Here is a 288,358-nt window from a genome sequence, read left to right as displayed (position 1 = left end):
CATATATTTTGTGAACCTGTTTTTATTTGATTATTTTTCGTTGATGGATTAATTCACATTAGCATCCAATTAATTGCTTTGTAATCATTTCCAACCTCTGAGCCCTCCATTCATGTTTATTTGTGCTTGCCCCTGCGGGATACTGCAGAAGTGGAGAGATAAACATATTTATGATGAATTCCCCGCATATGGACGGTATAATGCACCTCTGGCTGTTCTACCGCATGCGGGTAATCACTAGCAATCACTGCCATTTTGACCAATTACTTTAAATACCTACATTACACCAACAACAGCGGCGCTCCAAAAATAAAACTGTATCATGCTGCTGTGTATTGGAATTTCAGCACAGAGCATTGATTTTCAGAATGCTGCAGGTTGAGCCTATGGAGGGTACAAACACAATATGTTGAGAGAATTTACTCTCCCTAAATACAGTAGTATTGCTTCTGCAGGAAAAAAAAGATAAACCCATGTAAATCTGTTTGGAATTGCTGTTAAGCACAATATTACATCCAGGCACGTATTCTCAAGTCCCCAAATGGAGAGCCTAACATTGTTTTCAATACACACAAATATCTATCATCAACAGAGGATAATGTGTTTGGCAAACCTTGACACAGTAGGATGCAATGTCTACTGTGTTTGGTGCACAGGTGGTTTGCCGTAAGCAGCAAACTCCTTCCTGAGAGAGAATGGTTAAACATAAATAAAATATTCATAAGCATGTGTGCTCGAATGTAAGGCTGCCGTTTGCATTCTTCTCCCTGGTTGGCTGGCCTTTCTCTTGTGAATATCAAGGGGATGTGTTGACTCTGCATGGCTGGGATCCAGTGTTTAATCAGAGCCATTGTTTCAGGCATGGTAACAGAAGAGACCCTAAAGGAACAGTCTATTTTCAGGGTCTTTTTGTTTAACCCAATTACTGTGTCAGTGTGTGCTGACTGAGCCAACACCAGTCAGGTGATTCCTTTGAAAAGTAGGACAACAATGTTATAGAGATGCAAATGTGATGCAGTCAAAACAATTGTGGGCTGCTTTATATACTATGAAATAAAATAGACAACACACCAAGGATCTGCTCATTGAGTGTTGAGAAATAATTCAGTTAAAATATCAGCTCGGGTCCCCCACATGACAGCGTGCGAGACCTTTCTAGTGACCTCGGCGACTATTGTCTGTGTCACCGCTTCCATCTGCCAAACAATCCCGGAGCATAATAGACACAACACATTCAGGCTTTCCGCACTCTCCTCTATTTAAAAACAAATGTATACCTGAGATAAGCTTTCAATAGATCCCTCAAGCCCAGTTGCAGTGACAATAAAAGCATAGAGCCGGTACATAAACGAAAATACGGCAGCGCCACCTGAGGCCCTGTTGTCTAGAATCAGTGAGACTTCCAATTTGAGGTTTTTTTGCAAGTAAATTAGGTAATCATTTATGAGAAGCCACCGGTGAGGCAGTATATGAAAACCTTTCTGCTTGTGGGAGACGCGGATTTGAAAAAGATAAATCCCATCCATGAGCTGCTCTGTTAAGCTGCTCTGTTAAGCTGCCCTGATGCGCTTCTCCCTCACCATCCACCCTGCAGCCATTTACCTGAGAAAGCACAGAAAGAGCTGCAGAAGTAGGGCGGATGACAGTTCTGCCGGTGTTTCTCTTTTGTCAGTTCCAATGAGCGCTGTCATCTTTAGCCCCAGAGTCCCTCTCAGATCCCAGATATGAATCGTATAGCATCATCACTCACTTTCACTGGCAGACTCCTCCAGTACACTTCACCAATCCTTTGAGGCGTAGATTTTGTCAATTTTATCTCACTTCATCTTAATTTAATATCAGGGAGGCGGGAAGGCCACCTGTGTAATTAAAAGATACATTACACCACGTTATAGAGATAAAGTGTGTTTTTATTTCTAATTTAATTTATCTGTATACACACATGTATCTTGTTGTTTACCCTTGGCTTGAAATCTACGTGCATGTATTAACACTTAAATGGTTTCTGTGTCCTGGGCAATACATTTATTTGACAGGCTGTGTCCATGTTTAAAATGGGTGTAATAACAGTGTAATTATGGTGTGATATGGGGTTAATATTGGTGTTACATGGGTATACTAGGGGTGTGTAATTACGGTGTTATATTGGTTTTACATATTTGTAATATTGGTCTTAAAACAGTGTAATGTGGGTGTTATATTGGTGTTACATGGGTGTAATAGGAGTCGGATAACAGTGTAACATGGGTATAATAATGGTGTTATATTGGTGCAATACAAGTGTAAGATGGCTGTAATAACAGAGTAATATGGGTGTAATACGAGTGAAATAACGGAGTAATAGGGGTCTAATAATGTGTAATATGGGTACAATAACAGTATAGTATGGGTATAATGTGGAGCATAGCAATTAATAATTTTCCAAAAGATTACGTCCATTTAAGGGTTAAGTATTTACCTTCATGTACACATTAACGTCCACTGATCTACTGTAATACTACTGCTGAACTCTAATACCTCATTCACACCAACGGTGTTTCAGGGCCGGTTCGGAGCTGGAGCTTGAAAAGCACCGGGTTTTCCTGTTTACACCGCAGCGGAGCAGCCACTTAGCTCTGGAATCCGGTTCGTTTCAAGCACCAAAAAATTGTCCGGCTAGAGCAAAAGCACCGCATACGTCACGCTTACGTCGAGGCGGGGGCAGGGGTAGGGGCGGCATCAACTCCTGAACAACAACAAAAAGCCGCGTTTTATCCAGTTTGTACACAACGATGGAGAAACTTAACAAGCAGCAGTGGTCCACTGAAGAGACCAGCTACCTACTGGGAATCTGGTCTTCCGAAGAGGTACAGAGGAAGCTGGAGAACAATCGGCCATTGTTGTTGTTGTCGGTGTCAGCTGTGAGGGGTTTCCGCACGGTTTGGCTTTATGAAGCAGGCACGCAAACGGTTAGTCATGACGCAAACGATGACGCAATGACTCAGCACCAGTCGGACTCTGGGCGGTGTGAAAAGAGCCGGAGCTAAACCGAAGAACCGGTTCTGAACCTGAAAAGCTCTAGCACGGAGTTTGAACCGGAGTTGCGTTGGTGTGAATGAGTTATGTGAAACACCTCGACGGGTCTAATAATAACCGTGTTTCCACAGCTACAGAAAACTGCCAAAGCAACCCAGTCACACGGCATTTCATGTTATAGTCACAAAATTAATGTAATCTATTGATTCATGTTCACCAACACGATTTTCGAATTTGTTTTGTGTCACAGAACGATTTTAAAAGCAATGTATTTCTATTGGTAGTATGTTTTGTGCCTGCAACACGTATTTTTGTCCGGTCGGGTCTTGGAATACCAGAAGCTGTGTGGTTCATAAAAACATTTTCTTACTCAATATTTTTACCCTAAGCCTAACCCTATCCCTCTTATTTTAAATTGTATAATGTCGGAGTTTTTTTGCAGTCCGCGAAGGAAAATAAATGGGGCTCAGAGCCTCAGAATACTGAAATCTGTATTTTTTTGTCATCTTTTTTTCCTTCTAATTTGTTATTATTTGGTGCAGGCACGAAACATAGCCTACTACCAATAGAAATACATTGCTTCTAAAATCGTTCTGTGTCAGAAAACTGAAATCTGTATTTTTTTGCATCTGTTTTTCCTTCTAATTTTGTTATTATTTACATTGCTTTTAAAATCGTTCTGTGTGACATGAAAAAAATGGCGAAATCGTGTTGGTGAACACGAATCAATAGATTAATTTCGTGACTATAACACGAAATGCCGTGAGACTGTGTTGGCCAAAGCCTTATGGCGCTTTTCCACTGCAGGACCTAGCACGTCTTAGCACAGCTTAGTTTGGCCTTGGTAGGCCAGGCTCACTTTAAGCTGTGTTTCCATTACAGTTTAGTAAATGGGGTAGTTACTATAGTAACGCAGTGTAGGCGGGGCGATCGGCTGTTCGGCGGGCGGAGCAACGCTGTGTAAAACTGCCGTGACGTCATCTTCAATGCGAACCACAAAACCAAAACATCCGCTGTTAGCTGTTAGCACTCAGAGCTCACAGCTCCTCATATCTGTTCAGAAACTAGACAAAAGTTAAACAAGTACAAACCACAGACTGTCTGTGTCATGGCGAATACGGTCGCTGGTTTATTTATGTATGTAGGCCGTTGTTGTGAGTATGGACGGAGCATATACAACGTTAGCTTAGCCTGATCGATCCGATCTCCATTCAGAAAAACACGCATTTTAAAAGGTTTTCCGCCTGCCGTCTTGTCTGCAGACCGATATCAGTATGTTGTTACTTCGGCATCATTTTGAAACGTGTATTACAATTAAATCAGGGTAAAATATATTCATTTTGTTTTAGTTGTAGCCCCCTTGCCAGCGATTCTCTCTGACCAATCAGCAGTCGAGAGTGTTTACGTCACTAGTTTAGCATATTCAGCCCGGTTGTTGGCCCTGTAAGAACCTCGATTTTGGAGGGCCAGCAAAAAGGTGAAAAAGTAGCCCTGAACCGGAACTACCCCTACTGGAAAAGCAAAAAAAAGCGGGCCTGGTTTGGCCCGGCCCGCTTAAACCGTGCTACGTGCTGCAGTGGAAAAGCGCCATTAGACTGTCATGCTCTCTAATCTGTAAAAAGACACATGGCTGTTGGGAGTGTTCACAGCCTGTCCAGGTGAGGAGAGGAGGTGGACGTCTGCCGTCTCCTTGGTGTCGACAAACACGTCATGCACCGAACTTGGTGTTGCCGTGCCCGGGGGAAAATATTTTCATCCTGGGTAACATTGAGTGATGCAGAAAGACTGAAGCACAGCAGATGTGGGGACTTGTTAGGAACTGTATCTTCCATTGTACCCTTCAACAGAGATCATTCTTAATTAGGTCTCCATGGATAACACAAGGCATCTGGACTGTTTGGTCATGAGCGAACTGAATGATGCCCTTTTTCTGCTCTCATGGGCGCACACTCATACAAACGTGCACACGCTCCTCTTCTACTTTTTTCAAGCTTGTTCAAGTAATATTACTAATAACATGGATATAGCTGTGTTGCTGGGAGGCTGTTGGAGCTATTACTCCATCTAGTGGCTGTTTCTAATCTGCATGAGAAACACATGGGGGCTGCATGACACACTGCACCAGCTGCATGACTGTAGTGCCCCCTTTTTGTTTCCCATTCGTCCACATGGACCCTGCTTTGTCTGGCTATTCATGTATGCATTGACTGTTCTCATCTGTCAAAATAAGTAATTGATTTCCTCTGCATACAGTTGATGTGCTCTCGTTGGTATGACCAGCCACGAGATGTAAAATCAATGAAGCACTGAGCTCGAGACGTTGCAATCTGATCAGATGCAGGGAAAGTGCACGTAAAGAAATATAGTAGTCCCATTTGTTATATATAACTGTTTGAAGTACCTTTGTAGTGGAAAGACTCCTACTCCTGCTGTATTTACTCCCAGTCCACAAAACAGTATTAAATTGTACACATATGTTGTACTTAAGCTGCAACAACCAATATGTCTGTTTTAAGAATGTCTCATGGTGGAACTTATATGAAATGTGTTTTTCTCTGAAGCTCTGAGGAGTTTCTTGGCATTTTTTCAGGTCATTTATTTGGCTTTACAGCCTAATACTGGTTTACTAGGACCAGCCTCATATAACAGTGTTATCATAATGCAGCAGGCAACTATTTTCAGCAAGGGAAAACTAAGTGGCAAAAACAAGGCGCATCCTTAAAATAGTGAAGCATTTAACAATCAAAAAGGCAGATATCCCTCCAAATCCCAAAACTTTTATAAAGATAAAGTTAATATTGGGCTTACATACTGTATCTCTATTAGAAACTACTGTATTATGTCAAAAATGCTATTTTTTACAACTTGTTGCAATATCCACAAATAACCAAATGAATCAGTTTCTTTTTAAATGTGCTTTCAATTATTTCACTGTCTCATTTTATTTAAATGGTTCATCTTGGCCCTAACTGTATACATGTGGTATTGTGTTATATTAGTCTAGTGGCTGCTTTACTGTTAAAGTCACCGTGGCGAGTTATGCTTATCATTCATTGAAATTAGTTGATGTAGACGAAGATTATTCAAATACCCTCATCATATCACACAACGCATATTCATTTTTCATTTGTTTTATTTACATTACACATTTCAAGCAAATTGCAGTAATAACACGGTGTACCAGTGCCGTGAAAAAACATCAGTGGAATGAATAAAAAACTATTAAGCGAGAGTAAAAATGTTGTCAAAATAAATAGAATTTAATAATGAAATTCACACTTGGATTGTGTTTAGATGTACCATTGAGGTAGGTGTAATGTGTAAAAATCATCATTATCTTTTTTTATGTATTCATAACAGCATAAAAGCATTAATGTCATAGTCATCAAGCTACATATTTTAAGGCACCTAACTCCAATCAATAATAGTCCTTTAAATCAGCATACCTTCATATTTATAAAATTAATTTGGCAATGACATTGATAAAGTGCTCGATAGTAAACTGTGGTCACTCAGCATTAGAAGAAAAATATACCTCCATTTCAGCATGTAAGCGTTGTCAGGCACATTATTAAAAAGTACCTTTCTCATAAAATGTGAGACATCAGCACAACATAAAACACAGTCGACAGCAGTGTGGAGAAATGAAGACAAAGCTGCAGTGTTGAAAAGCGCATGATCTACTTCAGACGCTTTTCTAAATTCAGAAAGTAGTCCTTTGAGGAAACAGTGTCCCAGCAAAGATGTCCTTTAAATGTCTTCCGTCGCATTCATCTTCGAATCCAGCCCTGACAATATGTCATACAAGTGGTAGTGCAGTAAGTCACAGACTTATTTCAGTACAGGTTTTCCTCAGTAAGTCCATCTGAAAAGAGACAGAAATAAAATGTAATTTCAATATCTGTACGGTTAATACATCAGAGTAAATCATTATTTAACTGCTGTATTGGAGGTATAAATCACCTTGCTGAAGTGCACTCTGCATATAGTGATTGAGTTGATGCAACCCAGTGTGTTGGTCATGGCGTCCCAACTGCAAACTGTAGGGATCCATGGCAGCGAACTGCTCTGCAGGCAGGGGGTCCTCTGCGATATTTGAGGAGACACAGAGGGGCCCCTGCACCAGCTGATGGGGCTCACTCCTGCAATGCAACAGGCCCTGCTGGTAGTTGTACGGGACAACCCCAGGGCCAGACGTGGTGCTTTTTGTTGGGACCATGTCCAGGTCTTTTAAGATGCTGTCAAACACAGCGACATCCAGGACCATCTCGCGCTTCAGAGGAATGTCTGAGGGGAGAGTACAGTGCCAGTCGCAGGAGGAGGGCAGGGTGTCAGCAACTGAAGGTTGAGCCACAATTTGAAGCGGGTTCGGGCTTTGATACATGGAAAAGCTGCTGGCTAAGGAAGAAATCTGCTGAGCCAGAATACTGATCTCTTCCTGCTCCCTCTCATTGTAATGGTTAGGCTCTGTGGACGTGGGAGACTGGTTGGGGGTGAGAAGGCCAGAATGTGTGGGCAACACGTGTTGAGGGACATGATGCACCTGGACCATGCCGCCCCCCTGTGGCTGCTCGAGGAGGCAAAAGTCATCTTGATGCAGAGCACAGTCCACTGAGCCTTCACACATGTCCGACACAGACAGGCAGTCTGGAACTAATCGAGCCTCGGCCGTACACGCTTGGTAATCATAGGTGGGAGACGAGGAGGGGAGCGGGGAGCGAGCGCCGAAGGCTGCCTGGTCGAAGGTGTGTTCAGTGGATGCGGGGAGGGAGTCGGTGGGGGATTGGTGACAGGTGAGCTGTGCCTCTGGGTAGGAGTAATAGGAGGGAGAGCACTCAGGGGAGGACAGCAGCTGATCTGAGTATCCATGCACATCCATCAGGAGGTCACGGCTGAGCTCCTCCTGCTGCAGCGGGGAGCCGGAGGAGGCCGGGCTGTAGGGGGGGGTGAAGAGAGAAGGACTGTCACCCAGGGGAACAGGGGAGCCTTGGGAGTAAGCGCACGCCACATAGTAAACGTCTTCCTCTGACTCCCTCCTCACTTTGGCACCTGGCTCCTCACTTTGGCTGTTAGACGTCCTCTGCCTTTTAAAGCACTTTGGATTGGGGCTCTGAGCGTGGGGCGCCTGCTGGGAGGAGGGCCTGAAGGCATCACCGCTGATTTTCTCCTGAAGAAATCTAGCCTCTGTTTCACTACAAGAGCAAAGCAATGTATTAGGTCGGTTGTTGAATTATAAACATTTTCATACAACATCATCTCAGGTGTGCTGAAAAATGTAAGTTTGTCATACCTGATGATGAAGTTTGTGCAGCTCACAGTCTGGCTCTCAGAGTCCTTGTTAGCTCGGATGTAGATCCAGGTCCAGGACAGATCCTTGCACTGAAGTCTGAGCACCACCTCTACCTGGAAGCCCTCGTCTGCCTGCACTGAAGGAAATAGGAAAGAGAACATTTTGGTTATTATTAAGCACACTAAATAGGACATGCACACAATGAAATTAGAGCTAAATCTTTACATTTCTTATTACACAAAACTTAAGAAATTGGAGACACTAACAATGCCATTTCTATACTCATTCATTCAAACCTTCTTAGATTAATATATATGTATATGTTTCAACATAGGTTTGTAAGAAAGCTAACATGAACACCAGCAACATATACAGCAAACTCTCAATAACAACAACATAGAGTATTTCATGTTCGAAAAGGGAGTAGGAAGAAGTGAATACTACTGTATGCTTGCTGTGTGTAAATGCAGATACGTTTGACCTGTTCTGCAAACATATTTTAAATATGGTTAAAGTGTCCTCACTGATATGGAACTGTTTTTTCTGTAAACGTACTTAAACTTTTATGACAAGCTGCACTCGAAGAAACATCTTCAGGGTGGATGAGGCTGTACCACGATCGACTGATCATTTCTTCTGCTGAATACCCCAAAAAATACAGAACACTGAAAAACAAAAAGCACGGAAAATGTTTGTTAGTCACTAATACAATAACATTTACATTGTATATCTGTTTAAAGGGGGATCTATGAATGTACTGTACCTGTCCGATAGCTGAGTGAAAGTCATATCCAGTCTGTGCACACTGTTGAAGCTCTGGCAGAAGCTGGAGTCACAGCTCTTTAGGCGGTCGACTGTGGGGGTGCAGAGGGTCACAAACAGAGGCTGGCTGGTGGGACAGGCTGAAGAGGAGGAAGGGTAAGGCTGAGGGACAGACTGGAAGCTCCCTCTCACTAGCATGGAGCAGCAGCTGCCCTGCTGCAGCTTGAAGGCCTTGGAGGTTTGCATACAACATATAAAGCTCCTCTCTAAAGAAAGATGCAAGGAAAGGATTTTTAGAGATTGTACCAGAATGAAATTTGGAGGAAATTTGGCAAGCAAAGAATTAGATAGATGGATAGATAGATAGATAAGATAGATAGATACTTTATTGATCCCAATTTGGTAAATTATTTTATTACAGAAGCAGCAGTGTGTTTAGACATTACAAAAATCAATACTGAAGAAAACATATCAAAGCCTTGAAAGTTACCTGTGGATGAGTTGCTGTCAATGTCCAGGTTAGATTTAACAACATGAATGTCAGAGGGTTCAACCATGTCATACAAAGTGTCTCCTTGGAGCACATCTATCTGAAAAAAAAGTGTTCACCATTAGATACAACACAAAGAAATATAGATTCTACTAATGTATCAAAAGATGTCCGAATTGACTTACCATGGAAAGACCGAGATATTCAGATGCATTTTGTGACACGTAGACCAGACTCCCCTGTGCAGTAGTGACCAGGATGAAGCCGTGCATAGCTGGAAGGAAGGCCTCGTGTGGCACCGAGCAGTGTGATCTCACTCCAGCTGGGAGTCCTGAGGGAGAGAGGAGTGAGTTCAGCCTCGGATACACTCCATGCATCTCTGCAGGTTGTCACTGATTATCTTTTAAATGGTCCCTGCAGCACTGCAAACTTTGACAGCGACGCAGGCTGAATGCAGATTAAGAGGCTTAAAGACATAAAAGAATGACTGAAGTGTGAAAACTCACCCTGGAGGAGAACAGACTTCCGGATGTAGGCACAGATGGCGGCCATGGAGTGTAAGTAGGAGAGACGCTCCTGGTCCTCCTGGGTGATGGGCAGCAGAGCGCGCATGCTCCTGATCTCATGATTGATTTGGTCCCGTCGGGCTTTGGACGCTCCTTTGGTGGATCTGTGAGGGACCATGGTTCACTGAGGTCAGAGGTGTGAAGAGAAACTGAGGAAAACTAAAGCTGAGGAGCCAAAGTTTATTCTACTGCCACACTTGCATTTCATAAAAAAACTGTCTCCCCAAAGAGAAAAGCAAATCAAAAGTTATTGAGCTTGGTGTCTCTTCCTCAGGGGTTCCTATGGAAACTGCTGCTGTGTCTCAGTAGAGTGTGTGTCTGTGTGATCAGTATCTGTCTGGGTCCATCCAGAGAGAGCATGGGGCTTTTATAGCTGCCAGACCTCAGCGTGGGCGTCGCACACAAAAGAGAGGCTGGGCTTCAGTTCTGCCTTCACTGCCTCAGAGAGAGACACAGAAACGCCACAGATGGAATCCAATCAGTTTGTCTCCCAGCACCCTAATAATAATAATAATAATAATAATGATCAAACAACATGATGTCATTGATAGCCTCATTTGGATTTTGTTTGAGAGATACTCAGAAATACTAGACCAAGATTTAAAGTAGGGATTATAAAACCCCAATTAAATTCACAGGCAAGTTTTTAAATCCCAGTTTAATTCTAGAAATCCTTTATTTTATGTTATTGATATTTTGTATTTGTATTCCACGCAATTGTTCATTTTAGAGTCATTTGCACATGTTTATACTTTGAGGTAAACTTAACAAATAACAAAAAGTTACCAATAGACAAAAGCAATACAATGAAATCTATTACGAGGTGATTTAACAATGCTGGTGGTGTTCTCCAGGCTGATTCTGCATTCTTATCTTATCCAACCCATTGGGATTCAAATGCACTAACAGCATCATCTTGTTGCATTACTTTGCATCACATTAAAAGTAACCAGTCAGGAGAAAACGGGATTAAATGCTCCCCGCGGTGCACGCGCAGCAGGCAGCAGCATGCAGGGTCTTAATTTTCCAAACAGCCATGTCTCGATTTTAACCACGAGAGGACGTGGAGCATATAGAAAGTGTTGGAGAGAGGAGGAGGAGGAGGAGAGTTACTGACCTGAACCTCCTGCAGAAGGAGCTGCGCTGATCCGCGTGCTGAGGATGAGAGGTGCACGGGTAAGTGACATGACATCTGCACGTGTTGCACCAAATAGTCATTTTTTTCAAGCTGAGGGTAAACACATACAAAAAGTTAAAACATGTACATTTTATTTGGAGATTCTCCATACAGAAACACACACTTTAAGTAAAAGCTGATAAAAGAATGATGACCAAGGATAATATCTTACCTGCAGGCTCAGGTCTGGAGGATGAGTGTCGAGTCATCGTGCGCGTCCCTCCATTTATAGCCCCAAACCCGACCATCCAGGCTGGCAGAGGAAAATAACCACACACCGGGGTAATATTGCTTGTTGTGACGCGATGACAAACGATCGAGGAGGGTTATATTTAGTGAAGTGAGTGCTATAAATAACCCGTTAGATGGGACGCAGTAGCCCACCTCATTAAAGCGAGTCATTAATTAGGAATTATAAACGTGATGTTGCACGTGCGTTGATGGTGAAGTATTGCCACTGTGTGCTCGTGTTGGCTCGTAATGAGTAGAATAGGTGTTATATATAGGCCAGGTAATGAGTGATATAATATTAATTGAGTGATCAACTTGCTCTGATTCTCAGAAGGAAAAAAAGGCAGTTTCGTTTATTGAGAAAAGTTGTACAAGTCGTATTGTACAAGTCAGAGCCGGCCCGACCCATTAAGCGACATAAGCGGCCGCTTAGGTCCCCGCAGCCACTAAGGGGCACCCTAAAAAAAAAAAAAAAATCTCAGTACACCGTCGCCGTGATAAGTATGTTTAATTAGGCTAATTGTGTTAATATGCCTAGATTGCCTACTCTCAAAGTCATGTATTATATTATTGAGTCAATAATATAATACATTAACCGTGCTTTACCTGAACCTCATCATGACACAAGAGAGGACGGCAGGATTGTAATTTCCCGTGTTCAGTGAATGCAACAAAGGCAAGACACCAGACCAACCAGAGTTGAATGGAAATACACATCTGTCTTATTGGCTGACAGGTTACAGGTACCTATCATGTGAGCTGTGACAATGTTTAAAATAAACTGTCGGACTCAGAGTTTTTGAAGATGGACATAAGAAAACATTTTCTTAAAAAATACGACCATTCTCAAGTGGTGGCTCACACAACAACCCCAGAGCCACCACTTGAGCCAGGTAAACAAGGTATGTAAATGTCAGTACACTTCCAAGTTATGCGAACATGTAAGCAAAGCATAAATTACAGCTACGTTGACGTTACTTTGAATCGCGGGGGTAAGCTAAACCGTTAGCAAGTAGCTATAGCTAGCCAGATATATTAAATAAACACTTTGTCATACAATCTAAATGTAATGTTTTTTAGCGTTACCTGGTGATTTCAAAGAAAGCTCTCTGGGAAATGTTGACTTACTGTTCGACATGAAGCTAGAAGCTACCTTACAGTACACAGTTGATCCTGAGTCCTGTCAGTTAAAGTGTTTCATAGTTAGCTTAGCTAAGCATCAACCTAGCACTGAAATATATGGATGTTATGTGACAGTATTTCTGAGAAAAAGTCAGCTGAAATGGTGGCATAGTTGCCACTGCTTTACGTGTCAACAGCATGTTTGAACGTATTTGCAGCAGTAAATGTGGCTGTTTGGCCACTGACGTTGCCATAACAACACCTGAATTTAAATGTGCAACCTCTTTTTGTGACAGATTTTTGCAAGAAATTATAATTCTTCTGAATGATATTCCTATTGACAGCTAGTTTCTATGTGAACATTATGAGATGGACAGCCAGAGAGAATAAATGAAAAACAGTTATGAAATACTATAGGACAAAACAAGAATACAGTTTAAGTGATTTGTAAAATGTCCATAAAGAAAAATCTGTTTACAGTTCTGTTTCATATGGGTGTTGAGAGATGTATCCATAGATCTCTTCATTTTGCTCTCAAAGTGCACCAGATTGATGCTTTTAACTTCAATATTTTAAAAAATATTCTTCCCGGGGGGGCATTCCCCCGGACCCCCCTAGAGGAGGTGAGGACCCCCCTAGAGGATGTTAGGTCCACGGTGTTTACATGCTTATTTATACAATATGTGTGCTTATGCTAACATCATAAGACAAAAGTTGGTTCCGCATTGTGTGTAGTGAGAACGCGTGAGTGAGGGGGGCCCCCAAGCCAAAGCTCGCTTAGGGCCCCCAAAAGTCTAGGGTACAAGTTGTATGTGGCTATTAAATATTCATTAGTTTATTCGGTACTTGTGGGTTATCTGTCGTCACCTTTTAATAGCGGATAGCAGGCTCCTCCACATGAACTTTTTCATTTCTCAAAATAACAAACATTAATAGGGGGTGACGGTTAGGGTTGTTTAGAGATTCTGAAAAAAACAAAAGAAGTGTGTATTTAGAGAGACTGAAAAAAACAAAAAAAAGTGGCGACAGATAACCCACAAGTATCGTTTATTCTTATTGCAACAGAAGTCATTAAACGTTATTTCAGCTAACATAAACCCTGACACAGTGGGACTAATTCCTAAAACGCTGTTTGAAAATGTTTTCAAAACAGCCTTTACACTTTGAAAATGCTCCATTAAAAGTACAATTCAAGAATTTAAAACATGTTTGCATACAAATGACACCATGTTTATGCTATATTGCCTACAATGCAATATGATTGTTAATGGATGAATGTGTTAGCAGCTTGAGGACTCTAAATTCAGTTTTTATACCTCATTGGTTTTCAACCTAGGGGTCGGAGCCCTCCAAAGGGTCTCAAGATACATCTGAGTGGGCGTTGGATGATTAATGAGAGGAGAATGTAAAACAACATTGTCCAATTGTTTTTATATTTCTCCGTCCAATATTTGGTTTGTGTGTGTAAAATATTACACATTGTAACAGTACATGAAACCAGAAGTTTAGAGGGGAAATGTGTTGTTGGTCTAATTAAGGCATCTCAGAGATCTAAAACCTGACATGCTTTACAAACTTTTAAATGCTTACTTAATTCTTCAAGTACACTCATTTGCAAACAAGACTTTGTCTTATTACGCATTTACTCATTTGCATACATGTCCGGATTTTTTTGTTTTTGTTTACATGAAATAAGGTTTATATCAGGCTATGATATATGAACAAACCCCTTAGTAAAAACCTCCAGAAAACTGATTAGAATGAAACAAGAAAGTGTGGTGTGTGATCACTTCTTATATTCTCAGTGTATCAGAAACAACCACATTGAGAAAACAGTCTATAGGGGTAAATAAAAAAAACGATATTTTAACTAATTTCTATCACCAGGCCACTTCCTTTCATAACAAATATTATGGCAATTATGTTTTGTATATCCGCTTTACTAAAATGGTGTATTTGGTTATGCAAAGGAGGCATAATGTCATGCTAACCTTTGGTGAATTTATGAGAAATGTAGTCGCAGATACAAATAGTAAAATAATCATTAGCATATTTTCTGGAGGTTTTCTTTCCCCTTGTCTGAAATCAGAAAATACTGATGTGCATGATGAAACGCTGTTCTTGCTTGTAGTTTCTCATCTAAATCTGCTAGAGGCTACACATTGAATATGCCAATGCACCCACTCCCCTTCACATTATGAGCGTTCAGTCAGTCAAATCCAAACGAAACAATGGGAAGGTGAGCATTATATAAAAGCCAAGCTATTTTTCACGAGGTAATTTAAAGTTGAACACAAACAGCCTGAGTACAGCGTCAGAGTTCAAACTGCACTTTCATTATCTTCCAAGTCTCAGCAGCAGAGAAAAACAGCTTGATGCATCACTGTTTAATTTCTCAACAGATTTCTGAGGCAGTCAGCTATGGCAGTTTGTCTTCAAAGGGCTTTAACTGAGTGTGTGTTAGTCACTCAATTAAACCCCTGTTGGAAAGGGAATTAAGCTACAGGCCTGGGAACGTGACACACTGTGAGGCTTGCTCACTCACACAAAATTAGTTCCTTTCACAGTTGATTAAGGGCATCACAAAGCATGAGCAAGGCATACTGAAACATTTTTACAAAAGGCTGTAATTCATCCTACAGATACTTGTCCATGGAAAAACACCAATTGAAGTTGCTTCTCCATGTTGATAAATTGTGACTTGTTGCTCTTTTTTCCATTTATTTATTTGGAGTTCAATCCTCTAAGGGCTCTTGCTCCTTTAACGCCTCTTCTCTCAAATGCCCAATTTGGTGGCCTCACTTATCTGGCAGCAGAGAACTAGAACTTGAGTAAGGGAATTGCGCAGGGTTTAGGGGGGGACAAGACAAAACAAATCACTCCGAACAAATCCTCAGTCTGATTCTCAAGGGCCAGAGGGATCGTCTGAGTCCTGAGGGGAAATCAGAGAGTCATTTGGCCGAGTGTCTCCTTGCATTAGCGCCTGCGTTGCTGGCCGAGGGGAGGCCCCGGGGCCAGACAGAGGGACCCAACGCAGCACCGCTTCCTGTGTGCGGCGGGGCCAGGCGGGACAGGGTGTCTCTGCTGCCTCACTTTAAGCTGACCCTCCGTCTGTGGCCTGCACTTAACACTGCAGATAACACAGGCTTTATAGCACAGGGCTGGTGACAGACAGGAACAAACTGCCAGGCCGCTACTGAAGGCAGAGGAGAAGATTGGACCTGGGGTTCAGGGTGAGACACTTTCTAATGATGGGACCCCCAAAAGCAGCCGTACGGGTCCCAGTGGGTCTGACAGCCAGGGGGGGTTTGGTGGCACCATGGCTTCAGAGTACCCACTGAAGGAGATGATGAGGGCTATCAGACAGGCCGGCTGGGGAAGGTTCAGCTCTCTGGATGTCAGCAGGAACTGGAATCTGCAGGGTTCAAAGGACTAGAACTTTAAAGAGCCTCGTACAGTACATCCAAGAGGGAGCCGTAACACATCTGGCTTGTTTTTTTTTTAACTATCAATTCAGGTCTTCCTCTCAGAAAACATGTTGCTTATGATGGTTTTCATCTATCTAGTGTTGCCTTTTAGTCTGACGTCCATAACCCTAAAGCCAATTTTAGCCATCGTATGTTGCAGACTAGATCCCAAATAAACGAATGGAGACAAATCACAATGGGAAATATAACATATGCAGCGCTCATTTAAAGGAATGGTCATTCGTACATCAATTACTTTTTCCAGTGTTTCCTTAAAATAATGGCGGGAATTTTTTTTTTCTCCCATGTATTCACGATGAACGAATGATCAAAACACATAAGGAATTAAAGTAAAACTTCATCAAAATGTCCATTCAACAACTCACGTAAGGTGTGTGGTATAACTTCACAAAGAAATGCATTTTTGCTCAAACCTTAGTTGTGTGAGAGGGAACGGATGTTTCAGTGTTACTGTTTTTAAACGCTTCCCACTAAAATTCATCAAAACTTTTCCATTTCTGAATTCTTTATAGGAATACAAGAAGATCAAAATGTCCTTCATAAATTCAAGGTAACACTGGGTGAGTACGTGATGTAAAAACGTTCACATTGGGGTGAAGTATTCCTTAATTAAATATCGGGTTGTTTGTGTCTGCAGTTTGACACAACATGAAGTCTATATCAGAACCTAAAATATGTGATTTTACACATACAGTACATCACATATATTAGGAAATCAACATTTAGCTCAAAAGGTTCTGATAACAGACTCAAGAGACTGAAAGTATAACAACAAATGTTAACTCAAATTGTCTCAGATGTATTATTGATACAGTAATAAAGTATATTGCACAGGAAGTCCTGACCACCCTTGACAGCCCCCTCAGAAAAGCAAAGAATAAAATAAAAACAATAAGCATAGGGTGCCTGTGTTTACAGTTGTAAAATGACTCCAAATTCACTCCATACTTCATTCTGTTTTTTTACCCCTAAATGAAGAATACACTCCTTGGTATAAAATCTGTTCCGTTATTTATTGGAAAATAATTACCGAGCACACTGAATAACTTTACGGTGTGGGTCATAACGTGATAATACACTTTTCTAGATGGCAACTGCTGTATAGGTGAAGCAAAGGACCCCCTGCCAAGTTTGATCATACATTTGCTAAAGCATCCCCCCAAAGTGTACTGAAGAAACGTAACTGCCTTTAAAATGTAATAGGCATACATCCCAAACACTTGTCATGTGCATTGCCTGACCGGAGGTAAGTGAGTGACTGAGGATATTAGTTGTGCAGGTATTTTATTTTTGACCGATGTCCACATTGTCAGTTAATATTTACTTCCTGTTCAATTCCTGAAGAGTTCTTGACTGAAAATACCACACCCATAATCTTCAAACGCAACAAGGACCCAAATCCTTAAAATAAGTTGACTTCCACACCACACATTTAAAAATAAAATAAAATCAGTTTTGCCATCAGGTGTTACATTAACACCAGTTAGCCTCCCTGTGTTTTTACTGCATTAGTTGTTGTATAGTCCAAGTATCTGGGGTACTGAGGAATATCCAGTGTGTGATATGTCCATGAGCAGTTTACAGGGCATAAGACTGAGTCACATTGGCACCACCGGTCTATAAATACAATTCAGACCGGGTTTGGGCAGGCAAACGTCTCAAACTAGGCAAAAAGCAGCATCGACATGTCTCCTCTCTGTAAGGCCTGACATGCCACGGTTGGCTTTAGTGCAGTTATCTGGTGACTTTGACCTGCTTTAAGATTGTTTACACTGCTTTACATGAAATACACTGATTTGTAAACATTTACCATGGAGGTCAGTGTTATCCAATCCTGATGTTTGGGACCAAACAGGCTGCAGGGTTTCATTCTGACCAGCTATCAGAGGCTGATTACAGATTACATGTAACCCTCAGAGCAGGCAGAAAACACAGGGTCCAGAACAGCAGGACTGAAGGGCACTGTGTGTGGTAACAGTTCCTATTCACTCCAAAATAAACAGGCAGCATAAATGTTACTATTTTGCCTATATATTCATAGTCACCAAGTCATTCATTTCAATGCATGCTGTATTGTTTATAATTCCTTATTTATAAGATTCAAAAGGATGAGTCTGGTGATATTCTGTATCTTTCAACACACAAAAAGACCAAAACCAACAATTAATTGTGTCAACTTTTTGTGTAAAATTACTTTCCAAAGGCTGATAGATTTTCCATAGAAATTAACATTAAATACACCCTTCTGATGCCTTAAGTACTTGCAAGGGCACCAAATCCTCAACTGAAAGGAGTCCTTACATTTTGTTATTTACAACTGCTTGAGTACAACTGTTAAAACAACATGACCCAGCTGCTTGAGGAAATACATTAATTCCAAGTTGGTGCCTTTGAGTAAAGAAAAAGCAGCACATGTGGCAGGGTGGAGTTGAAATACGTCGTACACTTAGGGCGTAAGGATTGATTCGTTTGGTCTTTTTATGGGATTTGTACCTACATCAAAAACATAGAATATCACCAACCTTATCCTTTAGTGAATCAAGATAAAAGCTTTAAAAGAAGACCACCACCAACAATCCTGTGTTTTCAAAGTTTTGATCTAAAATGTGTAATTCGAATAAAACACACAATGTGAATAAACATCCCAAACTTAAGCTTTTCCAAGTCAGTAAGCCCTTTTTGTGTCGATATCATCTGCTTGGGTTTAGCTTTGCTCATCATCGTATACTAACACATGTGCACCACTGTACTGTGATTAAACAGCAGAGGATTGTCTATAAGAGGGACAACTACATTATGCATATTGGTGATCGTCTCCCTCCAAACAAAAGGAAAACAGAAGCAGGTGGGCTAGGATTATGTGTAGACGGGACCACGTGCTTACACACATACACAGTATATATTTGCATCATGATTCCCTTCTACATTTGGCACTGAAAAACAAACTGCAGGGTGAGTCACACTCTTCCACATTTCTTGGAAGAATGGCCACTAATACAAACTTCCCTGTGTAAAGGCTTTTTTTTTTGTCTGGGGGGAAGAGGATGCCTAATGTTTGAAAAGTCTTAGACTCAATGATACATGCTATCGAGGGAGGTAGATGGACTTGATTGTTTTACAAGGCGGATAGAGGGCTTGCTTCAGATGCCCTGAAATCACCTTTGAGACAATTAAGAGCAGAAAGGTTGGTTATGACCAAGCTTCAAGGTGTCATCACCATCTTAGTCTCTTTAGATGTGGAGCAGAAGGTTCCCCTTTTTGTCTCCTAGGGGAGATCTTTTAACCTCAACCAAGAGGTGAGCTGTGAAGTTCTTGTCACTTCCTGTGCTCAGGATTAGAAGTCTAGGATTATCATAGGCTGATTGGATTTCTAGAGAAGCTAGAAAGAAGACAAAAACAGGTGTCAAGAATTCCTATCACACTTAACCAGTCTCTCAAAGGTTCAAAATATCGCTTGCCCGCTCACGGTATCAAATGTACCTCACGCAGAATAGTTTGGTCAGTCAAGAGTTTTTCATGTGGGAAATTCATCCCATACAGATTCAAATTCTACAAAAAACAGTCCGTCGGAGCTCAGGTGATTTGAAAGATAAAAGCTCAAGAGTCCGGAAACACAGTCCTGGTTCTGCTTCACATTCAGGCGGTGTCAGCCGTGGGAGGAGAAGATGGGCCTGCTGATGCTGCTGTTGGTCGTCATGGCAGCCAGTTCCCACCTGGAGAGAACAACAGGAACACTCAGAGGTGAGAAGCTACCTCCACATACTGGGTCTAGAGTTCATTCAGTAACAAAACCTGACTTGATATGTTTGTGAAAGATGGCAGTGGCATTATCAAACCCTTACTGTGATATATCAACATGTACTATTGTTGATGAAACACACCCAAATGTAGTCAAAATAAATACTTTACCAATATATCTCGTAATGTTTATGAACAAAAAAGCAGAAAGTAGTATACTACAAAGTAGTATAGCATCTTTGTATTTTCTTTTGTTGGCAATGACAACAGGGTTTAGAATGAGGTGACATTCTTGCTTGATTGAAATGTTCAAAATCACTGAAACATATTAAAAGTTTCCTTTGAATAAGATAGTACTAAAATGCAAAGACGTTTAATTAACTAAATCTTGACTTTAAAAAAATGGATGAGGTGGTTTAAATATGTTAAAAACTAACAAGGACATTTGACACATGACTTGTATAAAGAAACAAATTATTGGTTTTAGTTGTGGTCTAGTTTCTCTTCATCAGTCTATACTGTAGAAACGTACACATAGAAACATGCATTTTGGATTGTAATATTGCAATAGGATAGTTATTGAGTAGTCTATGTGGGTTACTGTGTGCTGTTGTCTTTATTGGGGGGATGCTAAAACAGAAGGGCTAGGAGGCAAACGCAACACATATTTGATTCAAGTCCTTTCCACTTTCTAATGGATCAGGAACAATTATAGCACTTGTGCTAAAGTGCATACCTGTAACTATGGTGACCAAATGATCTTGCATAAAAAAAGCTATTTTTATTCAGATCAGGGAATTGCAGGTTAATTTGTGAAAGCACCCTTAAGTATTCAGGAAGGCTAAAGGCTCCAGTATACTCCAAACTAATCTCACTCATATGGATTGCTGTCGATAATGACACAGGTTTTTATAAACATTAATGTTGGAGTGTTTAGGCACAGCGGATGACCTCGTCCATCCTGAGGCTTATATTAACTTCAACCATAAAACAGACTTTAACGGTTAGATATAACCAAACTGCTAAAAATGTACTTCAATGACAGTCAATCAAGCAACAGTGTGACATTTGCTCTTTGTTGGAGTGAAGGGCTACGATGTGGACGTGGATGAGGGAAGGGCCCGCGGTAACACGAGAGCAGGGAGCAGGGGCCGAAAGCAGGCTCTACTGCTGACCTGCTGACAGGTCAGAGGTTGAGCTGCAGATTGTTATCACTGGCTCTGGTTTCACACTCACTCCCTCTCAATTGCTTTGTTCGTTTTTGTGTTGTGCGCGTGTGTGTTTGAGAGCGGAGATTGGCACTGGAGCTGGAGATGCCAGCGAGGGGCAAAGGGAGTTAACCAGAGTCCTGTGACCCCACAGGAAAACTCTCTACGGGTTACAAACACAACTGCAAAGTGGGGAGTGTGCAAGGTGGCAGTGACAGAGAGAGGGATGAGGAGCTAAGAGGAGGAATTAGTATCAAGTTCCATGGGGTTCATGTATAAGAAAAGCTCAAATGGTTCAGATGCATGTCTAAGTCTGTAGATTAAGGTTATTAAGTTGCATACAATGGAATGATTGTGTGAGTATCAAGAGACATTTTACTGATGTAAATAAAGGAAATTGAAGAGATAAACATGTTTTCTGTGATTATAGTCACAGTCAGTCGCAAACTTCTGAGTCTCTCTTGCCAGTTATGTGTCAAATAAATGTGTCAATGTGAGTGAAAAATGATATATTATTAAATGATAATACTTGTTTCTTTGGGCAGAAATGTTTATCTTATTCTTTCTTATTTTACACCTGCTTTTCAGTTGCAAGCAGGTACGAAATGAGCTTAATTTGATATTTTGTTAAGTGAGAAAAACACAAATCGAGTCAAAAACCAAAAAGTTGCTTACCATTTTGAAACCACATTAGGTGACAAACATTTTGTCAGCTGGATTTGGGATATTAGGATGTACAAAAAGGTTTTTCCTTCAACATTTAAAGTTTGATAATTAATGTCCGATTCTTTTATACATGCTATTAGTTGGAGGAAGATATAATAATATACAAATTGTACACTTAGGGACTTGAAGTAAAGTCAGACAAAAGCCTGAGTAAAGTTACCACTGGGTAAATGAAGCATAATGAGTCATAATTTGCCTCTATGAAAAACAGTCTCATTATTTAGAGAAACAGATGGGGGGCAAAAAAGGATGGGCATATAATACAAACAGCATGGATAACAATATGTCAGCTCTGTGACCAAATGGCGCTAATGTTAGAGAAGAGGATGCTCTGCTGACCTGATATCATGTGGGAGTCCTGAATGCTCCAGACTGTACTGAATAACAGCTATTTTGCATAACGTCTTCAAATTGGGTTCTGAAAAGAAAAGAGAGCATGAGTCATGGACTGATCAGACACTAATCATATTCAGAATATACATTTGAGCTGTGGGAATTAAAAATGGATCAAGGCAGGTCAGATCTAAGAATATCGAGATGAAAGAGCTTTGATTTCCTCTCCGTGGTGTAAAGATTAACATGTTCCTGTTTCTACCATACCCCAGAAAAATAGCTGAAACAGACAATGCCGTTTCATAAGGATATGCAGGACATTAATGCCGGTATTAAAGCATCATATTACAAACTTCCTCTCTGTTATTATCAGCGTCATGGCTGCTCCACCATATGTTCAGTGGTAAACAGTGTGAAGGCACACGCGACTGGCACGTGGAGGCGTGTGCCACAGAGGATGCCACCGGGTACTGCCAGCCCAAACCGGGCCCTGTGTAAACCCACCTACACACACTGTGACACCACAGCATCACAGGCTACCCCAGTGCATGCAGGAAATGGCTATATTTGGTAGTGCAGGAGACGGAAGTGGCCCATGAGATAACAGGCAGGGCCAAGGCCAGGCATACAGGGCTGGGTGAGAAATGAAGCAGTGATGTAATAAGGTTCTAAAACATGTGGAGGAAAGTGTAAGATAGCTTATTCAATATTGCTGAAAATACTTTATTAACAATAGCAATCTGGGTTCGCTCTGTAAGATTACACACCTTCTTAAAAAGGCTAACTTGTGTTTCAACCAATTTTCTATATTTTTGTGTCAAAGTGAGAACCGCTTTTGAAGTGTATATTTAAGAAAACACTGCAATTGACATCTGCAAAACTGTGCAAAATTATTAATTAGGGCAATTCCACATCATTCATTTTAAGTGCTTGTTTTTGCTACCGACAGGCTTCGATTGGTGAAATAAGTGTATGACAACGTTATGAAAGGGACTCTACAGACAATAGAAATGTTGGCTTAACCTTTAGCTTGATCAGGTTTGTTTGTTTTTGTGTAATGTGACTTGTTCCCAGAAGATAACAGAGGAAACGAGAGTGAAGATTGGAGAGAAGAGTGTTGGTGTGATGGAGTTAGATGTGTTGGAGCATAGCTTAGTGTCATGAAAAGGACCAATTTCCAAAATGTTGTCCTCATTAGTCACTTTGGCATAAAAACCAGGTTGAGAAAAGGGGAAGTTACCCTTTGAATTAGCTGAAAATACTTACAATACCTACCTGGGGGTGTTTAAAGGGATGTATCAATCAGATTTGATAGCCAAGAAGACAGATATGGATTATGGCGAGGATACTTACTGAAGTCTAAGATATACAGGTCTGAATGATCCATGAGGTTAAATTCATCCCCCATTCCTTGCTCTGGACAGGGGCTGTAAAGACAATAAAGAATAGTTGTTTTAATTTACAAGTGGTCAAAGCTTTAAACCTGTCCAAGAGGACAACAGTAACTCTTAAACTTCCTGTCTGTTATCATGAGCCCGAGCCACACAACTTGCCAAGGTTGTATTAGCTACTTAAGTGTTTAATGGGGCAACTTTATTGCTTTTTCACCTCAAATCATTCCTTGAATTCCCAAGATTTAGTTACCAGCAGACTCCCAATGTCATTCACCCACTTACAATCTTTTTTTTATCACAGCGTTTCATAATCAGGGAGCCACAGATTATTCTCAATGCTGTTAACACAGTGCTCTGCTCTTCTTTATCATGGGCTGGCATGATTTAAGCCCACAGGAAGTGGAGCGCTGCAGTGAGACGGCAGGCTGGCCTGCGCTGATAGTCCCTCAGACCTATGCAGCCGTTGATATCACTGCACATCTGTTTCCTGCCGCGGCTAAACACACACACCTGCCACACACACACACCTGCCACACACCTGGTGCACCACAGCTAAAATAGCCTAGCTGTGTCACAACTCTCTTTTGAAACTATTTAAGTTGGGACTAATCAATTAACTTAAATACAAGGGTAAGTATTTTCGAGCATACTGTATGAAAAAAGCTGAAATGGAGCAAAATGCTAAGGAGGATTTATCCCCACGTCCAGTACATTTATTACATTGCTTCATCATATATCCACAGTGCTCAAGAGACATTTCCAGATTAGTGGATAAAAAAGCACTTTAGAGTTTTACACTACCCAAAGGACAGCTTCCTCCAGACAGGTGCCTTCACCAAGCAGGTTATAAATATCTATCATCGAGAATGGGATTTGGTTGCAGGGTTTGGTGCTTAACAAAAGCTTTGCAAGATGCTTTCTGCTACGCATGGATCGGCTAATGACACAGCTACTGTAGAGTACTGTTGAAGCAATGGAGCAGAAAATACTTGTTTTTAATAGCTTGGGATAACAATTTTGATACTTCCCCTTTACTTCAATCTCTTTCCATTTCTCACTCTTGCCCCAAACTATTCTCTTGTTGAACACAAAGTACTTTCTCCTCCAGTGATTCTCCGCTCATCAATCTCTATTCCTCTCTCCCGCTGTCTTCTCCATCGCATCTCCCTTTGCTGCGTGTTCAGGATGTTGTAAGGGTTTTACGTTGCTAATCTTCCCTAAACAAACATAGTAGTGGCTTAAAGCGGCCAGGAGAGGTGCGGAGCACGAGCGCAGTCGTCCCTGGGGGCCAGCTGGGGAAGTCATTACGCCCCCTGCCCCCCAGGAGGTGATCCACCCGGGCTTAAAGCATGGGCCTTTATCAGAAAACCCTCAACCACCTTCCCATCATCATTGGTCACTGTCTACTCCTGGACCTGCCGTTAATTACTGTGCTACCATTTGTGATTCAAATGGTAGTTTCCAATTCTAGCTAATTACTAAACCAAGAGAATGAGCACTAATATGTACCTCACAATCAAACTGCAGCTATAAGAACAATTGATAGATTGCTACAAAAGCCTTGTTAAATTAAACGTTTATTAAATGTTAATAAACCATCTTTGTGAATTAAGTCTGAAATGTCATGAGGAAAAATGGAAAAGAAAATAATTTCCCAAATTGGGATCAATAAAGTAAACATCTATCTATCTATGACACACCAAGTAAACAGTTGCCTATTAGATGCCATTATTATACATTAATGGCCACCAATTGCCAAATATGTCATAATTGGCTCCTTTTAGAGCTTTTCAACTGCTGTTCTCAAATTCATCTTGTTGAATGTTATAACCTTACTATTTTTGTATGAAATTGTTTTTACATTTGGTCCAAATCCCAAATATTCACTGCCTCATTGTGAAAAGTCAAAGATTGCCACCTCATTTAAAAATGTAAATATGTATTGGTTGCATTAGACTCTGCATAACTGGAACTGACAACAGCAGGCTGTCTCCTTAACAGGAGTAATGAAAAGTAGCATCTCTATCTAAAGAGCCCACTGTAGTAGCTGTCAACTACTGTGCGAGGGTACAGGGCTTGGATGCTGACGCGTGAAAAGGTGCAGATAAGAGGGCGCTTGAGCAGAGAGCAACAAGAGAGATCAAGATTGCATTCCCCTTGGAAGAAGCTTTCTCGCATGCTCATGGGTGATGTCGGCCTGGGTGTGAAATTCGGCAGAACATTAGGGAATGTTAATGCTTTATTGGTCACCGCAAAAGAAGGAAGAGCCTGGATCATAGAGGCAGAGGAAAGGGAGCGAAAAGAGGTGTCTGATGAACTGGCAGTGTTTGGAAGCGGGAAAGTCACAGTGTACGACTTTATGTGGCATCCTGGTGTTTCACGGCTCACTTTGTTACTCGATCAGCAAAGTATCGCTATGTGTGAAAGTGCTCCTCCCCCTACCGTGGTTTCCAGTCTGAATGAGGCCTGAGTGATGCCGCTCCCCCGCTAAGAAAAACACTGGTTGCTATTTCAAACAACACTCAATGAGGGTGTCTAATCACCCAATTGCCAGTCCTTTCTAGCAATGCACTGCCTGTTCCACCTCATTATCTCCTCAACCTAAGTCTCAAAACGGTAGAATAAAGAGCTCAACTACAGTCCTAAAACTAATGAGGGAACAACACAGAGCCTGGGAACACTCCACGTTGCCTCAAGTGTCCAGGAATGTAATTGCCTACAAATTCTTCACCAATGAAAATGAAGCAACAAGAAAAAGATTGAGGGTTCAGCAACACCAAGGATAAACACTATCTGGAAACCGTCCTGTCGTAGGAGTGTTTTCAGTGGCTCCATTGGCCATATCCTCATTCTTTACGTGCATCCCTTTCCTACCTAACTCTGGTCCCTCAGAAGCATCAGCTAACAGGAACTCATCGGGCACTACAACTTCCTGCAGAGCACCTTATCAGGAACACCAGACATCATATCTAATTATTTCAGCACCACTTTGGTACTGAGTGAAAACATTGGGAACAGGAAGTGAAACGGCAGGAAACTAAAAAACAGACAGCTATTTGTAAATGACCAAACAAATCAAATATTAAGAATATTATAAGATTGTGGCTGGTCTGTTGCAACACTGTTCTGATATTGTAGGAGGAACGCATATCTCTTTTCAAAAGGGTTATAGCATTCATTTAAAGATATAGCTATGTGCCTAATAACACACTACCAAGCTGTTATTAGAAAGTGTTTAATGATACAGTGCAAGTCGCCAAAATTATTTGGTAATCATTTTTCCCTAAAAGTGTTAGTCAAAGTATTTTTTATTAAATAATTACTGATAGTATCTGATGGGCGTTTGCTAGACTGTGCAGAATCGAAACAGACCTCGCCACAGTTTGGGAATGAAACTTTCGTAAACGTATCCAATAGACTTGGTTATCACGATCGATAGATTCCCGTCCATTTCTCCTGCCTTAATCTCGACTGTCTCACCCCGTCTTACAGAGTTATCTGTGCCCCCTCCCGGGCAGTGGCTGGACAGTGGATTAAGAGCTGCAGTTGCCCAGACCTAAGCCCCATGCAGAGGGTGAGACACAAACTACAGCTGGCTCCCAGAGGGAGACGCCTGGCTTCAGATTAGACAGAGGAGATGCCAGCCGCTGGTGAAGCATCTCAAAGTGCAGCCCCTGTAGACTAAATGTATTTGGACTTGGTGGTGGTATTGGATAGGAAAAACTGATCCTATAAATCTCAAGCAAATGTAGTCCCTTTTATCAGAACAGGTTGTTATCAACCTAGCTGCCTATAAAAATAAGGGAGAGGACATTTATTATTGCAGGACCTTGAACACAGCTGGTTAATATACAGGGGAAACTTGAAAGCTTTTGTATAGCTGGGGGACTCATTTCGGGAAAACAAGGTACTTCCTCTATAGCCCCCATCCTCACCTGCAGCTTAAGACTACAGTCAAGGTCAGCCACGTAATAGGAGACACTCACAATAGGAAATACTCACAGTAAATGTACACTACAAACCACAGTTTTAGTACTGTTCCATCAGAGTAGCTACTCCAGGCCAGTGGTTATCTCTTTATATCCTGCTCTTTTACAAGTGTTTCTTGTCATGTTAGTTGATATATTGTCTCTCACTAACAAAAGGCTTTCAAAAAAGTATATTCCACTGCCAAGAAGGGTTGTTTAAACATGACTTGCCAAGTGTGAACGATAGCCTCCTATTCTGTAGGTGGGTGTCGTTTTTTACTTTGTCTACACAGCATGGCATTGTTCCACAGAGGGGACCTAAAACCACCATGAGACGTTTTATTTGCGATGACTGTAGTAAATCACATGTCAAACTACTACTATTTAGACATTTGAATGAATGTGGACAGCAGCCACACAAAGCGGCACCTATGCAGGCTGTTTATTTGAGCTGCAGTGTAACACTCAACCCTATGACACCTCAACGTATACAGGCTGTTAGCGGGTTAAAGAGGGTTAAGATGCAGATGAAATACTATCATGAGCTTGTCTTTGAAGAGTAAATCACAGTGTTGCTGCGCTGCCCAAAAGTCCTGTCCCGACACGTGCGGGATGCCCTGTATCCTGTTGGGGTCACCTCCACTGTTTGACAGGTTTTATCTCGAGCACCGAGCGCACACACACTTGCATACAGACAATTAATAAAGGAAACTTCTGCAGCCTAGCCTTTGACACTAAAGGCCAAACGGCAAGATGTGTGTGGCATCATAATCTATAGTGTGTTGATAGCCGTGTGTCCATGGAGCCAGCTTCCATTGTAGCAGATCTAAAGACGATATAGGGCGCAGGAAGAGCAGCCATAATGATATTTATATCGAGAATGAATGAAAATCCGAAACAGGGGTTTTTGTGCAATGTCTTGCATGAAAATAACGTGTTTGTGAATTAGCCCTGCCTCAGTGCCATGTTGTGTTTAGTCTAACATTTGAACTGTCAGGTTCAACAATGATAACAAGCCACACTTTAACCGGCTGCACTATCATAACACCAGCCCTTTCAGTCATTGATAAGGTGCAAAATAGCCATGCATGTGATATCGAGGCACCAGGCTTTTGACCTTGCTGATCTACTAAACAAAATCACTGGACTCTGAAGGAGCTCTGCAGGGCTCAACAACTTGCTGTTTTGAAATGACCAGTTGAATTCCACACAGATTAAATATCACGGTGAGATTCTGGTGGATTAAACAAGTGGTTTTTGGGTGGGATGTTTTGGCTACCAGTGAGATTAACTGCTATGTAATCGGAGCATTTAGCAGCCACACACTCTCCTTACCTGAAAACTATATGGAGGCAGGACAACTGACAAATTAAACCCATTTCAATTTTATATTCCTTACAAACAAGATTTTAAGTTTAACACCTATGATTAAGTAGTATCAGCAACAGACAGAAGCATAAGAAAAGGGGACTCAATATTTAAAGTATAAATGTTATAAGATGTCAGATGTCATGTTTCCATCTTAACTAAATATACAGAGCGACAGAACATATTTAGAGCTTGCAGACGAAAGCAAGCATGTGCGTGTGTATGTAAAACGTACTCACGTCAGCTGAACAAGAGGAGCTGTGAGTCATTACATCATGTGAATCTATTGCAAAGGGAACGGCAAACGCACACATGGCACGCTTCATGGGAAGTAAGACATCTCAGCAGTTGTACACCATTTGAATTTTTGGATTCTGATCAAGGGGAAGTGAAATGTGGGCATTGAGATATTTTAAGAATATGGAGTGATGCCAAAAATACAATGCATTGGGACAAACATTGGGAAAATCAGGCAGTTAAGATGCAGACTGCAGCTGTGCCTGAATTGAAAAGATATAAGAACATAAACTGATATTTATAAGAAGCATCTGAAACTAGAGCCCCTCAATATAATGTGTCTTTGAAGCCAGTGTCAGCAATTTCAAAACTGGGTACGCAGGCCTCTGATTGGCTGCATTTTAGATGTTAAGAACAATTATATTATGATAGTCATTTGCAAGACAACACAGAGTCATGTAAGTGGGCCTGTAGTCAGTGCTACAAAGTCAATTATATTTCTTTTTGTGAAGTTAATTACCAATGGAGTGTGACACAATATTATCAGTTTTTATTAACAATTGTTCTTTAGCATATGGTATGCAGCTATCTAAAGCTGTTGTGCTCCCTATCTCTGTTTCTTATCCTATATCTAATAGAACTGCTCGGGTCTTGATAGATTGAGTGGGGAAGTTCATGAGATCTTTCTAGAGGGTTATCAAGAATAACTTTTATCCAATGACCTTTCCCCTCTCTGTCTGTGTCTGTGTATTCTCTTGTTCCGATTAACCCAGCCAAATCTTTTTTCTTGTTTTGTATCTATATCTACGCCGGGATCCGGAGTCGAGGCTGATCCTCTTGCTGTAGTCCTGTGTCCTGGATCCTCTATCCTGAGTTCTGGATTAAGTCGTGGACTTCGGGTCGTGGCTGAACCTGTCTCTGCGGTCCTGCTTTGGGTCTCGTCATGCTGCTTCCCTGATGGCTTCCACAGGATTGTAGCTGACATCCTCGTGGATTCATCTTCTTATTACAGACACATGCATTTCCTAACATTCGGTCTATATGCTGTCAAATGTATCATCTCTTTGTTTTACACACGGCATCTATTGCACGTCTGTCCGTCCTGGGAGAGGGATCCCTCCTCTGTTGCTCTCCCTGAGGTTTCTCCCATTTTTTCCCCTTAAACTGTGGGTTTTCTCTGGAAGTTTTTCCTTGTACGATGTGAGGGTCTAAGGCAGGGGTGGGGAACCTCTGGCCCCCGGGCCGTATACGGCCCGCGAGACCATTTGGTGTGGCCCTCGAGGTAATTTATAAACACACGCAAAAAATACCGCAAAATAATTAAACATGTGAGTGCCTGTTTTTCCTGGCCACGGTCAGGGTCCTTGAACACAACACAAGCCTAACGTGTCATCACGTGGTATATGTCTCGTCTGACAGGGGTGTAGTTCTGACGGAGAGCACCAGAACGCCGCTCCGCTCCGGCACTTCCATAAATTGCAGTACCCATAAGGAGCCGTACACATGCTGCCGTTTTTGCGTGGCTGTGTCCTAGTTGAAAGCCCAGTGGCGATCTGTCATACTGATCATACAGTCAATAACTTTGTTGTTATTAGCATCTGGTTAGCTAGCTATGCTAACGAATATAAGAAGCTTTTTCTACAACCAGTGAGGTAAAGGCACATCTTTATATGATCATTATAGTTATAAAACAAATAAGAGAATAAAGTAAACAGGTATAAAATACTATATGACAGTAAAAAAAAGTTGTGGAGAGTGATTTGTAAAATACCCATAAAGAAAAATAAAATCTTCTTACAGTTCTGTTTAATCTGGTGTTGAGAGATGTATCCATAGATCTCCTAATGTTGCTCTCAAAGTGTACCAGATTGATGCTTTTAACTTCAACATTTAAAAAAACAAATCTTCCCGGGGGAGCATGCCCCCGGACCCCCCTAGAGGAGGTTAGGTCCCCCCCCACTTAAATCATGTTCACAGGAGTATAAATACATTTGCACACATCTTGTGTCCATATCGTTCTGTTTTGGTGGTCATGCCACAACCGTGCACGTGCATGCGTGAGTCATGGCAAGATATCTGGATTAAGAGGTTGCTTTTTCTTTGCACAGCATGAAAGAAAGGCGAAATGAATGGGCTGTGATTTTAGTATTTTTAAGCAGAGGTCAATAATTTGTACGGCCCTCGGAGGATGTTGAAAACATTTAAATGGCCCTTGAGGAAAAAGGTTCCCCACCCCTGGTCTAAGGATAGAGGGTGTCGTTTTTCTCATACTGATATTCTGAACAATCTGTGCTGTTGTATTTGCTGTAAAGTGTCTCTACTGTAGGCTATTTTTATTATATGTACAGCACTTTGGCTCGACCAAAAATCGTTTAGAAATGTGCTATATAAATAAAACTTGATTTGATTTGAAAACACTGCAGTTATAACACTTGCCAGCAGGTTGCACAAATGTTGAAAATGAAGCAGCTGTTTAGTTTTTTGTCTTTTTGCAGAATTGCAGGTCTGAGATAATTACCTTGTTTCTTCTGTTATTAGATTACATAATGGTCAAAGACTGGGCCTGCCTCAGCACAGTGATGACATCAATGAAACTCATTCAAGGCCTATGGCCACTTTGACGTTGTTCGAGCGAAACTAACAGACACACTGCTTCTCACAGTGAAAGGCAATTAAAACCCTTTTGAACAACACTCCTCATGAGCAGTCCACACACAAGGTGCTGAAGGGCTAAAATGGCACAAAATGTCCCTTTTACAGATAACTAGCGCGTGTTCCACTAACACATTAAGAACAAAAGAGCAAGCTCTCACAAACAGATTATTTTAATTAGTCATCAATTATAGATGGCAGGGAGAAATAAATCCCTGTCACAGCAAAACATATTATAAAAATATAATGAAATGATGATTAATACATATTTCCATGTCCAAGTAGATCAAGAACCAGTCCCAGATTTCCCTTCACAGATTCCAAGCTGTCAGCTCGCAGCATGCCAATCTGTCCTGTCCTTATTCACATCCTGCCCTGCGTAGGATGCCCTGTTCCTAAGCTACAAATGTTTCCCGATTTAGCCCAACCAGGGCTTGTTGTAAGCATTTATACACAGAGTGTGACGAATGCCAACGATGACCACATACACTCTGCAGGAGATTTATAATCTTTGTAGCACTGTTTTTATATGCAAGTCAACATTAGCAGGTGAGAAAAAAGCCCCAAACGTAGAGGGTTTTAGCAGAGTATGCTTATTTTGTGCGTAGGTGAAGGTCAGTGCAGGTGGAGTCAGTCATGCGCGGGTCGTCCTTCGTGGGGCAGCGAGCAGGTCTCAGTAAATGAGTGTAGCAGAGGCGCAGAGGGTATATCAAATTGCACTGTGAGAAAGAATGCTCCCAAAGGTCATAAATCAGAGTTGGGGCAAGATTCCGCGCCCTTCTGCAGCTCAGCAGGCCTGTTTACACTGACGTAAGTGGCACTCAGAAGACTGCCACTAATGCCAAGCCCATCATTCACACACACATATTAATTTACCCTAAAAGAAAAGGAAGTCTCTGTACCCTAAAAACAATATCATGCATTTAATCCAGCTGAATGACAGCTCAATTAGTGCCAAAATAAGGAAAAACTATCTTTACATTAGATTTCATTCATCTAAATCCAATCATATTAGAGGCGAATGACAACTATATTGTAATGGTTTTGATTACTCTAGTGTATTTCTATTCATTAGGACATTTATCCCAATGTTGATGTTTGTTTTACGAATGTGTTAACACTGCTCTGTTATTGTCTGGTCTAAAGTGTAGTCCCTTTGAAAGCAGCGGGCTCGTGGACTTAATAGTTTTAGTGTCCTTGACTAAAGTAATAAATTATTCCTAAACAAATTCCTGCAGGGCAAATAAATATCATAAACTGGGAATACGTATCAACAGCAGGGTTCTGTCTTGGATCAATATGAAAGGACAACTAACCCAGGAAAACAAGTTGTGGACCATAAATTTGAAAAACAATTTCCTTTGGCAGGCCTACCACAATGAGACGCCTCGCAAGAAAACACAAGCAAGGTGTCCAGCAAATCATTCATGGCGGCATGTGCAAGCATTTGTCAGCGGCATTGAGACAGACACCAATAACTTACCAGCCCTATTAACGGCCCTTGTGTTGTTAGGTCATTGACAAATAAACACAGCAATGGTTTGTTTTAAACCCATTGTTCACATTGGAAAGAAAACTCTCCTTCTTTAGGATAATATCAGAAATGAAAGAACACCAAGTTAACCTTAAGAGAAACGTTCTTAGTTAAGCAATAGAGTGTGATAGGAAGCTGGTCGCAGTCTGTTTGTGTGTTTTAGCATGTGTGTGCACGTGCTTTTGGGGGTTCCTGTGTGTAAGAGGCTTAAGTGTGCTCATGTAACACCAAACGTGTAGTGCTGCTCAGGAGAAGCCTGTGTGGCCGGCTCGCTCGGCGTCTGCCAGGATCATGCTGTCATTTCTACAGTAACAGGAAACAACATCTTTGCAGACTTAGAACAGCTGAGTAACACAATCCTCCACTTTACAAATAACACAAACAAACCAAAGTTCTCCAATGTAGAGATACTCTGTGTTCATTCGTGAATGTTACACATTTAAAATTGGACCTATTTCTCCAGGGGGAAAAAAGAAATCCAGCATGAACTTTTTAAACAGGATGTTGGAGATACTGAGTAGAGTTTGATTCCTCCCTCTGCTCAGCCAGCACCCTCCATCATCCCAGTGACACTCCCTTTCCAGCCCCAGCCCTATCTGCTCCCAACAGGAAATCATGACTCCTTAGAATCCATCCTGGACTTATCCCAGCGAGAATCCAAACAACACACTTCAGTCAAAAATAAGTGTCTTCTAAAGCCCTCGATTTCTTAAGAAAACCTTTCTTCCTCAGTTCTATATCTATAACTGACTTTTGAATCCTTACATTTAGAAGCATTTTGTTTCTTTGAATTGTAATGACTCATTTCAATATGAGAGCATCCTTTAATAATATATCTGCTGGAGTGTAATAGCAGGTTCATGAACTAAACATTGCACTGAACTACACATTTTCCTTTTCAAAATATCAGACTTTTTCAGACTCAAACTTACAGTCCATATTTTACACCTTAGTATTAATTGCAAGATGTTTATAATGCAAATAAATGGTTAAATATCCAACTGTTAACATGTATGAATAATTCTGACTATGTATGCTATTTCTTGCCGTATCATTGACAGACGATTGAAGCTAGTTACCGTAGCTCATACAAATCCATCATTACATGTAGTGGCCAGTCTTGGAAAACAAAGTGACAAGACTTCAGTGCTTTTGCCCTTGCGTATGGCTTACGATTGCTGCCTCCCCAATGTTGTAGATGTCAAACAGTTTGCATCTAGCTTTCATTTCTCATTTGTAAATCTTTTGCTACCCAGGCTTTATATATTTGCAGAAAGTTGGATGACCCTCCACTGACAAACATCTTGCGCTTGGAGCGCTAACTCGCAGGATGGGATGTTCAGACACACACGATAGCTCTTGCCTTGCTTTCGGCATCATCAACCTTGCTCTTATCTGTGATCTTTAACTAGTTGGTCAACTTTAATGCTGCTGAATATTAAAAACACTGAGATCAATTTATTGTTAGAAGTTCAGAAAAGGGCAACTGTCTGGAAACACAAAAATGTTTCCATTATCTCTTATTCTTTCGATAATTAATGACCAAAATCAAATCGCATACTTTTCTATACTGCATTAACCCTGACTTTGAAGATATCCTTAGAATGTTGAGGGACACTTTATCTTTTGCCTAATTATCACTTTATTCAGTTAAATCAACAGTATATAAGTAGAAAACAATCTTTCTTAATTTTTTTGTATTAGGCTGCTAGTCGAGGAATCAAGATTACACTTGTGTATTAGGCTGTGCTGCTCCCCGTGATGTGGTGGAGCAGTAGGAGAACGCATGGAGCAGCAGCCAGAGGCCTCGAGGACTCCAGGGCCTGCAGACGTAGTGGGGCTGAGAGGACTCTTATCCTCAGCCTCCTGATCACCACTATCAGGTGGTCCCAGTGGGGTTTGCCTGATAACACAGCATTGCTGATAACAGTAGCCCAGGTCTCGTTCCTCTACGGAACATGCTAATGCCGTTAGCTCCCTCATTACTTCACCGGCTACTGGCCTATCAGAAGCCAGTCACCAGCCCAGTGGCACCATAACATCTACGATCCCCTGGCAATCACTACTGTCTTACAGCCAACAAGGGACTCATCGGACTGCTGTCTACCGGAGCCAGACCCTCCGTATTTAAGAGAGGAGAGTTTGTATCCACCAACACAACATGCTGTTTGTCTTGAAAGCCTGTGCTTCATAACAATTATAATCACTAACAATAAAGAGTTAGGAGTATATCAATTTAAGTGTGTGTAAAGACATTAGTTGCCAACAATTTGCATCTTTTGTCAATCTTTAATCTTATTAGACAGCTTTTCATTCTTTATCTATGAACTATTGAGCTATTCCTTTATCTGTCAGAGACAGCGTATCCTAATAGAATGGCGGTATTTCAATATTGTTATAAATCTTAAGCAATAGCTTGTCTCTTAAAAAACTAGGAGCTTATTCAATATGCTGGCTTTAGTGTCCATATCATTTCTCAGAGTCTGGCATTTTCTTTGAAGCAGTAAAAGTGGGAATCCAGGCAATTATATCTTGCAAAAAATACTGTCATGACAAGTGGTTGTTGTCACCAAGTATCACAGTGCATCAAACCTTTGATCTTTTGGAAATATTCTACAGACAGACAGATTTGTATTCATAAGAAGCTGAAAGCATACAGCACATATTGAATAGTGTCAGCCCCTTTCTGCACTCAGCACCTTTCTGCATTCAGCTGTGTGGCACTGCTGTCTTTAGAAGGAAACAATGGCTCAGCTGGCACACAGAGGCTTATTATCATGTGATGTCAGATTACACTTCAATTATGCACTCCTGTGGAACATTGATAAGCCAGAAACAATTGGATATTTGAACACTGAACTTCAACTGAATTTCAAGAGGGATATATGATTGCTAAATCAAATTATAATTGTTTAAGCACTCAAACTAATAAGGGTGTTTTTAAGATATCCGTTATGCGTAATACACATTGTATGTTTGTGCATTGCTGCATATATGTAACTTTGGGCCCTGGTACATATATATCTGACTTTTACTTAATTCAGGGTACAGTGTAATCAGGGTTAAGATTAAGATACATTTGTAAAATGTAGTCATTTGTTTTTTAATGTTTTGCAACTTCCTGTCAATATAATGAAATTCTTAAATTGTCCCTCACCTGGTTCCTCCGAAGAGGATGATTCGGTCTCCAACCATACAACAGCACTGCCGTCTCCGTGGACACGGGCCTTTCCCCTTGGGTTCTATTTTATTCCAGGAAACCGTTTCTGTCGTTTGTACACACAAGAAAGGAATTAAGTTGACAATATTTAGACACTATGATGTAAAAAGAAGACAGAAGGTGGAGGCTATCAGTAAAGCTTCAGATTACATCCTGCTCTGAATAGCTACAAAGAGGGATCTTTAGCAGAACAAATGTTGATCTGTGGGCTACTTCATAGCAGTAATACAAACTCTCAGACACATACATACATACAGGTACAACAGCTTCCCAATGTGCCTGCAGTTCATTCAGATGTACGCTTTATGTAACGAAAACAAGGCCCAAGGATAAGGGAATGAAAGGGAGCAACAAAACCTTCATTTGAATATAAAACTTTACATTTCAGAAATAGAAACAATCCTCTCTCCGGCTCGGCAGAAGTGTAGTACGACGGTGGAGATCTTTTAGGTGCTCCATATAAGGATGAAATGTTAAGTCTCTCACCCTAAGAGCCAACAGCATCATTGCATCTCTATAGCAACAACAGGCACTTCACACTGTGTTGAATAATTAGGACTATAATTGAGGTGCTGCCATCTAGTGGACTGCAGAGTACAGGTTTAAGTGGTTAACAGCAGTTCACCCAGTCCAAGACTAACTGAACACAAAAGATCATACCTTGTATTTCCCCGATGAAAACGGTGTTATGTGCTAAAACTGAACAGGTAAGATCAGTATACGGCTAATTTCATGATACACAATTGGTGACATAAAATATTTCACTAGAAATTGCCACAGGCATGAGCAATGCATTGGACTTCTATCTACTTAAGGTGTTGTATTCTAACTTTTCTTTTGTATCATACAAAATAATCCTACAATAAATAAGTAATCGATTTGAAGTGCATTCAAACACCATATTGATGCAGAATACATTGCAGGTTAGCTGGGTTTGCCGACAGCTTTGTTTGGAACAAGTGCGCAAGGTTTCTCCCAGAAAACACTTAAACTTACTTGAGAATCAATATGGACAAATATGTAAGAACAGACAAAGACTCCAGACTCTGAGTGATTGCGTGTTATAGTTTTCTATTGCGTGTATCTAGTAAAAAGACAGGGCGGGAAAGGGAACAGCCAGCTACTAAGATAAGATTGAACCTGATGCAATGAGGCACTGTTTACATTGATCTCAACAGAGGGAGGAGGAAAGTGGGTCAACATAAGCTAGCTCTACAGAGAGACAGTAATCGATACAGGTAGATCAAAAGCAACATAATCATGCACTTTGCAAAGAAGTGCTCCCAGGAATGATGCAATATATAGCAGGGCTCGACAGCAGCACAACACGTGTTTCCTATCTGACGTCAAAAAGGTGAATCACCTGGATTGAATTTCCAGAGGTCGTTGAAGTGCCGGTCCAGACGAGCATTGTATCCGCCAAAAATATACAGCTCCCCATTGTAGGAAACTAAACACAGAAAGGAAAACAAAACAATTACCATTTGTTCATCGTCTATCATGCAGGGCATTTGCAGCACAGTAAATGCCATCATATGAAACAGCCACACTAGCTTTGATTTCTTTAATCAGACAAAGACAAAATGCAATCTTGAGCTAATTAAAATGATATGAACTATGTATACTGTCACTACGCAAAGCATAAAATAGCAAATCACGCTTGAGAACAAACAGGGAAAGGTCACACTGGAATATTGCAGGATATTTCATTTTGAAGGAGACTTTTAAATGAATCGTCACAAATGTGTTTATATAATTGCTTTCTTGTTTGCGTCTTACAGGCTGAATGACTCCTGCGTCCGTCTGGCAGCGGCAGTATTGAGGTGGTGCTCAGCCAGCAGTTGGTCTCCGTGTCGAACACTTTGATCTTGTTGCAGTAGATCTCGTTGTTGGAGTGGAAGGGGCCGAAGCGGTCTGCTCGCCCTCCGAACACAAACATCTTTGTCCCGATGATGGTGGCTGAGTGGAAGTCCCTCCAACGTGCCGGAGTGCCCTGTTAAGATAGGACAGAGAGATGATGCCGTGACTGTTTCAATTTGAGTAGAGAGACGGAACATAAAGCAGTGTACCCAGGAAGGACGCAGGATGCTAACTACATATTTTCTAGCTTAACCTGACCTTCAACATCCTGAATTAGCTTAAGATCAAAACTCAATGGCTCTTGAAATGCTCATCATAACCCTGGGTGTAAAGCTACATCTACACACAGAGATGAGGCTTCTTGGCCAACAACTTAAGGTAAACACTGCCATCTAGTGGACAACCTTACATCTACATTAAAAACCAAATCCCTTTTTAGGAACCACAAGCCTTTGAAAGATAATGTACAGTATTTGGTACATTGTATTCATTTCAGTGGCAACCAATCTCAGAATAGAAATTGGATTGACACTGTCATGGAGAACTATAAATAAAAAACAAACATTCAATTGTGAAACGTCCTTGCACTGTATGGAGCTGCCCGACTCTTCGAGCAATAAAATGACTAACAAAGAACTTATATACTAACAAAGGACTGGCTTAGCTAAAGCCAGTTGAGTAGCACTTGAAATGTTTTGGCTCTATGAAACCTGATGTACTTATATGATTCTGTTTTCTTCAAGTTTGTATCTTGTTGGTCGAATGCACTTATTGTAAGTTGCTTTGGAAAAAAGCGTCAGCTAAATGCTAATGTCACAAAGGCAAGCCTCTACTCCCTATGCATTCAGCTGGCCTATAGCCATGGTTAAGCTTTTCACATGCCTTTCTTTTCAGAATGTGCCGTCATTGTCTTCCACAAATGCTATGCAAGCAAGAAGGCTCCTAAACTTCTTTTATAAATAGCGCAGCAGGGGGAAAATGAAATCTTGTAGAAACAGTCAATTTGACAGAAAAAAGGTTGTAAATAAAATCACAGCAGGTTTTGTCATCCAGAAGGAATGCAAGCTGAGAACAGGCAGGAGAAATGGACTCAGTCACATGCTCAAATCAATCTGTAAGCACCAAAGTGTAATCTCCTTTATCATAAAACAGTTTGAAAGTGAGGGACCAGTGGAGAAAGTCCTACTTCCACCTGTCCAAAGTGGCCCTAGGCACTAGTGTCTATCTCCAATATGTACTTCAGAAGAGTTCATCACACGTGCAGGTTGACTGACTACAAAGACAAATGGCATTTCCCAAAAGGGGACTGTGTATAATCCTCTTTGAGCTTTTTACACTTGGCCATCTACCAGAGAGCAGCATTACACAGCAGAGGCTTTGTACCCGGTCAATCTGACCCCTGAGTGCTTGTGTAGCAGAACTGCCAACACCAGTAACACCCAATGGGTTGCTGATTTCCAGCAGTGCTTTGAATGTAACTGAGCGTGTTGCCAGTCTAGCTTTGTGTTTCTTTGAGTATGTGCTTTTCGTCCACCCTTACTTGGAATCGAACAGTCAATGCAAGACATTCTCTGTACAGGAAGATTTGTTTTAAATGAGGTTTACTCACCCTGGCATTAATTAACGACCACACCATTTCGGTGGTGTCCAGCTTGTGGATGTCATTGGAGAAGCAGTCAGCCTTAAAAAACAAATGCAGTGGAGATTAATTAAATAATGTTAGACCATTTAGACAGAAAGTACCGCAGTGTAGAGTGATGAAGACCCACCAGCTGTTCATATCCTCCAAATATATACATAGCCTTCTTCAGGACGCAGGACGAGTGGCCATCCCTCGCCCCTGGAACAGTCCCTGAAACCTTGGGTGTGAACCATCTGTGGCTGTCTATAAAGGGGGAAACACTTTAGATTAACTCTAAGCACTCTGTTGATGGACCTCTCATTTTACAGTACTGACATAACACTTTTCGATGTTCAATAGTAGGTGTTACAGCTCCCAGATGTCAAAACTGTTTTCTCTCCTGCCATCATGGCTGTAACCATCCAACAGGTGTATCTCAAAGTAACACTTGCTCTGTGAGTTATATACAGGTTTACTTACTGACATCAAAGGCATAAAGCACATTGCAGGCCCCCTCTGTGTCGTTACGGCCCCCCCAGAGGTAGATAGTATCATCCAGCAACACAGCTGTGTGGCCATAACGCATATATGGCACTTCACGGGCACGTTCATGTCCCAACGTCCTCACTGGAGGCAGCTTCATCCAGCGCAAAGACACTGAAATACAAAGAAAACTTTATTTGTTAAATATTGAAAAGTAACATGCTCATTTCATGTTGGTGCTTCGGAAAGAACAACCTTAAATGCAGAGACATTTCATCAAAATAAATGATAAAATATGCCAATTTTAACTCAAGACAAGCTATAATGCCGAAGCAAAAGTAACTAAAATAAAAATACCGCAATACAACGGTAACCTTCAGGACGTGTGAAAAGGAATAAAAAGATATAAGAAGCAATAACAGTTAGTAGAACAATTGGGAGATACTTATGCAATAGAAACTAAAACAAACGTCACTAGTGACATTACACTAAGCTCTTAAAAGCTTGTGCCCTTTTAACATTTTGTTTAGTTAGACATACTGAAAGATAGTGTAAACTATCGCAATTGACTATGGAAGACAGAAGGCTCCGCTGTAAACTATACATCAACGGGAAGGAGCACAGCGCAGGTGACAACATAATAGATGACACAAAAGTAAAGGTTCTCTTCTTTCCATTTCAATCAGGAAAAAGGCATCTTTATCAAGAGTTTGGTGCCACAGATCTTTTATGGTAGAGCAGTGGCAGGTAGGCTCAAGTTTCTTTAGGAAGATGCACAAACCTAAAGCAGGTGGCTGAGCACACAAAGGAAAACAAATATATAAAATGGGTCACAAGGAAAAAAATGGAGCTGTTTTATAAAAGCAAGAGCCCATTTAAATAAACACCTGTTTGTGAGAAAGCAACTGAAAAACAACTAACGGAGAAAACACCACAAACCGCAATGGAATGCTTCGGTTCGAGTTGCCAGCTGTGATAAGTTACCGTTAAAGTGGTGAGGTTCAACAAACCCTGTAACACTCTAATCCTTGCATCATAGTTGGAAAAAGTATTATTTTCCTATTTCATTTATCACTACAGAGAATACAGGGCTTTGAGGAATGCCTAATGTAGCATACAAACAGAAACAGCAGATATTTACATAAATATGTATACTGGAGTTCAAGTATGGTTCTCATGTCAAATTCCAACTCTTCTCATGAACAAGTCAGAGCTCTCCTGAGACCTGCAGAATATTAACTGTTGTTTTTTGGGTCATAAAACTGCAAATGACTATATTACTGCGTTCTCTTAATACTTTAAAAATGTATTTACCTCAATTCTAAGCTTTTCCACGAAATCTACAACCAATCTGATCCTTAAAGGTCTCCTATTATAATATTGTTCATCAATATATTATAGGTCTTGGATATATACAAAAGTGTCTCTGAAGTGTTTGGCTTGAAATACCAAACAGATCATGCATTGTACATCCCATAAACCCCTCTGTAATTTAATCTGTCATTTAAACCCCACGCCCCTCTGAGAGATATTTGGTTACAAAACTAAAATGGTGCTCTAGGTTACCTTGGTTGGTGATTGGCTAATGGTTACACAAGCCAAATAATCGTTATGACATCATAAAGTGGCCAAAATCTGATCAGCTCTTTTTCAGACAGGTTTTTATATCAAATGGATCAGGACAAAAAGAGAGAGAATCTTTTTTCCTGAAACTTTCAGAATCTCTTTACACATAGGGGACACATGTTTATGTATAAAATACATGAACAAGTGGATTTTGCATAATAGGTGACCTTTAAAATGTATATTCACCACCTACCTGTGTTGAAGACATGCACGTCAATCTGACGCAGAGTCTCGTAGTCCTCCCCGGAGCAGTAGCCTCCAAAGGAGAACACTTTGTGCCCCACCGCCACAGCAGCATGGTTGACTCTCCGCGGCCCTCCTTCCAGGTGCACCGACCAGCGAAACATCCCACGCGCAAGCACCTGTGTGACTGCCAGTCCTTAGACCATCACTTTGTCACCCGCCTGGATCCCATCAAGCCAACACCATTGAAACCTGCAACCAGAAAAACAAGGAGTTGCACTCTGCGGAGGAGAACAGTGGGGAAAACCAGGAGGGGCAATTGAGGGCAAGAAAGAGGGCAACTGTTTGTCTTCTTGGGGTTAAAGTTGTTCAGCTCTGCTGTTGCTGACAGGCTCGCAAGCCCCCGTTTTATCTGGCAGGGTATTTTAAGAAGTGATTAGACCTACATGTACCACTCCTCTTTCTTTCTGGTAACTCTCATCCCTGTAACCTCCCACTGCACTACAAACGTTCAAAAATAGAATCATGTACATGAAAATATGCACCCCTTATGGGCTATACCAATAAATATATAATACCATTAGACAGTATCAGGGTCAGTGATCTTACTTTAACATTAGTATATAGTTTAATAGTTTACACGGTTATTTATTTAAGTGTAATAAAGTGAGTGTGTTACTTATCTATTAAAGTAAAAGAGCAAGGATTAAACTGTCAATTGGCTATCATTAAAAATATTCATAGAAAACTAAGGAGAACACTGAAAAAAAGCAAAATCTAAAAAGGTATGTGGTTCAATGCTAACTTCTTATTAATTCCACACACAATTGACAACTGTATATCAAAACTCATTCGCTGCAAAAAGGTCTAAATGTTCAGGTAAACTGTCACTCAATACTCATATGTCTTGAAGAAAGCAAGTGAAAGTGTTGCTAAACCCTATGTACCCCTGCTAATTCTGTCTCAATGACTTACTCACTGACCTCTAACCTTTTTGCACTTAAAATAAACTCCCAGGAGAAGACCATTGAACATAATCACGAGGAGTAGCACAGGCCACATGCAGGCAACAGGAAAATATGGGTTGGGGCTTCATTAGAGTAATGGGTTTACCCCCACTTTTTAGGCCATTTGTTTTGGAGGATGCAGTAAAAGCCCCACATGGAGTAGGCTACCGTGACTTCTGAAATGACAGGACACTACAAAAGGCAACATTTCCTCATCTTTGTTGCAGAAACCGGCTTTATCCAATATTTTCACTTTAGCTCTGAATCCTTGTAGTGTAGATTTTGAGATGAGGGGCACACCTATTGACAAGCTGTGTATACCCCCTCCTTATACAGTACCAAATATACTGTCGTTATCAGATGACTATCCATGGCATCATTTGACTACAGTGGCTTTGTTGAGAATAAACAAATGCTAATATACGGTAGGATTGGTGCTTAACTAGTAATAAGGTGTCGTTTGTCCATGCATATTGTGAGCTCACAGATAGTTTATGGATAAAAGCTAATCCTGAGCCGGTGACATTGAGCATTAACATGGTTACTAGTGTCCAGCCATACACTAGCTAGCCGACGTTAGCTAGCTTTAAGACTAATAGACACACACCTGTGAGCGACAGCGACTGACCGACAGGGTCGTTTCATAACAGCAACTTTAACAACCATGAAACTAAAATAGTGTTACTGTATCCAGCTCCTTAATACCCAACCATACAGGGGGAAATATGTGGATAGCTAGGCTAAAGCTAACGTGGAGGAGCTACCTAATTTAGCTTCTAGCTAGCTAACTTGAAATGATTAAAAGCAGCCGGCAGGAGTTAACACAGAGGCGTTTATTTGAAACCTTTTAAATTGCAAAGTGGTTAGCTATCAGACAGCAGTATGGATGTAAGAATATAGTTAGCTACCTTCAGGTCGAGTCAGTTGTGGTTAAACAAGCAGTGCTGTCCACACTGGGAGCCCCTACAGACTCCCTCGTGAGGGGAGGCGTCCGATAGCACCCTCTGTCGGCGGCAGATGTTGTTGTTGTTTCTTCTTCTTCTTCAATTTACAATTTGACAAAACAACATGGCTTTCATATTTTTCAAAATAAATTAAAAGGTAGGCCTACATACATTTTAAATATTTGTGAAATAATCATGCCTTTGATTTTAAGACCCTGGTTATTAAACATGTTGGTTCACTTTCAAACTGTCATGGCTTACTGGGAACCTTGAAGACGGCGATGTTACACCTGTACTTTCCTGCTATTCCAAAAGCCTACAGATACTTGAGAAATTGGTCTGACGAAGAACCACTGGATGCAATGTGAACCTGTAATGTTTGGGGTCCTAGGGGCCTATTACCTACTTTCAGTAGGTTACAAATATGGAGTTTAACGCAATGGTTCCCAACCTAGGGGTCAAGACCGCCCTAGCGTTCTCTAGTATAAATATGAAGTGTAGGCTAATGACTGACAGAAAGGAAATACGATTATATATATACTTTAAGGCACTTGTGAAAGGTTCGGAGCCACTGTTTGAGCAGTTTAAACAGTAAGTAAAGAAAGATGATGGAGCATGCTGATGAAATCACCACCACCACCATTGTTAAGGTTGTATTTAGCCTATTTCTGTCACACAATAACACAATTGTAGCAGTAGATGGCGCTGTCACACATGTTCTGTATTGCTCATGAGGCTGTCAGAAACTCAAACACATAAACTTCTGGCTAAATGTTTTCAAAAATATGATCCTTACCCTAGCATTATCGTATTATTTTTGTCATATCGTTATATTATCATATAACGTAGCCAGATGATTAAGATTGTCTGGTCGAGGTTGCACAGGATGCTCTGTGTTGGCTGCTTGTATACCTGCCACTCAATAAGACATGGTTACCCAAGCAGAATCCCTGAAGATCTCAGTGTTATTGTGTCAATCAGCATTGTAAGCATACTGACATAGGCTTAAACACTGCCTTGCTGATACGGTGCAAGGCCGGTGTATTTAATCTGGATTTTCTTTGATATGATTTATGTTTGATAAAAGTTCTCCAACTTGTAAGCGATTCCAGCTCGATGCTGTCAATAATAAAGAATGTTCTCTTGGAAAGCTTGCCTGAGTAAAAGAACAAAATATGTACTGACCTAATCCTATCTGTGCTCTAGGTGATGGGGCCAAGCATAAATGAATTAGATTCAGAATCGAGTTTATTGCCAAGTAGGTTTACACATACAAGGAATTTGCTTTTGTATATATTGTGAATACATAAACACACTAAGATTGATTAAGTTGAAGAAAAGGGTCAAATGTGATCAACTCTGGTGAAACTAGGTATTTTCTAATCTGTAAAACATATCCCATATAGCGAATTTTACTGGAGCCACTTAAACAGCCCATTTCACACTTCTATATTGTAAATGTGACACATGATGCAATTTCATTTTACCATTTCATTTTTAAAATCTTTGAATTACAAAGGGCTGGGTTAAGTGTCATCAAGCTGGTTCCAAATGCTCGGGCTGAGGTGAAAGTATAGCCTTGTAAAAGGATTATGGCACTGAGGAGCCATGTTACAGCTGCCATGGATCTGCCCATATCACTGCCCAGGTCTGGTCCACTTAGGAGGGGCTTTGATTGATTCATTGTGGCGAGGCATTCCAACACCATGCCAGCTGCACGTCATGCACAATGGTGAGATTGTGCCTGGGGCTGACCAAGCAACAGCTGCCCAGGGCTGCCCCTTGGAGCTATTATAGGTGATTACAGACAAACAGATGGACACTGAAAAACAGGTTACAGTACAACATACTTATAGTAGATTTTACAATTATTATCACTCATAAAGTTAATCTTTGTAGTTTGTTGTTTTGTAGGATCACCATAGATGCAATGATCTCAGTTCATTCAAAATCCACTTTTCTCAAGTCGTTCCTTTTCTCGACCCGTTACATGCAGACAAAAAACTTTGCTCTGAACTTAAGATCCATAAAACTGTCTAGTTAGTAGTCCTTACTATTACACAATTGCAGTTAGATGATGTTAGAGTCTGGAAGTGGACCCAGGGATTTCTGGAAATGTCTATCTTGGAGAAGTTTATTTAAATGATCACATGTCTGGGACACAGAATGCTATTGGGGGTAATTGTTTTGCTTTTGATCTATTATTATGCAAATGTCATGTTGTATAATGATATGGGATATAATACACTAATATTACACTGATGCACGCACACCTTCTACTATAAGATCTCATGCCTAGCCAGAGTCTATAATATTGGAAATCGTCATGCCTCAACAAAGATAAAAGAAGCAGAGCTGGCGTCTTTACTCCAGAAAAGAATACAACTGCCCCCTATTTGGTTGCTATAAACATGTTTCTCTTTCCTTACCTATATGTAAATGCTAGTTGCAAAAATCATACAAGAACAGAGTCCAGCCCAGCCATGTGAAATAATCTCTTGGTACGGTATGACCCCCTATTGGCTAAAAACTCTGGCCTGCCATCCCAGCTGTCAGCATTTTGCACAGATTGCATCACCCATCCGACCCTGCTGAGCCACTCTTTGACACATTTGCTTAGTGGTGTGTTTTACAAATTTTACAGCAGACACATGTGTCGTCTGTCTGTCGTCATGCTTTGACATGGAGAACAGGAGTCACGCAACTGCAGCATAGCTCTGCGAGTCAACAACAACTGCTGAAAACCAACTGTTGTTCGGTATTCCTGGGCAAACCCAATGATGGAAGCGCTCTGCAATGCCTTGTGGCAAAGAAAAACACAGCCTCTACTTAGAAATGGCTCGTTTGGTTAACCTTTTTACTTGCCATGGCTCATAAAATTCCTGAGTCTGCTGTTATTGTGAACCGTAAAAGCAACTCTATGCAAAACAAACCTTTAAATGAAGGGAAAGGGAAAGACATTTTTGTTGATTTTGACATGAAGTTAAGCACTGTAAAAGTAGTTTTTCACCTGTTTCTCTTTTGTCTTAAAGTATTGTGGGAAAATTATTATATAATATAATATTATTGACATACTCTTAAAGTTCTTCAACCGTTTCGCTATTTTTATTTATTTATTAGGCTCAATATAAGATTGTGTTGAGCACAGTGTTGAGGTAATTGCCTCAAAAATGGGATATAAATCTAAATAATAGGCTCTTCTGTCAAAATATCAAACACTATGAAAAGAGTGCATTTACCAGCTAAGGTCAGTGCAGAACTACACAATCCAGGGATATTCCCCGGATGTTTAACTTACTGATTTGACTTCCGCTATAGCTGGATAAGGTCCACAGCACTAAGCCGCTCAGAATGATGTCATAGAGCATGATCTAACTCTGTGGCCAGATGATTGAATCATACATTTTCCTTTAATTTGGGGGTTATTAAATGAACAGAGCTCCTCTCTGTGAGTTTCTAAAGAAGACGATTGGTATTCGCCTTAGGTCATTTTTTCTCGCTTATGGTTCATTTGTATTGGGGGGTAAAAGTAGTACTTTGTAGCAGCTTTTTTTATTGGTTAGGCTATGTTTCCAATGACCAATTAGACCAACAAGCCATAGTTTATAAGCATGTGGCCGAGCAGGGAGGCGGGTTATTGGACAACGTTTCAAATCCTTAACAGATGAGTGATTTTATAGAGTATTATTCTTTCTACTCTTACAAAACACTTTGCAAAAATGCTGTTAGGATTGTTGAGAGGTTAAAACCCTTTCGACAGTTCTGTAGATCACCTCTGACCTTCAACACAACATTTAGTGTTTGCTGAGCTTCATTAAAACTGCATGTCTGTGGTCTGTTCTTCATATTTGACTCCTATTAGATAGACCAGGGAGTTGGTGGTGGTTTTGTTTGTTTGTGGCTCTCTGGCATCTAAAAATAAAACCAAATTAGGGTATAAGAAGCTCCCCTATGAGGCTTAAAACGTTTTTGTGTTCCTGCATGTGTGCCAGCTGCTTTGATTTCCCACAACAGTTCCATTCTGTTTGATGTTTGTGATATTGTGTTATTAACTCATTTGATTGTTTTGTTTGCATTATGATATGTATCACCATCCCGTATATAATAATTACAATTCCTCAGGGTCTTTTAGCGTGCAACACTAGACACAACCGACAGCTACAAGTATTTTCATCAGAGCCTCTTTAATTATGCGGCTCACTTTCAATTTTTGCCCCAAGAGAGCCCAACCTCCCCCACACAGTCGGGACAGTTGCTTCGTAGATTGTACAGCACCTGTTATAAACCCAATTGTTACCCCACGCCCAATTGAGGACACACACACCTGCTCTTATAATACCCATGATGCTCGAAAAACAGAAACGTCTGATGCTTGATTTTTGCGGCATGAATACATCTCCAACCTGGAATGTGAAAAGGATCTTTTTGTCATATGTTGTCTCAGTTTGGCTAACAATGTGTATAACAATTTATACCAAAAGGGACAGGAATATGGGTCGTTCTACTACTAAATAGGACATTGTGAGACCCAATGGGAACAGTTTATTATTTGTGCTGGCTGAAGGTTATTAAAAAGAAAGCATGAAAACAAGATCCTCCAAGTTTTGTGTTATGGTCACACCGCAAATATTCACAAATAGGGACTAAACTTTTCAAAATCTTGTAATGTCTGCTTTTATTTCCAATGTGTTGGTAATTGTCATTCCACTCAAAAACAAAGCTCTGGTGGTTAGTTCAGTTTGTAAAGGGTCTAAGAGGGTTAAAGTGTCAGCGGCCTTTTAGCATCAACAAGCCACACATAGTTCACACTGGTGTCAGCAATGAGATCATCCATTCCACAGGAGGCGACATGAGTGAGGCAAACAATAACGCAGCGCTTTCAGGTGGGTCCGGCTTCTTATGTAAAGCCCCCGAGGCCTTGTCTAAGCAGGGAGGGGGAAAAATCACATCAGCCTGTCCTGTATTGAATCCAGACTATTTGAGGTGAAGAACAATAAAGTCCTCATAGTGTAATAAAATGAGTTTTCTCCCACTGCTTTTCAAGAAGGTTTAAGAACATCTGTGAAAGTTTTTCCAAGTTGTCTGTGTACTTATTGGTATTTTCTTATTTACCTCCAATTAGAAAGGTCAGAGATGAATTACCTCAACCAAACATTAAATTAATCTGTAAAGCCATGGTGGTGTTAAAAAATGACTCAAGATGTGCTTGGCTATTTTTTTCCATTTGCCGGAAGCACTCAGTTGTTTTTTCTAATTCTGTTTCTCTTGTGAAGTTTTAAAGGTACATCATGATTACAGAGCAGATCCATTAAATGGCTGGCCATGTAAATGCTGAAATGTAAATACGCGTTTCACCTCTTCCTTGATTTTCTGCATTCAAAATGTTTAACAAGCCTTTCCACTTGGCAACAGTTGGCCATACAGATGTCAAGCACACAGGCAAGCAATATACTCCAGGCGGGCTGCGGCACCTGATTAAAGTTCCTGTATGTGATTAATAAATCACACCGCAGGGCCAACAGAGCTACTAAATAAAGGCTTGAAGGCACCCAACCTGCCGCTGGAATGACATCAGAGGTCAAATGTTAAACTTCCCTCTCAAGGTGATTGATACTGTTGGAGAGGGCAAAAATAAGCTACAGCTTTTTTCTGTTATTCAACCTTTGATATGGGAAAATTGCTTCCTGCTGCCAGAGCACAGTTGTCATGTGCCTATGATGTAACATGATGGAGTGACCTCATCCAGCCATTGAGACCGACTGCCACCTGAGAGTGTCTCCAAAAAGGACACAATAAAGGCCTGTTTGACAGAGCGTGTGCACACTTGAAAACTGATGCAGTATGTAGGAGCTGCACTGCTAACATTTGTTAACCAGCACCTAACACAAGGTACAGCTGAGGCTGATGGGAAAGTCATTAGTTATTCAGATTTTTGGGCATAAAGCAAGCTGTGTGTTCCATTACCCATAATATAATCCCATTTGGATTTACTCTGTCCCAAATGATATATCAAATTCAGTGAGCCAAAAATAACAGTACTTTTAAGGTGTGATTTAAAGATGAAGTAGTTTGCCTTAGACACAAATACAAACTATCAACAAAAAACAATCAAAATGAATAGTAACCAGGTATTTTGAAGAGAATACATTTATCTTATAGCTATTAGTCAGAGTTAATCATGTATGTTCCCTTTATCAGCCAATGCATCTTTCAACAGTCAGGCAGAAACAAAGCAAATTGAGTATTAAAAAATGACATAAACATTATATTACAGTAATGTGTATTAATATGCTCAGTCCCTGGGTAAAAAATGATTAAACAATAGTGCTGGGTGAGAAGTTAAGGAATCCAAAATATACAACAATTATCCTCAGGGAGCCATGAAATGCATCGATTTCATGGCGACTTATCTAAGAGCTGTCACAACATTCACCTACAAATAAACACGACCTTGTGGTAATACTGTAGAGTAAATGTCAAGGGATCACCAAAGTTGATAGAGTCCGCTCACTGAGTATCATGATGGCTTCACAAAAGTTCATGGCAATCCATCCAATAGTTTTTGAGATGATATCAGCCTGTATCGACAGGTGGAAAGGCCGTCATTGTCTTCCTTAGAGCAGATAGCTACAAAGTATATATTATTTGATATCACAAACTTAGCTAGTACAGCCAAGAAAAATCAGCTCATTCCCAGTGATCCTTATACTTGTTGAAAACAAACAACACCAAGGACGTCAATCTGTCATCAACTAGCATCCATTCCAGAAGTAGAAACACAACGTTTCTGTGAAGTTGATACATTTTGATCATCTACACATTTCTTGTCTGACCTGTTCATTGACTTGATGACAAGCCTGAATGTTGACTTTGAATGATCAGATTTCCAGTAAAAGGCTCTTTTGATCTTTTACAGTCACTCTCTCGACTTCAGTGCCTTATGGATTTTTCTAATGTCGTGGCCAATTGTTATGGTAGGACAATAAATCCATGAAGGAGGTAAAACAAAGGCCCTATTGTCTAAAAGCCATGTCTGAATCCTGTTATTCGAACATACTTACTGACACAGGGTTTCTCAAAACTGTTTTTACTCATGATACCACTCTGCTGCCAAGGTTGGAGGCTGAAAATAACAAATATTATGCGTTGCATGTTTGCATGGAGGAATGCTGCAAAGAAGGCCAGATATCACAGTATTATTGATGATGTCAGTGCAGCAGTTACCTTTGTATTGTTTTTGAAACAACATGGTACAGTTTTAAAAAAATATATGCGTCATGGAAGACGGTTGAGATTCGTTGTCTCTGCATGCCTCTTCCTGCTTTGTGACAAACTTGGCACACTGTCTCTCTAAACCATGAGCACTGAATGACTAACATGGCATTTTATTGCACATGATGTCATGGCTCTTTAAGGTTATGATAAGAGTAGACATGTTGAGGAGAAACGTGTGAAGCAGGACTCCCAGGATGAAGCGCCACAGGTGTGTGTGTGTGTGTGTGTGGTGTGTGTGTGTGTGTGTGTGTGTGTGTGTGTGTGTGTGTGTGTGTGTGTGTGTGTGTGTGTGTGTGTGTGTGTGTGTGTGTGTGTGTGTGTGTGTGTGTGTTGTGTGTGTGTGTGTGTGTGTGTGTGTGTGTGTGTGTGTGTGTGTGTGTGTGTGTGTGTGTGTGTGTGTGAACGTCAGCTGATAAGCATGCAGTCTCATTAGGTGAGTGTCAAACTAGGCGCCACTATTATATAAGTATTAGGTATTAAACCAGTAATAAAAGGGTTTGGTACTTTTTATTTGACAGGTTTCAAAGCTGCAGCTTTTATGTTTTTAAAGTACAAACCAGTGGTTGAAAGTGAATAACTACATTTACTCAAATACTGTAATTAAGTACAATTTTGAGGCCCTCGTACTTAAGTGGAGTGTTGTGTTGTGTATTAGTGTTGTTTAACACTTCCACTACATCTATGAGGAAATCTAGTTTTACTCCACTACCTTAATTAGACATCTTGTCTTTACAAATACATACGTTTGCATTCATTGACAGAACATTAACTTATTTATGAGGCTTGGCTTACTTAACCTATTAATAATTTCAATACATTATTATTTTTGTATTGATTTAGAGACTATTGTTGCAGGTTTTGACTCATAGTGCGAAATACTGTATACATAAAAAAAAGATTAAAGATAATAATAATAATAAATTGTATTTTTTGTTATTATTTTTTTTTTTTAAATCTTTTTTTTTAAGATAACAGTGCAACATTAAAGTGAACACATTCATTTATGAGTAATTCTAATATAATTGATATCATTTTGCATAATGCATACTTTTGGTGCTTAAAGTATATTTTGATGTTAATACTTTTGTACTATAATGAAGGTAGAATATTGTGCTGCTTATATTAAAGCAGTTCTACAGTGCAGTATTACTAATTGTACTCAGTTCAATGACTATGACTTCCTCCTCCTCTGGTATAAACAATATTGAGATCTAAACCCACGGCTGAATAGATGACTTATGGATAAAACTTCACAAAACCAATGTGGACATCATGTTATAATAAATGCTGAAGAAAATGTGGATTACGTAATGTGTTTATTTTTCTCGTTGTCCATAAACTGCAGCTGTCTTGTTGTTCTGTTCAAGCAAAAATCATTTCATTGTTAATGCGCTGTATTAGCTCCAGTGGCTGCAGTACAAAAGCCCACAGGCGGGCCATCTGAGGGAGGCTAGGTCATTGTCAAGATGTGGGTTTAGACTTGTTAGCTAATAGCAAAGGAATTTAAAGCTATTTAGATCAACAGATAAGTGTTAATATAAATGTATGACTTCACAACTTCCTTGGCACCATGCCGTCACTGCCTTGATGTTTGCATTTTATTGTCATTCACAGCTTTTTCTCGAGTCTAGGTTTAATCTATTTAAACAGAGTAAAAAGGAGCTGGACTGGTGTAAATATGCTCATGTTGATTTAAAACTTGGCCAAAGACTTTATGTATAAAGATAGTCTGTTTATGCTTTGTCTGTCCTGCCTGTAGAAGCTTAAAAATAGGCTTTTGTGCCATGGGACAAATTATTATTTGGTGGTAATAGATGCCTGGCATCCAACATTATAGCTAAAACTATAAAAGTAATAAACAGAACGTTTATTCTAATTGGATTCGACTCTTAGTTGAAATTAATTTTTTAGAGGAGGTTTTTTTGTGTAATATTAAGCTGAAGAGTTTTCTAGGGTTAGATTTCTCTGGATATTGTCAAAAGCTCTGGCAAAACACGGCTGACATAACACATGTAAGAATTTTTATTTTTCCATTCCTTTCATATCAACCACAAATGTTTCATTTTTGATCATGATCCAGAGCAAAAACTAAATCTTATCTGTACTGAAACTTGACCAGGAGGCCGATCATGCCTTTGTGATGACATACACCAAGTGGAAAAGTACAGACCCCCTCTAGCACCCATGCAAACTCTCTCCTCCGCTGCAGCTATCACTCTCCTTTCATGCGGCCTGCATCAGTGACATCACCCCTTAAAAACAAGTCTTCCAAGTCGTATTTACTGACTAATGAAATGGAAGATTTCTAATAAGTTTGATCACAAACAGAGGCCTGTGGCGAGAAAACATCAGGATTGTATTATCAACTTGGGAGGCAATGATATCAGCCATCAGGCCAGAACCAGCTTGTCTTTAACAGTCATCTTCAAAGATGCACATGAAGGAAGATGACACAAATAAAGATCTTTCAGATGCAGGCTGGATTATTTGGAACGGATGTGGGCAGCACTGTTACGCACGTGGTTGAGAGCTGTTGGGAGGAGGGGGGACTTCCTGGGTAAACACCATAAGGAAGGTGTTACAGTAGCGCTATCGGACTTGGTGGGTAGAGGTGGGACAGCTGGTTCAAATCTTATCAGTACAGTGAATTTGTGAACAACTCTCCATCCTTTAAAAATGTTTGCAGAAGGTGGAAAACAGTGGCTTTACACAAAGTGAGAAAACAAGCATAAGTTTTCCTTCAATTTTCACTCAGACCTTAAATGAAGTGAACAAAATAGTGTTTGTGAACTTTGAGCAAATCTAACATTGCTATATAACACACCCACCTTTGTATTATCTTTTTAAAGGACATCTGAAAGTTGGATATTTTGGGAAATGTATTTCAAAATGTTCTATCATATTGTTTACTGTAAGGTCTTTTAAGTAAATATTAAAATATAGACAGTAGCCTGTTAGCTTAGCATGCAACAACGTTTGGAAACAGTTTTACAGCTCTGTCCACAACAAAACTTTGTCTACCAAATCCTCAAAAGCTAACTCATAAACACATTTATATCACCACATCCATGTATCTTGTAGGCAGGCTAGCTGTTTAAGTTATTTGTGTTAACCTGACATTGGTCAAGGTTACACAGTCAGGGTTGGAAAATGTATTGGAAAACTGGGTAAAATCGTTCATGTATTTTTTATTTCTTGCTTTAAATTGGTTTCTAGGCTAAGCTCTGGATGGCAGTAATTTTTAGTAACATCTCTCCGTGGACTGGTTTGCTTTAACATTTTCAAAAAGATCTGCCCATATATTTCTTTCTGACTAATGATCCTAAATTAAAAATAACCCAAATGTTCCAGTTGAATGCGACCAACATTTCGGCATGTGGTGGTGTCATAGTCACAGTGTGCCCGCAGCGCACATAAATCGCACACTTTTAGAGCCTCTCACCCAGCAATATGAGGAAATGGCATTTTAAAGTCAGCCAAACCCCTTGAACTCCACCCATCCAGCCTTCTGTGAACACCACCCAGCCTGTGCAGAATGTATCTCTGATTTCAAGCTGCAACACATTAAAACTCTTCCTTAAGATGACTTCATCATGAAACCAGAGCTCTTTTAAAAGCATAATTAACCGTGTCGACTCCGAGGGCTAACTCTGTCATACGGAGCCCTGCTGAGTGACTGCTGTCCCACTGCTGGCTGCTTTGGTCCTGCTGGAACACTGGTAACTTTAGAGCACATCAATTAATATATTTCTTTAATGTTTCCATTTCTAAATGCCCAGGATGTTACACTGTGTTGTAAAACAAGGCATTACCTCAATATCATAGTGACTGGGTTTCGTTGTTAGTGGCTGAGCAGCTACTTCAAGCGAGTTGACCAGGTGTGGCCTGGGGTCACGACTGAGGGCAGCTGAGTGAAGAGTGAGAGTTTCCATTTTTGGGTAAAGCTTTCAACAGTGGAAGCAGATTCTCCGCTGTACTCCCAAATATTTTCTCTGCCGTCTGCTCTCTTCAATAATCCCTGCTCCCCTGACATACGCACGCCACCCCGAGCATTCCAATCAGTCAGCCCAACATGTGCTCTGTTGAACCCCAGCCACCATCAAGGAGTGGTAGGGGTCATCATCTGCTTGACTATGATTCCCCCCCCCCCCCCTACACTTGTCATGCCAGCAGCTCTGAGGTTTAAGGGGCTGTTCCATTCAGCTGGAACCTGTGTGACAACTGCTCCTGGCTGATGGGGAAAGGCTCTGAGCTTGGGAAAGCACTCTCACTCCTGGACAGACAGCGATCACAAGAGCCTCTGAAGCTTACTCTCTCCTCAGATTTCACCCTGGATTTAAAGAAAAAGGCCTGCTGCCTTTGAAAGACTTTCAGAGCAAAACACCTCAGGGCTAATTCTGTTCTTCTGCACTTCAAGGTGCAGGTAAGGGTGAGGCACTGTGGGTGTGTGTGAGTTTTAGGATATTACCTCATAGAGGATAAGCTGTGATTGAAGAGGTCTGACAGAGGTCTCTCCCTCTGACTCCATTACTCGCCTCTTATCTGGACAGAATTTCTGTTTGGGTTCAGAGGGGAAGTTTTGACAGCCAGACTTTACAGCCCCCTCACAGCTCTGTCGCTCCTGACAGAGAGAAAGAGAAGAGAGAAAGAGAAAGAGGGAGAGTGTGTGTAGAGGTGGTGACTTCATCCCCACTCTTAACCAACCCTCCTCTTTCCCCCTCCTTTTTTTCATTTTTTTCCTCTGCACAGCCCTGTCAGGCAGCATGCCAGCAGTTTTCATCTTGCTGCGGTCCCTGGTTATCAGGCTCCTCAGTAGCAGACTGGCAGGCTCAGTGGCACAGTTCCTCAGGAGAACCCTCTCTACAGGCGCTGCACACATTGGCACGGCGCTGCGCCACGTCTGGGACCGTATTCGATCCCAGGAGTCCAAGGAAGCCGTCCTGGGCTGTGTGTTGTGCCTTCTCAACATGCACAAGAAGGTGGAGACCTGAGCTCTCCCTTCACTTTCTGTTCAACTCACCACTTGCCTGCTGAACAGACTGGACAAACAGCGCTGGTGAGTGAGTAGTGGTGTACAAAGGGATGTGACAGACTTTTTTCAATGTACATTTGGACTTCAGCATTTTTTGTTTTCTTATCTGGACACTGGCAATGTCTGAAAGCATAGTAAGGAAGGTTCAGCCCTTCACGATTGGGACGAGGCTGTCAGTCCCGGCTGTGCCAAAATGCCAGGAGTGTACACAAAGTTATCTGCAGAGCCAGAGTTTGGATAACTGCACTCTACAGCACAACCTGAACTCACTCTACCTCAGTCGATCCCAGGTCTGCACACGCGGCCCCTGTCTCGTCTCACCCATGGTCAAGCAGGTAGCCCCTGTGAAGCACAACCAGGAGGATATGGCAGCTGAGGACCATCTGAACCAGAACGTTGCCTCTTCCTCCGCCGTCTCCCGGTCCATCAAGAAGATAACGATCTCTGGAAGTAGAGAAAGATCGGAGAACAATGTTTCAGTGGGACCAATACAGCTTTCAATCACAGGGTCCACATCCGAAAACAACAATAACAACAACAATGTCACCAGCACCTCAGATACACATCTGCCCCGGATTGTGGGTGTGAGCTGTGAGAATAAACCTGGTTCTCACTTCAAGGTACAAGACACACTTTACTTATTCAAATATGCCAATTTAACACTCAAGGAAATAATAAATCCCACAGAGGTGGGATTTCTTCTAATATTGCTGTTTGATTAAAAGCTAATAAAGAGGATAGGCCTATGTAGGAGTTTATATTTTTATTTGTAAACTGCAGTTTTGGTTGGTTTAGTTTATGTGATAGATTTATACTTTAAATGGCCATATCATAAAACAAATAAACTACAGAAGAAATTAACCTCATCATTGAAAATAGACATTCTACACATTTTCAACATTTCCTACAGTGCAAATATTTAGCAGTAGGCCTATAGGCGAGTGTTCATTTCTGTATTTCAACTGTTTTTATTGATTTTGAAGTTCTACTGAGAAGAGAACCGAGCACATGAACATGCAGACCTATAGATACAAATAATTCAAGTAGCGTAGTAAATCAATAGCAATATACGACCATTTATAATCTCATCATGGTAGCCTACTAACTGCACATATATAATTAACGGTTTAATAATGTCTAATGACGTCTCTCAATATGACACAATGTATGACATATGTATTCAAAGAAAAATGTTAAATATTGTAGTTGTTACCAATATTTGATCGAGATATAAATTGTAGCCTATGTAGTTTATCGTGTTGCCTTGGAGTTTGCCTTTCTGCCTGCCACAGTTTCCGTCTTGTTGTCCAGCTTGTTCGACTCATTTACGGCTCTTTTTCTGCATTCTCAGCTGCTTATTCTGATATTATTACTATATATGATTATTATTTTAGGTTTTACTCAGAAAAGACAGCAGTGAGGAACTTCAGCCAGCAACGGGACAAACCCAGCCGAAACTAAACGGAGAAAAATACGTCCAACAGGTAAGATGCTAGCTGCTGTTACCTGCTAAATTAAAACTGACGAATGAGGTAGCTATCTTGAGACGACAAAAATGAGGACATTGTTTTTTATATCACGAATGTAAGTTTAATTTAAAAAAAACTTTGAGTATCATATTAATTAAGGCTTACGTTTTTTGATATTCAGTGTTTTGTTGTGAATATTGGTGCTATTTTACCAACTGTATTGACACTGTTTTATATTTTGCTGTGAGACAGTGTGGTCTTTATAGCCAGCAGCGGTGTTTAGGAAGTGAAGTCATGTGCTGTGTTCGCCAAAATTAAACGAGTTTATTATATTAAACGAGTTTATTATATTAAACGAGTTTATTATATTAAATATTTGGAGCAATGTTACAAAGAGGTGAAAAACCAGTTGAGCGATGAAAGCAACGTGTCTTTGAACGCCACACACATATCGTACTGTTATGTAGGCCTATCCTCTTTTTAACTGTAATGCATTAAAGAAGCAGACTCATGGAGAAAAACAGAATACGTATATTGTAGGATATTGTTTAAACTCAATGGGCTGTTGGATTTGGCCTGTTTCTTGTTGAAGTCATCAGTGTGTGTTGTGGATGAAGTGCTCTGTTACAGAGGCAGGGCTCACTGGAAAACATGAGGTCAGGGAAGATGTTAACAAAAGAAAAGGCTTGCTGAAGCCCTCATGGTGGCTGCTTATAATAACACACTGACACAGCAATGGCCTCATTTCCCCTTTTAGGACAAAAAACTACAGTCTACGTCAGCTATTATTGTATAACCACAACAATACTTTCCTTTTCCTCCTCTAATGTATTATTCATTAAAGTGCCCAAAAATGGTTATAATTACATGGGAGAAGCTGGGGGTGCCTTTACCTGTTCAGGAATGAAAGAGCAAACATGATCTACCAAAGTCCTTTTAAAGGTGATATGTTTACATGTGAGGCTGACAGTAAAAAAATTCCGACATCCCAGGATCTGTCTGTTCCTGCTTCCTTCATGTGCCCAGATGTTTCCTGATGGGCGAGCGGCAGGAACGCTCAATTAGGGAAATGGTGCCAGTCCTGCAGTGTTGACAGTATGTTAAGAGGGACCTTGAGGTAACACAAATGTGTAATGTCTCTGTATGGTGACAAAAATCCCCTCATTGAGAGATCCACCAGTTTCTTATAGAGTTTATCAGTCAGGCATCATTTTGGTTTTGTTTGGTAGATTCAAATGAATGTTGCAGTCAAATTGCCATCATATTTTCAACCATTTATTGTCTGTCTTGTTTGCTTACATAGATATCAGTGCCTGAATCGCATCACAAAGAGACGCAAAGGAAAGAAAGTCATCCACACACGCAGAATGAAGCATCCGCAGCTGTTCCCACGTCCCAAAGCGACTGCTTCACTCAGCGCTACTCACTTTTCCACAAGGAAGTACTGCAGGTAAAATGTGGCATGCATACACATGTTGACAATATCAACATCAACAGTTTGTCGAAAGCTCCACTTTCCTCCTTCTTTTTTGTGTTCCCTTATATAACTGGAAACTTATAAAATGTTTAGGAGAGTGTGCTTTTTCCACTCTCCATAGATTGCACATGGAGATTTTTTTAATCGGTAAAATTAAACCTTAACTTATCTCTCATCTCCTCTAACAAATACATAATGAAAAAAAGCTGCAGTGGGTTTATCTCAGAAGCAACAAGTTGAGATGAAATCACAAAGGAAGCTGTCGTATGACCCGCATGACAAAATATGTACTGGTTCTTATTTTGTCTCGAGAACTGTACGCGCTGTGTTCGGCTGAGGCGAAGAGAGGGAGGGGAAACTGCCACAAGTGAAGCAATTATTTAGGAGTGAGATCATTGTTTGGCTCCATCTCTTCACGCCTATGTCCCAGAGAGACTCAGCCAAGCAGCACAACTGGCTGTGTTATCTCATCGCTGCGTCCACCCCAGTGTACAAGGACATTTTCTGCGAGTTCGGCTGAGGGACATTTTGTCCGGCAGTCGGCTTTGTCATCAACCATCCAAGTGATAGGCTGTTTACTCCCAGTAATAAGAAAGTCATTTAGGATGTGAAGGAAACATGTGATGTATGTATGTGTTGAAAACAGCTCTGTGGCACATCGTTAATGTTAACAAGCTTAGCAGCCCCTTTGCTCTTAAGTGGAGCTTGCATTTCTGTTGATTTGGTGGAAACAGCCTTTTGTATTATAACTTTATTCGTACTTTAAATAACCAGAGTCTTTTGTATCTGGGGACTTAGCTGTTTTACAGGGATTTGGTTGACTGCTATCGCTGATGAGAATATGTTATTTCAGTATTATGTCGCTCTGGAAGTGGAAGTGAGTTTTCCAGGGAGAGACTTTTAAAGGGCCCTAATGTTTCGAGCTAAGGAGAGCAAAGCAGGTCACCACATGGAGAAGCCCGGTGCTCGCTCGCTCGCTGAGAACCATCTGTCTTCGAGGCCGCTCTGCAAGACTTCTTGCCTTTCAGCGTCTCCTTTCCATGATAGAGAAAGTGGAGAAACTTCCACTCCCACAGTCTTGTCAGCGCCGAGTTACAAAAGGGCCCACAAAGTAGGCTTGTTGGTAAACACTTTTATAAAGTGTGAAGAGGTGGGCACTCGTTCTCCCGTTAAGATGCCAACATTGGGTTACTTTGACGCTCGCAGAAAGGAAAAGTGGCCGTAAAAAAAAGAGAAGGGTGGTTTCTGTTTACAGTTTGTAATCAAACATGGAGTTTATTTTAAAATCTGGTCTGTGTTGACTGCAGTGATTTTTTTTTTTCCTGTGTGGACACAGATTTTTCACAAATAAATAAAAGGCAGTGATACAATCTGAGCTGCATGCATTAGCCGTCTATTCTCAGCGGCTGCACTAAAGCCTTACTGTACCTTTTGATAAACAGACAATTGTTGTGGAGAGCGGACAGGAAAAAACAAGGGACTCAGACTTCCTGTATGAGGTCATTATAGAGCCAGTGTGAGGAGATAGGGGCAGGCCTGTTTTGTCAAGCTCTTTTCCTTCTGTTCGGGGGGGAAATGCTGCACCGGGGGGATTGTAAAGTTAACGACCTGCCTTTCTTAAGGGGGAAGGGACATCAGATTTTAATCTCAAGCAAACAGTCGTTTAGAGGCTGTGTCATCTGTGGTGTTTTATTGATCCAAAAGAGAGGTTACTGTAGAGTCTATTATTCGTCAGTCGTACTAAATTCCTTGGGAAATTATGCTTTGATCTGAAGTTATAATCACTTACTTGTGTGCTTAACTGACAGTCTACACAATCGCAACACACAAAATAAAGTTCTGCAGGTTTTATCAATTGTATGACTCACTAAAAATGTGTCTGTGTTGATTTATTAATCCAATCAATTATAGGGTGGGTCGCTCACTTTCACACTGGGCTCGTAGCAGAAAGCAAACATGTACTTTCCAACACTTTCTGACTTTGGGCACCTGGTTCGCAGTTCTTCTCACTCCATACAAATGTTGCCAGAAAAGGCAACTCTGCAAGACAAAGTCTTATGCAATGGAGCCCAGACCCTCGCCAAGAGAAACTTCTGCTCTGCATAACATGACATTAGAGAACAAAGAGCTGTGCTTGATGTGTCTGAGGCTCTGTATTACTCTAATTCGGGGAAGAAAATGTAGCCTGTTTGCCTCTCCGATAAGCAGAACAAGACCTTTGCTGAGTGAAAAACACACACAGTGCTCTGTCACACAGCTGATATATCACAACCTGTAGGCTGAAGATAAGCCTCATATGAGTTATGAAATGATTCATACAAATATATCAACAAATATGACTTCTATACATAAATAATGATTGCCTCCTATGCCAACATTTTTATATTCTATCAGCTTTCTAAAGGTGAGACATTCTCAGATTTCACTCTCATCATAAAACAGGTCTATAAACAGACATATGTGCAGATTGCAGGGTCGGGAGGGTTAAAACAGTTTTACTTTAAAAACGTTATCTTATACAATAACAAATTACTTTAAAATTGCGTCAGTTTCAAAGTATTACACTAGTTATGATACCTTTCTGAAATGTTATCATTATATTGTATGTAAAGCACAAAAAGGAAACAACATAAGGGTACAAGTTCTGCCGTGTGAACATGCTGTCATCTTCCAATGACAAAACTCATTTGGCACATTAGTGTTTTAACCATCCTGCCTTGCAGTAATTTGCACATTGCTGTGATGTCATTAACCTTCAAATGTAGATGTACATACAAAGTTATGGCAATAATCCTAATTACATAACACTGTTCCATGTAGTCATTACTCCCAAAAAAAGCTTGAAGCATATCTTAACACTTTGACCGTGTGACTGTTTGTGATGTAGGCAGAGGCGTGGATCAAAGGCAAGCTGCGGGACCTGAAGGATGGATGTAATATTCAGCGCTGCCCCCTGCAGGACTGGGGGGAAGCCTCGCAGACGCTCCACAGAGACCTCAAAGACTTTGAGAACACCCTAATACAACTCAACCAGGTAAGATAAACATTGAACACGCGCCCGGACTCTAACTGAAATAGAGACCAGAGCCAGCAGCACAGCAACCCACATCACAAATGAAATGTTTATTTAAAGCTTTTAGCAGGTAATAGAGTTCCGAATGCAAACATTAATCACTTTCTATAGTGTTGAAAGAGTCCGTAAGATCACATAACATTATGGTAGGCATTTCCAGTCGGCCGGAGAGAAAATCAGAGCCTCAGTGTTCCAGACGGCTCTGACAAGCCCGTTTATTCTTTCTCCCTCAGGAGAAAACGTTTGGAAATGGTACATTGCTGATAATTAACCTCCCCTGACACTCAGGCAGCTCTGGAAGGGTAGAAGCAGAACCGGTAGACTTTTCAAGGGTATATCCAAGAAATATATGGCAGTTTTCCAACATCTGTGAAGCCGCATGTCACATAAGCAATGACTCCGACAAACTACGTGTGTAGTGTGCTCCGCCACTGTTGTATGTCAAGTCTGGCGGCTCCCTCTGCTCTACATCTTCAATGAACAGCAACTTTCTGTTTCTTAAAGATGGGTGAGCAGCTGATCTGCAAGCTAAACCCCACCTCTGACCTGGTGAAGAAACAACTCAGCCAGCTCAGGGACATGTGGCAGACCCTCAAGCAGACGGCCGCAAATCAGACGAGGGCGCTGGGTGGAGCCAAGAACCTGCAGGAGTTCAACAAGAAAGTGGACAAGCTGGAGGCGTGGATCAAAGACAAGGTACACAATTACATCTTTCTCTGAATTTGTGCTAGTAATAAGTGGATTTCATCGCATGGGGAGGGTTATTTTTACCCCTTTTCTCATCCTTACCAGAGCCAAATTTGCACAAGTGTTTCATTTCTTAACGATTGGTCGTTTTTAGGCACTTAATGCAGTTATTTTTCATATATAGCTGAATGTATGACGCGATCATTCTCTACTGATACTTTCATTTGCATGTTCCCATTCTCAAATGCAAAACTAATGTGAAACAGGGTGACATGAGTACTTAAAATAAGAGTTATTTTGCTTTCATGTACTCGCTTTTGAGTTTCACAGACATTTCCCTCCTGACCCTTTTTTACTTTTGATAATTATGAACCTGATTTCCCCAAATGTCCTCATTTTCCCATTTATCTAAACATAAAAGCCATCACGCTCTCTGATTGTAATAATTACCAAAAAACAGTTGGCCCAGAGGAAAATAAATGGGTGGACAGACAGCTCCGATCAACAGTTGTCAAGATAATTGGCAGAAAAAAAATGACTTGCTAATACAGGAAATTATCTCAGCATCCTGAGGACGCTTCTTGTTTGTGTATATTATTCACCGGTTTAAAACATCTGCCCGTCATTATCAAGAAGCAATCTGCGTTTCATGTTTATCTTTCTGTTCATGTCCATGTCTGGCACAAGGGAACCTGTGATTGATAATGGACCTGTGGGAATGTAGTGGTGGATGTTAGTCTATAAAACATCCATCCCTACAGGAGACTGCATTCTCCATTTAGTTCCACTCAACCTTCCATACGTGCATTAGTATCGAGTTCTCACCTAATGCTGTAGGCTCGCTCTGTTCAGCATCTTCCCTGGTCATGTGGTAGATCCTGGTGCCTCTGAGAAGAAATAATGGTTGGGTTCCGAACAAATGGGGGCTATAAATACTGACTTTTATGTGGGCCAGCAGGAAGACGAGCAGTCTCTGGTGAATGTCCTCGGGGAACATGTTGACAAAATGCAGCTGACCAAGAGGATCTTAGATCTAAAGCAGGTGAGCATGAAACATGCGAAACAACATTCTTCCCATATGTTAATAGTTTATAATACATTTATGCAGAGGTCATTTATCTATGGCCGTCTATAATTGTCTCCCAGAGTGTATGGTAGAGACAGCTGAGGTCATAGTGTGATTGTGTTCCCCTGTTTCACTACAGGATGAGCAGCTATACGGAAACCTCCACGAGGAGATCAACCACTTGGCCCTAAAACTGGAGAAACAGGGGAAGACGGATGGGAAAAACATCTCCAGCAAGAGGAAACACATCAATAAAATGTACACTTTGAGTTGAACTGGTATGCTGCATGAAACATCCTCAGTCTAGGGAGAAGACTGATTTGATCTTTTCTTTGTAGGTGGCTGAAGGTCCAGTCACATCTGAAAAACTACCATGAGAATCTTCAGCTGGCACTGGAGGTGTCCTCGTTCTACCAGCAGGCTGATGACACGTTGCTTGCTATTAATAACATGGTACAATTCCCTGGTGGTTTCATTCTTTCTTTTCCGCTGAGATATAAGACATTTTACTCACATTCTCTTTTTTCAGAGGAAGAGCACGTCTGAATCCAAAGAGCTGGACAGCGTCGGAGATAGAGAAATACGCGACATCGCCAGTCAAATCATGGTAGGAAGGTTTTTTGTGTTTTTTTAAGAAACACTGCCTGATCAGATCCTGGAAGTGTGGCAGAAGCCTTCTCTACCTAACCTACAGGCCTGTGTGTGGTAGATGCTTGATGTGAGCGTGTCCCAGGTTTCTAATCTCCACCCCGCCCTGGCTGCCGGCGTCACGCAGAAGCAGAGCGAGGTGAAAGACTGCTGGGCGCTTCTTCAGAGGGTTCTCAGGTAGGCCAAGGATACAGCACACAACTCTGGTGGCCCCATGAGTGCATGCGCCATTTCCCCCAGTAATTGGTCCTCCACAGGTTTCCACTGAGCTGGAACATTATTTCTCCGTTATTGCTTTTCTTGTGCCCTACATTAAAAGTACGCAAACCCTAGAAGACATTTTCCATTTTAAGTTTGTATAACGTTTTCTTTCCTCTTGATTAGCCTTGTTGTATTTGGGTTTGAATCAGTGAAATATTATAAGCAAAGTGAAGCACCGGACTGTCTGGAGACAAACTACCCACAAAGCATCACTCGCCACCCACTTGTTTGAGTTTAATATATTCAGTTCTGCACTGCTGGAATTGCACCATGTGTTTGATTACTGTACTAGGTGAATAATGCTTTGGCTTACTGAGTCACATTGGCAATACGGTTCTCTCTCTGTTAAAACCGTGCCGTCACCTCAAGTAGTCTGCCGAATCTGAGATATTACACACACACAAGAATATTTTGTAATTTTTATGGCATTTGTAAAACAAATGTATTGGTACTTTAATAGCCTCGAGTAATAGTCCAGACTTTTACATCATTAGACTTTTTTTAGACCATCAGAACCAATATCTGCTTAACCTCATTCAAGTTCAGATTTAAATTGGAACCAGGCACAATAAATTGTTTACTGATTGTGCACTACTGTTTATACTCTTAAAGTAAAGGGTCAGGGGGTCATCAAAGTAACGAAAACGTTTTTAAAAAATGCTCTGAAGGACCATGAATATCCATGCAAACCATTTTATCTGGCCATTTTCTCTTATCTTGTTCTGGATCAAAGTGTTGGACTGTCCAATGGATAGCATTGCAATATTTATACTAAATGAATATTTTCATAATAATATAAACAGTCAGGAGTGACTAAAATCCCAAGTTCTGACATCCATCTCCAACATCTCCCACTTTCCAAATATTTCTCAGCCTGGGAGCCTCTCATGTCGGTGGGCTATCTTTAGATCCAAATATGACATCATCTGGTCCGTCTTATCAGCTGCGTCTCATGGCTATTCAAACCAAATAACACAAACACTGGTAGAAAGCTTCAGAGCCATACTTGGAGTTTATGGCGGGGCTCTGACGCTCTTCTCCTCCTGCAGGAGTGACAGGACTGTGCTCTCTCCCACCGGCTCCGCTTTCACCAGGGAAGATGCTGACCCCCTGACACCGGCCCGGGAACCCCAGAGCAACGTGGGAACGGAGACGCAGAGGCTCATGGGAAAGGAGGTGAAGGAGGAGCAGAATCGGCTGAAAGGCTGCGTGGTAAGAAGCTTCGGTATTTCACTCTATAACTGCAGAAACCACACTGCTGCGCCATCAGCCTCTTCCAGTCCTACGGCATCTGTGGCTGCACAAAGTGACGCATTTCTCTGGTTTGGAAAATGCCTGATTTACTATTTAAGCAGGTTTTTCCTAAATAACAGTGCTTTTGGAGTCGTCAGATGGTCCGTAGAGCTGTGGCTTGTAGTCTTGGCAGCCGCTGCTTTCCCATCCTCCCAGCTAGTTAGTTGCACTTAATAACACCATATGATGTAAGAGTTGTGAGGAAGCCCTTGATAAGATGAGGGAAAAAGACACCTTGGCTCAACTACACAAAGAAAAGTGCTATACAGTATATACTATATACTGCATTTACCTCAGTCACAGGAAGAGCTTTGAGAGGTGTTATTTACCCTGGCACAAGAATACCATAAGTTGCCATGAAAAATGTCAAGCTGTGACGGTACAACATGGCTGAACACTGGGCCAGAGCTAATAAGTCTCTCCCTCCAAAACCGCATTTCTATGGTAAAATAGTATCTTGGCTTTACAAAGTACACAGTCATTGGACTAATGTTGTATTAATAGATGGCCTGTGGGTCAGCTTGGGGTGAGTGTATAATCTGCAGAACATGTGTATTCCTCAGACACAACATTCCTCATCTTTGAAGCACTTTATTGACCTGCCACTGCTCATAAACCTAGAGGAAATACTGTTAGCGTCTTTTAGAAGAGGACGTATCGAGGAACTTAACTGTGGGCTATGTTAAAACCAATAATTATCTTTATTTGTAGTCTTTTAAGTTGGCACATTACATCTCTTTACAATCCGTAAGTAAATGAACAGTCGCTATTTGTGCCCAGCCCAGAGGAATCCCAGAATTCAATGCTCCTGACCTTGAGCTCAAGTGAAGTCCCTGCTGAGCCTCTGGCCTCGTTTCGCCTCGGGAAAAAGTACCCAGATGCTCAAGGAAAGAAGACTTCACTCTTTCCATTCTTGCTTTGTTTCAGGGTCAGTTTATTTCCCTGCTCATGTTTTTAGGCTTCAACCACTCCTTCACCTGTGACAGGAACCATGAGGCCAGCAAGCCTGGCTCATTTGTTTCTCTTAACGTCCCGATTCCTTTCACTGCAGAGCTAGGAGTTACGTATGTGCTGCTGTCTGTGGGGGCCCCTCTTGTTACTCTTTATGGAAGGACTAATAATACACTCCAAACAGAACCCTGGAGCCCAAAGGCCAAACTCAGTTTTACTGTTGCACCACCAGTTGAACAGTAAAAGTCATTTAATCACATACTTTCACTTTAACTCCAGCTCCTGGGTGTGTGGAATTGATTACAGTATTTTGAAAGGGTACGAGATGCAGCTGCAGCGATTTGCATATGTGGTGGTAGACAGAACTTTCAGTTGATCTGCAGACGTGCTAACATACACACTTTTTCCCTCGTAGTCTATCCCTCGCTGGTGCAATTTGACTCGATAAAAGGTTACTGTAAAAGTGTTGGCGTCCGTTCGAGTATGGATACATGCAGGATAATCCATATTATATATCATGTCTGTGTCAGCAGTAGTATGGCCTCTTGTTGCTGGAGGTAAACATGGCTATCGTCTGTTTCTCTGGCTAATTGTTGCCAGATGCCGGGGCTGCGGACCAGATGGGCTTGGTGCTAAGTAATAGTTCTTGGCTGACATCACTTTGTAGCACATTGTAGAAAGACACAGGGGAGATCAGCAGATAAGAATCAACAGTACCAAGATAGGGAGAAGTATGCTGAAAGAACAAATGATTGGATGATGCCTAAAATCACAGAATACTTTTGAATATGATGTAGTAAATAATGAAACATCATTTTTTTTAAGACATATTTCTCTTTCAAATGGAAGAATGGGATGTTGGGTGCACCGCAGGAGTTGTTTACAGTGGAAGCCTCTGTGAAGGATGAAGGACAGAAGCAAATATCGGGGGAGGACACGTCATTGATGGTTATCGCGCCTGTCAAATTAATCACAGTAGTTTGTTAGTTCTGCAGTTTCAGCGCAAAAATCGGCCCGATAATGTTCCTCTATGAAACTCAGACCGGTCTATAAAATGACTTGCATGTTAGTAAATGATGTTAGAGCCTTTTAATTCTCGCCTCATTTTTAAGGCAACGCTTTCCTCCAGGTCCCTGACTCACTTCTTCTATAAGCCAAGTCTGAAAATAAATTAAAGCTACTCCATTAAACTCTATTATTAATGGCTGTTTCGTGCTTTTTAGCTGTCATGTAAATCATATTTTTTTTTTTTTGCATTGACAGTCGCATATTTGGCACGCTGTTTGTTCATAGACCTTACTTATGTCAGCTTTTACTGGCATATGTGAAAGACATTATGTTATAAAGAACAATTAACACAGCATGGTCTGTATTATTCATACAGTTAGACAGGGAAATGTCAGCGTAAGAGAATGTTCGACTAGTTTTATAGCTTTAATTGTTTCATATTTAGGCCAAGCGGTCTTGGTAACCAAAGCAAGTAAAACATTATTAACAAAGAACCTAAAAGTTGTGTTGGCTGATATATGGTTTTAAATGATCCATACAAACAGCATACCTAAAATGAAATGGGAACAACCAAAACTTTAAACAAGTATTGTACATGGTCAAAATGCATTAAAAAAAAGAGATATGTCATCATCTACAAAAAGCGAAACATGTTCTCATATTACAAAATATTCGGCTTCAATCTATATGTCAATTTTCATACACAACATTATGTTTTTTTTATTTATAAGATATTTTTTGTGCAAGAGGGGGCCTTTGTTGTATAGATGCAGCATTAAAAGAGCAAGAAAAGGGGATCAAATTGCCAAATTCAATACTTCTGCGTGTGATAAGGTCCAAAAGTATGACGAAATCATCATTTTAAACCTTAATAGAGGCTTTGAATGTAAAATGAAAACGATACGCCGTCCCGCCCTAATATCCCATTTTATGATATGCCAGATATATGTAGCTCTCTTTGGAAACCCTCATGCAGAGTCCTTTGGCCAACCTTTAAAGCACTCACATGATTGTAAAAGAGGTGTAATGGCTGCTGACGTTTCTAATATATTTCTACACATCGACAAGTTCTATAGCTCTGGCGTTGACCTTGCTAAAGTCTGCACTGCATAGTTCTAAACACAGTCTGGGTGGAAATCAGTATCTAAGGCCGACAACACACTGCAGCTGTTTAATGAGCGCTGGGGATAGGGGATTTCAAAGAAGGGTTATGTTCCTAACTGCAATGGCTCTTTTTAGTCATCAGAGTGTTATAGCACATGTTGGCCACCTTGTTAGACGGTAGACCTAATGTGTTCATTCACAAAGCAATTATAACATATTTAAACTTTCACTGCCATCTTTAGTGTTTTTATTTCAGACGTTGGTGCTGTCAAACCAAAAGGAGCTTGTGTCTTTAGTCTGGCCTGGGTTCTTTCACAGACAAGAGCCAACCTTTTTAAGAGGGAGTTCGCTTTGTGCCATTTACAGGAGAGGCTTTACTTTACTCTCTGGGCAGACGTCCATGTTGTCCCACCTCCAGCCACATTGTAGCATTCACATTAGCAGCGAGCTACAGCAACGGCTCATTGTCTTGTGACTCCTCGCACTATAAATCCTCCATTTGAGATGTTTATGCCTCCAGAGGACATTTCATTCAATGGACGGCTGACAGAAAAAGCCAAACATTACTCACATGTCATGATGCTGATCTCTTGGATTTTCTTTTGACTCTCGTCCATAGAGTCCTGTTGAATGTGGGATGGGTAGGAGGACACCGAGCAGCCTCAGCCAGGATCAGCCATCAGGGAACCACACCTCGTCGCCCACGGGAGGCGGTCCTGCCTCCGCAAATGATGTCATCGTCCGACATCAATTAAAGGGGGAAAGGTGACTTTTCGGCCTGGCTTCTCTCTCTCTCTGTGACTTACATAATGAGAGGTCTTTATGTAAGTCATAATTGGAGTCACATGTCTGTATTTTCTTTGCAGCAGGAAGCCCAGAGCAGAGCCCAGGCTTGCCACCGCCACACGAGGCCACCCACAGCTCCCCTCGCAGCTCCAGAAGTTCACCGTGTCTGCTGACAAGGTGATTGACCGGCTCGGCCATACACATCCGCAATTCCCTTTTTCACCAAAAATCCCCTTTCAAAACCAAATCCTGTGTCCTCTACCTCACATTATTATTTACTTTTTAACATTTAAAAGCACCCTTTTCTTGTAACCGGCCACAGACATTATGACTGTAAATGATACAGCGTTGTCAGGAGTTATACTGTGGCTATTTACTGACATGTGTACTACTGTGTTCTCATTTCCAATAATTGTATTTATTTGTATTTATTTGTACAAATTCTAAGTGTGTTTACCTTCCTTTGTTTAGGATGTACACTAGTTATAACCGTTATAACAACTTGTTTTCCTTTGGTTCACACAAAAGACAAGACATTTAATGTATTTATAATAAGACTGAGTAAATATATGTCTCACATTCATAATGCCACCTCAGCAGTAAATGATAAAATCATAGAATTGGGTCAGAATTTTAAAAAAAACACCTGGTTGCTTTGGCTTCCTGTGGAATCTTAAATGTCATCACCCTTGTTTAGAAATATATCTCTAAGCTGTTCTCCTCTTGAACCCTGTCCCTGTTTGCTCCCCTTTCCATCTCAGACTTTGTCCTGGCTCAAAGACAACGTGTCCATGGCCACGCAGGTGTGCTCAATAGCCAGCTCTGAGGGCCTGGAGGCAGCCAGGAGGTGTCAGCACGCTCTGCAACAAGAAATCCTGACCAACAGGGCCAGGATAGAGGTTGTCAAACGGGTAAGCCAAGTCCTTTTCACAGTTTGTCTTAAAAACATAAGCACTGGATGAAGGCCAATGAAAAATATCCCCCCACATTTTGCAAACTGGGCACCTGGACAGGCATTATTCAAATAATGAGCTGACATTTCATCTCTCATGGCTTTAGTAACCCCAAAGCTGCAGATTAGGTCCGTATTTCACAACCAAATCCCAGTCCTTAGTCATCACATGCTCTCATCAGTTTAACGCTCAATCCTCAGGAGGGCCGCGGGCTGGTCCGTGCACAGCACCCGGGCAGCGCCAAGATAGAGGAGTTCCTGGGCCAGCTGGAGGTCCTATGGGAGGAGCTGCGGAGGAGGCACCAGAGGAACAACGCGTTTCTGCAGGCCTCAGAGGAGCTGGGCTTCAGGGTGAGGTTCATCAAATATCTCACACAATAGGCACTCCTCTTGAGTAACAACGAGGCTTTTACTTTAAATGTATGGTGACGACGGATGATCCTGGATCCCATTGGAGAAGCTTTCAACTGGCAAAAAGCCTTTACATCCACTCATGGTTAGAAGCTCATTTACTTTCATCTTTAACATCCTAATTGGAAGAGTCTGCAAGCTAGAGTCCCCGAATTTATGAAGGGTAATCCAAGGTATATAAATTGCACTGCCATATAATTAGATGATGGGATGGAAAGAGGCTACAAATCTGCCCAGATTGATGACTTGGTTGGAAAGTTGGAGTTTCTTATTACAAAAGATGATCTACTTACTCTAGGTAAACCCGTTATTGTCTTCTCTGCACTATACATCACCTCATTACAATGTATGTATTACTACAATAAACAGTTTTCATTTCCATGTACACTTACATTTTGTTCTTTTTTTTATTCTATTAAAAAGATGTAGGTGTATACATTTCACTTCATCTGCATTACTTACAGATTGGTCTTGCACAAGCTTGCACTATTATAGTATACTCTGTTTATTCTTGCACTATTTTATTGTTTTTCAATTAGTTTTATTGTTTTATGTCATAGAAATATTATGTTGCATTGTGGGAGCAGCTGGGACTTAAGATTTCCATTGCCATATCTACACTGTAGCTACTATGCATATGACAATAAAGCCTTTGGTTGTTTTTTTTTTGCTCTGCACTAAATCTTAGCAGCATAGCATGTTCATCATTAGCTTCTGTGCTTGTGTCCTGTGCAGGTTGTTAAAGTGCTCCAGGCCCTCGGCAGCCTGGAGGCCTGGCTGGAGTCCGTGGAGCTCTCTATGAAGGAGTCTGCTCTCGCCGGTGACCCCGAAACAATGAGCATGGCCGAGAGGGAGAGCTGTCTGCTGGAGAAAGAGGTGGTAGCTCGCAGCCTGGAGCTCGGAGCTCTGAGGCAGGAGGTGGAGCGCCTCCACAGCGCCAGTCACCCCCACACACGGAGCCTGCCGGCACGCATGGAGGAGGTGGAAAGAGAGTGAGTTTGTCAGAGGAGGAGAAGGAGGGGTCATATCTTCAAATAAGAGTCATGTTATGGGTCTGAACAATCACACTCTGGTGGTTTTGCTCGTCACTGTGGTCAGGAAACACAGTAAGGATGTTGTCAGTGTTTCCAAGAGGTCACAGGTTTGGGCTTGCCGAGTCATGGAAGAGTTTATTCATAAAATCCCCGGTTTTTATTTAAGATAAACAATTTCATCCCATAAACCACAAAAATATATTAGATCTCATGTTTTTTCTCGGGGTTGCCAATAAAGAATGCTCTCCATGCACTCATTTATTGCGAGGTTCAAGTTTATTCATTCGTGATTCATGCAGCACTCTGAGTTTACCCCAGAGTCCCGAAATGCACTTCAGCCCACAGCTTGTCAGTGTGTGTCAGAGTCACCCGCTGCATGTGTTGCAAGATGACGCCTTTCTCTTTGGTTGGCCCTGGAAAGACAAGTCGTTGCCATGGACTCTTGGTAAAACCCCATGATGTTGGCCTGTTTAAAGGACGTACCTTTGTCCATAAACACACGTTCAGACTCTGTAAAGAACACAGTTGACATAAAGAAATGGAAAGGGCTCAGTTTAAGTGTTTCCAGGGTGGGGGTGTTAGATAGGGGGGGGGGGGGGATGGACACACTGCAGTCTGAGGAACCTTTGATGCAGGTAGAGGCTCTCACCAAGCAGCTGTAAGACACTTGCGATGATGTCATTATTTAATGCTGCGTACAAGCAATTTAAGGCTCATTTATTCTGGGAAAAATACCCTTTGAAATTCCTCCCTTTACCATCTCAAATATAAACTGCATGGACAAGGTACATTCATGCCCTGAAGTACAGGAAATGTTTACGTGACACATGATATATGATAACATAAACAGCGCTGTAGCACATGAACTCTGTATTCTGATGGAGGTCTCTTTAATGTGGTTCTTCCAACGGATGCAGACTTGTACTGTATATACGTATGCGGAGGTGTAGCTTGTCATTAAAAGCTTCCTACTGGTTGTTTCTATGTGTGTCCTTCAGGTACCATCGTGTCCAAAGTGCCCTGACCCAGCAGAACTCCGAGCTGCAGGACACACGGATGCTGACGGAGTTCTTGGAGCGCGTGGAGCTGGAGGAGAGCCAGGAGCTCAGCGGGAGTCGCTACAGCCTCGGTCAGGTGAGGAACTGGGGCTTCTGTGTTAGTTAGCACTACAGTAGGTCTCTCCAGTAGCACCTATGACACCATGATGACACACATTAACTAGATGAAAAGTATACTAAAGTGACTAGTGTCATGATTGCAGCTCATAATAGAAATTCTTGAGGATTTGTTCAGATACTGTTATGTAAGGATTTTGCTATGTGATGTTAGTCTGTGAGATGTCATAAAGGTGACATTTTCTTTTGGTGACTTGAAGTATTACAGTTCAGTTGCAATGCTTTTGCACCCTTACATTATCCACAAACCTCCAGATTATTATTTTGTTGTTGTATGAGCAATGAATATCTCAAAACTAAGAAACAAAAAGTAAGACAATTACAAATGTCCAACCACCCTTATAATTACAACTCTGTCTCTTTCTGTATCTAACAGCCTCTTCACAGTGAGATCTCCTCAGCTCCTACACTACTGGGACTCCAAAGCAGTGGCGGGAGTGAGCCCCTGATAGAAAGCATGGGAGACCCTGTGGAGGAACTAAGAGAGGCCGTAGAGATGCTCAATGACACCGTTAGGGAGAGGGGCCGATCACAGAGCCACGACCAGGCCATCCAGGAGCTGCTGAGCAAGGTGAGGAGATGGGAGTCACTTTATATTAGATCTAATATTCACTGCAATGTTTGTGAAATTACAATAATCTGAGTGGGCTGAAGGTTTTTGTTAAATCCCTCAACTTCTGTCACAAACAGCTGCCAACCCATAGAGTCACATCTGGTTTCCTTTTGTCTGTGGCTATGTTCTTTAATAGGCCCTAAATGAGCCACAAGTCCCCCTCACATGAGTGTTTCCGTGTTAATTCCAGTTATTCCTGGTACAGAAAGCAGCACACATGTCAAAATAGCACACGCACACACACGGCCGGAAGGGATTCCATGACACCCTTTTAAATATTTACTTGCAATGTGGCTAGAACAAATAATACACAGCGAGGCGTAATGACATCCTACGAGTACTCATGATGAGTTTGCGTTCCCCTCCAGCACGCCAGCCTGGCGGTGCACGTGGAGGAGTGCTTGAGCTGCAGCAAGGAGCTGAGCCTGGACATCCTGGAGAAGGAGACAGACATGGCCGTCCAGTGTGAGCCCGACCGCTGCGGCCTGGAGGCTCTGCAGGAGAGGCAGGACCTCCTGGAGGTGAGAGGAAGACGCTGTAAACACTGGAGCTAATATCATTTAGCATCCCATCCAATTGGCTTTGGATTAATGACCTTTGCTTGGTGTGATTTAAAAAAAAGGGAAGCCCCCCTCTCTTTCTCGCACACATTGTTCCACAGTCTGTTTCCTGTTGTGCCAGATTTTTCTCACATCTAAAAAAATAAAAGAGGGCAGCCCATCATGCTTTGTGCTGTATTTAATTTATTACATAAACTGCACCGTGCAATCATACACATAGAGCGTGCAAACGTTTATTATTCACACAGGATATTTATTTACGCTTGTGTGAGTCATTGTTCTGTAAACTTTCAAAGTGTGTGTGTTTGTGAGTAAATCTGGCGGGGTTTGTGTTTCTACACATCTGAGGGGTCACAGGGTTGGAGATGTGAGGTTGGTACAGTCCTGTGTGAGTCATTTTTGGGCAGTGTTATGTTTACACACACACACACACACACACACACACACACACACACACACAGCTGTCTGGACTTGATACCATTGAAGAGCAGAAATGACCTAATCGTCCAAACTGAAATAACTGTGGCGTCAGCAGACAGGCATCCACCATTCCGTGTTCTTGAGGCCTTCTGTAGCTGAGAAATGTTATGAAGCATAACTCCCAGAGAACCCTCAACGCTATTAATTACCGCCTCGTCAAAAGGAGAACAAAAATGGTCAAGATTGCTAGCTTGCTACGGCATGGGAGCCCATATGCGGACCATATGGGTCTCTCGCTGAATGATATGCATACAACTATGGGGATGAGGTCATAGTCATACACAGAGATACAATTGGTACAGGCTGTTTGAGTGATACCGAGGATGATGGACGATGATAGATTTTTTTTTTATTGTGATTCTCCGCAGATTGACTATGAAGTCATCAGGGAGGAGGTGAAGGAGATGGAGAGCCAGACCTCTCGTTTGGAGGAGCTGTGCCCGGAGAGAGTGCACGTTCTGGAGGCAAAGATCCGGGCCATGCTGCAGGGCTGGACGGAGCTGGGGAGGAGTGTGGCGGAGAACCAGTCCCGTCTGCAGGAGTTTGTGCAGCTCCAGGACTTCTTCAGGAGCTACCTCGCCATGATGTAAGCAGGGCGGGCTCGGGTGATGCTGTGAAGACCTTTTTCCTGCCAGACGTTGTTTCGTAATCCTCTTTGTGAGAAACATCTGCACATTACAATGTCTTCCTAAGGGGAAGGACAGGATGTTCTCGTTGTCAAGCAAGAGCATGTCCCTGGTGAAATGTATAATTGAAGATGTGCTAAGGAGGTCAGCGCACAAGACGATGAATGTCTGTCCTATCAGGGAGAGTCTGGTCAATCTCATGTTTTGTTAGAACGTATGGCTTTTCTCAAAGTTCTGCTCCTTGTCTTCTCCCTCCCCCCATTCCTCTGTGTAGCTCTTGGACTGAAGACACCAGGTCGTGCATTTTCTCAGATACCGCCTTGCATCTTGGGAAAGACGGGCAGAGGCCACTCGCTGCTGGGCTGGACTTGCAGATTGAGCAAAAGTTTGAAGAGTTTGATGAGCTGGCGGACACGGGGAGGAACCTTTTAGACAAAGGACACCACCTCATGCAGATGGTGAGTTTGAATGCTGACTCACTGCGGTCTTTTAATAAACTGTTGTATTTGTCCACCTTTACAACCCTGAGTAATGTCTTACAGGTAAGAGAGCGCATGGAGGAGCTGAGGAGCATGCTCGGCTGGATCTCAGTGCACTGGAGGGCTCAGAAACAACAGTGGCTTCACAAGATGGGCAGAGATGAGCCTTCACAGGATAACATCTATTCTGAGGCCACTATGTGCTCTACATTGACAGAGGTACATAAGCACAAAGGCATTTATTCTAGGGACAGTCATTGGTCTCTGGAAAAAAATTAAGCAAAAGTCCTTAAAAATCTAAAAAAATGTGTACCATGTCAAGTTTTACACTTATACTAATAGCAGATTTTCAAATACGATTATTGTGGCCCAAACAATATAACAATATTTTCCAATACCTATAGAACATATGATTTTTATGTTTTGGGTAATGAATGACACTCATCTGTGTGAGTGTGGTGTTGGAGGAGGGAGAAAAAGTGAGAATGTAAAGAAATTAAAATAACTTGAGACACTAGATTATTAACATAATATCATTATATTTGTATTAATAACATGACGTCAATACTTATTTATATATTTATTACCTATTTCAAACCAAGAAGTATTTATTTTTAATAAAAATCCCAGCAAATGTTATTATAGCCTGAAGTAGAACTGAAGATGTTGGCATCCACAAACACATTTCTTATCATAATGATCAAGAATCATCATAATAAGCCACAAAACCTTAACTATAAAGGACTGATATACTGATTGGTTTCAGATAAAGAGTGGGGAATACAATTCCAGTTCCATTTCCTAAAATGCTTTTACTGTACAAGTACTTATTTACCAATGTGAATATTGAATCATTTTTGTTTCCATACATAGAGTTCCGCTCCTGATCGAGAGGCCTATGAGTCCCACATGTCCCCTGTCGTCACCTCCATTGAAGACAGATTACGGGCTGCAAGAGACGGCCCACCCTCCTCGCTGCCGCAGAGACAAGCTGAGCAGCAAGAGGAGAAGCAATTCGAGGACGGGTATGAGGTCATGAACAGTATCGGACCACGGGGCGGCGAGGCCCCCTCCTCAGAGTCTCCTAAATCCTCCATCGTGATCCTCAAGGAGCCCGGCAGCCCCGCTTTAGGGGGCACGGTCAACCTCATCCTGAGCTTCGGGGGGCAGGGGGACAGCCAGGTTCAGGTGTTGGAAAACACGCCTGCTAGGACGGAGGAGGTAGTGGAGGAGACGAGTGAGCCTGTCCACAGGGTGAGAAACACACACAGTCACCAAAGTGCACTATGGGAAGACCCTGTTATTGGCTACATACATCTCTCCCCCTGCATGGGATCTCCCTCCTGCTGCTGTTCATTCCTTTCTCCCCCTTTGGCCTTCACATCTTCCTTTTTCCCCCTCAGTCTACTGCCTGTAAAACCTTTTGGAGGCGCTGCCAGGGGCTTTTGGAAAATACTTTTGGTAGTTTAAAGCGAAAGAAAACGATTTATCGGCAGAGTGCAAACGAGGTAAATAGCGCGGTGTGATTTGGCGCTGCATGCTGCGTCTCAAAGTGTGCCGGGACTGCATGCTGTGTTGTTTTCTTGGGGCAGCATGCTCAACTAACCCCTGTTGCGAGATACAGCTGGTCTTCCCCGTGGCTCTGTAAGCCAGGTAAGCGTTAAAAGAAACAAGACAGGCCAAAGTGCTATCACAGTGTCTCTCATACCATCTCTGGGAAACGGACACTTATTGTGAGGAAAGATAACAAACCATTTAACTGCCACAACTCGGAATGTCCCTACTTTACAGCAGTCATAAATACAAATTCAAAACCAAATAAATTCAATTTTTAATAAACACATTCTGTCGTTATGGGACGGAAAAAGAAAATTGTTGATTTTACAATCCATTCGTATAAAATATGAACGTAATGAATGAAGTGAGGTAATACATTTGATCTCCAATTGGTGGACAAAAAAGATTCATACATTTAATGTATATATCAATGTGTATAGTATAATGACAACCCAAAAGGATATGTATGTTTTAAAAAGATTTTATTTAAATGTTTTTTTCACTATTAATGTAGTGACTTCAGGAAACCAAAAAAAGTAATTGCATCAAAAAATGCAGTGAAAATGTAATGAAAAAATTACAACTTATTACAACATGCACAGAGGAATTGTATTAATAATTACAACTATCGAAATATCGCTGTCAACAGAGACACACCTCACATAGCGCTGACCATATCCATGAGACCCACGCAAACCAACCCCTTGCAATCACACAATAATATATTATAAAATAACAAAAAATGACCAATACCAAAAAAACATAAACTACAATAACGTAATTGTTATTAAAACAAAATTCACCACTCTGTAAGTTTCACGAATCCTACAATTAGTTTTCTTCAAATGAACGTGCCATAACAAACTAAACTCTATGCTATTTTATTTAAAAATAGACTTAAACATATTTGCAGTATTAATACTTAAAGGACTCATGTAACCCATCCTACATGCCAGCTTGAAAAACAAGCTATTATTTTAGTAATCTTGAGAACAAATGTGTATATTTTGGAATCCATCTTTCCGTAATCTGTCACTTGCCCTTTCAGTTTTTCCTGTGTAAACTCTGATAAAAAGCTAAATCCCCGACTGAATATCCCACAATGAATCAGGATGTTTACACTCCAACTTTCCTTAAAAATGTTCTTTGGAGCTCAACATGTTCAACACGCCAGGATTAAAAGCTGTAGAGCGCTGATGGCAGACACAGAATGAGAGTGATGAGTAGGAGAAGCCCACACAGTCTTATCCCCCCCGCTGTGAATGTTGACAGAAAGCTTTCTCTTCTCCTTCTGTCATTTCCCCGCACGCCGGACGCAGACCTGCTCTTGTTTGGTTCTCCTGCGGCTGTGCCTCGCTCATTTAAAATAAGTGACCTCACCTACACTTCCTCCAAAATGGCTCCCAGCAGGAGTGTGTCCCGAACGCCAATACAGGCACAGTCGTTAGACCAAGAACCGGTGCTGAACTTTTAAAGGAAGGCCCCCAGACTGCACACAGTGATTTATAGTCTGGGGCTTCCACAGAAACAAGAGATTAGTCACAGAGTTGAAAGGTCAAGCCATTACAGCTGCATATGACGGCATGTGCTGCCACATATGTATTTGGTTAAGTCCCGCAAGTGTGCGATTGCAATCATGTTCTTTTGTCCTTTCATCTCATTTTTATGTCTTTTTCGTGTGTTTTTTAAAAATCATTTGCATTGCTGTGTGAGTCTTGTACATTCCTGAACCCATTGTTTTTTTTAATATGTGGGATGTAGAGGGAAAGGAACTGATGTTTGTCTCTGAAAAATGGCTAATTGTCTTGGTCAGGTTTGCTCTCATGTCATGATTCATCTGTAACACATAAAACAGCTCTTGTTCTCGCAGAGGGCTCCAGCCTGCAGCTCACATGATTCCTACGGGGTTCACTTTTTAGATAAAGACTTTACAATTGCCTAACATCCTTCTCTCTTTCTAGGTAAGTACCTACTTGCATGTGACAGATAACAACTTGGCCGTGGCGCCTGTGTATGAGAGCATCACCCTGCCCCGCCAAAAGAGGCGCTCTGCAGCCTCAGCCTCCCCTACTTTCTCGGCATCCTCCTCCTCTTCCTCCGCGACTGCATCTCAGTCGGCGAATGTATCCTTCCACCCTTCAGCAGGGAGCACCTCCATCTTCAGCAGCCTGAAGAGGATGGGCAAGAAGAGAAAGAGGAAGAGAGACACTCGCAGGCACACGATCCAGAAAATCATGGGAGTGGAGGACCAAACGGAAGGCATGCCTTATTACGACTGCGAGACAATAACGTACGACACGCATACATGGCCACTGAAGGAAGCCAGGAGGAAGAAGGGTTCACCAAAGAGTGGGGATGGAGTAGAAGCAATGGCCTACATGAAGAATCCCCTGGTGAAAGACATTGATTCGGAATGTTCAGGAGAATACAGCATTATTCCATATGCCATGTCAGAGAGCCCGACCACAGATCAGGCCAGAAGCCACTGCAGGTTCCTCTCTTTGGGCTCCGTGCTGAGCTTCGAGCTGCCTAAGGACATGACCCTCATCCCCAGCATTCAGGACATCATTACTATCGCCCCACCAGAGACCAAAACACCAGCAGGGACTGATCCGGACCCCCACTCGCAGAGGCAAACGGCTCTGAGCTCCTTCAAACAGACTCGACCCACTCCGTCCGTCACACGCAGTTCAGCGGATTTTAGTCTTCCTGAAACACGGACAGTGAAAGATCTGATTGATATGGGGAACCGCTTCCAATCACCTCCTTCTTCTACAGATGAAGATCAGACTGTACCATACGAAGAAATGTCTAAACAGCTCACCTTGCTTGAGGATGCAGAGCAGGAGTGGGACAAAAGGTCGTCCTGTACGGCTGAAAGACATGGGACCAGCAAGCCACCTTGCCAGCCCCCGATTTATGTGAATCAAACCCAAAACACAGCTGACCTCAAACACAAATGCCCGAGTGTCCACACGCTGATCCGAGACCTGAACGGACACCACTACCATAAATGTGCAAAACCCCAGAATGTGCTTGAAGAGAGTCCAGGACCACAGTGTCAGAGCCAAGCTTCTCATATGGTCGTGAATCTGAAGTCGACAGTGAGCGTGAGCGTTCGCCAGGACTCTGTAGACTCGGGGATCTCCACCTCCAGCAGCATCAAGCTCTGCACTGAGGCTCCGTGTCCAGATAACCTGCAGCCAAAGGGCGTCGTGGGGAGGCTCATGTCCCTTCAGGTGGGGGGGATGGACTGCGCTAAAACAAGAGAGAACACATCTTCGGGTCCATCGACAGAGCAGGAAACAGAGCCGGTCCTTCTCGACCACCAGCAGTTTGAGGAGGAAGAAGAAGAGCTGGAGGATATCTGGAACCAGACAACCAACTACAGACAGAGCATCTGCTCAGACATCATGTACCAGCCCAAGCAGGAAGAGCCTGAACCCTCTGACCAATCTAAAGAGCCCCTCTCCCGCTCACCGTCACCCAAAACCCCGGCTGTGCTCTACAGGAACCTGGTCACAGCCTCAGCCCCCAACCTCCTGGTGGCAGAGTTCAAACTGCCCCCCTACCTTCAGAGCTTGCTGGGATACGACAAGGAGCAGAGTCCCAGAGGTCACCTCCCCCCGCTGGCCACCGGAGACAGGAAGTCCTGGGCGGCCTTCCCCAACAGGGAGCCAGCCGGGAAGAGCTCGGTGACGGTGAACGAGACGGCGTCGGACCCAGTGAAGCTGCCGGACGTGGGGGACAATCAGAGATACATTTATCAGTACAGAGATGAGGAGGAGGAGGAGGAGGCAAAGGTGGGGGAGGAGGTGGATGAGCTCACAGGTTCTTCCAAGGTGAGGTTTGAGATGTTGTAATGTCCAGAACTTTGAGACCTTATCAGTTCACCCAAATTACAAAAAAACGTATATTCCTGCTGGCCTGTAGGCATAGGGTTAGAATGTTGTTGGTAAACATGCTCACAGCATGTAAGATTACAATGACAACAAATTTAATTTTTCTTAAAGGATTTAACACTGTTTTGTGACGTTCATTTTTATTGGTTGTAAGAACCGCAAACAGAGTTCTTTTCTCCACCATTCGGCCTCTCCTTACACATACAGTATCTAAATCCTGAGCAAATAAATCCCAAACTATCAGCAAGTCTCGATAGTACGACTGTCTATGAGCGATTGTAGTAAATTAAAACGAAGCCTTGGGAGGAGGGTAATATGCTAAGAAAAAACACGAATATTCTCTGAGGTTAAAGTGGTACATTTACGAGGAAAAAGCTCAGAAACGTAGGAGCAAAAGAAAGGAAACCACATCACAGAAGCTATTACGTCATCTAAATCAGTATGTTGTCTTCTGAATAGGACCAGTTTGGATTCTTATGATAATATGTTGAATCTGGGCAAACATTTTGTTATTGCTAAATCTGAGTGCAAAGTGATTAGGTCATCCACTGCAGGCAGGATACGCAGAAAGTGGTGGCGTCTGTGGTAGAAAGTAATGCCATGTGGTTGAAAAAAAAAAGCCATCTATTCTCCAGATATTTGTTTCAAATGTACGTAATTATAGTGAATAATCTGAACATCAAAGATGTTTTATTTTTATAGGAATACTACCACCTCCCTTAGGCTCCATTTCTTATATACTATACTAATACGCTGTCATTATATACCATCAAAGAAGAAGATAAAGCAAGAAACCTTTTTCGATGTGTTTTTCATGTAATTTGGGGGAACTGAAACTTTAACCCACCATGTCTCAATTATAAGAAAACCCATTATCACAATATTTATCAATTCAAATGTTAATAAGATATATGTATATGTGTTCTTTTTCACATATATATAGTGAATAGAATCTAAAGACATTTTGCTTTTAATCTGTAGTTGGAATTAGTAACATTTATCACTGTTCTGGCCTTGATATTTAAAAAAATTTGCAACTCGTCATGATTGATTATTGTGAAACTTCTCTCTCTGAACATGACCAGTCGATGAGCCTGCTCTCAGTACATATGGGTTTGGAGGGGGTCTGCCAGCAGAGGAAAGCCCCTCACAGCCTGGAGCAGCAGGAAGACTTAATGACCACAAGAGGGCGCTGTGTTACTCTGGTGAGAGGAATCAAATCTGTTAAGCTCTTATTAGAAGTAAGTAACTGTTTGTATTCATCACATTGAGGAGTTTTGCCTAAATGTTGTTAATTCAACTCCTCTCAGAGTGCAAGGCCTGAGCTGCAGACTATGGAGGGAACACTGGAGAGGAAACACAAGCTTCAGCTGGGAGGAAAGAAAGTAAGAAAGCCTCCGCTTTATGTTTTCAGCGGTCAGCAGATGTAAAGCCCGCAGTCAGCAGCAGTCAGCTCTTATCTTATTTTCTCAGGCTGCCTCCAGAGGATGGAACTCGTACCACGCCGTCCTTTACAGACACACCTTGTGCTTCTACCAGGATAGGAAGGATACACTGAGGGTAAGCAGAAGACATGACGACAATTAAAGCCCAGAGGAACAGAAAATGATGAATAATTGAAGTGGATGAGTCGATGGTGATCACTCTGTGTTATTCTGCAGAGTTCTGTCTGTGGCCTGCCGCTCAACCTCCTCGGAGCGGAGTGCTCCCCGGCTCCAGAGTACACCAAGAAACCCAACTGCTTCAGACTGCGGTAAAACATGAATAACCCCTGCATATATTTACAGAAAAATTCATTTGACTAAGAAATAAACCAAAAAGTTAGAATAAGCTCCCATACACCTGCAAAAGCAACTTTTCAGTACTAGACCTTCTACAAAATGTAAATTAGGCGAGACGTCTTATGAAATAAGTGTGCAAAGCATTTTGCTGTACTAGATAATTAACTGAAAATAAAATAAAACATAAATAAAAGACACATATCAAATCAAATCAAGTTTTATTTATATAGCACATTTATAAACGATTTTTGGTCGAGCCAAAGTGCTGTACATACAATAAAAATAGCCTACAGTAGAGACACTTTACAGCAAATACAACAGCACAGATTGTTTAGAATATCAGTATGAGAAAAACGACACCCTCTATCCTTAGACCCTCACATCGTACAAGGAAAAACTTCCAGAGAAAACCCACAGTTTAAGGGGAAAAATGGGAGAAACCTCAGGGAGAGCAACAGAGGAGGGATCCCTCTCCCAGGACGGACAGACGTGCAATAGATGCCGTGTGTAAATCGAAGAGATAATACATTTTACAGCATATAGACCGAATGTTAGGAAATGCATGTGTCTGTAATAAGAAGATGAATCCACGAGGATGTCAGCTACAATCCTGTGGGAGCCTTCAGGGAAGCAGCATGACGAGACCCAAGGCAGGACCGCAGAGACAGGTTCAGCCACGACCCGAAGTCCACGACTTAATCCAGAACTCAGGATAGAGGATCCAAGACACAGGACTACAGCAAGAGGATCAGCCTCGACTCCGGATCCCGGCGTAGATATAGATACAAAACAAGAAAAAAGATTTGGCTGGGTTAATCGGAACAAGAGAATACACAGACACAGACAGAGAGGGAAAAGTTATTCTTGATAACCCTCTAGAAAGATCTTATGAACTTCCCCACTCAATCTATCAAGACCCGAGCAGTTCTATTAGATATAGGATAAGAAACAGAGATAGGGAGCACAACAACATATACAATGTAGATACACGCAACAACACACAGTCATAAAAAAAGACTGAACCTTGAAGTCCAGGAAAGTCCAAGAAACTCCAAAAAAGGTTTCCACACTTTTTTTGTTAAATGTTTCCCCTTCCTCTAGCTTTTGAACACAATATGTCATCATCATCATTCACCCCTACATTGACATAAATAACATTACTCGTAAATATACATAGCATCCTTCAGAACATTAAATAAAAGTGTAAAGTGTGTAAACGTTGTATTTTGTGGCCTTCAGGCTCCGTGATGGCTCTGAATATCTGCTCAATTCCTCCTCACGCTTTCTGATGAAGAAATGGATGATGAAAATACATGCAAACACGGGTAAGCATTTCATCTCAAAGAAAATGTTCGCCAATTCTGACCTGATGAGAGAATAATCTGCTTCATTTATTTCATTTTCCAAAAAAAGGTCGCAGTGAGACTTCATTATCAAGTTTCCTGGCTGATCAAGGCCTCCCTAACTCCTCGTAAGATCAACAATTTAAAAACCTCCAACTCTTGATTTCCAGGGATGCTTCTGATCTTTACAATAATGTTTTGTTTCCCTCCCACCGCCCAGAAAGCCCTTCCTCTGCTCCCATTGTCCCGGCCCCTCCACATGCCGCTGCCCCCCCCGCCATGAGGTCACCTCCACGTTCCCCAGGCGCAAAACCCACGGCGCCGCCCAGACCAAAGAGATAGTGGTCCTCACCCGAGAGTTCAGTCACATGACGCAGGGTCATCTGAAGAGTGTGGATGAGCAGACCCCCAGCTCACATGGAGGCTGCTGTGGTAAGCCCCGCCCTCCATTGTTAGGCTGTGAATGATGGTGGTTAAAGGATGCAACTAGTTATTGATCAAACAGGACTTTTATTAATTTTTCCTGTAACGATTTTATTAAAGCAAGTTGTGTTTGCTTGCTTCTTAACTCTTGGTGATACATTTTATTTAGCTTAGTAGTGTCTGCTATCAAGCTCTCTAAACATAAAATAAAATAGGGAATAGTTGTTGCAGGTCTAGTATGTTCCACTAGGGGGAGCTAAGGTATTGTCTTAGTTTATTAAACAACTGTATCAAAGAGAAGCTCACATCTGTTATGACAGTGTATTTTTAAAATTTGAAAGGTCCAAATTGGATTGGGCATCAGAAAGTGATAGTTTGAGGAAGGACAAAACAAAAGCTAGGAAACTGATTTCCACTCTCTCAGATTAACGACCAGACCAATCATGCTGGCCAGTTTTAATGAGAAAGTAAACGAGTTGTTGGAGTGACTCAATCCTAATGTTCTGTCCCTCTCCAGATGATGATCAAGAAGACACTTTAAAGCAGTCACTGACTCACAGGCTGTCTGGAGCATCCAGAGACAACACCTCTTCCTCCCCTCTCTCCCCCGTGTCCGGGGGTGAGGACTGGCTCAGCAACAAGCGGCGCTCCCACTCCTTCACATCAGGTTAGTCATTAAATATCTACAGCTGAGAATCATAAACAGCTGTTGTTTTTTTAGTTTCCTAACTTTCGCTTCACCGTTTTTCTTTTCAGCCACGTTTCAGAAGATCAAGCCCATGTTGCCCCCCCCCTGCAGGCAGAGTCCCGGAGAGAGGCTCCAACTACTGCGTGACTCTTGTAGTTGGAGACAAGTCGCCAGACTCTGAGCCCCCGCTGATGGCTGCAGCCGGGTGGCAGCAGGACCCCCGTCAGCAGGACCCCCTTCAGGACTCTTCTCTGAGGAGCTTCTCCAGCCTGCCGCGGCCTCGCAACAAGTCCGTCTTTAAAAAGTTCTTCTGTAAAAAGGACCTCTGAGTTTTTACTTATAAAAGGTTTTACAAATTGTTTCTAATGTGCAGTGCACATCTTTGTTGAAAAGCAACAAAAAACGCCACTACTGACTATATTTATGATGGGAAGAGCTTCCATGGTTTTATGTTTGATGTGTTTTGTCTTAAATCATTTAAGTCTTTTTTATGAGTGTTTTTATATTGTTTTATCACGTAAACGGAACAATACTGTGTGAGTGTGCACTGCGTAATTGAAGATTAGATTTATTGAAACACGTTTTCTCAACAGTCTTATTTCACATTTCCTTTTCTATGCTTCTGGATTGTTGTGTATTAAGTCAAGCTTTCTTCTCAGTGGAGGATCAGTTTAGAAACTATATAAAAGAATAATCACAGTGAGTAGTAGTATTAACAATATCCTGAACTCATGACACTAACATGTACAGCGTGTGGTGCACCAAATCATTGTTTTCTTTTCTTTTTAATCAGCAGTTTGATACTGCCTGAGCTTGTTTGATTTGAACACTTTTTAAATACAAATTATAGCAAAGACTATTCATAATAAAACATTGAAAACCAATGCTTTGCTTCGTCTGTGATAATGAGTGATATTTATTTTTCATACAGTTTTGCTGAAAATGTGTTGTTATTCAAGCTTTGTTGTCATCTCTGGAGGCTTTGAAGAGAAAGGGGATCATATGAAGAGAGATTAAAGGCCAGGCCATGCTAAGAACATCTTCACATCATTAGCCGTCTTTTTGAATATTAAAAACCCGCCACCGTTCAAAGACGAGATCCACACAAATCCATAATCAACGATATTTATGCTGAGAACCCAAACATTCTCTGCAGACATGGCTGCATAATGAGTTCTATGCATAAAGAATTTGCAAAACACTACACTGTTTAGCATTACAACAAATTCAGCGATTCCCTTCATGATTATGTGAAGGACAAATTAGATTAGAGATTACAGCCGAGAGGGAATTGGGGAACTCACTCGGTGCTAATTTTTAAACATTTTTAGAAAAGGTTAGGTTATCTGCAGAAAAAGTAAGAAACATGCCACTTACAGGTTTGAATGTAAGCTGTTTACATGCACCATGTTTTATGAGAATTGAAGGCAAAGCACTGAGAGAAGTGGAAATGTCGTGTTAAAATGTAGGCACTATTCAAATTTGAAATGTCTTTCGAAATGTAAGGGCCGCAATCAGTTGAGCAGTAATCGATGAAAGAATTTGCTGTTTTAATTCTAAGTCAATTCTGTGTAGCCAGGTGAATTGTCCTTTTCTATGTTAGAATTGAAAGTAGTTCCACTGTGTGTGATGTTGAAGATAAAGCAGTTGAAGTGTTATTTAAAGAGTGTTTGTTGTACTGTGATTTTGAAGCATGTGCACTGTTTGTACTGGTTGGTATATTAGCAGTCATTGGTGAATGTTCTCATTATAAAATGCACCATGTGGTCAGCATGTTGATACAACATATAATAAGTACCCTGTATCAAGATTGATGCAAAACAAGTGATATTTGACCTTTTTAGACAGATTTAGCAAAACAAAACCTCTTCTGGGGCCATTTGGGTGGATTTTCCATATCTCTGGCCCCCCTTGCTGGATTTTGACATGTGACATCTCTTTCTGACCGTCAGAGCCAATGGAATCGAGGGGAACTCACACATTGTCCTTATTTGGTAATGTGTGTGTGTTAGACTGCCGCATAGCCAAGACTGGAAGCAGCAGCCACTCTGGTGACTACCATTAGCAGCTAACTTTTGCTCTGCGATTTTTACATAAAAATGGAATTATGGATTATAAATTAAATGATTTGTTTATACAGAGACGTTAAAAACCTATGGATTAACCGATTCAGCCGCGTTTTTTCTCGTTTTAATGCCATTGAACACGTCTTTTGATCAGATTGACAGCTACGGTGAGACGATCTCCCTAGAAGCTCCGTAAAGGTACGTGTTGTGATGTCTGTGTTTGCTTCCCCTGTCATGAGTTCGGATCACTCAGTGATGATACCATATAGCTAAATAATCTGTGGAACCTCAGCTTTAATCGGATATCTTGTATGTGCAGCTACGATAAGTAATAAGGGTACTTTTATCTTGAGTTCTGTGCCAATGTCCGTTAGCATTTTTCGCTAAGGGGTCATTTAGATGCTTCTTATGAGACTTGTGTTTTGTTTTGGTAAAAATTGTTTGTATCGTCAGTTATCTGAGATTATTCCCGTTAATCTGGTATAACACATTAATAGGTTCTTAAATATTAAGATCCCCTGAGACACAGTGTTGTGAGAAAAAAAAACAGGGTCCCCGTCGGCGGGGACCTTGGGGTTTAACAGGTTGAAGCAACAGAGTGAGAGTGAAAAACACGACAGTACAGATTCACACGAGGACAATACAATTACAAATAATAACATAAGTAACTGTTCAAACGAGATATCACAACGAGGTAAAACGTTGATCATTTGAATGAAGATATATACATATTTGAGTTTGGAGTATTGAATTTATTTACATATGTGTGCAGATGTGAGTGCAGGTCAAAGTCATTTGTGCAGATTTTATGTATGAACAGTACGGGTTACTGTTAAATGGTTACATGGTTAGCACTTGGTATAAATATAATAATATACTTTGTATCACTGAATTATAGTGTTAAATTGTGAAGTGATGCATGTGTTCACCTATATCAGCCGTTTTTTTTATCTTAACCTATAATAATAATAATAATAATAAGCATAATTTATTAGTTAAGTTATATATTATAAGTTGAATCCGCAAAATAGCATACATTGAAAGTAATAGTAGCATAATTCAGGTAAAGTACATTTAGTAAAGTACTTGCCTCACAACCTTTATATATACAGTCTATGCTCACAACACTGCTGATCTGTCACATGACATCATGAAGAAAGTGCACCTTTTTCAACCACCATTATAAGTAACTAAGAAGCACATGTTAGCAAAGCAGCACTATCACAAATGTAAAAAGAAAAAAAGAGTTCTGGCACAACCACTGCAACACCTCTCAGTTCATATCACACTGCCAAAAGTCACAGTATGGTCTTGGCACGCGTTTATGCATACACACATGCACACCACTGCTACAGTAGCATATGGAATGGAAACAACTCCAAAAGGTTCTGGGTTTGTGGTGAAAATTTGTCAAAAGCATCCAGCAGAGACATTAATCATGGCAGGTCAGCAATCTGTGAATCATTATCCAGACTGCATAGAGCACGCTGTATGACTCAGCCTCTGACTGTAAAATATACCCATAGTTTGTTCACTTTGTATAGAAAATCCCATGTCCATGTTCCACTGCATTGATATGTCTCTTATTACTGTGGACAAGCTAATAATCCAGGATATGATGGTAAATCCACATAGTTGCTGCATGTACATGTGGCACCTATTTTCTTCATTGCTTGGAGCACAACCATTTGGGTTTTTCCCGTCCACAATAAAGACATTTTTATGAGTTTTCCCTCTCCGTCAAGTTTGGAATGACAGCCACATCCTTTGCGGCCCTGAGGGACACCGCAGTGGCCGAGCGATGGATCACCATGCCCCGATCTTTGTGTCCTCTCTATGGCCTCTGACCTCCAGATCATCAGCCCCCTGCTTCTCTTACAGCTGTTGGGGGGGGGGGGTCATCCCTCCCCTGTAGAGACAGTGATGTTTGTGTGTCACCACACTGGAGGCTTCCTCTCGAAATGTGGGATTTAAATGTGGCTGGGCGATGGAAAGGCCACCACAAAACACACACACTTCTACACGCTTCGGTTGAATCCTTTCCCAATGTCTAACCACTCATAACGGCCGACATGATATCTCCTACCGAAGGTGAGGCCAAGTTTTGTTATGTAGGAGTATGAAGGAGTGACTCACCGGGGGTTACCACAGTCATTCAAAGAGATCCGGAGATCACAAGGAACCATCAAGGCAGTGTAAGAGGAGAGGGGTGTCCTCAGGCATGACCCCTCCCCTGCTGTTGATGGAATATAGTCCTCCGGAAGGATGCATGACTCTTCACACATCACACATTACTACAGGGTTAGTAGTATCATAGTAGACTCTTACTGTCTACTTTTTGTGAAATCTTTAATACTTAAAAAGCAAAGGAAGAAATGTGTTGAAATCCCGCAAAAATTGTACTCTTTTATTTTCATTCCTGTTCTATTCTTAGCTTTTGATCCCAGGTTAAAAGGGTAGCCTTGCAGAGTGGCGTGCTAGTGGCCCAGATACACACTGTGAAACAGGACACTGTCTGCCTCCGGCCCCGGGGAGCCCGTGGAAGTGATCTAATGGGACGAGTGGTTAGGAACTCAGATGGCTTCATTTCCACAGCCTTCACATCCCACTCGGCATTAACTGCCCACCTGTCATGACCAGCAGACCTTAGATTTTCCCATTAGCACAATGAGGTGAGTTATTATGCCTCAATTACAGCTCTCTGGGAACATACTGTTGCCTGTGGGTCGTACAAAGCATGCGTCACACACTGACCCAGTAGGCTACATGCTGAGAAATGACATTGTTTTAAGCTTTGCTACGTGCAAGCTTTGGCACTGAGAAATGTGACCTCACCGATGCTAAGAAGCTTTAGCTCCTGGTCTTTGAAATAAATCACACGGTCATCTTGGGAAATAAACTGTGAGTTTGAAGTCCGGCTTTGGGAAAGCCCGGGCAGGCTTCTGTGTGTCTCCCACGTGTTCTTTGGATAATATGTCAAGATTTCCAGCTGTGTTTGGCATTTTGGCCGAGGGCTTCTAGGACAATATTTCATAATACTTTGCCCCTCCACGTTGTCATTGTGCCTCCTGGGCCGGTCCACGAAGTGCAATAACTAGAGATCAATGTCCTCATCAAAACACCAGCTCCTCACCCATCCTCCCTCCGCCCCCCCTCCCACCAGAGGCTCCCTTTTGTCCTGGATTGTTGGTAAGCTCCATCCATGTCTGTGTCCTCCCTGTGTGGAGGGATAAAGGCTATCATCTGTCCCGCAGATTCGGTGTGAATGCATCTCTGCGATATGGATATTAATTCACTTCTTATTCATTCAAGCTATTCTCGAAGGCTTACACCACATCAATACAGTCAGTCCCCTGACGGAGGATCCAATTGTTACAGTGGCACAATGGTTATGCATGTTCAAAAAGCATGGCGTTTACAATGTAAAACAGCAAGACGACCGTATGTCTTTATTATTATTATTATATTATTAAATACAGACTTTTTTTTATGGAAAGGGTTTCTCTTATGTTAAACCTAAATGATTTACTGTTTTAGAACATGATATAGATTACACGTTACATCTCTACTTAATTTAAAAAATATTGCAGTCCTTGTTTTCTAAAACTAATTATGGGGCAACTATGAGAGCAGTATGAACATGATTTCTGAGTTTATATTTTTGATAGTTATATCGACTGATTGCAATATCATAAACACACAAAGGATAATCTGAGACTTAAAATTAACTTGCGTGAATACAAATTTTTACAAGTATTCTAAGTGACTCCTGATATCCCAAAGTCCCCTCCAGAGGGAGTTTCTCTCTCACACACTCCCCCCACCCGCCTCCATTGGACTCCATTGTTTACTTCCGTATCATGACATCACTATGTAACACTCACGCTTCTATTGGCTAGAGCTCTTGGACATCTCTAAGCTGTTGAACAATCACATCAGAGCTGGCCAGCTAACCAATCAGAGCAGACATGGGCTCTGGTTTCAGAGAGAGGGTGAAAAGAGGTGCTGCAGCACAGGCAGTATGAGAAAAATAAAAGCTTTTTGAACATTAACGAATTTAAACGTCACAGTAGAGATACAAAATACAAACGTATGAAACCTGAAAACGAGCATAATAGAGTCCCGTTAAGGCATAGAATAATTGACCAAAAAAACTAGTATCACACAATCTGATACAGCATTGTATTTATTTAATTGATCGAAAAACAAGCTTTCCATGTATTCCCTGGCTACAGCAGCAGACATTGCTGGAAATAACTACTGCAAATGATATAATATCCCAATATGTTTGCTCATCACATCATATCACATGAAATGCCTTCACACACACACAGCCTTTACCTGATGAAATTGGCACAGGCTGTGTCACTGTTACATAACCCATCTGCTGCCATGCTGCAGGGAGGTGGAGGATCTCCTGCTGCTGATTCAGCACCACCACTCGATCCACCATGAACCATACCATCACCTCTAATCAAACGTAAAGCCTGGCCTGTGCCATAACAACGCTGCATCACAGCTCCATGTTATTCCCAACACACGACCACCGCAGTGTTGACTTTGAGGCCATTTCAGTGTCTGTCAGCGGCAGTTTATCCAGAGGAGTGTGAGTGCTGGCCTCAGAACAGATGCTGGCACAGCAGCATGTCTGACGCAGATTACAGCTGGCAGCTCTCTCTGCAGCCGGACTGACAGGTTACATCAGTGAGCAGCATTAGAAAACAAGCCAAGAAAGCCTTCCATGTATTTTCACTTTGAAATGACCTAAAGATGCTTCAGTGTTGAAAACAACTATCTTCTGCCCAGCGGATGTCTATGAAAATCCTCAAAACAACTGCCAGACTCTGGAGCTCCCGCTGAGTCAGTGAAATTCTATTTACAGCGAGTCTGTCCGCAGACCTTGAACGCTCTTGAGCTACTTTAGACACTAAAACTTTCCTAACCTAAAATACCAAAATGTATTTAGAATATAGCCACTTTATCAAAAAGCATTAACATTTTCATCCGTTTGTTTACATAGAGCTTCAATCCTCGTCACGTTTGACAACATGTCTCATTCTATAGCTGTAAATCCCTAACCTCCTGACCTTTAACAATGGTTTAAATCCTTTATAAAAGCACTCCAAAGCCCTTTATTTAGTGACAATGTTCAGCCTTTTCTGCAATCTGATTGCACGTGGACAGAAATGCCATTAACTCCCAGGATGGAGCATAAAATCCCTGACAGCAAAGTGAAGCATATTTATTTGTACCGCGGATTAATATAACAACATTCAAGCTTATCACAAGTGTAAACCAGTGTCTTTTTTTTTTTTTAAATAAAGGAAAAGAATACCAGAGAAACCAGTTGAAGGAAAATATCTGTTTATTTTTAATTGTTTTTCTTCATGCTGGATGAATAAACTAAAGGATTGGACATAGTTGCACCGTTAAATATTAATTGATTTTCAATGAGTGCATCCTCAGGTGGACCAGACAAACACAAGGTGGGGCTCACATAGCAAAGAGCTGAATAAATATATTCTTTTCATATAAAACAATTAAATTCACCACTTGTCCTTGTGGGCAAATTAATATTACAATCTAATAAATGAGAAATGCCTGCGGTAATCTCGATAAATACCCAGAGCTGAATTCAAAATCAAACCGAGCTGTTTTGAGAACTAGCAGTCTTTGGGATATTTACACACTACCTGAACAATTCCCCCGCTGTGTTCCATCCTGGTTCCATCTCACGATCAATTATTCAGAGTGCAAACCATTTTGAAGCTGTAGGAGCATGAAGAAAATGAATTGTGTACATAAATACATGCATGTGACACACTGCTGCAGCTCCATGTGCCCTCCGGTTAGGTCAAAACCCGGTTATGAAGCGTGCGTAGATTCACTCAACTGTCTGGATGCATGTGCTCAACATGCATGCACTAATAAAAGTTGCTGTCAGCACAAAATAAATGCACGAGTGGAGCATCTTTCCTTTATAGTGGTTCTGAATCTCCATATTCAGAAGGTTGAAGGTTGCAGACAAGTTTGCACCGTTGATAAAATGTCTTGTAGAATGGTGTTTCTGTTTTCTTTAGACACCTAAGCAGGAAAAGAAACAAGCAAAAATCAATATAAATCGTTATAAAATCGTAAAGCTAACCATAAATAACGTTAAAAAACATGTCTTCTAAGATCTAAGCCTTAGACAACACAGTTACCACTTTGAGAATATCACATGTTGTAAATCTCTGACTTACTGTAATGGAAATACAAATCATATGTTGGTGAAGAAATTGCCATTTAACTTTGTTTTACGTTATAACTACTCCAGCATGAGTGTTTTGCATGACAATATCCATAACTGAGTCTTCCGTGATAAATTATTTTGACATTTGAGACCACCCTTTGTTGTTGAATCAGTCGCGCATGATTTAGAGTTAATCCCCTTTGTGCATTAGCAGGCAGACTGACTGCCCTCTAAGACAAACTACATACAGTGTAAACGGTGCCATACAGCTATTGTGGGACCAAGGAGCTTGTAAACTGACCTAAATATATTTGTTCACCCAGAGAGTGTTACTGTTTTTACTCACAGTGAAGATCTTAACATCTCTCCTGCTGCGCACCTCTTCCACCAGACCCAGCGGTTTGCCCTTGGGGATGGGCATGGTGCCCAGGACGGTGCAGGAGGAGCTGTCTAAAGTGTGTCTCACTGCCCTGATGAACGGCTGGCTGAAGAGCTCCATTTTGCCGATCTCATCAATGACGAACACCTTCCTGCTGCCGCCATCTGCTGAGCCTACCTGAGGATGAAGGATGTTAGCATTAAAGGGGTAGTTTGCATTCTTTGAAGTGGGGTTGTAGGAGCTATTTATCTGTAGGGAGTACAGTAGAAACTGTTGCGTGAAACTGACAAGCACGGAAGTTAGGCAAGGTACTGCTTTGGACAGCGTCAAAAAAGATACCAACAGAAAATATTCAAATTCAGTTTGAGTGTAAGCTTTATTTACAATGTTTTCCCTGCAAAACCTTTCCTTTAAACATATGTTCCTGACAGGGAACTGAAGCCATTAACCGATCTATGCTGTATCCAAAGCCACCAGAGTCCATTGAATAAAGCGTTTTAAATAGCAGAACACAGAAGTTGCTGCCTGAACAGTTAGTTAGTGTCATTGTGTGGCTTTGGTGAATCCGAACTAACCCTTTAAACACCAAATAACACTAATAAACTAACCGATCAAGGCATCAGAAGATGAGCAACATCTGCTTTCTATGAGGCATTCCTTATTTGTTCAATGTTTTGTGCCTTTGAAGAGAGCATAGATGGATACAAAGGCTCTAGTTCCCCTTCATAAAAGGCTTATGACATCAGGTTAAGTGGTGAAACATTAGAAATATAGCAAACACTAAAAAATGATCTTCATTCTTTTAGGAGGGTTTTTTAAAAAGACATAATGCTGCTTCCCCCGTCCATCGTCTGTGCTCTGTGATCTGTGTACTCTCCAAACACTACTAGGGAAAGTTACCTCATACAATCCCGCTTCAAAACATCTGAACTATCCCTTTGATAAGTGCTTGTTTGAGGAACAACTTGTAAATAAATAAGTTCTGTTTGACACGTGTTGATAAAAAGATTAAAGAGGTTTCATTGGTGTCCATATGGCTAAACTAACTTGTGGAAAAAGCTGATCATGTTAATGCGTGTGATAGTGTTCGTATGTTTCATGCAACGCGTGATCAGCAGTGATTACAGAGTCGCTTTGAGTCAGATGAAAGTGGAATATGAGCCGCCAGGCCGAGGCAGAGACACCTTCCCTTTACAGCACATGTGTAGGCGTCACTCCAGGCTCACTTTACATGCTGGATTCATCAGGTCAGTGACAGCCAGACGGCACCACCAACACTAAAAACGTCACTCTGGAATTTATGTGTTTACGAGCTTCCAATTATTCCATCAAATCAGAGAAAATCAAAGGTTTGATGAGTTGTTAAGAGGGGAGAAAGGGGTTTGGCTTGCTGTGATCTATTGAAGAGTTTTAAAAATCTTACGTCTCTGAAGAGGGGGAGAGCCACGTTTTCAAATGAAGGCAAGTCAACCACATACTGCCCAACTGTGTGTTCCCGTCTGCCATGAGAAGAACCAGCGAGGTCTCTGAAAGATACAATAAGTCACTGGAAAACAGCACGGATAAAAGAGAGCAGGTACTTTTGATGGGATGACCCTGGTACCTGATTCTGGACAGCTGGCCCCTCTCTCCTGTCACTGTGACCACATCAAAGCCGACCCTCCGGCTCCCCTCCCTGACCTCCTCTGTGTAAAATCCTTCCACTCCCACTCCTGATGACATTAGAGCCTCACAGGCTTTCTGCACCACAGTGGTTTTACCCACACCTGGGAGCACAATAAGAGACAATGTAAAACAACTGAATATCACTTATTGATTCTGTGAAATGTTAGGATGCGTCTTAGCCATGCATTAGTGACATCCCTCTCCCATAAATAATCAATAAGGGGTCAACTAAATATACACAACTTTAAATGAATATGTATGTAGGCTACATAGGGAATAGTGAGCCATGTGGACTAAAACCATTAAGACAAGTACAATGTTGAGGGAATTGTACTTTACTTCAGTATTTTCATTTACTGCTACTTTGTACTTTTACCCCACTACATTTCAGAGGTAAGTATTGTACTTTAACTCCACTACATTTATGTAGTACCTTAAGCTACTTTGCATATATGATATAAAACATAATCATCCCTTAAAGGACTTTAGTTAGACTTGACTAAATTCATAAAATACCAAGTAGTAACTCAAACTATACAAATTAGTCCCACCTTTGATACCAGCTTTGATACACATATATCCATCAATAATTATAATCAAAACATGATATAATATATATTATTCTCAAGTGGGTCGATCTGCATAATGAGTACTTTTACCTTTGGTACTTTAACTTGAGTAATATTTTCATAGCAGGACTTTTACTTGTAACATAGTATTCCTACACTCTGGTACTTCTACTTTAACTAACGTACAAGATCTGAGTACTTCTCCCACCTCTGCATGTTACCAGTATATTGCGATAGATTAGCTAAAGACAAGCTAACTTTCCTCCGAAGCAACCTAAACATGTGCTGGCTCGGACACAGGGTAACTACAGCTGAATGACTACACTTGATTTACAGCGACTGCACCTTCAGCAGCAGCCCAGGCTGGTGTTCAGTATTACCTGGAGGTCCTGTCAGGAAAACGTGTTTGAACATTTCAGTTTACACCGTTCAACATGCTGCTGCAGCACTTCCGTACACAGCTTGTTGACGCATGCGCAGTAGTAACCACACCGCAGTACCTTGAATGAAGACGAACACGTTAAAGTAGAAGAATTGAGAGGGAACCATAGACTGTATATATAAAGGAGGGAACACATATAGGCTACTGCAGGTGAAAGTAATGAGAAACTATTCCAAAACATAGCTCAGCATAAAAAAAGCAACTTTTAAAATATATTTGTACAATATTTTGCCTCAAAATAATGAGAAACATCTTATTTTGACTACTATCTCATTATTCTGACTTGGCATCTCCTTATTTTGATTTTCATCTTACTAACTCATTGTTATGTTTAACAATCTCATTGTTGTGACTTAGGCTTCTATCTTATTATATTCTCCATTGACAGATAGATTGGTTGAAAATTGTATTAAAGCTATGTTCACTATGTTTCTGTTCTGGAGATTGTTAGATTTAGATCTGTATTATTATCATCATTAAAATAGACTACCACCATGGGTCTATTATTTATTTGTATTATTATCTCTATAGTTTCAAAATTGAAGCACATTTCCAAAAGTTTTTTATGTAATTTGACCTTGTCCTTGATCTAAATTAATTGTCTTTAATTCTGGCAATCTCAAAAGTATCATCAGATGAATGGGCATCCCCAATTTAGGTGGAAATGACACATTAAATGACACATTATTTTCTACATCGTTTGGTTCCAACATTTAAAAAAACGTGGACATTAAACACAGAGGACTGGCGGTCATCTTGGATTTGACTGTTACTTTGATGTCATGTATCTAGCTGATGATAAGTTGATATCACACACACACACACACACACACACACACACACACACACACACACACACACACACACACACACACACACACACACACACACACACACACACACACACACACACACACACAAAATAATTTGCAATTTAGCAAATTTCAACTGATTGACAGCTTATTTTTGGTCAATTTCTACCTTTATCTTCACCTAAATGCATTTTCTTGAATTCTGGCAACCTCAAAAGTATCACCAAATGATTGGGCATCCCTAATTTAGTTGGATATGACACCTTAAATGTTTTTCTACAATGTTTGGTTCCAAAATTAAGCGTGTTTGAACATTTGACCAGAGAGACTGGCGGCCATCTTGGATTTGACCTCTCATGGTCCTCACAGGTCAAATCTGACTTCCCTCCACATCTGAAAATAAACCTTATGGTATGCACTAACTATGCTAGAAATGTCATGCTTTTCTCATAAAATGCACAATTGTTATAATATGAGAGCTTATCCGCTGTACTAAATGCAAATACGTTTTCATTGTCCCAGTCCCACTGGGACAATGAAAACGTATTTGCATTGTAACACAATCCTGTAACTGTCACACAAAAAACAAACCAAATCAGTTTTAAATACATGTATAGCTGTCTCTGTTTGCTTATCAAATAACTGACAAATGCAAAGTAGCAGGCGGTTAAAGGAAACACCCTGAAATCAGGAGCTGGAGCTCTGGGAGACTTTAGCTTGTGACAACTCCACTGAAAACGAGAGCCTATTAAGTTAAAATTATTTGCTTAAACAGTGTGAATAGAGACATTTTCATCCACTTATGTCACTAAAGACTCATGGTCCAAGAAGTTATGCAAATATACAGTAGCCTAGTAGCCTATTAAGTAAGTGATTAAGAAGTAAAGTGATCACATTATTTCCACGAAAGAAGATTCTTTATTCAAAGGTATCAGATATTACACACAACATTTTTTACATACAAATGTACATATTTGCTGGAACATTGCCATTTGGAAATATTGTAACCTTAATGTAGAATTCTATAAATGTTTTCTTTACATGGTATAACCAGGGAGTTTGTTGGCCACTAGCTCAGACATATGCTTATACTCCTTTCTGAAATCCAGAGACCCAAGCTCATCCTCCAGTTCCTCCACCTCCTGCTGTTCAAAGGAGGACACTGACTCAGCAGAAGACCCTCCCACAGGACCGCTGTTCTTGGATGACCCACTCCGTTTACCTCTGGATGATATCAGACTCTCAGCATCAGATCTCTTTCCCACTCTACTGCTCACTGTCCTCTGTCTTCTGGAGCATATGGTCTGCAAGGAGCTGGACCCGTCTAGGTCACTGTCATCGGAGGAGAAGCTGAGGGCCGAGGCCTGGGATCGGGCTTGGATTATTGTGTGCGTCCCCCTCAGAGCGTGCTGTGGAGAGCGGGGGGCTTTGATGGGCATGGGGAGGACGGCTCTCTTCTGAACCCATTCTGAGTCAGAGTGGTGGAGAGGAGAGCATGGGGTCTTGGCTCTGGTGGGCTCGGGGCTGCTCAGGGGGTCAGGGGAGTAGGCATCGCTGGGCTCCAGGCTGTTAAAGTCATCAGCGTAGTCTGCGTCCTCGTCTCCTTCCTCGCTGGAGTCTGAAAATGAAGATTTGAGGCTGCTATGTCTGCTGCTTCCTGAAGATTCAAATGGTTCTATATGCCTGTCAGATTCAGACTGTGATTTCACTTGATCCGAGTCACCGTGATGCTCTTCTTTATTTTGGGTAACATGATCCCCTTCCACCCCTGGGATGTGAACACACTTCAAGTCTTTTTCAGAAAGAGATTTTCCTGAATCTCTCAAAAGTCGGTGTCTTTTTCACCTCGAGCTTTGCCATGTTTTAGTGTGAATGTGCCCTGAAATTCAGAGTCCGCTGCGATGTTTTGCATCATTGTCTCGACATTTTCATTTAGACTGGAGCCCGATTTTCTTTTGCTGGACTTCACAATCGTATTACTTGACTTAGTCTTAGCTTTGTTGATACTTGACTGTGTTTCACGTTGTATTAAGGCCATGCATTCCCGTCGTTTCACTTTAAGAGGCGAAATGTTCTTCAGCCTCAGATTGAATGTTTTAGTCGTACCATACACAAGCTTCTTGTGAGGAGATTTGCTGGAGCTTTTAGCCTCTTCCTGTTTGTCTCTCACTTTAACAGATGCAGGTGTAGAACAGGATCTGGGTGAATGTACATGCTTTAAGTTGGGACTAGTTCCCTGTTTGGAAACCTCTCCTGGTGTGTTTCCATGGCCAGCGAAAGGCTCTGTGGATGCCGGCCTGTAAATCCATGATAGATTGGGATGTATAGACAGAGGCTGGTCTGAGTTCTGACCATTCAACTGTGACAGCTCAACAAGAAGAGCGTTTAACAGAGGCAACTGTCGTAAGGCTTCCCCGAGGACATTTGGAGTCGCCCCGCTTGTGTCTTGTTTTTTTGTAGTTTTTTCACGTCTTACTTTCTGCTCAATCATTGGAGCACTTGCAAGTTCATTTGTATATTCACTCGTTTCATCTTCAGTGTCTTCAAATGTGAAAGCCTCAGAGTCTAAATTCAGTACAGGGCAATCCCTTTCTTTATGTGTGTGCTTTTTCTCTGCAGAATTATTGTAGAAGAGATGTGGCGGACAAAAAACATCTTCTTCAAAATTATTTTCAGTTTCTTCATGCGTCTGGGGCATTTGTCTCCCTGGCTTGTGTTCACTCTGCAGGACAACAGGAACACCATTGTCCTGATTATCCTCATGTATTAAAGTATTCTCATCAAGAGCCACTGATGCTGTGATTTGTTTCTCCATGAGGCTTTTTTGTAAATGTTTTCCGCCATGTGCACTGCGAAGTCCCTTTCTTTCTGTGATGTGTGGCAGTAAACTAGCTCCCAGACTTAGAAGTTTGTAACTCAGGGAAATTGATCCAATGTTCTCCCCCATGAGGTTGCATACACCCACAACCCCCCTTTCACCATGAGACGAGGGAGTAGAAACACCACGTTCACTCACATCCTGCCTGATTCTGTCCATCGCTTTCGCCAGTGACACAAGAGAGGTACCAACTAATTTGGGGATCTCTTCTTTCACATCCAGCACCATAGCATACAGAGGAGTGTTGGATAGATGGGTAAACAGTGCGTTCAGGTTCATTTTGAAGAAACAAGACTTCCCTCTGTTGAAGGCATATCCCCCCTGCTGATCCTTTCCATTGTGTGCATGTTGGTTCCCTCCAGCATTGCTTTTCTCAGGCTGATAAATGAGCAGCGTTGGGAAATCCAGCAGTCTTACTCCCAGAGCAAGCTCGTCGGAAACTTGACTTTCTTTCTCCACTCGGATGGATTCCACCAAAAGCTCAAATGAAAACAGAGTCTCGATTTGTTCTCGTCCTGACATCCTGAAAGCCGTGTGATAACAAAAAGAAACCTTAAACAACGAGCTAACTAACTAGCTGTTAGCTAATCCGCCGCTTTAGCTTGTATCAGCTCCATGGAAACAAGCAGCTGTCGCGAGCATTATGCGTCACACAATGCCCCGGGATACCTGGGAATTGTATTTTCAATTGGAAGTGTATACGTACTCACAAACTGTGGCAAGATATTTCTAGATTTTTATATTAAAAGTAAACACATTGTGATTCTTAACTTCTCCTTAAACATGTGCTTTTCTTTTCTATTAAGGGTTAACGCAGCATTATACAAAATATACTTTCTTGATAACCGTCATTTTTTAAAAGATAAGATAAGAGATAAGTTAAAGTACTTTATTGATCCTAATTTGGGAAATGTTTGCGTTGTAGCAGCATAAAAAGACATGGCGTTGAACATTAAAAATGTAAAGACTAAAATAAACATTCCAAAATGTCAATAGAAATGAAATAGCATTACAAAAAGTAGAACATACACCATTACAAATGTACAGTAACTAAATATAATCGGAACAAGAACAATCTGTGCTATTGTATTAGCTGTAGTGTCTCTACTGTAGGCTATTTTTATTATATGTACAGCACTTTGGCTCGACCAAAAATCGTTTATAAATGTGCTATATAAATAAAATGTGATTTGATTTGATAAAGCAGGATATTATACATACAGAAGTATGTGAGGAATGGAATATTACATATTAGATTGAATATAAATGTAAAATGTACAGTGTGAGTTTAAGTCCAGTTTTCCAAGAGAAGCTATGGAGCAGAGAGTTCTCTGCCAGCCAGAGGTGATTTATTATATATATAGACGTATTGCAGTAGGCAGGATTGCAAATGTATACAACCATACATGTACATTTGCGAAGATTAATCATTTGTTTCTTGTTGTCAAAACATTGATGGAACTTTTATGAGGACAACAGAAAAAGAAGCAAAAAAAACCATTACAATTGCGAAACTGTGCTCCAAATGTAATGTTTTTTTTTTTCGTTTATGTATGCTTTGTGTTACTATATTTGACTATTTTTTTATACGTATCTCGTCATTTGCTTGTGTATATTTACATATGTATCTGATTAAAATGAAGTCTTGTTTTTTACGTGTGTCTATGTTTAAATAATATAGGCCTAGTTTATGGGGTATTTTACGTAGCCCATTGCACTGAAATGCAGTATATAATTATATAAATATACAAATTACAAATTACAGGGCTAGATGAAACATTACAATGCAAAGAGATATGAAGATCATAGTTTATTTACATACATTTTGAAAAAAAACTTTTCTGCAGTTCACCAGATGGGGCCACTGTAGGGCTTACGTGGTTTATAGATGAACAAAGGGGTGTAGTGAATGTCACAAAGGCCACTAAACAGGACAGGCTTATGACCTCCCTTTTTAAATGTAAATTAGTTTGTTATTTTCTGTAAAATATTAACCAACAAACCTATAATAAATGTCTGTGTGTGCACAGGAGTGAGGTGCAGAGAGTTCCTGCAGGCTGAGGGTGGGCGGAGCCTCTCTCGGTGCTGCGTGTTGTCACAGATAGGTGCTGGATGCATATTGCCACGGTCTGTGCCAATTCAGTCTGGAGGCTGACACCGAAAGGGAGAGATGCAAGCCCGGCTACCGCAGCTTCATCTGTTTTTTTTAACCGCTAAGGATAATTAGCAACCTTAACAACTCTGCAACCTGGACCGGACAACGCTGACGTTGTAAGGTAATGACTCTAATGTAATTTCCTCCCTCCGAGCGGACAAACAAACTAAAAAGTATGGCTGTAGCTAAAAGTGAGGAGCGCCAGCGCTGCACACACAGGGAGTAGTGAAAGGTGGAGAAACTCACTGGCATTATCGATGGTAATAGTGAACACAAAGGATAAAGTTTCTTTCGGGCACAGCAGCATATGTAGACTAATGTAAGCGACACATATAGAACGACTGGAGAGTATAATGTTTCAGCTGTAGCCTATCTATAGCCTATATTTGTGTCTATTCATGGTATTAGCTATGGTGTCGCTGACTTATATTTTACTTAGCTTTGTTTGTTTATCTACCACGAGCGTGTTAGCCTCGCGCATAGACAAATTCAATGCAAAAAACCATACATGTTTGCGTTCATATTAGCTGAGGCAGGCTATAGAATGTCACTGATGGTTTTTCTAAAATTCTCTGACTGTTAATGTTACTTTAATGTTGTCGTCATATTTTTGTAACATTGCTGGTGGTGTGCGCGCGGGGGTTAATTGGACTGGATTCGCAGGGAAATATTTTTTGAATGAATTTGTCTAGTGGAGTGCTTTCATGAAAACAGTGGGGGGCGATAAAGGCATCATTGTCCTACTGGTCATGGATAATAAAGCCTTCACATGCTTACTGTAAGGTGAGGCCCATAGCTAGTCTCACGGGCCAAATGTAATTGTTGTGGGAAGCCCAGAGTGGAATAAAAACCATGTATGTAAACAGTGGTCAACGAATATAACACACCCCACTGTGCTTTACTGTTGTATTATGTCCATATCTGGTTTACTTTAGCAGCAGTGGGAGCTTTTCAGTAGATCCAGACAAAGGATTTCCTTTAACATTATATTTGTTTTGATAATACACAATCTCTGGCAGTCTGCTATCTGCTATGCTTACTTGGCTTCTCCCATGGCTTATTTGACATACAATGTTCTGTATACTCCACAGGGAGAGTAAACAAGTGAAATGTTGTTTGTCTTCTACCACCATATCCCTTTGCTGTCTTCCTGCAGGAAGTTTAGCCCCGACAATAACTAACTTCCCAATAAAGGGAAACAAATAGGCCCATTCCTGAGCTCAACAACTATGTGCTCTTGAGTGTGAATGTACGTTTCCATTGTTTGATTTTTAGTGCTCTGCATTTCTGCCCTCCTGGCTTCACAGCTCTCATCTGAACAGATCAAGCATAAAGATTTATTTTCTCCTGGAGCTTAAAATCAATAGGACACCATTATTTTTCATAGGGTTTTATGTCTGGGAAAGATTAGTTTTCCGGGGGGCTGTGCTGAACTAAGTAGGCACAGGAGTGCTTTAATGTGACTCCAGGGTGTTCATGGCCCGGTATAACATTTAACATATTTTCATTTAGCACCCAAAATGTTTGGCTTAACTCAAGCTATCAGGTCTGCAAACCAGAGAGGCAATTTTTCAACTGACCGCTCTTTTGAATGAGCATTAAGACATCTTTAGTGATGTGTGTGAGTCATTTGCTGTTATTGTGCACAGAGGCGAAAACAACCCTATTAATCTGCTCATTCTCTTTGTCATCATGCAAATATTTAGTTGTTGTCTGTGTTTCAGTTGAGATTGGATATATGCCATTCCTCATTATTCCCAATGTTTAACTTGGATGATCTTCGAATTTTGAATGACTCTATCCTGTTTAATTAAAAAATGAATGTGTCTGTTGCAGAAGGGAAAGCAGACCTTTTACCAGATAGATGAAAGCTACATTAAAGACAATATCTTCCTTAATTTAGATGAAAATGAGGCTGCATATGTACCCCATCTCAACCTCTGCCAGCAGCGCACTCATGGAGGTAGACATATTCAGCAGTCATAATAATGACATCACAGTTTGAATAAAGATCTGTTGCATTCTGCCATCAATAGTGTGCAGACAGAGCCCTCAAGAAGAAATATGTTCTCATCTATATCATACAGCGCCTTCTGCATGGCTAACCAGACAAAGGGTAATTGAGCCGGATAGATATGTCTTTCAAAATAAAGTTGAGAGCACAATGTGTGCTCAGCCAAACAATAAGGCACCTGTCATGATTGGCAGAGGAACGACTTCCTTTGACATGCCCACAGGCTATATCCACTTGTTATCATTGCAGAGCTGGTTAGGATGTCTTCTGGCCTAGTGGGCTTGGAGACGCCCGACTAGAGTTACAGCCGATATGTTGCGTTTGCCTATAAATACATAACTCTAAGAACTGTGGGCCTTTCTTTAGATTGGTGAAATGACTTAACAGTACTGGCTGATTTTAGTCTTCTTGTTACAACACCTCCTCTAGTGCGCCACAGTCTATCCCCTTGTTTGACTCTGTTCCCACGGTGCTTTGCTACCGGTGTGCTGACTGGCCATGATTGGGAGAACAGTAGAGGGGGGGAAAACAGCTAACGGACTTAGTTTCAGACTTCGTTTGTTAGGGGTGATGCATTTCTCTTCATTGTACTAAAGAAGCATGCCAAACCATGTGGCGCTGCCCTTTCCAACAGATCCCACACCCTATGCATGTGACGGGGATCGGGAAGCCTGCTCTGGTCTAGTCCGTGCAGGCTGACTGGCCGGCTGGTTTGCTAGCCATGATTCACAGTTGGCCTCCCAACAAAATCCTGTTGCTTCAAAACCAACCAACCAGCAGACAGGGGATCACATGCTGCCTGCTCCTGTTGTGAGAGCCAGACTCTCTCGCCGTCTTTTTTGTCAGCCTTTGTTTTGATAGCAGTCTGGATTTATGGAAGGACCTAAGCCCACTCATCAATGTCAGGAAAAGCACAGATGCCGTCATTAGGTCGACGTTTTTTCATGAATTGATCTCCTGTTCCACTAGGAGTCTGTTTGTGATGGATGTATGTGGTTTACTGAGCAATGCCCATAATGTACAGCACAGATGTATTTCTCTCTAGATTTGGGCTATCAGCTAGATTTATAACACTGATGATCACTTAGAGCTTTTAAGAGCTCATCATCCTGAACACATTTCCGGTTTGGGATAGAAAGTAAGAATACACCAAAGGATTTTCTGAGGAAGGCTGAAGCTAACCAAAGGATCTTTAACCGCTCCAAGGTCAGCATGTTGGGTTCTCTTATAGTCATCCATCATTTTTGTCTGCTGTGCACATTATATGACCACTCATGTGTAATCAGTGTAATAGCCTTAAGACGGCATGTTTAACAGCTTGCTCGGGCGCTGGCGTGTGTCAACATGAGTTCCGGAGAACCACAGGAAGACGCCAACAGCCATTCAAAGCAACGTATTTCTATTCTTTATGTGATGTGCACAAATGAGCTGTTATAGTTAGTCTGTGGCCTGTTTCTTCAGGACACATGTGAACTATCGCCCTCATGTTCTGCATTGCTTGTTTGTTTATTTGTGTCGATAATGTGTCTTTGGTTAATCTGATCCTCACTGAAGTGGTTAAGCTGCATAGTAGATGTAGTTCACTTTATGAAGGGATTTATGTGTTGTGACTTATTGGGCTTTAAAGGAGAAATGGCTCTATTGAAGAATTTCATAGATATGTTTTACAGATGTAGAGGTTCTGTATAAGCAGTGTTTGCTATTATCTCAGTGAAATTGGTTAAAATAGCTGCTTCACCAAACCTTCCCTTGTGTCTTGTACGTCTATTATTGTTTCCGGCTCTTTAATTTCCCACCCTCTTGCTGCTCATCCAGTAGCCTGCTGCTGTGCCAGGCGCATTTGAGCGAAAAAGCAGCACTGTGGCTGGAGGGGAAGCTGCTGGATGAAGCAGATGGTGACGTGACAGAAGTCAAATGCTGATCGGGCCATTGCTGGTGAGATTCATGTCAACCTCTGGTGACACACAGCCGAGACTGAAGGACTGAGGAAGAGGTGTTACGCGGGGGCAGAGGAGAGAGTAAAGGTTTGGGCCCTCTGATGACCGCCTTTGCGATCACTGCTGGCTCACATGCAGCTCGACCATTAATGGAAAAGATGAAATATCATTACTTTATTGATGATAGATAGTATGCTTTGCAGTATCCTTATTACAGCTGTTTTCAAGCCCCTTTGTTACAGTGCAGATGGTTAATGGATGATTTGTTGCTTTCTATCCACGGATTAGTTACTATTACAGCTGGATATGAAAGGGAAATCTTATGACCCGCTTAGACCGGCTACTGTTAAACGATGACCTTTTCAAAACCTCACATTATTTGCTGGACTAAGCTCCTGCCTACACATGACTGACAGACAGAGCTACAGATGATCACACCATGGCGGTGGCTTACAGATGTAGCCATGGCAGACGACAGGCTGTAACTATAAGATATTTTTCTATCTCAAAGAAAATCAATAATCCTCTAGATAATCTCTATGATTTGCAAATGTGGGTCATCCCAGTTTAAAATGAATATAGAAATGAAGGTCTTTGCTGTTCAATCACCTTACCGCATTGGTTATACATACTGGGATAAAGTAATGCATTTATTCTTTTGGCTTGATCATTAGGTTAAACAGCAAGATGAAAGCGAACTATAACCTGCTTTAATCCATTACAGTCTGATTTTATTCTCCACTGACAGCTTAAGACACCACAGATGCCAAGAAGTTCATTTTTATACTACTTTCCTTGAGAGACGCGTTCCAAACATGTGTTCCTTCCAGCGCATGTACTTTTGGTGCCAGTTAGTAACATATTCATCACAATTTGTTTTTAACGCACATGATGCAAAGCACCAAACCTTACTGTTATATCGGGGCGTGTGAATCAGCTGGTTCAGTTCTTCTGCATAGCCAACTGGGAAATAATAAAGATTATTTAATATTTGATTATTTATAATAACGGGACCCCAATAGCTGCATGGCACTTACATCCTGTGGGGAGAACCATGTATTATTCCTGGTGTGAACACACAATGGTTTTATTATTTAACACATTTCAACCCATTGGATCAATCTTCTAACGATGTCCCTGCAAAAAAGATCATGTTCATGCATTATGGATTTGCAATAGTCAAGCAAATAGGAAAATGTGTCTTGCCATGATGAATTATGTCTGCCCCTTCTCTTCCCATGGGGACACTACCATTAGTGTCCATATCAGGAATGTTGGGGAAAAGGCCAGTGAAGTTGCTGACCCTCCTTATATGTTTTGTCGACGTGTCTGTCACTGGGCTACAATGGGGAGAATGAATGCTGGCCAGTCATTAACCCGATTGCCACTGAGTCCAAGGACCAGTCCTGACCCATGGGGTTAACTCCGACTGTGTTCCCCTCAGTGGGCCCAGACAAATGGGACAGCTGACCTCTGGTCGCGGCCAGCCTCCAATGGGAGATAAGAAGGGATTTGGTTTAGAGCCGATGTGCATACCTCCTTCCTACTGTAGCAGAAAAGAATGGGCCTGTCTGAATAAGCAGACAGGCCTGGGTGTGGGTGACAGCCAGGAACCTGACTGCATGCCATTCTGCCTCTGTAGACTTTCTATGATTCTCTGTCTATTAATTCATTAAATGCAACCGTAGTAGATGTGCCGGGTATTGAACTTCAAAATGAGCAATACGTGATACATAAAGTTGAATCCATGAAAATGTAACCAATAAGTTCCAACCTTGCGCCCTCTCAAACTGTCAGTTTGATGGTTACAAGGGATATATGGGATAATATCACACTTAATTGGTTTATTTATGTATTTTTCCTCTATTATCTATAGGACTATATATTTTATAATCTCTATCTAGGTAATATTAGCCATTTTCGGCCCATTTAAGGTACGGTAAATTAAACCAGGTATTAATAAAATGTAGGCTAATTCTGCACGTATTCCCCCGTACTAACATCTGTGCCCTTGATTGTCAAATTGACCCTGGGTGAGCCAAGTAAAAGCACGCTGACGTGTTTCTGATAGAGGTTGATTGTAATTAACAAGTCAAATGGAGCAGATCCGTGACAGATGTGCCATAAAGTGAGTCACTGAAGCATTGCTGCCGGAGCCAGTATCCTTCACTTAACCTCACCAGAGCACTGCAGTGCTTACACACCGTTGTTGAGCATGGGTCTATGTCGAAACTACATGAACAGCAGGATAGCTTCGATAATACAATGTTCGCTACTTTGTGTTGTTGTGAGACGTTTTACTTTGTCCAAGTTTTCTGGGTATTAGCCGTTTTACAGGAAGGAACTTTCTCCTAAACAACCCTTTATCAAGCGTGAGAAAGTGTCTGTTTTGTGTTGGTTGCTTTCATGTTGCCTGCTTACTGACATGAGACAAATTAGAAAGTCCTGTCATGGTCTGTAGCCTGTCATTGTGTTTTTTTAAAGTGCTGACGAAACTTGTTGGGAGGAGGTTGTTATCCTTGTTTGTGTTTCCACTGATCCATAAAGTTGATAATGAGTTTAGTTTACCAAATGAATGTGGTTTACACTGGGAAATCCCCGAGCTAAAACAAAACTTTGGCCATTTGCTGTTTTATTTCAAGTGTGTATATAACGTTAGTGTGATGCAAATATATTATCCCGATTGTGTTATTCTTTCATTTGACAGCAGCAACAAACCGTCAACATCTCTTAAATGTTGGCTTGGACATTTTTATTTGTTCATTTTCACCGAGCTTCATTTGGTTTATATAAACATTATACGTTTATATAAACATTATACGTCCTTTCAATGCCTTTGAAACAGGAATATTTGTGTCTCTTAGTTCAGTTCAGATACTTAGAATGATGCACACCATTAAACCAGGACATTAATGTTGCCCTTGTATCAACTTACTGGAGCACAGAAATGCCTGTACATGATGTTGCCTTTGGCCTATTCATGTAACTTGCTGCTAGCGAAGACATAGATGTCTGACTATTTGAGACAAGCCTGGGATATTGGACTTACTGGTGTGTATTGGAAACCTTTTCACACAAAGTGGAAGGGAAGTCTAAAGCAGAGAGGAGCTGAACTGTGCGGCGCTGGCACTGAGCCTGGCCCTTCCTTGTACTGTGGGCTGCTGCTGCGGCGGTATGATGTGTTTAAGGAGCGCAGGCCCAGCCAAGTAGAGCTAATTCAAAGCTAGAGTAGTATATTCCATCTCACTTGTTTCCCCCCTCTTTCTTAGCGACATCATTTGGACTAGCCTTCCTTTTATGCGATTTGTAAAGGCTGTTGACGGAGGATAATGATCGAGAGTGACAGTGGCCTGATTTTTTTTTCCCTCTTTTTTTCTCTTGCTTCTGTAATCTCACTGTCTGTCAATGTGGAGGAGATCAACCGCTCTCCTCGTCCGCTGAAGTGTATTGAAAGCTTCTGTGGATGTTGGGAGGTTAGCCACAGGGGGCGGGATCCGCAGCTACAGGGGCAGCACATTTGACATTGAGTGCTGGCCTTTATAAGGGTTTACAGCCTTAGAAGAAGGAGCGAAGGAAGGGGAGATTGCGTAACACCGTCAGGCAAACAATGTCCCAGACACTATGTAAGGATCCTAAGAAGAGGTCTGTAATTCCTACAATGCCTAGCAGCTACACTGTGTGTTCATTCCCTGCTTACCTTCCCCAGGCTATGTTTACTGGAAGCCCTCGGATCCTCTCTGAAATGTAAACAGCGCTGTAGGGCCACATACAGTTCAGCTCGGAGCGGCATGTCAAAACACAACGAACACACAACTGCTGGATACACAGCCAGGTGCGGCATATCTGACCACAGGAGCAGCTGTATAATTACACTGTTCTCATCCGTCTCCAGATAATCTGTGTTTAGGTGGAGCACACAAACACCAAAGGTCAGAGATCAGCTTGATGATGGATTTACTTTTGTACTTACTTCCTCCACAATGCTTCCAGAGTTTGCTTGATCGAAGTCTTTGCAGATGAACCATTTTCTTATTTACACGACTCTAAAGAAATAAGGTTACAGCACAACAATAATCAAAAGCATGTAAACACACACATTATCATCAGGTATCCCTCACGTGGTGACATTTTGAGGGGGGGTTGCAAAGAGAGAATTGAGTGTAGGTTAATTGTTTCCAGTCATTTAGTTTAATTTTCAGTGAAAGGCAGTCTGGGGTCCCCGAGGACACCCCTTGCTTTCCCCTCTGGGCTAACACAGCAGACTCCCCAGTTAAACCAAGGCTGCTGATATGTTTGATGACCTCATGGATCGCTGCTGCATCATTGCTTTGTCACCTCAGGGTTGTCGTCGTCACATTGCAGAATCAACAACATGCCCACGGCTCAGTTTACAATAAAACATGGTTTGCAAACATTGTGTCATGGATCCTAAAACACACACACTTCACCATGAGCCTCTGCTTGATAGGATTTCCCCCCAGGGAGTCCAATACTGGAGCAATGTGGTTGTTATTTATTTAATATGGATAGAATAGTACAGTCTGTGCTTTTTCAGGTACAAAAGTAATGGTGGGAACTCCAATATTTCATATTTCTTAGGATGTATTTCAAGGTCAGACTCAAACTAAATGCAAAAAAAGGATTGTTGTGTCGGAGTAAGATTGTATTTATAGCAGCTGTCTGTGGGAGTCGTACGTCTTACTAAACCCTGCTGGATATATACCACTGCTCTCCAATCTACTAACATGAAAGAGAGATTTTCCTCTTGATTCTGCGGTGTAGGTGACCCCGAGTGCATGTTGTACAGCTGCCAGTGCCTGGTGCCCTCCTAATGCTGCCATCTTGATGACATTCTTCAGAGCACGCTGCAGTTAAGAGATAAGGAAGTGAGTAATAAGGGAATATGTGCTTATTTGGGAATCTGTTGTAAAAGTCTGGCCAGCTCTGTGATCGAAGTCAGACACTATTCCTGTGAACATCTTTTATTTTGCCCCTGATCTCCAGTGAGTAAGAAATACATTTAAATATACTCCTTTTTATGTTATTCTTAATTGCATAAATATGAATGCCAATGGACTCTATGCATGTACAAAGGAGGTCTCTAGAGGAAACGCTGCCATAGGCAATCCAGCCGTACTCCTCAAGACTGTCGAGACGTTTGTTTTTCGTCCACCCATTACCTACTCCCATCCCCCGCCTCATAAGAGTACCTCATCAGATCGTGGGCCTCGATCAGTTCTGAAGGTCAAAGGTCACTCGATAACTGAGAGCCTGCCCGTCGGGTCGGATCAGTGCACATGGCTGCTGGTGGAGGAATGAACTCATCCGCACTCATCTCCCTGGACACCTTTTCTACATTCAGGAAGGGGGATGGTATAAGGAGGTGGGGACAAGAAAAGACAAGATTTGAGGAGGAAGAAAAAAGAGCATGCCTATCCCTCCTCTCAACACGCGTTTAAGAATCTCTGCGTGTGTACGGAGATATTTCACAGGAGATGATGACCTTGAGGAATGGGATATGTGTATGTACTGTATGCGTTTGGAGTTTTTCTGTTTGACAGCTGACTCCTCTCTAAATCAGTGAGATCAAGGATGTGCTGCTGAGTGGCAGCAGAGAGGCAAGCACAGTTTAGTGCTCAGTATTTCCCCAGATGCTTTCAGTGTGTCATTAACGTTATTAATCTGGACATGGAGACAAAAGCACACAGTGTGATTGTGAACATGTGGTTGTCTGCGCACGTAACACCCCGTGCAGTTGTGTGTTTCGCTTAGGTGCGCGTGTGTGGGTGGCTCTCAGTGGGAGGTTAGTCTTTGACACCCTTTCAGCCACCACACCTCCCTTAAACACACCCACCACATGCCATGCCAGCTGCAGCTGTTGTGCCTCAATGCTAGAGATGTAGAAAATTCCTCTTGCTCTGCAATTAGAGCTGCAGATAGCTGAATAGCACACATAGCAATGTCCTAAAATTGCTCTTGGTCTCCTTTTCTAATCCGGAGAACACTGAGTAAATAGAAACCGATGAGTGTGAAACGTGAATAAACGGGCCCTGTCTGCCTGCAAATTGACAGACTGTGTTTTGTGCAGGCTGCTCCTTGTGATGTGCTGTTACCCCGGTTAAAGAAACCAGAGGGTGGAAAAAGGCCTCATTGATGGGGTGGGTTTCTCACGCCTGACTGAGAATGTTCGCTTTCCATCGAGTCAAGTGGTGCATTGTGATTCAACCAAAGAAATGCAAATATATAGAACAGATGTATTATTTATTTTTTGCCCGTTTAGTCAGCAGGAGTAATCCCTCACGCCGGTGAGGATTGTGTGGGGTGCACTCTGGGTGCAAGACTGAAGTGTTAACAAGGGAAAAGCCATGTCACCCTGGCACATGTGATGGCTGCCTGCCTTTCAGAGCCCTTCTCTCAATAAGGCTAGATGCTCAGGCTAGATAAATGGAGGCTTTTGTGGCCTTTGCCAGAGGGAGAACCACACAATGATGGACACACACAGAGCAGAGCAAGGTCTTTTTCCAGAGAAAACAGCTAAACGCCGCATTTCTACACTCCCCCCTGTTTCTCTTCCACTTCTACACTCCCTCCTCTTTCTCTTCCACTCCCTCCTTCACTCTCTCCTGTCTCTCACTTTTATTTGCTTCCTGAATCTTTTCCTCCTCCGTGAGAACTGAACCTTGCTCCAATAATGTTTCCATAAACGGGCTGAGGGAATGGAAATAACTCTGACTGGTTCCCATTGCCTCCCTGTATCCACTCTCCCCCGCTAGCAGTGGCTTTACAGGTCCGTGGACAGTACTTAAGCACACATCCCTTAATGATGCATAGTGTTTTACACTGCTCTGAGCACTAGCAGAGTGCACATTTTAAAGCATTCCAAACGCCCGGACACAGCAGCCTTTATATAGCTGTGCTACTGCTACTTCATCAGGCATCAGCCCCCCCCCCCCCCCCCACTCTCAGGACGGCTGTGAACATGATGGAGCTGAGATTGGTGTTCTGCCTGGTATTGAACCACTGTACATCCTTCAATATGGCCAGGATACGCCGGCTCAGAATGACTAGTTATTGTGCTCCTTCGCTTGAACCCGTCATCTCTTGTTATTTGAGTGTTCTCCTTCCTTTCTGTATATCCTTTAGAGTCATTTTTACTTTCAGCACAGCCGTTATTTCCCAGCCCCTATCTTTTAGATCTGTTCCCTTCCCCTTTGTGACTATGGGCACATTGTTGTCTTAACTGTCACAATGTGGCCGTCTGAGGTTTTACATGTACATTTGCATGTTGGCTGTTGCTTACATCTGCAGGCCATCCTGCCGGGACTGGGCAATCTCTCATGTGGGTGGCTGCTCTGGGAACAGATGTTTTTGATGCCACTTGTAGGGGGGAAAAGCTTTGAAAGTGACTCCATAAAAAGAGATGCCAGCTGCATGGCAAACTAAGGGCCGCCAAGTTCTCAGGAATTCTATCAGAGCCATTTCTCTCTGAGCTTCATGGGCCTGTGGAGAATAAGAAGAGTTTTCACTTAATCAGACTGTTCCCTTTGGAGAAGTCCATTAATTACAGGAGGAAGTTGCTGCACTGCAACATATGCTACAGCTGGCCATGGACTTCAGTTTGGGAAAAATGTCTATCTTGTTGTTGTTTTGGTATCTAGAGTCAGAGCACAATCTTCTGAATAGATTCCCTTTTGTTTGTAGCTTTCCACTTTCGCCAGACGTTGTGCAGGCATCTCTCATGCTCATCTAAAAACACTGGCAACGTTTCCCAAACTGCTGTTAACTGTATGGATTCCAGTGTCAACTTTCCTTTGCTTCCTGACTTCATGCTCCCTTTGCACAGATCTGTACGGCAGCACCTCTGATCTGGCATCCAGAGCGCTCCCTTCTGCCAAATTTCCAATGAAAACCAGCTTTCTGGCCAGGATCATTATTCTCGTGCTAATTTTAGCCCCTAGCATCGTCAAGAAAAAGCCTTATTATATGCCCTATGGATGGAGCACGTCATCTGTGCTGAGCCGGAACTATGGGTGTCTGCCAACTTTTGCCAAAGTATAGTTTGGAGTTTGTGGTGGCAATGCTGGTATTCTGCCTCGGGAGTTTCTACAGATCCTGTTCATAGGTAATGAGAGAGTATGTGCAAACTCTAAACAAGACTTGGATAATGACTTAACTACTGAAGACCTCCTCAATGTTGTAGTGTTCAAATATGAATCCATTAGAGTGCTCTGGAGTGTGATTACAGCAACATCAATTAAGTTTGCTTCCTCAGGTACAAACAGATATAACGTTGTTTGGACTGATGGCAGAATGTTTTAAAAAGTACTGTGCTGTTTAAGTCTTGTTCTCAACCCTTTCGGCTTGCAATCCCTTGACACAATGCAAAATCTGCCATGTCTAGGGATGTCAAAATAGCACACGTTTAGTATTTGATACCAGGGACATTTGTTGTCATGTAGAATAAGAAATATTTGCTTTGATGAGGAAAAAAGATTGGCATTAGTAGTTATAAGATGCTAAGTGCAGGTGTTAAATGTTAAACGGGTCAAATATCTTTTTGAGGTTACTATGGAAACATTATTTTTACAAAACACTATTTTTTAAGTTTCATCTCAAATTGTTACCATCTTAATACTGTTTTTACTTTCGCACAATACTCATTTCGAACATGACCTCGAACAGGACCATTATGGCAACTAGCTCTCCGCCTGCCAATTTCTAAACCGTTTATTTAGTTAACAATGTAGCATCATTATGGAAGTGTAATGGGTTGTCCCTTGGGAGCCTGGATAGTTATTAGATTGAGTCTCGAGTCCTGATCCCCTGTATCTGCATGTACTCATGTTTTAAGGTTTTTGGTATCAACTTATCTGTAGCAGAAGTATGTTCTTGTATCTTCCCTAGTAGTTACCCATAGAGTAGTTTTGTTGTATTATTTTACATTATTTGTCAAATGTGCTTTCTTATTCTGTTATTATGTAACAGAATAATAATGATGTCCTGATTCGTCAGATTTAGCTTATTCTTGGTGGGTCCCCAAATTAGTGGACGACTGTGATCATCTTGGTTCACCTTTGTTTCATTGTGTTGTTTTCTATTGCTTTAAATTCACCAAATCACCCCTCGTCACTGTGCTGCTCTCTGCTCCTCTCCTTTCTCTGCCTCAACTTTCTGTCTTTGTTCCGAAGGGAGGTCTGCTGTCACTCAAGGCTGTCATATGTAGTAAAAGTTGCCTAGCAACAACATGAAGGGATGCGAAGGCCCTGTTTACTCTCCACCCCTCCACCTCATATGCCAACTACCCCCTTCCAGTCTTCCACTTTCGTAGAGATGGAGTGGCATGGAGGGGGGGGCGGGGGGCAGCAGCTCAGCCTCCTGTTCTCTGATGAATTCAGACAACAGATACGGAACAAACTGAGAGGAGGAGAGGAGGTGGAGAGAGAGAAGAGGAGGGGGGCGGAGAGGGGAGAGAAGTGACATTCAGAGATGCTGTGTCTGCCTGTTGCCTGCCAGCTGCTTTTCCTCCCTTCCTCTCTGCAGGAGGAACAGGCCATTTCCCTAAACAGCCCCTCTCCTACTCTGCATCACTAAGGAGAAACTTGCCTTCCCACAGCATGCCGTTATCAGCAGGACTAAAAATACTGGACAGCAAATGTATCACATGCCTGGCTATCGTCACACGCTCATGAATGAGGGCTGAATCTAAGCGGATGCAGGTGCCTTTCGTTCTTGGTAAATTATGAAATGTTCCCCGGTGGAAGTAATCAGGCAGAAGCCCTAGTTCCTTATCACATTATGCTGTTTTAACTAGGTTAGTACTGTAATTATGAAGCAAGCCTCAATGGCTCCCATACTAGCATGCAGAGCGGGGCTGTCTCACCAGGTTGACTGTACAACGACAGGATTTGCCCTCTGGGCTTTTCGAGTAAGAACAAGCTCCAGTAAGAGTGTTTGATATAAAAACGTAAAAGTCGTACATATTTTAGACAATGTTGAGTGGAAATGTATTGTGATAATACTTTGAACAAGTAAGGGAATACATTTATTACATATTGATGTATATGATGAAAACAATCTTTTAGACTTCTCCAGTTGAAATAAATATCCAATACTAAAAAGGCAATGTTAAAAGATTTTGTGATGTACACATTTAGACTCTCTTGCAAAGACTGATACCCCACTCATGTCTACATACAAAGCTCCAGCCGGTGAGTTAGCTTCGCATAAGAACTGGAGACAAGTCAACTACTACCAAGACTCTGTGCAAGGTTTAAAAAAAAAAAAATCCATATAGCAGGACCTCTAAAGTTCACTTAATAACATGTTTACCAGCAACTACTACATCTCTGTTATTTCATTGAAACATCAGAAGTGTAAAAAAACCATATTGTGGTGTTACAGGATGTATATGTGCTCGACATTCATGCTAAACTGTGTACCTTATGATCCAAAGCGGGCATCTCATCTTTTAAAAATGTTGAAGAAAGGTTTTGTCATTTTGAAAAATCAACAAAAATGTTGTGTCCAGAAAAAATCCCAAATTTGTTTCATTTCCGAACTGAATAAAATAAAATATACTTTACATTCCTCAAAGAAAATTCTCTTTAGCCACTACGAGTGCATTTCTTTCAAAAGCAACATTCATCATTGTATATATTTTGTTAAATCCGTCAAAACTCTGCACTCTGCATTTGAAAGGTGAGCTGTGAACGATGTTGTTATAGTGTTTGTTTGTCGGTTTGCATGTGTATCCGTTTGTGTAATGACTACCCTTGGTGTGTAAATTACCCATCAGACCCGGACATCCATGTGCAAACGAGCAGTGTTTGTGGGATTGTGTGTTTCTCCACAAGCCCTGCTGCACATGTGTGTAGGCTGATGAATAGTTTGCTGGGATGCAGTGACAAGAACTCTTAAGTGTTACCTCCTGGGGCTTCCCACTCTTCAAATAAAACCCTTTTCCTTCCCCTTAGTTTGAATCAAAGCTGAGAACCTGCCTGCAGAGGCGAGATCAAAGCAGTTTGTGGCACAAAGACCTGTACTTGCTGCCATTCATACAGCTTGATTAAAGTCTGTCACTTCCTGCTATTAACATGCTCCTACCTCCAACCAGAGAGAGCAAAGTAGTCTTCAGGAAGTGGTTAGAGTGACACTGTTTTAGTGTTTTTCCAATTAAGCTCCCTGAAAGTCAATTATGTTGCACTACACAAGGAGAAATCTATCATCAAAAGTCATTTACCTCACAGAGTTGTTCTTTATTGACCCTGTTTATGCATCTTAAGAAGTTTGACGTCTTCAGAAATAACTGGCGTCACATAAACACTCGCACACATTCATACCTATAGTTATTGTAAAGCACAAGTGTAGCTTTTAATGATGGTCATGCAGTTGTTCAAAGTGCTTTGCTCAGAAGTGCTTCAGTGGTAGTTGAGAAGGGTTTTATAACAGTCTCCACACCTGCATTTCAGCCATAAACCCTTAGTCACAAGACTGCTTCACTTTCACAATGGTATAGGGGCATGACACACTGGGCTGACCTCAAACAACAAGCGTCATCAAAAAGCAACTGATCAAACACTTCATGACAGAACCTGACGTCTTGTCGAATTTGAACATTTCAAAGACTACAGCTAAAACCAGCTGATCCGTGCTTGCATAAGAGGAAATTGCTACTAAGAAGTCTGTATGTAATAGTAAAACAATTACTTTTTCTCATACATTTAAAAAAAAATAATTAGGGCTGATCCCATCGAAGTCGATTAGTTGGATCATTTGTTGTTTTTTCCTTTTTTTTCCTCTGTCAAGTCAGTGTGAATTACATTTTATTTTTGGTCAAAATGAAAGGATCTAGATCTCCTCATAAAGACACATTGGTTGTAGACTTGGTCATGACATGGCAGAAAAGTCACACCTGCAGTCTGTGTAGACCAGCAGGCGTCAAGGGCTGTCATCACTCTGGTGCCTTTCCAAGCTGATAATGGTTGCAGGCACCAGAAGAAAAGGGATTAAATAGTCACATTTGTTTTGAAACCGCAAATTGGATTGTTCTGAATGCAAGCATTGACTTTGCCAGTTGCAACTTGTAATATACCACTTATCTTGTTATTCCCCGCCGTGCAGGTGCAGAACCGACATGACTGCGGCTTGCTGTCTGTCAGCTGCAGTCTCTGATGCGTCACGTCTTCTCACTAAAGCTGCACTTGAGCACACTGCCGTCATTCTTTGTTGCCGCTAATTCTCCGGCTTGCTGTGTGTAGGCCGTGTAGGCCCTTAAACCCACAGCTGTTTGCAGTGAGGCATCAGAGAGTAGTGCTCTCAGAGATGAACTCTCATTCACTTTTCTTCCTTGCTTCTCCTCCCCTTACATCCCTCCTGTCTGTTTCCTAGTTCTGCTGGAGGTAAAGATATGCATGCTCAGCATATGGCATGTGCTAGACGGATTATCAGTTTTAAAATAAGGGGCAATTCTCCCTCTCTGGTTGTTTTTTTCCTCTTATCTTAGTGTGTTTAAGTCATAGCTAGTCAGACAGACTTTTGTACCAAGCTGTGGTTCAGAACAGATAAGTGGATTCCTCCATCTCCCGTTGCTCCAAATGTAAGCACTCGTAAGGAAGGGCACAGGATTGGCCTGGGCATCTTTTCACTGTGACAATAGCTTTTCCCCCTCTTTTTCCCTTGTCCTTCCTGTCAGCCCAAGGAGCTGTGAATGTCACGGCCCACCCCTTCCCCCCCAACCACCAACTTCCAACAGTTCCCCACCCAGCACAGCCACCTACTTTCCTTTACATATGCTAATGTCTCATTCATTCTGTTGGTGGCTTTGTCACAGGGGGAGGGAGAGGGTAGTGAGCATTAAGGGGCAGCTGTATGCATTTCACTATATTGACTCCCCGATGGCAGGCAGACTCTTCCTTATTTTACTCTTAGCTTCTTTTCAGTCTATTTTTCTCCATTTTCTCCCCGGACGTGTTGTTGGGTAAAGGCGCAGAAGGAAGGGTTGTTTATTTTTGAGGCTTTCTGCTGTGGAGTGAAGCGGGTTCCTCTCAACAAGTGGCTGATGGATTTATTAATGCACTTGGATAGCATCTCCACAGTGGACTCATTAGCACAGCGGCTCGCATGGCTTTGAGTCGTCTGCCCTTAGGATTTATAGCTCTGATGAAAATGGATTCTCTTAATCAGGTAAGCATGGCAACAGTTGATACCTAATGTTGGTTTTCATTCGACGGCCTCGAAGGAAAAAATGTAAAGGCTAAATAATGCATATTGACCTCAGTTTGACTTGAATCTCTTAAGAGAGCATATTGTTGTTTTAGGACAATCGTATGTTTGAGCACTCAAGCCTCTGGGGTGTATCACAAGAGGAATTTGTGATTCTGTGTCTCTGGCAGACGCTGCACAGAAAGTTGTTGCAGGGTGAGTAAACCCGTGATTCATCCGTGTTTACTCCTGTCCTCCCCACCCCTCGCATCCTCCGGTTGACTAAACCTCTATCCTGTGTCAGCTGTGGAACCTCCAAGTGCTGCCCTGAAGTCCAAATGTTGTATCTTAAGCCAGACTTCTGTCAGCAACACTAGTCCGAGGCTAAAAAACAATCTTTGAAAAGAAAATGTGTGCCGCGGTTGAAATAAGGGAGATACGTTTCCGCTGCTCTGAGGTTGCACAGGCTGGGTAGCATTTATATAAATGCTCCTGCCTGAGTGATGTGTGTGAATGTGTTTGTGCATTAGCGTGTCATCTCTCAATCTTAACAGTTTCACAGTTTACCTACTCCTCTGCTAATGTGACTATGTGGACTCTTATGGCGCGTTTCCACTGCAGGCCTCGCTCGGTTTGGTTAGGCCCCGGCTCACTTTAATGCTGCGCTTCCATTACAGTTTAGGAACTGGGGCAGTTACTATAGTAACGCAGTGTAGGCGGAGCCGTGACGTCATCTTCAATGAGAGCCCCAGAAAAACAACACAGCCGTTAGCTCTTAGCACTCAGAGCTCACAGCTCCTCATATCTGTTCAGAAACTAGACAAAAGTTAAACAAGTACAAACCACAGACTGCCTGTGTCATGGCGAATAGCCTACAGTCCCTGGTTTATTTATGTCTGTATAGGCCGTTGTTGTGAGTGTGGAAGGTCGGAGCATATATAACGTTAGCTTAGCCAAGCTACATTTAGAAAACATGCATTTTAAAAGGGTTTTTCGCCTGCCGTCTGTCTGCAGACTTGTCAAAGCATTAATTCATGGTTTTTACTAACCGGTATCAGTATATTGTTACTTCGGCATCATTTTGAAACGTGTATTACAATTAAATCACGGTCAAATATGTTCATCTTGTTGTAGTTGTAGCCCCCTTGCCAGCGATTCTCTCTCTAGTTTAGCATACTCAGCCCGACTCAGCCTGGTTGTTCCTGGCCCTAGAACCACGATTTAGTCGGGCCAGAAAAAAGGTGAAAAAGTAGCCCCGACCCAAAACTAGGCCAAGTGGAAACGCAACCAAAAACGGGCCCCGCACGGCTCGGCACGCTTAAAGCGAGCTACCCGGTGCAGTGGAAACGCGCCATTACTGACCTCAGCAAAAGGAGAGGCAGCCCAGAGCTTTCGATCCAAACTCAAAGAATCTTTTTGCAGCTTCTCTTTTGTAATGCGAGCCCTCTTCTCACCATCTCGTCCCTCCTCTCCTTGTTTTCTTTCTCTCTGTTCCTGAGAAAGTGCACTCTGCTGTCATTGCTTTGGAGGTTGCAGGGTAAGCAGCATGCTGAGGGAGGATGTGTGCTGATGGAAATAGGTGCTGGTTTTCTTCTGGAGGCCTGCTGGGCCGCATCAACCCTGCACGTCCAGCTCTGTCCCACCATAGCACTGAAAGCCGGTGTGGCTAGCCCAAGTTCGGGGGACAGATGGTCCCTTTTGGAGAAGGGCCACAGCCCAGTGCTCTGTGTTTGCGGGGCTCCACTAGAGCAGCCAAAAACAAACACGGCCTCCTTCTGTCGGGAGCATACAGGAGCTTCAGTCTGTGAGACCTGAAAAGGCCGTGGGAGTGACATCTAAAACTATGCATGTGCGTCTCAGTTGTGATACTAATGCGGCTTGTTAATGTTACCTGACGTACAACTAAGTGCTTCGTGGTAGCACCGCTAGCCACATTTCTAATAACACGCTATTCCATTAGTCATATTATTCAGTGTTCATTAATTTTGTATCCGAGTTGGGACTCTCTAGCTGATCCTTTACCAAGTTTACAACCTCACTTAAATCTTTTAACTCAGTGCATTGAGGGGCTCAGTTTGCCGCAGTGCTGTACTTTCATGTGTGTATAAACTGGCAAATTCTGTAGTCCTGTCTATTTTAATTCTGAGATCACCCTGAAACAACTAAAGGACAATGGCAGTGTGCTGCCTGGCAGGCGCTGGGCACACAGCCAGCTGGCAGGGCCACAGGGTAGGAGACTCCCATTTTTAGTGGAGCCAGGAGAAGGCCTGTCTTTCTCCCACACTACTTTGTGCTGCTTTTATATGAGACCCACTCCAACTCAAGAACAGGGGCTCTTTTCTTTACAAAACGTAACTTTACCGCATAGTTCTGCCCTACACCTCGTCAGTGTGATTATTTGAAGCTAGCATCAGAGCTGTGACTGTGGTTAAGCTCCTACTTGATGGATTGCTGTTAGTAATTATATTAATCTTGGCCCATAAAGATCTTCATTCCAAAGCTGCAGTGGTAAATTGTACGTTTTATCAACAGCTGTCATCTTAATGCACTACCTGACATTGGAATTTAGAAATTACACAAGAAGGTATACTTTATGTTTGCAATAGAAATACTGCGTGAAATGACTTTGATTGAGTATTGGCTCAGATTCGTGACTCTTGAAGCACTTGAAGAACATCTGTAGTGGATACTTACTGAGCATTTAGCATGCCAAAATGCTAGTGACACGCTGATTGTTTTTATAGCAAAACATGTTGCTTTTGAACGCTTTTAACATGCGCGGCTTCAAAACATGCTGCGGTGCTTCACAACACAATCAATTCCTTTCCGAAGACTCAACTGATGTTTGCAGAGAAGCAGAAGTGAAAGATATGTGCCTTCATGTTGCATGGATTACTATACACATAATTGGATTTACAATGGCTCCCCCCCTTTAGTTCCCTGGCTTCTATACACAATCAAAGTGCTTGAAACAAACCACTCTCTACTGGCAGAACCCCTTTTCTTTGTCTGGAACTGAGCATATGGTAGATATTATGAGATCTGAATGTGTGCAGGAAATGAAAAGAATTGACCATTTCTGTTGGGTAAATACTCACTGTTCCCTGAACCAAGTGAGATGGAGTCGGATCTCGGCTGACCCCCGAGCTTTAGACATTCCAGATGGAGCTACTGCTAGCACAAAGTGGAGTATACTCATGGGTGCACTCAGTGGCGTAGGAAAACAGACTCATGTTCGTGTAAGCTGCCTCCGTGATAAGGCTAGGAATAACCACCAGTCCGAACCACAGAGTCCGCGGCAAAGCAAACCGCTATCTTTTGTTTAATTTTACACGTGAGAGCACAACTGTTGACAGATGAGGTGTGGCGAGATGGCTTGTGGAGGGCAGTGACCTCGGCTTTAGCTGTGTAACCACAGATATCAGACAGTGCAGCTTCATCTCCATGGCCTCTTTCAGTCCAGCTGTCTTATATCTGTGGAAAGCTGCTCAATTTTCCAACGCTGTTATGAAAGTATTGAAGTCTGGTATGAAACAACTTCCTTTTTTTGCAGTCTCGTCTCTTCAATCCAGAAGCAAACTGTGTTTTTCTAACTTGTGGGTTTTATATAGATCAAAATGCAGACAGAGTATAAAGAGTTTCTTTTGAAGTAGCTCTCATGCCAGAGGATAGAGTCCTGGATACACTGCTGCGCTTGTGTGATAGAGCCTGTGTGTTCTTCTTAAGTCTGTGCACCTGGGGCACTGACAGGGCATCCGTGAATTTGGGCTTTTCCCACAGTGCATTGTTAGGCTGGCCGCCCGGGGAATGATGAGACGATGAGGGTGCATGTTAACTCTGTGCTGCTGTCTGACCTCCTTTTTTTAATCTCTTCTACTGATTGTTCTTATGCTGTAGGGTCAACTCGGGTCTGTGTGCGCTGAGATGTAAACAGAAAGCCTCTAATCGCCTACTTGCTCTTGCAGGAGCTCCCTCTGTTCTCTCCCAGCCGCTCTCTTTTTTTGCAGAAACAAACTTACACTTGTCTTCTTTGAAAACTGTCTTCTGCTTCTGCCTTTTATCATGTTGGTATGAGCTCACCGTGTGTGTTTATGTGCATCATGTCAAATGGTCAGTGTGGTCTAAAGCTAAAAACATGGAGGTTGTATATTAAAAAACAGAACTGGCATGTTTACTCGGGCAATATGGCAAGTTTGAATCATCTGAGTTTTGCATTATGTTTCGATGAATGCAGCCGGATTACATTTACAGTAATAACAGAGCCAAAGCAACTCTGTATGGTTTAACATGATCAGTTCCACATTTGAGTTATCAGATTTGGAGCTATGTTCCTTGTTAAGCTATTGTTTTTTTAATTTTCAAGCCAGGTGGACCAAATTTAACACCAAAACAAATCACTTTAAGGCAATTCTTCAAAATCAATAAACTAGTAATTCCATGAGAATGGTCCACAAACACACAGCGATTTACTAATGCTTCTCCTTCGCTAAACCTGTCACATTTCATATTGCCATTATGAGACATCAGCACTGATAATGTACTAGTTGCGTTAATCTGGTCCTAAATCATGGCCTAAGTATAAAATACAGCATATGTCAAAATGCATTTGAATACTTGTCCAATGATTAAAATGACATTAAGCGTGTTTACTTGGAGTGTTCATGGATTTCCTGCCTTTTTGGACGGGGTAGATAGGAGGAGACTTTTAAGGTAATGGGACTCTCCTTTTGGCACATCATAAAAGTGGCTGGCACACATTCCTCCTCATTTGTACCCCTCCTCTGTTGGAAGAAAATAATCCCTCCACTCTGTCTCCATGTTTGTTTTAGAGAACAAACATACTAGCTCCTCGTCTGCTTATTGTCATTGTAAAGCAGCACCAGGACTCTAAATCATCTTCCCCCTCCTGTAACACAAGCTGCAGCTGGAGCATCTGCATCTATTCATTTCAACTTTCACCTCAGGATTTCTGGCCTTATGTTTCCACAACTTGCAAATTGCACCCTTTTGTGTGGAGGGTGCAGACCTCAAGTCACACCCTTTGAGGACAAGCCAAATTGGATGTCAAATTGAGTATAGTGTAGCTCTAAATCTGTGGTTCTCAAATGGGGGTACGCGGACCCCTAGGGTACGTTGGAGTACTGCATGGGGTACGTGAGATTTATTTTATGTTAATGAAAAAACAACATAAGTAATGCATTTAAACAAACTGCTATTAGTAGATTAACTACTTTATTCAAAGGTTTACAGTAATGCTGGATAATAAAATGGGAACAATAAACGGGGTGCTCTCTTTTCCTCTCCCTCTCCTGACAGCCCGTCAGTCTCGTGCAGCTCGCTGAACCTGTAATAAGTGACCCGACAGTAAAGAATACATATATGTATAACTAGTTTAGCTAGTTCCAGAGTAGATAAACTAGCTAAGTGTGTTAGGTCTAACTCTTAGTGTATTTAATTTTGCTCCACTCAACGGTCCGTCACAGCGGCGGAGCTGTGATCATGCAGAGCTGCGTGTTCTCTGTCAGCAGCAGCTGATCTCTGATCTCTCTCTCGCGTCCGGTTAGACTTCACTCGCGTTTATGTCCAAATCTATCAGATCTAGCTAGTTCTAGTTAATTATATGACTGCCTGCTTATCAAAGGACACTTAAACAATAAGCGTTGCTTGGCAACGGCGTGTGGCCGCAAAGTATAGCGCAGCATGCATATGTTTATATGAGGGGTCAAAATCCCATGCTCATAAAATGCTCATATATTTGTTTCTCTTCATTCCCCACGCCCCAAAATAAATAAATATATCAATTTTAGGGAAAGTAACGAAGTTTGAGCAGTGTGGGTTTAACAGAGTTACACATTTCAAAACGCGAAGTGTAATAACTGCAGTTTGCCTCCCTGTCACTGAGAATGACAAGCCCATGTTTCTCACTAAATTGTAAGTACAACTTATTCAAAAGATCAGTTCAATGCAACTAATGTCGTCTTAGTGTTATTGCATGATGTTCAAATTGGTTTGCCATGAATTTAGTGATGGATTGTAAACATTTGAAATGTAGCATAAGTGTTTCTCAGTTACAATGTTGTTGTTTTAATAAATCAGACACCGATGGTGCAGCGCTGTAGGCTACTGTACCTCTTTATATAGGCATGTTTTCCTTAACAAAATGTGTTTGCGCTGATCAGGGGGTACGTGGCTGAATTTTTTTTTTCAAAGGGGGTACATTATTGAAAAATGTTTTGAGAACCACTGCTCTAAATGACACGAATGGAGTGACATGAAGAGGAGAAGTTGGGATACACAGGGAGGCTGGGGATGAACTGCCTTTCTGTTTGGTTACTGACATACAGCCTATCCTCTCTGATAGAGGATGTTGTTGTCACATTTCCACCGGTCACTTGCAAAGTATTATGTTTAATTCAGAAGCTTACCACTTATGCAACCCCGCTTAGCCTAAATAAATGTAAACGTGTGTGGTTTTAACCTCTTATCCTTGTTTGTAAATGATAACCAGGCTGAATATAGTTTGCTGTTTCCACATATCGGGCTCGATGAGGCAGCTGGCTGGAACTCATTTTGTTGGTTTCCTTACCTCCCACTGAGGGTGTGACCCTCTTTTCACACTGGCCATTAAAACCTCAGCATTACTCCCGGCATGCAATATTGGCGCGTTCGGCTGGTGGCCTGACCACAATAAGAGAGGGTGGAGTTAGATGATTGGGTTCTTACCGGCTCAGATATAGGGAGGGATCGCTGTGTTCAGGAAGGGGAGGGATCGGCACTTAATGGCAGGGCTTTAGCATCAGTGCTAATTTGAGTGTCAGCTGGTGGGAGATTCCTCCCTGTTGTGAGGTTGAATTGTATGGGCAGCAGATGAAAGGGGAAGACGTTGAATGGTGCATTTGGTTTTCTTTTGGTCAATACCTTCATAGTTGGTGTAAGCAGTGGTACACACACACACACACACACACACACACACACACACACACACACACACACACACACACACACACACACACACACACACACACACACACACTTGGGGAAGATGGTATGCCTGTTTTCCCAGGCCCCAGTAATGCACTCTTGAGGATAACATCACCCAATTAATTGGTCATGTGGTTTAATTGCAGGAATCTCTTTGAGCTAGGTTTGGCAAAACTCCCATTCCTTTTTTTTCCTTCTTCTCACTCCACCACTTTTACTTCTCTTCTTAACCTCCCATTCTCCTTTGCTTACCCAGTTAAGGTAAATAATCGCTCCACTGAAGCAGAAACACAAGTGTTTTCATCAGATTAGAGATGCCTGTGTCTGGTTCTCCCCTTCTTTCCCTGACTTCAAGTGCGATAAATGTAATATCGCTCAAAACTATCGCATACTCCCCTCTGATTCCCACCGCAAGGTTGGAACAGCTGCTCTCAATAGAGGATTGAAAACAGAGCCCCCACGTTGTTATAAATCAACTCCTCGGAGGACGAAACACTATTATTGTGTGCGAGGAAGATTTGATTGTATTTGAGTTTGATGTGACATGGAATGTGATTCATTGTTTTTTATTGAGGAATCAAGTGTCGGGCAGCGAAACTAAGGATGACAGAGTGATACTTCAGACGTTTGATTGGCTGCAGCCTGTCAGCACTAAGCAGTATAAGGCCGGTAAAAAGGAACCAAAAGAAATGGACTGACAAAGACTTGTAAATGAGCTTCACATAGTAATGCTGCCTGACTCATTACATGATGAAGACCATGAGCTAGAAAATGGGTGTAATCATCTTGGCCTCTAACCTACATGGCACCCTAATTTGGCTGCGTGAGGGGAGGACGACTGCATTGCAGCTTGGCCTCGACTCGGGAGGTCACGGCGTCTTGGGGACGAGGCCGGCTACTACTTCCTGCTCCCCGAGAACAGAGGAGCATTAATAGGGCTCAATTACTCTGGGCTTTATTAAAGATAATTGTCCATAATTACAGGTCTGTGTTCACCCCAGGGCTCCGAGTGGCCCAGCATCTTGCTAGGGGCTAAATAAACATGATTGACCCGAGGTGCTGGACACTAAGGAGGATATTTAAGAGGAATGTGACATTTCAAGGAAGTGAAAAACATGTCTCGAATAGAATTGGTTTAATTGGGAGCCATGTGTCTTTTAACTACAATAGGCTGCTGTTTTATTATGATAGGCTGTAATGATGCGCAATGGGTTTACAGGCAGAGACATGCAGTTTAATGGCGCCTTTGATGGCCACACATATGCAAATCGTGATATTTTGATTGCATAATTGTGACTCCCAGATGACTTTTTCGCACACATAATTTACCAAACCGTCACACATCAACTAGTTAATTCTGCAAACGATATTTTCAAATGTTACCTGAGGTCTAAGACAAGTGACAGGTTTGGCTTTTTAGAAAATGATGGCTACCTAAAAAGGACCTTGTTGCCAACCATTCAGATGATTTGGCATTCCTCTCAAGAATAGTTTCTAAGGGCTCATGACAAGGCCCTTGCTTTTTGAGCATAAAGTATGTGACTCATTTCCTTAAGTGCTGTCAGCTCTGAGTGGAGCAATCTTAATAATGTTGCTCTCAAAATGTGTTTGCATCTGGCATCGAATGGAGCTTTGGTGTTAATATATGCAGTGCTGTTTTGTAGAACATCCTTGCATTGACTTAATTTACATAAACCTCTTTTTCGAAAGTGCAATTATTTTACTCGTAGCTCAGTTTTGTTGAGGAGTGAAGTATTGTTCTGCTACCTTACTACCCAGTTTGATCTATAAGTTACAATAAAGATGGAGGACTTGGAGCGCTGCAACAAAAAGATATAATCAGCAGCTTTGCGAAGAGGAACTTTCTCTCAATGAGCACAGGACAGTTTTCTAGAAGTGACTAATGAGAAGTCACTCAGTCTAGTGAGTCTGTCACAGTTGGCCGACATCATTCCGTGTGTCCTGCCCGGGTGAAATATCAGTAATAGTGGGCGATTAATCTTGGGACGATGAACGTGAACTTTTTTGACAGCATATTAATATCCGCCGGGCCTTTAATCAGGCCACAGTGTCAGAGGATTATTTTCAGTCTGAACCGCTGGGCCACTCCTCCCTGGATGAACTATCTAACATCAGGAACATGAGTTCATTACTGTAATTAGGCCTCTCTTTTCCTTCCCCATCCCTTCCCCCTGTTCACCAGGCCTTGTGTCTTAAACACCCATAATGGCGATGCATTACTCCAGTAATAAAGGGCTGTTAGCAAAGCGCACTGCCCACCCTCCATCTGCTGCCTCCCTTGCACACACACCGACACAAAGGCAAGGGCAGAAAAGTGCCTCCTTCAGGTCACACAGAAGACGGATTCTGCTGAACAAGTAGCCTGTGGCACTCTCTATTGGTAGGGGGTGCAGGGGGGGGGGGTTGATGTGGAATGAGACATGGTACAACTGTGTTCATTAATCACTGTCACAGGGGAAGAGGCTAATAGAAGGCAGGAAAGGGAAACACGGACCACCATGTTCAGTTTATCCTGTCCTGCCCTCACTGGGAAATAAGGGCCAGCTAACCCCTTACTGACCCTGTGTAAGATCACAAACAGGGGGAAGCTAGACACTATGAACACAAGAACTTTGTTTATTCTTATGTTTTTACCTTCATTTTTGTTACGCTAAATTCAAAATAAATGGGAATTGGAGGTTAAATAGGGAAGCTCCATTCAAATATTCCAGACTATATTGTCACATGCACAATAGCGACAGCGTAGTATTTTTTGCTCTCCCATGCTTGTCCAACAAAGCAGCATAAAATCCCCTTAAGACATACAAGGAGAAGAGACATGAAATAGTGCAAGAACATATTGCAAATGACAAAAGTAAACTATACATCAAATGAGATGAAACTGATTTTTTAATGAAATACTGTGCAGTAGAATAAGATACTGTATAACAAAATAATATATAAATAAATGTGTGGACTATTAACAGATGTATGTGCTATAAACATACGTACATAACGGTTTTTTTAAGCTTTCATTGCTATTTTTATATTTTGAGTAGGGATGCTCCGATCGCCAATTTTGGGGCCGGAATCGGTATCGGCCGATACCGATCGAGTGGGCGGGGCCTAAATGGAAGATTTAAACATCACTTTAAATCTTCCATTTAAAGTGATGATTACAACTCAGTTAATGGGGCTCATTCACTGGAGCTTCCACAAACAACAATCAACTTAATTATTACATTCAGATTATGTACATTATTCAAGTTTACATTCACTTTGGATAATAACAACACGGGATAAATGAGCGGAAGCGCTCTCTTTCCTCTCTCCCTCTCCCCCTCTCCTGGCAGCCTGTCAGTTTCTCTTGCAGCTCACTGATCCAGTAATGAGTGACCCGACTGTGAAGAATAAATATATGTATAACTAGTTTAGCTTGTTCCAGAGATAGATAAAATAGCTAAGTGTGTTAGGTCTAACTCTTGTGTGTTTCGCTCCGCTCACCGGTCTGGCGGGCGGAGCTTCAGGATTTCTGCTTCACACACGTTGCATACCGCTATTTTACTGTCTTTTTCGGACACCTTAAAATAATGCCAGACCGGTGAAGCCATTTTGGCGAGCTTGTTTTGCCGCACACAGAGAAAAGTGTCATGTATTTTACGTCATGCGATCGGCTCTCGCGATCGGCATGTTTAGAGAGCACCGATCGATCGGTAGAGAGTGAGTATCGGCCGATCTCGATCGGTGACCGATCGATCTCAGCATCCCTAATTTTGAGTTTGTCAATTCTTTCCTAACAGTTTAAATCAAATGAATATTAAACTTTGATTGTTTTCTTTTCTTTCTCTGTGTTGACACAGCATTACACCTCCATCTTGTTGTCTATCTGCTCGCCACAGACTACTGTGAATAGTCCTTCACGCTGTGTTGTTGTCATGCTTTGAGATTACAGTATGTCCGTTTCTTTGTTCTTCTTGTTCTCAGTCATCTGTTAAAGCCTCTGTTGGGGTGTCCCCATTGATAAAGCTGTTTGCACAGGTGGCACATTTTGCTGTCACTAGCTCTAATTGCGAGTGTGAAAGGGACTGTGTTGAGTCAATGCGTGCCATTTGGCCGTTGGTCAGCAGACGGCCATATTGTCACCTCTGCTCACTGTCATGCCTGGGAAAAAGACCTGAGCTTTAGACACATATATTTTTGCTTGACCTACAGAAACCTCAAATACATTTCCAGCAGCAAGAGTAGCACTTTACAGTCATTTCCCCAAGAGTCTTTGTTTCTTTTGGCATCCTGCATGATGTCTCGGGGTGATGGATATTCAGTGTTTGGATTTGGCAGAGGTCCCATTTCCTCTCTGTTGTCAAGTTGAGAATTAGGATTCACAAATATTTCAGAAACAATTATCCTTCTACAATATGCAGTAAAGTACAATAGACATACAGATTTAGACTTTGTATAGGGGTCATTCTTCAAAATAAATGGTAACATTGGGGCCCGCTTACACGATGAGCACATCGGCATACAGCTCATCTTTTTTTAAATGAGACAGTCAGCAGTGCTGGAATGTGAGTACAACCATATTTATTGTTAAGTACTGCAATCGTAACCATTTTGAGGAATTTGGACTTTATTTAATGATTACATTTTACAACAACTTCTCCTGTACAATTTAGAATCACATATTAAACATTTTGCTCTTATTTTTGTCTTATAGCTGTTGTTACTATGTTACTGTTTGTTTTATGTTATGAATAGTGTTGAATAATACACGATCAAATAGATTTTGATTCATGTGTTGATAAAGATGAGACTGTGTCGATAATAAGCATCAATAATTATCCGGTAATACAATGTATGTATTATTTTGATATAGGCCATTTAGCAAGTAGTATTTTCACTCTATATTAGGATGCTGCATTTTATATGTATTTGACTGGTAACAGAGTATTTCTACACTCTGGTAAAAATACTTGTATTTAATCAAATGATCAGCACTTTTTCCACTGTCAGATCAGAACCAACTTGATAACATCATCTTCCATGTTAGCCTTTTCAGACAAAGATAAAGATGTAATCTGCATTGAAAATAAGGCGTTGGCATTGTTGAGGAGAACACTGCAACCCGGGAGATATTCCATTATTCATCGTACGCCAACTGTAACAGACAGACATATTTCCCAGAGCAGTGCTTGTCGCTACGTTATGCATTCACATGACACAACACAAAATCTTGCCGTCCTCTCCAAACCTTTGTTTAATACAGTGGCAATACAGTTTCTATGTTGTGAATGAAGCTGGTTTCATAACCAGACCAGTCTGAAATGGGAGGAAGAGGATTGTGGATAGTTTGGCAGAAGGAGCTATCATTATCAATGTACTTCTACACATTTGGGTCATGCCTGCATTAACCTGTATTTGGCCGCATACTTTATTATTTCCGGTCATCCCGAGTGTATTTGGTCTAGTCTGTCGGTCTGCAGCTAATCTTGATGTGACCCACATTTTAATCCCAAAATAGTTTACCCTCCTCCCTAACTACATGTGGAATGTAAACAGTTGTCTGGTAGCAAAATATATAATACATTAAAGGCAAGTGGACGGAGCTGAAACTGAGAGAAACCTTCCAAAGACAAATCATCTTAAACTTGCCTTCACATATTCACTGAAGCAAAAAGAAACTAGCAGTGCCCTTTTTCTCTGTGATGTGGAGGGTTTACTCTAAAACCCGGGGGGGTTTCACATGATTGCAGAAAAGGGAGGACTGAGGCATACCACCAGTCCCAAAGAACATGAAAAAAGCATTTAGGCCAATGTAGGATGACCTGGTGTCTGTATTGTGGCGTGGTGTAATCTGCCATGCAGAAGTCAGTGTTTGAGGAGATGAATCCAGCGTAGCACCTCAGTCACTTACCCCCCCCCCCCCCGGGACTCTGTGACATATCTCATGGGATGGGACTGATGAGAGAAGAGTTGCTCACTTCCTTACTGTGCATTCTTTGTCTGTTATCATCTTTATTACATTGTCCATGTCAAATTTTTTTAAACAAGGCTATATGACCAACACGCCGCTGATTTTCTAAGGTCTATAAATGGCTAATGGGGAACCAAGTGGTTTCTCTAGGACAAGCTGACCAATGTTTCACTCTCCTTCTCTGTCCTCAGATGTTCAGGTTAATGAATAATACTGCTGTTGTCAAGCTTTTTTTTTTCTCATTATAATTCCCCAAGTTAAAAAAACAAAACTGAACAAGGGTTAAACTTGAAAACATAATTTTCTATAGTTATGATAGTGGAGTGTACCACAACGTCATATTTCCGCAAATTTGTTATACGTCATAGCCCATTTACTTCATTGGGTCGTTGTTAATTTTCCTCCTAATCAACTCCATCAGATACAAAAGGCGAAGTGGGGTTGAATATGCAAAACTACCCTTCTGTATAATTTGCAGCTTGATGATGCTGCGAGCGGTTGGAGCAGATATTGGTACATGTGAACATTTAGCCGAACATCTGCCTCTTGTTGCAGTAATTTGCTTCACCGCCATCTGTTAGGCATTGGCTGGAAGCACCAACAATGATATCCATCTATCTTGTTATAAACTCATAATGGCACCAGCTCTTCTTAGAAAATACACTAATTAGCTGTATTCGATGATATGCTCCACACAGTTTCAAAACTAATACAGCTCTACATACCCCTTAGTGGGAGTTTATTTCAAGATAACAGGGTACAGACAATCTAGGTCAGCCGTTCAGTCATTGTTAATAGCTGAACTGAATGTGCTGTGTTTGGGGTCATTTTAAGGAATACAACTTCCTTTCCCTACGTTTGAAATGAAAATGTCTCAGTAACAGTGTGCTAGCCCTCTCGCCTTGTGCTAACATTTTCTCTGTTTTTGTTTCCCTGTCACAGATCCAACTCTTCCAGCTGTCGTTCTGCATTGACGGCACGCTGTGAGAAAAGACTTCGCTCCGCTGTGCCTCAGCGCCCCTCAGACACTTGTCCTTGACATCCAAATGCTGTGTGTCGATCGTCGTGCCAGCCGCCTTCTGTGAGTTATGACGACGGCTGCTTCATTGACTCAGGAACGAGGCTCCTCCTCCGCTCAGCAGTGAGCAAATCACATAATGTAATGAAGAAGTGTCCTGAAAGTCTGCTCTTCAAGGAGTCTGCTGGCAGGATATGAGTATTTTGAGCCCTGTGACGGATAACAAATCAAACCTCACGGGAATTGTGGGAGGCCCAGAAGAATACTACAGAGCCATGCAGTCAGAGGAGCTATTCAACAGGAAACTCAAAGCCCTGAATGGTAGCATGGGACCACCAGCCCCCAACATGCAGGGGAAACCTGATAAAACAAATGGAACTCCAGCCATGCCTAAAATGGGCGTCAGGGCCAGAGCGACAGAATGGCCACCAAGGAGCGATGGATGGGACGGACGACCTTCACCAAACTATCAGAGCGTGATACCAGTGTTTCAGAACGGCCAGCAGGAACACTGTGTGGAAATACTGGAGCAAGGAGAGTCAGTCTGCCTGGAGGTAGACTACTCTGACAAATACTCACTGAGTGACCTCCTCAGCCACTCACCGCTGAATGGTCTCCATCCTATCCGCCAACGCAGCAACAGCGATGTAACCATCAGTGACATTGACTCTGAGGACATAATGGACCAGCACGCTGTCAATCCAAACACTGGTGCGTCTCTGCATCGTGAGTACGGCAGCACATCCTCCATTGACCGCCAGGGCCTGACAGGCGAAGGCTTCTTCACCATGCTAAGGGGTTACCAAGTGGAAACCCTGGACCGCCGTAGCATACCGCCCATGGGTTTCCCCGAGTTGTTGCGCTGCGACGTCGCACTCTCCCCCAGCCTGCAGACAGCAGCCCAGATCGCCAGGGGTGAGATAGTCCACATTCCAGGCTACGACTACATAGACCATTCTCTCCTCTACAGCCGGGAGCCGGACAAGTCCTTCATGAGGCGCCTTAAATCCGAATCGTCTGAAACTTCCCTGTTCAGGAAGCTGCGTACCATAAAGAGCGAGAGTGATGCCTTGCGGCTCTCTTTAGAGGATGACCGGCGGCCGCTCAGCTTCCAAAAATGCTTTGCGCACTATGACGTCCAGAGCGTTCTTTTCAACATCAGTGAGGCGGTGGCAGGCAGAGCCAACCTGTGTCAGAGGAAGAACACCACCACCGGGGCTTCAGCTGCCTCCGCTGGACTCGGGCCTGGTGCTGTGGCAGGAAGCGGTGGCGGAGTCGTAGGTGGAGCGTTGGCTATGGCTATGGCTATGACTGGACCTGGACCCGGAGCAGGGATAGATAGTGGGGCGGCTGGATGTAGCAGTGGAAATACACCTATGTTTGAGTCTCCACTGGGCAGCAGGGAGGAGTTGAACCCCAAGGAGAACCTGGATGCTGATGACGGGGACCGGAAGAGCAACGGCTTAGTGCTGAGCTGTCCTCACTTTCGCAACGAGGTCGGTGGCGAGGGCGAGAGGAAGATCTCCCTCTCCAGAGCCAACAGTGCCAACTACACTGGTATGTCGGAGAGCTGCTCTTTCGAATCATCTTTAAGTTCCCACTGCACCAACGCAGGAGTCTCTGTTCTGGAGGTGCCTCGAGAAAACCAGCCTATCCACAGGGAGAAGGTCAAACGCTACATCATTGAGCACATCGACCTCGGAGCATACTACTACCACAAATTCTTCTACGGCAGAGGTAAGGAATGCTAATGATGATGATGTGTGATTTCTCCGTTAAACAGAGTTATAACAGGAGGATTGAAATGACTCAATGTTAAAGATTATTAAACTTTCCAGGCCAAATCCATTTCCTTGAAATTATGCAGAATGTTGTGTGAGCAAGTTCCCAAATGGAATAGCCTCAGATATCTTGACGGCCCGGTTATTTTTGTAGGGCCAGATGAAATAAGGGGACAGAACAATAGCAGTCTTGTGTTTGGCGCAAGGGTGTGTGTTTCACTTCCTCGGGAGAAGAGCGGTCATGTCCGCCCTGTGATATTGCTCCGAACCCCGCGGAGAAGCAGTGATTAGTCATGTGAGAAGAGAGAGGTGAGCGAGAGGGTGTGTTGCAGCTGTTCCCCGTGGGGGCCGCAGGGGTGTGACGACCCCATCCTATGAAACTTTAGGGTCAGTAAAACTATGCCAAGGTCCCAGGTCCCCTCATTAAAACACCTACATGGCCGACACTGGAAATACCACACAGACCCCGACCCATCACCGCATTTCACATATCTGTTTCCCCACTGTCTGTGAGACGCTCTCAGCAGATTGGGTTACCCATTCTTGAGCCTCCCCAGAAAACAGCTGCTTCACCTTTCACACTGAGAGACGCCTGACCTTCTTCAAAAAGAATCTCTGTGTTAGGAAAAATACTCTTCAGTGTGACAGCGTGAAAACTTAATCGAGACCCAGCGTAAAGGAATCTGCTCTACTTACAGTATGTCAGACTGTACAACTGAGCCTACTCACGCATAGTTAACGCATCCCTGGTGTAGCTGTATTATGTTTTTATCCTCATTCAGCCAAATGTATAATAGAAATACCCCGTGTTGCTGTCAGCTTCATTCTCATGTTATAGCTTTAACAGAAGATGCCTCTTTCACAGTATGTGGATGCAGCCTTTGCCCTTTTTTCATGAGGTGTTTTATCAGAAAGACAAGTCTGTCATCACCTCTGGTTCACCACAAAAAACACACACCCACACACACACACATAACAATAGACACACACACTCAATCTCACAAACATGGCTGTGTGTCACCACTTTAGGGCAAGCTTTTATCAACCTGGGCTGAACATTGATCCCATTGATTGCCTAAAGTCCTCCTTCCCTTAGCAACAGGAATGTTTGTCCCCAGGCCGCCCTTATGGACACAGTGTTTCCTTCACACCCACGGGCCAAGACTTGTTAGACACAGGTCATGGTTATATATGTGTAGGTAGACATTGAGATATACAATAGAGGGTGAACCAGGGGTTTCTTAGCCTTTTAGGAAGTGGAAGGTAATTGTTTTGTATTGGATTACAGTGCCAACACTCTAGCGTAACAGGTACAGATGCAACTTTTTGAACTTTACTTGGCCAATTGATTTCGACCTCATTGTTGAAAAGAAAGGTTGATCCTCCACATTCCAGATTCGACTTGTAAATCTCCTGCTTGCACCCTTACCTTATCGATGACATGCGGTGTGTGTCTATGGCTTTTACCTAACAGTCTGTGCCTGACTTTAACCATCATACGGCACAATGTGCAAATGTATCAGATGGTGGCAGATCGACCAGTGCATTGCTAGTCATAGGTTGCTGAGAGCTACTCATCCTGACTGTGCCCTATGGAGACATTTGACATTAAATAAAGTCTTTGAGTCACAAGAAAGTGAGGCAGACAAGTGCCGAACTTTTTAGAAGTGTGAAGTGACAGGAAGATGGAAGCGATGCATCATTTGACATGACAATCAAACTCATCCAGTCTGCATCCTTTGGCAAATTGTCAAAACTAAGTGATGAGTAACAGTGACATGTTATAGAAATGCATTGACAAAATGCTCTCACTACAAGGCAAGGCAAGGCAAGTTTATTTATATAGCACTTTTCAACACAAGGCAATTCAAAGTGCTTTACAAAAAATGAAAGACATTAAGAAAAGGGCATTTAAAATCAGTCATTACAGTCCACACTGCCTCGCTCTCTATGCTGCTGGTATTCTGATGCTTAGTGGCTCATATGCAACAAGGCCACAAGGCCTCCTACCATCATTTGACCTTATGCCTCACAGAGCATTTGGACTCACTTCTCCGTCCCTGACAAGCTCTGCATTCCTCTGGCAGTTAACCCCGCGTTGCCTCCATTCAACTAATTCATTATTCATGATGATATGTGCTTTGCCCCCACGTTAATGCCACCATTACAAGAATCAGAGAATTTACATTGCCATGCCAAAACCTCTGCAGAAATCTCTTAATGAATGTCATCGCTTTAAGTCTCTGCTGAGGGTTTTCTTTGTCGTAGGCTGAATCCAGGTCTTTCTCCCAGCTTTAGCCTGGATTAAGGGCTGTTTGCTCAAGGCACTGCATTTTGTTTGCAAAGCCTTTCTCCAGTCCATGTCCTAAACACACACTCTCATACACACAATATTATCATTAAGTACAGTGTATTTTGAGTGTCTTATTTAAGCAGCTATGACACATTTCAAATATTTGTACGATGACACTGAAATTAGCCATAATACTTATAATGGCTTAATCTACAAACACTAAAATGTTGTCTAAAGACAAGTACAGAAATACTCTGAGACTGACCTGAGGGGACTTCCTGGTGGCCGGGTGGTTAAGGACACTTACTGTGTAACCACTGTTTAAATGTAGCTCTAACTGTAAATCTTTTCATATATTCCTCATTCTGTACGGTTAATTATCGAATGAATGTCATGAAAACGAAAGCAAAATGACATTGAATGCTGTCTACCTTAATTGTATCAGTAATGGTTCAAAAGGTTCCCAACTATTCCTTTTGTTCTTAAAACGTTTTAAAAAGTCAGCATTACACATGTGTGCGTTTGGTGGGATTATACATTCATTACTTGAAAATGAATAATCTAAAGCAAATATTTTATTCAGACTCCCAAATTCATCTTTAATACTAACTGAACCATGCAACACAAAAGCATTCTTATATTGCTTTGCTCTGATAGCGTGAGAAGCGCCATGCTGCAGATTATTTGGGTCGGTGACGGGTCACCCAGGTTCAAACTGTGTCCTGGCTCTATTTTTTGATTTGTTTGTTTTTTTCCTAAATCCCAGTGCTACCACTACATGCCAATCTCTAATCCAAAGTGAATCAATGTCAAATCTCCACTGGACCCCTGCGGCTTTCTGTAATCACTGTCACAGCTCACCCATGGCCAATCCACATAATCAAACACAAATACACGGGCTATATGCTATAAATTGATATTTGATTGAAGTGCATTTCTTCAAATGTGAAAAAGGATAAAGACTCTTATTCTGACAAATCTGGATCGGTGCAGTAATAATGTGTGTCTAATTCAAATAATTATTTCCCATTTCAGAACATCAAAACTACTTTGGGGTCGATGAAAATCTGGGACCTGTGGCGGTCAGCATCCGCAGGGAGAAGCTGGACGACGGGAGGGAGAAAGATGGAATGCAGCACAATTATAGAGTCACCTTCAGAACCAGCCAGGTAACCATAATACCCCATTTGCACTTTTTCTGCACTGCTTGTTGTCTTAAACCAACGTGGAACTATTAGGGGTAGATTTGTATCGCTCTATTGAAGAATTGTCTACAGGCCCGAAAACATGCTTTTAAATGATGTTCCCAACATATGCATTCAGCAGGACAAGTTAAGGTTGATCAGCTCAGGGCTCATTCAAGCAGTGCAGGAGTTCAGGAATGCTTCAGTTTCTCTGACATCCAGAGGAGGCTCCTTGCAGCTCTCTATTCCTACAGTAAATCTGCTCCCAGCACCCTAATGTGCACAATGAGTCTGTGCCAGTTGTGACGCTGTTGGTCAGTCATGCAGACACTGATGCTGTAGTCTATCCGAGTCAGCGTGATCAGTCCTCGCCGGCTCACAGCCTCGCACACACACACCACGTGTGTACACACAACGTGATTAATCCACAAACTAAAATGCACAGTGCCACGGTCCCTGTTGGTACAGAAAGCTCTCCTTGATTGATGCTGGGTGGTCTCTTCCACTGAATAATTCAGGTGCAACAGATGTGTCAGGCAGGGAAATGTCACTGATATCCGATGCCATTCTTGGTGTAAAGCACCACTCCCACGATAAAACAATGTATCTGGGTCACGTTAGCCCTTCAAGTAGCACGCAGACACTATTTCAACTCCCCAACTGCCGGAGCATCTATTTGCAAGTGCTCCTATCATTTAGCCCCGGCGCTCTCTGCCTCTCTCCGGCCCACTCTCACTCTCAATCCTTTCTAAGTCTGTTAAGTAATCTGCTTTTCAGAAAGCCTCTTTGTCGGACAACAATTGACTGCTGACATTCACAGGCAGCATGGATGGAAATTAGATTTATGGGCGTAAATGTGTCTGTGATGCTCCAAACAACAACACCGGGGACACAGAGTGGGGGTTTTCAAGCTGTTTGGGTCAATACTTACTGGCACTTTAACGATCTTACTAGTAAAATACCACTTAACATCTAATGCTCAGTTAGCCCCTCTTAATTATTTAGAATTTGAGTTCCTAATGTCTTCCAAAGGTGCTGTAATGGAGCCAATGCCCTACATAATAGGGCATAACATAAAAAGGATATTATAACGGCCTCACACAACAGTTAGCACATAAGCCTACATTTCATTTACAGCATTTTGAAATATAATAGCTCAATAGCATCCAAATGAATACAATCACTGATGGAATGACCCTAATGACCTATATGGTAATAATGCACACGCCGACCTTACCTTAAATGGACAGTACCCCCCCAAATAAAAAGTCATTATTTATTTAGATTGTTTTAATGTGGGTTGACGAGTGTTAGAGGTTCAACCAAAGACCTCATAGTGAGCAGTTTCACATAGTAACTATTTATTTCTACCTAACTATAAACAAATGATTCCTGTTCACAAATATCATAAAGGCAAGAAAAAACCTTTTTTGATTTTGCTTTGAACAGTCCCGTTTAATATATGGTTCAAAGGGACATCAAAACCTCATAACACCCGATGATTAAACTTTATCATCTGTCTTTTCTGCCAGCTGACCACACTCCGTGGAGCCATCCTGGAGGATGCCATCCCGTCCACTGCGAGACACGGGACAGCCCGCGGCCTGCCGCTGAAAGAAGTACTGGAATACGTCATCCCTGAGATTAACATCTCGTGTCTGAGGCTGTCCCTAAACTCCCCCAAGGTCCCGGAGCAGCTCCTCAAGCTGGACGAGCAGGGGGTGAGTACATTGAGAAGCCTATAGTTTGTTGAGTGCAACTATTTTGTCTTTGTTCACAAGTTGCATTGTCAGAATGACAATTGATGGTATTAACTGTTTTTTAAAGGAGTTTAACTGACCTATTATTGTCTGATTGTAGTGACTTATTGGAGTCCTGTTGTTACTGTGAGGTTGTCAGGAAACTAGCGTAGACTTTAGAAAATCACTGCATGCTGACAGAAAATAGTGCATACATTTGGTAACATAAAACCACTATTTATTTTTTGTATGGATAAATCAAACAAAGATATATTTTGTTCACCACTGATCTTAAGGCAATTCTTAAGATTTGACAACCCCCTCTTTAATGTAATGCTAACATTAATGCTGTTAAATACTGCAGGTCCCAGAATATCTTGGTGAGCAAACCAAATTATTGTTGTTTTAATTATCCGGCCACAATTGGACAATTTGTCATGAATTAGACTTTTAGCTTGTTTTGTAGTCTAACTCCCTAGTCAATACATTGCATTACCTTTGACTACTCTATAGCAAAAAATGGTGTCTCCCCAGTTAAGGTCAAACTGCAGCAGTAGGACCCTTTTTATTTTTTGCAATAGGAATAACCTAATACAGGATATTTTGGGGGGAAATGTTGCTACAGACTCTCAGTTCATACTGACATTGTATAAATAGTGCATCACTTCCATAGAGTCAATCACTACTGTCTAACCTCATAAGACTAGAAAGAGCAGAGCTAGCTGTGGCCCCCTATTTACAGCCTTTATGCTAATCAAAGCTAACCAGCTGATGAACATCCCCCTCATTAAATCTAACCTTTAAATAAGGTAAAGCCATAACCAATTCACTATCATCCACAAATATGTTCCAGCTGTTTGATCTGAAGCCTTCAGTGCCACATATCAGTATTACACATAATGTGCTAGAATTACAGAATGTTGTGCTGTATTGATATCATATGATGCTTCTGTCTATATTTCTGATTTGTGTGAGCTAAAGAAGGAAACAGGGAAGGGATTAACTTCAAATAGCAGGTAGCTTTACCCCATATGTGGGCTGCTTATTATAGATGAACACAGGCTCCCGCATGGAGGCGTAACACAGCCAATATCACACCTAATTAGAATCAATATGAATCCCACTCTCTGCAGCCAGCATCAACTACTTCAACTCACATTTTCTGCCGTTATGACACTCAGACACAAGCCAAAGTAACTCACTTTTGACAGCTTACTCTGTCTGAGAGCAGGTGATTTGGTATTCTGTCTGCGTGGCGCAGGATGTCATCTTGCATTATCTCTGTTTGAATAAAATGGCTATTAGTGATATGGGCTCTTCATAGTCACAGGTGTCAGAGATGGATTCATTGTGTGATCTTAAGGCCTTTCATTTTTCATCTAATTAACTGCAGGATTGAAAGAATTGAGGATTAGCTGGTGCTGTACTGCTTGTCTTACTATCAGAGAATTGGCTGCTTATTAGTGTAATTATATTCATTAGCATGAACCCCTCCTTCCAATTGACAGGGGAAAGGCTTTTTATAATAGAAAGTGTCAGCCGTGTCCTCTTGTATATTAAGATTGTGTTACACACATAAACAAGAGCAGTGTAGTGTCCTCTCCAAAGTAAGTTAAATGCACTTTAGATGATGACAGACTATGTGTATCCAATTATGGCAAAGTAACTTTGTAAGTAAGTGCTCGAGGAAGTGCTTCCTGCCAGATCTCAAGGAGCTGATACGAGAATTTGTTCACCTGCCATGCAGCTCCTCATGCCTTTGGTATGAGAGGCTGCGTGCAGAATAGATACCGTCTTTGATATAAGACCGAAACTGACACACAGGGGAGAAAAATGCAATAAAGTGATGTAAGAAACTACTTTCGGAGGAGGAGAGCCCGCACTCCTCCTCACAGACCTCAAACCAAACACCCGGTGGAAGCCACTTTATATTTGGACATCAGTATTTTTGTACAGTCCTGTTTTAATCATTAATGTTATGCTTGTTGAGCAAAAGTTAAAAATGTTAAGTACCCCGTAATCGAAAATCATTTGAATGAAACTGGACTTTCACCGCCCCTCTAATGTGTTTATGCGAGGGAGCTAATATTGGACAGGCAGTGCTGCTACTCAGAAAGTAGAGCGGACTGCCAGGCCTGTTTTTGTTTGAGTACATCATTTTCTTCAACAGCGTGCAGAAAGCTTTATCCCAGGATTCATTTTGTGTGTATGCTCACTGCAGAGTCCTCTGTTTTTGTGTTAGAGTGTGCATGTGTGTGAAAAAGCTTTTCTTTTGGTGAACAGAAAGCTAGTCTAGTGAATGAGAGTTTCCCGGAGCCAGGCAGCCTTCAAATGAACCTCATGATCAGCGCTGCAGAAAGAATATCTCTGAAAGCACTGCTGTAATGGCTCTGGACGTAAGAAGAGAACAGAACATATGTGACTGTATTTTAGATCACATCGTAGATCACAGTGAACTCTCAGTGTGCCCGATGGACAGGGAAAAGCATCAGGCAGTTCATCACATTTTGGAGATTAGATTTTCTTTAGGTGATGGAAATCACAAATGATACATATTTATAAGAAAAAACATTGATGTAGAAATGAATCTGTTGTTGCATCTGGAAAATGGAATTCTTGTTTTATATAAACTGTTAATCAGCTGCTTTCAAATAAAAAAATATGATTTCACGCTTTAATTTTCTAACTCCAGATAATAAAGGCGGCGAAATGAACAAGATAAAGGCTTAGTGATGGTGAAGAAATCATGGAAGAGGTCAGAGAAAGGTCACTTATCTTTCCCTCTCAATTATGCTGAACAAATTACCATCTTCCTCAACTAGAAAGAAAAACATTTCCTCTGCAGTTCTGGGTTTTACAACTTAAACAAAGGATAAACTCATGAACCCGTCCAACTGCAAACACTCCATATCAAGTTTACTTCCACTCGTCGACAGGTAAAGCCTTTGCAGGATCATAAATCACTTCTGATGCCCACAGCGACAACTCTGATGTATAATTTAGGCTCAAGTTAGATTTGTCCCTCAACTTCAATACTGTAATCTACCACCTACTGAGGTTATTGCAGTGCAGGGAAAAAATCAACTCACTCCTATTTAAATCAATCACATTGAAACTTGAGGATTAACTTTGAGTCACCCTGAGACTTTTCTCTCCTCCCTTGTACGTTCCACATTCCCTTTTTTAGATGGTATTTCTGCAGAATGTGAACACTTCTGCCCTAAAAACAGCACAAATTGCAATAGAAATCTTTGTGTAATGATGCAATCTTGTAGCTTTGTTTTTGGGAGCCATTATTTTTAAACGTCTGCTGCATTGAGGACACTGCAGTGCAGACAGATGTCACAGTGATGTTGTGTTAGGGCACCGCTGTATCCCTCAGGTGCGCCGCAGACATCTCCAAAGGGAGCAGTGTCCTCATTTCTCTCTCCGCTCATTAAGTATTTCTATCTTTGCATTTATAGAAGAAAGAGAAGAAGAGGGGCAAACATCTACCCTGCAGCGCTGGATAGATAGAGGAATAAGTCAAACTGCTCACTAGCATCTTATGCTCAGATTTTTAGCAAGTGGATTATTTTAGCTAAACATAGATCTGTTTTATGGCATAATTCTTTATTGTCATGGCTGCTCTACCTTGACATGAGCTGATACCGCCAAAAAAACCACATCAAAGGCGGTTACACAATGAGCTTTACCTCAGGAGCATTACTCATGTGTATTTTCGTCCTGATGGTTCTGCACTTTTCAGGCACCGCTAAATTTGCACCAAAGGGCAATGTGATTGTCCTTGCCTTCGGCGGCAGGTCCGTTAAAAGGGGCAGGAGGTTAAGTGAGTCCATATCATTCAGGATGAAAAATAGAAGACCACATCATTGCACATGAGGCTATTTCCACCGGTCTCGATCGTATAATAGCTTTCCATCCAAACGCAGGAGCTTTAGTGCAGAGCGGTGGCCTGATGGAGAAAGTCATCATGACAACAGTGTCAGGAGCACAGCGGGAACCCATAACCTGTAACGGAGGGAAAAGACAATTCCAATTTGTTTCGGTTTAAAGATCATTTGTTGGCCTTCACATTCATAGAAACGTTTTTGCCGCAGTGACACATTCACCCTGGGTCAAGATCACGCTGTCCTTAGCTGTGAATTTGTTGGGTAACAGGTGACAAACAGGGGGGCTTTTTTTCTTCTATTTTTCCCCCCTTTGACTCTGTCTCTTGGCCAGCATCAGTGAGCTGTAAACCATGAACAATTCATGTTGCCGGAAAGGACCTCCCACTCTCTCCATGCGCGAAGAATTACTCCAATGTTTTATTCCTTCCTGTCTCTTCCTGAGACAGGTTCATATCAGACCTGTCCTTTCCGGATAATATTAAAAAAAAACTCCCCGTGAAGACCCGTGCAATTTAACTTGCTTGTGTATGTCTGTGAACACTACTATTTCTGACATATTTTTTGAGGCACTTTTTGCTGAACAATGGTGGAATCAAGAGTATTATTAGTGGGGTGTTGCCAATGCCATTTAAAGCCTGTTATTTCGTCTAGAATTTAAGTATAGTCTTTTAAAAACATATCAAAATGTTATTGATTGAAGCTTTGAGTTTCTTGTCATGAAGCAAAGTTCTCCTCATGCTATGTGTCAGTATTTCATCCCTCGTTGCTCCACAGCTGCTCTTAAGTAGCAGCTATTAGCTTGACTTGATTTATGCTCGGCTCCAAGCTCCTAGAAATCCATAGCCTGGCGTCACAAAAGAGGATTTCAGCTCTCTCCTAGAAGTGTTATGAAGGCCTTCACATTAGCCGTGACATGATGGAAAGGGGGCACTCGCATGCTTTTGAGTGCACAATGTGCAGCACGTAACGAGTGGTGGTGTGTGATACATATCAGCAACAGGAAAGGATACTTACCCGCTGAGTGTCTGTGTATGCTCCCCATTCCAGCTAAGCTTCCAGCACAAGGTGGGAGTGCTTTACTGTAAGGCGGGCCAGAGCACAGAAGAAGAGATGTACAACAACGAGAGTGCCGGCCCTGCGTTGGAGGAGTTCTTGGATCTGCTCGGCCAGAGGGTGCGGCTCAAAGGCTTCACCAAGTACAGAGCTCAGCTGGATAACAAGAGTAAGATTAAAGACACCAAAACTAAACACTCACATTTCAGCCCACACTCTTCTAACCCTGCTGAGTGCAGATGCTCAGCTCTGGACAATATTGCTTTTTTGGGGGTTTTGTGTGTTTTTTAGTTTTAGCCTCAATAAAGGGATAGTTTAATTTTTTTAAGTTGGATTGTATGACAGGAAAACAAAGGCCGACATAAAAAAATCATTATCGGTTAAAGTGTATTGACTTGTGATTTGTATTTAATTACATCTTCAGCTTATCTAACACGATGGCCTTTTTAGTAATGAGGCCAGAGACCTTGACTGCCCTGTCCTGTGTTACAGCTGACTCCACGGGCTCACACTCTCTGTACACCACCTACAAAGACTACGAGCTGATGTTCCACGTGTCCACCATGCTACCCTACACGCCCAACAACAGACAACAGGTCAGTAAACTCCACACTCAATCCTCTTCAGCAGACCACCGTGTTGGCTTTACAGTGTGGTGAGCCGCCGTCTAATGGCGGTAATAAGTCCCTGAGCAGCTTCCTTTAAGGATATCTTCAATTCCGAATCCTGCCAATCTTCCCCAGAGGCTCATTTCACCACGGTAATGACCTATCAGTTGAAAGCATGAGCGTCCCCATGGTAACGGTACCCCACCGTCGGATTTTAATCAATGCATCCCCAGGGGCCGGACCTGACTTGGTATTAGATGGGCCTCTGTGTCTGCCTGCACTAACAAGTGGAATTAAGTGGATGTAGACTGGTGAGCGATGGCCCGATAAAGCTGCGGTTTACAGAGGTTCACCATCTTAGTCCCTGCACTGCTTGAGTGGAAGTATTTTTTGAGCCCATAATAAAATCAGTAGGTACACCCTGCAGATGTATTAACGGTATACATATCCAGGAACAGGATCCACAGTTAGACACTAACATACGGAATCTTATCATGTGTCTAAAATATCTGATTGGCAGGATTAAAGGGGAGGTTTCTTTCTCCCTTCTTTTCTCCTCCGCCAATTGTATTTCATACACTGGGATAGTTTCATTTAATCCCTGGAGGTAATCTTTTAGCCCAAGCAGAGCTCACCCCTTTCTCTTCATCTTTTTCAATTCACCTACTGAACCCTCTAATCCTGCTTTCGATGGATTCTGCCTCATGCTGACCCTCACTGACAACTTTATAGCAGGCAGAGAATGAGGTTAACAATCGCACAATTCAGCAATACCAGAAGTCTAAATTGAGTTTAAGTAAACAGGTCTTCTCTGTTCAACAAAGCCTAAGTTTGGTTAGAAATGCAAAAAAGGCCTCTATCTTACATTACAATTCAGAATCATAAATAAAAGCTGTATGTAAAACGAGTTCAGAGCTGTGTGAAGGTGCTGATGCTGTATAGACATCTCATTCAATTTGTCATTCCACATTGTAATATTGTTTTGCTTGGCTTGTCTAATCAAAGGCAAGACAGAATTAGGCTGCAGTAGCTTTCTTCTACAAAACTACACCGATACTTAAGAGGTGTGTCCATAATGGCTACACCTTAAAGCAACAGTATGAAAATACTGTAAGAAATAAGACGCACTCTTCCTCAATTCAGTATTATTTAGGGTTCTGCTGCTACATGTAACTTGGTGTTCTACGACCAGCACCTTATGGTACCTGATGTTAGCTAATGTTAGAGAAATAGATATATTTCTAACTGACTACAAGTCAGTTTGACTGCTTTTGTGACAAACTTGTATTATACATCTTTGATCAGCAAATCCTAAATCGCCCCACCTAAAAAAAAAACATTGAATTTACTCTTAAATCGTAATCTTTACTAATGAATGTTTATAAAACTGTGTACATTTGAACTATTGTACAATATTAACCCTTTATGTGATGCTTTTTTTTCTCCTTGTTCTGTACTTGACTCCATTTCTCTCTCCCTTTTATAGTTATTAAGGAAGAGGCACATTGGCAATGATATCGTCACCATAGTGTTCCAGGAGCCTGGGGCCCTTCCTTTTACTCCGAAACACATCCGCTCTCATTTCCAACATGTGTTTGTCATCGTCAAAGTCCACAACCCCTGCTCTGATAACGTCTGCTACAGGTAAATAGAACACGCGTGGACCAGGCCTGTAAGGCTCTCTTATGGCTATTTTTAACTGAGTAAAAATGCAATATCCGAATTTTGTGGCATTGAGTCAAACTCCCTAAACATTAGAGCGCCTCACCATGGGATAAAAAGCAAATTGATATCCTCCAGACAATTAAAGGAAATATGTTTATCTTTTGATGTGCTTTGCATAAATGTCTCATCTCTGCAGCGACTTTTAAGAACACTTAATTTGAAAGAATATTAATTATAGCCTGCTGAGTGCTTTCTGTGGTTTCTGTCATGACTTGATAGTAATGTGCAGGAATCACAAGGCTCTTTTGATCTGCACAGTGATGATACAGTTATTATCTTCAGAGACACCTTGAAATTAAGACTTACGACTCTCTCCTCGAGTGTTTCTGAAGTCAAGACAACTCTTGTTAATAACATAGCATTTGTTGAACAGAGGAAGATTAGTCTGAGATCAGTCTTTCCACCAGAAATAAATTCCCCGAAAGCCATATCATTTCAACACTCTTCAAATGGCTGCTCATTATACGTATAGTTCAATACTTCTTTATTCTCTTAACTGTCAGCACTGCTTGTGATTCATTGTTTGACTTCCTGTTTTCCAGCGTGGCCGTGTCCCGGTCCAAAGACGTGCCTCCGTTCGGGCCCCCTATTCCCAAGTCTGTGACTTTCCCAAAGTCAGCCGTTTTCAGGGACTTCCTTCTCGCCAAGGTCATCAACGGAGAAAACGCAGCGCACAAGTCGGAGAAGTTCCGAGCCATGGCGACCCGCACGCGGCAGGAGTACCTTAAGGACCTGGCTGAGAACTTTGTTAGCACGGCTACTATTGACTCTGCTGTCAAATTCAGCTTCATCACCCTCGGAGCCAAGAAGAAGGAGAAGGTGAAACCCAGGAAGGATGCACAAATGCTCAGCGTGGGGGCCATCACCTGGAGTGTCCGTGCACGGGACTTTGGCCAGTCGTTAGACGTGGACTGCCTGCTGGGCATATCCAATGAGTTTATTGTGCTCATCGAGGAGGAATCAAAAAATGTAGTCTTCAACTGCTCGTGTCGTGATGTCATTGGATGGACCTCGGGGATTATGAGCATTAAGATATTTTATGAGCGAGGGGAGTGTGTCATGCTGTCAGCCCACGACAACTGTGGAGAAGACATCAGGGAGATGGTGCAAAGACTAGAGGTAAGATCCTTAAAGACTCAACTGTCATTATCTCAGTTATTTTAGACGTCTTAATGCCTTCTAGGGAAGATGAGATGATCCTTTGTAGGATACTTAATGCCCACGGCTTAGTATCGGTCTCAAATCATACCACACAATACAAAGAGATTTGAAAACACTGCTTCCACCTCAGAGTGGGAGTAATTTACTCTCTGTAGGAGTCCTCTGAGGCTAATTGAGGGTTTCATCTCATCCAGTTTTATTTTCGACATAATGAGGATATTGCAGTAAAAACAATTAAGTCTTTATTCCAGTGGCGTGTCTGAAATGCTGTTAATGGATCAGCCAAGGTGCAGCCCAGGTTGGCACGAATACAAAAACATGCAAAGAAAGATTAACATCAACATTAGACAAATATTCACGACACCCTTTCCTGTTCAGCCACGGGTCCTCTTTAGTGTACCAAGAATAGGAGAACTGAGAAGAGGAAAGCAACATATAGGCTGTATCTCTGCTTGCTGCGTTTATCTGTGCCTGTTGCTCAGTTTATCTTCTTTTGGAAATGATGACCTGTTGCATTGGTCTTCTCTTTGCGTTACATTGTTGGGACGGACACAATTGTTGTCTTATCACTATTACAAGCATTTTAGTGAGAGCCTTTGCTGTGTTGTTGACTTCTGACTTAAAGGGTTCTATAATGCTAATTTTCAGGTTCATATTTGTGTTTTGTGCCTCTACTGTGACATGGTTACATGCTTTAATGATCAAAAGGAGAAACTCCCTCTGGTATGAACTTTGGGATTTTAGCCTTTGTTGACATTTACATAAAACACAAAGCACAAAACCTTTATAACACACCAAAGGAAAGGGAAAACCCCAAAAAGAATAACAGGGCCTCGTCAAAAGTGTTTTCTTCCTAGTGGTTGTTTTAGTCGAAATTTATTTTCTAAACGACTTTCTTTATTTCTAAGAAGAACCAGTTCATCATTTTGTAAAAAGAGACCTATAACTAACATCAATTACACATAAGTAGCAGTCCCTCGTTTGCCAGGAAAATCTATTGTGACTGTCTCATACTTTAATGGTGCAGCGAGGCCTTTTACTTAAGGAAGGTTGTGCTAGCTCTGTGGTGAAACAGTGCATTCTGCAAATATTGCTCTTGCCATTGTAGCTTTACTACTTACCACAAGCCTTAATGGCAGCAGAACTGTTGCTTGCCTAACCTATATCCATCCTGTCAAGTCTCAGGCGTTGCTACTCCACGCTGGGCTTCTTGTATTTTATTTTATTTCACTGCCTTTACCTCAGCATTCCTGACAGAAATAACTCAAAATGTTTTTCTGACTTCCCCTCCGTGCCTCCGCCTGGTCCTCTTTGTGTTTTCCAGAGGCGGAAGTGTCACTTGAATGTGAAATCAATGGAGTCAAGGGAGGATTACAGACCTCACGTTGATAGCTTTCTTTGGCTGATCACACAGAATAAGTTAAGCGTTAAGGTCACACAAGTACAGATGCTGTCCTGACATGCACTTGATATGATAAACCGTTATGAAACATCATAGCATTTTTTTGTCAAAACTCCCTGAAGCAGACAATAAATTAAATGGGAGGGAGGAGGATTACGGTTGATGTGATTTTGGCCCTTTCTCAATTTGGCAGATGTCTGGGCGCAGGTACAGGAGGGGGTTGCTTAATCAGGACACCAACCCAGTTTTGAAGAGGAGCAAAGAAAACGCTTTTTTTTGTGGTTCTGACAGGCTAAGAATAGAAGGCACTTGGCCTCACTACTTCACATCCCCATTTTGTAGCTCTGCCTTACCCATCTGTACATCTCTGTGGCCCTGAGCTGCCGTCGGTGCAGTCTCTTTTGGAAAGGAAGGTTCCTAACTAAGTGAAAGTATCTAAGTGGCAGCCTTGATAAGAGTCTGCAGAATTCTTTAAATGCTGTCCCACAATTCCATTCCATTACATTACATTACATTGCATTTAGCTGACGCTTTTATCCAAAGCGACTTACAATAAGTGCGTTCGACCAACAAAATACAAACTTGAGGAAAACAGAATCATATAAGTACATCAGGTTTCATAGAGCAAAAACATTTCAAGTGCTACTAAACTGGCTTTAGGTAAGCCAGTCCTTTATTAGTATATAAGTGCTTTGTTAGTAGTTCTATCGCTCCGACAGTAACATTTAAAGTGACACACCATTTGGCCGTCAATAACATCCACCGCCGCATAATTCCATACCCCAGTGTAAGTGTGGTTCGTACTAATTCTCCTTCACATCTCTCCTTGACCACTGCCATCGAGAGCAATGAACGTTAATACAAACAGACATTTGATTATATTCTACCACAGCCCTGGTTACAGTCTGTTTTTTTTGGGGTATGCAAGTCTAGACAAAATAGGCCAAAGCACCTGGTTCCTCAGACTGGACGCTTGCATCAGATGCATTGTTTCCTCTCTTTGTGCTGCTGTGTAGGCTTGCTTTCCCTAATTCTAGTTTCCATGGACTTATCATCAGGCAGCCCTTTGTTTCCTTTAAAAAACATTGAGGTTGAATCCCAAAATCCAACCTGAGCCTGGGTCTTTGACCTTATTTCTGCCTGCCTGCACACTCTCCTCCACTGATCCCTTTGGCAAGCTCTTCATCATTTCAAACAAAGCTTAAACTGTAAGTCCTTCGTTCAGCAAACAACTTGCAAGTAAAAATCTATTTCCCTCAAAAAACACAAGAAGGAACCTTATTATTTCTGAGGATAACTACGTACAGATATAATGACACTTTTTTTATGATCACCTTTCGCAGGGAACTATTTTCTAAAGAGCTTAGAGATTAAAACGAGCAAAATGTGAACATGAGCACAAAGATTTTCCCCAACCGCCTCAAAAAGCACAAGATCCCGAAGAAGTATTTACCATAATTAATATTAAAGAGGACACGGGTGTCATTCAGTGTCTACTCAACTCATCATAAGAAAGGACAGAGTAGGATATATTAGCATTTGTGATTAGCCAAAGGACATGGCTTCCTCATTCGCTATGCTAATATCCTCTCACATTCACTGTCCACTTACCCATGGGATTTGTGAGGTATATTTAAAAGGAAAAGCTCAGGGTGAGTATTAATAAGTGGGTGAGATTTGTGGTGCACACACAGAGAGTGGAGCAGCAGCATTCGGCACATTTGGGTATAAGCTGCCTGCATACTTTGTCCCAAAGGTGTCTGTAATATCCCGGAGGTTGTCTCGAATCGTGTTTCATTGGGAGGATTTACAGGCTGCCGGACCTGTGATGTAATGCAAACCATAGTGAACAGATTGCCCACTGTAACACACAGAGGAGGCCAGTGTGAGAGCACAGCTAAAAGCTTTGTGATAACGTCCTTTTCTCCAGGGTGCCGCTGAGCTGGGTGGCTGCGTGTTCAGCTTTTATGAGACAAGTCATCAGGGCTCGGGTGCCACATTTATTTTGTTTCCTTGACAAAGTACAGGCAGCCACATTGAGTGTGCTCCTTTATTGACTGTATGCATCAGCAGGGCTGCAGATAAAAGCAACTCACCGTATCTGCTGGAGATTTGAGTGATAAAAGATGGAAAGTAAGAGTAGTAGTAGGGAAAGACAACATTGAGAATAAATGCTTTGAAAATAACAGCTATTATGGTATTATAAATCATTTCCTATAATTTCTCTGCAGTTATTTTATAGTTCCAGCTTCTCAAATGTCATCATTTCATGCTCTTTTTTGCAATATATTCAAGGATATGGGAAATCTTTAGCACATTTAGCTGTGGTGAACTCATTTCAATTTCACTGTATTCTAAAATACAAGAGTTTAATAAAAACAATTATTATTCTATTAAAAGTACAATTACATCTTTATATTGCTTGGTTTGTTCAACGAGCAATCCAAAATCCAATTAACTTTTATAATATAACAGAAAGAATGAACAACACCTCCATCAATGTTTACAATTTGTCCTCAATCAATAACTTAAATAATGAATTGACCGATCAACAAATCAATGAATCATTTCTTATTAGCACCATTTTGAGGCTTTTTGTTCCTAAACCAACATAAAACTCTATTTACCCACTCTATGAACGAAAAGGAGCAAGATGAGGGAAAATGTGATTATGGTTATGTCTTGCCCCATTAAGCAAAATGGTTCCGTATCCCACCAGAAGCCTCTGTCCTAGATTTAGAAATTGATTCACAAATATTCAGCCCAGAGATACGAGTGTCCCTAGTTACACCAATCTGTGCTTCAGGTCTTTGAAGCTTCAGAGGGATGACGGGGGATTTTCATGTCTGTAGAACTTGCTACTACAGAGGGTGTCATCAATGTCAAAGCTACTTCTGACTGTCAGAACTCTCACTGACGATCACCGCCAGCAACACTGCTTGACAACAGATTTGAGGCTGATGCTTTGGGTTTCATTGAGACAGTATTGTACCGTTACATCACCAGCAGTCTAGCACTCTGCCAGACTTCCTGTCACCATCTTTCATGGAAATATCTTTACAGGTCTCAAATTCCTCCTAGAGATAACAAGTGTCCTCTAGGATTCAGACATTATAGATTTGGGCCATACGGAGGAGAACCTGGACACATTAACTTCTATGATGAAGGCATTTAGGAAGCCATTATTTAGGCCTAATGAATTTCCTGACAAAGGGCAGTTTGATTCATGGTCCCTAATTCCCCAGCCAATGCCTTCTTCCTACACAGACCATTTACTTCCAGACTTTCCCCTTTTGAAAGCTTTATGTCCTTTTTCTTTAGCCCTTGACATTTTCTGCAGATTAATTGTTTAGTGCATGGGTCATAACACAAAAGTGCTCCTTTAGTTTCATCTCTCTTTTAAAACGGGATCTTTTGAGCATGATTTTATTGCAAAAACCGAGACAGTGACCTATAACTTTGACCAACAGGATAAGTTCCTTTCCTCCTAATAAAGTTTTAGGGTTGTGTCTCACTAGGAGATGCATTAAGGTTGTCACGGATCTCCTCTCACACAGCGGGGTAGGATTTCTCTCAGTGTGAGAATCTGGTGGAGTGTTGACAGGCCATAGTCTGAGTTAATGTGTCCCTGAAGCCAGCTGCCACTCTGAGGCAAATGGAGTCACCCACAATTGAACCACGACTAATCTGATGGTTGATTAAAACTCATTGGATCCAGTGTGAGGTTTGTTTCCAGCAGTTTTACCACAAAAAATGTCCATGCCCACTAGTATGTACAAACACCCAGGATAAATAAGCTCAGTTGTTTCATTATGGCGAACATAGATAGGCTACAGGGGCATGTTTTTATCTTGGTCTGGTGGTTGTTTGTTTAACTGTAATGTTGCTGAATCAAGAGTGTTATCTGAACTTCAGCTGAACCGGAATTGCTTTTAGGCAGTGGCTTAGGCAACTACATTTGCATGTAAGTACATCATTGTAAAAGAGCACACTTTAAGTTTCATTTACAAACGCTATTGGACAAACAGCTACTGTCATCCACGAGTGAAGTTTTCAGTCTCTGGATGCAGTTACTATGACTGCAAAAAAATGGGAGAATACATATTGTTGTATGCATCAGAGGTCAGTGGGTTATGTGTTGGTGAAGTTATCTCTGGTTAACAGACTTAGTTCTATAGACAAGTCCATGTGTGTCCACAGAAAAAGGTGTGCCTCTATGTTTGCAGTTCCCGTGTGTTTAAGCTGCCTCTAAGCAGCTCTGTGCACTAAACCAGTTAGCTCCGCCATGTATCCTCCTAATAACTTCCATTTTGAGAGCTTCCTAGAATTAGCCAAACAAACATGCACGTGTTTTTCTGCTTAAGGGCAGGATTTCACTGTGCTCTAATAGTATTTCACTAGTTTAAGGAAACCCACACATATATGAAAATATCAAAATTGTACACTGTTGAAGTAGGGCTGCTCGATTATGGCAAAAATCATAATCTCGATTATTTGGGTCAATAATTGATATCACGATTATTAAAAACGATTATCCATTTACTTTGAAAACATACATTTATTGGAGAAAAAAAATGTGAACAGTATGTTTTTAACAGTTGATTACCCTGAACTTGAAGTATTACTAAACTGAAAAACCAATAAAAAAAAAACATTTATAAAAAGAAATAATCGTTATATTTCGATTACGTTGTTTTCGTAATCGTTGCAAGCCATAATCGTAATTGCGATTTAAAATACTATGAATTGAGCAGCCCTATGTTGAAGGCTGCTGTTGAAATAAACTGTGTCGTAGAAAGCTCTTATTAAGGGATTTTAAGATCACTCAACATTTCAAGCTTGTTGTTTGTCATTCTCAGAATGATTGCATCCATTCATGTGTTGGACCTTTGTATCTACTTAAGTGTTTCTAAAGTCCTGCTGTCTTCGTGTATCTGGATAACTACAGTTAAGACAAAATGGATATACTTTTATTTTAAATAACCCTGTTTCCCTTCTGGTTCCAGATCACCACTAGAGGTTGTGAGACGTCGGAGATGACTTTGCGTCGGAATGGCCTCGGACAGCTCGGTTTCCACGTCAACTTTGAAGGCATCGTGGCCGACGTGGAGCCCTTTGGCTTCGCCTGGAAGGCGGGGCTGAGGCAGGGCAGTCGACTGGTGGAGATCTGCAAGGTGGCGGTCGCTACTCTCACCCACGAGCAAATGATCGACCTGCTGCGCACATCCGTCAGCGTCAAAGTGATTATAATCCAGCCTCACGAAGACGGCGCCCCAAGAAGGTAACTCCACCGCCACTTTCAATCAACACTACAGACAATGCTTACAAAACATATTCAGACTTCTTATTGTCTTTCATGTTTGGCTGCTGCTATGCTGTTAGTAAAACAGAGAAACAGGTGCTCCTCGAAAATGGATGAAGTCATAACAGAAGAGTCGTTTCTTCTTCTCTTTCTTGCTATGCAGCTGGGGTAAATTACCTTGACATTTGCCCTCGTGTTTGAGATTATTAGCATAAAGAAATGCTTACGTTCTGTTTTTGTTGCATGAGGCTTGATGTTGTTCGCCGCTGATTTCTCTGGAGAGGGGGCAGTCTTTGTATTGATGCGGCTTTGTTGCGAGAGAAAGCTCCAGCAGGGCTGTAGAGTCACGCAGACATGGACAGTCAGCGATTCTCACTAATGATAATGAGAGGAGCTTTTTGATTAATGGCTCAGCCTTCTCTCCCATTGTGTGACAGCTCACATTTGCAGATTGCGTTTTTTAAAACCTTGCCCAATGTTCTATTCAGTAATTAGGATGGGAGTGCCTGACATTTTTAGGGACACACACCCACGTGGAGGCTCCATTGCTCCGGTCATAAAAAAGAAAGAGCGAGGCATATTTCAAACAATCTTTTGTGATGGCAAGAGATGAAGTTCTGTATGAAATGTTTGTTCTGAAAGCACATCTGCTTAGACAGTCCTGTGAAATCAAATCCATCACTCTTTCACATGCACATCTTTGACATCTTTGTTTTGGTTGTTCTGACAGAAACGTCTGCCAGCGAGTGCTTTTCCCACTTATTGTAGATCAGAGTGATTTGACAGCGAGAGAGAGAGAATAACTTCACTTCATCCCTTTATCCGTTTGTGAGGTTGGAGGCAATACTAAGGTTGTCAGTGAATTGCAAAAATGTCAATAAAACTTAAACGAATTATTACATTGTACATGCATTTCTAAACAGAAGTGTTGAATTTCGATATCCTTCTGCTGGATAAGGTTAACCCAGTTGTGACGATAAACAACTAATTAAAAAAAGGTATCATAACACACACATGATAATGTCTTGTTTGTAAATGTTAGGCCTTGTGGATACTTTATTTCTCAGTTCAACTGGTTGCCCTTTTTACTGTTGATTGGTGCAAGGGTTTTTTGTATGCTTTTGTATTATGGTAAGTATGTTCACAGAATCTCTTCACCTCTCTACACACATTTTGTTATGTTATTATTTCAACAAAAAATTAGACAAAAACACAAAGAAAATATTAATTTGTTATTGCTTTAATATTGCCATTGTGAATTCTTCTGTGATTAAACATTGTTAAGGGAAAATGTGACATCCTCACAGCTGGATGAAGAATGTAAGACATGACATCTATATATTGAGAATACATTTTTCTTAGTTTAAAAAAAAAAATCATCTCAATGACTTTTCAAAATACCCTGTATGAATACGATCTTACACAACTGTGCATTTATATATGTGTCATAATGAATTCTGCATACTTGGCACGTGTTAAATACGTTTCAAGTTTTTGTCTGGCAACAGAGGAGTCACATATTTAGCCAGTTGATAGGCAAACATGCACCGTCTGTGAATCCACCGCAGCAGCCTCTCTGGCAGAACCGACGTCTAATCCTTTTACCAAGAGCTGTGATGACACATGATGATACAATCGCAATCGCAGTTCAGCGTAGCAGAAAGTAGACGAAACAAACACTGTCCAAAACGATATGTCTAAAAGCATGTGTCTGAGATGTGGTCACATGATGTAGGATTCTGTAGAAGAAGTTGTTGACACAGATTTTGTGCCAGTGAAAGACATCTGGCTTAGTTTCACTGACTATACCAAAGCCTTAGACGGCACTTTGAACGGCAAATTAGAACGTATAGTAGTTACAAAAATGTACATATAGAACTGTGGAAAAATCTAGAACTATTCACACATATAGAAGGCTATAAAGAAGTAGATATGCGTTCTGCCGTACGTCTATAATGTGTGCTATAATGCATAATTCAGTGAGCTTGACCCATATATGGCGTTGCAAAAAGATGCATCTGGCAGATTATTAGGTATTATAGCAGAAGTCCATACTGGTCAGAGCTGTTGATTTTTACATGGAGATTTCCCTGTCTAAAAGAAACACATTTTGTCATCTTCGTCCGATGAGAACCAAAAAGACTCCGTCTGGGGTACTGTGAATTTTCTCCCAAGGCTCCAACAACTCAAGAGGTGAGAGGTCAGGTGAAGAATCTCGAGGGCCCTCAACTCATTTTCGCTGCTATGTCTTTGAGTTGCCAAAGTGTTGCAGTCAACAATAAGTCCTCCAGTTTCTCCACCGTTATCTCAAAGGAAAGGAATTCAGTAGGGGCCCGGTCAGTCCCCTGTGGCCACAGAGATGGGGGTTAGTCTAACAACAATGGACAAGAATCTCATGACCTCCAAACAATGTACCCTGGCTCCACATCGCTACATGACAAGGAGAAATGTTTTCATAAGAAAATGTTGGGGCTGGGAGATGTGGATCGCCTCCTTTCTGTTTTTAAATTGTTAGAATTTCGTTCAGTCTTTGTGATTCCTCCAAATTCAGTGAGGATTGATGGGTCTTATAGCTGCTAACATTATGTTGAATGACCAGTGTGTAACATTGGTTTTGTGGCAAACCTCCTAAAGCTTGTTTATGCCCTAAATGGGTTCACTTTGCTCAGCCTGAAGTAGAGTAGAGAGCAGAGATATGGCTCTAATATTAGCCAAACCTAGTACTGTATTTATTTACACTGAAGGAAGGATGTGGTTTTAGCCCAGCACTATACCAGAGGCTTTTCCATCATCACTCTGAAAAGCTTTAAACAAGTTCAACATGTTAGCCTTGGATCAAGCTAATGAGAAAAAGCTGAAATGGATTAGCTCTTTGAAACAGGAATGTGATGTACAGAGCATGGCAGGGATTGTATGTTTTGGTATATGGTCACCATAGAACGAAGAGTAAACAAGAGGATCAGTACACTTTGGACTCAAGTAGATGATTACAACAAGACATACAAAGAGTAACAGAAACAAAAAAGCAACTGTATTTTCTGAGTAAGTGCCTTTTATGTTTTTCGTCAGACCGTACTGAACCTTTTCCGTTTTAATCACAAAGATGTATGTTTAAAGTGATGGCTAACCCGAATTTAAGTGGGTTCAACCTGCACCAGCCCCCTGCTGATAATGAGAATTGCCTGTGACATTCAGATGGCCACTTGTGACCTTTCTTTTTGAAGTGTCATCAGACTTGTCATCATGGATTTTCATCTGGACTGAAGTTAAGCCGGATTTCTCACTTCCCATGCCAACACCCTGTGAAAGATAGCACGGCTAAACCAAAACTCAGAAAACCTGCATCACAAATTGCTCGCCTTAATCCTCTCACATTCTTCACAGGAGGCGCTTTTTCCTTTTAGATCATTTTGCTAAGAAGTTGTTGAAAGGGGCTTTTTTTTTCTCCCTTTTTTTGCCAACCCATGCACTTTTCCCCCACACCTGATCTTATAAAGCTCCTGAAAACATTTCGCAAAGGCCTGGTGGAGGTCACAACCTGTGGGTCTTTGCTGTGACATAGACTCTGGGAATGGATTAGCATGTCCTTCAGTCGCTGGCCATGTCATTAGAGTGACGGCTCTCTGACAGAGGTCTAAGGTCCCGTTATCACACTGATCTATTGTAGCTCTTTAAGACCCAGCAGCTGAAGGGGCTGATTGTTCACCTCCAACATGCATCGCACTCTTTTTTATATTTCAAACAAGCAATGGTGTTATTTTAGTATTGTCATGTCAAGTTCTGCCAATTGTGCTGTCAAATTACTTCCTCCGATAAGTCTATTTTTAGTCGACTGGATTTTCGTTTTGAGTTGTAAATGTTCCCAATCTCTACAAGCTCATGTTAGGCCATTGTGCTATAAGTTATAGAGCAGTTAGCTGGAAGAATGACGCAGAGTAACTGATTAGCTTTCAACTAATAAATGAGTCAGCCAACTACCACTTCTTTACTATGGATCTTTCTTTTAAACGGATTGTCTTTTATCTGTGGACAAAGGGATTTGAGGGCATCATCTTGGACTTTGGGGAACAGCAGTGGAGATTTTTTTTATAGACAACTGATTTATAGAACAAAAAAATTATCGACAAGCTAATGGAAAATGAGAATAATCTTTAGTTGCAGCCATACATCAGTTCCTGGTGGAATCTAGAGGAAGCAGACAGCATTATTTCATACCAGTTCTTGGCTTCCTCCTCTCCTTACAACTGCCTGGACATGTCTCCTCCGGCTCAGGATTAAGTGTTGACCAAACACCCGTTTCCTGCTGTTTCTTCATGATTTATACACATCAAGTCAGAGTCCCCCTATACATTACAAACAAGAAACACATTCCACATGCATCAGGCGATTACTATGGCTATTTCTTCTTCCAGCTTCGCTTGTAGCAGTGCTGAGGGAGAGTATTAGCATCATAAGATAAATCCACCTTGTCAGTTCTTGCTCTTTATGGCGCAAAAAAGCAGGGCAAGTGACGACGGCCGAGACCTTTCCTGTTGACAAGCTGTTAGCTAGGTTTAGTCTATTCAGAGAGTAATGTTGTGTGGCAACCTGGCGTGATCACACACACACAGTTAATCAAGGTAATGAGTGGGTCACAGCCCTGTTACAAGCCAATTGACCGACAGTCAAGATCTAACACTCTTGTTGGCAACCTTTTTCTTCTGACGTTAACAAGAAATGACTTAATCAAAACCTCAGGCTTCACAAAAAAAACAACAATCTCTGATATCCTCATCCACACTCAACTCGATCAATTCCATCGTCTTTTACAAACGTCTTCTGATGCTGTAATGACCCAAATTACTCTCACTTGGCCCATATGTCGAACCAGTGATGATGCTACCTAAAGACATTTAAATAAATAATGTAAACTGTGTAGGAAGTAGAGTACGCCATTGACAGTCTTTCATCGTGGATGAGGTTCCCTCGTTGGTGACATTGACCAGATGTGAGCAACATGGTGGACAAGGAGGAAGCGTGCGATGATCTTCTAGTTAGATATTTTAACACCCACATGGCCAGTGGGAGGCCAGTTTGATGAAAAGGTCTCTCTGAGAGGGATTACTCGCAGCCTTGCAATCAGCCTCCTCAAGCTCCGCTGTGTGTACATGTATGACCACAGCAGTGTATACACAGCTTTCCATCCCCCATTGGATTCTGGAAAATGGACTTTGGAGAGGGGAAGTTGGCGTAATCATAAGGGTCATGCTTGAAATGCTATTGGAGAGCTAGCATAGCACCCAGGCTGTTTAACCCCAACCCACCGACCCCACCCTTTTAAACACACCAAGCTTCTGCCCGGCCCCAAAGATTAATGTTGCATGAAATGGCCTCACAGGCCTTGTCCATCCTGGAGATCCTCAGTGATGTTAGCAGTAATGGGATGGAGATGGAAGGAAGAAAAGACCTCCTGTGCAGAGCTACTCAGGGGAGACCTATATCTGATTAAGTGGCAAGCACAGATGTTCGACTATTAAAAAAGGCAAAGTGTTTTCCACTGGTTTCTATGCGTCTCCGATATGCCCATGAAACTGTCCATCCATGTGCAGGCATGTGTGTGCCAACAACACACACACACACACACACACACACACACACACACACACACACACACACACACACACACACACACACACACACACACACACACATGCCTGCAGATGGATGGACACACTATATTTAGATGTCCGCTCCTGGCTAACTGTTCCTGACAGCATTAGTGTGTTTTGGTGTAGTCATGGATGAATAATTCCCCTCCCCCCGAATTTTCAGGGTCACTTGTGTTGTACTGTAACCGCTGAAATCTGCCCGGTAATGCAATAGTAGAAATGTTATTAATTAATGGAAGAAAATAGTAATGTAGTGTTAAGTAGGATTTTATTACATTACTAATTTAAAAAATGTGTTTATCATTATGACTCAATGACTCAAAATGAAGGTTAGTTAAACTGTTATTCTTATGATTCATTAGATCTTTCATTATGAATTGTAATTGTAGATGGATGCAAACTGTTAATTAGTAATTGTGGGATGTGACTCACTTTAACATTGTTCTAGTTGTATAATTCATCTACTTTGAACACTTAATTTAAAGTTTTAATTTTGACATCAATGAAAATAAGTTGAAAGGTTATTCAAACAATCCCAAATAAATAAAACACTAAGTGGATCACAGCCACAGAACTAAATAAAAAGTCTGCCAGACAGGCTTGCATAAATAGTCATTTAAAAAGGTAGTAACTATGAACAGTGTTAACAGCACACCTACTCATGTAGCCAGGCAGGTCAGAGTCCTTATGGATACTCGATGACTATCTATTTGATTATCTCAAATCTACTGTGTTTTAGGTTTGTGCAGAAGCAGTTTTGCCAATTAAATAATAGACAACATGTCCTTGAGCCAATGCACAAAGTGCTAGGTCAGGAGAATACATTTGTTAAGAGCAGAGCAATCTGTCGTACAAAATGCTGGGCTGAATGTATCTGGAATAGAAAGGTGTATAGAATCACCATGTACTGAACAGAACGTTAATGAACGTAGATGTTTCTTAGCAGCACCGATTGTGACTGTTCACTTAGCTCCTTACAGCTAAATGCCTAGTAAAAATTAATTGATACGGCATGTTAACTTAGATTTGAGTCCCTAATAAATATGGAGTGCAACCTGAAATGCATCTTAACTGAAGCCTTTACCTCCTGGTCTCATTCCTGACCTTTAACTTTATTTTTTGTCTCCTTGCACATCGTCCTTCCCACTCAGGGGCTGCTCCGAGCTCTACCGCATACCCATGGTAGAGTACAAGGTCGACAGCGAGGGCACACCCTGCGAGTACAAGACGCCCTTCAGGAGAAACACCACCTGGCACCGGGTGCCCGCGACCGGCGGAGCACCTCTCTCCCGGGGCTCGCCCACACAGGGCCCTGATCGCCTGCAGTGCCAGGAGATCCTCCGGCAGCACCAGGCTAACATCCCAAGAAGCACCTCCTTTGATAGGAAGCTGCCAGATGGGTCCAGGTAACTCTAGACTTTAAAAATAAAGATAATCAAATACATTTTGCTCACTGCTTTTTTGTTGATCCCTTAAAAATAAAGAAACACTACTTGAGACAATTATCTGCCTGACAAAGAGGACTATTTTTGTGCAAAAACATGATCTTTTTTGGGATAAAAATAATCGAAAAAAACAAAATGCTTTTTCTTTCAACACACTCTTGGAAGGCAAGCTTTCAACCTTTTTTTTTAGAAAGCTAGGCAGAGCAAAGCTTGCGACCAAACATCACAACGCTCAAAAAGATCCAATCCTTTGAGATGAAATCTTTGAACTCTGAGCCTCTCTCATTTAGAGAAGAGCTGCAGTATCACTTTGAGGGGCTGTTATTGTGTTCAGTTATTTGCATGCATATAAATGGAGCATTTTAGTCCAATGAATTCAGGGCTTCTCTTTCATCTCCCTTTAGATGATAAGGCCACAATTGGACTTTGTTCCTGTCCTAGACGGTGTCTCTTTTGGACATCTCCATTGAGCCATGTAAAGCAGTGATTTGTTCATTCTACTGAAACCCCTACAGTCATGATAACCTTTCCAGTGTGTCACATCGACCCCCTCTGGTGTTGTCTGTTCTGACTATACTGGGATAATGGTCGCCTTCTCTGCTTAATCAGAGTCCCTGGCAGCGGGAGCACTTTATTCTCCCTGGCTCTCTCTCTCCCTCCCTCCCTCCCCACCCCTCCTTCTCCCCGCTCCCTCCCTCTTCCTGCACCCTGCTGAGGAGGAGGAGATGGGGACACTGACACAGCTCAGCTCATCTCATCCAATTACTGCAGAAACAAAGAGAGTGCTCTTCCGCGGACCACGATATGTAGCTCCCCAGAGGGAGTGGGAGAAGAGGAAAGGGGAAGAAGGGAGTCGTACACTGAAGAGGGATGGTGGGAGAGAGACAGGAGGGGAATATTATACAGACACTTAAAATACAAATAACATCATAACATTTACAAAAATGTAGATCAGCAGCACCGATTTCCGAGGGTGTACTTCTGCAAATGCCAGGGCGTACGTGGAAAGGTTGTTGAGAAGCCCTAGAAAAATAGATTATTGTTTTTTATTTACATATTGAGCAATTTTAAGATGCTAAGCAGAGAAGTCTAGTCTGCTCGCTATCAATAATGTATCAAATATTTAAATAGTTAGCCATAAGTGTCCATTGGAAACCCAAACATACTGACCTTCATATAGACAGTTTGATTGTTTTCAAACATTATCGTAATATTCTGAACATGACGGGTGGTGTCAATAAAAGTGTACTTGATTTAATTTCAAATCAATGTGGTTGGGGAGGTGTTTAACAAAAGATATAATGAAGCCACTGCTCCATTTAGTTTGGTCCACACCTGGCACTGTAAAATATGACTCCTAATATGCAGCCAACTGGGACAGAACACTAATCTCTATAGCCTTGCATGTTATTGCAGCACAGAGAGAAAATTAAAGTTAAATATTCCCTCATTTAGACCTTTATATTATGTCAAGAGAAGGAGAACAAAAGCAGCTGTTGCTGTTTCATATTAAATTGCCTGGACTCGACTCGACTCGGACTCGACCGACACTTCAGCCTTGGAGGAAAAGAGCGGTCCGGCCAAAGCGTTCGATGATGTGTTCCCTGACTGAGCTACTGACAGTTTAGTGAGTTTCCTATGGAGGTCTAGACAAAGGAAACCTGATGACAAAGCAGTCAGGGCAATCATTTCACAGCTTCTCAATAGCAATTTGAAATGTGATGTGAATGTGAATTATTAGGTTTAACTGGATTCTTTTCATGAAATGTACCTTCATATTTCTGATCTTTGAATGATCCCTTATACTTATTGAAAATATACACATTTTGGAAGCCTCACTCCGACCCAATCTAAAACTCCTTACATAAATAAATAGATAAAAGAAAGAGTTTGCAACCTGACAGGAGACTTAATGTGAAAGCAACCCTGCATATGTTATTGTAGTCTTGTATCTGTCAGGTCGTTTTACCTTCTCTTGTGTGTTGGTTAAAAAGCCTCTAGGCAGCGGACATAACTTGAATCCAGTGTTTATTTAACACTTGAGTCAGCAAACATACGTCTTGTCTCAAGGCATTAAGTCAGTTCCGTGCCTACTGCAAGACACTTTCGATAAGTTGAGCTGAGATCATGCTCAAACTCCAAGTAAGTAAATGACGTAACGTCTTTAAGAGGTTTTGTAAAAAGCAGTTTGAGAGCAGAGTCAAGATTGTTTCTTAAAGCTCAGGAATTTAACACATCCTCTTACGTGCACAAGCCACTTGTGTCTTTTACTCTACATACACACAGGACTGCACCATCTGGATTACCCACTGCAGTGTATTACCATAACTAATGTTCTGTTTCTGTTTGTCTTTGGAGAACAAGACACCTTCTCCCTCACTGGCTGCTCTCACATTTTCTTAGAGATTATCCACAGTGCTCACACGCGAATGACTATTTGCTGGAGTGACAGCCAATAATAAAGTCATTATATCTGCACAGTGAGGGATAGGACGCTTTTACAGTTGTGAACTGTCGGTTGCTAGAGAGTCTACTTTAGTTATTGAGTATACAATTGTTTCAAATAATAATATGTACAGATCGAGCAGCTCTAAGATTATTGGGATAGCAATTACTTACAAATAATTGTTTTTTAATTTGCAGATGTCATCATCTCAAAACAATTCACTGCTTTACTTTGTTTTGTGTCATTGTAAATTGAATATCCAATCGTTTTGGTTGAACAAAAGAAGCAGTTTGAAGATTTCACTCTGAGCTATGGGAATCTATGATGAGTTTCATGTTTATATTTTGTCCCTCTACTGTGACATCCATATTTCAGCCTTTGCAGACCATTTGCATGCACAACCTGTCTAACACACTGCAGAAAGAAAATAACCCAAACCAGCTTTAAAGGGCCCCTTTAATCTACGACGGTGTTTCTTACACACAGTGTTTCTTTGCCACTATTTCTGCAGGACGATGCAGGACATGGAGAACCCCCAGGTCACGTCATGTAACAAGGGAGACCAGCACTACCGCAGCTCCCCCAGTAACCAGTCCTCCTCCAGTGACCCCGGACCCTGTGGCAGCGGCACCTGGTCCCAGCAGCCCGGATACGATGGGTACGGGACCACAGCAGTCTTTCGAAACAGCCTTGTAAAAAGTCACTCCAGGAATATGCGGCTCTGCAGTAATGAATGCAGCGACAATCAGTCCCAGCACTATTACCGAGATTTTGCAATTTTGCAAAATGACAGCAATTTTTTCCACATGAAATTATCAAATCATCAGTGCATTTTTGGCTATTTGTCACTCTGTTTTTTGTTACAGGAAGAGTTCCAGCAAAATGATGCCTCACAGGGTCTAATACCACATCCAGAGTTTAAAATTAGGGCAGATGATAGGGGATGACTTTTATGTATGAGTTTCTTTTCATTTAACATGCATTCTGATCATTTCCATTTGAACTGAAAGCCTTACTTTCATGGTTACATTCAGAAGAACACAAAGGCTAGCTCAAACACAAATGGCCACTTTGAAAATCAAGCCACTCCGTTTTATTCACATAAAAGAAATCCAAGCCCAGTACAGTATTTCTGGTGGGAACTTCACATCCTTCTTCTTCTGTTCTGAATATTCAGTAAGGACTAGCACTTACATATGATAGGAAGTGCTTATAAAGAATTCTTTGTTGTTCTTACCTACTGCAAGTAAAGTGCCACTTTAGCAAACTACAACGTAATTTTGGAGAAAGACAGCTTTTGATGAAGAAAAATAAATCCTAAAAGAGAAGTATCTGTCAAAATGAAAGTATCCAGGAAGATGTTTTTTCTGTCAATGTTTTTCAGTTTGTGTTTTATCTCCTCAACAGCACATATAAATCGCTTTTATTCCTGCTTTCAATCATATAATGGTATGCAGGGCTTCAGACTGCACAGGCGTAACATGTGTCAAACTGAGTAGAATCCTTCGGAGACCGCTGTCTCTGTCTGTAAGTGGTTACAGACCATGACAAGAGGCTTAGCTTCACACTGCTGCCTTTCTGTCAGAGGCCTCAAAAGTGCACTGAACTCTCAGTGATCACTGCGGCCTGTCAGAGCCGAGGCAGACTCAGAGACAAGCCGATTGATCTCCGGTTAGAGCTAAAGATCAGTAGACACTGCGACCTCTGTTCATCTGTCTTAACCTTTATTACATGTAGCTCTTTAGGATTTAATTAAAACATTTGCTGCTCTTTTCCCTTTGTCAAGAGCAAAATAGCGCCTGGCTTGGAAAATCGAATGAAAGGAGGTCTTCTGTCAGCATTGTCTGGCAGCTTCTTTATTCTATTATAAGCTCAAGTGATTTGACCTTGAATGATCTTCAGCTAATTGCTGTACATACAGCAGTAAATGCATTGAAACCTTTCTCTGACTAGAATACAAGGTTCACTCACAATGTGTCCAATCCACTTTCTGCCTTCAGATGTCCCTCCCCAATCCTCCATGAGCAGGCAGGTGACCTCCAGGGGGGAGACGGAGAGATCCACAGGGAGCGGGAGCCCACCCTGGAGAGGACCAGATCTGCAGGTGAGTCCTATGTTCTTACAAAGTTTAAGTTTTTTGCTGCATATTCACACTTTTGCACTTCTACATGCTTAGCTTTTTTATTTTCTGTCCACAGAGGCCAAATGGCACATCCCCTCCACCAAGGTCCTGAACCCTCTGAAGCAGAGAGAAGGCAGCAAAGACTCTCCCAACAAGCTTTCCAGGGTACAGGTCTGACCTACTCTGTCTATGCGACATTTAATGGAAGTGTTTGGAAATTTGTTGTCAACTTGCTGTGAAAGGGCACACCATTTAAAAGCTTTTAAAGCAGCCTCTACAGTACCTGTGCTGCAGTAAATGCCCAACTCTGCTCGATCTGCTTTTCCCCACATCAGTGTTTGAGCCAGGGTGAGGTCAAATTGCCCTTTGTTGTGCTTTGTAGCAACCAGGAGCTCAATTGGGATATTCAACCTCATGTCGTCCCCTCGAGTCGCTCTTTGCACTTATCACTTTCCCTTCATCAGCATGCTAACAGAGGTCTCAGCTCATCATCGTTTGGGGTTGTCTCACACTTTTCTAGGACACATTTTCCTCGAAGGTTGAATATATTAAGTGCTTGTGCCTCTCATTTTCTCCTTTCTCTATATTCCCCTCTCATTTATCTCTTTTTTTGGCCCATTCACCATCTCTCCTTCCGTCTTTCCTTTCTCCTTCTGATGCCAGAGGCTGCTGGATTCAGCTAACAGCATCTTTTAGTGCTTTCAGTGCCATTCCCAGTGCCATAATGCTCACAGCCTTTCCCCCCCCCTTTCCCCCCTTTTTTTCATGTAAGAGTAGCTGTTTTTGATGTGATGCAATTTAATATGCTTTCATGATTTAGCAGTGTTTAGCATAGCATGATGAAGCAAACATGACGGGTCATTATCATGAAGTCTTAGTTAATATTCTTCAATCAGACATATCTGTTAACTCCATTTCACTAGAGGTTGGTTTTTGAGTAAATACATTAACATGTTGTGGTTGCTGTTCTACAATTTAGATGCCTCAAACTAAATTAGACATGGCCTTGCATATTTTACATCAATTTGTTTATCCTAATCATGAACAACGACAGCTTTCTGATCAAAACCTAACAAGATATAATACATTCCTTTTATAAACTAATTTAGGAGCTAGATCATGTGTATTTCTCTCAGAGGAAGTCAAAAACATAATATGTACATTAAGCATATCCTCTTTTTATATTCCTTGTCAACTAGCCATGGGCTTGAGGAAGCCTCAGTCAGAGACACATGAATATGTGATGTAGCCTGATGGGTTAACCCATCCCCCCGTTTTGCACCAAGCATGTTAAAGCAACCGTAAGAATGATTTGACCTCTTCTGATTTACTGTATTTTTATCTTCTTTAACCCTCCTGCTCTGTCTTTTTCTACCAGACTGGCGATAAAAACTCAAGCCACTCAAGTAGCAACACCCTCTCGAGCAACGCCTCAAGCAACAGCGACGATAAGCACTTTGGCTCCGGAGACTTGATGGACCCGGAGATGCTGGGCCTCACTTACATCAAAGGGGCGTCCACGGACAGCGGCATCGACACGAATCCATGCGTCGCCCCCGGTGCCCGGGTGCTGCTGCAGGGCAGGGTGGGGGAGCAGGGACACCCCTGGGCGTCGGAGCACCATGAGGACGGGGCGTCAGAAGAGGATCATGGGAAACTGTACATGCCGCACGGCTACGCGTCGGCCATTATGTCTAGTCATGTGACAGAAGGAAGCATCGGAGACCTAAGTGAGATCTCATCCCATTCAAGGTAAAGTGAAGAGACGGGAAGTGTGTTTTATTTTAATTTTTTTCTCCTAAAAGATTTTAAATTTGCAGTTTTTATTTGTTTTAGGTATCTACTGTTTTGCTGCTGGAAAAAGTGTTTGTGGTCAGTCAAGAATTAGATGGGAGACCTATTGAATCTAAACTGCTCTGAATGTCTATGCTAAGACATTTGAATGTTATGTTTTCCTTTTATTTGTCACCACACTGTATACTCGTACACTCGCCAATTTTGATTGTGATGTTCTACCTTCAATTGACAATTACTTGAATCTGTTGTGGCTTATTGATTTGTCCACTGATACAAATCACTGCCTTTTCATGGCATGTATCTCGGAGCAATATCCGCTGTGTCCAAACACGTGGTTACAGTCACACACACACACACACACACACACACACACACACACACACACACACACACACACACACACACACACACACACACACACACACACACCGCCACCAGCAATTTCTTCAGCCACATTATCTGTTCTTTTAAACACACACACAGAAGCAAACACATGCACAAAAGGCCGGTTGCTGGCTGTTAGCTGACCTTTTCACCCATCCGTGCTCCGCACTCCTGACCCGCTGCTTGACTCATCCAGCTGTGCTGAAGCCAGTGAGGGGGGGCTGCTGTCAGGCCAGGGCAACACGGGGGGAGGTTTCATCACACAGTAATCCAAGTCCCTGTCACCAGACTGGGACCCATCTGGGAAAGTGGAGGGTGTGAGAGAAGGTTGGCCCTGCAGCCATTCAGTCTCTATGAAATGGAATGGGTATCTATATGTTTATGGCCTACAGGATTATGTTAGCACAATCTGTTGAGATCAGTGACCTGTTTGGGAGGCGTCAGAGCTCCAGGACATCATTCAGAAATTAGTTAAGATCCCCTGCCATCACCTTGACTACTCCGATGCTTCCCACCTTTTACGTAATGGGCTTTGACATGTCATCTGAACAAACAGTGAAGCAGCAGGAGCACATTTCGCAGGGTGTGGCCCAGATGGTCATGAATATGGAAACGGAGTGTGTAGTGCCCACAGCTTAAGCCAACTCCAATGTCTCTGAGGTATTTTAGAAGAATGTTGCTGAAAGTTTTCCAATAGACAACAAGACCTTAGGACTAAAACCTGGCATCTATATGTTACAGTTTGGCAGCTAACCAGGCATGTAATATGGAACAAACACTGTCTTCCCTAGATGTTATAAAAGGTATGAATAGGAAACCATAGTATATGTCTCATTCTGGGGGATTACCTTTACATTGCAAAGGATGCACTGTGAGCAATTTTAAAAGGAGCAAAGACAGGCAGAGCGTTCTTTGTCTGATGCATGGCTCATTTTCTCATCACTGTCAAATACAATTCATTCATTCTGCATGAATGCCTTAATGCCCTACGTAAGGATACAGAGTTATTCTAGGCATTTTCACCAAGTTGAAACATTAGTGAAGAAAAGGCTCAAAGCTTAAAAAGAAAGGATTATGTGATGTGCTGTGAATGTAAAAAATAAAGAGAGAATGATTTGGTGAGAATAGGAGGGAAATTGTAAAGTGTTTTGTCCATTAAGAAAGAAAGGCACATGCAATCCATATACTACCCATTTACCATGAAACAAACTCTGCTTTAGTAGGGTTAGGCCTACATAAGGGTTAATGTAGGGGAATATCACTACAATACTAACCATTTTAGTGAAAACATATATATTTCTCTATAAATAAATCATTACTTAGACTATTTGATCATAGGTGCAAGAGTATGTTCCTCCAAATAAAAAATAAAAATAAACATTTTCCCACTTTTACCTTGTGATATCCATGCATTTAGCATGTGTTCATGCCAAGTCTAGTCAGAGTAACAGGGAAAATACCCTTCTGTCTAAATCAAATGAACTGACCCTTTAATACGGTTTGTCAGTTGATATTTGACTAAATGTTTAAAGGACAAGGTTCAGCAGTAATATGTACGTGCTGGACTGGTTTTGAGTCATCTTCTAATGTAGGGCAGAGGTGAATTAGCTTGACTCTGTGGAGGAGATGATGTCATCATGTCCATGCCAACAGCGGAGCTTTCAACAATCACTTTAAGTTGAAAATCATTAGAGCGAGTTGACTAATAGCACATTTTGTCATTGTTGTTTGTTTATGCTTTCATGTCTTTTCATTCATTTTGATCACTTATGAGTTACATTATCCCTTTTCTTTTGTTGCTGTTTGGTCAGTGGCTCTCACCACTCTGGCAGTCCATTGGCCCGCGGTGCCAGATACTGTATGTCAGCTGACTCCTCCAAGGTGTACACCATCCCCCAGAGCAGCAGCACAGGGCCAGAGCTGGGGCCGGGACCCAGCTCAGAGGCCTGTGGACAGACACGCCCACTGTCCGGTTGCACACTCCCAGTGGGCATGAAGACGAATGAGGATGAAGATGCCCACTGCACTGAGGGATCTCCCAACATTTCAGAGTGTGGGTGAGTGTGTGTGAGAGACAAAGCAAGAGAGATCATGTATGAGATCATCACCAAATGCGCTCCTAAACCACTAACAGAAATGTTTTCCTCGTTCACATTAAGTTCAGTAGCCATCATGCAAAGCTAGATGACACTCTTTTTAATCACGATAGGCACTGCTTCTCTTGCTGTAGAGGCTTCTCCAAGAGTTTCTGTTGCACTAGAGTCAGACCAATTCCAATACAAGTGCCTCTCCACCAGCTCACCCAGTGTGCATAAACTGGCCTTGATTGAAGCAGACAGTCACAAAATAAATAAGCTCAATGAACCCGCGGACATAATACACTTGGCACATGTCACTTGCTGTTATTGATTGTTCCCGTGAAGCCGCGTCCCTGTGGACTGCCGGGCTGAGCCTCTACCAGATCAGCATCTCTGCTGGGAGCCAAGCAACAATCCGCACACAAAAACACACGGCTGTCACAGCCCAAGGACACACCCCGCCACACAATAGCCTAATAGAAATACCGCACAGGAATGCATGCAGACGCTCAGCCAGGTTGAGATTGTTTACTCCCTCAGTCTTTATATAAGCAGTGACAACTGACTGTATCTGTCTGATGATGAAATAGTTTTCTGTAGAGAACAGAGAGCCATTGACGGTGAAATTGAAACACAGCTTTGATGATGTGTGTATGTGTGTGTGTGCGCTTTCTAAGGTGTTTGTGTCCGGGCTGCTGTGGGCATATTTTAAAAGGGGTTAAATGTGAGAGTTGCCCTGGAAGACACCCCCTGCGTTAGCTCCCAAGTAATTTCATTAAGCCTGTGAAATTTGCCACTTAAGGACTATGTGATTGATCACATGCAGTGAAGTCATCTCCTGCCGACTTATGAAAAAGCTCCATAATTCAGTTACCCTCCCCATTGTTTGTTTTTATATTCCCACAGTTGTATTTCATCTTACATAAGCGCCTCATGATGAATGGGCTAATATTACTCACACATATTGTAACATAATGAAGTTTCTCTTCCCCCTTTCTAAAAATGTTTTTCTCATTTGCTCTAACACTGTATGTAACGCAGGGTGTGTGCCTCCTAACCCTCGGCTGTTTCTCTCTTGCTTCTGCTTCTTGTTCCAGAGGAGCGGAGAGCTTGTTAGCCTTCCTCCTCAAAATGCTGTCTGATCGTTCAAGGTACTCAGTTAGTCAAAGTCAACCCCCCATGGCCCAGTCTGCTCCCCCCCACACACACCTCCCCAGCCCCCACCCTTTGTCCCAGAATCACCTCCCCACTCGTGACACACGCTGAGAGTGGGGGACAACCAGCTGTGCGTCAGTGGCTGTGACATTTCTGCTGTATCTCCTCCCAAATCCTGCTGTGTACTGTCCACAATACTTACTCCTTATTATCAGCCGCCATGGTGATAGAGAGAGGAGGCGACATGCAACAAGCTGTCTACACCCAAAACAGGCATGTTGTGGTTAAGTGCGCCCCAACACCCCCGCTCTTTTTGTGCTCTATGTTTTAGCCTTTGTGGTCCAGTGAAGTGTCTAACAGTGATTGGCAGCAAGACACTCCACAACGGACAGGCTGGTTTGAAAGGAGTGTTTTGTTTTAAAAACAAAATACATGTTTTAGTTATTTCATCTTCTAGTCATGAGTAAGCTGTTTCCTCGGATTCAAGTTTCTTAAGTGTTTAAATTAGAAGGGACAGAGGAAGGTAACATTAACATGCAATCAAAAATCTTTTTTCATCATTTATTAAATGTTTCCGTTATCTTCGCTAGTATACCAAGCTTAATTCATTTTTTCCCTGGATGCAGCCTTCAGAATACATCACTTTTATTTTAACCAGGCATCTCATGGATCAGTCAGAATGCTTTCGGCAATCACACATTTTCTATACCGTCTATTAGGGCTTGGTTGCCATGGTGCCAAAAGCTTAAAACAGGGCAACTCTCAGCACCAGTGTCTCTAGGTAACCGTCAGCCAGGCTGCCCATCGTCTCACCGTGCTGCAGATCCCCCGCGGCCATCTAGCGCCCTGCCAACAGCACTCAGTGTGTCATGCTCACAGGCTGCTCACTTAAAGCAGAGGTCTCACAGCCACACCACTTCACCAGGCAGGTCAGTCACATCCTCCCTTCCCAGTAAAACTCCTCAACACACTCAGCACCCTAAAAATCATGACAGACAGAAACACTGCAGAAACAAAACATGTCACCTCTTGTTGATCCTTTGCCAATCCTGTCTAGCAGCTCTTGTGTTCTCTGTTGTTGTCTGAAATCTCCTCCACAGTGTGTGGTTTGCACTTGTCTCTGAATGTAATTTCAGTCCCTTCTTTCCTCCTTCCTTTCTCCCTCTCACAGTCTGGCTGTATTCCTCACAGTGTCTTTAACCATCGGTTTGGCAGAGTGAGATGGGACAGGGTGGGATTGAAAATCAATTCCCTCCCTGCTCCCTTCTCCAGCCCTGTTACCCCCAAGTTCACCTGACTAGCATGGAGGCACCTGATGTTGGCATGCTAAGACTGATCCACCCTGAACCCTTTTGTGTGATACTGACGTTATTTTCTAAATAGCTGGGGCAAGCAGTGAAGGCCCGAGGCCTCCAATGCAGGATGTGGCTCATTATGACCTTTCTGATGAGCTCTGTTCTTCTGTGCCCCCCCCCCCTCATCGGTATGGTTTACAGGCAGATGTACGCAGAGGAGGCCTGCAGGCTCCAGGCTGCCGAGCAGGATGGGAAATCGCTGCAGAGACTTTCGAAGGAAGAATATCTTAAAATGATGCTCCTGGACAGCCCTCCAGGAGAAGACAGAAGTCGGAAGGTAAGGTCATCGTAGCTGATTGACTAACTAACCTATTAATGGCACAGTCATTTTGAGGTTGACCAATAAAACCTGTTGAAACTGTGAAATAATGATTGATAGCGTGATGACATGACATTGTTAGGATCGACCACAAACCCCTCAGGCTATTTTATCATGCTGCCTTAACAGGCGTACTACCAACAAGGCCAGAACCAGATTAGATAGCCTCTTGCTGGGAACCAACTAAAAGCCGGACAAACATCTGCTCCCGATCAGCCACTCCTGCTGCTGAGCTCACAGCTGATCCAACTCGTCTCTTCCGACACAAGACACTTTCAGTCCCCAATTGACTGGCACAGAGTGTTTGGATAATTTCATTTATAATGGAGCCTGGGTTTGCTCAGTCGGGATGTCATGGATTAAAGGCAGGGAGTTGCACAGAGTGCATCGATGTTTGATGTTCCTGCAGACTCTATTAATTGCATCTTCCATTTGCCCAACCCCCCATCCATTATCTACCCGGAAGGGACCCTGGAGACATACAAATGGGTTATTTTTGGATGCTGCTCGATCCTAATATAAATGCACTTAATTCTTACAGAAGATAGAAGGCATGCCTCTTGCACAAGCAGGCCATGTCCCTCACACGAAGCAGCTGCGTGCTCTGATCGTTTTGCCTTGTTGTTCACTGGGCTTCCAGTACATAAAATGTGATGCTTACAAGAGAACCATGAAAGCAGGTGTGTCAGGCCGTTGCTGTGATTTCCTTCTAGTTTCCACAAAGAATGAAAACAACTGGTGCACAGTACTGTATGTTGGATCCAAAGAGCGGTATATTCTTTGTTGTAACCTCAATCTCCAGTCTGATTCAGTATGATCATACAATGTGTGGAAAAGGCAGCCTGGGAAAGAGATGCATGGAGGAGGGCACAGAGCCAGAAACTCCAACCATATAAACATCTGATCCCTATAAACACATACTGTTCTCTCTCCGGGAGCAGCTTCTCCGGGACTGCATGTTTTCAATCCTCAGCTGGCACGTAAAGGATTATAAATACAGTAATGACAATGTGGGAAACACTGTTGATTTATGACACATTTAATAAATGTGTTTGATCGTTAAAAGGTTAATTTGTGTGTCACTTCCGGTATTCACCCGATGCCAGTCTTTGTGTTAGTGAGCAGGTGCGGAGAGATTTCCCTCGCAGGCCACGGTGTCCGCTGAGACGCCGTGCCACAGACAGGCAGACTATTGTGTAGCTGACGTAAAGGAAAGGCCGCTCACAGCTCATTCTCCCACAGCGTTCCTCTTTTGAACCTCCTGTGGGAAAGAAAAAAAGCATCTGAATAGGTGGTTGTCCGACACATCCTCCCAAGTGGCACGTCAAAGGGTTTCTTATGCTGGTTGTTGTCTTTGTTCAGAGCGAGCACCGAGGGAAAGAAAGTCAGGAAGAATCTCGGTAGATGTGTCACTGCTGCCTCGCCTGATAAGAGCGTTGCATTTGTGCAAAGGAATTCAAACAGCCCAAACCAGGGAGAGGACTGTTGCCAGCTGAGGTGGATTTAGACACACTGAAATAGTTGATAATCTTTCAGGTTTGATTAAAGCAATATTTTCCGCATAATGTGCAGTTAACCGACGCCAAGATGTGTTGCTGTAGATAATAAATAATAAAATAGATAAAAGAATAAATAAAAGGCTTCTGAAAAAACATTAAGCCCTTTTTGCAAATGGTTTCATTTGGACCGACTCCATGTATTAGATCTTTAAATCTGTGCTATTTTTGTTTTATATGAGAGCGCAGCAAATCCTGTTCAAAGTTGTTTTGATGAGCGAGGAGCGTTATGGGGTCTAATCTTGTAAAGTTGGGTGGGAAAACTTGTAGTTAGACAACCTTGTTGAGTTAAAGCCCCTGAAATGTTCTTTAGAGGCAGGGTGTATGTATGCTGCTTTGAGTTCTAATGCACATCGCCGCTTTAAAGACGTACTAGATGTTTGTTAAATTGTCACGGTGGGATTTGTGGGGGATCAGTCTTTTGAAATGGAGATGGCTGGGTGTTGGCCTGCGGGAATGCTTGTCTAGTGTTGGTTACAGCTGGGAAGCTAACTGCAGATATTTACCCATCTGGCCAAATGTCCAACATATCATTTGTGGCTACTTTTGATGTCACTTCTGTAATATTTATGTAAGCTAAAAGGGACAATGATGGATTCGATTGGCTTTAGTGGTTTTGTGTGTTAAAACAGGAGATCTTCTGTCAAAATTCTGGCCGCAGTCATGGAACTCGATTATCCCTGCAATGATGGGCTGTGTAATTCTTCTCTGTGCACAGACGACTGCACATCAGGACGATGCTGCTTTTCAAACCACAGCTATTCTAACAGCTTTTATTGGCTTTTATAAGTCCCACAAAGCAGAAAACACACTTTAGTTTGACTATTGCTTTACTGGACTGTGTTTCTTTGTTTTTGTCTGACTTGTAAACAAGCATACAAAAGAAAATGTGAACCGAATTCATTCACAAATGAGTGACTTTGCATTAAATTGACTTCTACACTAGTTAAATTACGTTGTATTGATCTGAATCAATAATCCCTGGGTAATAACATATGCTGGGCTTTAGTTTAAGGAAAACTATAGTATTTTTCATCTTGGCTTATTTCCTATAAATGAGGCCATTTTGACTCAATTGGTCATGCTAGCTGCACTGAAAAGATTATGATTGACATGGGAAATAATACTCCCATTTACAATAGCATACTCTGTTCTGGTACACTTATTGCTATGTGACTTTATTCTATCAAATACATCTCTGGCTTGCATATCAGCTTATATGTTTCTTCTCCATCCCGATTAGGCACTTTCTGCAGTTTCAGAATGTTAATTCTCACATTAAGCTCAGTGACTACACAGTAACCTCCGTCACTACCTCCATGAGGCCTGTCTCCTGTTTCCCCCCACTCTGCCAGACCCCATCCAGCTGTGCTCAATCCATCTGCATTTTCCAGAGAGCAAAGACTGTAATTGATTCCTGACACTGCTCCCTCATGTTTCCTCCTTACCCGCCCAGCTGCCCGCTCATGTAAACCTGCTGTGCCGAGGAAATGTCATTCAGCTCCATCATTTGCATGATTGTGCCTCTCTGTTGACAAATTGTTCTCCTTCTCTCAGGTGTCAGCGGTGGGCAGTCTGTCACCGAGACGTTCCCTATACCGGACGCTGTCAGACGAGAGTGTGTGCAGTAACCGTAAGGGTTCGTCCTACACCAGCTCGCACAGCTCCATGCTGGACCAAGCCATGCCCAACGACATCCTCTTCAGCACCACGCCACCTTACCACAGCACACTGCCCCCCCGCATTGTTCACAACCAGGGAGCCTCCAACCTGAGGAGTGAGTACAGATGAACTTTCATTTCTCATTTTACCAATCAAACTGCACATTTTCTAGGTACATTTTTCAGATGTTATTCGTTTTTCAAGGATATACTATAGCACGCAGTTCCTCCATGCTATTCCACAGAGAAAACACAGATGTTTAATGTGTATTGTTTAGACAGTGTTTTACCTATTTCATCCATGAGGTCTGTTTGTTAGGAGACACTGAAGATAATTCAGATTTGATTGAGAGCATCCTATTGGTTGAAATGACATACTGTGCCCTTTAAAGAAAACAAAACAGAACTCTGTCTTAAAATACCTCTTAGAGACAGGAAAGCTGATGTTTCTCTGCATCTATGTTGCTCTTGGATTATCATCCCTCTTCTCTGGCCCCAGATAAAAGCTAGGACATGCATACTTGTTTGAAGAGCCACTTGTGTCCTACCAATTTTCTTAGCCCAACTGGTACACACTCCAGCAACACTCCTCGATATAGACAACTAATTGGAACTGGGCGAGGCTGCGTGCGACTTCCACGTGGCTCTGTCTGCATTAAGCTGACACCTGTCACTGCTGGCTAGTATTCCCCTCTGTTCTCCAAACATCCTCTGAATATGCATTAGTGATGAGAGGTGTGATGTGTCCTGCCTGCGCCGCTGCAGGTTTTGGAAGATCTGTGACATAAACATGCCTATTTTTCCATCAGGAGTGTCTCAATGTCTGTCATACATAATGTTTCATTCACTCATAAGTCCCTGCCTGCCTCCCTCGCTGTCCCTCTCGTCTCATTTCCATACCGCTCCTCATCCCTGTCTCTGGCTGCCGTCTTTGGATAGAAAATGGCTTTTGGAAAGATGTTTCTCTCTTTGGCCTCTTCTGACTGTCAACCTGATGGATTCCTGATTGTTTTGAAGGGTAGTTGAGAACACAGGCTCTCTCTTTCCCTGACTGAAACAGCCCAATTTGGTAAACAGTGAATCACTCAAGCTCCAAGACGCTGGGTAAATTGAAAGGAGAGTGTCAGCATCACCTCAAGCTCTCTCCGTCTCCTTCTCTGCTTCTCCACTCTTCTAAATGCCTCTCTGCAGAATGGGAGCTTGTTTATTGCATTCCCCGTCTTTCAGGGCTGACAGGGAGGGCGGAGAGAGACAGAGTGGAAGGAAAGGAGATATTGATTGAAACATGAAGACATTCACTAAGACAAGTCATTTATCGCCCCTCAGACAGCGCCCTTGCGACTGGCACGCAAAGAAGGTGGTTTAATGTGAACCTATTGTGCTGTCACATAAATAGAAAACTTTTCTTTTTAGAGTGAAATCGTTTGCAACGATTAGGAGGATTTGTTATTTCGCTTCAGATTAGTATTGGACTGGAGGTATGATTGGATTGGATTTACCAAGCATAGACTTGAGCTAGGTGTTTTGATGTGCAAGACTAGAGTAAGGTTAATAACCTCCCTTTAGCAGCAACGATTTGTTTGAATAAACCCCCTCCCCTTCTACGCCCCCCCATACCTCTCCCAACCCTTCTTGTCTGCTGTGATGCAAACTGATGGGTGACTCAGAGATTAGCTCTAAACTCAGGCCAGGCCTGGACACTGATCCGAGTGCCTGCCTGTCTCTGCAGATGACTTTTGGTTCTCTGACGGCTCCTTGGCGGACAGGTCCAAGTTCAGCGACCCGGGCCTCATGCCCCTCCCAGACCCTGCCTCGGGCCTGGACTGGTCCCACCTGGTTGATGCAGCACGAGCCTTTGAAGGTAACCAGCCTGGCGGGAGCTGCTGGCACTTCGTGTTACCTCCCCCTTCTTCCTGGCTGCTTAGCGTGTGTGTGTGCAATTTTGTGTGTTTTCGTCTGCAAGTGCTAGCTCGCTTGCATGTGCAGGTTTGTGTACGCTTTGTGTTTTCTTCTAGTGTCTCCTAAGGTGCTGTAGGGACAATTTAAGGGAATGGTTTTTGCTTTTTGCGCCTCTGCTCTGAGCCCCATAGTGATTCCCATTGAGCACTGTGGCTTGGAAAAGTGAGCCACCATTTGTCAGCACAGACATGGTGCCAATTGTCAAACTATGAAGCCAGCAAACGGCCACTCGGTTAGTTTTTACAGGAATACTTTGACTGTTAAGCTGTTTGGGTGATCATTTGGGTATTTCGGCTGCTCTTTGCTTCTTTTGTCCAATAAATCTGAATATGGTCGACAAGATGTTGGATTTTCTTTAGTCCACAAAAAGAAATCTCATCTGTCCCTAAGGGGCACGTTCACTCCTTAGAATTAAAAATCTTCCTTTTAAGGTACAATGTTGTTTCTAATAAGCAGTCTGAATGGCTGCTTTAGAGTAATTGTGTTTTTTGTGGGCTCTGGGAAAGCAATTTAGGAATCAAAAGCTTACGTTAATTGCGGGGGATATTACAGTTTGTTATCTCTTGACAACATGAGTTATATGTTCCTGTCAAAACAAAATCTCTTTTCATTCACACTTATTTTCATTTAACTAGCATTGAAATGTCTCAGCAGTTCATGGTCAGCATCATCAACTTCTTTCATTTCCCCCCCTCTTTTAGTAGTTTTGCTACTTCTTTCATGCCAGTGTATTTCCCATCTATCACGGAAACGCTAACATGCCATGAGTATTTTCTCCACTTGAACTCCGACTGACCCCCGGACCAGCGATGGGGTTGCATGTGACCATTTGTTTGTTGTAATTAATGAATCCTCTGTGGAGTTTCTTCTTTGATACATTTCCTGCTGCACAGCCCGCAGCGTATCATTAAAGCAGAGTGGAATCAGTGGAGATGATGCGGAGTACTATGAAGGCAGTTGTCACGGCAGCCTGCATGGCCCAGAAAAACGCTGTGTAAACTGGAGTCTTGTTGCTGAGCAGAAAGTGTCTCCAGGCTGACATTGTGCCATGTTTAACCAGCTCTCCTTGGAGGCAGGGCAGAAAGAGGTTGCCTGAGATGTAAAGCAGTTATAATAGCACTCGTATCCTTGGTCATGTGGATCCAGAGAGACTGCTCATATTCAGTTTGGATAAGCTTAGAGCTAAAAAAAAACTGTGGCCTCCTAACATTTGAAAGCGGATGGAATTAAAAACAGTCTACATTTCAGCAACCAGTCTTTTGTTGCAATCAGTGAAAGCTCTCTTTGTCAACTATTGCATATTATTTTAATATTCCCTCGCAAATACATACAGCACGGTATGTTCACTCGCATAGATTTATTTTTCTCTTCAGTGTAATCTGTTTTGGTTTGATTATCAACAGTTTACGCAGAGAATCTGGACGCCATGTCACGGGGAAAAAATGACAAGCTGCTTTTCCTGTGCCCGTCACTGCTATCCTAGAAGTCTTTAATCTTTCTGATGCAGCCAGCACATATGAGCAAAATATTCATTCATATGTAAATTAAAGCTTGGTCTCCCTTTCCTGTCGCATCCAACTCCGGGCTCCATCAGCTTTTGTCTTGGAGTGGATTAGTTTTCATTTGGAGGCTAAATTAATAGAAGGGTTTCCTTAATCTTTTCTATGAATATGCAGATCCTCCTATCTTTAGTCTCAGACCAAGGGCTTGAGAAAAAGAGTGTGGTTTCTAAAGAAAAGAGCATTACGCCTCAAAACTGAGCAGTCCCCAAGCATAACATGCCAAGTTTGGGTTTTCCATGGGGCTTTGAGCAAGCTTAAGGGCCTGATATGGCAAAACAAGCATGACTAGTGCCTTACAGCTCTCTGGGATCCAGCCCATTATGAGTCAAACAGCTGTCAGTAGCAGCTCAGAGGGAGAAGCACCGCAGCAACACCCAAGGGACTAACTTTATCTGTGATGGTCTTTAAAAAATGCTCTGTTTTCCACCTTGTTCCCTATTGTCTGGCTATAGATTTCTCAGTATGGGAGGACTGCCTTTCAGCGCTTCAACCAAAACCATTCATTCATTAAAAAAAGCATGAATGAATCGCCCCATCCTGTCACGAATGCATGCATGCGAGTGTGTTGTTCCGCTCTATTTTAGTTGTGTTTATCATGTTGGCACCATGAAGTGCCTTTCTGAACACATTTCCTGTCTTTGATGTTAAGGGCAGATTATGACCTGTTGCGTCACCTCTTCTGTCTCCAGACCAGCGAGTGGCCTCTTTCTGCACCATGACGGACATGCAGCGGGCGGAGGCTCTACATATCTCCAGAGAGCTGACCAGACGGGTGGTGGAGGCGGAGGGAGCAGCCCTGGGAGCAGAGTAGGCTAAAACAACAAACACACAATTACCAATGTTCCAGTAGCAAGTGAAAAAGGGACTGTTTGTTAGAGCCTGCCCACAAACAGAGATTTAATAATCATAGTTTAGCAACCCTAACTCGACATGGTAGGCCTGTCCAGTTTAGGATTTCTATACCAAAGGACTCTATCCATGATTTATTTGCTAACTGTAACTACAAAGGGACGTGTCATTAACTAATGCATGTATAATGTTATTTTGGGTTACAGGTAATATGAATCCAAATCTGCATTAGGTAATGTTATCTTTGCAAAACTCATCGCTTGTTTGTTATATTCAAATCCTTCTCTGTGGTGAAAGAGAAACATCCTCTAGCATAAACCTAAGCTCTCTATTGCTTATCAAAATATTTCCCAAATTGTAAGCAACTAAACCTTTCAGGATTATGTGAGAACAAGTTTTTGTGCTTCCTAATGCCGTAATAAAATGGTAAGGCTTAGCAGCTCCACATTGGAAAACATGAAAAATGCACTCCCTTTATTTCCAAATCCACTTACACTTAAGATCTGTCTGTTAGCATAATATCAAGTGTGAGTCTAACATATTTTAAGATAAAAAAAAAACAAATATAAAAAAAGTAAGCTGGCAGCTCAGAGCGTTTTAGCATTAGCATTAGCCTACACTAGGTTGCTAGCTGATTATAACATTGTTATAATCAGCTAGCGACCCTCTTGTTTTCAGACACAAAACTCCATCGTCCAATTCAAATAATGGGAAAACGGACAGCTTGACAGGCATAACAACAGTAATTAAAGGGGGCGGGGCTTATCTAACTGTCCATTATCAGCTCCTGTATCGCTGTAGAAGAGGTCTTTGTGTTTTATTCGAAAAAGGTGTCTTTCTTGAGTCTTAACAACACCCTTGTGTCCCCCTACAGCGGCGCCCCCGCCACACTAACCGGCAAAGTCAACCAGTTGGAGGTGATCCTCAGACAGCTGCAGTATGACCTCAGAAAGGTGAGGTCGCATATATCAAACTGATTTCTTGATTCTGTCTTTGTCACCTTTTTGCCCTCCTTTGCCCTCCTCCAGGTCAGCAAACAGTGCATGTCTGTGTCACGTAGCTCAGGAGAGCAGACATTGAGTAATGCATGCCCTGCGGTCTGTGTAATACAAACTCATCCACTTAATTCAATATCCTGCTTCCTTCCCTCATTGTGTCCCAGCCCAACATTTCCCCACCTCGACTAATGCGCTTAACATAGTGACGGGAAGTGCACTTTAATCAGAACAGAGAAAAGGCTGCTTTGCCATGTTAATGCCTCCCATTAACACGGCACTGACGACAGATGCATGTTCTTATAGGGGGGGATTTCATCAACTTCCATTTGTTTTTGCCTCATGTCCCGGTGTTGATTGTCTGTGTGTTTCTTTGTGTTTCCAGGAGAAAGAGGATAAGGTGATGTTGCAGGAGGAGGTGCAACACCTGAGACAGGACAACATGCGACTGCAGGAGGAGAGCCAGACGGCGTCGGCTCAGCTCAGGAAGTTCACAGAGTGGTTCTTTCACAGCATCGACAAGAAACCCTGAGAAACCCGCAGGAAGAGAGCAGGAGACGGCCTTCACTCCTCCTGGGCACCCACTCAACTCCTACTTTAGACTCCCAGATGATCCACAAGCCAACAAACTATAGAACCAACCATTACCAGCCCCCCAGAGTAATGAAAACTATTTAAAAAGCCCCTGCTTAGGAGACTGTAGCAGCCCTGTGTGGAGAGACTTGAAACCCTGATCTGGAACTTAGTTTTGGGATCCTCCTCTGACTGAAGTGCGGAGCTGTTTCTGATGTTAACGGTTTCTTTATCCTGACTAAAGGGGCTCATGGGAAAACCTTGTGCGCTAGAGAGGAATTGAGAACCCTTGAGAGCCTTGCTCTGGTCCCTGGGATCTTCTTACAGTAGTGGAATGTAAAGCTCTTTTACTGTAGTCAACATATAATCTACCTACGTATGTCACGTCAGTCTACTGTGCTGTATACTCAGCTGTACTGTATCGTACTGCACACTGTCACACAGCTGTTTCTGTGCCGGCCTTAACAGACACAGGAAAGTGGAGAGGGTAAGGCGAGGAAGGGGGAGGAATGTACTGGACTTAATGAAGTGGTACTGACTGTCTGCTTGCACCAAGAGGAATCCACATGTGGCGGTCTTGAAACATAAAGTCCAAGGGGGAAAATGAATGTAGCTCAACAGAGACCCTTTTTTTCTGGATTTCTGTTTCCCTGGCTCCCAAAACGTTCACGCTTTTGATGTTTTGGGTTTTTGTTTTTTTTCTTTGAACAAATTCCCCTTTTTACTTTTCCTCAGTGTTGTAATGTAGGGTCACATGGCAGTAATTTTGATGTTTCAAGGTGCTTTTCCCTACACACATTCATCAGTAGTTTCCATTCACTGTCACAATGTCCTAGCAATAATGAAGTGGTAGTTACAAAACTGTGTTTTAAAATGAAAAAAGAGAAAAAGAAGTTAGCACAAACGTGAAGAGTTCCTGTCGAGAAGCAGTTGTACTTGACATGTATTTATAAAACAGGACAGACTGTGCCTAAAACTCTTGGTTGTAAATGGATTGTTTCTCTTTGCTTTTATTTCTCTTTTATAAACACATGCCTTGTCTGTGGCTCACTGATATCAAATTGTATGTATGATTGTGTGTGTATGTGTGTGTGAGAGTGTTTGATAGTGTGTGTAGTTTATCACAGCAAATGTGTTCTTATGCAGTGGTTTCTAGAGCATTAGAGCAAGCGCCAGTGAACCACACTTACAATGCCAAATGTGTTTATTTCTGTACATATCTGCCACAGAAGTGTCTTGTATTTAACACTATTATTTAAGCTTATTTAACCTAAAGTTGTTTATTTTATTAAAGGTATTTTTTTTTCTGCACTAAGGAGAGATAACGCTCTGTGTATGTTGTAAAGTGTGTAGCTTGCCAGGGCAAAAAAACAACTATATATTTAAATATATAAATGATGATTTTGGAGATTCCAACATTTGGATGCTGCTAGATTACAGTTTGCTGGTTTGTATGCTTTTAAAAATGTGTCTCTCCATAAACTGTCTCATCCCTGGTGGGACACTGGTTGCTTTTTTTTGGTTTTGTTCATTTTTTGGTTTTGTTTTTTTAATAAATGTAGTTGTAAAAATAAGCCCCTATTGTGTTCTTAAATGCTTTTGTTTCCAATATTCAGAATTTCAAATGTCATGATCCCCTCAAGTTAACCCCAGTGGTGTTCAAACATATTACCATTTCTGGGGGGTTGTGGTTGTTGAGTTTTTGTTTTTTTCTTAATATGTCATTAAGAAATCGTTTTTCTGTGGAAGTATTTATAATTTTTATTTTTTTTAAAACAGCTCAGCTCAGTTTGAGCCAAAGAGAGGGTTAGCTTAGCTTAGTTTAGCATAAAGACTGAAAGCAGGTGTTAACAGCTTGCCTGGCTATGTTTAAATAAATAGCAAATGACCCCCCGTGAAAACTAAGAAAAAGTTTCCACGAACAACATATAAAATGTAAAAGAATGAGCCTTATACTGTAGGGTGTGACCTTTGCACAGAGCTACGCTAACTGTGTTCCCCTCTAGTGCTACGCTAAGCTAATTGTTGCTTTATACATTTTGTGTGCAGGTGAGAGTGGCAATTAGATTTTCCTCCAACTCTTGTTACGAAAATATATAGTGCATGTCAAACTATTTAACAACACTTTCAAAAATTCGTAATATAAGAGATTAAGTCCTCATACAGAAATGCTTGCTTTTAGTGGGTGAAAACGTTTCAAAGTTACTAGCCCTACACCACAGCTCTGCAGGGACTCAAAAAATAGGAAAGAAAAAAATCTCTCTTGCACTCAAAGACTTCTGAAGTTTTGAAGATAGCTGCTTGATATGTGAATCTATATTTACATGTTCTGGTCATCAAAGTTCAGCTTATTCCTTCATCCATCTTTCAAGTGAGCTCTGAAAACTCCCAGTGCCTCAAATGCAGGATCAGAATAACAAAGAACTGAATGTCGATTGAACTGGCAGATATTTTGACAGATTTTCAAACATTCAGTCTGCATCAAAAGCATTACAATTAAAGTGAATATGAAGCTGAGTATATGTCCTCATCAGATGTGATCAGAAGAGCCCATTTTGGACAGTACAATTGTTGAGCTCCCTCAGGAGAAGACAAGGATGACAACCTCTTGTGTGAGACTTTGATCTGCTATTTTGTAAACAGCAGGTGTGCTAAGACTTTCGAATGGAAACATGAAACCATAATGTGTTTGTGACTTGATTCCCTGTGAGCTGTTGTGCTTTAAAAAAATGACAGATGTTGCTTTCACCGCTGGGACGGCAAAGGACATGCTGAATAATTAATCATAAGCCTTTTTGGGTGTGCAGAGAAAAACAATTAAATTAGTTTCCTCCTTCCTGCCTAAACCTCCAGCCCAGCTGCTGGAGTGTGGTCCAATCTATGGCGTCCTCTCAGGGCTTGTGGCTGTGCAGGTGCTTGGATCTGTGGGTAGGGCTGGTTTGGCTGTATCTTTTTTGGATTCATTTTTTCCCACATTTTGGCTCACTGTTGAGGGAGTTGGAGCCAGTTGCAGTTAGCTTGTTTGAAATGTTTTTATTTGTGCTTCACCTCTGTGTCAGCAAAGCTTGTCTGAGGCAAATCCAATAAAAGCTTCACCCTAGTATGACTTTATGAGGGAAGCTGGAGGTCACAGCCTGTTCTGACCTCTCCATCAACCGCCACTCCGCCCTATTGCTGGTATAAAAATGCCTGGATGGCTATTTGTGAGTGGATTTGTCTGGGTTTGGCCAGCGTGCTTGAGATGAGGTAGTTAATCTACATTTGTCTGTGCAGTGCCAGGACAGCAGATGGGAGCTCACACTGGCACAAGGCGAAAGTGTTTCAGATGGAGAAGGATTTCAGGTTGTGTTGAGGGCACGCTCAGGCTCTTGACCAGTGACTAAAGAGAGGCACCAAATGACTTTGGCATCAAGGAGATCTGGAGAAAGATCCATGGACAGAGGAGGTGTAAATGAAAGATAAAAAAAAAATACATGGAACCAATTAAAGCCTACAATGTTATGTTGGGATTTTATCAGCCTTGCAAAATATGGTGACAGGCAGTAAAGTTAGACCCAATCGAACATCCACTCTAACCAGATGGAAGAGCTTACAGCCATGCATTGATTTCTAATATTTGACTGTCAGCAGTAAATATATTGAATGTTGGCGTTTCTCCTCCGCTCTGGACTGACCGTCACCAGTCAAATCCTACACTGATTTATTTGGTGCTCATCGCACATATAGCATGTGACTGGCGACACAGTTGTCCTACTTCCAAAGTCCCACAGCAGATGCTCCCCTGCTGTGAGTGCCACCCAAGTCAGGATCACGTTACCTAAAATAGGGCTCAGTGGGGCCAAAGCGCAGCTGGCAGTGCACGAAGGGAGAGGGGAATCTATCGACTGTGTGTGTAGGTCAGACTGTGGTTACCGCAAGCCAAATATCAGGTTCCCTGCAAACAATGGATTAGATTTGAGGTTTCTGTTGGATTCATCTACTCTACTGGGATAGCAGGGAATTATTCATATATGAGAAAGTCTATCTATGCATTATTCAGAATGGCTGTTGTGTTTAATCCTTGGTTCAATATGTTGATTCCATTATTTTTCAAATTTACCAGAAAGTTGGATGTATGAATTATTGACAACTAGGTAGGATCAAGTCTTCGTTCTGGAGGTCACAGGTGAAGTCCCAAGTCCTAAACTTTAAGTTTCGAGTCCTAAAGTCATTATGCGCTCATTACCAAATGTAATGAAATATTTTTCCCGCTTATTTTGCATACTGTATGTCCTTTTTTTTGTTGACCACCATATCGTTTATGTATGTTCATTTTTACAACTGGCGCTCATTAGAGTAATCTAAGTAATCAAGGTTCCATCATGAAACTTGATTAGATGCTGTCAATTCTATCATAGTGGATCTGGGGATTAAGAGTCGACTAGTTGTGGATTCATACCGTTAATTAACAGATTGTATGTGTTTTTAGAGTTAAAAAGGTAATGTCATGTGACCCGAGTCCACAGCTCTGTTGACCACAACTCAGGTATTAAGCACTGAGGATGGTTAAAAAAAACAAAATTCAACAGTTGGTTTGTCATTATAGTTACCAAAACTCCATTGTGTTGTGTGCCTGGAGGCCTAACAGCAGGATTAGCTCTCTCACCTGGTCTGCTTATCTGTGCAGCTCATCTCTCCTCTGCAGGCGCTTTAAAATTCCCTCTGGCTCACTGGGGAGCCGCATCACACACACAACACAAAAGAAAGGAAGAGAGGAGAAAAAGGAAGATCCTCCAAACCTTCAGACAGTCATCTCTCCCATCTGCCTCCCAGGTTCCCCCGGGCCTTCCTTATCTGTCACTCTTAGCTGAACCTAGTGAAGGGCGACATTTTATAAGCCACTCGCTTCAATAGAAATCAGAAAAGGGTAAAGAAAAAAAACATTTTCAGGAAAGGTCATTGCTGGCAGGAAAACTTGAAATCTCACTCATCCAGCATGGAGGAAAAACTCAGCCAAGCCTGTGAGTTGTAGGTGTGGGAATAAAGGGACGGCACACATGACTTGTATTGTCTGTGTTGTTTCACTGCCAAATTAGATAAAGCAGACAGGAGCAAATAGATAAGACGGCCTGCTGAATTATCTTCATTTGCCAATATGTCCTTGTCTGTTGTCCTTTTCAGCTTCAGAGCAACAGCCAGTCCTGATATCGATTGTCAATCGGCGGCTTCCTGTTCAAACAGCCGCGCCCGTGAAGAGGCTTTCAAGACCGTTCGGCTGAGTGGGAGACCGAGATCTCCATGCTGACTTCCCTTTTTTTAATTTAAGGTATTGATTATGCAAAGTTGAATTGGTCTGGCCTGGCCTATGTAGCTGAGTTTTAGAGGGTCATGGGAATATTGATGTCTGGAGGGTGAATGGTAGGTGCGAAAGTGGGGGCGTATAGTACCGAATAACAACCAACCCCCACTGACCCATCATCAGCAATAAAAGCTTAACTGGAAAAGGGAATCGATCCTGTGTGAGAGAGGATATCAGAGACACTGGAAGGTCAAATGCAAAAATGTGATTGTCTGGTTGGCAAATCGAGCTCAGAAAATCTGGCGTCAAAATCAAACTATAAAACAGGGTGCTGTGTCCATGTGCAAGTATCACAACAGACCCATTATTATCTGGTGCCTTGTGTTGTTAAAAAATCAGCTTCACGCCCATTAAGGTGATCTCACCTATCATTGGCGTCATTTGTATATGACTGAAGCACATTTTATACCGAAAAAACGCAAAAGCTTTGAGGTCTGGTTTAAAAATGTGGTTCACAGCACCATTCAGATCAGAGTTCCTGGAAGGTCCATACCCAGATGCACGCCCAATTCTTTCCACCGTATTCTCAGGGTTGTTATATATCCGAAATAGCAGATGTCTCCATTCTGATCTGTGGAACAGATGTAAAAATGTGATAAAATGTCATATCAGGTCTCTCACTTCCTTGCAGTGAACTCTTTTTCCATTCTCTAAATAATTTTGTATGACCTAACAACACTCAAGAGTCTCCAGCCGTGCTTGCAACTCAGTGAGGTTTTACTCAGACAAAGGATTGCTGGCAGTGTCAGCCATTCTTGAAAATGCTAAAACGATGATATTTAGCAGCATATTTATACACCCAGATTATACTTGTTTGCTTACTCTGAGCCAAAATGTCCAAAAATCGTATGCAAAAGTGCTTGTTGGTGATGTTTCAACTGGAAACTGTATTTGTTGGTGCTGCGATACTGTTAGAAATGTTCCTGACATTTTGTGTACCCTTATTTATATTTTACTGTATGTCATTTCTGAAACTTGGGGTACTTCAATCAAAACAATAACAGATACGGATTTGATCACATGACGTGGAATGAGCTGTCTTCATCGTAAACAACCACTATTGCAGGTAAAACTCTAACTGACACAACTGATAAATGTTCACTTATGAGGTAATGTATTAGTTGTATTAATGTAAAGTATATTCAGGTTTATTTGCGTTATGTCACTTTATAATGCTAGCTAACGTAAAGTTAATTTGCTATCTTAACATTAAATTAGTTAAGTACCCACACAGCTATCAGCTAATGTTGTGTAGCAAATTCAATAAAAGCAAGACAACCATAAGTAGACAATAGCGAGGCAAGTTGACTCCCTTAGCCCCCTCTGACATATCATGTGGTATTAACTGTGTTTCCCCAGAAGCTAGCGAGGGTCTATAGGGAAATTAAAGTAATTTTTAAACATTTGAATGCATAAATGTTGCAAATTAAAACATTGAGTGAGATACAAACATTAAAGATACATTCCTTTAGCACATGATTCAACAGCACCAGAAATAGTCTTTACAAATATCATAAAGTTGAAGCAACACCTCTTTACTTGTGTATAAATAAAATCTGAACATTGTAACCTTCATGAAGCAAGGATCGACTGCATGGCTATTGGGTTGGATGGCATTAGCTGTGGTCGGGTGTAATATGTATTACTTAGCACTAAACATAAAGCCCAGTTGAGGCTGATGGGAAGATTGTATGGAATGCAGTCTTAAAACAAAGAATCGGACACATTTTAGACGCTAAATGAATGGTAAAAGGAGAGACTGAGGAGAGACCATGAATGTCTGTACCAAATTGTGTGCAATCTGTCTAGGCATCAATAAACAAAATGATGGTAGCCTTTGATCTGCTAGTGGCACAAAAGGAAAGTCAAGGGGACACCAATATCATTAGGTTCCATCCTCTTAAGACCACATTATGTCCAACATTTGATGGGAATCCACCCAATAATTGTTGAAATACTTTTTGATTGACTACCCAACATTTAAATCCCCAGAACCACGATAAGAGCAAGGCTCGAAATGACGTTGGTGTTAAATAATTGGCTGTGTTTACTGTATATCTGAAATCTTTTTGCATCAGTGTTTATTTCAGACTTCATCTTATCCCCACCTGAGGGATTTCCGTCTCACATTCTTATACTGCGATGTGCATCAGGGTTTAATATCTCCCGCTTCACATGCCAGATGGTGACATTTATGTCTTTATTCAGCATATCAGGAAAAGTAATAAACTCTAATCTATAAAAGCTAATAAAACATAAACACCAGAAGATTTTGATTTGTGATTTTAATTAGTCTGCTTGATAGCAGAACGTTATGTTCACCAGGAGCAATGAAGCAAACACTGAATATTGGTATTCTGCTGAATAATTCATTAACCGGTTCAATAAGTACAAATGAATGTTTACTTCTTCCTCTGCCGAAGACAGCTCCCTGTTTATGGTGCAGGAACACAGCTCCACCATTAGCAACCACCCCGTTGTTATGACGGATCGCTTTGGCTACAATTACATAAACTGAATTTGCCATTAAAATAACAAGTGGTCATAGAATGTTTTCATATGAGTCCCATATCAGAAGTACTTAATCACAATATTCATTACATCAACTACACAACCTTATTTGAAACATTAGCCATCTAATACTGAGATAATAAGAAAGCTGCTCGGAATACATTACACCATAATATCACATTTTTGTAACAAAAATGTATTTTATATTAGTCTTAATGGACTGTAAAGCCTGATGAAGACAGCTCAACAAACATCTGCGGACATCATGTTAAGATTGACCTCTGACTCCGACCATCATTTTTAATCCTTTACTCACACAATCAATAATGTACAACACAATGAGGTTAAATGTATTTGCATATAACAGCCATCACAAGATGAACAGCCTTTAATCACATGAAAATAAACTAACACCGCTCAATCCTCAGATGTGCTGTTGTGTGTTATTTACTTCCTTACTTATTTGTCTTGGTTCCCTGGAGTGAAATAACAATTTGTGCTCACAATGCTGCCTGTGTAATTTATGTGAGCAATAACAAAAGTGCAAAGCTCCAGTAATGATCCATACGTCGAAGATGAGCAAGTCGGCTCTCTGTCTCCCGCGCTCCGGAGGTGCATTAGATTCCTGCCTTTCCATCAATGTTACTATACCTCCATTTTACATGCTTTCTACATCCAAATTCTCTGCTGTACAGATGCAGGTTTTTCTTTTAAACACACTTTCTGGCTCTCTGCAGATACATTTTTTTTACAGAATTTGTCAAACGTTGTAGGGCATTATTATTTTACAAAAGACAAAATATTTCATAATCAAAAATATAACCAACAGTTGACCCACCTTTTTCTGATTTCCAGCGTTGTGCCTATTTCAATTTATTAACATTTTGTTTATATCAAATAATTCATTAATCATTCCCATCAGCCTCTGTAATTTGCCAATATTAGCATGCTAAGCTAAAATGTTGAAAATTGTAACATGCTAACAATGCTGCATGTGATCATTGTTTTTCTGAGGAAATTAGCATGCATGCTTTTGATATAGCTTGAGGCTGCAGACTCTTAGTGTCGTTTACATACCATTTTCTATCTCGCTGTAAGTCATTATATTACAGTTCATGACAGAGTTTGGAGAATATTTGGAGTGCAATAAACATCTGCTAACAATGCTGCATGTAAATATTGTTTTTCTATAGATATTAGCATGCATGCTTTAGCATTTAGCTTGTAGCTGCAGACTCTTGGTGTTGTTTACATACCATTTTCCATGTCAAACTTGGATCATTCTTGGAGTGCATTTCAATTGTATTTGTACATAGGCCTACTTGGCATTGCATATATATGAACATATAGATATATTGCTTTTAAGATTATTTAAAATATATATTTTAACTGGATTGGCTCACAAAACAGTCTTTGATGTATTTTAGTTGTAGTACAAACCTTTTATACAAAGATGTGAAGCCTCTGACATAACATGATGCAATGTTGAGAGCAGAAAGCGACAGAGAGCAGTTCAGGATGGAGACAGGTTTTTTTGTTCCTCTGTTTTTCCTAATGCTTATCAACAGAGCCAGGTACCAATCTGCCTCCCTTCCACTGCATTCCTCTGTGAACGGCATCCAGCAGGGATGTTCTGCAGCTGAATGTAATCGGTATCCAGCCAAGAACAGAAACACTCCGACTTCAGTGGCACCTGCTTTTCACCGCTTGTGGTTACTGTAATTGTGCCCTTTTCTCATGCAGTCTCTAATCATCAACCTCTATCTACACACCATGTGACAATGTAAATGGGCCGAGGAGAGGAGACTTAAAGTGCAAGTGCAAGCCTTGTGGCAGCTTGTGTGTCTACGAGCAGCTGGAGGAGCTCAAACCACAACATCTGCGAGAAAGGAGGTCAGGTTTCTATCACACCACCCATAATGCATGTTGTTAGAGTCATGGAGGGCCAAAGGCTGAAATATAACAGGCAAGGCGGGACACAAGCCAAAAATGATATTACCACTTTAGTATATCATTATGCTAATCCAACCCAAACTGTTTCCTAAAACGTCAGATTACCACTGAGCTTGCCTGTTTGATATGTTTCACCTGGGCTGGAACTCATCATAGTGTTTGCCGTCAACCGTCCCCCTGGTTAGGCCATGAATCAACTTCCATTCTGTCACCTCAGATTAACCCGAGATCTCTGTAAAGATTTTAGAAGCGTTGGCAGTCATGCTTTCCATATCCACTCCTTTGATATTGTAAAAACACTTTAAAGCACTTGTATATGTTGCATAAATAATACATTAAATGTCAGATAAAACTACACATCCTTAACTATCCTCTGCATCTCTGAAATATGAAGGATCATGTTCTCTCTCATCATCTTTTCAGTGGGTTATGTTCATTACTTTGCATTTCTGGGTCCAATTAGTTTTGCGATGTATTCCCAAGAAGAGCTGGAGTTTGATATGGGAAACATTTTCAGTGATGTAAAACATCAGACAAGAGTGCGATGCAGCGAAATTCTTGTGTGTTTGTAGTTAAAGCCATGACTCACTGTTTCTTAATTTGAAAACCTTGACTGTTCTCCTGTAAACTGCTCCACTGTTGCTACTGATAACACTATCTGTTGTTATTGCTCTTTCACCCACACATGGACAATAATCCAGTGAATAAACAGTCCACCTTTTGGTGTTGTCGAAAGGCAATCTGGAAAATGTACAAATCTATTGAGGTCAAGTGGGTTCATCAACATAAGCCAAACCATCTGAACATGACAGGTTGGTGATACCGTATACAACCAGAAGGATGAGGTCATTCATCCAGGCCTGTTGATTCCTGCTTTGCTCATGTTGAAATTCAGGTTCAAGTGAATCACATAAACGCCAAAACTATAGATAGGGATTCAAACATAGTTACGGTTTAAATGCTCGTTTTTTCAGTATCGACAAATCATTTTCAAGGCGGTAGTTTGTACGGATTGTACTGGATACATTACTTTGTAAGGGGTTTTCTCCAGCCCCTTCATATACGGATATTAACTGAAAAGCTCAGAGAAAAAAAACATTATTACTCTTGAAAGTTGTTGTAGATTATTTTTGGAAAATACTTTTTCTTGCAATGAGATGTGATGATGATGTCGTCAATATTCATGTAAGCATATAGTCACATCTGGGGACTTTTGGAGCAAGTAAATTAAGTCTTATTTTTTGGGGAGATCTTATAGGTGTCAGACAGAATTGCAGACTAAAAGTAAGGCTTATAGGGAACCAATCTGAATGCTAAAGTTGTCGTCTTTTTTCTACAGCCATTACATTGTGCAATCAATATTAACGCCACAATGATAGGTTAGATGTCTATTGCCACTGGTGAGAAAGAGCATTACTCTAAGCAAGAACAAAACAAAAGGCTACAAATCTTCCCATCACACTCTAGTATCACTTTGCTTGCCAGGCACTCAGGCACTCTGGGGCATGAAAGCATTATGAAAGGATAAAACAAGACTTAAAGTCTGGCTGTTGATGGAAACAAACATCCGCCCTGCTCCTCCTACGCTTCACACCAAAAGCACAGCTCACAGGATCTAATGAACCGCCATCTGTTACTGCAGCAGTCCTGGGTGTCTGCCCCGCACCGCCATCTCACAGAGACAAGGTCCTAAGTGGCTTGCTCTAAAAATACAAGACTACAATGGTAATGTGGGTTAGGATTAATGTTGGCACATGTTGAAAGAGAATAATTGAATATATTATTGTTTAATAATTTGTTATTTTTTGGAAGCTAAACATCAGTGATGTTTGTTAGCTGCAAAACAGGAATGTTTCTAATGAAGAGCTCACTTTGTCCATGTGTCAGCATTGTGTTCACATATTTATGGTGCTCATTTATTCCATTCAGCTTTCATAAAAAAGGGCAGGTAATGTGTTCTTGTGCTGTAATAAAAAGAGCTGAAATGAATTTCTCTGTGTGCACAAAAGCAAAGCGATGAGAGATCACGATACAGGCGGCTGAAGGTTTGCACACACAATGGGTCTAATTCAGCACACAAAGGCAGCACATTGTGTAGAGGAGATGTGAGCGATAGCAGAAATGAATAGCAATTGAAAGGTGTGAATGGCATCTCTCATTGAAAGCAAACACGCAGAGAGGCAAATAATCTTCTGATCCAGACTGTTCTTGCATGTTTTAGTTGGACGTTCACACTGTTTTAGTGCAGGAGCTGTCAGCAGCAGAATTACTGCATTTGGAGTTTTTATCCACGGCATATAGAAAGGGATCTCTTTTTAGCTTCCTAACACGCTGCCAGGGCTCAAACCAACTCTCTCCTCCGACATGGGGTTTTGTTGTCACCCTCCAGGCTCAGCCGATGCTGGGTTACCACGGCGACGGAGGCGCCAAATGTGCCCGGTAGCCAGGCTGTACAGTATGAGTTGCAGTTCTTTCTCATTTCGTGGGCTTCTGTCCATTCAGGGAGGCATGTCTGGCTAGCAGCAACATACAAATCAATACCGCCTGGCACAGACATCCATAGTGTAAATTCATACATGCTGCAGCTCAGCCTCCAGAGCTCCTCAGGCCATTTTCTGTTTTTACAAAACAGAGATGGGAATGTGAAGGGTCAGCAGCAACGAGGATCAAAAACGTTGTTGCAACCATTCAGAAGACAAGCTTTAAAATACCAATTTTAAATATATATTTTACATCTTAAATTGTAATGTAAGGAATGCTTTGATTTTTACTTCATTGTTGGATCCAATGCACTGAAAGCTGTGTGTCTATCTGTGTCTTTATCTTTATATCTGCTATAAATATATATCTGTGTATACAGCCTGTAGCTAAGAAGAACATACACTAGACCTGTTTGACAGTACATCAACTGTAAAACCCAGAGCTCTGTACCAGCCAACAAAGGTCTCTTGTTGTTGACTTTCTGTTACCTGGGTGTGTGAATGTTTTTCTTTGCAAAACCACCGGCTCAGCAGTCATTCTAATTAACTGCTTATTGTATTTGTGTAAGAGCCTGCTGCTGATTAAATGTGGTCGTGGTTACATGAGTTGTCTTGACTTCTTGGTCTCTGCCAGCTGCTTTTCACTGAGTCTGAGCCCTTCCACACAGACTTATTAGCAAATTCTTCTGCGGGCTTAATGTCACTTCTGAGCAGTGGGTGTAGACGTAATTGCTCATATTTGGGCATTTTTCCAAATACTTTGGTAAAATACTACTTGGGAAGCTAAACAGCTTGCCAAGATAATCCTGATTTAATTTTGGTTGGCTGATTAACTTTATATCTTGCTATCTGTTTTCTAGATGTTTCTCATTGGGCCTTTGTTACATTTTAAGCATGCTGAAGGTAAAATAATGACCCCGCATTACTGTGTAACTGATCTGATTTCAACTGGGAAACTCTCTCCTTCTCCCTCGGAACTCTCAGATCAAGGCAAATGGAGGAATCTGAGAGCAGTGTGGTCATTGCTTTTTTGTACTTCTCACTGCAGTTCACTAAAATGAGATAAAGCAGATTAAAGAGGCAAGTTAAATACTTTAGGTTGGTATGAGGAAAGATATATCAGAGCTCAGAGTAATGATACATAACAAAAGGGGATGTCGTAGGCTAACTGCTGTTTAATCTTTTGCTCTAGTTCAACATTTTGAAAATATTTGTATTAATTTTCGGAAATTATCTAAAAAGATTGATACCTCAATAAATAAATAGGTTGGCATTTCTGGTACAGCTTTAAACTGATTTTAAGACTTAATCCACAAATACATTTTTGAATCAATAGTCATGTATTCTCTTCAGCTCCCCTGCCGTGTGGAGTTCCTCAGGGGTCTACCCTTGGACCAATCTTTTTCTCGATTTGCTTCCTCTGTGTCATTTGTTCAGCATTTATTCCTGTAGAATTAAGGATCAAATTAACCTTGTCTTGTTGTTTTTTAATTGAGTTAACCTTGACATCTTGACATCATCTTTTAAAGTGCTGTAACTATTACATGTTTGTATTGTTTTCTTTTGTTATTTGATTTGAATTCTTAGCTTCAGCGCTTTCTTTGGTTTGCTAATTGTGCTAAACAAATAAAGCTTGACTTGACAAGATTATGTTTCTGATCTTCTTGTTCCTCATTCTACCCCCAACCCACATCTATCTTTAAATCTCTGGCTTCAGATAATAACTTGCTTTCAATGCAAAATAAAAGGTTATGTGCCTTTACCGTAAAATACAATTTAGCGAGTTTTTCATTAAAGATCCCCTGAAAGATGTTTCTGTAATCTATAAAGACATAATGAGTTTACATAAAACATTAGTTAACATGATGTAATGAGTTCAGAAATAGCAGGCAGGAGGCCAATACAAGGGCTAACCTTTTTTAAATAACTGAATGGAGTCTCCCAAATGAATGAGGCCAGAGGAGAGAGGGTAACTCATGAAGACAGTTTGAAAGAGAAGTCGATGTTCACCAGTGTCATGTTGTGATGTGGCATCACAGGCACTTCTACTCTACAGCTGAAAACTACAAAGACAGAGCCTGACAGAGACATCCAAGCAGAGGAGGGAGGGAGCGGAGTGGACATCCACTGAAGGACACTGCATAGAAGGAAGCATTTATACTCTGAGGTAGTTTACCATTTTTAGAGGGATGACTTTGCTTTTTCTGTCTGCCTGAATGATTATTTTTCTGTTTTTGTCTTTCTCTCCCCTGGCGTTTCACTCTGCCCGAGGCGAAGCAGAAATCAGCTGATGTATGCACAAACGCAATGACCCCCCAGGTCTTGTGTGTTCTTGAACCAGTACAGAAAGAGACAAACAATGAGAAAATAATAATGGAGGGAAAGGAAAGAGGATGAGTTTTTTTTTTTAAATAACTCAAGGTAGCATCCTTGCTCTGTCTCTCTTTGTTTTCCTAGAGAGATTTGTAATGGAAATAAATATCTGTACTCATTGTATAATATCCCAGCATCACAAATAATGAAGGCTGGAAGTAATAGGTGTGAGGCCAGATAAAAATGATCATATGTCTCAAACAATGTTTCAACCCCAGATGTTGTTGTGTTGTGTTGTCTAAACCTTTACAGTTTTTTCTGTTTGTTTTGTCAGTTGTGTTGACACAAATGGCAGAAGAGGCCCACAGGTATAGTGCACTCACCTTCATGTCACATCTTATTTAGGTCAGGCGGGTTCAGGTGAATCAGCACAATGGGTCACTAACCAATTGGACATTTCTGGATTCACTGAGCAGTGTGTAAGTGGATACTTGTGGGTTTGTGCTGACCACTGTGAGTTTATACTTGCAGAAGGAGAAACATGGGGTCAAAGATACTGTTTTTTCTGATGCACACTTTTTTTTACACATAGTTAGTTTATTCTAAAACAAAGCGGGAGCCCATATCTAAATAAACAGAACAATATAATTGTGATTGCACAGATAGAAACAGTTTTTGGACATAATTGTTCATTTGTTTTTATTTAATGTTACTCAAGTGGTCCTTTTCAAATGTGTTCAGTGTTTAATTTATTGTAAAGAACACTTTGCATAGACAACATCTATGCTACTATCCCATTAAAAACAGATAATTTCAACAAACACAGGAACAACACACTTAACGAATAGGTGAATACATACATGTGTATATTCAAGTTAAAGCATTTTTTGTATAAAATTAAATCATCAAATTTCGGAGAAAAAGTTCAACCATCAAATCCCGCACATTACCGCGAGATTTAGTATGACCCGCGAGGTCAAGGGTTAAACACCGCACAGACAATTTTGGGAGCTGTAGCAATATACTGTTGCATGGTTTGATATAACAACGTGGTTAAATGGTAAATCAAAGTAGGGAATTCAAAGTTCGTGGATCGGATTGATTGTCCACAACTTCAGACTCCAGGAGATCTTGGAAATGAAAGAAAATGCCCTCTCGTCGGTCCTTTCCATTGACTATAGGTCCATGCGCCCTGCAGGTGAGTCCAGTCAGTGTACCTGCTTCGGTTTCAATGTGTATTTGCGTAATGACTTTATGGACGTGTAATGCGCAACACTATTAGATGTGACAGTGAAGGATAAGCTCATGGGTTATGTCATTGAATCAGGTTTCCTTAAGCATTTCGGAACATGTCTGCGGTGCATTGTGTGATGCGCTCTGACGCAGACATTGAGTGAGTAGGCTTGTTTGAGACGCGTTGCGGCTCGCCTCGAAAGTAGACGAGAATAGCCGATCGCAGCCGGGGGAGGTCTCAAAAAGCTCACCTGGGCTGCTTCTCAGGTCGACTATTTTCATTTCCTCGCTCCTCGGTCCTCGGTCTCACCGGAAGTTGATTTGCCTGCGCCATCTTGAGTACCGTCCCATGGCTCTTATTTCTGCCGGAGGATCGAGGAGCGAGGAGCGAGGAGCGATAATGGAGGAGCGATAACCGAGGAACCACCAGACCATCCTCCGATGAAATCCTCAGATACTCACCCCGCCCCCTTACTGTGTATCGCTCACTGATTGGACGATGCAGCGCATGCACTGATCTGATGCTTCTTGACATGAGAGCAGTTTCCCAGCGGAGTGAAGAAAATACATGAACCTCACGGGAGTCACTCCTCAGTTTATACCGTGTTTTGTTTCAATTAATGTTTAATTTAGTTACAAATATGTGATATATCTGAACAACAAAGTGGTCAAAAATCATTTTATTCATTTATTGGAAACATTTTCATGATCGCTTTTTTCGTTTTACATTTTCATTTATTGTCATTTCCATTCAGTCAGTCATTAAGTGCTATTTAAAATGTTAATTTGCTGCATATCCACACAAACACACAAAGTGTGCAGTCCAATGAATGTTAATCTAACTGGGTTTTGATAGATAATATATCTCTTTTTCTTCTCTCAATTATTTTATTTCTATTGTACACTCTAATCGTATTAATCAAACTATTGTTCGTTTATACATTTTAAGAATGGCGTTTGTTTACTTTTTTGAGAATGAGTTCTTATTTTATTTATTGGGGTCTACAACAGATGATACAAATGTTTGTGTCAGTAAATGTGTAGGCGGGGGTGTTTGTGAAAACAACGGGGACAGAGCTGCTGTCAGACGAACAGCTGTGCGGCGTCATCACAAACGGACGTCGCTTCAAGTGACGCTCCGGAGGAAAGGACTTCCCATTGCTCTTAAAACTCATTTCCCTGCTTCTCGTGGTTTCCTTGCGTCCCTCCATGCTTCCCTGGTGGGAGGGACTAAACGCAGGGAAACGACGCAAGTGAGGGAAGCAAGGATTTCATTTAATCGACCTGAGAAGCAGCCCTGAAGTCGGACAGCTCCGAGTCGGTTTTTTGGCGGATTGCAAACAACTTTAAGGTGCATACCGCCACCTCCGGAGTCGGCTTGACTCGGTTTGCATTTATAAAGAATGCACACATGTGTTTAATCGTTAATGTCAGATATGTACTAAGTAAATACATTTGTTCCTGCTCAAGATTAAATTCAACTTTATTGTTATTGCACATATTACAGGTACTGAGACAACGAAATGCAGTTTAGCTTCTAACCAGGTGCAACAAGCAGTAAAGTGAAAAGTAATGTACACAATCTACAGAATAAAATATAGAACTAATTGAATGATGAATAAACATTGAGGAGGGGTATGAATTAGGGATCGACCGATATGGCTTTTTCAAGGCCGATACCGATACCGATTATTAGTAATCAAGGAGACTGATAACCGATATTTGGAACCGATATACATTTGCAGTCAAATCAGAAAATCTTGGTGTCAAAATGTAGAATAACACAAACTCCAACACAACTCAACACAACTTCTTTGAAATACATTTAAGCATATATTATGTTTAATTAACTTTTAAACATCTTACAACTGGTTTCCTCTCTGTGCCCTTTTCTTTAGTGCAGCCATCTGCAATGAGTTAGAGAGAGACAAGAAGTGGGGCTGCAGGCTGACATGCTTAACTAACAATAATGCTTAATTTATTATATATGTCTATCTAGCATAAAATCCCAATAAACTGCTAGCAACTGCAAAACACTAGTGCTAGCTAATGTTTTGCAAACTATTAAAAGTGAGGCTATTACAGTAGACCTAACGTTAGTCTAGTAGCCTCACTTCTAATATTTTGCTAAACATTTGCTAGATACATGTTGGCTAGCTAATGAGCTTCACATATCAACCTGAAAAACTGCGAGGCTCCCATCATGCAACTAGCAAGACGTTGATCGCAATTGCGCAGGTCTCGCTTGTCTCAAACAAGCCTAGTAGTTATTTTGTTGTTGAAGGGAGGAGTTGGAGTGTTTAATAAGCCAATTAGTAATGTGTTTGGTATCAAAGCATGGGTTGGTCAGCATGATCGTTATACTAAGGCATTTTAGTAAGAGTAAGTAAGGCAGTAAGAGTTTTCTTGTCGTGTTGGTAAGGTTCCCAGGTTTCCATCCTATTTAAATGCACTATATTGTCCTTGAAGCCAGGTCCCTGTGTTGTCCTTGTTTTATAGTTTCAAACTAAACCAAACTTGAAAAACAAGAACATTCATATTTGGAAAACCTTGGAGTTTCGTCAAAAAGGTTTTTTCTTTTGGTGATTTAGACAGAGAACAGTTAAAGTTTGAGAAACCGGCTCGAGGTACACTTTTTGTTATATTCCATGGAATGCTCTTAACATCCTGATAGCAATGAATATCTTAAGTCAGTGGTTCCCAAACTTTTTCAGTCGGGACCCCCTTGGGTATTGGAAATATTTTCGGGACCCCCCAACCCGGTTCCCATCTATATTGGTAGGATTAATTGTATATTGTTGTAAAAACATTACATTTTCTCTTCTAATAATAAGAAGATACAAAGATCCAACTATAATTTTATATTTTATTATGGATTACACAGAACAAAAGTGCTTGTAATAGATACTGTGAATTAATTTGGCCTAATTAAAACTGGTTGGCCTTCTTCCCTGAGCAACCTGATCTCACCAGAATGCGTGACTCCACCACGACTCCTTCCTCATTGCGTGGTGGAGTCACGAACTTTTCTACATTTACGTGTCTGCACCACGCAAACAACCCCAATGTAAAGTGAATGAGGCTCCTTTGTCGTGGTGCAAACACGCATTTCTACAACGTCCAGCAGTGAGCTTTTATTCTATAAAACGTTTTTAAAATCTACTTTATAGCTTGTAGTAACTCACGGAAGGCTTCTTTTATTTTATTTGTATTCATAATCATTTGTATTTTTCGTCAGAATGTATTATGGCAACCCTGTCTCAGTGTCTCCTAAAAATTACATTCCCACAGAACTAAACTGCATTCTCAATTACGTTTAGCCAGAAACATATTTTCTCCTACGTTACGTTTCTTATGAACGTATCTTAAATACGTTTATTTTCTACATATCTTTACCATTTATTGTCTTGCTTATAATAATGATAATAGTCATTTATAAATATCATTTTAGAGCACACATTTGAAATCAGTAGGTGAGGCTGTAATTTCGCCAGCTGTTAATCTCATGAGCGAGGCAGAAAATAATAGTTTTAACATGCCAAAAAGCTGCTGTGTCATTTATTGCACCTCAAACATTAAAACAAATCCAGAGTTACGTGTTTCTGTACTTCCTCTAAGAAGAAAGGACAGTAACAGAAGATCTCTGTGACGCCAGATGTGGTGTTCGTAATGTGATATGATATCCGAAAAAAAATTCAGTTTAGGATGGCTGAAGACACTACACTACCCATAATCCCCAGCTATCGTTTGGGACTGCAATCCCGTTGACAAATCCCGTGATTAATCTTCAAACTCTGGGATTGGATGTTGGAGTGGCAGTGCGCCAAGGTTATGCCGAGCGTCAAGCTCTTTGAAATGGAACGAAACCACGGCAGACTATTCAAAACTGGACTCGAACGCCCCCCCAGAACTACACATGCTGGCTATTGTGTTTCACAACATGTTCTCTATGGCACGTCTCTATAAGGGAATTGTAGTTTTAAAAGACGTTTTCGTTTTTCCCAAAATTAGAAGTTGACAGTATTAAACTGTGTACAGCCCTGGAGGTTTAGGCGATAGGAAACACATTGGTGTGTACAAATTTAAAACATGTAATTACTAAATGGATGAAAATCGCTTGTATCCATAATGTGCAGCATTAATATATACCCACATGACAGCTCATTGTTACTTTGTAATTCTACTCCACTACAATTCAGAGGTTAACCTGGTATTTTTACTCCACTACATTTATTTACTTTGCAGATTCTGATTAATGATGTGAAATATAAACAACCCTTAAAGCAGACTTTAGTTACACCTGAGTAAAATTCAGGGAAAGGTGATTGTCAATTGCCAACAATCAGGAGAGATATTGATGCTTGAGAAGACTAAACATTTATCTGCAGATCTCTATAAAGTATATTAATTACTCGCTATTCTCTACTAATAGTTAATTAAAAACTGTATATAATTGCTATGTTTGCACATCCCTTTCAAGATTTCAAGATTTTCTAAGGTTTATTGACATATCATATACACAACTAGTGTAGTTATGCAATGAATGAAAAACTTGGGTCGCAGGTTCCTCAACAGTGCATTACGACATCTATCAATATGTGTGTATACCTCCACCATTAAACTGTCAAATTCTGCACATTTCTTATACTATCTACATACATAAGTGTATAATTAATGCGTATAATATCAGTTAAAATAAGTGCTTCAACATAGTTAACATGGCAGGAAAGCAATACATTAGACGTTAAGTACTTTGTCAGGCTTAATATTTATCTGTAGATAGATACCCCCAAAGCTTTTTTCTTATTTGAAAGAAGACCTTAACCTAAAGTATTCTTTAATGTGTTAATAAAGGTTAATTAGTTTGTCTGTTTTGCACATCCTCATATTAATATCTTTGTACATCCAGCACTAAACTGTTTTATTGTAGAGATCACTTACAGTATCTTCTTGATTTTTTATATTCTGTATTTCTATCATTGACCTTCTACTTTCCCCCTATGAAAGTATGTACTCTTAATATTTTTTTCATCAAATAACATTATTCAACAAAAATAACATTATTCAACAAAAATAAGTCAATGACGTGCTTTAACCACTAGGCAGTGCACACAAGGTACACACAGCATACTAATAATAACTTTGTATTATTAGTGTAGGACACTTGTGCATATATAACATCTGAAGATGTGTAGTTGTATTCATGTTTTTACAGGATATTGCTATACTGTTTCTCATGTTTTACTTCTACACATTAATATCTGATTTGTAAAACATCACAGACAGAAAGGCATATCCGTCATTTAATGGTAAGCTATTGAAATTGTGATTCCATAGATGTGTCTCCCATCACCCAAATCCCCTGACTATTCTCTCAACTCAGTATTTACATTCTTTAATTAAAAGAAAATCAGTAATATCTTTAAAAACGACGTCCTTTTCTATCAGCTGCGCACCGTTATGGTGTAAATATAAACTATCTACTAATTGGATCAAATATAAAAGTCAGCCGAATTACTATTGATACTGCAAGGAGACGTATTTTGTGAAAAGAAATGCAAGATGCAGTTCTTCAACTTTGTCCAGAAGTCTTCTCATCAGGGCTCTATAAATAAAGAACTACGGCAGATGTGTAATATTTAATGCAGCCGAACCGTGTATTACAATGCCGTTATGTGATGAATTCCAAAGAGAAAAGCAAGAACACTCGGAATAAAGTATTATTATATATTTTTTAAATGTTTTCGGATATCATATCGCACTAACATCATATCCCAATATGCATTGCGGCTAAAACATCCAATCAACGAGCTTCAAGCTGAGGATCTTGGGTAATCTGTTCAGTGGGTTTGTGGTGTGTATCGCTCGAAATGTCCCTTATAGGCCTACGTCTGTTTCCGGTGACTTTATTTACGGCTAAAAAGCATGCTAAAAAGCCCAAGATTATAGAATTAAACTAATAAATAAAAACAAGGATAATTGTGTGTTATTGTTGAGTAAATAACAGTGTGTTATTTAGAAAATAATAACAAATTAGAAGGAACATTTAAAAAAAAAAAAAAAACATATTTCAGTATTTTGAGGCTCTGAGCCCCATTTATTTTCCTCACAGACGGAAAAAAAAGTCCGACATTATACGATTTAAAATAAAAACAAATAAATAAAAAGATAAAACACTGGCATGTAATTTACGTTAGAATAAATAGAATGGTTTTGAATAATAGATGAGAGTAAAATCGACGTCACTTTACAGCCCCGCCCACTTTTGGGGAAACCAACGCTGTCATTTGAACGGCGATCAAGCCTGAAGCCACAGAGATCTTCTGATAGGCCCAATCCCAAACCGCTCCCTCGACCCTACCCCTCCGTGACGGAGTGAACTCCGTCTGTAGCCACACTCGCAGCTCAACGAGGCTCCCTCCTGTCAGATGGAGGGAGTAAATACAGCAGCAAGCTTTGGGACGGCCTCCCCTCTCTCCGGCAGAAACAGGAAATGCCGTAACTGTATGTAACAACGTTTTCAAATCAGCATCTCTTAGACAAAAAGTTTAAATTAATAACTCAAATAAAACTCCAAACATCTTTCATTGTGTTTCAAAGCTCTTTTAGTTTTAAACCTGATGTTTATTTATAGTTTAAGCTTCTTAGTTTTTGCAACGGTCTGTAAATATACACAACTTTATAATAAAATGCACAATTTTACCTTTTTCTAGACTAAACACAGGTGATCTTAAGTTAAACACATATGAGGTCATCATGAGGTTGTTAACATCGTAGTTTATCAGTGGATGTTTGCTGGAACTACTTTTTAGCAGCTTGTTTCCCGACGGACAGCGTGACTCCGGTCAGGTAGAGACCGGTCTCAAGTCAGCACCGCAATTGACCTACAATTTTGTAGGTCAACCATTCCCAGAGGTCTGGAGAAACACCATTTAAAAACGTGGATTGTAGCTAAAGAAGATGGAGAGGTTGTTACAGCACACTATAACTGTATGGCTGGGTAAGTCATAAAATAAATATCCCAACCCAAAGCATATTTGACACAACACTTAAGCTCAGACAAAATAATGCCTGCTATAATATTCATGTTATACCATTACTAGCTTTTACGATCAATCTAGTTATTCTTGTTACGGTGTGCAGGAATCAGGACCCAAATGCAGATATAACGAAAATAACTCCTTTATTTCAAGGCTACAAATATACAATAAACAGAGACAGAACGGCACACTCACCGATGAACTGGTCATTACACAAGACAACCCGACAAAGAGAGACAGAAAACCCAGAACTTAAATACACCCAGGACTAATCACATAAACACGAGACAGGTGAGGAGGGAGGAGAAAACACAGAGGCACCAGGTGAACACAATCGGGTAATCAGGGAGGGAAACAGACAGAAAGCAAACAGGCAGGAAACGGGGGTGAACACTTTACAAAATAAAACAGGAAACCCAAAGATAGAAAAAGACAAGAAAAACACCAACACAGACAGATCCTAACAGTACCCACCCCCCCTCAAGGGACGGATCCCAGACGTCCCAAAACAAAAAAAAGTCCAAAACCTCAAGCAGGGTGGATGGAGGGGGTCAGGAGGACGGGACTGAACTGACCGCCCAGGGGCACGGCAGAGGACCAGGAAGGGGTCTCGGGCGGACGGCCCGGGGGCAAGGCAGAGTCCAAAAAGGGGAAGTCGGGCGGACGGCCCGGGGGCAAGGCAGAGGACCAGGAAGGGGTCTCGGGCGGACGGCCCGGGGGCAAGGCAGAGTCCAAAAAGGGGGACTCGGGCGGACGGCCCGGGGGCAAGACAGAGTCCAAGGTGGGGACCATGGAGGGGCGAAGGCAGCGGCAGGAAGAGTCAGGGGGCCGGGCCCGAGGGCGAAGGCAACGGCAGGAAGAGTCAGGGGCCCGAGGGCGAGGACCGTGGCACTCAGGGTGCCGGGCTCGAGGGCGAAGACCGCGGCGCTCAGGGGGCCGGGCTCGAGGGTGAAGACCGCGGCTCGAGGGGGGCCGGGCTCGAGGGCGAAGACCAGACAGCTCCGGAGGCCGGGCAGGAAGGCGCTGACGGGACAGTGCCGGAGGCCGGGCAGGACCCGGTGTCGGAGCTGGTGGGACAGGCCTCGGCAGGATCCCCCACGGAAGAGGACCATGACACGGGATTTGCAGGATCCCCGGCAGGAGAGCAGTCGGTGGGGCCTCCAACGGCACAGGACATATGATTGGCAGGACCCCCGGCAGGAGAGTAGTCGGCGGGACCTCCAACAGCACAGGACAAAGGGTTGGCAGGACCCCCGGCAGGAGAATAGACGGCGGGACCTCCAACGAGACAGGACAAAGAGTTGGCAGGACCCCCGGCAGGAGAGTAGTCGGCGGGGCCTCCAACAGCACAGGACAAAGGGTTGGCAGGACCCCCGGCAGGAGAGTAGTCGGTGGGACCACCAACGAGACAGGACAAGGAGCTGGCAGGACCCCCGGCAGGAGAGTAGACGGCGGGACCGCCAAGGGGACAGGACAAAGGGTTGGCAGGACCCCCGGCAGGAGAGTAGTCGGTGGGGCCTCCAACGGCACAGGACAAAGGGTTGGCAGGACCCCCGGCAGGAGAGTAGTCGGCGGGACCTCCAACGAGACAGGACAAGGAGCTGGCAGGACCCCCGGCAGGAGAGTAGACGACGGGACCTCCAAGGGGACAGGACAAAGGGTTGGCAGGACCCCCGGCCGGAGAGTAGTCGGCGGGGCCTCCAACGGCACAGGACAAAGGGTTGGCAGGACCCCCGGCAGGAGAGTAGACGGCGGGACCTCCAACGGCACAGGACAAAGGGTTGGCAGGACCCACGGCAGGAGAGTAGTCGGTGGGACCTCCAACGAGACAGGACAAGGAGCTGGCAGGACCCCCGGCAGGAGAGTAGTCGGTGGGACCTCCAACGAGACAGGACAAGGAGCTGGCAGGACCCCCGGCAGGAGAGTAGACGGCGGGACCTCCAACGAGACAGGACAAAGGGTTGGCAGGACCCCCGGCAGGAGAGTAGTCGGCGGGGCCTCCAACAGCACAGGACAAAGGGTTGGCAGGACCCCCGGCAGGAGAGTAGTCGGTGGGACCTCCAACGAGACAGGACAAGGAGCTGGCAGGACCCCCGGCAGGAGAGTAGACGGCGGGACCTCCAAGGGGACAGGACAAAGGGTTGGCAGGACCCCCGGCAGGAGAGTAGACGGCGGGGCCACCAACGGCACAGGACAAAGGGTTGGCAGGACCCCCGGCAGGAGAGTAGTCGGCGGGACCTCCAACGAGACAGGACAAGGAGCTGGCAGGACCCCCGGCAGGAGAGTAGATGGCGGGACCTCCAAGGGGACAAAGGGTTGGCAGGACCCCCGGCAGGAGAGTAGTCGGCGGGGCCTCCAACGGCACAGGACAAAGGGTTGGCAGGACCCCCGGCAGGAGAGTAGACGGCGGGACCTCCAACGAGACAGGATAAAGGGTTGGCAGGACCCCCGGCAGGAGAGTAGACGGCGGGCCCTCCAACGGGACAGGACAAAGGGTTGGCAGGACCCCCGGCAGGAGAGTAGTCGGCGGGGCCTCCAACGGCACAGGACAAAGGGTTGGCAGGACCCCCGGCAGGAGAGTAGACGGCGGGACCTCCAACGAGACAGGATAAAGGGTTGGCAGGACCCCCGGCAGGAGAGTAGACGGCGGGCCCTCCAACGGGACAGGACAAAGGGTTGGCAGGACCCCCGGCAGGAGAGTAGACGGCGGGACTTCCAACGGGACAGGACAAAGGGTTGGCAGGACCCCCGGCAGGAGAGTAGACGGCGGGACCTCCAACGGGACAGGACAAAGGGTTGGCAGGACCCCCGGCAGGAGAGTAGACGGCGGGACCTCCAACGGGACAGGACAAAGGGTTGGCAGGACCCCCGGCAGGAGAGTAGTCGGCGGGGCCTCCAACGGCACAGGACAAAGGGTTGGCAGGACCCCCGGCAGGAGAGTAGTCGGCGGGACCTCCAACGAGACAGGACAAGGAGCTGGCAGGACCCCCGGCAGGAGAGTAGACGGCGGGACCTCCAACGGGACAGACATACGATTGGTAGGACCCCCGGCAGGAGAGTAGACGGCGGGCCCTCCAACGGGACAGGACAAAGGGTTGGCAGGACCCCCGGCAGGAGAGTAGACGGCGGGACCTCCAACGGGACAGGACAAAGGGTTGGCAGGACCCCCGGCAGGAGAGTAGTCGGCGGGGCCTCCAACGGCACAGGACAAAGGGTTGGCAGGACCCCCGGCAGGAGAGTAGTCGGTGGGACCTCCAACGAGACAGGACAAGGAGCTGGCAGGACCCCCGGCAGGAGAGTAGACGGCGGGACCTCCAACGGGACAGACATACGATTGGTAGGACCCCCGGCAGAGGAGTAGTCAACGGGACCTCCAACGGGACAGGACATGGAGTTGGCAGGACCCCCAGCGGAACCTCCAACGGACCAGGACATTGGGTAGGGACTTGAGACATGACTCGAGAGGGGACTCGAGAGGAGACTCGAGAGGGGACTAGAGGAGGGACTAGAGGAGGAACTAGAGAAGGGAACTCGAGAGGGGACTCGCGAGGGGAACTAGAGAGGGGACTCGAAGAGGGACTAGAGAGGGGACTAAAGGAGGGACTAGAGGAGGGAACTGGAGAGGGAACTGGAGAAGTGACCTGAGGAGGGACTAGGGAAAGGACTAGAGAAGGGAACTCGAGAGGGGACTCGAGAGGGGAACTAGAGGGGACTCGAGGAGGGACTAGAGGAGGGAACTCGAGAGGGGACTAGAGGAGGGACTAGGGAATTGACTAGAGGAGGGACTTGAGTAGGGACTAGAGATGGGACTAGAGGAGGGACTCGGGAAGGGACCAGAGAAGGGACTAGAGATGGAACTCGAGAGGTGACTCGAGAGGAGACTCGAGAAGGAACTTGAGAGGAAACTGGAGAGGGGACTTGAGAAGGAACTTGAGACGAAACTGGAGATGGGACTGTGGCAGCTGGGGCCAGAGCTGGGGCCAGAGCTGGGTCTGGAACCATGGCTGCGGGGGCCGGAATTGAAGCCAGAATCATGGCTGTAAGGTCCGGTTCTGGAGCCGGAAACATGGCTGTAAGGTCCGGTTCTGGAGCCGGAAACATGGCTGTAAGGTCCGGTTCTGGAGCCGGAAACATGGCTGAATGGGCCGGCTCTGGAGCCGGAATTGAAGCCAGAAACATGGCTGTAAGGTCCGGTTCTGGAGCCGGAAACATGGCTGTAAGGTCCGGTTCTGGAGCCGGAAATATGGCTGTAAGGTCCGGTTCTGGAGCCGGAAACATGGCTGTAAGGTCCGGTTCTGGAGCCGGAAACATGCTCTGGAGCCGAATCCATGGCTGCCGGGACCGGTTCTGGAGCAAGGACCATGGCTGATGGGGCAAGAACTGGGTCTGTAACCATGGCTGCTGGAGGCTGAACTGGTTCTGGAACCATGGCCCTTTGGGCTCGTGCTGCCAACCTGGCCTTGCGACTCCTTCCCTTAGGAGCCGTTTGGAGGCTCCGTGGACCTCCAAAGGCCAGACGAGTACCAGCAAATGGCTTCTGGACTGTAGCAAACACTGGGTGAGAAGCAGGGGCTGACGCCAGACGGACCACACCGATGCGTGTGGTATCAAAACGGGAGTTGGGAGGCCTGGGGCTATCAGGCAGGGGATAACACACCGTGAGAAAATCCAAAATCCTGCCCGATAAGAATTTAACCAAGCCTGGCTTCTCCATAGTAATCCGGCGTGCCTCTGCCAGAACAGCCTCTCGCTGCTGAACCCTGGACGCTCCCAACCATCGATACGAGCAGTCATCCAAAGCAAAGGAAAACTCCAATAGCTCCTGCTCAAAAGGATCTGCTGGGCCCATATTTTGGTCGGGTTGTAATGTTACAGTGTGCAGGAATCAGGACCCAAATGCAGATATAACGAAAATAACTCCTTTATTTCAAGGCTACAAATATACAATATACAATAAACAGAGACAGAACGGAACACTCACCGATGAACTGGTCATTACACAAGACAACCCGACAAAGAGAGACAGAAAACCCAGAACTTAAATACACCCAGAACTAATCACATAAACACGAGACAGGTGAGGAGGGAGGAGAAAACACAGAGGCACCAGGTGAACACAATCGGGTAATCAGGGAGGGAAACAGACAGAAAGCAAACAGGCAGGAAACGGGGGTGAACACTTTACAAAATAAAACAGGAAACCCAAAGATAGAAAAAGACAAGAAAAACACCAACACAGACAGATCCTAACAATTCTAGTATGTCTCTGTCTATACAGTTTGTCAGAATCCTGCTCACATGTTGGAGCAGTTCTGTTTGCAATCGAAGCAGGTGTGAAGATGAGAGAGACTGCATCCTGCACCACTGAGAAGTGCAAGTGGCTAATGCCATCACATGTCAAAAAGGTATTCAGACCCCAGTGGTCAGTCAGCTATTCATGCCGTCCTTGCCTGTCTCATTGTTACACTGCACCTACATGTATGTTCACATACATGTTGGTCTGTCTCTTACATGTGCAGATTCCTGCTGCTCCAGTTGCGATGATAGACTTTTCATCCGCAAAATCCAAAAAGCAAAAACTGGATGATGCCATTGCTGGAAGGACAGGTGAGAAGCACACATTTCAGCGTCCCACAGTCCAGGGTTCAAAATTGGAGCGAGGATCAGAGAGGTATATGCAGTTTTTCAAGACTTTGAGCAGAAATTCCCCAAGAAGTGCTGCACTGATGTCCAGGGAACCATATTACAAAGAATTTGTCCCTAAATCTGTGAGCAAGCTACCTAAACCACTACCTCAGTATAGGACACCAGAGATGCTACAGCTATCCCCAACAGAGTTGCAGAATGCATGCCATGACTTCAGACAGGAAGAGCTGACACAGCCACAGGTCCAGGCAGTAGAGGAGGAGACCAGAAACCAGAGCTTATCACCAATATGGTTTAGCCAAAGAGCAGGAAGGATCACAGCCTCAAGACTGAAGCAGGTTCTACAGACTAGTCTTGCACAGCCATCAAAGTCCTTGATCAAGTCCATATGCTACCCAGAGGCACACAAGTTCTCTACAGCTGCAACAAGGTATTTATTAGGGATTAGGGAGCCAATCAGAATGGAGTATTCACCCAGACCATGGTATAATTAAGCAATAGCTCACGACAGGCCGTGGTATTTGTTCATTATATCACAGCTAAGGGGCGTGGTTCGGCCCGACGCGAAGTGTCTGGACCGCTGCGTAAAAAGGAGGGTTTCTGCCCCGTTACTTCTCCGCTGCTTCCTTGTTCCAGTTTGAAAAGCAAACTGCAGGCAGTTTGCTTTTCAACGCAACTGTATACAGTTTTTCTCAGACGCGGAGGGATACCGACTTGTTGTGAAAAGTAACTTACAATTCTACCCGTGGTATACGCTGATTATATCACGGCTAAGAACCAATCAGATTGCTTGATTTGACTTGTCCGTTTTATAATGTACAATGTTCTATTTATGTTCCTTGTTGTATACATTACAGGTATGGATGCAAATACGAGGCAACTGTCCGAAAGCAGTTTGAAGGAGTACAAAGTCTGCACCACCAGGGTTTCAGCTGTAAAGACAGCGGGCTTTGGCTGAACCCTCAATGGCCATACATGGGAGCGTCGCCAGACGGATGTGTCACGTGCACCTGCCATGGAACTGGTATCTGTGAGATAAAGGTAAGTTATTTGTTCAGTATTGTGCTACAGTAAAGCGGGTAAGTATAGGATTGTGACGTGATCCTGAGTCTGGGGATCCTCTCCCAATACATTTTGAGCTGCAGACACTTATTTACAGTACAATATATTGCTTTTCTTTTCATTGAACTTTTAGTGCCCACACAGCAAACAAGAGGAGGCCAATCTTCGCCTGTGTGCTGGGGGCACTGTGAAGCTGGACAGGAGACATGCCTACTACCATCAAGTACAGGCTCAGCTCCACGTCGTTGACGTTGACTACTGCGACTTTGTTGTCTGGACTAAAAATGACCTCTTTGTAGAGAGAATTGTGCGTGATGTGAACCTGTGGGACAACATCATTCCCAGAGTTGAGAGTTTCTTCAGACTATGTGTTCTCCCTGAAGTGTTGGGAAAGCAACTTACAAGGGGAAAGGTAAAAGTAATAAAGAGTTGGTGTGCTCATTTTTTTCCACAAGAACATGATAGTGCATAACTATCAGGTGACTAAAAGCCTCCTCTCCCTGTCTGCTGTTCCATTTTTCAGTTTCAGTTGCAAGATGATCAGGAGGGAGAGAAGGCGTGATTACCAGCACCTGTGGTCTGTCCTGGTCCCGGAAGTTGTGGTTCTCTCCTTGTTGCATTATTATTTGCACAGTGGCAGCTCTTTAACCTGCATTACAGCAGCTTCATATTCACTGACCACTCACTAGAGGAAGTAGGGCTGTGTGATATATTGCTATTGTAAAAAAGATGTTTACTGAAAAGATTAAATGATACTAAGAAGACTGAATAATACATGGTTTCTTATTTACATTTACAATAACCCTCAATGGCCATACATGGGAACGTCACCAGACCAATTGTTATCTCTAGAATATTGTTGAATGAATTAAGCCTGAATGTAGATGAAAGTTGTATATTGAGTAGGGCTACACAATTTACAACACACAAAAAGATGTTTACTGAAAAGACTTGAACACAAGATGTTTGAACACAAAAAGATGTTTACTGAAAAGATTAAATGATACTGAATAATACATGGTTTCTTATTTACAAGACTACAGCTCCATGACTTTACTCCAATGGGACGACAGACACTGACAGATTAGACAAGGCACAGCAAATAACCCCAATCTTGTCAATTAATGCTAGTGCCTCACCTGGTTTTGTTAGCATGTGCTCTATGGGCACAGCCCTGCTTTGCAGAATCTGATATTTTCTTCTGACTAATCCTATGACTCTTTCGACATGAATACGCACATTAGCTATTTTTCTTGTCTCTTCCACCTTGTATGCTGACAGCTGACTTTTCCCCCTGGTGAATGCAGGCATCTTTAGTGAAACACAGTAAAATCCCACACTATCGCCAATATCGAACCCACGGTCTGCTAGGACAATATCTCCAGGTAACAGGTTTTTTAGGAGCCCACTCTGTATTGTGATCTGTTTATCACTAACTCTTCCTCCCCAGGCACAAGATATGTAAGTGACATAGCCTTGGGGAGCAACACCAATCAGAAATGTAACAGTATGGTGATGCTTGTAGTTGGACCATGTTTGTGCTCTAGCTAGTAAATTAGAGGGCCTCTCAATAAAAACTTCAAAACAGTCAACAATCACAGCAACTCTACATCCAAATGCCTGTCTGAATCCCATTGGCATTGTAGCTTGAAGTACATGTCGCTCTGGCCACTCAATTATAAATTCTGTACTCTCGTGAAGTATGTCAATTAACTTATGCCAAATTCTAGAAGCAGTGGAAAGAGAGATGTTGAACCTGAAAGCCAAATCTTTCAGAGGGAGATTTAGTCTCAGCCTCAGCAAAACTAAAATGAACTGTTCAAATTTGGAGAGCACAGACATAGGGCCACAGGTGATGTAGGGCTCGCACAGTTGAAAAACCTGATGTAAAACTAAGAAGTTGGGGAGCCCGGTGTAAAACTTTGTCTTCTCTTCGTTGTTCTCAAAGGACTCCTGGTTGAACTTTGTGTCCAGTGCCTTTGTCCGAAGATCTCCCAGCTCTGTTGTGTTCTGTCTCAGAACATCCTCCATCCTCTCGATGTCCTCCATCGTTAAATCAGTCTGGCATCCTGCATCTGCATACAATATAGCAGTAGCAAGCATAATTAGTTATTTAAAATAGTCAAATATGAATGTGAATTGTTGTGAAGTTATCTTTTTGACAACCTTTTTACAGACATGCAAGTTCTCTGTTCCAATTATTGCAGATTCTCAAGTTAGTACTCTATTTTCTAAACCTAAACCTAATTCAAAGTTTGCATTGATTTTTTGACAATCACATTTGTAATATTTAATAATAATGCTGGTGGTTAATTTACCTTGTTGGTCATTTAATATCCCACTGGTGTCCTCTGGTTGTGGGCTGTCAGACGGGGGCTGCGTCGGTTCTGGGCTCTCGGTTGTCTGCAGGAGATCCAACAAAGCCTCTGCACATTCTGATTGTCTTTGTTGGTCTTCCTTGAGCTCCATCCTCTGCTCTCGTCGAAGAGATGCCTCTGATCTGGGCTTACTTGTTGTGTGGTAACCGAGGCTAACAGTGGGAGCTCAGTCTACCGACTCAACGTCACCCAAAGCGCTAGGGCACCCTAAAAAGTCCCAACAAAGTCCATATTAGACTACAGGTAACTTAAACATGATCAGTATTACTAGGTAAATAAGCATTTAACCACAACCCAATAATACATAAACAAAGCCACAAAAACCAAGATAGCTTATACCTCTGGTGAAGTGGTCGCTGCAGACACGTGCATTAGACGACTCTGCTCCTCCCGACCGCAGATGTAGGTTTGAAAGCCATTTTTTCCGGCGTTCTTCGGTTAGCTTCTTAAATTGCTCAGCTTTATGGACGACAACCTTCGGCACTCGGTAAAACCTCTTGTTTTTCTCTCGGCCGGATCGATTGGAACAACCGTAAACTACACAACACACCGGCATTTTCACAATGGTAACAGCAGCTAGATCCTCTGTAGAAAATTACTTCCTGACCTCCAATGGAATTTCGCGCCAAAGGAACGCAGCGGTGTGACGTCAAGTGAAACCAAGCTGGAGCTATTGGAGCTACAACGGGCCGTTAAAGGCAGAGAGTGAAATTCAGTGAATACAATACACGTAGTTTACAGCAGGGTTGCCAACTTTGGGTACCTGGCTGGAGTGAGATTTTGATATCATGGGTTTGATTACACATATGCGCACTAAATGACTGCTATCGTGTCAGCAGCGGGACCTTAGCATATATATAGGATACATATACAATATATACAAATACACAATATTGGACACAGACTATAAAGGGCACAAAGTTTCATTCACTAATGAAAGTCAAACACATGTTTGTTTCCACTGTTTTATTGTGTGCCTGTTGCGATAAGCAATTAATTGACTTATCGTACGATAAATAAAATGAACTCGATACATTTCCATTTACATGAGGATGTGACTAGCAGTTTGAAAGGATGTACTTGAATTACTGTTATATATTATCATTATGTCAGGGGTCTAAAATGGTCATACAACGGTGCCGACAATATTATCGTTTATCGCAATAATTTCCGGGAAAATGTACATTACATTGCATTTAGCTGACGCTTTTATCTAAAGCGACTTACAATAAGTACATTCGACCAGGAAGACACAACCTTGAAGAAAACAGAATCATATAAGTACATCAGGTTTCATAGAGCCAAACATTTCAAGTGCTACTCAACTGGCTTTAGGTAAGCCAGTCCTTTATTAGTATAAAAGTGCTTCGTTAATAGTTCTAACGCTCGAAGTGGAGTCGAAAGAGATGAGTTTTCAGTTTGCGCCGGAAGATGTGCGAGCTATCTGCCGTCCTGATGTCAATGGGGAGCTCATTCCACCATCTTGGAGCCAGGACAGCAAACCCACGTGTTTTCGCCGATGGGAACTTGGGTCCCCCTCGCAGCGAGGGCGCAACGAGTCGTTTGGCTGATGCAGAGCGTAGTGCACGCGCTGGGGTGTACGGTTTAACCATGTCCTGGATGTAGGAAGGGCCAGATCCATTCGCAGCATGGTAAGCAAGTACCAGTGTCTTGAAGTGGATTCTAGCAGTTCGAAGCCAGTGAAGGGAGCGGAGGAGCAGAGTGGTGTAGGAGAATTTAGGAAGGTTGAAGACCAGACGAGCCGCTGCATTCTGGATGAGCTGCAGAGGTCGGATGGCACATGCAGGTAGACCAGCCAGGAGGGAGTTGCAGTAGTCTAGGCGTGAGATGACGAGAGCCTGGACCAGAACCTGAGTCGCTTTCTGAGTCAGCTGGGGACGTATCTTCCTGATGTTGTAAAGCGTGTATCTGCAGCAACGGGTTGTAGCAGCGATGTTTGCAGTGAAGGACAGGTTGTTATCTAGGGTCACACCCAGATTCCTTGCAGTCTGAGTCGGGGAAACAACTGAGGTGCCGATGTTGATTGTTAGGTCAAGAGTGGGACAATCTTTTCCCGGGAGGAAGAGCAGCTCAGTCTTGTCAAGGTTGAGCTTGAGGTGGTGAGCAGACATCCACTGAGAGATGTCAGCTAGACAAGCAGAGATGCATGCAACGACCTGGGTCTCTGAGCGGGGGAAAGGACAGAATTAATTGGGTGTCATCAGCGTAGCAGTGGTAAGAAAAACCATGCGGGCTAATGACTGATCCGAGCGAGTTTGTGTACAGGGAGAAGAGGAGGGGACCAAGAACAGAGCCCTGAGGGACCCCCGTAGTTAATTGACAAGGGTCGGACTCAGACCCTCTCCAAGTCACCCTGTAGGTACGGTCTTTCAGGTATGAGGTGAGGAGGGAAAGTGCAGAGCCTGAAACTCCAAGTTTTTGGAGAGTGCGAAGGAGGATCTGATGATTCACCGTGTCGAATGCAGCAGACAGGTCCAATAGGATGATGACAGAGGAGAGGGATGCAGTTTTGGCAGTGTGCAGTTCCTCCGTGACAGCAATGAGAGCAGTTTCTGTGGAGTGACCTGCCTTGAAACCAGACTGGTGCGGATCCAGAAGGTTGTTCTGATTGAGATAACAGGAGAGTTGTTTAAAGACAGCGCGTTCAAGTGATTTAGACAGGAACGGGAGGAGAGAGACAGGCCTGTAGTTTATAACATCAGACGGGTTGAGAGTGGGTTTCTTTAGGAGAGGGTTTACTCTTGCCTCCTTGAGACTGTTTGGAAAGTGACCAGAAGTTAGAGAAGTGTTGATGAAGTGGGTGAGAAACGGTAGAATATCAGGAGCGATAGTCTGAAGGAGGTTTGAAGGGATAGGGTCCAGAGGACAGGTGGTAGGGCGGGCAGAGGTAATGAGGGTAAGAACCTCACTTGGAGAGAGAGGGGAAAAGGAGGTTAGTGTGTTGGTGGAAGGAGGGTCTGGTGACCCAGCGGTGAGTAAAGGTGAGTCAGAAAAAGAAGAGCGAATATCATCAACCTTTTTTTCAAAGTGGGTAACAAAGTCGCTTGACAGAAGTGAGGAGGGGGGAGGACAGGGCATGACATTAAGGATTTTGGGAGATGGCCCTGTGGGCCATCTAAGCTAATTTACAGATGGCCCTGAGTCCAATAGAGATGGCCCTGAAAAATGCGCGCGGACGAAATGACACACGAAAGGTTTGGGGGACCTGCAGGTCTTAGATGCTGTCTGGTGCATTCTCTAGAATTATAAGATGAACCACCACAATATTATATTGTACAATTTCAATGTTATTCTTAATTTCACTTCTTCTTGTTTGTGTTTGCTGATTCAACGACTGATAGTCTTTCAAGAAAGTGTCAATGTCTGACTCGTCTATGTCTGACTCATCTGAGTCGCCAAGAGCTTCAGCCAAGCGCTTCTCGCCAGCAGCCACATTCTCTGCCTCAAGTCCGAGCTCGTCAGATATGGCCTCCTGGCGCACATTCTCCTCCTGCTCGGCTTCCTGATCCATAAGAACCAGGTCTTGATAGAGGTCGTCCCGTATCTCCTGCTCCTGCTCCTTCTGCCACGGGTTGAAGCCAGGGCGACGAGCCCTATTTCCTGAGGTCCACCACTTCTCCACGGCTCCGGCAGCATCAAAGTTGTCCATTGAGGGGTCCTCAATGGAGGAAAACATCAGGCGGCTGAGCTGCTCAGTACCCAGACAGGAACGCCAGTCGTTCTTCACCCTCTTCATGCAGCTGAACCCCCGCTCACACACTGCAGTGTTGACTGCCAGAACAAGGTATATTTCAAACAGTATTGACAGCCCCTTATACTGTTTGCATCTCTCAGTGTCACACAGGATGCCAGAGAAGATCTGTGGCATTCGAAGTGTGCGGGCTGCTGCATAACTCTTGTAGAGGATGAACTCAGACTTCAGCATTTTAGTTGTAACACTGTGCTCGTCCATCAGGGGCTGATAATGCTCACAGATATCAGCAAAGTCTTGTTTGCCATAGGCAGCCAGCTCCTGTCTGTCAAAGGGCCACTGACTGGGGTTGAAGATGGAAAATTTTGAAGGGACACTCCCTTTCTGGAGATCTTGGAATCTTTTCTCCAGGTGCTTGATGAGCACATCTGCAAAAACATACAAAATGTCAAATTATAATCCCTGTCTCTGGACCACCATAAAAAATCATTTATATCATAACAAATGTGAAATTATATTCCTGTCTTTGGACCACCATAAAAAAATGATCTATTAAAATATGTTATGCCCATATTTACTTATGAAGAAAATATTATTGGGCACATACCTATGACTTTCTTCCGGAGAAAGAGAATCTGCCCTTCGTTGACATACTTGAGTTTAGTCCCTCGGAAGAGGCCGGTTTCAGCTGCAGCTCAGTCTTTCTCTTCTTCTTTCCAGGTTGTTCACCTTGCTTTGGTGGAATAAGAAACATTGTAATACACTCTGACTTTAAATTATTTGATCATTATATATTCAGCATCAGAATCCGTAACAAACTGAAATTCCCGCGAAAATGTGGTTGCATTCGATTCATTGTCCGGGTAGTATTCAGTTGCGCCACTTATGTGACAGACAAGAATAGTCAATTCTAATGTCTAACACTTAATGTGGAGAAAGAGATGTCCTGTGTGGGTTGATTGTGCGTTGATCTGTTGGTAATGCCTCAGGGTTCCAGTGGGCATGTAAACAAATGCATAATGCTGCGCTATACTTTGTGGCCTCACCCAGTTGCATAGCGACACTCATTGTTTAGGTGTCTTTTAATAAGCAGGTAGTCATATCATTAGCTAGAACTAGCTGGATCTGATCGATATGAACATAAACTCGAGTGAAGTCTAATCTGACGGGAGAGAGAGATCAGCTGCTGCTGCTGCTGAGGAGTCGACATGCAGCTCTGCATAATCACATGCAGCGGTGAGCGGACAAAACACACACACTTCAGGTTAGAATATCACACGTAGCTATTTTAATTACCTCTCAAACTACCTAAACTAGTTATAGTAGATGTGTTTTAGTTTTACTGTCGGGTCACTCATTACTGGATCCGCGAGCTGCATGATACTGGCATAATAGATTGCCCGATCGGGCAACCAGCAGGTGAGGCTTCATTGCCCGAGCTAAATGCTAGATGGCCCCGGGCCATCGGGCCATCCTTAATGTCGAGCCCTGGGGGGAGGAGCTTTTGGAGGGTCCAAGAGGGTGGAGAAGATGGAAAATAGTTTTTTAGGATTGGAATAGGAAGATTGGATCTTATCTTGAAAGAAAGTGCTTTTTGCCTGAGAGATCGAAGCAGAGAAAGAGGAGAGGAGAGCTTGATAGGTTAGGAGGTCGTCACGGTGTTTGGATTTCCACCATTTCCGCTCTGCTGCCCTAAGGACGGTTCTATTAGCACGCAGTGCATCATTTAGCCAGGGAGCAGGAGGGGACTGACGAGCCTGCCGAGATGTGAGAGGACAGAGCGAGTCCAGAGTGGATGAGAGAGTAGAGAGGAGAGTTTCTGCAGCAGAGTTTGGAGGCAGGAGATGGAACGAATCAGAGGAAGGGAGGGCTGAGAGCACCGACGAGGCAAAGGTAGAGGGGGAGAGGGAGCGAAGGTTACGGCGGACAAGTGCAGGATGGGAAGAGATTAGTTTGTTATGTTTGGAAAGGGATAGAGAGAATGAAATGAAGAAGTGATCGGATGTGTGGAGCGGGTTTACAGAGAGGTTAGAAGTAGCGCAGTTCCTTGAGAATATGAGATCAAGGACATTGCCAGCTTTATGAGTCGGTGGGGACGGAGACAGTGAGAAAGCAAAGGCGGTTAACAGAGATGTTAGTTCGTCTATCTTCCCCGTCTGGAGATTGAAGTCTCCGAGAAGTACAGCGGGAGGGCCAGTTTCAGGGATGAGTGAGAGGAGATTATCTAATTCCTCCAAGAAGTCTCCCAAGGCGCCTGGTGGACGGTAGAGAACAACAATGGTTAACTGTATAGGATGGGTTACTGTGACGGCATGGAATTCAAAGGTGGAAGGAGTGAAGTTAGGTAGCTTGAAGAGGGAAAAGCTCCATTTGGGAGAGAGCAGGAGACCAGTGCCACCTCCTCTGCCAGTGGGTCTGGGTGTATGGGAGAAGGAATATGCAGTGGAGATAGCTGCTGGGGTGGATGTGTTGGATGGAGTAATCCAGGTCTCAGTGAGAGCAAGGAAATCCAGAGACTGCAGGGAGGCATAGCCAGAGATGAAGTCAGCCTTAGGAACAGCTGACTGGCAATTCCACAGGCCCCCAGAAACTAGATGTTGGATCTCAGTGGAGCACGTGGGATAGACGAGAGCAGGCCGGTTATATCGATTAGGAGATACACGGGGCCAGTGATAATTGCGAGAAGACACATGAACAGGAATGGAGAAAATACACATGATTATAGCATGAGGGGCTAGAAAACTAAAGAAAAGATAAATAAGACACCAGCTCAATCAGAGTAGGATTTGCCTCCTCTTTGCCTCCCTCGTGACTCCCGCAGGACTCCAATGTCTTTGTCAGTCTTACTCCCGCAGGACTCCAATGTCTTTGTCAGTCTTCGGCTGTCTGACGCTGAAGCTGACGCTCCAGGAAAGAGCTACCCAAAAATGGACGCCTGATTGCTCAGTTCACACAGCTGTAGGGCCACGGCCCTCTAATTAGTTAACTATCAACAGCTGATGGGCGACAATAGACTGGCCGTGCCTATATTAATGCAGGCTTGAGTGCTGAGACCTGTAAAGCAGGTTTCGCCTGAGCAGATCTGAGATTTAAAATCTCTCAAACGCGATTTAGCCGTTTAAGCTACAATAACAATTTATACAGAGTCGAATAAATGAAACAGAGAAGTCTAATTAAACAAGAATATAACGTACAGTGGTTGCTGCGTCAATAGGTAATGTCGTCACCGGGTCCAGATGCACACTAAACAAAATTAATTATCGTGAGAGGCCTATACATGAAACACACACACAAACAAATCTACAGACTTACTCTTTGACTCTATTTTGGCCTAGTAGAACAATAAGCAGCAGAGTTTTACTTTGTTATAATTTCTACTGGATCTTAGATCTGCGCATGCGCAATACGGGTCGGCAGTTGCGAGAGAGTATTTTTGTTGGGTAATCTATGGTAGGGCTAACCCATACAGTGGTGGGGCTCAAATCAGTATTTGCAATGTAATTACATACCCGCTCCCCTTGACAGTGAAACGCCACGTGTGAGGTTTAGATTATTTCCCTGTCTCAATCCAAATTGAACTGTATGAAATAAAAAGGCACATTTGTCTTGTAGTAAATAAAAAGGGCGACCTGGAGCCAATCCTGCAACTTCCCCACAGGTGAAAGAGTTGACGTGCTGAAAACCCAACCCCTGCAGGGGGGTCTGGGGGGATTCTCCCCCAGGAGATTTTTTGAAATACTAACATAAAATACACATTCTGGTACTCTCTTGAGAAGAAAAATAAATAAATCTATTACTAAACGACATATTTAAAAAAATGAATGCCATTTTAGTTTTTTGTTACTTTGTTCTGAAAGCTGAACCTGCTGCTCCTCACAGAGAGAAGAGGGAAGAGGCTGTGAATGACTTTACATTGTGGATAAGGGTGGATAGCCCCCATTGTTCTGTGTGTCAAAAATGAAAGACAGCCCACACACCTATCAATCATCAAACCGTAGGGTCTTATTTCATTACGTGTTGATTTCTATCAACACGTAATGTTGTATCGATGTATAGAGATGTACTACAGCAAAAGTATTCTCTGTCGGGACTTCCTGCAACAACACCACGCCGTTATCTTGATTCTGATTGGCCAGAAGACGTTATCAAAGATGTTCTATTGGGAAGACGATCACAACCTGACAAAAGTTTTCAAAACCGTTTCTAGTCTTCGGTATTCTTGTTTTTGGCGTGAGAATAGTTTGGGCAGCGTGAGAGCGTGAGATTGAGAGTGAAAGCGTGCGTCACACGCCAGATGCGTGAGAGTTGGCAACCCTGGTTTACAGAGATGCTGTTTGAAAAACCAATGTGAGTTGCGTTTATCTTTATCCATGGATGCACAATAAGAACGGACCCATATCGTCTTACTGCCATCCCACGGAGCTGTAATAATGGATATATTGCACATGTTTGCTATAATTCATTATCATACTACATGGGCTGTATGATTAAATCTTGTACCGTAAATGTTGTATTAAATAAAGTTAATATTACTTATTATTATAAGTATATATATATATATATATATATATATATATATATATATATATATATATATATATATACAGTGCAATCATTCTTTCATGCTAAATGAAGCTCTGTTGCTTGGATATCACTAGATTCTGTTACAGCGTAATATAAGTACATAACGATTGATGTGTACATTAGCATAATGACTAGCTAGCCGCTAGCTGCTAACTGCCGCCTCGTTAACCCTCTGGAGTCTAAGGGTATTTTCTCGATTTTTAGATGTTTTCTTAAATCACCTTTTAAATGTATTTCTTCTAACATGGCACCCCATGTGTTGAATATCAAAATGTTCAGGACAATCTCTGGTATTGCTATATATGCAAATTACTCACCTTAGAGCACTGTTTGATGAGATAAGTAGCTCAAAAGCTTAAAATTTGACATCCGATTTTCGGAAAATCTTCAAAACTTTTGTGAAAACACAAATTTACTCATGTGATCGAATTGTTTTGGTGTTTTAGATTTGGTTACCAAAGTCTTAGGATCACAAAAGCAGTGAAATATTTGAATTACACTGTATATAAATGTGTTATTCATGTCTAAAATAAAAATAATTAAATTCGAATTTTGAGTAAAATAGGTGTTTATCACTCTACTTTCACCACAGCAGGGACTGAGATACATCAGGACTGAATAATGACTTCATATTACATACTAAGGTTCATGTGATGTGTACAAATACAAATTGAGCATTCAACCTTTTTTTTCAACCAACAATTTATTATAAATATGTTTTTTTCAACCAACTATTTATATAAATATAAGAAACTGGAAAATCTAACTATTTACAATATTGAACATCAGAACTTTCAACCAACTATTCATTATAAATGTCAAGACAGTGTCAAGGTCTTTGTCTGTCTTCCAAGACAGTGGGTCTGGCTGCTGTGAAGATGGGGGTGATGGTGCATGGGCTACTGTGTAGGTGGGGTGTACAAGTGCTATACGAGACCTCCACGAGACCTCCTTGCTGGCTGGGTTGAAGGTGATGGCTGTGGTGGAGCCTTTGTGCTGAGGTGTATCTTGACCTGGTGGCAGCCGCAGATGGAGGTGGAGGCAGCTGTAGTGATGCTGGTCTGCTGGTCCTTGGTGGTGATCGCTCTGGTGAATGCCCTTGAGCCACGGTAGATCTTGACCTGGGGGCCGGCACAGATGGATGTTCTGGCTGCTGGATAAACGCCGCCTGTGGGCCACTAGGCCCAGACAGCTGTGAAACCTCTCTGTAAAACAAATGAAAATGTAGGACAATAATTACAACTAATTTCATTGAAATAAAGTTCAAGTAAAATGTTGCTCAAGCACAAATAACAATGCACACTGTTGGAGATTTGGAGGGATAACTGGTCCGCTTTTCAAATCTCCGCGCGTTCCTATGAAGCTGGTTATAATACAGGAAGGAATCCATATCTACAAAGTAACCGTTAACAATAATCTACTTTAATGGCAATATGACAATGCAATACAATCATTACAATACAACATGATATATTACAGTTATATTGCAATGCTTAAGGAGTAATGCCGGCTTACTCCTGCTCTAGTCCGCATACTACAGAGCTACTTTCACCCGAGGGCAGCATGTGAAGAAGAGGCCGAACGCCAGGGATCCTCCGGATATATACCAGAGTAAGAAGGAGGGGTTTGGTGTTAGGTCAGCTGGTCATCTTTTCAGGTCATCTCATTGGGAGACGCAACGCAGCAGGAAACGCAGCAGGAAACCAAACAGGCTCACTTTCCAACAAAAGGTCTCAAGGCCTGCATACCTACACCTCCCCCACAGAGCCATAAAACCCTGTTTACTCCAACCAGCCCAGAATGTTTATAGCCATTTGTAGTCCTTACATTTATGAAAGGATAAAACAGAGAAATCAATATAAAACACAAACACAGGTATTGTTTGAACAGTATTCACTTAACTGCTACTATTGATAAGCACCAGAGAAACCCAAGGGACCTCTCTTAACATCACAAACACTGCAGCTAGATCTAAGTTGAATGCAAATCAGGACATGCTCTCACCTTCCCCCATCTTCCTTTGTCCTCAAAAACACATGTCAACAGGCCCCAAATCCAGCTCACAGTTTTACCCAAATTATTCTCATTTTAAGCTTATCCATAGTTTGCTAACATGAATAAATACAAATATAACTCTACAAATCCCCCTTTTTATCTCCTTCTCCAGAGATAAACTTAGACAAGGCATTTTGAAATATACCCACGGTTATTCTTTTCTACTGTGTCCGTAAATCCATCCGAAGCTGGTATTCAGAGTACTTGAAACCTTCATGGAGACCGAACACCACTTTCCATGGCAGTGAAGGAACCATGAGGGGGTAGCTGAGTGCTAGAATCATCAGTGCCCCCCCCCGGAGGAATAGCCCACAAGGACAGCTAATAGGGAGGGGGAGATGCAGCTTGCCCTTCACGGGTAGAACTGATCAGAGCGAAGTAGACTCCTCTGCTGCGCCGTCCCGGCTTGCCGTGTCTTTGTCCACCCAATCCGCTGACGGCAGCTTCTGGGCTGCCTGCTAGAGAGATGTCTTCCTCCTCCTCGTTCTCCGGCCCGCTGATGGCGGCTTCCGGGTCGATGCTGTAGAGATGTCTCCAGGGTCCTCCTTCTCCGGCCCGCTGATGATGCCTCCCGGGTCGTCTGCTGTAAGGATGTCTCCAGGGTCCTGCTCCTCCAGTCTGCTGCTTCCGAGTAGTCCACGTCTGCCAGGGCCACGTCCGTCCTGATGTCGTCCCCTGGTCCTAGTAGGTGGTTTCCCCGCCGCACACTGGCTCCCGTGGTACGAGCTGTCCCCCTTTTCTCCCAGGCAGACGGCATAAGAGGTCCGCTGGGTCACTCGGTCGGGGTCGGAGAGCCTGGGGTTGAGCCACTTTGTCCTCGTGCTTCTCGGGTCCCCCTTTTGGCGCCGGTGACCTGTGTGGAGAAATCTGATACAACTCCCTCAAGCCTACGCTCAGCTGTTTTGACCCACTTGGAGCCTCTTGGTGGGGTGTCTTGAAACAACAGCCGTCTGTGAACAGGTTTTCCAAATTAATTGTAGACCTCCTATCTGCCAGTGCAGCTTCAGAATCTTAATACTTGGACTGTGCCAACTAAATAAGAACCCCAACATCTTTAGGTAAACTAAATAACATATTTCAATAGCTCTGAATTTCTGACAAGCATCCGTGTTTATTTTTAAATGAAATCCTATTTAAAATCCAAATATAATATGAACTGCTAATGTTTCTGGCAAAGAAACACACTAATGTTATGGATTCAAAAACAACCAAAATCACGATACTAACAAAGTGAATGATTTCCTGGTGATACTGCTTCTACCTGTCAGTGCTTAGATATTATCACGCTGAAAAAATGAATACAGAATTCCAACAAACTGTCATCAAATGTCTTTCTATTATAAATTTAGATGAAATGTATATCCCCATAATGACCTAAACAATAAAGTCGATGGCTTTTACTTCTTTACCAGGCTAGTTACATGATGTTGTCTAAATTAAATTCTGTCTCAATACACTACTATGTTTTAGCTTTAACTGTAATATGTTCTTTCTACATTTCAAACCTCAGTTACTCTAATGTCTGTTAAAATATTACAAAATTGTTTCATTATCACAGGTCAACTTCTTCGGTTTCACAGTAGCCCCTTGGCCACTGCTTCTTTGTTACCTGCTATAATTCAAATCAATATTTAGAAACATCTCAACCTTCATCAAACAGTATCTTATCCCCAGATATGGAGCAGGTTAATTACATTCAATGCTCAATCCTTAAAAGAAAAATGTAAATTGTGAATTTTACAGCCATGTTGACATTTATACATTATACTCACTCCCCCCTTTTACACATGAAATCATGTGTAACAAAAGCCTGTAATGGGAGGGGAACAAAAACTGTCAGGTAATTGGTTAGGGACATAACGAACATTATTATCATTATTTCCACAGTGAACACTTCAGTGAAAAGAAGTGTTCCTCTCCGTCCTTCAGGCCTAAAAGAAACAGAATCTTCAGATTGTAGTTTTACATTTGCAAACCGCCAACTCATGTGAGAGGAAAATATCACATGTGCGGTTTCCCCTTTTTGTGGAATTTTTAGGAAACCTCTCGTTTCCCTTGGAGCTCCAAAATAATATGTTAGTCCAAAAACATGCTTGGTTAGTTATTGTTTTAGAATCATGCAGTTACACTGATCACATGCCGGCATTCATTCACACTCACACTGTCTGGTTGTCATGTCAAGTTTGGTCAGGTTCACCCCAGAGTCAGTCATCCACAGTGCCTTGTCAAGTGACACTGTCGGTCAGGGTCAAAGGTCAGTTGGTCTCCGTCTTTTTTGGCCATGTGTCGTGCTCTGCAGAGACTTTGACATTTCAGCATAGGCCAGTATCCTTTGTCTACAAAAATATGTCACGATTTCAACTATAATTTTCAAGATGATTCTCACTTGTCATTGGGACTTCCGCCTCCCACTTTTCCTGAAACTTGGTACAAAACTCACTTCCTTCGAGTACCACTACTAATTAAAATGTCTAATGATCTATTTCAGAAACTTTTGTACAATAACTATTATCTTGAGTCAAAACATTACTATGTTCTGTGTCGCTCTGCATTTCATAGCTCATTATAATTCTGGTCTACTTAAAAAACGATGTTAAACTCTTTAGCAGTGTGTGGAACCTTGGGTGTCCGAACATGCAACAATTACTCCCTCCTTTATCAAGGATTTAAAACCGAAGTCTGGTAATAACTATGCCACAATGGTGAAATCAACACTTTAGATTGGAATTTTATATGTGGCTTGGCACTAGCCATTAATACAAACAAAGATTTGTCCTATAGAGTGGTTCCTAAAACTATCCTTTTAATGGTGATCAATATTGTAACCAATGAGATCACTACTTTATTCACACGTGAATAAAAATGTCTTAAAGAATGAATCGTTAACATGATGAAAATATTGAAGAATATGGTTCTACTCTGTCAGTGTGTTTTAGGATGATTATCATTTTACTTTAATAGTTTCCTCTTTACTGCTATTTTTAATTTACCAAATGATTAATAAATCTTTCTGTCTTTACGTATTTATGAAGTTAATTCAAGTTATTTAAATGTGCGTTTCGTGAATAAGTGTGTTTATGTGTAACTCACTCATTCCCGTTCTCCTTTCCTCCTCCCCTGGTTTTCTCAAGCCGTGACCCCGGTCTCCTCACTTCTAATCGACCATGCCAACTCCTCTGATTCTGTCTTCTCTTCAGTCCATCAGCTGTTGAATCCATCCGCTGTAACTTTTGTAGGCAGCCATTGGCCCAGTCACATCTGCAGCCCCATCATGCCACTGTTGTTGCACTCCTCCTTTACAGTCTCTCTGCTGTTTTTATGGAGGGCGGATTCTGCTCTCATGTCTATTGTGCCAAATCTCGCGGCGCAGTTTGGAACTTCATGTCCTGTTTGAGGGACCGATGAGAGTTTCTCTCTGTATGTCAGCATGCTGGTTTGGTTCTGGATGCCTCAGGTCGTTGTTGGTTCAGCTCTGGTTCTCTGTCTGTACGATGGAGAAGGAGGAGTCTCCTGTTGGGTTAGGTCTCGTTGTCTGCTTGGAGGGTCGGGATCAAAGCCTTTCTAACTCAGAGGGGGAGTCCAGGTCCCGGTACACATTACCTATAAGAAGTCTAGCCCACTGATGTTAAATAAATCCAACCCTTTCCACTCTGTCTCTTTCTAATCATACTATCTGTCTTAGTTGTTAAATGCCATCTAAACAACATAATTAATGTCTACTTATGATATTACAAAAACTCACTCCAAAAATTGTTTCATCCATTGTTACATATTTACCCAACACAACTCTGAAATACTTACATGTTTCCAGCATCACATATTCCACACACTATGAAAGAACATCTCCATATCTTCTCTCATTTTAAATCCCACTGTTACTTCGAACAATAGTAAACCTGCAGAGCACACCAATCGGATCACAGTAATGAAATTTGAATCAAGTGTAGGCCTATGTCTTCTTTCTGAACATTTATTTATATTGTCTACATTTGCAAACAGTTCGAGTGTAAAATGTGTTTTGCACAATGTATTTACACTCTACAGATTCTTGAGTTTACTCATCTCCTGGTGCTGTCGTTGTAAAAAATGTTCAATCCCTTATTGTTTTGTACCAGTTTACCAAACAATACCGGCCAGCAATGTAATGATTAAACTCTAAGCTCGCATAAGTTTCAAGGGTGTGATACCCCCTTTCAGCCACTAGATGGCAGCAGCAGAAGTTTCAAGGGTGTGATACCCCCTTTCATCCACTAGATGGCAGCAGCAGAAGTTTCAAGGGTGTGATACCCCCTTTCAGCCACTAGATGGCAGCAGCAGAAGTTTCCAGACAAAGGGAAACGCTCTACCTTGGTTTAATATATAACAGACCTCTGGCTTTAAGCTTTTAGCATTGGTCTGTTATTTAAACCCCAGTTTTAAACGGCGACTCGATCTGATATATCGAGTTTTCAGGTTTTGCCGTGCAGGATTCAAACCTCGCATTCACACAAACTGCACCATTTCTACGCCACTCAGGAATAAACACCTGCAGATCCGCGCCAAACTGCTCTATTTTACGTCACGCAGGACTTTCGTCTACCTGTCGATCCACGTTTACGTTTTGTATATAACTTTCCTAACATAGTAAAATATGCATTGTATATTCCATTTAAACTATAAAAACACTGTGAAACGCCTACAGACAATCCTAAAGTTTTAGCGTATCCAATTACAGACAGGCGACTTTCATCGTCTGCTTACCTTATTTGCAAAGTTGCAGAGTCCTGCTGATTGTCTGAGATGTTTGAAAGCGTCTGAATTCTTCCTCAGCTTCGTTATCTCTAGACGTCGGGTCACCATTTTGTTGGAGATTTGGAGGGATAACTGGTCCGCTTTTCAAATCTCCGCGCGTTCCTATGAAGCTGGTTATAATACAGGAAGGAATCCATATCTACAAAGTAACCGTTAACAATAATCTACTTTAATGGCAATATGACAATGCAATACAATCATTACAATACAACATGATATATTACAGTTATATTGCAATGCTTAAGGAGTAATGCCGGCTTACTCCTGCTCTAGTCCGCATACTACAGAGCTACTTTCACCCGAGGGCAGCATGTGAAGAAGAGGCCGAACGCCAGGGATCCTCCGGATATATACCAGAGTAAGAAGGAGGGGTTTGGTGTTAGGTCAGCTGGTCATCTTTTCAGGTCATCTCATTGGGAGACGCAACGCAGCAGGAAACGCAGCAGGAAACCAAACAGGCTCACTTTCCAACAAAAGGTCTCAAGGCCTGCATACCTACACCTCCCCCACAGAGCCATAAAACCCTGTTTACTCCAACCAGCCCAGAATGTTTATAGCCATTTGTAGTCCTTACATTTATGAAAGGATAAAACAGAGAAATCAATATAAAACACAAACACAGGTATTGTTTGAACAGTATTCACTTAACTGCTACTATTGATAAGCACCAGAGAAACCCAAGGGACCTCTCTTAACATCACAAACACTGCAGCTAGATCTAAGTTGAATGCAAATCAGGACATGCTCTCACCTTCCCCCATCTTCCTTTGTCCTCAAAAACACATGTCAACAGGCCCCAAATCCAGCTCACAGTTTTACCCAAATTATTCTCATTTTAAGCTTATCCATAGTTTGCTAACATGAATAAATACAAATATAACTCTACAACACATACAAAGAAAGTTTGGGAGGTTGGAGAAGGAACACACACACACACACACACACACACACACATACGTACACACACACACACACACACACACACACACACACACACACACACACACACACACACACACACACACACACACACACAGGTATTTCCAGTTACTTTACATTCAGTATAAAATCACAGACACACATATACATAGGCTACATCTGATTACAAAGTCTCATCTGATTACAAAGTCTCATCTGTACAGGACGGTAGACTTCACGTTCTGAGGCTCTATCTTCACTGCTGCTAGCGAAAAAAATCTCTAGCGAAGTCGGCAACTGTAAAGTTTTTTTTAGCCATTTTCTCTGTCTCTCTCTCTCCTCAAAGACGTAAACTGGTGGGAGACACGTGGTTTATGTTTTGTTTACTTAGTGGGTAGGTCCTTAGTGATTTCTCGATGTCCATTGGTCATTTCAGACCATGATGGCTGCCGGCCGAGATTTCCTTGACGGACACACGAATCCACCAATCCACAGTGTAAAGTCAAGCTGCTTTGAGCGGCCATATTGGCTGCTGTGCCCTGGTTACAGTCTCACAGGAGATACCGCTGGAAAGCTACTCTTCCAGTGATTCCGCGGATATCTGAATCATATTTCTACTCCTTATAATCGAAAATATATGATTAATTACGTAAAATTATGCGCACCTGGCGCGTCCACCGACTCCAGAGGGTTTTAATATCAAATCCATCATAATAACAAATCATTACCATGCTGTCATGAACGTGCGGTGCTGTTACGTGTACGCAAATTGACGTACTTGATGTGAACGAGCATTTTGGTTAAAGTTGCGCATGCGCTATGAGCGCACATACGGGTACTTCTCAGGCATGCCGGGTAATCTGTGACGTTTCGCTTTCTCAAAAGTTGGGCCATTTTATCATCATGCGCTAATCATAGCTATATATATATCTATGGCGCTAATGAGCAACTCTCATAGGAATTAATGAGGCCCCGCCTCCCACGCTGTATCCAGTTCTTATTATACATCCATGGTCACTGTTGTCACTGTCACTACCCGATCTGCAGTGTGCATGTGCGAGATGGTCCGCCATATTGGACAACTCCGGACGGCAACCCAAGTAGGACAACATTGACACAGTGGCTTTTGGCAAAGCTCAAAAAGAAAACTCGAGAGGGATGAGTTATTGTTATTACAACGTGACTTCACAATTATTTAACAACTCTTTTCATTGGGTTCTTTTATTTGGGTTTAAGTAAATTGTCAGAATAAGTGAGAAATGGATTTAACTTCTGTTAGACATATATGCCATACATTTTTGCATACATTCACAGTAAATATGTATTCAGTATGATAGCTGTTTAACAGAAGTTAAATTCTTTTCTCACTTATTCTGACAATGTACTTAACCGCAAATAAAAGAACCCAATAAAAAGAGTTGTTAAATAATACTGAAGTCACGTTGTAATAATAATAACTCATCCCTCTCGAGTTTTCTTTTAGAGCTTTGCCAAAAGCCACTGTGTCAAGTGTCCTTATTGGGTTGCCGTACGGAGTTGTCCAATATGGCGGACCATGTATGTGCACTGCAGATCGGGCAGAGCTGCAGATCGGGTAGTGACAATTAGCATCTGGTGCTAGCTGCTCTAACGGAAGAAGAAGATGTTTCTACAATGATGTGGAGGGAGAGTCCTCTCCAGTCAGACTGAGAGGCTGATAACTTCAGCTCAGTGAGGTAAAGGAGTGTTTAGATCAGGGGTACTCAAATACAAATCTTAAAGGTCCAAAATAAATGTTTCAATAAGACAAAGGTCCGTTTATTACGGTCATTCAAACTTTTAAACAATTGCAACAAGATTCTTAACACGAGGTTGCAAAAACAAAAATAATCTGAATGCAGCAGTTTTCATTGTTATTGTGTCTGTGCTTGACCCCTCAGAGTCGCAGTGTAAGAGCTGCACAGTTATGAATAAAGGCAGCTGCACCCTCTTTCATTCAGCATTCCCATTATTGCTTTATAAATGTCTTGCCCCCTTGTGCGTCCACTGAGGTTCGTCAGGCCCAACACATCTTCAACAAACTCCCCCTTTGCCTCATCATAACAACTCACAAACACCAGCAACTGAGCATTGTCAGTGGTGTCAGTGGACTCACCCACAGCTAAGGAAATGCACTGTGCATTTTTTATTCCATCACAAAGCTGATGAATCAAATCACCAGCCAGTATTTATGTTCTTCTGGTTGCTGTGGAATCTGAGAGGGGGATTTGCTTGATTTGACCTGTTATTTCCTCTTTTTGTTTGCCTTCAACATGGTCTCCATCACTTCAGTCATGCATTCTTTTATACTGCAGTTATTATCCAGTGGAAAGCCCTTACCTACTGGCCTAGTTCAATCAAAGTGGTTACTTTTTTTTGGCTGGGCAGTGTAGTTTTACACAACATCTGATTTGACTTTCTCAGGACTTAAAACAGTTTTTTGGGGGCAGACCCCCTCAAAGAAAAACATATATTTACACACGTAAGGTCATCATCTTAATAGTTGTGTATGCTCATCCGTGAGCGGAGCATCAAGTTGGCATGTCTATTACAGCTGAATGCGGCGATTACCATTTTGTTCAGCAAAACGCCTCACAAACGTATTAAGATCAACAGCTTCAGTGCGTTTTGATTCAATGCTGAGTATAGCCACACTGACAGTCTCTTCTCTGTCAGTGTAGACCGCAAATACCTCATTCCTTCAGCGCTTGGGTCCGAATGCTTCTCGTTTTGCGCCGTCCAGTTCAAAATGAAATCGCCGGCAATCATATGTCCACGCTCGCGCCAGGACCGGGGGAGGGGTTACATGACGTGTATCTTGTGCTGCATTCACTTGCACTCGGGCATTAGAGACTTTCTCTCATAAATGTCCGATGAGCCACAACTTTTCTTTCAAAACAAAGCTGCCAACTGGGGTGGCAGCTGGGGTGGCAAGGCCTATTTGTAGGGTGTCAGTTGCCACCCCGGTAGGTGAAACTAGGCTACTAGCTACAGTACATATGGAACTAGATGAGCTGTTAACTCTCGCTCTGAATTTTTTTTTTTTAAGTCTCGCTCTGACTTAGACAGGTTGAAAGAGACACACACATTTTTCCCACCCGCAGTCCGCGAAGACCCGCCCTACTGTGCCTCTGATTCGCAGATTGTTTGGGGGGGAAAAACGCTGACTGGATGCTGAATGTGATTGGACCAAAGCGTTGACACACACAGGTGGAACACAGTGGAACAGTCAGACATGTAGAGCGCTGTTTGCAGTGGACATAGCGGAGAATTTTGACTCGTTGCGAATGCGTTGTGGCGATGTCTCACATATAATACAGAGAGATAATACATATGAAAAGTATAATTTGCTCAGAGTCCGGACACAGTGGTGGTTCGGTCCGGATCCGGACCGGAGTCCGTAGTTTGAGGATGCCTAGTTTAGATAGTTCACTTTAGTCTAAGTTATCTCAGTGGGTCTCAAACGTTTTCATAAATCACAATTTATGTAAACACATATTTCCAAGGCACTCCTTTATAATTATTGGGATAAAACAGGTTTGAAATCATTCCAATGTATACTATAGGACAGTGGTTCTCAAACTTTTTTCAATAATGTACCCCTTTTGAAAAAAAAATGCAGCCAAAGTACCCCCTGATCAGTGCAAACACAATTTGGAAAAAATGAAAAAAATGCCTATAAAGAGGTACAGTAGCCTACAGCGCTGCACCATCAGTGTCTGATTTATTAAAACAACAACATTGTAACTGAGAAACACTTACATGCTACATTTGAAATGTTTACAATCCATCACTAAATTCATGGCAACCCAATTTGAACATCATGCAATAACACTAAGACGACATTAGTTGCATTGAACTGATCTTTTTAATAAGTTGTACTTAGAATGTAGTGAGAAACATGGGCTTGTGCTTCACTGAGGATCTTTGTCATTATCAGTGACAGGAAGGCCACTGCCGTTATTACACTTCGCGTTTTGAAATATGTGTAACTCTGTTAATATAAAACCCACACTGCTCAAACTTCGTTACTTTTCCTAAAATTGGTATATTTATTTATTTATTTTGGGGCGTGGGGAATGAAGAGAACAAATATATATGAGCATGGGATTTTGACCCCTCGTAAAAACATGCATATGCATAATGCTGCGCTATACTTTGCGGCCACACGCCGTTGCCAAGCAACGCTTATTGTTTAGGTGTCCTTTGATAAGCAGGCAGTCATATAATTAACTAGAACTAGCTAGATCTGATAGATTTGGACATAAACGCGAGTGAAGTCTAACCGGACGCGAGAGAGAGATCAGAGATCAGCTGCTGCTGACAGAGAACACGCAGCTCTGCATGATCACAGCTCCGCCGCTGTGACGGACCGTTGACTGGAGTAAAATTAAATACACTAAGAGTTAGACCTAACACACTTAGCTAGTTTATCTACTTTGGAACTAGCTAAACTAGTTATAAATATATGTATTCTTTACTGTCGGGTCACTTATTACAGGTTCAGCGAGCTGCACGAGACTGACGGGCTGTCAGGAGAGGGAGAGGAAAAGAGAGCACCCCGTTTATTTTTCCCGTTTTATTATCCAGAATTACTGTAAACTTTTGAAGAAAGTAGTTAATCTACTATTAGTAGTTTGTTTAAATGCATTACTTATGTTTTTTTTTCTCATTAACATAAAATAAATCTCACGTACCCCCTGCAGTACTCCAACGTACCCCTAGGGGTCCGCGTACCCCCATTTGAGAACCACTGCGGACAGTAAACCAGACATATCGTTTTAAACTGGAGAGATACAAAAATATGCATAAATAAAATAGTAAAATAAGATATGAATGAACAACAAAAATAAAATACGTTACATGTATTTGTTATTGGTTATGGTAGGTTATTGGTTATGTTCACATACTTATTTAATTATTAAAATGTAAACCGATCTTTTTCATATGGGTGTTTAGAGTTGTACTAGTCTCTAGTAATTCTGCTTAAAGTGCACCAGATTGAATCATTTTACTTCCAAATGTCCAAACATTTCTTCCCGGTATGCCTGAGAAGGCAGATATGCTTGTTTTTCTCAACAAGAACTGTTCTTTAAAAGTTGGACTGTTGCACTGTTGTAGCTTCAGTGGTTCTCAGGTTACAGTTACATAGCAGTGAATATAAACAGACTGATTAATGTGAATATTACTGTAAACTAACCTGTGTAAAAGTTTCTCGAATAAATGTAATTTTTTTGGTGGAAGAAGCATGTATAATTTGTTTACCCTGCCCCTCAAAGAATCGGAATTGAGAACCGTTAAGAACCGGAATCGAAAAGTAGAATCAGAATTGGAATCGTGGAAATTCAAACGATACCCAACCCTAGAGGGTAGTCAATCCCTTGTTTAGCAAGACAGTAGTGACGGCCATCTTGGTGACGTGTGTTGTTGTGCAAGACCAGAGATGTAGTTCATTGACGTTTCACACAAAAAAATGTGTTACTTCACAGTTTTATGACACATTTTTTTTTTTTTACAGGCAAAATTATCTTTTAAATTGACAAACATCATATGTGTAATTTGTGGCACAATTCAAACGGGATCGAAAGATAATCTTTCTCTCTCCATTGACTTCAATACATAATTTTTCTGAAATAAGGTCCCATGGAGGTCCACCGGAAAGGGAGGGACTTCGCCAGGTGGGGGTAAGGTAGCTAAAGGTGTTGCAGATGCCACAACAACAGTTTGTAATACAGAACATGTATGTAACATAGATGACATCATGCCTGGTGTAGCAAAAGTTGAGCCTGAGTTAACTTCTTGCCTAACTCTCAAATCACTCAAAAATGGTCTCAAGGCTGAACACGTTGTCCCTTCTTCCCTTTTTAAAGGAGCTATAATGAAATAATTCCAGTGTTTTCAGGCCCCTTTGTCTCGTTTTGTTATCATCAAAATTAAGCTAATTTCAGAAAAGTAGCATATTTCCACTATACTGTTTATTAAGTACAGTATTTTGCAGTTGGGTATCACATTGCATTCTACGCATGTGTGTGGTTTAATGTGGCCGCCGTGCCAGGTTATGTTCAAGTGTCATCTTTTAACATCACTCGGCTTATTAGTGCGGCGTAACCTACCTCTAACCATATGCTTTATTAATGAAGCTGGTGTGTTCTGTTAGCTGTGTGTGTGAATGTGTGCCTGCCATGTCAGGCTATGTATTGCCATTAATGTCTTCTTACTGGTGCCTCTAACATGACCTCTGATAATGTATAATGATTGTATGATTATATTCATGTGCATTCAGGCAAGTATAGTATTTATTTTTTAATAGGATGTAACACGCCAGGTCAGCTTTTATCTGCTCCAATGTTAAAGGAGGCAGGACATCTCAAAGTCAAAAGTCAAAGTCAACTTTATTGTCAATTTCCCAGTTTGTGTACAGACAGAGAGATCAAAATACTGTTTCTCACAATCCTGAATATAAAACCAAATGTATATAAAAATATGTGTGCAAATATGTGTATATATATAATCAAAGACACATTTTTACATGTGTATCGGGTCACATTAGAGAGTGATGAACTGAAACAACATTTCCATATTTCGACCAATGCCTTTTTCCGCCATGAGATTGACATGCTCAACTAATGTGTGCTGACATTTACCCTTAGGACTTGTTTTAGGAAGAGGTCAGTGGTTGCATAATGGGATGTAGCTTTTTGGCCGTCCCTCCTTTAGGAATTACTCCATCAGATGTTTGTCTTTCCTGTTAGCTTAGAATTGTTTCATGGTGTTTTATTAATAATGTTTCCTGTAAACTACATTTAATCTGGGGCAGCTTCTTTATAAAATGTGCAATAGACGGAAATTGAAGCAGCCTATTGAGGTTTTGTGATAAACTCGCTCATCTGAAATAAAAGGGCTGAAAAAGCATGCAGGAAAAAAAAGGCCACACTGTTTTATATTAAAATATCTGTCAGTTCAGGACCCATATGTGACCTTGATTTGTGACTGATGTGTTTTATGTGTCCTTGGCTGGATGACTAAGAGGTTAAACTCACTGTGCCTTCAGAGAGACATGTATGATGGAAATGTGTCCTGTCAAATTAACTGTAAACCCCTCTGCCAAATAGCAGGTCTGGGGATGATTCAAAGGTCCAACCGAACAATTAGCACCTGATAAATGTGTTTAATTACTGCAAGGCAAGGCAAGTTTATTTATATAGCACTTTTTAGTACGCAACAATTCAAAGTGCTTTACAAAACAAATTAAAATACTTTTTAGGAATAAATACAGTAAAAACACATTATATAATGGCATTTTACAACAGGCATTGCAAAGCAAAGATAATAAAATAAACACCACAGGTATACAATACATGTTTAAAAGGCATACTGTATATCGAATATGATCATCTCAATTAAAAGCAGCGGCAAAGAGATGTTTTTAGACTCGATTTAAAAATAGTAAGCGTTTCTGCGGACGTGCATGATTTGGGTAGTTTGTTCCAGAGTGTCGGGGCATAACAGCTAAATGCTGCCTCTCCATGTGTTGTTGTTACTCTCGGAACCGAGAGTAACAACAACATGTGTGCACATGAATCAAAGCACATAGAAAAAGTATAATCAATCACATGACACATCGAGCATTTGCAGGTTACTGTGTTTTTGGCGACAGTAAAGGACTGTTTCAAATGGCCAAATATTCACTCCTGTGATTAGGACCAAATTTGGTGCTTTAGAGTCAAAAACTTGGATGGAAAATAAGGGACATTTTACCGGAGGACCCAATTGAATTGTCTAGGCATCACCTTCGACTCTCTGAAGTGAACACAACTTTTTATCACACTTTCTGAAGCAATTAAAAAAGTTTGAGGTATCATCAGGGGAGAATATTTGTCAGTTCTACCCGGCAGACTCTTCAATAACTGTCTGGTTACGTGATACTGCATCTTTAGAAAAAGCAGCTGAGAATAATTCAACACATACCCTTGAAATTGTTTTAAGCTCTTGACATTCGACATTACAAAATCTTCAAACAAAATTCATTTAAAACTTGGAACCACATTTTTATATAATTTGTCTTTAATGAGGTGCTTGTACCGTAGCAGTCTTAGTTTAATTGTTGATGACATTGAGCTCTTATTCATATCAAAATGCCATTATGTTAAAATTGTTGGTTTTGTCATTTTCCTATAAATATTGCTCCTGATTTCAATGACGAATTCACATTTTTAGCAACTAGACATAGCAGTTGAATCTCGATTTGTTTAACTTGTGCAACAAAGAGACTTCACTTTCACATTCAAACAGTTTGTCCTATATTGCCCCCTGCATTATCCTCTGTGCACTACTGGTTAAAACATCACATGTAAAATGTTTGTCATTGATCATTTTTACTGTTTGTATGATCTAATTGTCATCCAAATGCCCTTCTATTGTCAGATATTAATCAACTGGTTCTTTACAGAGCTGGATTATGAAAATAATGATTGACGTTTACAATGAAGTACGATCTGCAAGCACTGAATCGATACGATGCAGTCACATCTTCATTTTCTCAAAGAGAGCCATCTTTCATTGTAATTAAATGAATATTATCTCTCCTTTATAAATGGAGTCTGGGTTTTGTCAATGTCACTTGTGACTGGGTTATGCCTTCTTGCTTGTAATTTATCTCCATCTTCTCAAGCAAGATACATAGAATTGATAAATGTCTTCCCTCAATAGGAACCTCTCCTGATCTTTCTTTAAAGAGGTTTGGAAATGCACATTCCCTGAAGCCAGGAAATGTTCTCATAAGGTGGGAGATAACATAAAGCAGATGGACAGGCAGTGATTTCACATCAAAATGATTGCCGTCCACCCACACAGCGCCAGAAGGTATAATCATGCTGTCGGTCAGAAGGAGAAAGGGCAAAAGCATTTCACAGTCAACTTTACTGAAGCAAATGCAGGTCATACACTTATGAATGCATGTAGGTATTAAAAACACCAAGCAACAGCGTGCCTCTGGGTTGCAGATAGGGAAACCTCAACCCAGATCCAGCTCCATGTTGATGCTGAGGAGGTGTAACTGAGTCCTCCTGTCAGAAGTCTAATCCCTCACAGGGACCGATTTAGCTGCCGCATCTCATCAAGCTTTCATCTGAGTCCAGAGCTGATGTCATTGAGCCCGCCGCCCTGACTAGCAGAGTTATGCTAAGAGCAAACAGTCTCACACCTGCTCCTCAACACGGAGCAGATGCCACTGTTACGGAAGATAGACGGCGGTTAAAAGGAGGGACACCAGGAAGATTTGGAGCTGATCAACCTCCAGATTCACACACTGTCAAATGCCAGCGGGGTGTGTCAGTGATGAAGAGGAGATCTGAAGCGGCCTCAAAGCTTCGATTAGCCGGCCCCTTCTCCAAACCCCTCAAACCCCCTCTGGTGCCTGCGGGGCCGTCTGCAGACACCCTGCACACCACGCGCAATTACCCTTTAAGCTGTCCCCAAGCACAATTACCTTTTGCTCCTTAGCAGAGCAACATATGGTATTGCAATAATGTATGGAATGGGTGTGTGTGTGTGTGTGTGTGTGTGTGTGTGTGTGTGTGTGTGTGTGTGTGTGTGTGTGTGTGTGTGTGTGTGTGTGGTGTGTGTGTGTGTGTGTGTGTGTGTGTGTGTGTGTGTGTGTGTGTGTGTGTGTGTGTGTGTGTGTGGTGTGTGTGTGTGTGTGTGTGTGTGTGTGTGTGTGTGTGTGTGTGTGTTGGGAGGAGTGTTGGGTTAGTAACACTACCCTTTATCCTGTCTCCCGGTTGGAAAGAGCACACTGTGATCAAAGTCTCTTTGAAGAGCTGCGTTTAGGGCACTGAAATGGCAACTCCACTTTAACGATTTTTTTGAGGAAATCTGTGTGTTCTCTGTTATTGACAATCCACAAAATGTCCATCAACCTCGGCTATACTTTGTGTTAAGTGCCATTTAGTGCTAATGGCCAATATGTCCGCTGTCAAATGTTGACAAACCGATTTGCTTTTGGGCACACAATTCTTCTGTGCAATGGGGAACTTTTACTGACATTTACTGACAGGGAAGAAGGCAGCTTGTTGCTTTTATGTTTTGAACCATGCAATCAGTGTAAAGATATATTTCACACTTGTTTCTTTATTGTTTTGGTTTTAACATTTAACAAGACCCAGAGAGCACTATATGTCAATCTGGCCTTTTGAATGAACTCTTAGAAAGGGAATGCGATAAACTTTATTTACCTTGGTGTGTACAATGTTATTAAAAATTGGAACGGTGGCCAAAGTAACACTAATAAAAAAAATGAAATGAAATATAATTTCAGAGCTGCAAAGAGTCGGTCTCCAACTATTTTGATAATCTTCGATAATCAATTGTACAAGAGTATTGTCTAGAGTAGACCTTCTTTATATGAAGGGTGCCATGAGATAACTTAGTGGTTTTAACGTTTTTAGCACCAAAATAAGGACATTACCTGCTTTCCTCTGTTTTTTTATAATTGACACGATATTTTGAGAAACAGGGATGGACATATTTACAATTTTCTTACAATACATTTTTAGACAAAACAAATAATGAATGATGCCAGTATTACTCAGTTGCAGCCCTATACACTTAAAAAAACTACAACTTTAAGGGTGTGTGTAGTGTGGGGGGTTGCGTGGTTGAGGTGAAGAGGGCTTTAGCACTCATGCGAGCACCTCTCCACATGCACTTCCTTTGGAAAGCTCCATGTACGGCTTGGTGCCTTCAATTGTCAGAGATGGTGAAGTGATTAATTTCTGTGTCAGGTCTTGGGCTGATTGGACAAGCCTTTGGGGAGCGTTGGATTGATTGGATAGTTCCTGTTTCTGTACAGATGCAATGGTTATGATGGGGGAGAGAGGTGGGGGCTGCGGTGGGGTGAGGAGGCACACGCTTGCTCTTTCTTTCTCTCTCTGTCCTTCTCTCTTTGGCTCATTCCCCAGAGGTCTTCTACAAATTAATACAAATCAGAGCCCTCTTCTCTGCCCAAGCCTCGTCGCTCACCTTCCCCCCAGGTAGGGTAGAGGAGAGAGGACGGTGGAGCAGGTGCAGCAAAGTGCATAGCAATCGGAAGAGAAATGATTGGAAGATCAGCCAGTGAGTGCTTTTGTGCTTCAGAGACAATGTTTGTGTGTGTGTGAGAGTGATCTGCAAAACAGCAGATATGAAAAACTGTTGTCACAAAGCCTTGGATAAAACATATGGTGTTCCAGTTTTTCTGCTGACACCTGTGTTAATAATAAAGATCTGCACTGTCTTGGCTGCACAGATGTTTTAGATTTGTTTTGTATCTTCAGCTGTCATTTTGATCAACACTCATTCACATCGTGCGGCTCAACGGATTTATAGAAACCTTGTTAAGCAGACAAAAAAAAAAGATTCAATGTCTTGGCAAATCTATTCTGTTTTCATGTGAATCAGTTCACTTTAAGCTTGTCTGTTTTCATATCAGGCCACACAAAGAGGGCACTGATGGTGGCAGAGTGACCCCTTCTGGTGTGATGCCCACCACTGTCTGATCTGCTCCTTGGTCAGTGAACCCAGCACGACTCTTATTGTTCCCAGATCAGAAGAGCCTCGCTACTGTTTAAAAAAAGGGTCTTTGTTCTGCTGTGTCTTTTTATTGTAGGTATTTCTAAGTCTTGATGAGCATAAGTTAGAGCTGTTAGCAGAATAAAGACTAAATGCAAGGCTTACATTTCAAAGAGAAAAAGCATTATATGGCATTTTAGATGTAGAAAAATAGTATTATACATGTGTTAAATTCCCTTTTAAATGCTCTTTTATGATTTGTATTGCCTTAATGAGAGTATGTTTTCTATGGCTAAGTGTCCATTTATATTGTTTAACATCAGAACATCTGATACCTGAGCATTAAAAATATCACTATTTGCAAAAGGTTTTATTGATTTAACTGTACTCTGGGTTTAGTCTTCATTATTAATGCATAGAAAAAAAAAATCAAATTTTACTGGGCAGAGTTCTATTGATCTTTCCATCACATGATACTTTTCAATTTCATCACGTGCTCTTCTCCATTTCATTAACAAAGATTAACCTGTCTCCTCCTACCATCGAACATCGGACATCTGTGCGTGTTGTTTGTGCGTCTGTGGCGAATGCAACTCTGCAAAATCCTTATGTGACATTAATCCTCGGGGCACAATAGTGACACTTCAGATTGACAAATCCTTTTTCAGAAACACAGTGTGTCATCACAGAGAGCACCTCGGATAAACCGTAGCCTTTAGCTCATGTCAAGTGCAGCTCTGTGAGAATAACCTTGGACAGGCTGATGTCTGTGTGTCAAAGCTGATCTAAGTCCCAACCCTGTCTCCTAAAAATTACGGAATTACAGAACTGCATTCTCAATTACGTGTAGCTAGAAACGTATTTTCTCCCACGTTACGTTCGTTATGAACGTATCTCAAATACGTTTATTTTCTATTATCTTCTAGAAGCATATTTTCTCCCACGTTACGTTTCTTATGAACGTATCTTAAATACGTTTATTTTCTACATATCTTTGCCATTTATTGTCTTGCTTATAATAATGATAATAGTCATTTATAAATATCATTTTAGAGCACACATTTGAAATCAGTAGGCGAGGCTGTAATTTCGCCAGCTGTTACTCTCATGAGCGAGGCAGAAAATAATAGTTTTTAACATGCCAAAAAGCTGCTGTGTCGTTTATTGCACCTCAAACATTAAAACAAATCCAGAGTTACGTGTTTCTGTACTTCCTCGAAGAAGAAAGGACAGTAACAGAAGAGCTCTGTGGCTTCAGGCTTGATCGCCGTTCAAATGACAGCGTTGGTTTCTCCAAAAGTGGACGGGGCTGTAAAGTGACTTTACTCTCATCTATTATTCAAAACCATTCTATTTATTCTAACGTAAATTACATGCCAGTGTTTTATGTTTTTATTTTAAATCGTATAATGTCGGACTTTTTTTCCCGTCTGTGAGGAAAAGAAATGGGGCTTAGAGCCTCAAAATACTGAAATCTGTATTTTTGAAAATCTTTTTTTCCTTCTAATTTGTTATTCTTTTCTAAATAACACACTGTTATTTACTCAACAATAACACACAATTATCCTTGTTTTTATTTATTCGTTTAATTCTATTATCTTGAGCTTTTTAGCATGCTTTTTAGCCGTAAATAAAGTCACCAGAAACAGACGTAGGCCTAAAGGACATTTCGAGGATACACACCACAAACCCATTGAACAGATTACCCAAGATCCTCAGCTTGAAGCTTGTTGATTGGATATTTTAGCCGCAATGCATGTTGGGATATGATGTTAATGCGATATGATATCCGAAAACATTTAAAAAAAATAAAATAATACTTTATTCAGAGTGTTCTTGCTTTTCTCTTTGAAAGTCATCACATAACGGCATTGTAATACACGGTTCGGCTGCATTAAATATTACACATCTGCTGTAGTTCTTTATTTATAGAGCCCTGATGAGAAGACTTCTAGACAAACTTGAAGAACTGCCGCCAAAACTGAATATGCGACGTGGATCATAAATATATCAACAATTAAACAACATCTTGCATTTCTTTTCACAAAATATGTCTCCTTGCAGTATCAATAGTAATTCGGCTGACTTTTATATTTGATCCAATTGGTAGATAGTTTATATTTACACCATAACGGTACACAGCTGATAGAAAAGGACTTGTCGTTTTTAAAGATATTACTGATTTTATTTGAATTAAAGAATGTAAATATTGAGTTGAGGGAATAGTCAGGGGATTTGGGTGATGGGAGACACATCTATGGAATCACAATTTCAATAGCTTACCATTAAATTACGGATATGCCTTTCTGTCTGTGATGTTTTACAAATCAGATATTAATGTGTAGAAGTAAAACATGAGAAATAGTATAGCAATATCCTGTAAAATTATGTAAAATCATGAATAAAACGACACATCTTCAGATGTTATACATACATAAGTGTCCTACACTAATAATACAAAGTTATTATTAGTATGCTGTGTGTACCTTGTGTGCACTGCCTAGTGGTTAAAGCACGTTATTGAATTATTTTTGTTGAATAATGTTATTTTTGTTGAATAATGTTATTTGATGAAAAAAATATTAAGAGTACATACTTTCATAGGGGGAAAGTAGAAGGTCAATGATAGAAGTATAGAATGTAAAAAAATCAAGAAGATACTGTAAGTGATCTCTACATAAAACAGTTTAGTACTGGATGTACAAAGATATTAATATGAGGATGTGCAAAACAGACAAACGAATTAACCTTACACATTAAAGAATACTTTAGGTTAAGGTCTTCTTTCAAATAAGAAAAAAGCTTTGAGGGTATCTATCTACAGATAAATATTAAGCCTGACAAAGTACTTAACGTCTAATGTATTGCTTTCCTGCCATGTTAACTATGTTGAAGCACTTATTTTAACTGATATTATACACATTAATTATACTCTTATGTATGTAGATAGAATAAGAAATGTGCAGAATTTGACAGTTTAATGGTGCAGGTATACACACATATTGATAGATGTCTTGTAATGCACTGTTGAGGAACCTGCGACCCAAGTTTTTAATTCATTGCATAACTACACCGTAGTTGTGTATATGATTATGTCAATAAACCTTAGAAAATCTTGAAATCTTGAAAGGGATGTGCAAAATAACCATTATACAGTCTTTAATTAACTATTAGTAGAGAATAACGATTCATTAATATACTTTATAGAGATCTGCAGATAAATGTTTAGTCTTCTCAAGCACCAACTATCAAATATCTCTCCTGATTGTTGGCACTTGACAATCACCTTCCCTGAATTTTACTCAGGTGTAACTAAAGTCTGCTTTAAGGGTTGTTTATATTTCACATCATTAATCAGAATCTGCAGAGTAACTAAAATAAATATAGTAGAGTAAAAATACCAGGTTAACCTCTGAATTGTAGTGGAGTAGAATTACAAAGTAACAATGAGCTGTCATGTGGGTATATATTAATGCTGCGCATTATGGACACAAGCGATTTTCACCCATTTAGTAATTACATGTTTTAAATGTGTACACACCAATGTGTTTCCTATCGCCTAAACCTCCAGGGCTGTACACAGTTTAATACTGTCAACTTCTAATTTTTGGAAAAACGAAAACGTCTTTTAAAACTACAATTCCCAGTAGATGTGCCATAGAGAACATGTTGCGAAACACAATAGCCAGCATGTGTAGTTCTGGGGGGGCGTACGAGTCCAGTTTCGTGGTTTCGTTCCATTTCAAAGAGCTTGACGCTCGGCGTAACCTTGGCGCACTGCCACTCCAACATCCAATCCCAAACGATAGCTGGGGATTATGGGTAGTGTAGTGTCTTCGGCCATCCTAAACTGAATTTTTTTTCGGATATCATATTGCATTAACAACACCACATCTGTCGTCACAGAGATCTTCTGTTACTGTCCTTTCTTCTTAGAGGAAGTACAGAAACACGTAACTCTGGATTTGTTTTAATGTTTGAGGTGCAATAAACGACACAGCAGCTTTTTGGCATGTTAAAAACTATTATTTTCTGCTTCGCTCATGAGAGTAACAGCTGGCGAAATTACAGCCTCGCCTACTGATTTCAAATGTGTGCTCTAACATGATATTTATAAATGACTATTATCATTATTATAAGCAAGACAATAAATGGCAAAGATATGTAGAAAATAAACGTATTTAAGATACGTTCATAAGAAACATAACGTGGGAGAAAATATGTTTCTAGAAGATATGTAGAAAATAAACGTATTTAAGATACGTAACTTGGGAGAAAATATGCTACTAGAAGATATGTAGAAAATAAACGTATTTGAGATACGTTCATAACGAACGTAACGTGGGAGAAAATACGTTTCTAGCTAAACGTAATTGAGAATGCAGTTTAGTTCTGTGGGAATGTAATTTTTAGGAGACAGGGTTGCTAAGTCCACAAGCTTTCTCTCTGATGATGCCTAATGATAGTGGTAGCATATGAGCCACAGCTAAGCTCTAATGAATCTCCAAGCAGAAACCATGTCCTGAATCACAAATTATGAGGATCTCGACTTGCAAAAAGCAAGTCGAGATCCTCATAATTAAACGGCTGTGATTTCTGAGTATTGCTGTCTCAGCCAATAATGTATTTCCTTGTATGCATTATATACACCTGCACTGGGTAGTAATGGGCTGAGTGTAGACAAAACCACCACCCCCTGACATTTTGGCAAACCAAATGGGGCCCAATTTGTTGCCCAAATGTCATGAAATGGGATTGGGGCAGACAAATAATTCACTTGAGGGACACATTTGTTCAAAAAGACCCCGCCATATGGCTCAATTATTAGTCCATGCAGTCCAGTAAAGTACCAGTACCTCACAATTTCAAATGTTACTATCAATGTTATAATTTAGAAATTCCCAAGTGGAAGCAACAATAATTTAAGGGGTGTCTCACCACAAAAACGAGTGCTTATACTTGTGCAGAAACTTAGATTAATTGACAAAGCTTGCTAATATATATGGCCCTTTTAGAGCAAACAAGGCTATTGTTGAATACGATCTGACCAGTTACGTGTCGGTCCATTAAATGCAATATCAGGGTTATTTCTAAAAAAATACAAAGTAATCTAGGTCAGTGGTTCTCAACTGGTGGATCGCGGACCCGTTTCGAGTGGGTCGCAGATGTGTGAGTGAAGAAAAAAAAAAAAAAACTTTTTTTTTTTTTTCCTTTTGGAAAAAAGTCAAACTTTTATTTTGAAGGCCCGATTACCTAACACTGTTGCCGGAAGTCCCCACGGAGAATAACTTTTTATACATCCATGGGTACAACTTCAGATAAAAATGAACACATAATGAAATATGAACCCCGGTTTGATGATTGACAGGTAACAGAACAATGTGGGCTATCTACCCTTACCCACAATTCACACAGATAAGTTCAGCTGTCAGAACAAAGTGAAAAACAAACAATGGCATAAAATATTATTAAAATGTCGGGTTGTAATAGATTTATTTATTTTCTTCTCAGTGTACCAGAATGCGTAGTTTATATGTTAGTATTTCTAAAAATCTCGTGGGGGAGAATCCCCCCAGACCCCCCTTCTGGGGTTGGGTTTTCAGCTTGTGTGCCTTTTCATGTTATACAGTTCAGCTTTGATTCCATCATCTCATTAAACCTTTTTTAAAGCATACTTTAGTTCTGTGAAGGGATATATGCACTGTACCTCACTTTAATTAATATTGTCTGCTGAAAGGCGTATATATTACAGCACACCTTTTTGTTAAATAGATTTGAGTGGTTCAAAATATCGGGGCGCGATTTATTGGCAAAGGAAAAAGTGGGTCCGAGGCCTGACCAGTTGAGAACCACTGATCTAGGTCACTCTTTGTGGACAGTAACTAATAGTTACCATTTCACAAAAGACATGTGAGCAAAAATTGAACTTATTATCCTACCATCAACTAACTGTACTTTCAACCGCCAAGTTTCAGCGAAATATGACGTTAACCCAACAAGTCATGTACCAAATTTTCCACAGACTTTGTGAGCTTTTGTATTCTAATTTAGCTGATTATTTTGACATCACATGAATGCAGCATTTGTAGGTAGACACGGAAAGGGGCCGGTGTAGGGAGTTGAGGTGACTGTTGTCATGGACGCACTTGTTGCCCACCATGGCCCCATTAGTGCACACATGGGCAGACAGGCTGAATGGAGATGATGGATAGATTGTTTCGGGCCCCAGGGCCCAGTAACACGTGTGGGACTCACATGGACATGCAGCCATTTATTCAAATGTTCTTCCACTGGGTTTTCACTTGTCATTAATTAATCAGTTTATCAGAGAAAAATGTGCTATTCATGACTTGATTGAAACCCATCCTCGTTCAAAACAACAATAGTGTTTACTCAAATGACAATGGTTGTGTATGTAGGTCAGTCTGTGTCTAGTTGTCCTTGTACAGTTTTGTCAAAGTGCAGTTTCATGCGAGAATGCAGCAGTGTGTCGCTGAGGGATGCTTTCAGCTCCCTTGTTCCTCCTCTCCTCGTCTATCATCATCCACACGCGAGTGCTCCTTTATGCTACGGCCTTTAGTGAAGTGGTCCATTGTGCACCAGTGTATGAGCTCATAACCCTCTGTGCCCCTGAGGAAATCTACTGTCCAAACCCGAGCCACAGTACAGTGAAGACTAACATGTCGGTGATCGGTGGCTATTTAATTGAATACAGTAAATCATTTAAAGCAGACTTTGTGTTTGGATTTTGGTCCTCAGGATGCTTTAGGGCTACACGGTTGTCTTTCTTGATGTTGCTTTTATCTCAAACTGAAAGAAATGTGGTTTCTAATCCTCCCTTGTGGCTATTTTCCCCCATGAAACCTGTATGTCCACAGGGTAGAACACCATGCAATCCCCCTTTCCCTAGGCACCTCTAATCACCACTAAATCAGATGCCTTCAGCAATTTCACAGGACAATAGTGCTGCCACTGTTAAACCCTGAGGCAAATCACCATACGGAACAAGAGCGGGAGGTATCTGTAGCAAAATTGGAGCACCATATGTTTCTCAAAGGGTTTTTTGATGATAGTTGTCCTTGATAGGAGCGCACACACACAAAAGGAGAGGAGGTGAAGGGCGTAGATTTGCCAACAATACAGGTTTTATCAATGAAAGCCCTCAAAGTGTTCATGTCGCTTACACACACATATATAAAGAGTATACAGCGGAGCCTTGGGCCAGTATAGGCAGACTCACACAGAGTATAAGTTTCATGGCAAAGGTGTTGTGCTCTCCTTAAAGCCACACTAACTGACGTTAGCTCACCAACTCAAGTCAACTTCAGCTTTATCATGTATCAATTTTTTTCGTTCTCATACTTTAAAGAACCCCCCTAAGCATGTTTTGAAGGGGGCCTGTTATCCTTTTTGGGGGGTTTTCCTTTCCCGTAGTGTGTTGTATAGGTTTTAGTACATGTAAATGGTCTCCAAAGGCTCAAATTGCAAAGTTCCTTCCAGAGGGAGTTTTTCTCCCCCTGCCTGACACGCCTTGATTGGACTCCTTTGTTTTCTTCCGTAGCATAGTGACTACACTATGTAACACTCGCGTTTCTATTGACTAGAGCTGCAACACGTTGTGTCTGATGTGACAGTTGGAGCAGAGGGGATCTGCTGTCACTGTGAATGCCTCAGCCCAGCCATTCAGGCAGCCAATAAATACAATAAGATGACAGAAAAAAATGCAAAAAATGCAACACACAAATATTCAGTGCCTCAGTCTTTTAATAATGTGAATTATTGCACAGCAGCTGAATCGATATTACATATTAAAAGATTTATATCGACTTTTTATGTCTTGCGCTCCATCACAATGAATAATTCTGCCATGGTGTGCGAGTCTATGGTTTGGAAAGGAGAGACACTGGTTGGATCTGTGAGAGGTCAAGGTCAGAGATGCGCACATCAGTCATATTCAGACAATGGCAGCACAGGAGAGTGCTGGCTTCTGCTGAGGAGGAGAAAGTCTCAAGGATCCCCTTTCAGCAGATGGGGGTGTGTTAGCAGGGCGGAGGCAATTAGGCCAGCTTTAATCCTCCATCTGCTTTCCTACATCAACATCCCGTCAGCCAGAAACAAGGCTGCCCCCAAACCCTGAAGAGCACGCACCTACCGTAGAAAGAAAAACCCTGACATAGCATGAAAAAAACAAAAAAAACTCAGTCAGCTATTTTTCCTCTTAATTGCACTCCAACACTCTTTGTTCCTCGTTCTCCACCTGCACCTGCTTCCTTTCAGGTTCTATCCCTCAACACTTTCTTCTTCAACACTTTTCTTTACCTTCCAGAAGAACTGAGCCATGGGCATCTTGTATCTGCATCGCACTTCTATGCACATATTGCAAACAAATTGTGCAGATTAGACACAATTATTTAAGGCCTATTGCTAGGGTAAACATTCTGCCTCCACCAATTATCTCTTTAAACAATTATGATGCCTCAATGCAACCTGGTCTCTTACATTCCCATAAAACAAAACTGTGCTGTTTTTAGCTTTTTATTTTTTTGTGAGATGTATTTGCATGGTTTGCAAAACTTCATGTATCTAGGAGGTTGAGCGTATGGATAGGTAACTAAAACCTGGGCCCACGGTCTCTGTTGTAAACTGAAAAGTCAAGGTTAATTTACTTTAGCTTGCATACGTAACTTGAACTAGTTACCAAACGTCCTTATTTCTAGTCAAACCATGATCTGATGATAACCTAACCAAGTTCAATTCACAATGTTAACCGCGCAAATGACAATGCAATTTAGTCGTATAAGGACTTATCAGAACATAGGCGAGAAGCAAGTTCAGCATACCCAGTTACGTTATCTGGCCTAACTAGCCCAAATAAAGCCAATCACGCTTAGTGATGGTGGTCCGACGGTGATGGTCATCAACTTTGTAAATCAACCAAGGTTAGCCCAGTCTGGCCATCATTAAAAAGGGGTAGATTGTTGCATATGAACTATCACAAACATGTCAAGTGTACTGTGAGCGACATATTTTACAAATAAAGAATTATTAGTTCTTATATTAAAGGTCACCTATTATGCAAAATCCACTTTTTCATGCCTTTTATACATAAACATGTGTCCCCTTTGTGTTAAGAGATCACTTTTTGTCCTGATCCATTTATATAAAAACCTGTCTGAAAATGAGCTGATCAGATTTTGGCCACTTTATGATGTCATAACGATTTTTTGACCCCCCGCACCTTATCACCCGAATCTCCTCCTAGAGCACCATTGTATTCTTTTTAACCAAATATCTCGCAGAGGGGCGTGGGGAGGGGCTCCTTATTTTCATCTAAGTAACAGACAGAGAATCAGCATTAAAACAGGGCTGAAACAGAGGGGTTTATGGGATGCTACAATGCATGATCTGTTTGGTATTTGGAGCCAAACACTTCAGAGTCATGTTTTGTATATATCTGAGACCTGTAATATATTGATGAAAAACAGTATAATAGGGGACCTTTAAACAAATAATTTGAAAATGTAAATAAACCGGTTTAGAATATCACTGCACCCTGTAGAAACGAGTACATCTTACTGTAATTCAATGTGTCTATTCCTGATGTACAGATGTACTTTTATGTAATATAATTAGAGGATATACTGTATTCATCCCCTTTGGGAAAGGATGTCTTGTATGAAAATATTAGTCTTATTCTTTAAGCGGCAACCGCAGTGGTGTATAACAGACTTGGGGGCAAATGAGAAATACAAACAAACATAAATGAAAGCAGTAAGCAGGCTTACTTTCATATCCAATTATCTCCAACAGCATACAGTACATACAAGTACCCGCGGCAAAGTAACGCACAGCGATGCACACAGCCTGCGGCTCTGACACGACTCTGAAGGGTCTCTCAGCAACTTAGAGCTGAAGAGGCTGACACGGATCAGTAAATGTAGGATATTTTGCCATCTATGGATGCTGTGATGATTATTAGATATAAAAGCTCAATTAACGCTTTTCACAAAGACCTTCACTCGATTTACAGGAAGTGGACCACCTTTATAGGACTGAAAACTAATGTTACTTTGCTTTCACTTGTTTTCATGTTGGCCATTTGGAAAAGCTTTTGAAACAATGTCAACAGTATGCTCTTGCAAACCTGTAAACATGTCCATACACTCGTACTCCCATTTGTGGTACACAGAAGCAAACATGCACACTCTCTTCCTCCAGGTTGCATTAGCTCTTATAATTCAGTCAAAGTGTACTTTAATATTCAAAATTAGTCATTAATTTGCTTGATCCTCAATACGATTCAGCAAAGTATGAATAAGAGCTTTATCAACCATATCTAAATTACAGCTGTCAGAGGTTTGGCCTTTTTATCAACTGAAACATTGAAGTGCCAATTGCCATAATTATGACATCTTTTAAACAGTGCTGAGGTGAAAGATTTTTCTATTCATTTAATTTAATCACTACATTTACACTGTGTCTAACGTATGAAAAACAGAGCCTACTTTCTCTATATGTCACAAGAAAGATAAAAATAATTAGTTTTATGGTAAAAAGTTCCTTGTTTTTGGATTGTGAAGAAAATGTACTTTGTATTTTAACTATATCAGCGTTGAACTGACCTCACCTCTAAACCCCCGTTGTCACAGAAGAATGTGAATGCTGAACATTTGCTTCCCGATGTTAAAATCAGGCACATCTTTATGCCGGATGGAAACCCACTGAGCAAAATGAAAGTCACTCACTGTGCAGATACTGAACATAAAGAGACCATCTGCTGGATTGTACTGCCTGTCTGAAAAAGACATGACATTTTGCTGGTTCATTTGAGCTGTCTGTCAATTTAATTACATTTTTAACGTCAAAATGGTTAGTTACTGTAGTGAATATGAATTATATGGACTAAAATGTGCTTTAGCAGTTAAAATATGGAATATAAGTCTCTTATTGGTGCTTATTGAGAAATTGCCTATACAATTTGACGTAGAACACTCAGGGGACTTAATAGATATAACTTTGGCTAAATCCACACAGTGCAGCTCACTCCAGAGTAGGGATGGGTATCGTTAGGATTTTATCGATACCGTTACCGATACTGCTTATCGATACCGGTATTTTTCAATACTCTTATCGATACTTTTCAATAATTTGGTGCTCAAAATTATTATAGACACAAGATGTGAAGATTAAACAACAGTCATTTTATTGTAATTTATTTTGATTTATTATTTAATGTAACTTTTTCAATGTCATACCAAGCAGGTATGAGTGTGTTTGACAGTGTGTCTCTGGAAGGGGGGCGGTAATTAGGGGCAGTTCATAAATCCATGTAAACATGACCATTATTCAGTTAAAACAAGACGCTGCGTGCGCACCTCCTAAACCGGCTAACCATTATAATCAGTCATTATTTATAATTGTAATGGATTATCAGTAATCATTTTAAAGTTACACAGAGACATTGTATTAACCATTGTTATGCCCTTGAACACAACTTTTGATCACAAAACAGCAAAGGTAAGATATAATTATCATCATGGCTACGTAAAGTGAAGTTGTTTTCTTGCTCTTTCCTGGCTGTTAGTTCAGTGAGTTTTGGTCGTACAGTGATGAGACTTATACCAATGGAAGCTGTGGTATCTCAGCTTTCATGTGATATGTTGTTTTGTGATAAAATGACGTAGAAAATATCGCTTTTGCCAGTTATGTGCTAAAGAAGCCGTTAGCCCGTTTTGCTAAGTGTTGATTTAGACTCTTGGTGTTGGACTTCTGTTCCGTGTAGGTAAAATGGTTAATATCGTCTGTTAGCTGAGTTTCTTCCCGTTAAGTGGGTATGCATCATTAATAGGTTGTTAAATGTTAAGAAGCCTTGAGACGCTGTTTCTAGCAAGATCTTGCGTCTGCCCCTATGGTCTGCCCCCGGGAGTCTCACAATAATAAGAGCGCTGTTAGTAGAGATGACGAGTGGCATTCACCGTCGCCAATCAGAGTGGTACTCAAACCGGATACGTCACACGGGATGAGGGTTCCCAACCATCAGAATTGTTTAAACTAAGGAAGTAGCGTAATTCATATACCGATAGCAGCACAGTTTGTCCAGCGGCTTAACGGTATACCAATACCGTCCAATCAGGTACCGGTACTGACTTAGTACCGGTTCTCGATACGCATCCCTACTCCAGAGAGTATTCTGTAATGAATACAATACACACAGCCTTGCGGGACCAGAAACACAATATACTGTATTATGGGACAAACATTCAGAGTTGTCAGCAGAACCATGATGGCATATATATCATACCGGCTGCTTTTATTTACAACTATCTACCCAAGGGAGAATGTCATACAATAATACATAAGTGTTGCCTTTGCCACCAGTGGTGCATTGACCTTCTGCGGTGCTAACAGGTCACATTGAGGAACAGTTTCTGCCTCAGGATTAATCTACCTACAGCCTGACGTAAGGACATGGTGAGAGAACATACTAAGCATTTATGCCAATCAAATTAATTGCCTTTTTCACCGGTTAAAGCATTTTTGTATCACCTGGTGTTGCGCTAACTCTATTTTAAAACTCATTTAATCATGTATCAGTGAACTGCAGACTGCACACTCACAAGAATGACTAATTCCTTGATAAAATGGGAAATGATTCACTAGCAAAAGAGCGAGCTCTATGTGAAGTCATGTTCCTCCACTGAAAGAAAAGGCATTTGTTCTGAGCTGTATGGTGGTTTGTTCCATCTGGGGCTCTATCCGGGGGCATCAGCCTTACTCTCTCAATAGTCTGCAGTAAAGCATGTCAAGGGCCAGTGCATTAGTAGCTGTTTTTCCCCGAGTCTGCAACACAGAGGGAGCTAAGAATAAAGCTAGATGGAGCAGTCATGTTGGAGATAATGCACTTTTTGAGCTAGGCATTTTATCGACAATACAAGATTGTCCCAAATCAATTTATTTCGTAACATTGAATATGCTGCACAGAATTTCTAGCAAATATGCTTTCATGTGCGTCATTTAAAACTACAGTATGGAGCTGTTTTTAACAAACAATGTTGGTTTCAGAAAGTATAGTTTTAACAAAAGCATGTCGATTTAAAAATGACATATTATGCTCTTTTTCAGGTTCATATTTGTATTTTGTGTCTCTAGTGTGACATGTTAACATGTTTTAATGTTCAAAAAGGTCTCATACTGCCTGTGCTGCAGCATCTCTTTTCACCCTCTGTCTGAAACCAGAGCCCAGTCTGCTCTGATTGGTTAGCTGGCTGGCTCTGTTGTGATTGGTGAATCGCTTAGAGATGTCCCGCCCCATAACCTCTCTGATTCTCTAGCCAATAGAAGCCTGAGTTAGGGCTGTGCAATTAATCGTATTCTAATCTCGATTACGATTTTGGCTTGCAACGATTACGAAAACACCGTAATCGAAATAAAACGATAGTTACGTCTGTAACTACGGTTCTATGAGTCCCAGAATTCTTGTGTGCTCACAAGAAGATTCTGGGAACAGATCCTCTGACGACACCGGCAGATATAGTGGGTCACAGGTGACTTTGTTGTTATTGGTACTCAAGCTGTGCATGCGCGCGATGGACATATCCGGGACTCATAGAACCGTAGTTACAGACGTAACTATCGTTCTATTTCGTTCTCCCTACTGACCACCAGAGGCAGTGCTTTAGCACTGGATGACTTATATCAACAATGTCATGAAGAATCCAAACACTTACTTACCTAGCTGGAAGCAGCGGAGCTCGGCAACAGGACCACGCCCAAAGGGTGAGGAGTGGCGACATTGACCCGGTAGAACCAAGCGGCAAACTGGGGAAGAGCCGGGACGCTAATACGGAAGTGTCTCAAACTGCAGTTCATCTAGTGGACAAATAGGAGCAGTCTGCAGAAGGGAGCAATTTCCATAGACCCCCATGTTAAAATGCCCAACTTTACAGCAGAAATAAACTTGTTTACATCGTGGTTCAAAAAACCATATTCTCTGTATAGTTAGATTCCCCCTTCATGACTACTGTGTGGGGGGTGAATTTGTTCTCAACTCATCTGTTTAATTAATATTAAGCCTTAAAGCTTTTGCATAAATTAGGGCGTGGTCACTTTGATGGACATGTACATGCTTCACTGTCAGCTAACAGCAACTTGTCCACTCTGCTAGGCTACAACCATAGAGGCTACAAAGTTAGTTAGTTGTAGTTACTGTACTTGACCCTTTAGCCGTGTTCGTGGTGATTGTGCCTTTTAGGGAATATTGTTACAAATACCAGACAATTAAAATGTTGTGCTGTGCGCTTGAATGTACTAACAGAATTTCCAAGAAGTCTAAAATTATAATATTATACATGTTAACCCAGGGTTGCCAACTCTCACGCATCTGGCGTGTGACACACGCTTTCACTCTCAATCTCACGCTCTCACGCTGCCCAAACTATTCTCACGCCAAAAACAAGATGAACGGCGATCGTTTTTGGTTGGTTATTTACAATGTTGAGTTGACAGCTGCTCAAGCTGTCGATCCGCTCCCTCCCCGCCCCCACCACTCGTCTTAACAACGTTAACAGACAGCAGAGCAGTGGGCAGTGTTGCCAACTCCATAGTAAGGAAAGTAGCTATTGGCTGTCCGGAAAGTCGCCAGAAGTCGCTAAGTGACGTCATCGCCAAATTTGCATATCATGTAATGGCGGCTGTAGGAGAGAGCATGGTAGAGGGGAGTACAAAAAACGTTCCCAACCCTTCAAGGATCAAATTCTGGACTTCTCCAGGAAAGCATCATGATGTTTATCTTGTCACAGAGATGTGTAGCTTGTCACAGAGAGGCACACACACACAGTGGACGAGGTGATTGAGTGACTGCGAGGCTGTGTGAGTCAAAGCAAAGCAAAGGCAGTTATTTATTATAGTGTGAAAGTGAGTGAAGAAACATTTACATTTTACATTTAAATCCCGCTCAAAACCAGGACGGCTTGGTAGTTGGCGCATGCGCAATTCATTTGCAGTCTCGACGCGGGGGAGTGTGGTTGTCTCCTCTCTGCTCTGACTGCAGCATCAGCTCTGCTGCGGCCAGGCAACTGTCAGTCTGAGCGCCTGTGAGTACTATGGGAGGGAGGCGGGGCTCACGGCAGCACCCGCGGCTCGTTAACTGCAGAACAATACGTGAGTCTCCAAACACCAGAAAAGTCCCTAATAACACCATTATAAATCGTTAGATTAGTCGTTAGTCGCTTTTGACACAAATAAGTAGCCGGAGGGTTTGGAAAGCCGCCAAATGTAACGAGAAAATCGCCAAGTTGGCAACACTGGCAGTGGGAGCCGGTTGGTCAATCAGGTGTGTTGCGCATGCGCAGATCTAAGATCCAGTAGAAATGATAAAAAAGTAAAAGTCTGCTGCTTATTGTTCTACTATAGGCCAAAATAGAGTCAAAGAGTATATGAGAGTGAGAGTGTGTTAATTAATATATTTGGCAGTTTGGAGTGAGTGTAGATTTGTTTGTGTGTGTGTGTTTCATGTATAGGCCTCTCACGATAATTCATTTTGTTGGATACATTTTCCCAGAAATTATTGCGATAAATGATAATATTGTCGGCACCGTTGTATGACCATTTTAGACCCCTGACATAATGATAATATCTAATAATAATTCAAGTACATCCTTTCAAACTGCTAGTCACATCCTCATGTAAATGGCAATGTATCATTTTTATTTATTGTTGGCTACGATAAGTCAATTAATTGCTTATCGCGATAGGCACACAATAAAACAGTGGAAACAAACATGTCTTTGACTTTCATTAGTGAATGAAACTTTGTGCCCTTTATAGTCTGTGTCCAATATTGTGTATTTGTATATATATCCTATATATATGCTAAGGTCCCGCTGCTGACACGATAGCAGTCATTTAGTGCGCATATGTGTAATTAAACCCATGATATCAAAATCTCACTCCAGCCAGGTGCCCAAAGTTGGCAACCCCTGTGTTAACCCCGTTCGCAGGTGTTTGTGTGCTTGGTAGCTTAGCTTGCTACTTATTAGCCAGCTAAGGACGTAACCCTTTATACATACATATACATTTTAGTTTATGATTCAGTCTTGGGTAAGACTTTTATAGTCTATGGCTATGACGCCCATAATGCTAAACGGGAGCAAATGTTAATAGGGGACCCAATTATCCGGAGCTAACGGAGCCGCAGGGGGCTAGCTCCAGCCGGCGTCCTGGAACTAGCCCACTGCGGCTCCGTTAGGTCTGGGCGGTGGAGTCAGTCTTTTCTCAACGTGTGAATGACAAGCATTAAGAATAACAAAATATAGCTAATTCTCTTGCAGATTGTCTCATTTGATTATGAATGTAACGTTTATATAGGGGAACTACACTGTTAGCAGTAACTTGGTATGCATGTATTTCATGTTAGCTTAGCTTCTTAGGCTGAGCTAGCTCTGTTTACTTCCAGTTCGGAGGCAGCAGGTCCCGCCTCGGCTCCGCCTCTTTGCCCTTATTTGGAGCAGGCGGGATTAGACTCTGACGTCACAGTCGAGCCGTTAGTGGCCGGCTCCGCCTACTAAGGGCTTCTCGGCAACTCTGCAGAATCCTATGGGTGACGTCACGGACGTTGTTTAGAGAGAGCACGACCCTTCCCAGAGCCGTATAATAGAAGAGTTATGACATCTCCGTTCACTCCATTGGACCACTTTTTTACAGCAATGGCGGATCGTGGAGCCTCTCATTCGTTCCCCGGAAGTTAGCGCCAAGGCTAGCAGAGCGGTAGAGTTGCAGCATAATAACCGTTCGTGACGGACTTTTAAAGGTAAGAAGAAGTTTAAAGATTTATATTGCGGATATTATCAGTACATCTGATTCAAATTAACATGTGTATTAAAGGATGTCAGTGGATTATCCCTAAATCAGTAGATTTAGGGAACGTTTACAGATAACAGATCAAGCTAGGATACCGAAGCAAGTTAGCAACAGACGTTGAACAACCTTTTAATTGTAAATTCCGTTCTCTTAATGTAATTTGGTCCAACGTTGTTGAATTAGAGAAGAGGGGCTTCTAAACGGGATTGTATGCGGGGGTGGAGGGAGTTACATATTAGATAAATATAACTTTGGTGCGTGTAAGAGTGAGTGTTTTTAGCAGAGCCATATTGTGTCCTTGTGATTATGTTGATTATTACCTGCCTGTATAATGTTGCAGCTCAGCTGATTTTGGATTGATGGCAAAGGGAGAGGGACTTAAGTGAGTGTGAAAACACAAGGTAAGTTTAATACTACTGTTTTATATAAGTAAGCATACTAAACATGTATTCTATCACTGTATTATATAAGTAATCTTGTTAGTAACCTACTGTATGGCAGGTGGAGGGGCAGTGATGTTACAGGTGGAGGAGCAAAACTGCAAGACTGCAAACTCACAAGACAGAGAAATCAAAGTTTGTTCTCCAGAGAAGAGATTGATTTCACTTCAATTTTTTATTTCATATTTTCTAAAGATGTGGAAATGGCAACAAAAAAACACGTGAGAGCTGTAACCAAGACAACTGTAACAACAGGAGTAGAGAGCCACCAAGGTTTTTCAAGTCCCTCTCTTACTCCATTTTGCCAACCCAAACTTCCAGGTACATGACGGGACACCTTGCTTGTTTTTGTTGTTTGCGCTCCTCTGGCAGGTTCTTCTTCCCTCAATCTTTGAGACTAATGTAAGTAGAAGACATGGCACTGTAAATGTTCGAACATTTAAAATATTATACCACTTAAAAATAAGAAATATTACTTTTGTTACTAAGAGTTCATACTTATTATACCTGTGTCACCTTTCACACTATCGCTGTGATCATGAGCTATGGGCTTTGTAGATACAGGTCCCGGGGTGAATCGTGGTGCAGGGGCCCTTCTCTTTTTGACCACAGGGCGATGCACGAAGATGGTGGGTATAGCCTCTGCTCTCAGCCTAGTCTTGCCCTTTTTTGTCTTGACAAACTGGTCTGCATCAAAATGTGCCTGCGGAGTGACTTGAGGTTACTTCACACACAGAACAACTCAGTTTTGTCTGCCCACATACATATTCCATAGTGGTTGAATACACAGTATTAGGAAACACTTTATACTTACTGGACATGTTATACTCATTACATACTGTATATACAATATGACCAAGAATGTGAGACAACTTTATAGAAATTCATATCACATATGTTACTGATGCCATTTGTCATACTTTGTTAAACTCACAAATAATAAAGTTCCATAACTTCAGTTGGGAACAAAGAGCACACCTTATCTCCCCAAGGCAATTTCCCATCCAATAGGTGTGCTGTGTGTGTATAACCCTTTCTCCTGTCTGTTACTCCCTCTTTCAGCACAAGAACCAGAGGGGGATTCAATGGAGCCTGAATACCTGCACTGAGACCCTCACCCTGCACCCTGAGTCTCAACTCTGTGTTTTTCAAGCCTTTCCCTGTTTTTTGTATTAAACAAAACATTAAGCTTTCCCAATGGTGGGGTTTTAGTTTTGTGAAAAAGTGCAAATGCAGTGTTTGTATATAAATCACATATTTTTTTGCTGTTGGTCGTGAAATTGCTCCTGCTTCCTCCGCTCTGTGTCAGTGGGGAAGCTGTACATTCGTACTCCTTTCTCTGAGCGATTGGAGCATCCCCAGGCAGCACAGCAAACCATGGTGGCGACTAGGAGGCAGCACAGCAAACCAGGACAACAAGGAGGAAAAGGCACAGACAAACTGCATGATATGCTATTCAATGTTTATTGAATTCCATGTATTTGCAATGGATGTTCCTAAAACAACACATTTAACATCATCATCATCATCATGCTGCTGCTGCTAGTCCTTTGACTTGTCGGTCTCCTGTCCTTTCTGAAAGCCATAAAGATGACATTAGTCATTTAGATAACTTGTGTCCTCAATTACCATGGGATTACTGAAACTACCATGAATTTAAGAAAATGGTAGACATTAATCTAATCTGAATTTTAAAGCATTACTTTAGATCCCCTCACTCTAAATATATCAATAAACATTAGAAAGTGATGCTCCTGACTACCATACAAGTTTAAGAAGATAATATTGGTTTTAAAGAATTCAAAGCTATAAATAAACAGCAACAGGCTCTTTAACCAAGGCACTGTTAGCCTAACATGTAAACTAGTTGTTCACACTAATCCTAATATTATCACTTAATATTAGCAAATTCTATTTTATTTTTTAAAACATATTGATGTAAATACATACACATATCGATTTGTTGTATAAATATTGCAAATCAAAACCTTTATTCACTAATAATTACCAAAAATCGTAGTTCTATCTCCTGTTATCAATGCATTCACATTGCCCGCCATGAACTTCCGGGGAACGATCCTCTTCTACATGAACCACGTGACGATAACCGTTTTTGGACTTCCGTTGTCGTAACTCTTCTATTATACGGCTCTGACCCTTCCTAGTGCCGCCATGGCAAACGAAGAGCTGCTCTGACTGCCGTATACAGGCCGTAGCAGCAATATATGCCCTTAGGGCACGCACAGGGCACAGCAACTCAGGCGTGTGGAATGTTAAAGCGTGCCAGCTGGATAGGCCGATTGGAGTGGGCTAGTGGAAGCACCTTGGGCAGGAACGCCACATTCGGCCAGAGGGCATCACCTGAGCCATCGGAGTTCCACCTCAGGCATGTATCGCTCACGGAGAGGGCATGTAGCTCTCCAACTCGCTTCCCTGAGGTTATGGCAAGCAGAAATGCTGCCTTAAAGGACAGCCACTTAAGCCCCACCTGGGCCAGGGGCTTGAAGGGAGGAGATGATAGGGCATCCAGCACTAGGGGCAGGTCCCAAACCGGAGCCCTTGGGGTGCTAGGGGGACGCTGCTAATCAAGGATTATTTCTGAAACAGTATGGAGCTCAAATGCTTTTTCTCTTGCGGGTTTATCACAAGGTGAGTTCCTTTTTTTATTTTCTGCTTTTTAAAACACATGTGCTCTCCAGTACAGGTTAGCTCTGAGTGTTAGCGAGGCTTGCTAATGTAAACAAAAACGAGATTACGTCCAAAACACGTCAGGCATTGTTTCTGATAGCAACTTTCTGTGGATCCACCATCCAAAATTACGTCATATCGGCAGCAAATCTGTATCCGTTCGTTGTACCTCTGGATTTTAAAGATTTGGGTACGGGGGAAACACATATTTACACTGAACAAAAATATAAACGCAACACTTGTTTTTACTCCCATTTTTCATGAGATGAATTCAAAGATCTAAAACATTTTCTATATACACAAAATAACCATTTCTCTCAAATATTGTTCACAAATCTGAAAAAATCTGTGATAGTGAGCACTTCTTCTTTGCCGAGATAATCCAAACATATCAAGATGCTGATTAGACAGCATGATTATTGCACAGTGTGCCTTAGGCTGGCCACAATAAAAGGCCACTCTGAAACGTGCATTTTTGCTTTATTGGGGGGGTCCGAAAACCAGTCAGTATCTGGTGTGAGGGGTAGGGTTAGGGTAATGTGAATCGAGTGGCCTGTGTTCGTCGTCCATAACATACGCCTGCCCATACCATAACCCCACCACCACCATGGGCCACTCGATTCACAACATTACCCTAACCCTACCCCTGGGAGCAAAAACAAAAGTGTTGCGTTTATATTTTTGTTCAGTGTATGTACAAAAGACATAAAAAAGTACATTTTGCATGATAGGTCCCCTTTCAAATATATCAGTGTATGCATTAACACGTTTTTTTTTTCTGCAGGCATGATTTATTGGGAGTGATTAGGTTTGATATTGTCAACATTTTGAACAAGTTCAGTTTACAAATCCACGCACCACTTTTGGGTGGTTAGCCAGCCAGATTTTCTATTAATAACGTTAGGTAAAAACAATTAAGTCTATTCATTTGTGGGTGCTGTCATCAGTCAAGTATAAAAGCGGAAGACCCTTTCATAACGTGATCAAATCGTATAATCTGTATACAGTTGAAGTTAGCTTAGCCTAATGTCAATGGTGCCAAGCCATACTAGCTTTGCTAACTTTATTAGTTCTAAAACGAGTCTGGGTTTTGGTGATATCTTAGTGCAGGATGATACAGTGGCTTATGTGGAAGTAAGTAGATGCAGGAGGGAAGTGCAAAATGGTAATTTGTTGGAAGTGTCTGCAAGTGGTTAGTTAGACCTGTAAGCTACGGGAACATAAGCGCTGCAGTTCATGCCTTGGTTGGGTGAGCTTTGCGTAGTTTGGTTGCCTCTTTGTGCTGTGCTTCTGAGGAAGGCTTAGTTGGCTAGTGAGCCGTTTGTTTCAAATAGTATAACAACGATGATGATACAGTGGCTGTATCATCCTGCACTAAGATATCACCAAAACCCAGACTCGTTTTAGAACTAATAAAGCCAAACGGTTTACCAGGATCAAACTACTAACAGGAGAACACCAACATTATTTAACCACGGCGAGACAGATAACAAACACTCATGTAAACATTGTAAACTCACTTAACACATTTGCAGCCAATCTCAAATAGCACATACACAGATAACAGCAGTCATGTCCCTCTATCTACCAAACAAAACAGAAACTACCTAAACTCCCCCCTAGTCTTCAGGTGCTACTTATGGTGGGTATGTATGCACTGAAACCCACAAGCCCGGTAAAGCAACCAGCAATTGGCAACTACACCCGCAGCTTTGGACGTGCTCCCGAGCTAATAGCTCTAACCACGTCCACACCACACTAAAACCCCCCAACGAATTCCAAAGGGAATCCGTTCTAAAGCCTACAGGGACAGAAGTGAGAGACACTCACAGGACCACCAAAAATCGGCTACAAAAATCACCACTATAACGAGCTTAGCGACGAAAAACAAAAACACCACCCACATGCATTTCATTACAACTGCTTACATTATCCAACAAAAACAAACATCTACTCATCACACTTGTCCATGTCTCCCAACCAAGCAGCACCGTTACTAACAAATAATTTAAACGCACAAGCTTTAATTTCAACACATGGTGCTTACCTCCTTTTGGTGTCGGGTCAACCTGGGGTTAACACGGCAACTTGAGGCTATTTTCCAATATAGCATAATAGGTCCACTTTAATTTACATCAGAATCAGATTTTTTTTTTTTTTTATATATATATATATATATTTTTTTTTTTATATAATGGGACACAGGGATCGGTTTGGATTGATTTGCAGTTCGGTCCGGAGTTTGAGAAGCCCTGGCGTATCATATGCACGCAAAGTCAGACTCCTGCGTATCATTTGCCTGCCTTTCAAGGTGTAAAGTCTTGTTATTTGTATGCAGACTGAAGAGACTGGGTTGGCAGACCACTATAAGGACGATATTTGCCGCTGCTGTAGTTTCTAGTTAAAAAGGTTGTGTGGAAAAAATCAAGTTGGATTCAAATGCTGGCAACTTTTTGTAAATGTATTACATGATTATGTTTCTAATATTGATCAAACCCACTGCTTGTACAAGGCTGCCAGTGACAACAGAGCATTTCATTGCATGTCTTCAGAATGAATGCACTGCTGTAAGAGAGAGACTTTATGAGATAAATTATCTCTATTTTAATTTTTGAGACGTCCATCATTTATTACCTCTGCTAAATGTGTTTTTTTGGTTTGTCTAGAACACATATGTCAAACTCAAGGCCCGGGGGCCAAATCCGGCCTGTGGTGGATTTTAATTTCGGCCCGCAGGACAATTTCTAATTACTTTTAGATCTCGCCGGCCGGTATATTGCACGCACACCTTCACTCAATCCTGAGGATTTCCTCAGCTCAGAGCCTGACCCCAAACATTGATGACCTTGCACCCAAGATGAGATGCCAAGTATCTGGCTTGAACTAGCATCACAGAGCAGCAAACTGAGTTTCAATGGATGTTTCCTTCTGCACTTTTTTTCTTGCGACAACAGGGCATGTTTGCTTTTTTCTTTGAGGGAAAGTGTTTTTTTTAAAGCTGTTTTTGGCCTGTGGAAAAATGTAATCATAAGAAATGACTCTTCGGATAGAGCCATAAGAAATGAATGCAACTGATTATTTAATGTTTAATGTTGTTTATATTGGCAATAATTTAAGCTTTGTTAGTTCCAGGTTTAATATGTGCAATAAGTTCATTTCAATACGTTTTGCAATAAACATTGAACCAGTCCGGCCCTCGACTACTACCGATTTTTTTATTTTGGCCCTCTGTGTATTTGAGTTTGACTCCCCCGGGTCTAGAACAACATTTTTTTAAGGTATACATCATGTAATAAACATCAGGCTTATCTAGATCGCTAACAGGCAGAGTTGTTTTGGCCTCAAGATATAAAAACGTCCATCTGGCATGCACTACTGGCTCGGGCAATCGGCACCGCCATGGCCGCACTTGATGAAATACCTTCTGAAAAGGCCACCTCCTCACATTTGTAAAAGTCACCTTCCATTATCTTCCAATTGTGGGAGTCTGAGCTCTGTAATGTTATCTCTTACAAGTGTAATTTAAATGCCACAGTGTCATCCTGCTGGTATTTCACAGAATGTCTCCTCTAAATCTTGTGTCTTATGTAGTAAATGTGGCTGTATTTCGCGGAAAGAAACTGGACTGATGATAACATAGCAGAGAAGCCAGTTTGGCAGCTTATTCCAGATAAAGTGTGTGGGTGTAATGCAACGTGTAATTGGCAGAGACAATTGGAGTGTGTGAACTGGAAGTGTGAAAGACAAGCATATTGGAAAATCTGCAATCTGTTGTTGTGTAATGGTCAAGCAAGAATCTAAATGTACCAATAATATAATAATTAACAGGTGAAATAAACATCAAACTCATTGTATTCAAAGTATCTTGGGACATATTCCTAGAAGCATTACCATTTGATGATAGATCATGCAAACCTTTCTTATTGATATTTCTGCTGTTTTGTCCTACCTACAAACTAATTACAGATATTTAAATGATCACACTGTTGACAGCTTAGCCTTTCCAAACTGGAGAGAGGTACATTATTAGAGGCCTCTGGGAATTTGCCGTAAAGTTTAAAGCCAATCCTAACAGATTTTTTTATACAGTATTAATTATTATCACTACATCATCACAAAATGTTCTTTCTTCCGTGTGGACTAAAGTTTGTAACATGCAATTGTCTAGATGTGACGATTAGGGATGGGTATCGTCTGAAATTTATCGATTCCGATTCTGCTCATCGATTCCGGTTCTTATCGATTCCCCGTTTCGATTCCAAAATTATAAAAGAAAGAGGTCAAACGTTTAGATAACAAAAATATCTTTATTCTTTTAAGCTTTAACTGACATTTTTACAAATAAAAAAAATACATAAAATACAAATGTATTACACAATAGCTGTGCTTTATTTTAACTGAGCTGCTTGTGGCAAGCTATTAACAGGCTTTACACTGTGCCTTGTCTTTTTCTTTTTTAGTGTAGTGGAGCCTCACTTCAGAGCGTTTACCACGACCCATCTTTGGTGTTATTTAGGCCCATTCCCAAACCGCCCCCAACCCCTACACCCTACCCCTCCGTTTGCGCGTTCACGCGGAGGGTCCGCCATATTGAGGGCTGTTCCAAAGCAACGAGTATGGAGGGGGAGTGGGCTATCAAGCCCTCAAACAGCAAGTCTGCAGCGGTGCTGACTTGAGACCGGTCTCTACCTGACCGGAGTCACGCTGTGTGTGTCCGTCAGGAAACACGCTGTTCCAGGTAGTAGTTCCAGCAAACATCCACTGATAAATTGCGATGTTAACAACCTCATGATAACCTCATATGTTTTTAACTTAGGATCATACCTGTGTTTAGTCTAGAAAAAGGCTGTTAGACGCTCGAGATCTGTCAACGGGGCGGGCGCTCGTGAATTGTTGTTACGGAAACAGGGGTTTTAGGTTGCCATAAGGCTGTTGATGGTCTTATTATAGGCTACATCCATTGGTTGGTTTTGTGGCACATTTGTAACACTGTGCCAACTTGGGCAAGCACGCAGGCAAACTTGAGGAGGTGGAGAGGTGGAGTGAGGGAGAGAAAGGGAGAGAGAGAGAGATATTGAGCGAGGCAGAGAGCGTGTGCAGCGGTCTGCTTGCGCAGTGCACAGAGCCGGAGTTTGTGAGAGAGCCGGCTTGAGAGTCAATTTCTCTTAAAAATATAATTGATTGCCAGCCTCCCTTGTCCCTGGCTGGCTTGCTAGCTCGTTGGTAACGTAACTGATTTATTTTGTGCCTGCATCTGGCGCTGAGTTGCCATATTCCTTTCATGAACCACTTCCTGATATCCATTGTTGCAGATACATATAAATGATAATAGCCAAACTAACCAAGCAAGAGTAAACTGACAGGCTGCTGTGCCGCATCTCACTCAAAAACCCACACGACTCAACCACAAGACTCAACCCAGCAAAAAACCAGTCTCGCACGCAGCCTTTCATTCAGAATTTCATAGCAAAATAAAAAAATGATATTAAACTAATCTTTCAACATAGTTTAAAACAAAAATAAATATTAGGACAAAGCCCTACAAATAACAACAATAAACATAATAAAACAATTAAAATGTTGTATTCAGCCCTTAAAACAGCGGGCCCAAATCCTGGATGGGCGGGTCTGCTTGCTACAAAAGGAAAACTTGCACAGCTCTCATGTCAGGGGTACTTCAATGAGTGACATGCAGGCTCTGCATGCACAGCAAACCACCAATCACAATCAAATCTCCAAAGCAAACGGATCCGGTGATTAAAGGTAAAAACACTGAATAAAGTAGTTTCATGTGTTTCTCCAGGGATGTTCGGCGCTGCTAACCGAGCTAGCTCAGCTTGTTGCTCTGATAACTTAAAGTGGACCTATCATGCTATATTTGAATAATATATTGTAGGGCCATACCTATATAAAACATGTCTGTGAAGTTTTTTTTTCAAAATACCAAACAGATCATGCATTTTAGGCATGCCTCATTTCGCTCTATTTGCTGTATTCCAGCCCTGTTTTTGCAAGGGCTGATTCTGTGGCAAATGAGCTGCAGCTGACCTCGCCCCCCTGCAAAGGAGGGGGGCGAGGCACGAGCGTGCTGTTACCATGTTGTTACCATGCTGTTACCATGCCACGGCAACCTCTCATTCCCCTGATAGGTGGAGAGTTGCCCATATAGGCGGAGCACCCCTTTTCTGACGTCAGAACAATTTCAAATCTGGATCAGTCTGTATCAGATCTGTTGCAGCCCCGTTTTTAAAGATTTGGGTATGGAGGAAAAGAGAGAGGGTTGTGTTTTCTGACACTTGGTGAGTTCCCCGACACACCGGGGACATATATTCATGTATAAAAGACGTACAAAGGTGCATTTTGTATGATAGGTCCCCTTTAAGATCCAGACGTCCGTGACTAAAATCCTTCATCCGGTTAAATATAGTTAAAAAAATACCAATTGTATAGCATTAAAGTTCAAGAAAGGATGGTTTGCGGGAAAAAAAAGGTATTTTCTTCAATTCCTGTATGTTTTCATATCGCAATATATATCGCAGGGGGGGGGAAATCGCAATGTCAGTTTTTTCCAATATCGTGCAGCCCTACCCGGTACCCAGCATTTTCTTATCGGTTCCCAACCCTAGTGACGATTGACCTAATCAGTTACAATTACAAAAGGCATATAGCTGTATTTAATCGTTGATATAATTAAAATAGTGTACTTTTTTAAATTGCCATTAAATGCTCTGTAGACCTCAGGAGAAATGTAGGATTGGGTGAGTGTTCTCTGTGGGTTGCCCTTTCACATATACAGTACATAGTAATTAGAACAACTTGTGTGTACTATGTTCATTATAGATGGAATTTATTATTAAAAACTATTACCACAAAAGGATTATGAGCTTTAAAATACCATAAAGATGAATCCCAATGTCTATTAAAGAATAGACCCAAAATCACAACATAATGATCACATGGTTTAAACCCAGCTGGCTGATTCATCACAACACCTCCAAAAAGCGATATTATACAAATGCAAGTATGGTCATGTAAAAGGTAGTTTAGCTGCCAAAAATGTGTCCTTTAAGACGTGTGCACGGAGAGGAAGTGGAGCCGTGCTTCTGACAAAACCTACGCTGCTAATGTAGCATGTTGAGCCCGAGAGAGTCTGCCCGTGCTGTCATTCATTTCCATTATCCCTGAGTGGGAGCACCAATGGAGATATCAATCAGTCTGCGGATACTCAAGCTGAAGCTGTCATGTGCCACCATGCTAGGGAGTGCTGTGACAGACAAAGATGGATGACACGTCCCAACGCAGGGAATATCCTTAACAGGAGAGAAATTAGCTGTATGCAAGTCAAGCAGGACTCAGCATGTGTGACTTTACCTTCGGTTTGGAGGGAACAACCATAGACTGTGTAAAATAAGTTTTCTCAACGTGACGTCACCATTGGGCTTGTGGACTACTGTTTGCCGTTCTGGTCGTCGTCATTTTGTCAGAGCGCTGAACAAAAACATGTTCTAGGCATTACGATGAACTTTCATAAACTGACAGTTAAAGTTTTATACAGGTTTCACATTCTGCTTTATCATCTATTTTTCTCTAAATTGGCCATCATTTGCAAAGTGATTTAGACCCTAAACTTGGTATGATCTTTTCTACTAAGGTAAAATGCAGAGTGGGATGTGGGGTCATTTTAGATCTCTAGACAATCAGACCTATTCTTGGAACAAATGGTGTTGCCCGTTGGCTTCACTTTACCGACCCGGATATTGCCGCTTGGTAAAAACCTGAATAAGCCAATAGGAACTGTGGATGAATGGCCATCTCTGAATTGTTTCAACAGCATGACTCAGGATTGATTTTCAAACTGATGATGATGTTAACTGTTCTCCTATTGGTTTACTCCATGCATGCTTTGGTCCACCAACTACAAAAGTAGACCATGGTGGGTTAGAGATACACCTGAGCCAATCACTAGCTTACAAATAGGAGCAAGTTACTCTCACTGGAGCCTTACAGCTTTGATGGAGCAGCGTCAGGTGTCTTTTCTAAAGACTTATAAATAGTACATGCTCGCGGAGCTGCAGATCTGCCTCCCTCTCAGTGTCATTAAGCCCAATTGGAGCGGTAATTGCTTATAGCGAGGCAGTCAACCACATCTCTGATGGATGGAAGCAGACGACAAAACTATTTTTAGCATGGTGTTGACGGGACACCTTTTTTAGCAACACACCATTTTCTCATCAAATGTTTACCTTACAGGGGCCCAGATCTAATTTCCTTATTACAGCGTTTACTGAATATATGCATGAAAAGAGAGCGAATGAAGATGCACTGTTGCCCTGTATCATTTCCTCGCATCAATATTGCAGAGTCTTATTGTTGACCCAGTCAGGGAGCCTTCACACAATGAGATATTATAGCTTCTTTGATTGTTTTGTCAAAAACATTACACACAAGAGCAGCAAATGAGAGCCTCCATCAAAAAGAAAAATGGTGCACCTTTTTTTATTCATTCTCTTTACTCATGGGGCTTACTCTTTTTTTTCTGGCTCCTCAGAGCAACCAGCCAGAAGGTTATTTTTCACCTCGACACCTCACCTGCCGCAGTCTGCTCAATGACAGATAAACCCAGTGGGTTTGCTATGAGTCTTGTGCCTACAGATGGCACGGTGTGCTGATGGGGCACTCTGGTGTACTGGAGACTGCAAAGGGAATTAAAGAGGAGGAGGGGGGGGTGGTCTTACTGAGTGTGAGTAAAAGTAACAATATCTGGACTGTGAAATGCCAGGGAGTAATGTGAGGAATGGATAAGCCAGCGCCGTGGAAACAAAAACAAAGGGAAGGCTTAGACTCCCAAGGCGACTGTTCGTGCTCTTTTCCTAGATTTTCCTTACACCAATAACTAGATGTTCACAGGGTCTAACAGTTCATTAATGCTGGAGGGTCCAATTGATTTCAATACCATATTTTTTTCAACTTATGCTGCGAGAATACATTTGTACATATCCACACAGAAGCTGCAGTCTATTTTCCCATTGCAGATAATTCCCAAATCAGATAGAACTCCTATTGGATGCAAAACTAATTACATTCAGCCTGAACAATGATCTGCATGTGTGTCTGCAGCCCTGAAATAGTTTGTACACTTTTTCAATTAAAAAATGCCTTCTCTCTTTATAATAAATGAAGCCCAGTGGAAGCAAAACAAGCAAAAATATTTCGGACAATACTAACTAAGAGAACAGAAATGGGGAGGAAGAAACTGCGATGCCCTAATTTTCAAACAGAGGAAGGGTTCAGTTGTAGACGTTCTCCCTGTGTCCGTGACCTCGGGGTCACCCAGAGACAGATTCCCCTGTGTTTGCAAAGGGCTTCTCAAGTTCACTTCCTTCACTGCGGGAGGAATGGCTGCTTTTGGAAACCTCCTGGGGAGACACAACAAAGTGACCTCATGGTTCTGCAGTGGACCGACTGCAGAGCAGGATATTGGCGCTCCCTCCTCCATCCCTCTGCCAGCTGTATATTATTAATCTGCCAGCCAGCTGTATATTAATAAACCTCAAAGACCCGACTCGCAGGGCCACTGCATGTTTGCTTTCTGCTTGTTTTGCCCTTGAAACTGCAGTGGTCTTAATTCATAATGATGTGTGGTGTTCCAAACTAGACAAGGTCGGGAAGGTACGAGGACAAAATGCAGTTTGTGTTTTTCCATGATGCTGCAGATATTCAGAGGTGTCAACCTGAGGTCATTGTAAAGAAAATAGTTTTTTCTGCCATGAAGAGTATTCCTCTAAGCTTTAGTAGTTGTAGCAATCAACCATCAGCTTTTTGAAGAACAATACAATGCAACCTACATATTTGTATTTGGGGATTCTTAACAGGCTTACCTATCCTAATAAAATATGTTCCTCTATTCAGGGATTCCCACACACATAAACTTCACTTGGGCGGGCCACCCAGGTATATTAACGGCCGCCCAAGTATATTCCACGACCCATTTTGGTTTTTTTATGTATTGTGGACGCAATGCTGCGCAAATGTGGGTCTGCCTCACACAGGGTGACTGGCTGTCTACATGATGTGGCCTGCCGACATTGCCACTGTCATACAGATCATAAATCAAAGCCCTTGATTGGTCTCTGTGTGTCATTCAAGCTCGGGATAACCTCAGCTCAGGTGAGGTTAAGCACTCTGAGTGTTTAGATAGTTAACTTAGTCTAAGTTCTCAGTGGGCCTCAAACGGTTTGGTCACCATTTATGTAAACATATATTTCCATTTGAGGGGGGAGTGATTAGTCAAATATGCATGAATAAAATAAAAAAATTAACTAGGTGAAAAAAGGTAAGATAAACTTTTAAAACTTGTTGAGAGCTAAAACTAGTCTTTGCTGCTGCCTCAAAGAGGAGCAGGGGGGAGATGAGAGAGAGGAGGGAGACCGGTGAGGCTGATTCAGCAGCACAGACACACTCACAACTATACATGAACCAAAAATAAATAAACAAGTTTCAGTGTTTTTTCATATTGGAAATGGTATGTTATTGGTTATGGCCATGATTTTATGATTATTGAAATGTATACAATTCTGTTTCATATGGGTGTTCCCATAGATCTAGTCTCTTTATAGTCCCCTCAAAATGCACCAGATTGATGCATTTAACTCCAAAATTAAAAATAAAATCTTACCGGGGGAGCATGCCCCCGGACCCCCCTAGAGGATTTGCGGTCCCCCCCTACTTCAAATCACATGGACAGGTTCCTAAATACATTTACAATTGTATTTAAAGGAATGCTCCACTCATTGGATAATTAATCAAAACTTCAGTATTTAGTGAAACATTATGTTTAAACCATACCTGAAGAAATCAGCGATATTCCCCGGTAAATAATGATTTTATAGCTCTTTTTTATCAAAACCTGTATATTCCGTCAGGCCGCTGCCATTTTGCCCATTTTCAGTAGTCACGTGATGGTCGTGACGTCATCCATGCGTTCACTTTGTAAACACCATATACAGTCTATGGTAAACACACGAAAACATGGCGAAGTTTTGAGCAATATGAAGAGATTGGAAGGGGGAATTCAGCCATACAGGTTCGAGCCTACTTAGTACTACTTAGTAGATACAATGATTTTGATTACTAGATATGTATGCATGTAGTACCACCCTTGCTAGCGATTCCCTCTCTAGTTTAGCATACTCAGCCTCGTTGTCCCTGGCCCTAGAACCACGATTTTATGGGGCCGGAAAAACTGGGGGGAAATACCCACTAGCCGGTACTACGCTATATGGAAAGACCACCAAAAACTGGCCTGGCCTGGACGATAAAGGACGTTTAAACGGGGCTACCCGCTGCAATGGAAATGCGCCATAACATACCTTATTCTTACTCCGAGCACTACTTCTGGTCCTCCGTCGCTTCACACTTGCAGAGGGCGATTTCTCAACTGGCCGAACTGGTGTCCTGGTCGGTGATGACACCAGAAAGACCGATGGTACTGCATCTCCATTAAGTAATGGTTGTTCAATAAATCCCATGTTATGTTTTATCATACTCTCAGAGTAGTCGTCCGGAAACTTGAAATGTTCGCTGGATACATGCGCCTGTGGATCTTTCGGCTCGGGCCGGCCACATTTCGCTAGCCACTGCCTCCGAATGTACTTCCTACGCTTACCTTTTGGCAACAGATGGAACCGAGCATTCCGTGGATTGTTCCTATCAGAATTGTGGCAATGTTTCGCGATACAATGAGGCATATTTGAAGAGAGTAACTACAGTAAATAACATGAACATCAACGTGTCCTCGAAACCAAACGCATGGTGTACGTCACGTCCGGTAAAATGGCGCCGCCCACAGTGTTGATGTTATTTCGGTAATTAATCAGTTTAAAATCACTGATAATGTCATCGGATTAAAAAAAAAAAAAGAGAGAGACTGGCAGAGACTGGTCTGTTTTATCGGATGATAAAAAAATGTAAATGAGTGTCATGAGCATACCATTCCTTTAAATAGTAACCCATGTCCATATATTTATTTGGGAGTAGTAGATTTAAACTATAGGGCTATCACTATGGGCAGCAACGCTGTAAATATTGACAAATAAATCCAGCAAAATGGCACAAAAAGAAAATGGTAGTTGCCTGGCTGGGTGTATAATTTCCGGCCTGACTTATTGTTCCCCCCCCCCCCCCCCCCCCCAAGTATATTTCAGATCTGGGAAACACTGCTATTACATGTGGGCACTGGCATGGGACTGGTAGGAACCATTGTATCTCAGATTACTTATTTAATAAATAAATAAGTGACTGATTGCAATTTTAACAATAATGACCAAAATAACCTTTTATAAAATCCTATATTTTGTTTTGTTAAATGTTTCATTTTTATAAATGATACTGTTTTCTGGTTTTCCATTTTGCCAAACAACGTTGCTATAATTTTGTAGTAAACATTTTTATAGGACTAGAATTTGAATCAATACTAAGCGACCTACAGGGTACTGGTATGCTAAAGATGCTAACATGCTCACAGTGACAATGCTAACATGATCTAATGATTACAATGTTCACCATCTTACTTTAGCGTGTTTGCATGCTAATATTTGCCAATTTGTTGAACAACTAACGCTGTAGGGAATGTCATTGTTTTGCTGGTATATGGTCTCAAAACCAAAATAAAGTATTTGTCAAATTCAAATTATAACCTGATGTTGCCAGGCTCGAACGATTTATAGAAATAAACACATCCCCTGTATTCCTGCTATGATGCTAAGCAGTTTATTGATGTTCATGTGTAAACATTCACTCTGAGCTGCCACTTGCAAATTAAAGACTTCATCATTAAAGGTCAATCTTTCTCAAAACATGATACAGTAGAAACCAAGCAACGTTTTATTTGTGTAATTTCCTCATGTTGAATTTACAGCATACAATTATCAAACAATTACAAAAGAACATTTGTAATAACCTTTTCAGAGTTACACCAAGCATGATGAAAGAGTATTATTGAGTCTAAAATGATTTGAAGAGGTTTTATTGGAAGACCGCCAAGCGTGTGGAGAGGATCAAACTGAATAAAGTAATGTGTGAAAACAGAACTAAACATTACATCACATGTCACCTGTTAGACGCTTTTATCCAAAGCGACTAACATACTCAATACTGTGGATAATCACCACAGGAGCAATTTGGGGGGAAGTGTCTTGCCCAGGGACACAATGACATGCTGACTGCAGTGGGGTTTGAACCTGTGACCCCACTGATCCGAACACCAACGCACAATCCACTGCACCACACGCCCCCTAAACCTTCATAAATTCAGAAGGAGCTGCCCGTATAATTTCTAATGCTTTTGAGAAGCTCTAAATCTTTAAAGGTTTTCATGTTCTTAAATGTTGGAGTGGCATGTAAACATATGCTGTCTATCGTCATGAATGTATCTTAAGAAGGCTTTTGGAATGGCATGCCTTTCGTTGATTCATATTTGTGTATATTGTGTTTAATGTCTCTCTTGAATATTACATGTAACAGTTCATTGCGTAATGCGTTCCCTTTATGAGTATGCCTAGATTAAATGATAGATAGAAAGGTCTTGGCATTACACGAAAAATATCATTAAATACACAGATTATTATGTTAGTTTAACATGCAAACAGCTTACAGCACACGGTATACCATATAGTATGTGAGCGTGAGGTTAAACTGGGGTTAATTAAGATTGAGAGGATTTAGGATAGGCATTCATGGAATTTGACATGAGTTGGGATGTATGTATTGGACTTAATCTATAAAGGTTTAGTTGCCACTCTAATCTATTGTTTACAAAATAGGGATGTTTTTTGATTCCCCTTTGGACTGAGAAAGCTTCAACCAGTCAGTTTTTTAACAGATCATTTTAACAGACAGTTTCATTTCCCCTGTGGCTATTTATATAGTTGTTTAAGTCATTGGAGCAAACTAATATGAAGAGGCTCAAACACTGTCAGGATGATCAAATTAAACTAGACTAAATTAGGTAAATAAAAAGCCACGGGCAATTTATTTTGTCTTCTATTCTTTGAGTTCCAATAATGATTTTGTAGGCCAAGTAGATTTACAAGTATGTTTTGAAGACAAAAAAACAACCTCCAACTAAATTCTGTGATTGAAATTGCCTTCTCAAACAATATTTCTCCCAGAGATTAATTGTGAGGAAATGAAAACAGGTTAACATACTGACCCCGGTGTCAGTGAGCATACACATCAAACAAATTCAAAGTCAGTTAAAGAAACCCCCTGTTGAAAAACACTCCCTCACCAAACACACAGACACGCAAACTGCTGTGATTTGATTGGTGCCGTGACACAAAATGCGGCTTTAATCTGCTGTCGAGCTCTGTGATGAATATTGATGTTTCTATTTAAATGTATCTTGTCCCCTGTAGAAGGGAGTCTGCTTATCTATGTTTACCACTTCCATTTCATTTGGATAATTCATGGCGGATGATTGTCGAGCCGATGTAGGCAGCTGTAATTCCAAACATTTGTAGCTGTACAATATGATTAATAATGCATCTAGGGGCGGGCATTCCTATGAAACTGCAAAACACTTCAGAATGACTTTGTGTGGTTTGTAGTGAGGCGCCACATATTCCAACAGGCATCTATTCTCAGATGTGTTTTACAGCCTGCATCTTTTATACGTATATGTCCTCCCCTACAGGAATAACCACGTCACTATCTGTTTTCTCTGTCATTCTCTATTCCTTCCTTTCTTTTTCACCCTGCTCCAATTTTAAATTCGAAATACTCTTCATCATCTGTTTATTGCATTAGTGTGTGTGCGATGAAAAGGAGGGGAAGGTTTAGAGAAAGGCCCATATAGCTGCTCTTGACACATGTAATAACATATTGCATGTGTTGAGGCTAAATTGCTTTAAATAGTATATTGTGCTCTTGTCAAATACACTGAATTTTGTTTTGGTGGCTGTATTCGCATGCTGGCATGAGAGAACACACAGCGTGACCCACCATTAATAGACAATGAATATGTGTTGTGAGTGTTTATCACAGAGACTAAACAGAGACGTTTATTCTCGGGTATCAGATCAGCGTGACACAGACAGTGACCCCTCTCAATCGGATAGGCAAAGGCTAAAATGGAGGTCAAATTAGGGTCAACCCAACCCAGTCTCACAAAAAAACGTGTAATAACTACGTTGGTCCACAACGTAGGACGTAGTATTTCTACAAAAACGCCTCTGAAATTGTAAGATCCCTACGTTTTTTTTCACCATTCATTTCCAATGGCTGGCTCTATGTCACATGATCTTCAAATTTCTCCCTGCAGAAAAAAAAAACATGGCCGAACTTTGTTTTATTCTCGGTGTAAAATGCCTATTTTAAAGTTAGTTTGGCCATTAAAATGCGTTTTGATGTCATTTTATGCGAGAAATATGAGTTGTTATTTCAGATTATGTGTGCAGTGGATGCACATGATCTTTAGTTTGCTAGTTATTACGAAGATTACTTCAGGAAATTGTGTCTATACAACGTTTTCATTGTTACCAAGGTGGTTGCTAGGGATGCTGCTATCGATATTATTTATGTTATGTTGTGTAACTGTTTAATGGTGTTATCTTTATTGCTACCCCCTTCCCCGTCAATGTATAGTGTTGGTCCACAGCGCAAACGTATTAGTTTAACTAAATCCGCATCTAAAATTGTGGCATAGATACGTTATTTTCCCCTATGCAATTCTCCATTTACTCAACAATAACACATACATTAATTATCCTTGTGTTTATTTATTTGTTTGATTAATAAACACAAGTTGGAGTCCGTCAGGACCGAGGGTCGGAGCAGCTCATTTGCTTTACAGAATATTACACCCGGAAGTAAGTATTCTCTCCGCTTCGCTTGACAAACCCTGTGATAGTCCTCAAGCTCTGTGATTGGAGAGTGTGCCGAGCGTCGAACAGCACTTGAAATGGGATGGAACCACGGCAGACTGTCCAAAACTGGATTTGAACGGGTCCACCCCGTCCCCCCCCTCCCCCACCCCGTCCCCAGAACTACACATGCTGGCTATTGTGTTTCGCAACATGTTCTATGGCACGTCTCTACTGGGAGTTGTAGTTTTAAAAGACGTTTTCGTATTTCCCATAATAAGAAGTGGCCAGTATTAAACGGTGTACATCCCTGGAGGTTTAGGGGATAGGAAACACTCAAATGTAAAACATATAATTAATAAATGGGTGAAAATTGCTTGTGCCCCTAGCATTACCCACATGCCAGCTAAGGTCAGAAGAGCTTTATTTAACAGCTGGTCTTATGTCTGTGACCCCTCCTGTTGTTAATTGATAAGCCTGAAACATGCACTTGTCAAGGTTCAGAGGCACATTTAGCAAATATGGCAGTAGCCATCGATCATCTTAAGATAAGATATACTTTATTGATCCCAAGTTGGAAACATTTGCGTTACATCAGCATGTGTAACAGTTGTAAATATGCAGTGGTGTTTATTTGTAAATCATTTAGTATAATCACACAAATTCTGTGTTTTATATTTAATAATTCTGTGTTCTTTATTTATTGATTGTTCAATACCTGACAAGATGAAAAACTTTGGTCACAGGTTCCTCAACAGCGCATTACAAGACATCTATCAATATGTGTGTACCTCCACCATTAAACTGTCGTATTCTGCACATTTCTTATACTATCTACATACATCTTATATAAGAGTATAATACATATGTATAATATCAGTTAAAAATAAGTGCTTCAACATAGTTAACATTGCTGGAGGTATACACAAAGTTTTTCATTCATTGCATAACTACACCGTAGTTGTGTATGATATGTCAATAAACCTTAGAAAATCTTGAAATCTTGAAAGGGATGTGCAAAATAGTCATTATATACAGTCTTTAATTAACTATTAGTAGAGAATAACGAGTAATGAATATACTTTATAGGGATCCTATTAATATCTAATAATAAAAATAATGAAATTCAATAACATGGTTTAACCACTAGGTGTCCCTTTATATCAGCTGTGCACCTTTATGGTGTAAATACAGCCTATCTACCAATTGGATCAAATATAAAAGTCAGCCGAATTAGTGTTGATACTGCAAGGAGACGTATTGTGTGAAAAGAAATGTAAGATGTTGTTTAATGGCTGATATATGTATGATCCATGTCACGTTTTCATGTTGGCGGCAGTTCCTCATGTTTGTCTAGAAGTCTTCTCATCAGGGCTCTATAAATAGAGAACTACGGCAGATATGTAATATTTAATGCAGCCGAACCGTGTATTACAATGCCGTTATGTGATGACTTTCAAAGAGAAAAGCAAGCACACTCGGAATAAAGTGTTTTCGGTCTGTTTCCGGTATTTGTTTATGACAATGTGATGTGAGATGTGAGACTGGAATTGCACAGGGGAAAATAACGTATATGCCACAATTTTCTAATACGTTTGCGCTGTGGACCAACACTATACATTGACGGGGAAGGGGGTAGCAATAAAGATAACACCATTAAACAGTTACACAACATAACAGAAATAATATCGATAGCAGCATCCCTAGCAACCACCTTGGTAACAATGAAAACGTTGTATAGACACAATTTCCTGAAGTAATCTTCATAATAACTAGCAAACTAAAGATCATGTGCATCCACTGCACACATAATCTGAAATAACAACTCATATTTCTCGCATCAAATGACATCAAAACGCATTTTAATGGCCAAACTAACTTTTAAAATAGGCATTTTACACCGAGAATAAAACGAAGTTCGGCCATGTTTTTTTTTTCTGCAGGGAGAAATGTGAAGATCACGTGACATAGACACCAGCCATTGGAATGAATGGTGAAAAAAAACGTAGGGATCTTACAATTTCAGAGGCGTTTTTGTAGAAATACTACGTCCTACGTTGTGGACCAACGTAGTTATTACACGTTTTTTTATGAGACTGGGTTGGTCAGCCCTGTAATCTATTATGTAAAAAGAGCTCACGTTAATAGCATTACCACCAATCCTCTGAGGTCAGACAGTGTTTAAAAATATGGAATATTTAGATGATTGAAATCTGATATTTGATGGATATATTAAATATTTAGGGAGAAAACCCCACTTTAGGGAGAAAACAATGCATCAGCGAAGCGGAAAATAATAGTTTCTTCATGTCTTAAAGCTGCTGAGTCATATATTGCACCTCAAACAACAAATGAATGGCGATTTACGGATTCTTTACTTTCTCTACAGAAAAAAGGACAGTAAAAGAAACGATCTAATTCAGATATCACAGTTAAAGTGTTATATTGCTGCCGGCCACTCGTCCTCCAGCAGACTGACCAGACATCATTTCCCTATTGATTTAATTTAAACTATAAATCGACGCAGATCATCGATATCCAATGAGATTTTTTATATTTTGCCTGTCTGACCATCATAATTTAGACCCTCCAGAAAAACGCGATTATGCGATCGCATAATTTACCGCATAATCAGCAAAATGGCGCAGATTTTTAAAAGGGCGCATATTTATTAAAAGGGCGCATAATCCCTGCATTATTCCACACAAAGTTGAGGGAAAAAAAGTTAGCTCGTCTTGAAGTGAAGTAGTGATGATGATGATGATGATGATGACGCCATCAGCTCGCGCGTCACATAAGGTAAACAACACCGTAGAGTGAACGTGTGGAACTCACACGAGAGAGAAAATCTAATCCATCTCATTTACCGACGAACATTTCTGCTAAAGTCCGGGCAAAGCAGTACCCCGATGTCTTGCACGAAAGTGTGGGGAAACTATTCTGCACCCCGTGCAACTGTGTTGGAGCATAAGAGAAAATCGACGGTGACTACCCACTTTGATTCATTCAAACATTCGAAAATGCTTTCTGCTGCTGCGGACAAGAAAGCCAAACAACTCACGTTCACCGAGGCATCAACCTCCAAAACCCTTTCGAGGACTACAAGAAACTAGGTGAGAAGCCTACAAGATTGAAGCTGGTCAGATAACGAACAAGTAAATTAAAACAGAATGAGGCGGAGAAGTGTGTGTGTATGTGTGTGTGTGTGTGTGTGTGTGTGTGTGTGTGTGTGTGTATGTGTGTGTGTGTGATTAAAATAGCCCAATTGCTTTTACAATAAATAAACATTGAATGTGTTTAATTGAATAGTAAAGGGGTTTAACGTTAGTGGCAGGTTGTGTGTGAGAGAGAATAAATAAGACAGCCCAATATTTTAAAAAAAATATTTAGCATATTTCGCAACTTTCCGCATATTTCGCAATTTCACCGCATAAAATCACATGAAAACCCGTCATGTTTAATTGGATAATCAAGGATTTTTGCCCACGTTTTTCTGGAGGGTCTAATAATTGGGCTTTTTGATAACATTTTTTTTATGTGATAGCCGAAAATTTCAGAATCTGTGTTTACCGCCATTCAAATTACAGCGAATATTTTCCCCCAAAAGTGGGCGGGGCCGTAATTTTTCCCGGAAGTGACCCATGTGTTACTCTCAAATATGTGGCCCTTACCTACACTGGTGATATTTGCTGTTATTATCCAATAATAACCCTTTAATATATCAAACAGTCCGTCTGATTGAGTTTTAATAGAAGCAGCCTGCAAAACCTGCTTTGGCAATTTAAAACGATTTCTGGAAATCTAAGCATACCATACATAATGACACTGGAAAGTTGGACTATGCCGCAAGGTTAACAGAATGTGAAAATATGTCTAGATGTGTCATTAGAATCAATTGCAAGTGAAAATAATCCAAGGTGAACAGAGCTGCTGCAAAGAAGCACTTTATAAACTTTTTACAGTCACCTTGAAGCCTGCGGGGTTTCGGAGTCTGATTGATTTAAGGTGGAGTCTCTCTTTAATCAACTGCTACCCGACCTAAATGTTTTCATTGTTGTACGAACAATAATTTAATTTTCTACCAGCCTCATTATAGGCCCTTACACACCCACATGGGTTGCATTGTACACCATTATTCAGTGGTTAAAAACATTGGTTCTTGCCATAGCAGAATTGTTTTAGGTGATAATTCTCTCTAGTTTCATCACAATGAATGCCCACCTCAACATTACACTCAGTCATTTGATCCATCCATTATCTCTCATTGCGTATCCTTAAGAGGGTCCCAGGGGATTGTAGTCAATCTCAATTGATACTGGGCCAGGGGCATTGTACTGTCTATCTCCCGACAGTATGGGTGGAATCAAGATGGACAGAAACAACTCCTAGTTTTGATGATTTAATCAAATCTAAATAGGTTGTTAACCTTAGAAGAAAAAGGACAACAACAATACACCAATTAGGATCACACATATCCCATACACATTAAATCACATTCAATATAATAATCACACTTACTAGTGGCCTCTCCTGATTCCTCAATCTCAATGACGTTAATGTATGTATCCCCTCTATTTATACACATCAATAAACCCCGCGAATCTCCATCCAGATTTAAAGTCACACTCACATAAACTGAACCCCATTAATTGAACCCTCATACACCCAGTACAAACCATGAATTTACAGCACACCTCCCACTTAGCCTCCTGGTCGGATGACCCAAGGAGGCCACCAACCTAAATAACCTTGCTCTGGTGGTGGTGTCTGAGGAGGTTTCTTCTTCTTAGTTCTCCACTTCGGAATCTTCAATGACCCTGAAGCCAGGTTCCCCCGCAGAGGCACAGGTTTGACTTTTCTGTTGTCCAGGACTCTTGCCTCCCACTTTGCTTGACCCGCCGCTCGGCCTCTTGTAGTCAGCCATTTCTCTGCAGCTCGCCGGACCCATGCGACCACTCCACATAGCCTAGCCAGACTGCTGAACCTCTCTGGTTTCACCAGGTTCAGAACAGCAATGCTCCGAAACTTCCCTTCCGGTCTTCTCTCTGTCAAGACTGAAGCTTCTTCCCTTTCGGAGATTTCTGGGGATCCGCCAACCTTAACTAGGGACTCCTCAGCCTCTGCGTCCTTTCCACTGGTGTCGTCATGGATAGGGGTTTTGTTTGATTGGGCTCTGGTGAGTATTACCGAGAATGCCTTTCTTTGAAGCTTGCCCACACTCTCTCTGGCACCGGTTGCCACCTCCACGGCCAAATTCATGGGCCATTCTTCTAGCGGCCTCACCAGGAACTCAGGTCCCCTCTGCCACTCTGAGCCCTCTCCCTGGTCTTCAGGAGTTGCTCCTCTTGTTACGATGTAAGTTTTTAATCGAGCTGCAAAGACCGCACCGCACATCTCAGCTTTGACTACGTCTCCCTTTTGGTCGAGAGGTGTTAGCTTTGCCTTTGACTCCACCAACCTGACCCCTGGCTCTGCTACTGCTCCAGCTTGGACCTGCTCCGCAGTCCTCTGCCTCCCACTTTGGCCTGACCTGACCCATGGTTTGATGGAGGAGCCTCCGGCGCTCAGGATCTCTTCTACCCCCTCTGTGATTTCCTCCAGTCTCTTTGGGTCATTGTGGGATGTTAAGATATCGTCCACATAACTGTCCTCCTCTAGGACCCTGCGATCTTCCACCATGTGCGCGAAACTGGGCTGCTTCTCTGTTTTCAGGAAGGTGGCCTCCACTCCTCTTCTGTTGTTTGGAAGTGAGGCTGGGTCCTCGGTCCATGGGTAAGATGCGTCCCAGTGCGGAGTCAGGCAGTGTTCATCTTTGGCCATGTAGGACAGCCCCTCTTTAATCACGTCCAGCTCCCTTTCTTCTGCCAGGGTAATTTCCTTTCCTCCTGGCTGGCATGTCCCGCAGCGACACCCACCACACCTGGGTTCACAGGCTGCACCGATGCTGTCCCACTTCCACCACTCGGGAACTTCTCTCCTTGTTGCAGTTGTATCCCTGGTCTCCGCCTTTACTTCCTGAGTCAGACTCTTAGTCTCTTCTTCCCTCAGGATCTCAGGACTCTCGACTACTTCTCTGTACTCCACAGCAGCTGTCCTCCTTGAGCGAGCGAAGTGCGTCTCGGACTGGTGCATAGTCACTTTTATATTCTCGAACAGACTGGGATGTGCTCCGCCCACGGTTTTACCCAGTGGGCCCTCCCATAAGACGAGGTCTCCAACTATCCTAAGTCTTTGTGGAGCAAGTCTCCCCTCTCTGTGACTGATGAGAAGTTCAATATGGTCTGGTCTCTTCAGTTCATCCGTTGCAACCTCTGGAAAGAACCTCTTTAGCTGTTCAGGTCTGACGCTCCGATGCACTTCAGCAATCTCCTCTAGGCCATAACAAACCAGCTCGTGAGCCCTCACAGTACCTTTGGGGGTCTTGACTCTTACTCGCAGGAGGTACTTCTTCGTCTTGACTGTCACGGTCATCCCTCCAACTCCATGCACGACCAGAGTGACTTCTTCTCTGCTCAGACCGAGCCTGTCAGCCGCTACGTGAGTGATGTAGTGTCTTATGCGAGGTCAATCAGAGCTCCGATCTTCTGCCCCGCGTTGGCAGTGACTTCCAACAGCATCATGATGACAGGGTGCTCGGTCAGTCCATTCTTCTCCAGAAGTCCACCTTCATCCTTCCTAGCGCTCCTTGTCACTGAAGTCTTGTTGCTGTTACTGAAAGCTTTCTTGATCTCCGCCGCCACCTCTGGGGAACATTTGGACAAGGCTAGCTTTTGTTCTTCTGTTAGCTCCCTTACCCTTCCCTTACGCTGCCTTTTCCAAGTTTCCCCTTTGGTAGCTGTTCCCATTTTGGACAGAGGAGGTAGTGGTGGTCCGAGGAGGTCCTCTCTTGGCAGTCTTCCCTGTTGCAGAGGAACCTGTCTGTGCACTCTTCTACCCCATCGTGACATCCAAGACAAACGTGGCATGCTCCTACCTTCTTCACAGCAGTCTTTCTCTCAGCCAAGCCAAACCCCTTGAACTTCTTGCAGAAGAATAACTTGTTATTATGTTTATCCTCTCCACACACGACGCACTCACCTTCTGGAGTGTCCCTTCTGGTGGCTTTTGTGTAGGCATACTTCCTCTCGAACCTGTTTTGCGGTTTGTCCATTTTCTCAGATGTCTCCGTTATTTTCAGTTGTTCCAAGATCTCTAGAATTTCTTCTTGCTCCTTCAGGAACTTCAGAAGCGTATTGAAATGGTTGACTGGGGTGACACCGTTTTCGGGCTTAGCCCTGAAGATGACCCACTCTCGCTTCACCTGGTCGGGCAGCTTGCTTTCTATAGACCTAATCATCAGCGGGTGGTTGATGGCTCCAGGGTTCTCGAGGTCTGTGAGGTCTACCAAAGCCTTTTCCACAGCTTGGATGAGGTCTATCACCTTCCTCGGCTAATCTCCTTTCACAGCTGGTATCTTCTCCAGTTCTGCGACGATCTGCAGTGCAATCGTGGTCCTGTTTCCATAACGGTTCTCCAATACTCTGAACATGTCTTCGACTGTACTGTAGCTGGCCAACTTGACATCATTTTTCCATTTGTCGTGAGCTCCGGTAGCTTCGCTAGCTTCGTTAGCTCCTCTAGCTTCGACGGTCCTTGCTAGCTTTGCTAGCCTCGGGCCTTCACTTCCCGCCGCTCGTTGCGACCACGGGCTTTCCTGCTCATCCGGTCGTGACTGTAGTGTACCTTCCTAGCTGTCTCTCGCCATCGGTTGAAAACGTTATCCCTCCTGATGCGTTAGTTAACAACTGTACTGTCTATCTCCCGACAGTATGGCAGGGTTGCCAACTTTGGGTACCTGGCTGGAGTGAGATTTTGATATCATGGGTTTAATTACACATATGCGCACGAAATGACTGCTATCGTGTCAGCAGCGGGACCATAGCATATATATAGGATATATATACAATATATACAAATACACAATATTGGACACAGACTATAAAGGACACACAGTTTCATTCACACATGTTTGTTTCTACTGTTTTATTGTGTGCCTGTCGCGATAAGCAATTAATTGACTTATCGTACGATAAATAAAATGAACTCGATACATTTACATTTACATGAGGATGTGTCTAGCAGTTTGAAAGGATGTACTTGAATTATTATTATATATTATCATTATGTCAGTGGT

At 41.9% G+C, this 288,358-nt stretch overlaps 8 protein-coding genes across 28 annotated transcripts; 3 read left to right on the top strand and 5 right to left on the bottom strand.

Annotated features, from left to right (window-relative positions):
• Positions 1 to 6,130: 6,130 nt before the first annotated feature.
• On the bottom strand, positions 6,131 to 11,515 carry npas4l (neuronal PAS domain protein 4 like). 2 transcript variants are annotated; one of them, XM_034241171.1, is made up of 10 exons: positions 11,473 to 11,515; positions 11,241 to 11,278; positions 10,064 to 10,227; positions 9,743 to 9,888; positions 9,558 to 9,657; positions 9,069 to 9,333; positions 8,861 to 8,970; positions 8,306 to 8,441; positions 6,979 to 8,207; positions 6,131 to 6,880 (listed from the first exon to the last, which is right to left on the bottom strand). In XM_034241171.1, exons 3-10 carry the CDS (start codon positions 10,167 to 10,169, stop codon positions 6,852 to 6,854), a joined length of 2,121 nt encoding a protein of 706 aa, XP_034097062.1. In that variant the 5' UTR covers positions 10,170 to 10,227; positions 11,241 to 11,278; positions 11,473 to 11,515; the 3' UTR covers positions 6,131 to 6,851. The 2 variants fall into 2 exon arrangements, with proteins under 2 accessions (XP_034097062.1, XP_034097053.1); XM_034241162.1 differs by having other exon boundaries at positions 11,241 to 11,351; positions 11,473 to 11,487.
• Positions 11,516 to 17,408: 5,893 nt separating this feature from the next.
• klhdc3 (kelch domain containing 3) lies at positions 17,409 to 44,316 on the bottom strand. Of its 2 annotated transcripts, XM_034240601.1 has the most exons (11): positions 44,208 to 44,316; positions 42,303 to 42,544; positions 40,481 to 40,657; positions 40,149 to 40,264; positions 39,989 to 40,060; positions 38,299 to 38,512; positions 37,883 to 37,969; positions 36,457 to 36,565; positions 23,500 to 23,573; positions 22,153 to 22,231; positions 17,409 to 19,854 (listed from the first exon to the last, which is right to left on the bottom strand). In XM_034240601.1, exons 2-11 carry the CDS (start codon positions 42,454 to 42,456, stop codon positions 19,788 to 19,790), a joined length of 1,149 nt encoding a protein of 382 aa, XP_034096492.1. In that variant the 5' UTR covers positions 42,457 to 42,544; positions 44,208 to 44,316; the 3' UTR covers positions 17,409 to 19,787. The 2 variants fall into 2 exon arrangements, with proteins under 2 accessions (XP_034096492.1, XP_034096500.1); XM_034240609.1 differs by lacking the exon at positions 23,500 to 23,573.
• A 12,073-nt stretch (positions 44,317 to 56,389) lies between these two features.
• LOC117562926 (spectrin beta chain, non-erythrocytic 1) lies at positions 56,390 to 87,281 on the top strand. 8 transcript variants are annotated; one of them, XM_034240980.1, is made up of 34 exons: positions 56,390 to 57,170; positions 57,945 to 58,034; positions 59,323 to 59,469; positions 62,384 to 62,530; positions 63,074 to 63,265; positions 64,215 to 64,298; positions 64,462 to 64,580; positions 64,661 to 64,775; positions 64,852 to 64,929; positions 65,032 to 65,147; positions 66,281 to 66,443; positions 70,207 to 70,352; positions 70,454 to 70,550; positions 71,135 to 71,284; positions 71,527 to 71,676; positions 72,472 to 72,728; positions 73,769 to 73,904; positions 74,322 to 74,516; positions 74,927 to 75,079; positions 75,967 to 76,184; positions 76,499 to 76,682; positions 76,767 to 76,922; positions 77,577 to 77,957; positions 78,107 to 78,211; positions 80,222 to 82,102; positions 83,248 to 83,367; positions 83,473 to 83,547; positions 83,636 to 83,722; positions 83,824 to 83,915; positions 85,183 to 85,268; positions 85,357 to 85,414; positions 85,507 to 85,718; positions 86,227 to 86,376; positions 86,466 to 87,281. In XM_034240980.1, the coding sequence occupies exons 1-34, from the start codon at positions 56,670 to 56,672 to the stop codon at positions 86,576 to 86,578; spliced, it is 6,954 nt and encodes a 2,317-aa protein (XP_034096871.1). In that variant the 5' UTR covers positions 56,390 to 56,669; the 3' UTR covers positions 86,579 to 87,281. The 8 variants fall into 8 exon arrangements, with proteins under 8 accessions (XP_034096871.1, XP_034096899.1, XP_034096907.1 ...); XM_034241008.1 differs by having other exon boundaries at positions 64,212 to 64,298; positions 64,471 to 64,580; XM_034241016.1 differs by having other exon boundaries at positions 64,212 to 64,298; positions 66,326 to 66,443.
• Positions 87,282 to 93,810: 6,529 nt separating this feature from the next.
• On the bottom strand, positions 93,811 to 97,796 carry ntpcr (nucleoside-triphosphatase, cancer-related). Of its 2 annotated transcripts, none has more exons than XM_034240581.1 (5): positions 97,689 to 97,796; positions 96,678 to 96,840; positions 96,498 to 96,600; positions 95,042 to 95,251; positions 93,811 to 94,547 (listed from the first exon to the last, which is right to left on the bottom strand). In XM_034240581.1, the coding sequence occupies exons 1-5, from the start codon at positions 97,720 to 97,722 to the stop codon at positions 94,467 to 94,469; spliced, it is 591 nt and encodes a 196-aa protein (XP_034096472.1). In that variant the 5' UTR covers positions 97,723 to 97,796; the 3' UTR covers positions 93,811 to 94,466. The 2 variants fall into 2 exon arrangements, with proteins under 2 accessions (XP_034096472.1, XP_034096481.1); XM_034240590.1 differs by having other exon boundaries at positions 97,654 to 97,717.
• Positions 97,797 to 99,457: 1,661 nt separating this feature from the next.
• On the bottom strand, positions 99,458 to 102,082 carry map10 (microtubule associated protein 10). The gene is given in 2 exon segments (XM_034240568.1): positions 99,458 to 100,390; positions 100,393 to 102,082. Coding segments are annotated over 2 exon segments (2,361 nt in total). The 5' UTR covers positions 101,963 to 102,082; the 3' UTR covers positions 99,458 to 99,599.
• A 1,483-nt stretch (positions 102,083 to 103,565) lies between these two features.
• On the top strand, positions 103,566 to 186,335 carry LOC117562665 (signal-induced proliferation-associated 1-like protein 2). 7 transcript variants are annotated; one of them, XM_034240534.1, is made up of 21 exons: positions 103,566 to 103,716; positions 134,641 to 136,453; positions 139,826 to 139,959; positions 141,507 to 141,695; positions 146,654 to 146,828; positions 147,152 to 147,255; positions 148,754 to 148,911; positions 149,535 to 150,111; positions 156,562 to 156,836; positions 163,657 to 163,911; positions 166,908 to 167,054; positions 168,397 to 168,500; positions 168,595 to 168,683; positions 169,897 to 170,270; positions 172,511 to 172,756; positions 175,429 to 175,564; positions 178,720 to 178,939; positions 180,553 to 180,684; positions 183,034 to 183,151; positions 184,068 to 184,146; positions 184,574 to 186,335. In XM_034240534.1, the coding sequence occupies exons 2-21, from the start codon at positions 134,911 to 134,913 to the stop codon at positions 184,718 to 184,720; spliced, it is 5,202 nt and encodes a 1,733-aa protein (XP_034096425.1). In that variant the 5' UTR covers positions 103,566 to 103,716; positions 134,641 to 134,910; the 3' UTR covers positions 184,721 to 186,335. The 7 variants fall into 7 exon arrangements, 6 of the variants coding, with proteins under 6 accessions (XP_034096425.1, XP_034096403.1, XP_034096443.1 ...); XM_034240512.1 differs by having other exon boundaries at positions 168,595 to 168,689; XM_034240527.1 differs by having other exon boundaries at positions 103,580 to 103,711; positions 168,595 to 168,689.
• A 14,004-nt stretch (positions 186,336 to 200,339) lies between these two features.
• Positions 200,340 to 214,991, top strand: LOC117563043. 5 transcript variants are annotated; one of them, XM_034241190.1, is made up of 5 exons: positions 212,893 to 213,034; positions 213,149 to 213,236; positions 214,200 to 214,316; positions 214,471 to 214,749; positions 214,861 to 214,991. In XM_034241190.1, exons 2-5 carry the CDS (start codon positions 213,213 to 213,215, stop codon positions 214,897 to 214,899), a joined length of 459 nt encoding a protein of 152 aa, XP_034097081.1. In that variant the 5' UTR covers positions 212,893 to 213,034; positions 213,149 to 213,212; the 3' UTR covers positions 214,900 to 214,991. The 5 variants fall into 5 exon arrangements, with proteins under 5 accessions (XP_034097098.1, XP_034097109.1, XP_034097074.1 ...); XM_034241198.1 differs by having other exon boundaries at positions 214,133 to 214,316; XM_034241207.1 differs by lacking the exons at positions 212,893 to 213,034; positions 213,149 to 213,236 and adding an exon at positions 200,340 to 200,554 and having other exon boundaries at positions 214,133 to 214,316.
• Positions 214,992 to 219,821: 4,830 nt separating this feature from the next.
• Positions 219,822 to 221,218, bottom strand: LOC117563071. Its single transcript, XM_034241233.1, has 2 exons — positions 221,035 to 221,218; positions 219,822 to 220,855 (listed from the first exon to the last, which is right to left on the bottom strand). The coding sequence occupies exon 2, from the start codon at positions 220,686 to 220,688 to the stop codon at positions 219,951 to 219,953; it is 738 nt and encodes a 245-aa protein (XP_034097124.1). The 5' UTR covers positions 220,689 to 220,855; positions 221,035 to 221,218; the 3' UTR covers positions 219,822 to 219,950.
• Between the last annotated feature and the right edge of the window lie 67,140 nt (positions 221,219 to 288,358).

Source organism: Gymnodraco acuticeps, unplaced genomic scaffold, assembly GCF_902827175.1.
Source record: "Gymnodraco acuticeps unplaced genomic scaffold, fGymAcu1.1, whole genome shotgun sequence".
NCBI classification, from domain to species: domain Eukaryota; kingdom Metazoa; phylum Chordata; class Actinopteri; order Perciformes; family Bathydraconidae; genus Gymnodraco; species Gymnodraco acuticeps.
This window is presented reverse-complemented; position numbering and strand designations above follow the sequence as displayed.

What these genes read in the sequence shown, in the direction of transcription:
- npas4l (XM_034241162.1), bottom strand. Translation starts at nt 11,341, where the DNA reads ATGACTATTTGGTGCAACACGTGCAGATGTCATGTCACTTACCCGTGC. An exon ending in GAAGTCTGTTCTCCTCCAGG is followed by an intron (nt 9,889 to 10,063) that starts GTGAGTTTTCAC and finishes TCTCTCCCTCAG; the next exon opens with GACTCCCAGCTGGAGTGAGA. An exon ending in TTCACTCAGCTATCGGACAG is followed by an intron (nt 8,971 to 9,068) that starts GTACAGTACATT and finishes TTTGTTTTTCAG; the next exon opens with TGTTCTGTATTTTTTGGGGT.
- LOC117563071 (XM_034241233.1), bottom strand. Translation starts at nt 220,688, where the DNA reads ATGGACGAGCACAGTGTTACAACTAAAATGCTGAAGTCTGAGTTCATC.
- LOC117562926 (XM_034240970.1), top strand. Translation starts at nt 56,670, where the DNA reads ATGTCTGAAAGCATAGTAAGGAAGGTTCAGCCCTTCACGATTGGGACG. An exon ending in AGGAAACACATCAATAAAAT is followed by an intron (nt 64,581 to 64,660) that starts GTACACTTTGAG and finishes TTTTCTTTGTAG; the next exon opens with GTGGCTGAAGGTCCAGTCAC. An exon ending in ATCGGCAGAGTGCAAACGAG is followed by an intron (nt 78,212 to 80,221) that starts GTAAATAGCGCG and finishes CTCTCTTTCTAG; the next exon opens with GTAAGTACCTACTTGCATGT.
- klhdc3 (XM_034240601.1), bottom strand. Translation starts at nt 42,456, where the DNA reads ATGTTTCGCTGGTCGGTGCACCTGGAAGGAGGGCCGCGGAGAGTCAAC. An exon ending in ACGCAGGAGTCATTCAGCCT is followed by an intron (nt 37,970 to 38,298) that starts GTAAGACGCAAA and finishes TTCTGTGTTTAG; the next exon opens with TTTCCTACAATGGGGAGCTG. An exon ending in CCTCTGGAAATTCAATCCAG is followed by an intron (nt 36,566 to 37,882) that starts GTGATTCACCTT and finishes TACAAACGACAG; the next exon opens with AAACGGTTTCCTGGAATAAA.
- LOC117562665 (XM_034240512.1), top strand. Translation starts at nt 134,911, where the DNA reads ATGAGTATTTTGAGCCCTGTGACGGATAACAAATCAAACCTCACGGGA. An exon ending in AGCTCAGCTGGATAACAAGA is followed by an intron (nt 146,829 to 147,151) that starts GTAAGATTAAAG and finishes CCTGTGTTACAG; the next exon opens with CTGACTCCACGGGCTCACAC. An exon ending in CGCCCAACAACAGACAACAG is followed by an intron (nt 147,256 to 148,753) that starts GTCAGTAAACTC and finishes TCCCTTTTATAG; the next exon opens with TTATTAAGGAAGAGGCACAT.
- LOC117563043 (XM_034241183.1), top strand. An exon ending in TGCCATCACATGTCAAAAAG is followed by an intron (nt 213,035 to 213,148) that starts GTATTCAGACCC and finishes TTACATGTGCAG; the next exon opens with ATTCCTGCTGCTCCAGTTGC.
- ntpcr (XM_034240581.1), bottom strand. Translation starts at nt 97,722, where the DNA reads ATGTTCAAACACGTTTTCCTGACAGGACCTCCAG. An exon ending in TTTCCTGACAGGACCTCCAG is followed by an intron (nt 96,841 to 97,688) that starts GTAATACTGAAC and finishes TTGTGCTCCCAG; the next exon opens with GTGTGGGTAAAACCACTGTG. An exon ending in GGCCAGCTGTCCAGAATCAG is followed by an intron (nt 96,601 to 96,677) that starts GTACCAGGGTCA and finishes TGTATCTTTCAG; the next exon opens with AGACCTCGCTGGTTCTTCTC.